This window comes from Lepisosteus oculatus, chromosome 8, assembly GCF_040954835.1.
Source record: "Lepisosteus oculatus isolate fLepOcu1 chromosome 8, fLepOcu1.hap2, whole genome shotgun sequence".
NCBI lineage: Eukaryota > Metazoa > Chordata > Actinopteri > Semionotiformes > Lepisosteidae > Lepisosteus > Lepisosteus oculatus.
This window is the reverse complement of record NC_090703.1, coordinates 16,936,931-17,223,629: the sequence shown is the minus strand read 5'-3', so window position 1 is coordinate 17,223,629 and position 286,699 is coordinate 16,936,931. Positions and strand designations below refer to the sequence as shown.

Below are 286,699 nucleotides of genomic sequence, written 5' to 3'. Positions count from 1 at the left end.
CTGAAGTCAAATAGAAAATCTGCTGTAAATTGACAAGACCCAAATTTCAGTTTATCAACCAACCTGTGATAAACCCTTCCACTGATACTAGCATATCTTTCAGCCCTACACTGCTGTATCCTTTACTACACAATTTCCTGCATTCTCTTGTAGATAGCCATACAAAACCAGCACCCTTTCAGCAGCTTCATGTGAAATAAGGATTCAGGTTACAAAATCATTTCCCATGTCAACCACTCCAGATTACATAACTTTCAGACAGGTGCTAAAAATGCTGATGTTATATTTCCACAAAGTCCTTCCATGAAGCCGATATTGTACACTGCTGCATTCAGTTCACCCCCCAGTTCAGTTTCTTATTTTGGTATGTTAATATACAAATAAAAACACAGACAAGGACAATCACCAGAATTGCTAACAGGTTAAGCCTGCTGTAATCTCATCTTGCTTTATGAGATCTTTCACTGCCACCCACTGGCAAGAAGTAAATCAGTTTTAAATTTTCCAACTGAATCAAATCAGACACTGAGTAATCAAAGAATTCAGGTTGATTTTAAAATGAAAGTTACAGAGAGTAGCTGTGGATATTGGGGGAGTCAAATTAGACTACAATCTGTTTTAAATAATCCTCAGACAGAATATAATGGCCAGTTTCTATAGACATTTTAGTATGACACCTTGTGAAACAGGCAATCATACCTTTCCTTTATAAGGCTCCCAACTTTACCTACCTTCTTTAATCAAGTTGAAGGATTTTTACAGTCCAGTTTGGATACTATAAATTTTAGCAATGCTGCTTTTTTCCATTGAAGTGTTTATTATAAAGCCCTTCAAAAACAGTACAGTTAATCAAATGAAATGTCTTGAGTTTATTTGTAATGTACTACTATGCCAGAAAATATCAGGCATGATACCAGCAACCATTTCTCTGTACACAATAAAAGGTACTAGGCGTAAAAAGGTTAGTATAACCCTTATCAAATGGAGAAATTCACCTTGGAGTCACCCTAACATGTTTGGATTAATAGCACATGATCTTGCAGACACCCCAGAAAAAAAGTAATGGCCATTCCTGAGACTTACAGCCATGTGTAGTTTCTGAAGAGCTTTGGATGATGGCTCTCATCTTCTGGTTGTGTCAGAACAGATAAGGGACAAGCATTTAAAAAGATATGAGAAAGGTAACGTACATTTATTTGGCAAAAAATAAAAATATTTACAAAGTTTATTATACAGAACATGCATTAAAACCTGCAACTGCAGTCCACAGCATTTCCAGGTGCAAAAGCAAACAATGGAAGCAGAAGTCCAGTTTATTGCTTTTCATCTGGCGATCCAAGGCATTTCCCCATTGATCAGGCAGAGCAGTCACAACACAGCACTCTGTCATACCGGTCACTGTAACTGGGGGAAAGAACAGGGAAGCATTATGAACCGAGATATTAATTCTGCATACATGTTGGCTGAAGTAGAATTATTACACTCCATTTACATTTTCACTATAAAAAGACACTTTGCAGAAGATTAATGGAATAAGTTAAACCAACAGAAAACCAAAAAATACTTCAAGATCTACAACAAAATACCCACGTGTGGGAGAACAAAACAGGCTATAGCAAATTTGTCTTAAGTTGAAAGTGGGAAGGCTGAATTACTACTGTACATAGTAAAGATCAGTGTCTTATAAGGGGATTTTCATGATAATGTGAACAGTGAGCATGAAAAGCATCGTAATGTTTGAATCACAAAAGGGATGTCATCCATGAAAGTATCTGCTGAATTAGATTAAAACATTAAAAATTAACAAAAAGCAAGTTCTCTTTAACTAAAGCGCTTTTTCTAGCATTAGAAGTGCTTTAGGCCAAAAGAGTTTAGACACGGGAGGGGACCCACTTCATCCACCACTGATGTGCAGCAACCAGCTGGGCCAGCAACCCATTACACTGAGGATCAGGCAGAAAAGAGACTAGGAATGCCATGAGATTTTTAATGCCCCAGTATTCATGTCATCTCAACTACAGCAGTACCCCTGGTCACCTAATGATCCACCAACACTGGGGAAAATCAGAATGCTAATCACTTAAATCATCCCAAGATCTACTTTTGCAAACTATGTACTATGGGTCTAGTTATAGGAATGTTCCATTTCATCCAAGACTTAGACTTATCAAACCATCATTGGTAGAAATGCTGTGCTGGGTTCAGAGCAGGCCTGATTTTCCCCCACAATTACATCATGACACACTGATGAGAAATCAAGTATTTCTGCCTTTTTCTTTACACTTGATCTAGTTCCTAAGTCACCACTCCACATACTGTATTGCATGGCGTTCAAATATCCTTCAGATATCTGGTTCTAATTCCATTTTGTTCTCCTGACACTTAGTCATGTATTCCAACTTCCTTGCGAGTTTTTCTAAAGGCCTACTAGATCAAGAACTTGTGGCTCAGATCAGAGTAACTTCACCTGATTGACTAAATTATAAGCCAGTTTTAAAGGACAGACACACACAGACACACACCATTTGTCAGATTAACTCATATTGGACTGAGTTAGGGCAAGACTCAACATTTGCAATGAAGCAGCTCACTCCTAACTGGCTTTCCTACATCAACAAGCCTCCTGCTTCTTCAATGCACACAGAGGTTCTCTCCTAGCTGGCTTCATCTGCCCACGTCTAGTTTAAAACCCCCACCCTTACCGGTTTCTTCACTACTCCCTCAGCTCTCCTTACAACATCTCATTCTTTGCTCTGCTGGATCCAGTTCAATAACCTGTCTTGCACTCCCTGTGGCAGAACCATGCATCTAAAACAAACTGCACCATTACCGAACCTTCCAACACCTATTCAAAAGCGACCTTTACAGACCCTTAAATTGATTCCCCTCTTTAATTGCTGTGCTATTACTATTTCTATTTCTACTTACTGTACATTGTGATTTTACAGCCTATTATGGACCCCAGTATTGCAATAAGGTCCTGGTTTATATTCCATTACATCAAGTTTCTGCACTGTTAAACTGGTAAAGCTCAATAATTGCTTTTAGTTTGTCTGACTTTAAGGCTTCCAAGTGGCTCAGCCATTAAAAGCACTTGTAAGGAACACAGGTTGAGCCCTACAGTGCAGACATTGCCAGATCATGTCTGGATTACGTCACTGACTGGGATTCTCCAAGCAGTGCTTCACAGTTGGCTGAAAGCCACCAAGGTCAGACAGACCTGAATTAGCCTGCATATCCTTGCTTTATCACACAACAGCTACCCCTGGGAGTCACATGGAATCTTTAAGTTTGCAGAGTTTAGCAATCAACACTGTCTCTGCCCTGGCTTGGAGTTCAAAAGGTGATGCATTAAGTGGTAAAAGGATCTGGAACACAAATGTACCCCCTCTCTGATACAGATGCGAGATCAGTAAACTTGTTAGAAACTGGCAATTCCAAATATGGAATATAAAAAAAAAAAGAGAATCGCATACAGCAGTTGTTGCACCAAGGAACAAGACCATTCTGTAACCACAGAGCACATGTTCTTGATTTATTTACATTACTACAAATAAGTCCTTATACTTCAACTGAACTGTATTAAACTATTTGGCGGTGTCCAAATAATTAAACATTACCATTTGCATTTCTCATTTGGGCACAATTAAATACGTTTGTAATTGCAAGATCCTTAATTTCACTTGCTAGGATGATATTTATCATGAGCTGGGCATTTTAAAGTTAATCTAGAGTGGCATTTCCCAAAATGTTTCTAAAAAAAATCTAAAATGTGTAACTATTTTGCATGTTTCGTTATTGGATGAAAAATGAGCCCTAGATCCCCAAAGCAACCAGAATATGCTTAAGGAACACCACTTAATTTCTAGAAAAGCCAAATTCAGAAGTAAGAAAATGTGGTGAAACTTGAAGTTCAACTGCCATTCCCTTTGCTCCAAAATCTGTCATATCACAATGAAAAAACAGGAAAAGACTTGAAGCAGTACTCTACAGGTGGGTTCAACTCATTAAAAAGGATCAACTTACCATACAGTCAAGTATTACAGAAAACTACTAGAAAAGTTATAAAACTATTGTAAAGAAATTCATTTGTTTTTACAGTATGTACAAAAGGTATTGCATTATTTAATTAGATCCCCTAGCCCCCCCACCCAATTGTTTAGGCCTTGGAATAGTTTTCTGGACAAAATGGTCCATCCTATTTCTGTGCACAAGAAGGACACATCCTTTCTTGACCTCCTGCATTATTACTTGTGTCTTATACCATTTCCCTACAGTCGCCTTCGCTCATACATGAAATCCTGAATATTAGGTTTGAGCGTTGGCCACAGCCTGAGCAGTACTGGTTAATGCAGGGTGCTGTGCCAGGGAAGCACTGTTACAGGCCTGCTGGCTTAAGAGCTCTATACAATCCTAAAGACTGGAACTATCCAGGACTGCGTGCAGACATTACTACCTTAGACAGTCATTTCTGAAACAGGCACGGCTCCCGACACTTACTCTACCATGGTGCATACAGAGCAGCACAGGCTGGTACAGCTGCTGCATTGCCGACTGCAGCTTGGGCAGGCAGAGCGATCGCACTGCGCACAGTGTGCCTTCACGCCAGCTGCTTTCAGACACACACAGCACGTTCCAGGAGCATCACGGGTACCTAGGAAAGAGTGCAGGCCACAGGTTAGAGCACATTCACACAGCATAGAGCAGATTAAATGGCTCATTGCAAGAGAAAACAGCATCTCAAAGAGGGAGCCAACATGAAAGAACAGCACACTAAACCATTCAGTTGTAACTGTGGCCAGTTACCTTGGAAAAGGATGTTACACATTAAAGATGGGGAAAGTTTTGATAGTTACACATAAAATCTCACTTCATAACTAAAATCAGAGGGCTGTACAAGAAAAGGCAATTATTCTCTCAGTGAAAGTATTAAACAGCATTTTAACTTTTAAAATAGAGTCCCTCTCAATGGAGGGAAGGGGGTTCCACAGGCAGGGAGATAACACTAAAAATCAAAGGACGGGCCTTTAAATTTTGCCTTTGGTCAGGAAGTTACAGTCGGCCGGCCTGGAGGTGAACTGGAATAGAAGCTCAGTAGCTCTAATAATTTCACAGAATACGATGAATCAAAGCGAATTTACGCACAAATCATAGATGTCAAGCATACCGATTCATTCAAGCGATTTATGCGACTGAAAGGCCACTACACGTTCGCATTAAAAAGGACGGTGCTCAAACGAGCTCATTAGAAAAATGAAGTGAAGAAAACGCGCCACTTTCCGGGACACCGGCAGGAGTAAACGGTTTTCGTTTGCCACGGAATTAAAGAAACCCGCCAGCATAGCGTTCGCCAAGGTTTACCTGCACCAGAACGAGTGTCGCATTTCCTCAGTTTGCCATCGTGCCCTATCAACGTCTGCCCCCTCAACAGAGTGGGGGTGACCGCCACTGCCAGGCGAGGAGAAGAATCATCCGGATCGACTCCGACACCGGATCCCGCCTTCCAGATCCTCTCCATAACGGCCTTGGCGCCACTGAACAGCAAACCCTTCGTTTTCGCTGCAAACGGAAGATGTTAACATAAGGCGAAGTATCCCTTTTTTTTGAGGCACGGGCTGTAGATGCAGTAGATCTGAAACGTCAGCCTGGAGAGACAGCCAGACGTTCAAATAGTTTACACCGGATTCAAAGCAGACTCAGACGAGATGCTCAAACCTGAAGTTCATATCAAGTAGGTGACCAAGGAGGGGGGTCCTCACACCTCTTAAGGTATAGATGTTCTCCATTAGCAATGGCATAGGTATTTCCGAGTTGACATTATAGCCGTGACTTTTATTAAGGAAGGCTCGATGCAAATCAAATACTTAACTTTCTCCCAACTCTGGGCATAGAACTACTCAATCACAGGTAAATATGCCCAAGTATCTCTCACCTGACTCCGTGTAATACTCTAGGGGCTTTGCAATTCAATGCACTATCGTTACTCAGCGACGAGGGCAAGACAAGCAAGAAAAGGCAAAACCTCATTAAGAGTAACATTTTTTGACCATTCCCTCCCCACAAAAAAAGATCTCGTCAACAAAACCTTACCGTAGATCTCTTGTCTGTACGCGTTTCCAAATACACCCTGGTTCACTTCTTTCTGTCCAATGTGAATTTTGTACTGCAAAGAGAAGCTTTCGCCGAAAGGATAGGCTCTCTTTGGCATGTTTCTTTAATGACTATTTAAAAAGAAACTTAAACGCAAGAAATTACAATAATAATAAATATTTAAACAACCAACAAATACTTCTGAAAAACACACCAACTTTCGCGGGAAATGTATGCCCTGCGACCTTTAAACTCTAACCCAGTGACGTGGGAGAAATCCTCCCTTTTGAGTGGTTCTCAGGTGTTGCAGTTGCAGTTTGTGTTCATTCCAAAAAATCAAGGCAGAAAACTGTATTTTCATTGTCTTATTACTGATATTTGCATCACATATTTACAATATCGCTGTGATCAAAGAAATGTTTGTCCGATATATAATTTTTCATTAATTCAGGTAGGATTAAACTTTGTTCTTGTAGCACAGAAAATAAAACGTAAAAAAAAACATATCACCTGTGAGTGCATAATTACACAAATGGAGAGAGATTTAAATGGATAATTCCCGAATTTGAATTATTGAATTATAATATGTATGGAATTATTAATTTAAAATCAGTCAGATACAATTTATATTGAAATTATTGTGCTGCAAGTACACAAAAACTACTTAAAGTGACTACTTAAATTAAAAGATTACAATCTTTGATGTCAATCTCTAATTTCCATTTTGATTCACTTTATATTTTCAAAAACGACATGATCATTACGTATTTATATAGCAAACATTTTATAGATCGTCATATTTTAACAATAACATTTTCCCTATGTAATTAGCAGCTAAAATAATTTATTGTAAATGGTTTCATTAATCTGTCATCAAAGAAAAAATGCATGTGCTTAATTAATGTGGTTTAGCTTTCAACACTCTCAAGTCCTATCTCCATAGTAGCATGACCTGGAATGCGTTTAAATGCGTAACTAGGTAATTGAAGCAAAACAAAGCACCGGGTAAGTTTATGAACTGCCTTTTACAGGATATTTTAATTAGGTGATTACAAAAGTACCAGTAATAGTAATTTCAAAAACAGGAATACGTACGTTTTCCTCATGATAATAGTTACTTTAGGGGTGTAAGTTAATTTATAAGAAAAAAATAGAAACAATGCTTCCTGTTGCATACAGTGTGGTAATAGTAAATAGTTTTCGGTACTGTACATCTATTTCTTTCATGTAATTGTCGACAGTGTTCTGAATCACTGAATTACGCGATGCATTTAAACACTAAATGCATTGGAAACCGCAGTTTTCGGTCGGTTAGAAAATATGTGACCAAAGGAGAAAATGAATATTTTCTACTTTGTTTTGTTTCAGGTTTAATATGGCTGGTCCAACCATGTCTCAGACCGTGATAAATTCATTTTTTTCACGTACGTGTAATTCGCCGTATATATTGTCCATGTACTATATACCGTATACTGTATTATTGTGATGGTATAGTATACTTACTGTTTATTTAAGTAGTTTACATAAGTTTATTTACTGTACTGTACATTAACCATGCTGGGTGAGATGTTTTTGGTTACATGCATTATTTTTCTCTGAACGTGTTGCACACTTGTTTTGAAGTCCTTTTCAAAGCCTGGGCCCCAAATTATACTTACTTTTCTTGCAGCAAAGAAGCAGAAAGTGGTGGGGAAAAAAACCACAACCAGCTTCAGGGGAGGTGCAGGTGCTCCATTACCCAGAGATATCTATGGACAGCCTGAGGTCTACCGCTGGAAAAGCGAATATGACTGTGCTTTCAACATCAGCCAGGATGTAAGCTTTATGACATGAAGTGGTAGTGATTCTTGTTTTAGGACACAAAACAAAAAAAAAATATAGGTTTACAAAGGTACTAGATATACCAGATTGTTTGTGGGGTCATGAAACTCTAGTACTGATTGTTAAGTGAGTAGTGTGAATGTAACCTCCAACATCCGGACACAACCTGAATGATTTAAGTGACTCAAGCATTTGTTTAAATTGCCTAACTTTCCAAGTCTTTAGGTATCAAAGATTATATGTTAAGTATAAAACTTTGGATTGGCTTGCCATGAGCACAAGTAGTGGGTGCACTGATTTAAACTGCATCCAAGTAAGGTTCTTACTGTTCACCTTAGACACTCATCACTGCCCATGGCTGAAAGCATCATACTTTCCCTTTAATATGAACAAAGATGGCACCACTTCTTGCTGTCAGCAGCCTCTCTTGACCACGACACTATCACACAGGGGGAAACACAAGCCAGAAAGCTGCATAGTTTGATCTCATTTTTCATTTTTCTCTCCCTTCCAGGGTACATGGAAAGAGGAGACTCTCTGACTTCTGCTGTGTCAGTTCAGGGATGTCTTTGCCTGGGCTATAGCCCAGATGCTTATTTATTGCTGATCTGCACCAGCTAATAGGAGCTGTCACTAGGAAAGAAAATGTCTGTTTCTTTTACAGGATTCGTACAAAATAAATATGAAATGTTGGATTGTTCAGTAAATGCCAAATGCCTTTCTTTCCCTGATTTAATAAAGTCATTAATACATCTTACTGTGCTACCCTGTAACAGAAGTACCTGTATCCTGTGACAAAAGGCTAGCACACTAACTTCTGCTGAGCAAATTTTCTTTTCATTTACTGCAAGCCATTCAGAGCTCAGATAGAATAAAAACTGGGAGACTGGCTTTCCGAGGCCTGGGTATCCAACCCCTGCCCTAGAACAAAACAAATGAAATCGCATACATCTAAGTTTTCACGTATATTCTAACCTTCTGTCTCTATCGCACCATATATTTCAGAGAAGTGTTTATTAAGTTCACCAGTGTTTATTGAGGTATCTAATTTTATTAAAGTGTCATATTTATTTTATGTAAGCAGTGTCACATATGCGGAGATGCTACAGAAATACAGTAAAAATGAAATAAAACAATAAGTATAATTGTGCTTGAGTTTATATATACTGTATGGAATTGTTAAACAGTCAAGAAAAAATGTTATCTCCTTATCCCCTTACCGTTTAAATTAATACATCATGGAAAAAATATGCAATGTGTATTTGATTTTATTTGCATTGGAAATTTCCATTTTTTAATACAGCAATGCAATTAAATCATTTTCAACACCAACTGCTAGAAGACAGATCCAACATAGTAACAGCAGCAAGTTGGGCTTGAAAAAGATACGAATGTTATATAGTTCTAAAAAGATACATCTTTTCTTACTCATAGGGTTTAGGAAAAAATGGCTTATTGGCTTACTATATCAGCTCTGTCTCCCCAACAATGTAGGAGTTCATTTTAAACCTGAATTAAAATGAGGTTCAGCTGCACACATCACAGAATTCAGACTGATTGCCAAAAGCTCCCTGGTGTAGCAAACCAGCAAATAATGTGGAAAAAAAACAGGTATCTTAGCACTGGAAACCTTCCATAGAATTATAATAAACAGCACCTCACAAAAAATCACAAAAAAAATAATGTCAATTATTACAGTTTTAAAATAACAATTTCTCCATTGTTTCTATATACCAGGAAAAGGGCAAAGGTGTTGAGCAAGTAAAATCCATGACGGTTTCATTATGTACTGGCCAGAGTTTATTCAAGTCAAAGCAAATGTACCGAAAGGTTGGAAAGATGGGGCTACTACTAACTCATTTCTTGAGTCCAGATTTTCCCGATAAAAGTATTCAGCACCACTAAAAAGGGAAGTAAACTTACTGAAGACTTTTAAAATATTTCAAAAAGCTGTTCAACCATCCACATGTTACCATCCTGTACAATCCTATGGTGGTTTAATTTTTAAGATCTGTTGACCCTGTTTTGTTTTATTTAGCTGACTCTGCTATGGTTTCTGCAGAGACTTTATCTTCACTTTTTTTCTTTTAAAGTGATAACTTTAGCTTTAACGGCCATGCTGCTTTAACATCTCTCAAGTCCACAATCTGTTAAAAAACAGTGGCTCATAGATAATACCTAGGACTTTTTTTTTCTTTAAGGTAAAACAGCTGCCCTAGGACATGTAAATTTGTTTATGAATAATATCCCAAGAACTGCAATTAGTGTCATCAGAGGGATGTCAGCATGATGTCACTCTTGCTCTGGCCTTTGCCTGCAGTTAATGAGACCTGAAGCTGAATTTATGGAATTTCACTCAATGAAACACTGCAAAAAAGACCACAGCAGAAGTATATGGGTTTCCATTCAGTGCTCAACTGTAGCTCCCAAAAAAGATATATTTGAAATATTTAGAAATCCTTTGATAAGGAATTCAAATTTTGCAAAGCCAGTATGAGACTTTCCATGTGAGACTTTCAGATGGAAAATGATGTACTTGTATTGACATTCTGACTTTTTTCTTAGGATAGACTTGGCTTTTCTCCCTGTGAAGAGGGGAACCACAAAGGGGAAATTCTTATCTCCTTGTATTATGTAATGAGTCATACAGCATAAATAGCAATTAAGCAATTCGTAATACTGTAAAATTCTTATTGATGTTGTTTTTTCACATCACAATAAAAAGAACGTTTTGAATCTTCTATTCATACAGAAACATTGATTTTAATTGACGTCAATGTCATTTAAGGGACCACCACTTACTGGACCAAGCAAATAAATAAATTACAATTGAAATGTGGTGTCAACAAAAGTAAATTCATTTTAAAATATATGTATAGGAATAGACAAAAATAAAACTGTAATAGAAGATAAAAGCCTCACGATAAGGACATTTGTAAATTGTTTCAGTAATTTTACAATAGACATATTTGATTTTCTGAGGAAGCTCCATTGTCACCAGAGACTTTGAGACAGGGCACATTTAACTTTATGGTAGCAAATTTTTGTGAGATGTTATATGATAATGTTACTTTCACAATTTGTTAAATTTCATATCCATTCCTGAAAGGTAAAACAATGGGCAGTCTTGGGAGTGTTTGCACAGACTTTCCACTAATCCTGTTTTTCAACTGAGGCAATCACATTGGCCAAAGTTCCAGGAGGCCAAACAAATGTACTCATTTTTAATTTGGACTACACCACTTGCAGTTAAGTCAGTCTTCATGGGAAATGGATGGACCAAGATGGAAGAAAATGCACACAGAAAGTGAAAGGACAGAAGAGGAAAAAACAGAATCGAGAGAAGAAGCAATTAGCTCAAAGAGAGCTTCTTTCTTTATAGAGTAGGACTACAGAACGTCCAAGTAATTTCTGCAGTCAATAGACTGACTTCAGACCTTAAGTAAGGGACTGTTTTAAATATTTGCGTAAATACTGATATTCTATTTGTGATATCCACCAAGCTAAAGCAAATCTCTCATTTTGTTAGCGCTACATTCGTTTGCACAGGATAATATGTTCCCACTTGTTTAGCATATGTTTCGGAGATAAATTTAGTCCCGATTTGGATCTTTGATTTGATAAAAGAGAGCAGTTTAAGTTAATCACTTTGTTACCATATCATGCTGAAGAAACAAAGAACACACCCCTATATGACACTCAGTATCCCCTGACAAAACAAGGGGTGTAAAATTGTTCCTTTTATAAATTTGCTTGCATATCATGATTCTGATGTTAATTTTACTGATCTTATTGATAATTTTAACCTCCCTCTATTCAATTATTCACTATTCACAAATACTCGATTAATCAGTATTTCATTACAGTTATAATGACTTACTACAGCTAACAATTTTTTAAAGAAAATATTTCAGGAGTGATGGAGTGAGTAGGCCCCATTCAAAAAGCTTTGTTAAATCCAGAGTTAAAAATCAAGTGCCTAATATATTTTGGAAAGCAGTGCAACAGTTCTCTTTGTAAAAGACAGCTTCCTGCTCTCAACACAAAGTTTGTTGAGATTAATACTGTCTTCCAGTTTGCTTATCAGTAAGTCTAGTATTTCTTTTGGCACAGCAAATTCTACAGAAACACATGAGAAAAGACAGCAAGAATCATCAGTTTAACCCATAGTTATATACCTGAAAAGAAGTGACCCTGTTCCCTGGGGGAATCACATTTTTGAGAGATGCACTGAAGACAACTGATTAATCAACTGAGCAATGTCTACAGCATACATACTGTCATAATGCCTGCATCTCAATACATCTTATTAGTAGTAATTAAAAATGTACCCTGTCTCTAAATCCTGTAAAATTACTGGGAACTCTGAGATTAGACTCTGTTGTCACTTAGTATTGCATAACATTCAGTTAAAATGCCACAAAATGCCATCTACCATGTGTGAAAAGAAGTGAACAGGAGCAAAGCCACCATGAGCATATTTGTTTTGACCAAAGGGAGGCAGTTCTTCAGCTAGAACATCTGGATCATGGACTCTCTTGACTTCCCAACACCAACCCATTTTACTGAAACAGAGAAAAAGGTAGCATTGTAATAAATCAGTCTAAAAAGGATAAAAAGGCATCAACCAAAAGGGCTTCCTAATGTTATAGACTACTTTCTGATAGTAAAACCGCTCCTTTTCCTTAGGCTGTCTAAAATACTGTATCTTCTTCAACAAACTGTAACATTTGTTTACAGGGTTGCACAAATCCAGTCATAGGGGACTTCAGAGTTCTTTTGGTTTTCCTGCAGCTTTGATCTTAATTACTGAATCCAGCTAATTATTTGCCAAACAGCGTAGGTGGACCAGTAGGTGGCAGTCTTCATTGTGGACCCATATCTCAAAGATCTGCTCTTTAAGAGATGCCATCCTTTTAATGAGATATTAAAGTCTTGACTGCTTGGTCATTACAGAACCTATACCACTGTTTATTAGGAACGGGAGCATTAACCCCAGTATCCCATGATTAATAAAATTAGACCAACAACACTTTAAAATCTTAATAGAAGTGATTCACTGGTTCTTACTGCCTTATTGGCAATTTCTCAATTGTATTCCAATCCAGCTTAAATTTCAAAATAAACTAATTTGTAGCTAAATTAATACAGTGTGCTTTGTGTACTTCTGCTTTTAGAGACTTCGTAGCTCTGTTTTTCTGGAGTCTCCCTCCCTGTCTGTGACTTACTGGGAACACCTATGTGGTTCTCCACAAATCTGATGTAGTTCTGGGCCTTGGGCGGCAGGTCATCCCATTTTCTCGCTGCAGTGGTGTCGGTCTTCCAGCCTGGTAGGGTTTCATAATCCACCTCAACTTTGTGAAGGATCTCCATGTTGGCTGAGAAAAAGAAGGGGATAACCTCACTGTATCCTTCCAGGTCATTCTGCACATTCTCAACGTTCCCTTTTGACGTTATTTAACAAATCGGACAGCGGTGACAGGAGTCTTTTGTATTATGTGTCATTGTACTGTTGATTTCTTAATTGTACACTAAGTATATTCCTAGTGTTGTCACAGGTTTATTTTACTGTTTAGTGTCTGAACTATTCTAGCACAACATATGGCTTTAAGTAACCTGAAGAAGCAGAAGTGTAATAAGGAATTGGGCATTACAGCAGTCTAATGAAGAATGCTTCTTCTCACAGAGCAAATACACTCAAGAAACCCTCCATAGTCATCATGGATCAGGCTTAGTTAGGTCTTGACAGAGATAGGGTGTGATTGATTTTGAGACTTCTATTACTGTTAGGTAGGATTGCTGGACAAATGCCCCCAAATCAACTGGTCATCTAACTGAGAGTAATTTTTAAGAGGATATTCCTTCGTGTTTCAGTGCTAAATGGAATGTCTCTCACTCATTATATTTCCAAAACTCACTTACTGGCAGAGAGCTTAAAGAATTACTTTCAAAAGATGTTTTTGTAGGACGATTAAATATATATCCATCCATTCAGTGCTGGACCCTATCCCAGCAAGCAACACATGCAAGGCAAAATAAACCCTGAACTGGACTGTAGTCCATCGCAGGACAATCACAGACATGCACAAACTCAAGCCAAGGTCAATTTATACGGAAGCCAATTAACCCACCCAGATCACAGCACCCAGAGGAAACCCATGCAAATGGGGAAAAAACATACAAAAACGATGCAGATATTTCTCCAGAAATTGAACCTAAGGCCCTGGTGCTGTAAGGCAGTAGTGCTTACCAATATTAAATAGAATCAAACATGCATGCACACAAAAAAAAACATGCAAAAAGAAATTTACAAAAATAAACATTTACTGTTCTGGAAGTAGGGCACTACAAAATCATTCATTTAATAACCCAAGAAGCTAAAATCTACAATAGATCAATCAGGCTGTACCTGGGAAATAGGGAATTCTTTTGCCATTGAGCTTGTATGCAATGCCCACTTTGATCTCATCCAGAACATCCAGGATATCCAGCTTTGTTAATGCTAAACTGTAGAGATGATTGGAAAACATGAGGACATTATTTACAAAATAACCCAAGTCGGGTTAATAACAAAAAGACAATAACAAAGGAAAAGAAATCCAGCTCGATTACTCTGCAAACTGGCTCTAATCCCCTTATTCTTGCATTTACCATAGGTTTATAGCAAACACAGTGACCCAGTCAGATGGTCCACTTTACTTTTTATCCATAAAAACAAAAAATGATGGTATTACAAAAAGGGCTACGTCTGTAAGTATTGCACAATCATGCAAACTTTGATTTCTGCTAAAAAATAAGTTTTTCGTTTTAACCCATTTTTAATACGAAGCAATATCAACACTGCAGAGGAAAATCAAGCAGGTTTTCAGATTTTGTGACAACACTGAGGTAACCACAGGCAGAGGCCCTGACAGGAGAGAGATGAGAACTGGCAACGCACGCAGTGAACCCATTGATCATGTTGGCATATCGGAGGATGATGAGGTCTAGCCAGCCACAGCGTCTCTTTCTGCCTGTGGTCACTCCCACCTCATGGCCTCTGGACTGCAGCAGCTCCCCAATCTCCTGAAGCACAGACCAATTTGCCATTTACAAGCTTAATAAGTCTTATTTTTATTAGAGGTTGTAAATAATAATCTGAGCTTTCCTCTGAACTGCAATATGATAAAGCTCTTTACAATGATTCTGAGGTCAGCCAATGGTTTTACTAGCAATATTAATAATTCTGGCCAATTTCCCCTTACTCTTAACACTCAGGCAACCTTACCACATTGTGATACCAAAAATAAGGATGCTTTCTACCAACATCTTATAAATCCTCTCTTGAATATTTTATTGTCAAACCCTTTCAAGCTCATGATCAAAAATAAATGGTGCTAAGCCTTGGTAAATTGGTATTCTCTGCAAAGTTTAAATGTTGATCTATTACTGTTCCTATGTAAACACTGAAAAACCACCACAGATTGATTAATAAGAGAGAGAGGTTGAAAAGCTAATTTACTACTGTCAGAAGTAGCCACTTTTTTGGTTTTATCAATGTTAATATGAAGCATGTATGCCTGACACCACCTTTTCAATTTACAGTACTTATCTGTTCAAAGTAATTGTCCAGTCCTTCTCTATCATCTATCACTTTAAACTTCCTGCACTTTCATGTCATTTGTATAGATGGGAAATAGTAAAGGTGTCAAATACAGCCCTGGGAAACACCAGTATTTAAAACTATTTCATTTGAAAACGAATGGTTCAAAAGAACCCGCTATTATGCTTAATCCATTTTCTTAGCCTCCCATTCACATCCAAACACAACAGCCTCTTCAATAGCATGTGGATCCTGCCCACTCCTTCATTGTTCTTTGGGTTTCCATTCCTACCTGGCTTTTTGAACGAACAATGTGTGCTGACTGCAGTTTCCCTGTCAAACAAACTTATTATGTGAGAATTATTCAAGTAAAATGTATAAATAAGTACAAATATATATGGCTTTAGAACAAAGTGTCAGTGAAATAAGTTTAAACAGGATAAAGAGTCAGGATTCATCTCTAAAACTCCCTTAGATGTCCCATACAGAGTGGAAATCCTTTCTATCATGGTTATAGTAAATGCTCTCTGTGGAGAACTTCATTATAAGCACTTACATTGGTTTGTTCCGTAGGGAAGGCCCCAATGCCCACTCTGGTAGTGTAGGCCTTCACCACTCCATAGACCTCCCCAATGTTCTGAGGCGGGATGCCCAGGCCTGTGCACACCCCACCCACAGTGCAGTTGGAGGAAGTCACGAAGGGGTACGTGCCTGGAGAGTAGAGACAAGGGAGCCGAATAAACACCCTGCAATGGAACACGAATGGAACACCCTGCTAAACAAGTCACAAATTCCTTTCAGTCTGTAATGTACTTGGTTCAGGTTAAACCTCTGCTCTCCTCCCCACTGAGAGCTGATGTGTGGTGAGCATTCTGGCGCAGGTGGATGCTGCACATTGGTGGTGGTGGAGGGGAGTCCCCATTACCTGTAAAGCGTTTTGAGTGGAGTGTCCAGAAAAGCGCTATATAAGTGTAAGCAAGTATTATTATTATAAACATATATATCATTTTAAGAATGATGAGCACTGTATGCAATGTAGTGCTTCATTAAATCATATTTGTGTGCTAAATATATATACACACACTACATAAGAACTGAAAAAGAAAACTTTATCCTTTTAGATAAATCAAAGAAATGCACATTTCCATCAAAGTGTATCCTTTATCATTAAAAAAAAATGCTACCACATTTGTTTTTCCTTCTGAGGAATTAAATATCTAAAAAAAGTTTGAGAAAACAGTGGTATATATTCTGGAAGAAAAAAAAGACAAGCTCAGAAACCATACTGGTTTCAGTAAGAGGAATGTGATTTTTCCATTGCTTAATGGGTTCAAGTCCTGTCATTCTTGTCATCTTTATGCAACATTTCTGCCCTCTGCTGCCAGTAAAGAAGACTGCAGCCAAGGAAACTGGGAGGGCAATCCGGCGCTGTAAACTCTAGGAGTACAATAACATCATGCAACCCACAGGGTCTTAAAACCTGCATTCAGCAGAGCTCTCATCTTCATTACACGTCTTCACTCTGTTGATTACGTCACTGCGTAGGGAGTATTTTCTTACCAAAATCGATGTCCAACAGGGCAGCATTGGCACCTTCGACTAGGATTTTCTTTGAGGGCCCATGAATGGCTTCGTACATGAAATAGACACCATCTCTCACCATGGGTCTTATCCTCTCTGCATATTCCTGGTCGATAAAAAATCCTTTTGTCCACATTTAAGAGTATGAACAACAGAAGCTGACCTGGTCAATGGGCTCTTATATTATTTCATGCAAGAATGACAAAACACACTCAAATGTTTAGTACATTTTTAAATCCAATATCATCAAGGCCATGAAATAGTGGCATCTGGCATGATTTCTTTACATTTGTATCCTTCACTATGGAGTGGAGTTCTTCTGCAAAGGCATCTCCGAACCAAGTCTCGGACAGTTTTACAGAGCCATTATTTCGAGCATTCTGACTGCCCCTATAACTGTTTAGTTTGGCAACATGTCAGCCCATTCCAAAGGCAAACTGCAGTGTGTTGTTTACTCTGCACAGAGGATCATTGGCTGTCATCTACCCTCCACAGATGATCTATACAATTCCAGAGCAAAGAAGTGGGCAGGAAAGATTGCCGATGACTCCTCTTACCCAGGTTACCACCTGTTTAAAAACTTCCCTCGGGAAGAGCTACAGGTACCAGTCTTTAAAAATCAGCACCCCCTGGTATTTGAACAGCTTCTTTTCTAGGACTTTCCGAGGACTGCCTTTTTGCTTAATTAGAATTCCTTGTTATAGTTATTTCTCCCTTAATTTTGTGTATTAGTCTTGTTTGTGGATGATGGTAGATGTAGAATGTTTTTGCAGGTCCAGAATAAATTCCTTGTAAATTAAATCAACTTGGCGAATAAAAGTAATTCTAATTGAATATCTACTTGCAAAGCAGCATTATATAAGTATTTCATTCAGACGTTGTGTTTTGCACTCAGAAACAGAAAATAAGATGGTTTATGTTTCAGTTTTTATCTGTTTCTAGAAAAGTGTTCCAGACTTAATACAGACCTGAGTGCAAGCTCTTACAAGATTACATATACAAGACTATATAATAAGGATTATTTAAACATTGATTTGTTTCATTCACAACACTGCTCTTAATTATTTGTTTTGCAAAACAATGTAGGAATAGATACTTTTGTAATCTAGAATAGTATTACAAAAATAGATACTTTTGTAATACTTTTTGTAATCTAGAAATCTAGATGAACATTTTCAATACTTTGTCTGAAGTGTCTTGTTCTTCCTCTACCTTTTTATAAAGGGGGCTAAAGAAAAACATTTGCCTGCCTAGTGTAAAAACGATAACAAGAGAGACAGTGCTTGTCTGAATACTTTTTTTAAAGGTTTCATACCTTTAGCTTTTTCAGCTGACCATCAATGTCTACTTCCAAAGAAGGAAACATGGACTGGTATTGTTGGACTAGATTTCTAAATCTGAAAAGATAACAAAAAACAAAAAACAAATGATATTATCTTAGGGTGCCACAAATAAATACTAATAACTATAACAGTGTTTTGTTCTCATTTAAAAATGTTTTAACAGACAGCCTGACTGAATAGGTTTTTACCTAGCAGAGAACTCCTTGAAGTCGGCTAACAAGTCACACACCCGCAGGCCTGTCCGTGCTGCTTTGGTGGAATAAGTAGGTCCAATTCCTTTCTTTGTAGTTCCAATGCTGTTGAAGCAAAGGACAGCAGCAGTTTCAATTATCCAGCGAAAGCAAATGTCAAAATAACTTGCCAAAGGCTTGGACAGAGTTACAGACGTTTTTTTTCTCTTTGTGAAATTCTATCTAAGAAAAAGAAAAAAAAATTGAAATGGAAAAAATGTTACAAAAAATAGACAGTATTGCTCTCTGAAAAGTTTGAATGAGCACAATTCCTAACAGATTAATGGAAAATAAACTTTCCAAGAAACATTTAGTCATGAATCTGGGTGAACATGATAGAAGTACTGTTTTTCAAATCCTGAAAGTATTTTGACAAAATCAGTAGCCACATGTAAACAATGACCCGAAAAGAGACAAGTGTTACCATGAGTTGCATTTAGCACTAAAATCATGAAGCAGTTATTTAAATAAGGAGTTGTGGGATGTAACCTATTGACGCAGATACCTTCAGGGATATCTGGGTGGAATTATTGGATTAATGTGTCAATCAGCAAGCAAATGAGCAACTTGGACCGAATGGCTTCCTCTCATTTCTTACATTGAAGCCCAACACTGACAGCTGCTTTTTTAATTAAATATGTGCAGCATGTTCAAACATCTCTTCAATGACATGGAATGAAAACGAACCACGTGTTTGGTGGATGTGTAAATCACACATCTCAACTCCTAAAGAAATCTGATTTGTCAGCCTAGTCTTATTAAAATTGATGGTGCGGTTGTTGGAAAATTATTACTTTTTCCCTTCTTGCTCTTGTCGCTGGACTTCCTGAAGTCCATCTACCGCCTGGTGAAAATCAAACACTGTCAACAAGGGGAAAAGAAAAGTACAATTACAAATAATTTCATCATTTGGTCAAACTGAGCATATATCCACATTAAACTTACAACATAACCATTTATATATACAGAATATACTATTTTCAAAAGTGCCTTTGGTTAGCTTTGTTCACACTGCTTATTTATCATTGCCCAGTAATACATTATGTAGAATAAAGACAGACCATTTAACTTGGGCCCCACCAGCCCCGATTTAATGCTGTGTGTATAGCCTCCTCTTCTTTTTCCCTCTGTATAAAAATGGAGTTTACCCATGTTTAAGTCTAGGATCATTACATACCAATATGGGCTCGGTCAGAAATGATCAATCTCTTTTCCCAGTCCCTGAGCCCTGTGGAGTAGAAAAGGGATGTGAGAAAGACAGGTAGTTAGCCAACAAGGAAGGTATGAATATTTCAAACAAGAGACAAAATGGAAGAACACTGACAGAGGCCTATGTCTGTCTTCCAGTTATTGCCTGAGTGATGTGCAAATTGCAAGAACAAAGGAAAACAAGTTCTGTCATTGTTTTACGGCTATTGATTTCAAACGATACAATAATGTACAATGAAATGATTAGCATGTAGTCGATACATGTTGCAGAGTATAAGATTATGTAAATTCAGAGCGCTTGTGGAACAAAGGTAGTTTAGTTTCCCCTCTGCCTTATTTCCATATTTCCAACAAAAACATCAGAAATAAAAGTACCCCTACAGTACCTTTCTTCTCATTTTTATCACCCTCTTCAAAAAGGCCAGGTAAATGGATCACAACCCCATTTCCTGCAGAGAAAAATTAGATACTACATTAAGAAAGTGAGCAAGTAAATGACTCAGAACCAAAGTATCCATCTTCAGGCAGTTACCATTAGGAATGAAACCCACCGATGAAGGATATGGCTTTGGTGTTGATAATTCCACTTGGAAGGAGATGAAAATCGTATTCTTTTCCATCCACAACCACAGTGTGTCCTGCATTGTTTCCTCCCTGTAGTCAGCAAAAATTTCAAACTTACGTGAGTTACATACTTATTTACCCAAAAAAGGTTAAACAACATCCTCCTATTTACTCCCGGCAGTGGGACTAACAGTTGTAGTTTGACTTACAGAAACAAACACTTACCTTAATAATGGATTGAGTTTAACTTAGGCTTAATGTTGTTTTTTCTTCCTAACATCCCCTATACTGGACCTTTAAAACCTCAAGACAGCAGATAGTATTACACTGTGGATGGTTATTGCTGTTGTTTCTTCATGGTTCTTAAAGGCATACAAAGCTACTACTCAACTGCAAATGTTGACAGTGGCATTTCAGTAACATTTGCTTGTAGCTGCAGCCTAGATAAGATGCTCCTCTGACACACTTTTTGTCTTTTTTATTCCCTTATGTAGGCTTGCTGAACTCCCGGACTTGTTATTTTGCCTTCAGAGATGTCTGGGAGAATGCTTCTCTGCAAGCCAGATCTCCTCACAATGGCTCAGATGATGGTACATACACCCTGTCTAAGACTTTCATCACTGCTGGTGCTGTACTCAGTGTCAAACTGATTAACTCTGTAAGGGGGCTTTGTTAAGAGTATTATCTTGGGCCAAAGCAAACTTTTCTAGTATGACTAAATATAATTATTATATTTTAATCGGGTATTAACTAGACATAACAACATCCAAGAATTAACCATAGTGAAAGGTATATTTAGTGTTTAATTCACAACAAAATTTTACTTCACCCAATTGGCTATAGGACAACGAGGCCACGACCCCCTGTATAGTGAGGGGTGACCAAATGGTAGCGTCAAAGGTGGAGATGTTTGGTGGTGAGATGCAAAAATAAGTATGAGAGGGAGAGAAGGGGATTACTTATAGTATTTATAATGTTTTAGGTGAGGAAATGACATCATGGGTGATAACAAATAATGATAGCAGAAGTTCATTTGGCTGTTTTCATCACTCTCATACTTAAACTCCATTTAACAGCAGTTGATAAACAGCTAGGACTGGACATTTCAAAATGACAACTGTCTGTCCTGAATCAGTTAGAAAATGGATGGATGGAACTATCTGTCACAGACACTCTATATGATGCTGACTGTTAACAGATTTAGTCTGTTACCTAGTCAGCCTTAACAAATCAACATTTCCTACATGGATTAGACAACTTTGTGATTTAGCACTGGTCACACAATACTGATTATAAATAGTATATTCATTCATCACCAATGGGGATTAAAAGCAATTAAAGAAATATATAGTTCCCCTTTGCCTTTCCCTTACTAGGTGTTGACAACCACAGCAAAGGACATCTCAGAACAAACTTTGATTCAGACCTTCAAGACCTTCAATCTTCAAGCATTGTTCTTATTAAGCACATTAAAGATGTTTGTCATTATCTCTACATGTAGACATGTACAGTAACATGGCACTAACTTGTCAACTAATGAAAGATCTGGCAACGATAAAAGATGGTGTAATATGTTTCAGAAAATTCAATGCTATATTATTAGCAGATCCAGCCACACCTGTCCCAAAGGCAAACAAAATTCAAGATAATTAAGTTCATTTCACAATAATGATGTTGCTTTAACACATACATAAAAAGAAAGTAGGTTTAATTTTCATCATATTCTCAAAGATCTTGAGTTGCTCAGCTGTTAAAAAAAGCAAAAGAAAAAGTTGTAAGAATGCCATAGTGTGGAGTTCATAGGTTTAAATTCAGAGTACACCAAAATCCCAGCATCAGAACAAAGATGACTCATTAAAGTCAGGTTTCAATGTGGCAGAATCAGCTAGGGAACTCTTGTTTTGCCAGGCATGGCAGCCTGGAGTCAAGAAAGCTCAGCAGAATTGGTGGAGACTGTGCCTGGCATATAAACCTTGTTATGACTGGTATCATAGAACAAAATGCAGAGACACCTGAAGGGACCATGTGTGTTTTACATCATCCACTTTCAGAATATGAAATCTATGGTGTATGGGACGTTGTCCATTATTTTTTCCACTTGTTGTGCTTGTAGACTTCCAACCAGAATCTTTGGCTCGGGATACAATTCTTCAATGTACATTGTGCATATGGGCACAGGGAGTCTGCATCCCTTGTTCCATTGTTAGCTTGTTGTTTATTTGCTTTGAATCTTGAATGTCAAAAGCAGGTAGATAACAGCTTACAGTTTTCAGACTCTTGTACAATTTTTCACATTTGGTTGCATTAAAGTCTCTTGTTGTCATGACACTCAAATGTAGCAGTTAATATTTGTTAAATGCACAATATATTCCACAAATACAAAGCAAAAAACAGAAAGAAAGAAGTAAATAATTAATATCAAAGAAAAATGGGAACATCTTGATTGCATGATTGAGTTACTGTTGAAATCCTTTCCTATGGCAATACCTAAAATAATGTAGGTGCACAAAATTCCCTTACACATAACTATTTGTTTGGTCTCTATCTGTGTGCAATAAAAGTGGCTGTCATTATTTCAAAATAAAAACATCTGAGGTTCAAGCAAAGACAAAACCATTACGACTAAGGCTTTCAATGCATGGTATAGCCATTGAAAAGCATAGATCAGGAGAAGTGTACAAAAACATTTAACAGACCCTTAATATCAATTTAAGCATAGTATGGTAAATCATTAAGAAGTGAAAGGCACTCGGACACTGCCTAGATCAGGCTGCCCCTCCAAACCAGCAGCCAAACAAGGAGGAAACTGGTCAGGGATGCAACTGTAAAGCCAACAGTGACTTTGAAAGTGTTACTGAGTTCAATGACTGAGATGGGAGAAAATATGCCAGTCATTCTACAAAGCTGATCTACAGTATATGGCAGAATGCAAAGCACCAAGGTGATACTGCAACCATGGCAAACGGACTCTGTGTTTAGACAAGACAATACTGAAACTACCTGGTGTACAGTAAGTGCAAAGCCTTCCATCTGACACAACCCAACACAGTGCATCACTCAGTCAACACCATCCCTACTGTCAAGCATGGCACTGGAAGCATTATGTTGTAGTTCTTCTCATCAGCAGGGAAAGGGAAGGTTGTCAAGAGTGATGGGAACACAGATTGAGCAAAGTATTGGCCAGACTTAGAGGAAACCTTACTTGAGTCCTAAAACTGGGACAAAATTCACCTTTTAGAATTACAGTGATCCAAAGTACAAGGCCAGAGCTACACCGAAGAAGCTCAAGAATAAAAAAGTGAATGTCCTTGAGTTGTCCACTCAGAGTCCTGAATTGAAGCTAATTGCAAATCTGTTGAAAGACTTGAAAAGTGCTTTTCACAGTCAAGAAATGTTTCCCAAGTAGCTTGGCTTTTCAGCAAATCAGCCAATAGGAATGGGCAAAAATTGGACTAAGCAGGAGTGTAAAGTTGGTAGAGACTCACAGAATAAGACTTGTGGCTGTAATTGCGGCCAACGTCCACCAAATATTGAGTTCTTATACTAAAATACTTATGGGATCAACATATTTCAGGGTTCATTTTTTAATTTTTGCTGCCATTTACTGTAAGTTACCTTATCACTAGAATTCTTCAGTTCACGTCTTGAACAAAATATTAAGTTTATAAAAGGTGTATGAATCATGGTGTAACTTCACAAAATGGGGCACCACAGGAAGGGCCTGAATATTTTTGCAAGGTACTGTATCTTTCAACTCATGACCATCAAATACCCACAGTCTTTTTCCAACAAACATGGTGTTATAATACTTCATTTTCTGCATGTAACTTGTTTCTCTGTAGGTTTCTGGTTTTATTTTCCAGAGTAAACAAGTTGATATCTATTTCTGAATCCCTGTACTGCCTGTTCACCCTGCATACCAGAGGTTTGCCTAGGAGTCAAGTGTGCCCTAGTTTCCTCTACAGAAGGATCTATTTTAGCTCAAGAGGCTGTGGCAGGACAGCATCACTGCTCTGGCTTTAGCTTGCTGCCAGAGTCTGGGAGCGTTCTGTCTGCCCTTCTCACATTTCATATTTCTTTAAGAACGTGACCTCAGTTTATCCCCTCAGGGCTGTCAAATGGCATTGAGATTGCCATGGCAACTGAATTCAAGTTGGGTCCCCCTTATGTAACACGTTTCACAAATCAAAGACATCTCAGATGCTATTCCTTGTTTCATCATCTACCTGCATAGCTATTTTCACAGAACAGAACTGTGAAATGCTCTCAGATCCTGAACAAGATAAAACACATAATAATTAACTAGGCAGCTGAGTAGTGGTTTCTTCACACGCTAAGGTTTATAATAATAATAATTGACTACACTTATATAGCACTTTTCTGGACACTCCACTCAAAGCGCTTTTACAGGTAATGGGGTCTCCCCTCCACCACCACCAATGTGCAGCATCCACCTGGATGATGTGACGGCAGCCATAGTGCGCCAGAACGCTCACCACACATCAGCTTTCAGTGAGGGGGAGAGCAGAGTAATGTAGCCAATTCATAGAGGGGGATTATTAGGAGGCCATGATTGGTAATGGGAAATTTGGCCAGGATGCTGGGGTTACACCCCTACTGTTTTTGAGAAACACCCTGGGATTTTTAATGACCACAGAGAGTCAGGACCTCATCTCATCCAAAGGACGGCACCTGTTTACAATATAGTGTCCCCGTCACTATACTGGGGCATTAGGACCCACGTGGACCACAGGATGAGCACCCCCTGCTGGCCCCACTATCACCTCTTCCACCAGCAACCTTAGTTTTTCCCCAGGAGATCTCCCATCCAGATACTGACCAGACTCACAGCTGCTTAGCTTCAGTGGGTTGCCAGTTGTGAGTTGCAGGGTGATATGCTACTATATACTAAGAAGCTGGAACAACACCTTTTTTAAAAATGAGAGAATCATACATTTCATTTTTACTACCTTAATCACAGAATTTCAGTCAGATGTGACTAATAACATTTCCCAGACCAGAACTATAGACCTCTGGGCTTCCTTTTTTAGATAAACCACTTGATGGCTCTTTTGTACTTTTCTTCTTGAAATATCAGTTGCTCTCCCAGCCAAAAACCTTGCATTTACAATAGGGATTGTGTCGCTTTAGACATCCTCCTCATCTTTAGAGCAAGATATTGGTGGCCTCTCCACCACACTTAGCAAACAGACTCTAAGTCTACCTTCTAAATCATACATTTGTGCTACACTGACATTTCCTTGCCAAGCCCACTGAAGAGCCATCAGTGCACATGTGCCTGATTCATCTTGTCTCACACTTTGCAAACATGGTTTCCTCTCCTCATCCTAATCTCCATTCTTTCCACTGTGAATCACAAAGTTGCAAGTGAGATGAAGAATATCATGGATAAAGAATATCTTAGGAAAAAACTGGACAATGTATATACCAAAGAATTCACTGCAAGCCACAAAACATTTGGAGAGATGGCAACTTCAGTTGGTGGACGAGATTGTACTGATTTTGTGCTGCCATTGTAGCATGTTAAATTTTATTAAAACAACACAAAAAAATTAAAAAGACTTTGAGAACCCAGAAGCCAGAAGTCTGTTAGTAATATATCAGCATAGTGCAATGAAAACGTACTAACACTTCTGCGGTCAATGTCAGAGATTAAATGGGATTAATCCTTTTAAATCTGAAAGGAAAGTTTCATCACTGGCAATGTCAGCAGCTAAAGCCCTGGTGCTAGCACACTGGTAGAAATACCATGGAGAGTATCCTACTGTAAAAAGGTGGAGAGACTGTGTAAGCTGATGGTGTGATGTGTGATCAGCTGCAGCTCATAAAGAGTGGAGTGTCGCAGTTCTTCTGTAAATATAAAAGTTCAACCAAATGTTGGCTAATATGATCATTATTGATGAAAAAGTGAAAGAAAACTTTAATAATTGAATGATGCTGGGGGAAGGCTGAGCAGCATGAGTTGGATAAATCAAACCAATTGTTTTCATCAATCCATGGAGAATTCAGTTGAATGATAACCTGGAGGGGTTTTCATCAGGTCCTCTGGTGAAAATGTCCTTCGCCCTCCAAAGACATGCTGGCTAGGTGAACTGGAGACTCTCTATTCGCCCTGTATGCGTGTCTGCATGTGTGTGTGCGCATGTCATGCCATGATGAGTGCATGAAATCCATAACTCCCCAAATAACAATGAAAGCCAAAATAGGGTTAGCTTCATTCAGTCCAATTTAACCCTATGATTTATTTAATAAAATCATCATAGTGTGCAATTTAACCTTATTATTTAAAAAAATCTCTTTCATTGCTTCTTAACATACTGTAATGGTCATGCCTCCAGGCCAGCAGTTACACGCAGAAACACTGGGACAAGGTGACCATGTTAAGTTTCACCAACCCCCTTCTGAGGTCTATAAATGGGTCCCTGCATGGGCTGGATGTTGTAAGTAGGTGACCTTCATCGCAGTTGTGTTGAAACACCTGTTGTGTATGCAGTTCTTTAATTAGAGGCATTCCGCTGTGGTAAGATATTGAGAGAGAACAGCCCACCTTCAGCAGCTTGAAAACGTCCAGAGAACAATTTGGTTAATGACAAAATAAAACCAGGTTCTGCATTATATCAGTCTCCAAACACACCCACAACTGAGTTATTATAGACAAGATACTACCATGCATCCTATGCTGCTGACTTGGCATCCTCTCAACTTGCCCTGACATTTCTCAGTGAGGGTACTAGCTGCCACTGATGGCCCCAAGACCTTTAGCGTCCAAGCTTAAGACACGATGTTCAGCACACACCAGCAGCCTAGACTGTAATGGAGCCTCCTAGCTATCCTTACATTCATTTAACAGAGCTTCCAATCTTGTGCCGAGAATAATATTACTCCGGTTACATCGGATGATCATTTGTCTGTATTAATAACCGTCAGGAAACTTTGAAGTAGCATACCACGCAACTTGATTAACAGCACAGTGCGTCTGTTTCACAGTCTGCAAATCTAAATTACATGCAATGGTCTATGTGTGCTCTTGTTTAGTTGTAAGACGAGCATGTGTTATATTTCGATTAATATCGTTTAAGTGAACTGTTAAGTTTTTAAATGTCATCATAGTAAGGTTTCTGATATCAACTTCAGATTATCAGGGTTGATATCGGCAATAACGCAATTTATTTAAAGTGCAATAATGATGTAAATATGAGTGTTGCCGCCACTGACACGGAACAATTTTCACTCCATTATGTCCTTCAAACCTAAATCCCTTTCGTTTACACTATCTTTGTAATGGAACAGGGACATAGACCAACAAATATTCGAGCCATCTGAATGAAACTAAGGTAAAAATTAAACTTCGTTAAAACACGCAAGATAAATGTTTCTCCTGCTCCTTGTCAACTATGATACAAACCTATGATGATAAATAAACACACCATAAGCCAAATACCTTAATTTAAACAACTTTCACGATTAATTCTGTCTTTACCTGGCATCTGCAAATGATGTCAGACTCTGTCGCTAGCAAATCGACCACTTTTCCTTTGCCTTCGTCTCCCCACTGAGCCCCCAATACGACTGTTACCCTGTTCCCCACGTCGCTTCGAGGTCGCTTTACCCCCGAACTCGGAGGGTTCGTGTAACTCTTGTGATCGTTTGCTGTCCAGCCGCCCGACATGTTTACACCAGCGCAGTTGCAACTGCAGCCCGTCTAAAATAAAAAAAAAAATCTCCCTGAATCTGAACTCCAGAGCCTACAGTAACCAAATACGGGTCACCATGATGTCAGCACATAAACAACTTCACATGACTTGAGAGCGGCGGAGGAGGTTATACACAGTGTACAGTAGAGCGCAGAGGAATTCTATCAAAAAGATGAGAGTTTACTGGCAACAATGAAACTTCTTGAATGATAGCGCATTCTTTATTTTGTTATCCTTCTGGCTTTGTATTGTATTATGCTTAGACTTTGGTAATCCGCATGTTTGTATTTTTTTATATGTAAGGCAAATGTCCTTTTAAAATTCGGATGTTTTCATCTTGAATATTTAATCTCTTTTAGGATAATTGCAAATTGGCGATTATACTAGAATAATCAAAGCTTGAAAGGACTGTGAAAATATTTTTTTTACAATTAAAATGTGTGTAATTTAATTCGTTAATAGCGATTTTACTGTAGGGAAATATTTTACAGTACTATGCATTTTTAAAAATCATAGGTATTGAAGCTGCTTAGCACTAGGATGTAGAATAAAGTCTATGCAAACTGAGTTAACTAGAAGTAATTTGCATGTTTATTACTGCTAACATATTCCAAATGCATCTCAAATAACGAGGCTGAAGTTGGCTTCTTATTCGCCAGCTTCTATTTATCAGTTCATTTCACCAAAACATTTAATTTTAATAAAATATCTCCAATAAAAAGCTCGACTAAGAGCTAAGTTTTATATAGACGTTTTGTTAGTGATGAATACGTTTAAGTAGCCATTCATCAATCATCTACGCATTCAGTACACATATCCTGTACACGCTAAGGTACGCTAGTGAATAAAGCTGAGGCTTCGCCATACCAGAGGCTAACAAAACACAGTACTCAATCAAATACTGGTAGTAACACACCAAACAGTTCCAGTAGAGACAGAAGTATATGTAAATTAAACTCCCCGATCCACAGAAATACAACCACTACTGTGATCTGATTACATTATGAAAGTTCTCTGAAACAAAAAATGAACAGTTACATGAAGGTTTGATATCATTTATATCGCGGTTCATAAGAACAGATCAGTTAAAACAGCTTTCATAAATTTATTTAGAACATTAAGGCATTATGACTCGTTTCAGATCATGTTGACAACTTCAATAAGTAAAAATGCAATGACACAGTACGCTAATCAGCTCAAAGAACATACTGCAAAAATACATTAATAAAAGTAAATTTTACATAGCAATCTGACCTGTACAGAAGAAAAGGTTTAAAGGAGTACTTTATATATGATGCATTATTTCTGATTGATTTCTAAAAAAAATGTTTATTCATGTTTCTACTTAAAGTATTATTTGCCGTGCTAGACTCTAGTAAAGAAAAAGTAGCATGAAACCTTACTGCTATACCTTATTGGTATAGAGGAGAAGGAAATTAGCAATGTGCAGTGTATTTGAGCCTGTTGATTAAGATGTATGTGCTTAATCACATCTGACTCTTTCTTATGACATGACTGTGTATGGCTTTGGTAAGCCTTTTCACTGAGCACAACAATTAGAAATCCAAGCAGGAACAGCCAGCAGGAAGGATATGTATAACATACATACTGTACTGCTGTACATACAGTACATGTACAACAGAAAACTAAGGCACACACTGCCTTTTCTCTTTACCTCAGTAACAGCTGAATTAAAGGAGCAAGCCTGCGCAACTTCCAGGTTGTCACTAAAACACAATTTTAAAACCATGCTTTGTTCTCAGTTTGGAAACAGTCATCTCTTGCCCTTCTGTATTATAACAAATCATTGGAGTTTTTTTGGAAAGTGGATTTACTGTACAAGTACACATGTTCATACCCCTTTTTAATCCACAGTTGTGACCAAGATACACAGCTAAGGGGGACTTACCTACAGTAAATGCCTATGACTTTTGGCAAGTGTTAAGATGTGCAAGTTAATATTCATGTTTTGGTACAGTAGGTATCACCTTCCAGCCCTTAAGAACATACAGAAAATTTAATGAAGGAGCTTAACCCTCATTTTCCTGTACATCTACTGCCTTGTGAGCTTTCCTCATTCATACTGTAGGTAGATCTTATTATTTTCATTTTTGTTATAAAATGTGTTTCAGAAACCTTTAAGATGCATCAAGACTCATACTATGGATCATCTTTAAAACCCTCAAGGATTACTCCAGGATTGCACCTATTTGTTTCCCTTTTTTGATAAAAGTAATCTCTTGATGTTTATACAGCACTACAATAATGTGTTTTTACAACCCACAAAAAATGTTTCTGTATGCAGTCAGCTTGGTCTCTTGAATGCGACAAATGGAAATCATAAATTATTTCTTATTTTACAAAAGTTCTTTCTCTGAAGAACCTCTGAATGATTACATCGTTTTTTCACCACATACAGTATATCAAATATATTTATGTGTACATTATTTGTTTCAATAAAAATAAAACTAATAAATAACCCATCTAGCACTGAAAAGTTAATACTGGTGACCATTACTAAGTATATGCAAGGAATATATCTATTCATGGAAGCTGCTTGTTCCTATTCAGGTCTGCTGCAACCCACTGTCTATCCTGGGAACACAAGTCAAGACTACATCCTGGAAGGAAAAACATGCACAGAGAACAGTTGAAAGACATAATCTAGCCAGCATGTCTTTGGGAGGCAGGAAGAAACTTAAGTACCCAGACTAAATGCACACAAACAGGGGCAGAACACGCGAACTCCTAACAGACAGTGCTCCAGTCTGCAATCACGACACAGGCCCCAATGTGCCATGACACCTTGCAACCCACAAGAAATATATGGGAAAATAAAAAATATGCCTGCTGATCACAAAGATCTTCCTTGCTGTAATTACATTCAAATGTTCACTAAAACTTTCTCTATAGCTCAGTAGAGACATATGATTTTTTTTTCATTGATTAATCTTTATTCACATTCAATTTGAAATAATGCTCATGGCTTTAGACCATTAATGGCCTAACAGTGGCAACACTGTATTGTCAAATGTGAACGAAACCTGTGAAGTCCGATATGGGCCACTTAGTTTTGTGTTGTTATGCTTCTGTGACAGAGAAAACGGAGCAACTTGGAAACACTTGCTATACATTTGTTGACAACGTGGAAAAGTATGGATTACATGTTTGAAAATATTCAATTTTTTGTCTCCCAAATATGCAAAACGTATTTACAAAGTTCTCCATGGAAGAAGAATTAGGAATTCATTCTTGCAGGTTTCTGTAACCGTGTCGTACAATTGGTCGGATCAGCCACAATTGATTTTCTGATGTTGTCCATAATGAACTTGTATCTTTGCCAGTGCTGCACGTTGTGGGCTATTCATGTGCTTGACTTCTGAAGATCTTCAATTCTTAAAGAAGGATAATTTTTTCCCTCAAAAGTGTGAACAGGGGAATTAACTGGAGCCTTGGAGCGTAAAACAAATCCCAGTCTTCGTTCTGCTGAATTCAACTGCATTTCAAACAATTGATTTGTTCCATAAACACAGTTGACAAGAACTGCTACTCCCACAGGAGTTTGCAGAGTTCTGTGATAATACTTTTCAAGGCTTGTGAGGAGATCTCCACTTAAAATCTCAAGATTTCTGTTTGACTTTTGTCTTCTTCTTTTTGGACAAACCTGCAAAACACAAAGGAGAAACTGGAATTAGAAATTTAAATGAGAAATTTAATGAGATTTTTATTTCAAGAAAATGTTCTTTAATAAAAGGTAAACCTATTTTAAATTGTTGTGCTTCAGTATTTTTAACAATTATATGGTTAACACTTACAGTAACAGGATGCCTAAAACAAGATTCAAATTCTAAAGTTATCTTGAGACTCAATCTAATTGTTATCAGGACATATAAGGGAGTTTACCATAAAGGAAAAGTCCGTCTTTTGAAACATAATTTTGATCAAACATTTAGGTAACCATTAGGCACAAATTAAGGCAAATGTAAATAGAAGACCTACTGCTTATGTTTTATAAAGTTCTCATTTAAAAGATGACATTGCGTGAAATCAGACATATTGCTTTTGTGACAAAAAACACAGCAGCTGTTTGACAAATAAGACTGATGAAAAGGCTTAAGTGGGTTAAATGGAATAACATCTACCATTACAGAACATGAAAGATGAAAGAAATCTGTATACTAGTCCATCTTAAATTACTTTTGGTTTCCCATCCATCTATTTTCTGATCACTTCACCCAGTTCAGGTCTGTGGGTTGAATTATTTTAAAAATTCAAAATATATCATATCTTTCATTATGAAATTGAGCATGTAATTGATTTATAGTTTTCATAAATCGCATGTAGTGATCATCTTGGATATAATATCACTGTGGCCAAAGAGCTACAGTAAAAAAGTATGTGCACTGTATCACTCATCTTGACCATGAACTGCTAACAACCAATTCACAATATACCAGCAGAACATTTCTACATCCATCTTCTTCAATACATCAGCCTAAAAGCTTCTTCTTCTTGTGTACAACCTTTATCCATTGTCTTCCCCCCTCAATGAATTTTACTGTTCCATTTTGTTTAATATAGATGTGAAATTCTGGTTCAAAATGGTGTCATTAAGAAGTTTGGGAGCCAAAACTGTCATATCGTACTACTCACTTACTGACTCCTCTATGCATGTATCTTTGTCAGCACCTCTCTCTCTACCCATCTTCACCCTAGCAGCAGTCTTGATTCATTGTTTAATCAGAATGCAACTACCAAATTAGTTTTATTTTTACTTGAAGATATCAACACTTTTAATTGAAAATGAAATCATTAAGTGCAGTGAAATTAGTGATTGGAAGGGATACGAAGAGTGAAAATATTGAAGATTAACTCAGGATGAATTTGCAAGAAGTCCTTTAAATAATGTCCATTATGTGACATATTTGTACACATATTTATACATTATGCCATGTGATTTTATGATAAGACATAATGGATTCTGGTGCAAAAACAGTAAGTGAAACAGATACAAATATTTTTCTGAAGGGCATAGCTGCAGTACATGACCAGTTTATGGATCATCAGTTTATGGAGCACCTCTGGCATTTTATTTAGTTGAAGATGGATGCTAAGCTGACAAAGGGGAAAGACCAAACATTCTGTGAATTAACCACTGATTAAGTTCAGAATAATAAAAGTGATTTTAGTCTGTTCATTCACAGAAAATGCTGGGCAATTGTCTTTTATAAGCTAAAGATTAAGGTATTTGCTGTATGGTGCTTAATAGTCTCTGCAGCAGCAGTTTTACTGAAAACTGACTAAAATTTTAGATAATTCTTTTTTATTTCTCCGCATTGAGATAATGTTTTTTTAAAACTGAACAGAAATGTCATATTTGTTAATGCAAAAGCAGAAATGAAGCTTGATCCTGTTTTTTTTTTAATTCTTCTTTAATTTAAAAAGAACATTATCATGTGTTGGCATAATTACATCAGGAGAATGCACAGCTTCCTTTGAGAAACTGACAGATCTTCCTATACCTGCTGGCAAGCAGAGCTAAACTGAAAATTGGTTTTCCACTGCTCCAGCCACCCATTGGTATAAATCAATGAATTAGATATAAATAGCAATCTTTGAGACCTGGACTTAAATCAAAAAGGCATCTCATGTAACTTACTGGAAACCACTTTTAATCTAGGGCTTTATTCAATTTTGCAATAATGGATGAAGCTCTGTTTTGCTAATAAACTAATAATAAAATTCTAAACAAGATGCTTAACTATTTGTAAGGACCTGGTCATGGACATGTACGATAGCTTTTTTAAAAAACAAAGAGGGACTTGGTGAGAAAAGCTTATAGTATTTTATTTCTAAAACACATAATTGGAATTGCTTCCAATGTCAACCCTAATTTTCTTCCCCTCCACAGAAGGAATCTTGGGTTTTTCCATCAGCTCAGTTCACTGCTATAAAACTTGCACCAGTATGGAAAAGATGAAGAAAACCATACAAGGTCAGGCCTTCTTCAAACTGTGAAGACCAGCAGAAAAGAGGCACAACAAAAACTGATGCAGCTCTTGCCAACAGCACTGCAACAACACGTGGTACTCCACATGGGTCAGTTGTGTGTTGGAAGTTCATACTATCAAAGCTGACCACACTACCTCCCACTCTCATTAACACTCAGGGGCTGGAGAAGCTCAGTCAGTCCCCAAAAGATGTATCCTAGACCTAGACTTAAATCTATAATCCCTGACCATGAGCAGCCAACTGCATTTTGAATTGATTTAATTGGGGGACCATCCCACTGGATCATTTATGACATCTGTGAAAGAAATAAAAGACAGATGACAGGAGCAAAAGTACTATAGTCATTGGACATGACCAATAAAGGTGTTCTCTTGTAGTACAGGCTGAGCCCCATAGTCCAGGAAAGACCAGGTCAAATCTGGGTTTTGGTATTAGTGGCAGTAAGGGAGACCCCTTGGTGGGGAGAAATTAGAAAGGTATCCAGGAACTGTTCCCTTCTGTGTTTCAGAATGGGGGAGACCAGTCTCTGGTGGTTTACAGACCACATGTTTCTGCCAGATTTCCGACAGTTGGAGATGCCCAGGCCATCATTGGTGGGGAAAGATCAGGTGACACTAAAGGGAGCCAGTATCCACTTGCCCTTCTGTGTGCATCCGTATTGTTGTAATCTGTGCTCTCTCTCTGGAAATAGCAAACATAGTGCAAAAAAGGCCCTCCAAAGGAAAATGTATCAGCCTCATCCCTCCCGCATAGAAAAGACGTCTTCGTGAACAAGTTCCAATTTTCACTTTGGCAGAAAACAAAACAGTATAAGAATTACATTTTTTTCTGTTTAGTAGGAGTTAAGTGACTTCATACTTGCAAAAACATTCTTATTCCCCTTTGTAAGAATGTATTGAGTTACTGCAGGGGAAAACGACATAAGGAACTGTAGTTGGAGTTCTCCCTCAACCACAGGAAAGAAATGTGTTAGTTTTTATGAAAAGGTGTAATTTTTATTTACAATGGACATAATACTACCAAAGAGCTGTTCAACTGTTCGTTTCAATGGCATAATGAAAAGTGATCTGCACTCAGACTTAAAGCAAAGTTTCATATTGTATAATTACAATGCAAGATGATGAGACTAATTCTAAATTGATTTACAGAGCCTGATCTTGTATAACAACTAAGAAATAATGAAATGTACTTCCACTTAAATTAAATGTATTTATTTTATGGAAAAGAAAACCAGAATAACCTTCTTGCACTAAACAAGAAAGTGAGATTTATATTGTTTAGCTAATCCTAGGTTAAGACACAACCTCACTTCCTCCTTGCAAGTGGATGCTTACCATGTACTCTAGACTTGTTACCCAGCTCAGTGCACATTGCTGGAGTTGCTAAATGTCTTTGAATGTTTCTTGGTCCCATACTTTCCCCCTCAAGCTATAGAGATTAACTGTGCCCTCTCCCTAGTGATCCCAATAATTTAGAATGACCAGGATGGATTCACGATGTTACTGGACAAGAGATGAAAGAAGGCATATCCAAAACTCCAAAATGAGAAGGAAAATCAGTTAAAACAAAATTCAGCAAGGACCTGGTTAAAGAAATGTGGATTTGTTAGTTAGCAGAGCTGTAAATCACAAGCATATGCCCTTGAGAGGCTGTTAGTTTAACACACATCTATTTCACCTACCTTACTGCATCACACAACCCTTTTTAGAATTTTTGTGTCCATTTCCATTGTGAACAGCTGTTTTCAGAAAATTGAAACACAATGAGAAACTGAAGCAATGTACATGGTTTTACACAACCAACAGAGTGAACAATTATAAATAATACTGCTAAGCTTTTTGGCATTTTATACTTGATTTTTAAAAATGAGTATTTTCCCCATGTCTTTAAAGTTTCTTTGTCACAACAGTTTCTGGTCAATTTTTATTTTATTTCGCAACAAAAAGCACTATAGATTGGAAATGCAGCAAGTCTAACTTTCTGCAGGTAGATGTGTTATATGTAGAGGTACAAGTTCTAAAAGGTGTGTCACATGGAATAAAGCTCTGGTGGTGCACTGAGCGGACTTGTCTCTATCTAGAACAGTAAGAAACTTACTGCAGAACAGAGCAGGCTACTTGTCTGTTGTATGGCTGTACAAAATCTTGGAACTCTGTGGTTTGGATATAATACCTAAATGAAAGAATTTTCAGGGACTAAACCCAAAATACTCACACCACTACAGTGAAAAGTCACTAGGAAATGGTATTAAATGCTGTGCAAGTAGTGACAAAGTACATAGACCTTAACTGTACAAAAAAAAAAATCAGCAAAACAAACAATCAGGATTTATTTTAGGAGTTTTTGTACATCTGAACCAAAAACATTTCTTTCTGGGGGGGGGGAGATCACAAAGGAATGAAACAGCAGATCGGGGTCATCAAGTTTAATCTTCTGTGGTTTAGCCTTTTTTTATCTTAAAAGAATTAATTGTGGTCAGAAGGTTCCCAATGAAAAAAGAAAAACGAGTCTATTTCTTGGGAGCGCGAGTCGATTCAACATTTCATAGAAATCTTAAAAAAAAAATAGCGTTCCTCAGATTGCAGGTATTCTTATTGTGAAAAAGATTGGGGAAAAGTAAACTTTACAATATTTTATTCATTACCGGTTTTTGGAAATACCAATGTTAAAGCTAATTTTCTGTAAAATATTTTTCAATCATAGAATCATTTTTTAATTTAGGAGAAAAACTGTAGTACGTATACATTAAAATTTAAATATTATTTTCAAAATTTCAGAATACCACGTAACAGACTTCTATATAAATCTCAAATATCTGCACTGACTTTGAGACAAATGTGAATTTTCCACATAGCAGATAGTTTAAGCATAGTCCAACCTTAAAGTTGGAACAAAAACTAAAATTCTTAGTGGGAATTTTCTTTTCTAGCAAAAAAGGACGTCGGTTCCAATCAGGGCCCACAAAGAGAATCTACTGGGGCTGCTGAGTGGTTCCACCTGCAAAGGTGCTGAGCAGATTGAGACCTGCATCCTGAGAGCAGTTTGAGGTCTATGCTCCAGGTTTCATGTGCTTGAGCCTGGGTCATAACAGCAACTGTGACCAGGGTTCCCCGAGTCACAGTGTATGTATCACTGAGCACCACTCAGGTGAAGTGGGATTAGCTGGCAATGACTTTCAGGTTTGTGGCACAGTGGGCAAGACCCACGCCCCTCCTCCAGAACTGGGATGACTAGCCTGTGACGTGTTCAAAGACGAGCGGCTCAAAGGCAGGTGTGTGTCGAAGAAGTCTGTCTGCACTTCCTCACTCTCCCCCATATGAAATGGCAGGGTTTGCAGGCATAAGCCAAGATGTGACACACACAACTGGCCATTATCCAAAACGTGTGGGTGTGGAAGAAAAAAAAAACAGAGATTCTTAGATTAAAAAAAAAAAAATCACACTGTCTTATCAATTGCTAAGCTATATATTTTCTCAACCCACTTTCAGAAAGCCGTTTAGCTCAACTGGGGTCTTAGCCATAGCCTGTCCTGAAAGCATAGGGCACAAAGCAGGACTGACAGTGGGAATCAATGAAAAATAGAGAAATAGGGACCATATAGCAAACATAGTTATAGCAATAAATGGAGCCAATCCAAACCAGAAAGCATGTCTTTTTGGCAAAGAAGAAAACCAGAGCAATTGTCCAAAACCCATGTGAGTGAAGATGTAGCCTGCAAACTCCACACAGATACACCCAAGGTCAGAATCGAACCCAGGATCCTGGGACCTGTGAGGCAGCATTGCTAACTGCCAAATCACCATTGTGCCCAAAACAGGTTTTAAAAATACATAATCATTTCTCATTTAAACATCTTCCTTTGAATCTAAGACAAATATTGTAATTTTATACTATTATACATATATCTTTATTAGGCTGAACAACAAAAATTAAATATATTACCTTCTCCACTCTTTCTATTCTTTCTGAAGTGCTTAGGCAGCCTTTTAGATTCAGGTTTTGTGCAGTCTGCTGACTTGGAAGAACTTCCTTCTGAATCATTCACTGTGATTGGCACCTCGGATACATTTACAATATCCTGACCATCAATCACATCATTTTCTTTGGTGGCTGAGTTTGAAGTAGAGCACTGGGATAAGGCATGACGGTTATCATCTGCATATGCTGCCGATGGCGTGTCATTACTCCTGTCGGCATTTTGTGAGGCAGGGTCACAACAGTCTTGGTCGCTGGGCAGAAACGGACCTCCACTGTGCTGGATGGTCACTTCACTGTCAGAGTTTGCTGCAAACTTTTTTTCAGCCTCGCAGTCCTCCTGCGCTTCGTCAGCTGCACAAGTCATTGTTTCCACTTCATATCCTTTTCCATTATTGTTCAGTTCAGGCGGGTCATTGTCCGGGATGGTAGGAGGAGGAGGAGAAGAAAGAAGCTCTGTAGCTGCATTCTTCTCTTCTGAAACATCATCTCTCAACTCTGGTGGGTTCTCAGCAGGGAGGCCAGGCTGTAGATTACCAACGTCATGTTCTGCCTCTTTTATGGGGTCGGTTGCAGAAGGAGAAAGTGTGTCGTCTTTTTCCAGGGGTTGTGTCGTGGTCCCATTTAGTTGACTGCTGTCCATCGTGGGGTCTGCGGATGCTGAGGCTCCTTCTTCACCTGCAGAAATAGCACACTTGTCTGTTGGAGAAAAGGAGACGGGGTCAAATTAAGGGGTTGTAACTCTTGCAGCTTACACCAGGTACTTCTGCTGGGGTAGAAGCCTCCTTGGATGGAAGATTTTGCTTTAGCTAACCACTGACATACAGTGTTAAACAATATTTCCCAACATCTCCCCATTATAAATGTGCTGGGAGTTTACAGTTGTAAATAGGTGGCGGAAGGGGGGTAAACCCAGCAACTGTAGCCTGTGTGGTCTGTTCCTCCTGGTTTCCCGGCAGATGTCAAGGTGATGCCTTTGGAAAGCAGATCATTATTTCAGTCTGTTATCAATGCCTCAGAAGTAGCAGTGACTGGGACACAAACTGAACTGGAAGACAGTAGTAAAAATAAGTATAAATACCAAACAGGATGTACATTTACTAAACAAAAGTATGACTTGTCTTATTGCTGTCCAAGGCCGTCTTTGAAAAACAAAGGGATCACCTAATAGTAATTTACAAATTTGGCAGAATAAATAAACTAGAAGCTGAATTTTAACATCTGTGCAACAACTCTGCAGTAAACAGTAGTTTGTTAGACAGCCCTTTAATAAATCCTTTATCATAAATTTGATTTGTAGATTTGGCTTAGAACCAATATACAAAGAGGGCAATTTCCTTCAGGTGCATCACTTAAAAGTTACTAAATTTAGTGTTTACTAAAAAACTATTAGTAAAGAGTGTGGCTACACTTGTCAAAATGAATTCATTATGATATTTAATCTACAAAGAAAGATGGTATTCCAACACGAATCTACCATCTTGTAGACATGTGGTGGTAGAAGAACTTATGGTATCATCCTGCACCTTACAGGTTACTTGAAAATTCCTCTTTAGTAAACAAAGACTTTTCTCAATCATATCTATGTTACATTAGAGGCAAAATCAGAAGCACAGCAAGACCAAATCCTGACAAGCTGCAGGAGTGACACTGAAAGGAGTAGAAATGGTGAAACGGGAACACAGCTGAAAGCGGAGCTGCAAAGGCGATACAACACCTGGCATAACCAGTTAATTTCTGCAGCGAAGCAGGGACAGGTATTGTAATAGTCTTGTCCTTACCAGGCTGTGTTTTACCTCTGTGTGTTTCACTAGAGGGAAGGCTTTCTGTTTCGCACCTGGGCTGTGCAGTCTTCCTCAGAGCGAAGCCCTTCCGGATGTCAGCCAGCAGAGAATCGATAATGCAGCCTTCCTCCTGCTTTGCGGGGACTTTTCTTACTGCAAGAAGCAGAGAAACAGCTTTGGCTCATGTGCAGTTTGAAGAAAAGTCAGTTGAAGAGGCAGGAAACGCAATTTGCAGATAGCCCATGGACTGCTGAAACATCAGGCTCACAAGAATGTAAGAAAGGTTGCATACGAATGGAGGACATTGGGTTTTTCTTGCACATTTTGTTTTTAGGAACTAAAAACTAAATTTGACTGTTTCTTGATAAAGTCCCAGGATATTGGAGTTTACATGGCTGGTTAATGTGTTACAGATTTCCACCACCATTTGGGTAAAGAAGTGCCTCCTGGTCTCCATTTTAAATGCACTTCCAAGTCAAGACTTAAAAAAAAATCAGTTTTATCAGAATTTCATAGTAGGACGTTCCCTTTTGAGCCCAGGAAAATCTCTCACATTGGTCCAGCAACACATACCCAGAGCAGAAATATTACACAATATTCTAAATGAGTGCTTATTATTGTATTGTACATTTATACCATATCATTGTTTTAAATTCTACAATAATATCACACTCCTTTTTAATTTCCTTTCTTCTAGTGTTTACAAATCCTCCTGTTTTGGTATTCTCTAATAACGTAACTAGTCAGCCATTTCAGAATCTAAAACACTAATAAAACCTTTGAAGAACAGTGCTCCCAAAAATTATGCCTGTAACACATATTATACCACCTCAGTTCAGTATTCACCCCTTATCTGTAATGTGATCTATGCATTAACAGATATATATTAAACAATAAATCAATTTTCGAACTGCTTTTTTTTCATTGCAATTCAGGCTCCATCTACCCCGTGACAGTGTCTCAAGCAGTGGGCACAAGAAAGAAAACCAGAGCACCCAGAGGGAACCCACCCAAACACAGGGAGAACATACAAACACGCACGATGCAGATAGCACCCCAGCTCTGGAATTGAGCCAGGATCCCAGCACTGCAAGGCAGCAATGCCAACTACCATACCACTGTGCTGCCACCAAACACATTTAATTGAATTCCTACTGCCGGTCATTTAAGAATAAAGACTTCATGAGTTATTTTAACTCAAGCCTTTGGAAAATCTCGACATTCTATGCAATTGTGACATAGACTCCACCCATAACTTCGATGGCTCAAGGGATCTGAACTCATAAAAACTCACAAAGGAAAATACATGAAGCCAAAGAAGATTTTATGGTAGAGATTTGCTAAGCAGACTTTTCTGCAGTATTTCCTGGCTGCTGTCAAACACCCAAACCACCTACCACTAACGTAGTGGAAATGTTTTACATCCCCAAACACTATTAATTACAATCCACCTGAGGACTTAACCACCACCAGTAATCTAATGAACTCCTCTCTAGTGACAGTTCAGTGTTAAACCATCACCTCAAAGGCCAGCCAGACATACTTGTACATATAGTCTAGTTACTTAACACTGCTGCTGTTGCTTGTTCAAAGAACACTAACAGACTCTAAGCAAGATCCTCCTTTTCTAAATCCATGTTTACTATCTTGCATACGACTTACTTATCTTTCCATTTGCCCCCTTCTGCCTCTTGGACTCCTCCTCTTCAAGCTGCTTCTTCCGCTTCTCTGCCTTCGCAGCCTGCTCTTTCCATGTGTGGTTCTCCTGAAAGTTAACAGGCGGGGTTTTACTTGACAAGACGGTAACTCTCTAATTGCCTTCTGTGTTGCACAAAACTTTGCTTATATAAAGCTATTAGTCATTAATTCTCCTGAGAAGGGGAGGCTGGGGTATTGGTGTAGCAGGACCCACCACTGTGAGAGGCGTCTCCATGTAGAGCAGAGCTGGGACTGAACCTGAGAGAAAGCAATGCGATTCCCACTGTACAAAAGCTGCACATCCTACAGCAGTACTATGACGTACAAGTTTAAGGTGGGGGGGAAGAGAGAAAGGACTCACAGAAGCATAAAAATGAAGCAGCTGAAAATGAAAAGCAAATTATAGTTTTTAATAAAAAAAGATAGCTTCACAGTCAAAATAACGTGTTTTCTTAATAATGATAAAACTACAAAAGGCTAACAGATCTTTAAAAACTGAAAGACATTTAATCACCTTCAGTCAGAATATGAGGACCAATATTTAACAATCTGTCCTGTGCCTAGCTGTTGAAAGACATAGTTCTTGGTTCTGAGTTTTCAATCAAAATGAGGAAAATAATACCCCTACTAGACTGAAGAGTGACTTCTCTAAGCAAATGGTATCAATCTGGTCTGTATATGGCTTACAGTTTATGGTGTAACTGTACCTTGAGAGCCTTCACAAAGAGGCCTTGGAAGGTGTTTAAGGTGTTAAAAAGCTCCTCTAAGGACAGTTTGCTTGGGTCTTCACACAGGTAAGTAGCTAGCTCCTCCTTCTTCTTTTCTATGGCTACAAAACGGTCTTCAAGTTTCAGACATTCTTCTAGATTTTGCTAGAAATGGAAGCAGTGATTATTCGTGAGTAAAAGTCAACATATCGTCCGAGTTGTACACAGTTCTGCATTTTATTTCAAAGAGATGATTTAGAAAACTTGATTTTCTATCCGTGTTCCATAATAACCAAAGCCCTGTCTGCACCCTCAATAGCAGCTGTCCAGGTCGGCTGTTTATGAGCTACGTCAAATTGCTACTGGCTTAACCGAACCAATTTAACAGTTTCTCTAAATTCTTAAAGTGCTGCTGCCTTTAAGACAGTTAAAAACCCTACAGACGCACCCTTCAAGGCCTCGACTGGACAGCCTTGCTCTTTAGGGTCATAACACACTTTTGTATGTTCTCAAAAACAGTCTTCAGAGGGAATCTGTCTTAGTCTACATACATAGGACAAATATCATTCCAATTCACCAAAGAAAATGTCCTTTGATTGTTTTTCAAGTTACCCAATTTGGAAACAAACCATTTGATTATGCAACCTGTCATTACAAAATCTAAACCTCTGACATTGTACATCATATTTAAATTTGTACTTCAATTGGTATGGCCAAACAATGCATAATTCAGTCACATTGTGCAGAAATCAGAGAATGTGGCTATTTAGTTTTGAATTCTGTTAACAGAAATATTTATTATTTTCTTGCACATATAGCTCATACTGTATGTAGAACAGCTTCCCTGCATTTTAGATTTTGATTCCATCTTGAATCTACTCCTTTAAACCGAGATGAGAAAAGTATATTATTTCTAATTGACGCCAGCTATAGACCCTAATGGGCAACACCAAGTAAGATGGATCCTGAAGCTGGAGAGCTGTCCTCATGCATTCTTTAGTGACTTCCCTCATATAATTAATTGCTCTCTGTGCAAAGCTAGTGAAAAGAGGAAAACCTGAAGACACTTAAAATAAAAATTAGAAAGACTTACAACAGGCCCCATATGCTAAATCTTACTTGTAATGTTTTTGGAAGATGGATTACCATTAGTTTCATATTAATTGCTATTCCCCATCTCATCAGCTATTACCTATAGAACGTTATTTATAGAATATTCTCTTGATGCCAATAGATTTCACTTGCTGACATTGCAGCCATGACACCACAAGACAGATGCCCTCTGTTGGCTAACATGATGCTACAGCACTTTTCCAGTGCACTGCTGTAAGACCCAGCCAGCAATATGTCTTCAGACATTCCCCAGCCTCTATGGAAGAGTTATGTCCACTTTAGGACAAAATTAGAAGGAGGAAAGGTCAAACAAGGTTATTAAACTAGGGGATACTGTGTTTCTCAGCTATACAGGAGTATGTTTAAATAAAGAAAAAAAGCTCTTTTTTTCTACAGATAGGAAAACTAAGTTTATTATTAACTAATGGCCTCTTTTTTAGGACTATATTTACACTGTAATATCTCAAATGGGCCAAAAGGCTTTAAAGTGTGTCCCCATGATAAAAGGTTTACTTAATTTCTTAGACATACCTGTGTCACTTTTTCAAATTGCTCTTTCATATCTTCCACAGATGAGGCTATCTTCTTTGCGGCATCTTTCAGGCGTTTGGAAAGGGAGCTAGCTTCTGACTGGATGGATTCTATGTTAATTCTGTGAGGTTGAAACACAGCACAGACTTAAGAAAGCAGGATGGATTTTTCAAAGGAAGTTTTACACCTCAAACAAACTGGAGATTGTTTTTTCTCATCACATGTTAAAATATTGTTGCAAACACTTAAAATAAAAACTGTGCAATTATCTAAGTGACTCTTTAAATGCACATCATTTTAATTTAAGATGTGTGGAGATAGCAGATAAAATACAAAAAAAGGACAAACATTGTTCAGCTCATTCAATTAACTCTCTGAAATAGACACTTTTTGGACAAGTACAGTAAAATAATGGATCTGGGATCTTATTTTAATTAAAGGGGAGTTGTGGATAACCATTAAAGAGGAAAGCACTGTGAGTTAAAATTAAACGAGCTGTAGTCACTGGTTGTTTGCAAGTAACTAGTAATTGCATATGAGAAATCAAATCATAAGAAATCAAAAGAAATAAGAGTCCGCACTATCTCTTACCCTGAAGCTTTTACACAGACTTTAATATCATCTGGTAGGTTTAACAAATCAGGGTAGTTTTGCTCAGCTTCCTGAAAAAAAAACAACAATTGCCATTAATTCAAACATTTATGCATGTTGGCTCTAACATGTATGCTGTGCCCTGTAGTATGTTTCCAGCTGAGGTGTAAACACTGACAAGCCTAGAGATTCAAGCTTTGTCATGTAGTTTCATACTCATTTTGTCATAAAAGTTAACATTTTCAAGAGCTGCTTTTCACAAACGAGACATTCAGCAATTGGTTTCATTAGTATTAATACAAATGCTGAGCAAAAGAAACAAAATACATCTAACCGCATTCTGCCCCAACATGATACTGTATATCAGAGCAGAGGAAATAGGTCTGGCAATAAAACAATACAATTTCTGTATAATGATATGATTGTTATTCCCTTCACTATTGTTACAACAACTGGTCTATGGGCCTCTTTCACTTCAGTGTACATTGGGCAGTATGAGAATGGAGAACTGGCAGAGGCTCAATGTACTTTACATGGTGTTGATCCACTTGTTGAAAAAATGTGGATCTAACTACTTGCTTTCACTCCCGGATGCAAGTCAATTTTATTCATTCTTCGAAGCAGATGGTTAGTTTCCTTCTTTATTAAGGTATACACGTGCCTAGCAGTGCATTTTGGGCCTTTGTGGGGAAAAATGTGAAAATAAGGCTGCCTAGTGGTGGTGCTGTGAGCACTGGGAACAGCTTGCAGCAGGGACTACTACTGTTGTCACGGTGACAATTTGTCCTACTTATTACAACTCTGACTTGAAGGTAACTGAATCCTACCTCCAGGATGTGATGTAGTAGCGTGATCCTCGACTTGTTTGCCTTGGTCTCGGTTAGTTTCAAAAGGGTGCTAATTTTAAATCCTTCTGCATTTCCTGTGTGAGTTCCCTACAAAAGGAAGGAAACAGCACAAAAAATAATCAGTTTTTTCATGTTTTCAGTTTCCATTTCCTGCACTTCCATCCAAAACATACAATATAGACTTAAAGGCTCCCATAAACTCTTCTTTGGCAACATAATGGCAATATAAATGTGGAGTAATGGTTAGTGCAATGGAATCCAAGCCAGGGGTTCATGGGTTGAAATCGTACCATTGTAAATGAGAATGTGCTCAATTAACTCAAATAAGTCAATATACTCAATTAAATCAATATAACTCAATCAAATAAAAGATGAAATTAATGCTACTCAGAATGGACTTATAAGCTATTTCTTCAATGCAATGTAGAGTGAAGTAAGCATATCTTATGCTAGAAAGCTCAGTAAAGGATAGTAGATTTTCCCAAGAAATGGTACTATTAAGTCTAAAAATAAATTTTCCACGTTTACATTTGAACTGAAAACACCCAGGCTTCATACACAAATCATTTACTATTTTATTCAAGATCCCTTAAATAACACATACAGTAAGCTTTTTCTTTCAATACGAAGCGTTCAACACTTACGTAGTTTAAAAAGTTCCCAACATCAAGAATTAGTCTACAGAAATTTGGCAATCGTGTGCTTGTAAGGAGACCTAGACATGAGGAAAAAGATGAGACTGTTTTGGAGACTGTGGGAAGGTTTCATGAGTTCAGAAAAATTTTGAAGAAATTAAAAATTCACACAGTAGACTACAAACGGCACAGAACAGACTTCCTACAGCCCCGCAGAGCACGAATCTACTAGAGCTTCAGCACTGCAATGCAAAGTTAAAAGAAACGGCACCAATTATAATTTACCAAAAAAACCCATTACACTTCTTACTCAAGAATTAATTTTAAATAAACATGTTAGATTAATATTAATCACTTTTAAATTGATTTCAGTGGATATTAGCAATGTGCCACTCATGCACCTGCAAACAAGTTTTTCTGACACGAGTTAGTTATATTACGGCATAAAACTATATGCATATATAGCATATATTATTTCTTCTCTTTTAGCAAGGAATAAACCTTTACTTAAAACTTTTCCGTATTACAGTAAAGCCAACTATGACCATCAGAGACTAGAGAGTAACAGGAGAAAGATGAAGCCCAATCTCCTGCAAATCTGAAAATACTTCAAGTAGGTACAGTAGCTGCGTCAAAGGAACAAGTAATAGGTTTATTCCATGCTGAAAAGAGAAGAAAAGAAACCCAACATTTCGGCTGGCTCTGAATCTGAATATATGTTTGATGATTTAAGGGCAACATGCTAAAGGATAACATTTTCATTCATGAAATCAGTCATAAATAGCCCTGCTCTGTGGAAGCCCACTGAAGTGGATTCTATTTTAGATTTGCGGACTTTCAATGTACACGTACCCTACATTAACCTAAACGTGCAGAAAAGTCACACAAAACCTCATGTGGATTTAAACCTACTTTCACAGGCAGTATGGATCAGTTCAGATTTAGGCCTCAGCATTTCCAGCACGGAGGCTGTGTCTTCACACAGCAGCATGCACTCAATCCGCAGCTGGTAGCTGGGGGGCGAGAGAAAGATCCGTCACTCAGCATCTTCTTCAAGACTGGAACAGCCAATTGCAAGAGACTCGGCTAATGGATGACTTTACACAGGAAAATACGCACATGTTCTTTTCTCTCATGAGATGAGCTCATGTCCCCCCCCAAAAAAATATATCAATCTATCCAATTATTTATAAATTATATATGTTGACAAAGACTGGAGATTCTATGCATGATCAAAATAAAAGTACCATGGGACAGCCAAAAGCAGGAGATAAAATTGATCCACTTTTGCCAGTTTCTCCTTCTCTCCTTGGTATGACTTCAGATTTTCAATCTGTTCGAAAAATAAAAGTTAATACAAACTGTGCACAAGGACAAAAAAAAAAAAATCAGAGCTCAGTGGCAATACATGAAATTTCATAACTATTTTTCTGTAAATTGAGATGAATACATTTTCCCCCCATCAGTGTTTTCTTTAGGACTATTCTACCTAGTGTTTCAGTTCTACTGTATCTACTTTAAAAGGCATTGTAGAAAATGTGTTGTGTGATGACACTTGTTGACTGGTTTTGCGATGGGATCATAAATCTTAGGAATGAGCACTAATATCATAAAGCAGTGTTTAAGTAAATGTAGCAATATATCACTTCTATGTGAGGATAGGATCATTACAAAATAAGCAAAATGAATGATGTGCTTTTCCACACCTTCAAAATGGTTAACTACATTTCAAGGTGAACTACACCTTAAAGCATCACTGGACTACAGTATAAACACTCAGTACACCCAAAGAATCTGATTTAGTCTTTTTTTTTCCTCCCACACATGTCCCAAGACACAATCCATGCAGATTATCCTTTAAACTCACTTCATGTTTTTCAGGAAGAAGTTTCAGAAGCTGCTTCAATACTTCCACATCAAATTTGGAGCGATCGCCATTCCGAATCATGGCAACAAATTCTTCATTGGAGCTGGGACAACAAAAGGAAATTTTTAAACCACTGCCTCAATCTGTATATTAGACAATATTCTGAAACAGAAGAAAAAATGACTTACCACTTGAATTGCTTCAAAAATATATTTAGATTTAGGTTCTTTTTGGCATCAATAAACGTAATCTGTTGATAAAAAAAGACCAAAAGGTAAAACACCTGTATTCCCTTGCTGGGAAACCCACCCATTGAAAGAATTCTGTCTTAGTAGCAGGTAATGAATAGTTGGACTGAAGAGTATGAGGCCTCTGTCATCCTTCCCGACCACAAAAAAAATCACATCAATGAAAACTGATCAAACAGGTGTTCTGTATAATTCAATTCCAGATACACCTGCCCTCAACACACACAATCTCAATTTAAATCTAGTGATTCTTGTCCACTGGTCTAATTGCTTCTGTTTACATGGCCTTTGCCTTTATAGTTCATTGTGTTTGCATTTAATATTAATTTCACAATTTAGTGCAGGTACCTTTACAAACAGCCTTCTGCAAAAAGGACAACACCCTGAGTGCAATTACTCTTACTGACCACTAGAGGCCATGATTGTTCAGCTTTGGTACCATTCCCACCACAAAATATCTATAAAAATAAACATGAGGTCATTGTGGCTCTGTGACAAAACTCCCACTATGTTCGATTTAGAGATTGACAATGCAAAAAGTCCATCATTAAAAATGCATTTTGAAGTGAACACTAACACATTAGTTTTACATGAGCACATTTTGGTTTTAAATTGTAATTTGAAAGCAAAGCGACACAAAAAGGGGTTTCCACTGTCGTATAATATGCATATTTGTTTCAGATTTCCCATATTCCATCAAAATCCATACACAAGCCTTTTTTTATCTCTTACAGGTATTTCTTGTAGCAGTACTCTAATAGCGTGAGGTGAACAGTGTAGGCCAGATTGAGAACCCTCTACTGCTCACCTCTTTGGGTTCCTTCTTGACTGGTGTGGTGGCTTCCTTGCCTTTGGGCTGGGCCACAGGCAGGCAGAAGAGCTGCTCAATGCTGGAGTAGTCAGGCTCCAAGGGGCTGTTTTGCTGCTGCACTGAAGACCAAAGGGAATGGCTATCTGTATACAGACAGAGACAGGACATGGATGCTCTCTTTAATAAAACAGAGCAACACTGATTTCATCATATAATGGTGCATGAGCCAAATCAATGAGAAGTAAAAGCATGGCATGTCAAATCTTATATTCACGGCTTTCAAAACAGCAATGAGTAAAAGTTTTCTAAAACTGTGTACTGTACAACTATGATTTGACATTTAAATGAATTTAATTGAACTAATTTATACAATAATTTGAATAAATTAGAGGATCTTACATTCCTTAAGGACTTGGGTTACCCATCCCTCGCCTATTCCTTATTGACACAATATATCAGGTATCATACACACTAAGAATACCATCACTGAACAAAGCAATCATGACAGACATCTAACAGGGAAGTTGGGCCTGAGAAACAGAATAAATTACAGGAAATCATCATATTGGGGAGAAGTAACTCCAACTTACCCTTTCTCTCTAAAATTCTAGAACGTGCTGTCACACTTCAGTTACATAACCACCTCATGACAAACAACCTTTTCGAACCCCTCCAATCTGGCTTCCGTCAACTTCACAGCAAAGAAACCGCCCTAGTCAAAGTCACCAACGATCTCCTAATAGCTTCTGATTCTGGTTCTCTTTCCATACTCATCCTTCTTGATCTCAGTGCTGCCTTTGACACTGTTGACCATAACATCTTGCTTTCTCGTCTCGAGACTGTGTTTGGAGTCTCTGACACTGCCCTCAAATGGTTCAAGTCTTACCTCACTGATCGCTGTCACTTTGTCTCTCTCAATGGGTACAGGTCTGAAATTGGTCTTGTCAAGTCTGGTGTCCCTCAGGGCTCAATACTGGGCCCCTTGCTCTTCAGCATTTACATGTTCCCACTTGGTCAGCTTTTAAGATCACATGGCCTCAGCTTTCATTTTTACGCTGACGATACTCAAATATACATCCATACCAAACCCGACACTGATGTGGCTGTCTCTATTCTATCTAATTGCATCTCTGACATAAAAATTTGGATGACTCAAAACTTCCTTCATCTAAACTGTGACAAGACTGAAGTCATGCTTATTGGTACCCCCCATCAACTTCGTAAAGCCAGTCCTGTAACCCTGTCTGTAGATGGCTCTGTACTTGAGCTCCAATCAAAATTAAAAAACCTTGGGGTTATATTCGATTCTGGCTTAACATTCGACCCACATGTACAGCATACTGTCAAAACATCTTTTTTTCACCTTAGAAATATCGCAAGACTACGCCCTATGCTATCATTAACTGTGGCTGAAAAGCTGATCAACATATTTGTATTCTCTCGAATTGACTACTGCAATGCTCTGCTCCCTGGGGTATCTAAATCTACTCTGAACAAGCTGCAGTATGTCCAAAATTCAGCAGCCAGAATCCTGACCAGATCTAGTGCAAGTGTTCACATTACTCCTATCCTGGAGTCCTTGCACTGGCTTCCGGTCAAATTCCACGTAGACTTTAAAATCCTCATGCTCACCTACAAGGCTTTACATGGCTTGGCACCTCAATACCTGTCTGAACTTTTATCGCCCTACTCCCCACCTCGCAACCTCCGCTCTTCAAATTCTGCCCTCCTTACTGTCCCCCAAGCCCGTCTACATTGTATGGGCGACAGGGCCTTCTCCTGCTATGCCCCCAAGCTCTGGAACTCCTTGCCCAAGGATATTAGAGAGTCACCTTCTCTAAACTCCTTCAAATCCAGACTCAAAACCCTCCTTTTCAGAAAAGCCTTTACTTAACTGGTTCCATTCTTCACCCCTCTGCTCTTCTTAATACCATCTTCCACGGTCTCCTCTGTTATTGTTGTAATTATAATTGTGTCCTGTCTTGTGAAATTTTCTTATTTATTGTTGTAGTCTTCTTATTTATTGTTATTGTCATCCTGTAAAGCGCTTTGAGAAGCCACCTTTAAAGGCGCTATATAAAATAAAGTTTATTATTATTATTATTATAATAAGTATGATCAAGTCTACTTCCAGTCATTTTGGTGACTTTATGTGCATTTTTTTTACATTTAGGTTAGTGCAAGTTCTCCTACCTGTGAGCACTTGGGAAGGAAGCTTCTGCCAGTTGAGTTTCTTCATTCTAAGGGTGGGGTAACATTTGGACCTGTAAGAAGCTGGAACGGAAAAACCGAGGGACTGGGAGCTCTGAGCCACGACAACATCGCCCATTCCTGGACATGGAGGTGGAGGAGGGGGCATGGCCCCACCCATGCCTGGCAGAGGAGGTGGAGGTGGGGGCATGGCCCCACCCATGCCTGGCAGAGGAGGTGGAGGAGGGGGTGGGGGCATGGCCCCACCCATGCCTGGCAGAGGAGGTGGAGGTGGGGGTGGGGGTATGGCCCCACCCATGCCTGGCAGAGGAGGTGGAGGTGGGGGTGGGGGTATGGCCCCACCCATGCCTGGCAGAGGAGGTGGAGGAGGGGGAGGTGGAGGAGGAGGTGGCACAACCCCAGGCACAGGTGTTGAAGGAGAAGGTATTGGACTCCCCGTATCAGGTAGAGGGGGTGAAGGCGTTGTTCTCCCACTCTGACAGGAAGCTGGCACAGTCACAGAAACAGGGCAGTGGATGGATCTCTCATGTCCAACACCTGTAAATTCAGTCTGCACCCCCGTGTCCACCTTCTTTGATGAACTTCCATTAGTGGCAGTTTCCCAGCAGGATCTTCTTTTGGAGATTACCAGACGTTTCATAATGGTTTCAACCGAGTCGTCACGAACTGAAAAACAAAAAACTTGGAAGTAGAAAGTTTTGCTCAAATTCCATTCTTCCAGAGCGCAAGTTGGCAAGGGTGGGGAGATGACTCACCGTCTTCAGCCAGCAGTATAGCTCTGTTGGTGAGGATATCTAGTGCTTGCCAGATGTTGCAGTTCGCAGGCCCTAGATGCAAAAGACCCTGGAGAATTGACAGCAGCTGGACAGAAACAGGAGTACTGCTCACCTGAAACACAACGGAGAGAAATGATCTACCCTTCATCCAGGCCTGCAAGAGTCATTATGCAATTTATACTGATAAAATCACCAAATGCATAAATAACAAAATAAAGTCCCAATATATTTTCAATACCAAAACATTACATAATACTTGTTATAACCACCCTCTACATGATCAGAACCACGTCAGTATCATCACATAGACCGGAACAGCCTCTAAACAGACTACTGTCGAATGTTCCACCTCTTCCAGTGTACCTGGTGAAGACAGCGGTTAACTCCTGTTGATGGCTATGTTGAATTTGTCCCACAGACATCAGATTTGGGCCTTGGGTCAGAAATAACCAGGCCCCAGCAAGAACTCAATACTACTATCAAAATTGGCGAGGCTGCAAACCAAAAACACACTGGTCTTGTTGGAACCTTGACACTTCTCAATTGGAGAAGAATGCAACCATGCAAAAACTGATGGCTCAATGACTTTGTTAGACCTTTTATGGCTATAATATTTCTTTTGTTTTATGAAATCAGCCTTTAATATTCTGTTTATCATGTTCTAAATAATAAATCTTATTATTTCATGTATTACTTTCTACTACGATATTAAGCCTTTCTTTTTCTAGATTGTGATCATAACCTATCCTTCCGTGAATAATAGGGAACATCAGGTTCCGGTCATGAAAAAATGAGATACAGCGAGTGGGCAGTGAAATCTCCCAGCTCACACAACAGGACTTAAAGATTCTTGAGGAACATATGATGTAACACAAAGTAGATTGAGACTTTGCTGGCTCTGGTTTTAGGGGAGCAATATAAAACAGAAACAAAAAAAGGAAAGGTGTTGAGGTAAAACGGCAAAACAGAAAAAAAGCTGTATTGGAATACAGCAGAAAAATGATAAATATAGAAAAAATAAAGAGGAATGAAAAATAATAAAGAAAGTAACTTAACAATTCTGTTTTGTTGCTCAGGATAATATCAATATATTTCCCATGTTACGATCACAAAAGTCACCACATGATTATATTTGTTGAATGATTCATTACAAATACGAATTACACCGCATACTGTATAGCTTTCAGCTTCACTGATGACAAACTGTTCAGGTAGTCATCCTGGACTGCGGTCTCCTCTACAGCCTTAGCCCACTAAAAATGATTCACATTGGCAAGAGATGAAAAACATGAAAAGCATCCAGATGGGCAGATAAGTAGCCAGTCTTGTGTTTTTCATATATCTGCTACTATTCGTGCAATTCAAAATGACCATACAATACCTTACAATGGATTTCTTACCCTTGAACTCCTACTCTGTATTATGTGTTCTAGGATTCTAAAGTTTTAAGGAAATTAAGAGGCAGGATTTAAAAAAAATCTTCTTGTAGTGTACCTTATTTCCACTGACACTGGCAAGCTGATTATACAACCTCCAATTTGTAATGACTCACCTGAATGTATTCACAGGGTTTTAGAGATGGAATCACTAATCATAACAGGCTTTCAGTGAAGACATACAGTACACATGGTCATTGCACACAGTTGACACGCACTGTAGTCCCTTAACCTTTGTATAACAAATACTGCACATGCAACATGCTATAAATGCTTACCTTATTAAAGAGTGTGGTAAAAACCTCTTGATAGTTGCTCATATCGATGCCTCCATAGATCCTCAACAGTTCTTCCTCATCCTCAGACATTATTTCCTCAAATGTTTCACATTGGATAATCAGGTCTACATCCTCCTTCTCCCTGTTGGTAAGAATGAAGAAATTGCATCATCAAAGCAGATACAGCTCTCAAAACCTGGAGGAATGAAAATGAAAAGTTCCTGAACAAACAAAAATATTTGCCTACACTTAGTTTTTAGTTCAATGTATACATCATGCTGTATGCTGAAATCTTGAATTTGGGAGCCATTTGAATCATTCCTGTATCAGTCACTTTGAAAAATCTCAGAGTACATTATGGATACACAAATGTCAAATCTCACTATCCATTATCGTAAGACATTTATTCCCAGTAAAGGCTCAGGAACCCAGACCCAGAAAACATGTGGTTCAAAACAGGGCTACATCAATCTGGACAGGAAATGCACCGACAATGACAAGAAACTAAATAGTCTAGCCTGCATGCCTTTGGAAGGAAACTGGAGCAGCAGGAGACTCACATGGCCTCACATGGACTTGAAGAGAACATGTCAACTCCATATAGAAAGTACTGTACCACAATCTGGAAAGCAACTCAGGATCCAAGAGCTGTGAAGCTAACTGCTATGTGACCACTGGGCCTCCACACACAATCATTTGGAAGATTATCATGATTCTGGAGAACCTGCACAATAAAATCTAAATTTAAATAATCTGGGAATAGAAGTATCATTGGGACCAGTTTCACATTCATATTATTAACTAGGGGATAAACTATTATATATTATTCTATGATTTACTACAGCTGGAAAACATTGATTACTGACTATGTTACATTTGAAATCATGCAGATATCATACTTTGGGGTTTATAAGGATCTCTTAAAAGGGGGGAGGGGCGGTTAAATATTGTTCATTTCTTCAGCAGGCAATTATTAATGGCGGTAATTGCCTTAGAGTCCGATAATCGATATTGTGCACGACTGCCGATTTCGTTATCTCGCTTTGTTTATTTGATGAAAATCTTTAAACCCAGAACATGCGTAATCAAAAGTACAATTGTACAGCAACAAATGTAAAGATATAGACCAGAATGTATTAAGATTACGCAAACCATATACGCTGCAAACTGGACACAGCAAATGAACCATGGGTGCTTTCAGCTTCATGCAATCATTGTCTGTCAGTAGACATTACAGGTGTAACAAAGTATCCGTATCATCGATCAACATAAACATACCACACACTTACCTTAAATTCGGCAGTATATCCAACAAGTGTAGCCCTAAAACAAGGAAAGAAGAATACACATGATCACTGGATTGTCCTTTTAAGGAAGACGTTTACTTTCTGTATTTTTATTTTTATTTTTAACTTTTGTTAAACACTTGACTTTAAGGTATGATTCATTGCCTTTCGTTTACGAACATGGAAGTTAGAAAACATGCATTGTTTGAGCCACAGGACTAAAGACCAACCTAATTGCTTTCACGTGTATACTATTTAGAATTCAATTAACAAGATTAAAAGAAGTATAAACATTATCATACACTAAGAATAATTTATATCCTAAAATTATCACAATATGCTCGTATTTACGAAAATTTGTAAGAAGCATTCGGGTGTTTCTTGTTCAGAGCAAGCTAGAGTAATGTTTTCGTATTCGTAGTACTGAGAATTAAAAGTTAGCTGTTGCATTCGGCGGGGCTTCGCTCTCTCTAGGCATGTAGATGATATAGATGAAGTCTTATTTTTTTGTAAAATTGGTATTATTCACGATAAAATGTTTAGTTTTAAAGCATATTAAAAAAAGTTATTATATTTAAACCTTGTACAGCCTTTTAAATTAATCTTTATTATAAATATAAAACGTAGACTGCAGCAGTATGTTTCTACCGAACCATATTACACATATCAAGGTAGTCTTAGTCACAGCGGGTTATGCATTTGGTCCTTTTAATTCAACGCTAAAACTAAAAACAGGAGGCAGCTATAAGCACGATGTGACGGGAGAGCATGTGTTATGGATAACATAAGTAGGATCAGTAGTGCTTGTTAAAGCTTGCGCTGCTGCGGGGTTCACCATTAACATTAACCCATTTTATTGTGATGGGTAGATGTTGTAGTAAATTTTACAAATCTCCCAAAGAATGGGATAAAGTCCTGATAAATCATTTTCAGGCATGACACACCTGTAACAAAGGAACCAGGTACAGTGTTAGAAACATACAGATTGTTGTCTCTTTAATTGCCTTCTTGTTTAGGGGATGAAAACGTATGCTTAGAGGCCATTAATGGATTTAAACACTAGCAACCTTAATATGGTACCTCAGTTTCATGGCAGTAAAACAGTAAAAGGATTATGATGACCCAGAATGAGGTTAATGAGTGATACTGGCATTAATATACCACCTGAAAAATTAAAATGTATTTCTATTGTCTTTCCTTAAGAATGACTTGTTTCACAGTTAAACAGCAGCAAAAAAATAAAGTCCAGTACATCTGAAAAGGTTCAAATCTACAGATACCGATTCATGCATTTACCTACCTTATGTCTTTTCCTAGATTTCTGGCTGCCCTGATTATACAAAGTGGTTCTGTGACAATTCAGTAATGTGTTCACCTACTTTTCCACTGTGCTTCTCGAGTTTGGAAAAGCCAGGATGGAGGTGTGAGATTTTGTAGAATTGAGAAGGCTTTATAGTACTTCAGACTAAAGTACTATACTAAATACTAAAGAAGTATTTCTAAAATGATTAAAATCAAAGAATCCCCTTCTAAGCAGCTGAAGATGGGAAAAGGAAAGGCATGGGTTTGCTCATGTCTTTCTTGACTAATGTTTTGTTTGGTATTTTCATTACTGTGATTATGTATTATAAACTAAATTAAAAAAAAAAGAATCCTGTGAGTCTATTTTGCCATTCAAAGTTTTGTCTGTCACAGTGTAGGCTGACACTGGTGACCAAAAGGTATATTCAAGTTTTCAGCTGTAGAAATGTGATTTTCACACGACTAGGAGTCTTGGATGCAAAATACTAGTTTGTTATGGATTTGGCTTTCCTTGGTTATACCTCACAAAGTGCCTGCAGTTCCTTTTAATTTTAATTCAAAAGCTTTAACTGTTGCAGATATTGAATTTAAAAAGGTGCATATTCAATTTTATTAAGCCTAGAAACACAGCTAGGGCAGTTCTGATCTCTTCAGAAGGAAATGCGTGCAAAAATACATCTTTGGCACAAAGACAAAATGAGTGCTGGCCTCGAATGTACAAAAAATAAATAATATCAACCACACAATCACAAGTTTGATGTGGCTGGACTGGTGAACTGGTCAGAATGATATCTCCCATTAACTACATTCAGGCCCTAACTGGTTTTAAGGGATCAGCAGCCCAGAGCATTGAACATAACCCAACCTGTGAGAAACTACAATGTCCGTGTGTGAGTGGGCCGACTTCAAGGAACTGCAGAGTGTTTCAGATTCATTCAAACATAAAAATAGTTTTCTGGATTGTATTTCTGATTGATTAGTAAGAGAGTAGTAAGGCACCTATGAATTCCTTTCTGATTTTGTCCCTAAGATGCAGGTCCTCAACTCCCAGAATGAGTGCATTGATGAAGCTCAAAAGGGTGCACATGTAAGGCACATTGTCTGTGGTCTGTAGCTCATTCATGATGACACTGAACCGGTACACCTGGCTCTTTACACTCTGTTGGGGAAATCAAAATAAATGCAAGTTAACATTCAGATCTGCACAACAAAACTGATTCATTTTAAGGGCATCCACCAACTTTTCAGAGGTGTTTGCCCACTTTTTTATGATAACATAAACATTGCAAACCAATTTTTTGCCTCTACTATATTCAAGTCTTCTGCCCTTGAACAAAATGAGCTTAATTTATTCCAAAAATACTTTAATTAAAGCATGTGTAGCTCAGAAAATGCAAACAAAGATTTTGTGTTACCTTCAATATAGATTGGAAAAAGGCTTTAAATTACTTAGGATGTAATCAAAAAATAATTTTGCAAGGCTGCATACAGTAAATCGGTCTTAAAGCTGTTTATTCCCAATAAGAATCACAGCCAGCTAGCGCCTTGAACGTAGTTATATACAGTACAGCAAAATCATGTACACTACAGGGCAGGCAGTGCTGGTGTTATGTACAGTAGCTGAAGTTTGGTTATATTGTGCTGATTTAAATACATGCTAAATAAAAGCCACAAAGAAAACACATTTTCTTTTTACATTGAATTTGATTTCTGATTAACTTTTTTTTTCATAAAATAAAGGATATACATATTTCTTTTTGAAAAAAAGAGAAACGTTCTAAAGCAGATGTAAAAATCTGGATTGTTAAAATACAAATAACCTGGTGACTCAAAATAGGCACTAGTTTATGCAATCATTGTAATTTTTGCTCCACTGCAACACATCAGTTCCAACAGATACCATATTACAGTATATGCTTGCATCTATAGTTCTAACATTTCAGGCAGTGCCTTTGTACTCTGCAAGAGCATGACCCTATACATTTATGCAAGTTACTTGCCTTATAATGTTCCAGAGCATCGAAGGCCAAGTTGTAGCCTTCAGTGGAATATATGCAGAGAGCAGCGAACAGCTCAAACACCTGCTTCTTCACCATAGTATTTGTAGTGTCCAGAGCTGAAATCAATAATATTTACTATTTCTCAATCTGTTGGATTAGTGACATACAAACCCATTACCCCTCCTCTCAATGAAAATAAGGCCATTAAGACTTCTTTACATTTTTCCCCACCACAGAAAATATGCTTTGTTTTAATTATTTGAAGCAGATACATTAAAACAAAACGTGAAATGCTCATTTTCCATCCATTATTACAGAAAATAAACTGCCCTGTGACAAATGTAAAGATTCTTTGCTTTTTTAAAGCCCTGACAAGTTTGTTTTCACACTAAAAGAATTTCAAAAGCCCTGCAGTATAACACTTTGTTCAAAAAGTTACCTAAATGACTCCAAATTATCCAGAAACACAAAGTAAGTTTTAAAGATTTTTAAATGTTTCTGCTGTGAATTGGTTTCAAATTTCCAGTATTTCATTTTTTTGTACCCTGCTGCTGAAATAGTGAATACACTAAGCCTTTTGGTATCATTTACTGATAAGTACATCAATTACCACTAAGTTTTGGCAAAACATATATATTAAAACATAAGTACAAAAAGTCTGTTTTCAAGCTTCTGATTTTTGATTGATATGTGCCCAAGTCTGCAGAAATTGCAAAATTGGGCCGATTTTAGGAAATAACAAAAACAACACTTTTCCTGCATTTCAAATACATCATAAAGCATAGCAAATGCATTACAAAGTGTCTAGGTGTTGCTCAAATCCTAACCCTAGCTCGGGCATTTAAAGAGCATAGTACTTGTATTCAGAATACTAAAGCAGTAATAATCTCATGACAAGTTGACAAACTGTAAAAATAAAGCAGTAACAATGGGTGTCTGATTGAAAGCTTTGATAAATTTCAGTGAATAGTCTCATCTTTCAGTCCAGAAATCCTGTTTTTATTAACTCTTCCATAACAATAACTTACTTATTGGACCTTTAGTAAATTTTCACAGCTACAAAAACAAGGCTGTTTGTTTTAAACCTTGTAAACTACAGTACATTTAATACTCAACAGGAATTCTCACATCTCCTGACAGGAATATGTTAATTATAACAAAACTGGTTTAAACCCTTTATTTAGCAATTTATGCAAATCATGCAATCAACAGGTAGATTTTTTTCCTAAACTGGTAGTGTCAATCATGGATGATCTCTTACTGTTGAAACATACTGATCTATAAAGCAGGTTTATTGTGAGACAAAACAGTCCTGCATTCAATCCAAAAGGGCAATACCACTAAATAAAGTACCAAGGTCTTTCTTCACAATACAGCTAATTGCACCAAATTATAAATCTGTGCTCAACAACTTCAAAGAAAGACATACAGTATTTTGGAAGGTTCCGTCAATTTCTGAAATTTCAGAAAATGTTTATGGGAAAAACTGATTGAAAATATGTTTCTATAAATGTCTGATCCTACTGTAATCTGTGATTGGTCTTTATGTCTTCAGTGTCATTGGAATAATTGTTGTAAACATTACAATAGGCTCTTGTCATTGTTTTGTAGGGACACATTGTGAATAACAATTATTTCTTTCACTGCAATTGAACTTTTTTTTTTATTTTCACAGCGCAATTATTGCAGTTGATAGATACCTTCCTGACTTGTTGCAATAGAAGACAAATTAGACCAGAATAGCAGATTATTCTTCACTTGTTATTGAGAATGCAATACTGATATTAAAATATTAAACATTTGTTCTTATTATAAAATGCAGCATAAATGTCTGACCATACTGTATGTGACATTTAACTTAATATCCAGGAGCAATAAAAACTACCATTGATAAGAAAGCAGTGTGAAATCTTGACTTGGGTTCAGACTAAACCAGAACTTTGATCCCTGTGGCACTTGTAAATTATAAGATCAGTATTTGACAGTGAGTATCATACACTTTGGTAGAATCAAGAAGCAAACACTAAGCAGCCACCAAGAACTGAGTTTGCAGCTTTACAGCTGGTGGGCTAGTCAAAGTTGCAAACACTTAAGAAGAAATCCAAGGTGGCAATTGTGAAATGTGACCATGTTTTCACTTAACCTTTATGTGCTATTAGCAAGCGATTCAAGAACTAATGGAAAGCTCAGGCTGGAAGAGAACTGGAAGGTGGAGGCAGCCCAACAGTCTGCAAGACTGGAACCTACCTTGCGACAGCTTGCGGATGTAGCCCTCGTTCTCCACAATGAAGGTGATGCCGTAGGAGGAGTTCATGATGGCACGCACACAGTTGACGCAGGTGAGCTGCAGCAGGGCGTCCGAGATTCGGGAGCAGCCGCGGCCGGACAGCCGGTCCAGGGCCTCCAGAAGCAGATCCAGGCCGCTGAGCTCCAGGAACTGCAGCATCCAGGCCCGGTCGCTGCCCTCCAGCCGGCGCTTCAGCCCTGAGTAGTTCACCACCGTGGGCACCTGCAGCAGGCGGATGCACAGCTCCGGATCCGCATTCTCGAGGTTGGCCTCCGCTTGGGTGTCGGGGTCTGGGGAGGTGTTCAGTTTGCTCTTGAGAGCGACCCATTTCGTCTGGGCCCCACCCGTCTGGGCCCCACCCGTCTTCACCGACATGCTGCTGTCCAAAGCTACCAGTCCTGTAAGGATGAAGGGTTCAAGTTTTTACTTCATGTTGACAGAATTTTTTTTAAATGCAGAGGAAAAGGTTTTTAAAATCTACCGAATAACACACAAAGCATGAAAGTAGACAACACAGGCAAAACACAAAACAGTAGTTTGCACTTGGGTATCAGTGGGCTCTGATGCAAATATTCATGCAAAGAATGACATTTTACCAAAGTTGTGGATGTATCGAGATAAAATACTCCTTAAATATCATATGACGGTATAACAGGTTATGGGAAAGAGGATGGTTCATTATTTTGGTAACATGTTCACATGCACATTATTTTCTTTGTTTGCCAGATGCAGGTGGTTTTGTATAGCATACACAGCTATATATGGTACATCATTATAAACCTGTATTTTGAATTGTTTTCATTTTAGCTTTCAATCCCAGGTGCAGTTCTGAACAGTGGCCAATGCTATGTTAATAAGTGCAGCTGCCTGAACTGAAACTGGTTCACAAGACACAGTTCAGACTTTTACCATAGAGAGCCCCTACTGTACAAAGCAGTAATGTAGCAGGCATACTTTTTCACATAAACACAGAGGCACACTGTACCTGAAGAATGTAAGAAGAGCATCTTAGAAGGCCATTTAACCATCTACAGAGGACAAGCACAAGATTGCTCCTTCCATTATAGGACACACATACATCTGCTCTGTAAGGAAAGGAATTGTGGAACATACCAACTGTTTCCTGTGAGATACCACTGAACATGTCATTCCATCTTTGTAGTTGGCTTTGAGTTGCTGTGTGTGCAACAGTGTAGTTCGACTAATTTTTTTTTGTTCTTGTTGATAGACACAAATACATAAACAGACCAGTTTGATTGTGCACCATAATCCTGATATATTATGCAGAAAGGTTTTCCGATTCCTTCTCAGAAATGGGATCACCATAAAAATTCAGACAGATTTCCAAAAACGTTTACACATTTTGTTTTTAATGAATGGCCTGTTCCTACAGCATACAACTTTGTAAGCAAAATTCTTGACAGAGAACCACAGACCAGCAAACAGGAAGTGAAATGAGGAAGGAATTAATGAAGATCAAGGAAAAGACTATTTTGTATCTTAGTAAGCCTTAAATTAAGGTGCAATAAAAACATACTAGCCCCCTGTAAAACACTTCATATCCTGGCAGCTTGTTCTCAATACAATGGAGGGGCATCTTACTGAACAAGTGCACACAGACACTGTGACAGGCTTGTTTTAATTGTGTCCTTGTTAAAAAATACAGGGGAAAAAATCCCAGGGTTGCACATTCAGGGAAAGCAAAAACTCTGCATATTCAGAAACAGATGAAACAGCAGCTGCTATCTCAGCACTGACAGTGCCAAAAGCACTGCTCAGTCCCCATCCCATTTAGGGATGGGAAACAAAGAGCTATTCAGAGCCAGAAATACATTAAACAGTATTATGCTGGGGAAACTGTAGACAATTCTTCATTTTTGAGAAAAGTCTAGAAAGAATGAATATTTACTTGAAAAACAATATTAATAATGCAAGACTGCCTCCTTTTTCTATACTGAGCATACCCGTCTTATATTTTCATGTTTATAATTACTTTAACAAAATAAGGTGGAAGGATTTTGAATCAGTGTATGCGATTTAAAGGGGAACTGCAGTCTCTCAGACCAGTTATTAAAACTTAGTAACAAAATAAATTAATTGATAGTATAGAAAAAAAAATATAAATTTCAAATTAAGCAAGAAAATGGTCACCTTTGCGAAAGTACTACAAGTCGCCATGTTGGTGCGAAGAGCGAGAACGAGAGTTCCCACATATTGTGACGTGAAGCAGCCCTTCCTGCTCGTTAGTCATTGTAATGACTAAAGTAGCGCAATGTAGTTGTGCAGCAGACATTTCACCACAGAAAGTTTCCAATGTGATCCGAATGCAGAGTTAATAAGTTCCACTTGTCAGCAAAACCGTCATGAAGTCAAGAACATTTCCATCGGGTTAGCCTGCTTGTTAACAATGTCATAGGGCCGCATCACGTCACCAGAAGTTTTGTTGCCTCATTCTGAATCACAGAATATGGTGCTGCACAAACCTGGAAATGTTGTCTATTTTGTGGTATAAAATTTGAGGTTTTACAAGTTTCTGTGTATTTCTTACTTTTACTGTGATTTGAAATGCACTCAATGTGGATTCTTTCTAATCCAAAATGTAAAAATAGTGTTGTAGTTCCCCTTTAACAGATCTGGGAAATAACCTTAAATGAATGTAGAACTGTAAACACCAGGGATAAGAGATTTAAAGCAGATTTCATCCCGTCTCAGTATTCAGTTAATGGTGGTTGTTTTGATTTAGAGCTGCTTTCAAGAATTCTTTTCTTGGTTGTATTAACCCGAATTCAGGCGAATTCATTGTTCTTGGATCAGAAAAACAGTATGCTACTAAAGTTATTCAAAACTGTTGTCTGAACCAGGCCCACATTAAAAAACTTCAAGAAACCCACTTATCACAAATTTCAAACCCTGTACCAGATGGTGGAAGCCATTGGATACAAGCCAGAAAGTACAAGGTTTTCATTCAATCTGCGCCCTTATCCTGAAAGATAAATATGCTGAGAATGTGCCAGGGTGCAGAGCTACAGATAAGACATCTGAGGAACAATTCTTCATGCTTTTGTCACTTTCTTTTAAGCACCCTGTGAGATAAATGTGACGTTTTCAGGAAGAAACAAGAGAAGAACAGTAAAAGACATTGCACAATAAATTATTGGTGTCAAAATCAGTTATTTCCTAGTAACTGACAGAATATGTATCTGCATAATACCAGGATCTGAGCAAAGACTGCATGAGCCAGCAAATATACTGTATATATACATTCAAGGTGGATTGTTTGCACAGTGAGTCCATTTTTATGCATGCTTGACTCATATGTGAATATAAAGACTGGCTTATCAAAAATGTGAAGTATCTGAAGTAACCCTTTTCACTATTAGTTACTTACTTATTTAATACAATTTCCACATGCAACAATACAACTGCTTTATATACCCTAAGCATATTTAATTCAATGTGTTCTACAATGCAAAAAATAAAACCATAAAAGCAAGTCTTGTTAGCCACATGCAGTACGTTACCAGTCAAAGGTTTGAGTACACCTGCTTGAAACCAGATGTTTCATGATTATCTGAGCTTTAAACTGTATAAGCTTGTCTATAAACACTTAATATATAATTACATGATATGTGTACTTATAATCTTAAGTGAACTGCATTGAAAATGTATTTTCAATAAAATGAACACCCAAAGCAAGAAGATTTCAGTCTGAAGCCAAAGTTAGTTAAAAGTCAGAAATGTGTATAACATGGTGTTAGAACACTTAAAGAAGTTTAAAATTGTCTTTGTTAGATGTTCTCACAGTTAACGAGCATGTTACCTCATTTACTTTTTGTCACCAATTATTGGTAAACAGGGCAGGGTCCACAATTACTATAAGTATAGGGAGCATGGGCAAAAGTTTGTAATTCCTGAATGAACATGGCATCATTTGCTCAGTTAAGCAAGGAAAAAAAATAAATAATTACTTTAAGAAATGAAGGTCAATCTTTAAGACAAATTGCAAGAACTTTGCAAGTGTCAGTTACTGCTGTGGCCAAGACTATCAAACGATATGAAGACACTGGCACTCATTAGGACTGAAAAAGGTCCGGCAGGCCAAAGGACCTCTGAATAAGAGAATACATTCATTAGAGTCACAAGTCTGCGAAACCAGTCACTAACTGCCCCTGAAATACAAGCTGAGCTCAATGCAACTAGATGTTTGCAAATGTTTCAAAATCAACTGTTCAGAGGAGGTTGTGTGAAGCTGACCTACCAGGAACAACTGTTGCAGAGAAACCATTGTAAAGAGTGCAGAATAAGAGGAAGAGACTTGCCTGGGCCAAAAACACAGAAACTGGACCTTTGAGGCTAGCTTCACGCAACCTAACTTGCTAGTTAACTGTGAGAACACCTAACAAAGACAATTTTAAACTTATTTTAGTGTTCCAACACCATATTATACACATTTCTGACATTTAACTAACCAGGGCTTCAGACTGAAATCTGCTTGCTTTGGGTGTTCATTTTACTGAAAATTAAAAATTGTCATTTTCAATGCAGTACACTTAAGCTTATAAGTACACATATCATGTAATTAAATATTGTTTATAGATAAGTTTATAGCACAGATAATCATGAAACACCTGGTTTCCAAGAAGGTGTACTCAAACCTTTGACTTGGACTATACTTCAAACTCTTCTACTGTATATTGACCATATATTGTATTGTGGCCATATTGTGCCGAGGTCACTCGACACCTTAAAACTCAAAACTACAAAACAAACAGAACTGACAAGTAGAGTTTTTGTTTTTAATCTTTAGTAAATAGTACAAGAACAGTCCTGTATCTATTATTGTGTATTGCACGTGTAAAATCTACACCAGTATTTAATAAAAGCTCTAAATGTAACATTTTTTGGAAGTCTGAAAATTCATCATTACCTAGGAGACAACAAAAAACAAATTAAAAGACATCTAAGTGGTGGCTCTGGGAAGTGAAGTGTTCTATGCCTGTCAATTTTTAATTACTGCATTTGCTTCAGTCACCTTTTGGCATCTGAGCAATTTCAATGATTCTGAGGAATCAGGGTGGAGGATTGCATTACAACAGCCAAACCACATCTGCAAGATAAAAATCTTTGATTCACCTTCACTCACCAAGAAAGACTAACCTTCCCCCCTTCTGTCACAAAGTAATGTTTTTAGGAGACTTTATACTTGCATTCCATCAAATTATGTTCCGGAACAGTGAGTTTACGCTTCTATGAAAAAGCGGACTGCAGTTCTTCCAGGAACATGTACTTTATAATCTGAAGATGTGCTTCTGCCATACTGCATGAAGGCATCATTAAGCACAAAAGAGCAAATTAAATGTCACAAAGTAGTAATGATTATATAAAGTACTTATTTTGATAATGTGACTTGAAAAAACCTGAAATCATATTATGTTCCACTCTTTGTCCATTCACAAGCACTAACAGAAAGCTGCTTATTTGTATTGAAGATTGCATAAAACAGACTCTATTCCACAAAATTGACAACTTCCTCTGGTTGGGACAGCTCTTTTCCTGACAGTGATGATGGCCTATTATAGGACTACAGAAAGCAACAATGTAGATTTGTCAAACAAATCCCTGACATCTCTGAGGAAGCCAGAGCACAAGGAGAAAACCCCACACAGAGAGATGCTAATGGACAGAATCAAATCTCAGGATTCCCAGAACCGCGAGACAGAGTCAACAACCAGATTCCTCTGCTGCCTCCTTTTTTAGATCAATCCCCCACTGGACTTTAACCAAAAAAAATGTCTGTAATTTTTTCTGTGATATAAGAAACAACAGTAGGGAGCTTTCTGTTTTATACTGTAGGTTCTTACTGAATCCTGAAATCACTGGCTATAGTCTAGGAAATATTAGTTTGCTGTTACTGGCATTCCCCGAGTGGAAACACACTGGCCACTGTTACTGGGTGAATAGTACCCTCTGCTTGCTGCCTAACAACCACACCTGGAACATGTCAGGTGAGCTCGCAGTGCTGTCACTGGGGATGTTTACCTGCGGTGGCATTGGCCCAAGAAGCAGCCATACGCAAGCATGTTTGTGGCGCACAAAAACAGCCCTGGAAAAGGCCACGCCAAATCCCATTCAGGTGGGAATGACATGAAATACAAAATCCACACCCATATTCACAAGGAAATCCACATTTCAGGTGAAAATGTAAACGAGCTCCTATTCAGACATCCTCAGGGACAAGAAGGGGAGCGGTACTAAACAAGCACACAAGGCTTTGCAGGTTAATTAAAGCAGATTATCACTGCGCTTTCAGTTAATTTAAAGCGGATATCACACTGCAAACCCAGATTTCATGATGTCAGTCTCTTGTGTAAATGTTCTTTGTGAATGTAAACCACCCATCTGGCATTTCGCTGCCGTAACAGCACAAGAACTGATAGATAGATACATTTTCATACCAGGTCACATGTACAGGGTTAACATGAATTGTTCCGATTTCAATACAGCGTACAGAGGCAATTTTCATTTGGATAGAGTAGCATATCTTCATTAATGTTAAGAAAACATTTGTAAAGCCCTCCAGCTCCAGTGAGAGCTGCATCATTTCCCTAATCATTGCAAACTCCTCTGCCATCACAGTTGGATTCGCAGAGTGAAAAAATGCCATATTGTTCAATAGTGCTCATTTCACAATAACAGGTGAGTAGTAGTCATCCTTTCCATGGTAGTATAAGTGCAGACATGCTGAAATGCATAAGAACAGGAAATTCCAAAGTGGTGCATTACATCTTGTATTTTGGTAACCGTTGTTTGCTCCGTAATACCTCAAAAAAGGTTTAAAGATTTTCTTTAAATTTTTTCCAGAACATCCATTTGACAAATTCAAAGCTATTTGCAAGTGTTCCAAAGGTGGCTCTTTAGTTAAAACCACAACTTCCAACCTTTGTGTCCTGACGGAAATTACATAATATTTTTGCTACTAATATATTAATGAGGGAAGATCCAATTTTCCAATGCAACAGTACAGTCACAATACAAATGATAAGGATAGGATCAATTGGTATAAAAACTAGTAGGATTACCTTTCATGTATCCAGCAACATCTATTGCATTAATTTACGATATACCTAACAATTAAACTTTAAAGCATTGTACATAGCAAAGTAACATTTTTCACTAAAATGTAATTATATTACAAAAAACTCAAAAGTCACATGCACGTGTTACTACCCTGCTGCCAGTGCTTTTGGTAAATCCTTCTTTGGCATGGATTACATGGATGACAAGATGCTATCTGTTGGTATACCAACAAGTCAAAGACTGTTCCTACTCAAAGACCATTCAGAGATTAACAATGCAGGAAGACTTACAAATGAGCAGGGGCCCATCTAGCATTGCCTTTAACCTGAACAAAAACCATTCTAAATTTTTAAGCTTAATATATATATATAAAGGAGCTCAGTCTACACCCAACTATATCTTAAATGGTACAGTATATTCATTTGCAGATAACACATAAACAGGCCCAAACCGTCACATCCTGTATAAAAACGTATTCAAATAGCCCCCTTCACTTTTGATTTAAGATCCTCTTCATATTCGTTTTGTAAGCTTAGGATATTCTGCATTAATAAAGTTCTATCCCCGACATCAGTAATTGTATCTACCAAATAACTACCTTCTGAAACTAACAAGCATGGCCTGTGTATGAAACCAATACCACTTAAGTGAAGTTGCTACACAACTCTTGTCCTCTTCTTGGAAGAGGTATGTGTTACAGAAAGAATAATAAAACCTTCAGTGTTATTTTCAAAGAAAGGCATGCATGTTACTACCTGAACTTAACATAATTAACGTCCTAAGTTATTTTCTTAAAATTCTACCCATGACATTTATAAACGTAAAGGTGTTATTTATTGCACAATAATTGGCAAAGTGCTTTCTTAATAGCATTTTGAAGAGAACACCAAATTGTACTCACAGTAAATATAACAACTCACAGTTGTCACTAAAAACACTTAAGAGCTTTTTTATTGCAAGAAACATGACATAGACCCATGAATTATTTTATTCAACAGCAATGCTTAAACTTCTCAGGGAATGTTCAGTTTTGACAGACAGCTAAGACAGACTTTGTGCTCAGTATGCACAGCTCTTCATTGTTAAGAGTACAAGTTCTATCAAAAAACAGCACCTTCATTAGCTTCCACTCTCAACCCTGCCACTAAGGCAAAACATTTGAATGAACACTGATCAAAGTTATCAGAAACACGCTGTAACTAAGCGGCTACAAAATATTTCCAAAACAAAAATCTGCTCTAGACTACGTTAGTATAAACTTTCTAGAGGTCTGAATTCCTGTTAAGAGACTGACCTAGCTTTACTCTGTTGTTCATAGGAATTTCAAAAGAAGGATCGGAAGGAGGGAGGCAGTATCCCTTCAGTTTGTAAAGCAGTGGAAAACTAACATGGAACTGGCTACCTGCAACAGTCCATTGATTAGTGGGCCTGAAAAGGTGAAGAATATTGTCTGTTAACACTTACCAAATGATGAAAAACACCTGTATAAATGCTAACTCAGTACTTTTGTTATTGTCACTAATAAATGCCCAAAACATAGCCTATCTATTGCACTAACAAGCCCCAAATTAGCTATGCATTAATTACTTACCATTGCTCATTAAGCTTTCCGTAAGTAAGAAGCAACACAAGGCTTGCATGTGATCCCTAAAATAAATTTCTACTAACGAAACAAATACAAAATCTTGGGGTTAATGCCACACTTCACAGAGCACAAAGCTAAATCTGAGTTTCTAAAAATGACACTTGACAGTTACTTGTATTAATTAATTAACCAATTCATCTAACCATGCTTAGGATGTTAATAATACAACACATACAGAATATTTTATGGACATTCTGTGGTTCTCTTTGAGCCTCAAATACCAGGAATAATAATAATAAAAAAAAAGAACGCCAGGGGTGGATATCCAGTGTGCCGATTTATAATGATGCAGTTAAGCAAACAGCTCAATAATAAACTTAAACAGCTTAATTGGAATAAAAACTTTTTGAGTCTTTAGTACTATTTCTCCTATTTGGTCAGCAGAACGAATACCTTTTACATGTTAATAAATTCATTTTTTTTCCCCCACTGACAATCCTTTACACCCCCACTTTTTTCACACCAGAATCTACAAGTCTCCAACGGAGCTGCAGAGGACATTGTTTTCATTGGACAGGAGTAAATACCATCATGTTCCAGGCCTATAAAACACTGGCCACAGTCCCTGATCAAATCCGGGATTGTTCTTGCTGTGATTGTTCAAAAGAAATCAATTTTTATCTTTGCACTGCAAATCAATGAACTTATTGACTAGATTAGTTTGGGAACTTTGAACAGAAGATAAAATTAGTCAATAATATAATTAAACTTTATAAATAATATAATTAAACTTGTTTTACCATTCCTGGGTGATTTTACAGAACAATGAATCCATTAACCAGTGACAACAGGTAAATGGTGCCTGGGGAGGTGGAGCTAAACCTCTCAGTCGATGAGCGACGCATACCTCTGTTTATATTTACAAACATCACCTTTATAAATTCGCTGCCCGTTTCAGATATCTGGTGATGGTTTTATCTTATTGAGGCTCGTGCTTGCACAACACCATGGTAAACAAACAAGTTCAAAAGATAATACATGTGCATCAATATTCAGGGAGACTGTCAGCACAGAACAAAGAGGCTCTGTTTCTCTTCCCATTCCATTTTTACTTGGTAAATCTGGGCATTTCTAAAATGTTTCCAGAAGGGGTTACTTGCCCACGATGATAGCAGAAAAGTATGAATCTGAAGTTCTTCTTCTAAGAAACATGGAAACAAAAATGGTAATAAGAGATCTGAAAAAAAAGAGGAGATCTCAATGCATTTTGGATGTCTAAACCTAAAAATTAGTAATAAGGTACTGGCTCCTATGCAATTGATTGTGATAACTAAACAGTATTTTAGATTTCTAGTGCAAGTTGAGAAACTGTTAATCATTTTACTGTAGGATCACGATTAATGGTATAATGCAGTGTTTAGGCATTATTGTGGAAAGGGCTAGGAGACTTTATGTTAATTTAAAACATCAAGAGAAGCATTCTAATGCTTGATTCTTTTAGAGCATGGGGAGTTGTTCATGCATTTGAAATCCTCAGGGGGGGGACACATCTTGAAATTCTCAGGTGAAACAGAGGAGGAAGCAGCTTGTACTTTTACTCAGACACAAGCTGTAATCATTTAAGAGAACAGACATTGCACTTTAGATATTAATGTTGATGAAACTCTTCTTTTAAGCAAAAAGGCCAATATCTACATTGTGAAAGAGGAACCATGCCTCACATGACTGATTATTCTGCACAAGACAGACTTATTCTATTACTCGGTGCTCATGCAGCAGGTGACATAAGCTTAAGCATTTGTTTTCATATGATTCAGAAATCCCCAGGGCTTCTGAAGGCTAATCCAAGGCAGTTCTTCTAATGATATGAAAAAAAACAAAACTGATGGCCAATAAGAACATTCTGAAGAGAAGTTTAGTCATGCTTTTGATCCAAAGGTCAGGGATTATTGCATTTAAAGGATTGTTTATGCTCATTCAACCATCCTTGATACATCTTGATATCAAAGTGGTACTTCTGGGCTGCCCCAACTCCATCTCCCTGTTGCAGTTATAACTTTATTTTTAGTTTATTACTTGCTTTTTGGAAATATTGTTTTGAATCCAAAACAGTTTTATGGCTTTATTCCTGGTGTACAATTAGCAATGGTTAGACCTGATTAGAAATGGTTAGAAACTGATGAAAATCCAATGAATTTTTGTATTCCTGAAATAGCCAAAATCACTTAAGCTATATAAGTATCATATAAATCACTAGATGCGAGAGACTAAGAAATCCAGAAAGATTTAAATGAGAATTTCAGGGGAGAAACCAAAGAAAATCTAAAGAGAGATTACATGGAGAGCAAAGACAAAGGGCTAAAAAAAAATAAAAATGAAGGACCGCATAATTAAGTCACCAACACCGAGTGGCTCAAGGAACTGAACATTTTTTGTCTTGAACAGAAAACAATGAGATTATGTTTTTCCTTAGCCCTCACTGGCAGAAAAGACTAGCTTTTCAGAAAGAGAAGAGAAACATGAACCAGATGACAAGCAGAAACTACACGAAAACACGCTTTTACCAAAGCTTACAAGAGTATGAAGTGGATTCACTAGCTTGTATTAAGAAATGGCTTGATGAGATGCTTGAATCAATGAACTACTAATAGGTTGCTAAATGCCCTCCTTTTGTTTGTGACTATTTTTATTTCAATATTTCCTTATTTTCCACATCTAAGATACCCTTAGAGATTATGTTCCCATATTTTGGATATCTTATGCAGTAGACCTGAGGAGCATTGAATATTTATAGACCAGTAAACAGTCTCCAAGCTTATCTAGTCCCTACAAGAGGAATGGTACAATATCCAGCAAGACGTCCTTTGGAACCTGTTGCAAAGCTTGTGTCACAGATGTACAGCTTGTATTGCATGCCATGGTAAATGAGCTACTTGTCTGTGACTTTCACATTAGAGCCCCTGTTGATTAACCCTACTGATGACAAATGTTAATCATAATGAATTTACCCATGTTGTGTCTGTTCAATTCAATGTCAGCACACCCAACAAAAAAGTTTGTAATTTTCCAGTCAATAACTTTATGACTTTGTTGCAATTAGAAGCATCTTTTGATGCTCAATATACTTTCTTCCTCTGCCACCACTATAAATACAGAGCAAACAGAAAGCAGCAGTTGCAGGGAAAGTTAATCTTTCAAAGTGATTCAAATTCTGAATAACCTTGTTCTAGACATTAATGGCTTATGAAACAGTTTTGAAAGATCAAGCCGATACTGGTTCATCTTCCACACCTACAGTAGGCTACTGTTTGAGATACTGCAGCCTAAGTAAATGAACTGAGAAACTAATTGTAACACGGCACCACGTAAGTCTATTGCAGCCATAGGTTTCAGATGTGTCAACAAAGGTAGCGGCTTTTAACTTCTGGAGTCTATTGTCACTGAATTTGTTCAGATCTTTGCAAATAATTACTGTTTTCAAGAAGCACCCTGTTTCATCTATTCAAGGATATGAATCAAGCTGCAATGATCAGTGTAGTCACTCAGAATGCACAATGATCCTCTGAGTCATCACAGCGATGGCTCCAGGTCAGAATAACTTGAAAGCATGAAAATAAATAATGCTTCTTCCTGTTGGAGCACCTATCCAGTTCACATGTCCTATAAATGTATGGTAAGGCAAACTTAATGCATATCATCACATTCCAGCTCAGCCTTTCATGAGCCAATTCAACTAATTATTGGCTTAAACTGCTCCAGTTCTGTTAAGCTGCAGCTGAATAGGGAGACACAGCCCTATTTTACTTATTTACAAATAGTAGAAATAGAATACATTTTCATGTAGAGAAACCTGCAAAGAAGAAACCTTTATACCAGCTGATAAATGTGCACATGGCTCCACACACATGGGTTATACATTATCTAGTCAATTGCATCACAATACAATGCAACCAATGGCTCAGACACAAATCCACAGTTTCTGGTGCATTAACCATGAACAGCATTCCGACGCATGGCTATAGAGAAGACCAATATTTACACCATTGACACAGTGGGAACGTACTAGACTCATACCAATTCCATTGTTCTATTTAATAAGATTGAGACTTTAATTGTACTAAACTCTCCAATAGTGACCTTTCGCTTTAGGACTGATCATCCTTCTGTCACAGAAAGTAAATATAACCAATATCGAAAAAGCAACTGTGAAGACTGAATAGCTGTTTTAGTAGGCCAATTAGAGTAATTTGAGAAGCTCTAAATAATCTGGACAAATGACAAGAGTCTGTCATAACCTTACATACTATACATAGCACAAATAATTTTTACAGCAAAACCACAAAACACAAGTTTCCGGAAGATGACAATTGAATTTCTTCCAACAGGAAAAGGCATGACTTGTTAAAAATCCACAATAAATAGGGTGTCATAGACAAATGCTGACTGTTTGCGTAAAGAAACTGGTCCAATTTAGATTTAGAATAAACCACAGAATTCCTCTATGAGGAGTGTCGAGATCTGATAATGGAAACCCAGAGATCAGGAACAAGTACAGTTTCCAAAATGCCTCAAATAACTCTAGACCAAACAGAATCAATTATTACATACTCAATTTGAATGTAATAATTTTCCTTTGATAGGACTGATACAAAAGTGTAAAGATTTGACTATTATGCAGGTTAGATATAAGAAAATTGTAATAGCTGCTCTTTAGGCGCAAGAGGTTTGTTCACTGGTAATAAATTCAAACAGAAATGAATGTACAACTAAAAGAAAGAAGTCCCAAGAAAAGCAATAACAAATGTGTTGGCCTCCACTTTCAAGATGTATTTAATGTAACGTCTTTCATCATATGATATTGCCTCAAAGCACTTTAAAATAAAACCGCAAAAATATACATTTTTAAATATTTCTTTTCACATTCATTTGCACATTATGCAAAAAGGAAGTGAAAATGAACTCTGCACATTCTTTTAATATTAAAATATTAAATTAAAGTAAGAGGGAGAAAAGACAGAACTGATTACCTACAATGCATATTGGTCAGGCGTCATTGCTTTGTGATAGGCTGTATAAATTCGGCATTACCTAGATGTTTAAACTTGATTACTTCATTTAGCCAAATAAGTTAATAGGGAATAAATTCTCCTCTACAATGGTGGCCATAGACACGGTTTCACATTCCTGCAACCTGAAACAATAGGTAAAAGTCCCTGAAAGGTAATGCTTTGTGGACCAACACTGGCAACTTACCTTGTTATTCCACCTTTATAGTCTCTCTTAGCCCATAATGTAAACACTGGAATTCCTTTTCCTTTCCTTTTTTTTTGGTCTTTGTCATCTGTAGATCTAATTCACACATTTAGATGTAATTTAAAGCAAGTGCACTGCATGAGAATGCTAGAAGTGGGGGCTTCTGATTGGCAAATCAATTAACCCACTGAAGACTGACATCACAAGAAAAAGGGGCCTGAAGTTGCAAAGAGAAACTTCATGGAGTAATCAGAGATCCTTTTTCTTTTCTCACTTAGCAACATGCAGCTTTGAAATAAGTAATATAGCTTATCCATATTTATTTTGATTATGGAAATGTAACATTTTATGAATTCTCCCAGTATGTTATGTCTGAGAAAATGAAACTTGGCGATATTCTAGAAATGCAAGATGATACCATAGCTTGCAATTAGGGGCGGTTCTTGCGTTAGGTTTGCGGGAGGTTAATCCACCCCACCTTCAATATTTTTTGGAGGGACTGTAAAGGTGCCTGTGATTAGAATTGTGATAGATTTTTCTCTTAAAACACTGACAAGCACAACATGGAGGATGAGCCACTCCGTGCCTTCAGAAACCACTGCTAACAAAAACAGGCAGCAGAGCATATTACAGCGAAATTGTGAAACCCATTTAATTGAAAATATGCTTCTGTAAAAAGCATATCTGAGCAAAAACCAGTAGTTGTCTTGGAAGGAGAATACAGAAACTCCGTGCATCTTAGTCCTTTAATTGTTTAATTCTGTTCGAATCGCAGTCATTTGCTGTGCTTCCCAAACGGACTATAGGCTTAGATCTAAATAAACTGATCTCATGGTCTCCCAGTCAAAGAAAACCTCTAAATGCAACAGTGGGATGGAGATTGAAAGTATTTTTAAACGCAGTGCTTACATAATTAGTGTTTATATAATTTAACTTTGAAATTTCCACTTTTAAAAAGGGCTTACTGAGGAAATAATTGTTGAGCATTTATGTAACAACGCGTCTTAGTCACTTATCACAGTCATGCTGGTATTGACAGAATTATCAGGTCTTTTTCCAACTTTGACATGGTGACTATACAAAAGTTTATTAGTTGTCTGATCGGCAATTCAAGAGTAGAAGGATCCCAATAGCTCGGATATAAAAAAGCGAGACAAATCGGAAGACTAGTTTTCACGTCAAGTACCACATACTATAGATTGCTATAGGTTCAGAGTTGTACTTCATTCTTTTTGGGGGTGGAATGTCTGAAGCGGTTCATCAGCATTCACTCCTGAGATTACATCACTAAATTCCGTCATTTTTTAAACTAGGTACAGTATAACTAGACATATCAATGGAATAGGTAATTTAATACACGTGGATTCAATTAGAAATGATTTGTTTCAAACCTCAATCAGATTTCGTGCTTTGGCTTTAAAAGCACCTTAAATGTTTATTTACTCATCTTGAAACGCATGACATTCGTTTTCTGTTTAAATGATCAATTCTCAAAAGATCATTCTTTAAAAAACACAATTTCACTTTTTCTAATCTCTGAACTTTTTCGTAGCAAATGTACTGTGTACTTTTTATTAAAAGTAGCGGTTTGCAGTTTAGCTTTAATGTTACTCTCTCGCTTCCGAAATCAAGCAATTGGCTGTTGCAAATAAAATTCAGAAATCCCGTTACATGACTCAGCCTTTCCATAAGCAAAACAAAAAGATCCTTTTGTACAGAGGGAAATTGTACAGCTACAGACATTATTAAAAAGAAAAGGCATTCGCCTTACAGCTTCAGTGCAGTTACTTGAATTCGCTTCTTAGTTGACTAAAGGAGAGGAAAAATCAGTTTTCATCACAGCGAAATTATCATGAATGAAAGTAAAAGCACGATAATAATCACAATTGAAAACAAGAAAATGAAGGAATCGCTTTGCTTAAAACGTATAAAAATACAATGATTCTTCACCGATATGCAAGTTTCATAGAATTCTGTATCTACAAACTTCATCTTACCTCGTTTACGGCTATGCTAAATGCCTCCGGTGTAAAATTATTTCTTAGTCGTATTAAAATCCTCTTTAGCGTTATCTACAGAAGAGGTAAATCTATGCAATCTGCGGTTTATGAATATCCTACGGCTCTGGTGCCGTGAAGCTCCTGCACTCCGCTATATCTATACAGTAGGTCATGGGTGTGACCGTTTTAGCAGCTGGCAAACTCCTCCCTTCTTCCTCGGAGCTCGCCACAACTTCATTGGAATTTTCCAGATGTGCACAGTCGGATCCTGTGTATATTTCTGTAAAAAAAAATCCGGTTTTATTTTACGTTTTTATTTTTCTACCCACAGCAGTTTAGGAAAGTGCGTCAATTTTTACTAAAACAATTGCATGAAAATAGCCCCTGTCCTTTCTCTTCGCTACCGCCGAGTTGAAGAAACCTCTCTCTGCCCTGAAGGCAGATCGCAGGAATGTAAGGGCCTTTGAATCAGGCGACAGGGCTGGATAAGACATGATGTAAAACCAGCCAAACATGAAAACACAGACCCTTTAAATTGGCCGGTCCTAATCAGTCCTATAATGTGTCCTGCCATTATCCATGAAATTCTGAACTTATTCTTTTTTTTCCGGATACTCTGTAAGGACATGAGACTTGAAATGAGAGAGCCTACAGCAGGGGGGAAACATGAAAGTTACAGTGGGATTTTCTTTCCAAAAAATATAGCAAAAAAAAACTGTCCAGTAACCTAAAAAAAAAGAGATGTTTAATAAGGGAGAAGGTATAATCTGAGGGAGTATGCATGTTTTTTGCAACTACTTTCTCTCACACTGCTCTGGCTCTGTGAAAGGACATCTGAAATGTTGTTGTATTGGCAAGGATACCTAAAATGAGTTCAACAGCACTTGTGCCACTGAAACACTAACAGCCAGTGTGTGGGTGCTGAATTTAACTCCCACACAGTATGTATTATGTGAAATTTGTACTTTTACCAAGGCGCATAACAAAACAAACTTTCTCCAAGTTCTTTTATAGCTACAGTATTGCAATGGGTTTTATACTTCCCTATAAAAATGTTAGTGTATTCAGTAGTGTGATGTGTATATTACAGTAATGTAAAAAACAGATTTAATAAAATCCCTAGGTATTTAACCAGGGATTTTGGGTGCTTTCATAATTTATTGGTTATGCGAGTTCCACGATTAAATATTCAAGTTCTTAGTGTAATACATTGAAGACGTAAGAGAATATGCAATTTAATGTGAACCAAATAACCATGTTGGAATATTTGCAAAATTGAGTTTTTGGTGATGGATCATTACATTATGCAGCACTCACTGTAGACTTTGTTTCCCGAGAGCATTTGTTCTCAGCTACTTTATTTTGTTACATAAAGTACATTGTTACATTATAGCCTGCTGCAACCATGGCTGCTGGTGCTGCTGTACATGCCATTGTGTTTCTCTGTGTTGGCCCACCACCTGTACATGTGTTCTGACCAAACTATCCTGTTCTCCTCCCCACATGCTGGGTACCATCTGAGTTGGATGCTGCATCACTGCCATGAGGGACATTGTGGATGTAGCTATTGTTTAGGAGGAATCTACAGAGATCTGCATGGAGTACTAACACACAGACATGATGGCTGGATGGATTAATACCCTCATCTTTTCCTTTTTTAGATTTTATAATGTTAGCATTCCCAAAGGGGTTGAGCAACCAGTTGACCTTGGACCTCTGGAGGTTTTTCCTCTCCTTACTAAGGAGTTTTTGGTTCCTCTCCTCCATTGTCTTCTGTTCTGTATTGAAAATGTATTGTTAAGCACCTTGGGGCAGCCTTGTTGTGAAAGGTGCTATATAAAAATAAATTGAATTGAAATACAGAATATATTTATATTCCACACTTTACTGGTATGCAAAATGCAAGTCAGTATCCAACAGACTAAATAATGGGTGGGGAAAAAATGCACACAGCTGATTACAAACAAGAGCACCATGGCACAATTGTGAGGGTTCTCAAATGGTCAAAGTTCATTCTTTAATTATTTAGTCTTACTCTCTCTTTACAAGACTTGGGGTTCTCCTACCCTATCCTGGAGTTCCATGGTTTTGGTTTGGGTACATTCTAGCCTAATTAGAGCATCTTAAATGATATTCCCAGGTCTTGGAATGGTGCTGATTCAAAGAGACCTATAAAACAGGAGCAGCCCTCCAAAACTGGCGTAGATGTACTCTACTTTGGGCCATGCTTGGTGATCTTGGTGATCATTAAACTAAAGCTTCATTTTTGTCTAATAGCCGATCACAGAGATGTTTTTTTTTGACCAACTGAGTTTCAATAAAAGAAAGTTCACTACCAACCCTTATTTCTTACTAATATCAGTTACTTCAGCACTTTATGATGGCTTTTGTTAATATGCAATATATAACCGGAATCCATTGGGTGTACAGGAAATGTTTGACAATAGTTTCTATTAAGGTATTACAAGTACTGTATTACTAGCATGGTTTTTGTTTTTTACTGCCATTCATGGATCTGGGCCTTGTAATAATTAAAGGTACTGTCTGACAAACAGTACCTCAGCGGAGGACGGTTTGTAAATGGCATTTCAAGTGTACATATTGGGAAGTCGGAACACCCTGAAACAAAATGACATATTGCATAAAAGTCTGATTGCTCATGGCAGACCTATGGGACGGGAGAACGGTTGGAACAGAAATAAGTAAGCAGTTCTTGTGTGTCGAAGTCCGAGCCACATTTTTGAAATGTGTTCAATTGAGCCTTCACTCTGCAAGCATTAGTTTTGTTAGATGGTCCAGCTACACTGGGCTGCAGTGTGGGTAGGGCTCTGGACTGAAGTGTCTTATACAGTGACAAGGGGCTGCCATTTCATCCATGACCAAGTAAATTTACTTGGATACCCCCAGTAAAATGCCTGCTCTGCCAATGGGTGCCATCCAGGTTGTAACTGAGCATTTGTTCTTGGCTACTTTATTTTGTTAAATACACACATTCAATACTTACTGGTATGCACAATGGATACTTACTTGCAACAGACTAAATAATGCAAACTGATAATGACAGAATACACACAACTGATTACAAATAAGAGCACCATTGCATAATTGTGTGAGGGTTCACAAATGTTCATTCTTTAATTATGTAGTAAATCCTATTGAGACTTTGCTTGTAATTAAGTTAAGGCTAAATCATATTTAACTGTGAGTTATAAAATGAAACCTTAATATGTGTTTTCTTAATAGGGAGGGAGTGCTCAAGCAGCATTCAGGTTGTTTCCAGGGGAATTGGGTTTGTGCATTTCCTTGTTTGAGGTTTGGTGGTAAACTAGAACTGCTAAAGGTCTGCTTTCATATAATGCTGTGTCTTGAATGTGAAAGCCACAGATTATTTTGCAGATTTTTCATAAATTCCCTTTTTTCTTGAGATATAAGACAGACAGACAGTAAAGTAGACCAACTAGGTAAAGCACCAGGAATCTAGAATCATGTTTTTGAACTATAATGGGGGTGGGGGAGGGAAGTACACATGAAACTGTAAAAAACTCAGTTAGTTATTTAGCTTGTGCGAGTCTAGATACGTTTTTTTAAAGATTTCCTTATCTGGTGTGTGGCTGTTTTTCAGAGTGAACCCAAAAATGTTGTCTAATGCATATTTTAGCCACGTGGCTTCTAAACCAATGGACAGTATGAACATTGGTGACCAGGAACTACCATTGTCCAGTCAAGGAATATAATCAGTGTGCTCTCAAGTTGGGGAAAATTTGATAAATAGCATCAGACATAAAAGTTGGGCTTGTATTTGGATACTTATAATATTAAAATTGTATTTAATTAAGGTAAATATACAGTCACTGTTATTTACCCAACAAGAACTAATGTTTGATGGATATTCATTAGGTTTTAGCCTTCTTTGAAGAGTCACATAAATACCTTTCACTGTAAAATTGAAAACACTTAATGTTTTCTTCAGTTGCTTTGTTTGTGTCCGTTTTACATTAAATTAATGGATATTGTAAGTATTCTGTTTATTTTAAATGGCTGAAAGGATTGTTCTGGTACAGGAACATCCAATAATGACATACATGTGAGAGATGTTGCTTATCTACTGTAATCTTTTTGGAGTAAATAGCACAATGTTCTGTGAGGTGGCTGGGGGGAATAACCAAATGGTCTTCATGGACCTTTAAGATCAGTATGGTGAGAAAGTTTGCAATGTTAAGTTTAATTAAGGTGGTACACGGCCCTTTGTAACGGCTACAAAGTATTTTGACAATCAATAATGGGTACATCACAGAAGTTGAATTAAATTCAACACACTTTATTTGTACCCATAGGAGCAATTAACTTCATTCTTTACAACAGAAGGATAACGGCAGTCATGCAACTCAATGCTTCCGCCTCACAACAGATTTATTGCCCAGGATTTTCCTCCCACTGGCAAATATTTTCCTGGACTGACAGAAGAACTCTCCTAAATTCCTGGTGTCACCCAAAGAAAACTCAACAGCGGAAATGTCTCTTCTATTTTGCTGGTTCGAATGAATCTTTTCATGTTCCTTTGCAGCTCATGCACACTGCCACAGTTCCGCACTTCCACACAACAAAATGTGTCAACCAACACTTTTATTGTGAAGGCACTCTGCGAAACCTCAGGGTATAATTTTACATTATATTCCACCCATTCTCATTCTGCTTGTCTGTGTGAACTATACAATTGACTCATTTCTCAGTGGGAGCCTTAAACTCATTTATGCTTATGTTTATTTGCAGTTGACGTCTGATTTCTCTCCATGGTATTTGAAAAAACACCAATACGGGATGGGCAGGTTGTCTAATATGCATCGTGACATAAAACTGTGTGGGTTTACCCCCAGCTGGCAGCTGCATTTTGGTGGTAACTGAAATGACCCTAAACTGATTCTCTTCTATCCTGTATGTAAAACACATGGGGATCCTTTGGAATAAAAAAACACTTTGTAAATGTTAGGAATTACGATTATTGTTCTGGAGACAAATTCAAATCCTACATACAGTACATATGCACATACATTAATTGATACTCTTTCTAGTGTTAAAATTTCAACATGACCTTCAGTGAAACAGCTTTTTCTGAATTAGTACCAGTTTCCATTTATTGAATTGAGTATAACCCTAATTTCAAGCAAGACTGAAAAGAAATCCACCTCTAAATTAATTGGCAATTAATTGAAGTTATTTTTATTTATGCCCCCTTTTTTAAAAAAAGTTCAAAATATCTATTTTTCAAGAGGTCCTGCAACAAGCTGGCCCATTAAGACAGACCTGGGGAAAAAAATAGAAACTGTGCTATTGGTTTTTGAGTCTATGCTGAATAACTTACGCTGGATTTGAGCCAGCTGAGCTTTTCCTATTTCCCTTCCTTGTGCCCCACCGAAGGAAGTACAAAACAATGGCTTATCTTTTTTTTTATGGCAGCCAATGTATTCTTCTCTTCATGTTTTACAGTGACAAATCCCATTATCTGCATTAATACTATGTATGGCCATTTCCAGCCTATAGTTCAAGCTCTCAAAAAATAAATGGAAGAAGTAAAATTATAAATACAGAAGAACTGTATTTAAGGATGGCATTGATACACCAATTATATTATACCTGTTTAGCTGAATAAATACCTGTTATATACTGTAGGTAACAGCTTAGGTAAGTTCATTAATTCATAAGTCAGTTATAACTTGAATTGGATATAAACTGGAATTAACATTTTTGAAGCTTTCAACTGCAATCTCAATTCCACTGAACAATACTACTATTTGCACAAAGCACTTTTGATATTATTTACATAAGTTACTTTAATAAAAACTGAATAGTATTTCCAGTATAGCCTGGCTTAACATTCAACACGTCTTTATATAATTCACATAATTATAACAAGTGTCATGGCTAATGAGCTGATTGCAGTGTAAGTTTCCACAGGTTAATGATATAATGTCATTGTTAACTCCCATTCTTAATTAAATAAAATGAGCTAACCTGCTTGGCAGCTCTGTGCGAGGCCCAGCCTTACACTCAGTCTTCGCCGTGTACATTTTTGGAAAGACAGGGAGGTCTGAGCAGAACTAATACACTGTAGCATTAACTCCTTTTCAATTCCAAAAGCATGCACTCAGTGACAATGCCCGTCATTTCTCTTAGTTCACAGTCGAGCTTTTGGATCAGAAAGAAAAATGGCCTTATGTGCAAGTAGAAGAAGGATTAGCAGGAGATAATGCTTCTCTGAATAGAGTTTGTAAGGAGAATTGTGCTCCAGTTCCTGAAACTGATGCCAAAGCACAACTTTTGCCTGCAGAGGAATGGGACTGCTGATCACATTGCAATTTTCTGTAATAATTCTTTGAAGCATTGTGGCAGCTGAATCAGGGCATAGCAGAAAAGAGGCCATTTTCATCTCAAATGGGGACCTGTCACCATGTAACACATCCCAGCCAGCTTCTACAGGTGCACTATTGAGAGTATCCGGACTGGTTGCATCACAGCCTGGTATGGAAATGGCTCCGCCTGGGATCCCCAAGTTCTGTGCAGGGTGGTGAAGTCCGCGCAGCTCATTACCGGCTGTGAGCTACCAAACATCTAGGATATCTACTCAGCTAGATGTCTTAAGAAGTCCAGGTCCATTCTCAAGGCCCCCAGTCATCCCAGTCAAAAACTGTTTTCTCTCCTACCATCTGGTAAACGGTATTGAAGGATTCGGTGAAAGGCTAACAGATTACAGAACAGCTTCTACCACCTGGCAATAAGACTTCTTAATAGCCAAGCTGCAGTTCCTTCAACAAATCAAATGTAATGGCTACATGGACATACAGTGTTCAGTGTATTTGGCATACTGCACTACTTGGACACAATGTATTGCACACACCCTGGACACACCGCAGCTCTGTTTATATTGAGCTTTATGTCTGAGTTTATTCAATATCTATTGCACTATTATGTAACTGTATTTTGAAACTTTAATTTTCAGATTTTTATCTCCCACTCCCCCCCCCACAGAAAAGATATTTCATTGCCAGCAACTACTGTTACACACTATTGTTGTGCATTTGATAAATAATCTTTGGTTGATTGATTGATTGACCTCGCTTGCTTGGGTGAAGTTTTGAATAATCATGCATGATCCATGTGCATACTTGAAGACTTACTTGATAATAAACAGTGTGCAGTGTGTAGCCAAGAGGGGAACCTCAGAAGGTAGTGTCCCCATGTCCAGGTTACTCTTACCCAGATCCAAGTCAGCCAGGCAGCAGTAATCGAGTAAGCGCTGACTGTCAGAGTTTAGCCTGTGAAGGACAATAAAAATGTCACTAACAAGACCCTGAAGGAACAATTGAACATGGCTCTGACGGTAGGCATGTCTCTCAGTTCTGATGATGCTCATGAAAAAGAATTTATTCCTGCATCCTGGACAGAGAAGATTTTTCCATCTTGATGAACTTTGAGACACCACCTCCCATGGAAAGCTGGGGGAGGAAGATGCTGGAGGAGGTGGTTTTCAGCTGACTAGAGGCAAAAGCACGGGTGGAGAGATGTTTGTGCTAAAATGAGAATGACTACGTCAGTTGTTGAGTTTTGCAACAAGAACATTTTTCAAACTTTTGCAGTCATAGAAGTTCCTTCTTTTAGTTCACTTTTTCAGGAGAAAGTGGACAAGGGTGGTGGCTCTAGTGAGGATTAAAATAGAGGGGTATGAAGTTGTTGAAAACATACACTTGTCCATGGAAAAGATGGGGAAAATGAGAACTAGTTTCTGTAGAATGGACCATCAGAGGGTCTTTCTGGAGTGTTGTGGGGGTATGTCCATCAGATGTAGTAATATTGCATGTGTTGGAGCAACTCAGCTCTGAATACTGTCCTACATAGTCTAACTGGAAAAGAATGTTCAATATGTTTTGGTTATAATCCATATTTTTATAAAAAATATACCCCCAGCACAAAGCGCTATGATACACTGTGGCATGGATGTGAAAAGAGGTAAAAATAAAAAGCCAAAACACTATGGTTGATAAGGCAATTGTATACCTTAAAGTACTCATTAGTATTTTATAATACAGTTTTAATAATAATAATTGCTTACACTTATGTAGCACTTTTTTGGACACTCCACTTATAGGACACACCAGCAGTCATAGTGCGCCAGTACGCTCACCACACATCAGCTATCATTGGGAAGGAGAACAGAATGATGAAGCTAATTCTTAGATGGGGATTATTAGGAAGCCATGATTGGTAAAGGCCAAGGGGAAATTTGGCCAGGACACCAGGTTTACACCCATACTCTTTTCAAGAAATACCCTGGGATTTTTAATGACCACAGAGAATCAGGACCTCGGTTTTCCATCTCGTTCAAAGGATGTCAACTTTTTACATTATAGTGGCCCTGTCATTATATGGGGCATTAGGACCTACACAGACCATAGAGTGAGCACCCCTTGCTGGCCCCACTAACACCTCTTCCAGCAGCAACCTTAGTTTTTCCCAGGAGGTCTCCCATCCAGGTATTGACCAGGCTAATACCTGCTGAGCTTCAGTGGGTTTTCAGTTGTGAGTTGCAAGGTGATATGGCTGTAGGCAAGGAACATGCACTCGCCCAAAAGTTGTGATTTTTCATTTAAAAGACTTGAGTTTACATTCAAATCCATTGTAAGTTATTGTAAACAGAGGATAATGAAGGCATTGAGTTTCAGACTCAACAGACAGGGGATGAAACACGAATAATTGATAAAGAATGCTAAACATCTGGGAACATACCACCTCCCTTTACTCAATGATAGTAAAGTGACAGAGTAAAAGGAACAGCCTACATTGCAAACATCAAGTAACAGCTGGAAACTGCAGGAGTGATGCTTACTGGAGTAGAACACACCATTTAAAACGTTAGATGTTGGACTTTATGATGTTTTGTGTGTTTAATTTCACGTATAGCTCTTCTGAACACCACCATGAATGTAATGCAAATGTCACAGAGTCAAACAAATGGGTATGAGACAACAGGTGGCAGGGGCCATGTTGACTTTCCTTTTTTTCAGGCTTCTCGTTGATCAAAGGTCCTTGCACAGACATTTGTTAATGGACCAAACAGTTCAGAGATGACGTGGGAGTGAGAGACAGGTCTTACTGTGTCTCAGGCTGAGAGGAGGTTCTAGAACAGGGTGTGAATACACAGTGCATCCCTACACCTGGCCATCTGAATACAGCTACAGTACTTGACCAATGAGCCCTGTGCAGTTAGCTCTGACCACACCTTAGATATCACGAGGACCTTTACACCTCCACAATAACGGGTCGAGAGCTCCAGCTACACTAGGGCTTCTTAGAGAAGAGAGATTTTGGATGGAATGCACAAGTCTTACTGAATTAGTTGAATTATCTGCTCACTTCAGAAAATAAAAAAGTAAGGATAGTGAAAATTACTATCAATTACTAGTGGTTATATAAATATTTTAACAATAATTAAATAATGGCAAAGGGAAATCTTCACAAACAATCTGAAAACATCTTAATTCAAAATATTATTTTGTACTAAACCGGTCTTTTATCGCATGTGAAATTACACTGCTACACAATAGTTTGGCTGTGTTGCCACCTAGTGTTGGAAATACTACCTATCTGTTCAACTACAATTAAGTTAAATGTGACCTGATTATTTTGAACTGCGCATGTGTACACCGTTTCCAAAATGAAACTTAAATGTGTAGTTGCATTATGTTGCTTTGCTGTATTAATACTTCTAAACTTGTGTTGTGCTGTATTAGTATTTCAGTTGGTTATCTCACATTTCTATCGTCATTAAATCACCCTTTGCACCATATTAATTTGTTGCCATTACCGATGTATATATACATTGTAACTGGACTGCAATGTACATTACATTAATTTATTTTTTTATGTGTACATGCGTAGGGCAAGTGACCCGAAAATGGATGGATTTGTATTTGCATAACATAAATCTTTAAAAAACCTACAAATCCTAGCATGCAGTTCTTCGTGGATTTTGGCCACTTGCCACTTTGTTGTTCAAAATAATACAATTCCCAGAATGCAACGTACTACATATCTCATGACGTATGGGGTTAAAGTGGAAAAATGGTGTGTGGGTTTTTACGGACTGTACAGGAACTTAAGTTTTAAGGAATAAATAAAACATAACGAAAATGTCTACAACAAAAGAGCTGCTGGAGAAGAATCTGTATGCTTTGCTTGGAGTAGAAGACGGGGTATCCGAGAAAGAGGTAAAACAGAATCGTATTATAAGATGTATTATTATTCGAGATGAGTAATTTAAACAATGATGTGAGAAATAATCGTAAACGTGACTTTTATTTTTATTGTTATAATGGTATTGCAATGAATGCTTTTCTTCTGAAATCAGTACTTACTATACATATTTTCTGTCTAGCTAGATATGCTATGTTTGTTAAGCACATTTAAAGTAAAATACACTGGAAAGGCCAGGTCCAGTCGCCTAACCTGCAACTTGGAATAGATAAAGCTACAGCAGGTGATCTTTATTTAAAGGGTCGATATATTACGAGTCTACACTTGCATCGCAAAGCAAACATATTGCACTGAACTTAAGTGTTTGCGGTAACTGTTACGTTTTGGTTAAGTGTTCAATTTTGTACTTTTAGCTAGGTTGACCTACAGTAGATCCAAATCCATAATGAATAATTCTGTGAATAATCTGGATTTTAAGAACACTTCAGGAAAAAAAATAAATACTAACAACAATAATATTATTTACTACTACTACTTGCGGTTCCACAATGTATTCTGGCACAAAACTGCTACTACAACTGAAATCGTTTTCTGCCACTACAAGTAAAACAGTCTTGAAAGAAACATCGTCAAACACCATTTCTGCAACTTCAATTTATGTAAAATCAAGTTTTTTTCACAAAGTGGATCTGTTCTAAGAATGCATTAATTTTTTTGTACTAATGTTAGCACTACATTCAAATACCCCTCTATGTTCAATAAACATTTAGTCCAAAAGAAAGCTTTGTAGTGAACTGGAGTTCAGGCAAACATTGGGCACACAGTATGATACACTCTGGATGAGATGCTAGTTCATCTCAGAGCGCATATGCATTCATTCACACATTACGAAGGGCTTAAAATTTAGAGGTGGCATTTAACCTATACTGCGTTGTTTTGGGACTGTGTAAGAAAACCTGAGAAATTGCAGAGAACCCATTCAACCACATGATGAGCATGAAACTACACACAGAATGTTCTCCTGGTCTGAATCCATCCCAGTGCCCAAGAGCTGTTAGGCAGGCTGTTAGGAAAATGCTCCATTCTGCTATGCTGCCCACCATCCTTATTTACACAGCTTATTTTGCTGTGATTTTGTGTAGAAGCTTTGGGCACATGGAGAGGTACATCCTGGACAGGATGCCAGTCCATCGCAGGGCACTCACAGACACAAATAAACAGTCAGGGCCTAGGGCTCCACCACAGCAAGGCAGCAGTGCTAACCACTGTGCCCTTCACGCCACCTTATTGAGAACTTCTGGAGACCTTTGTCTTCTGCACTAGTTTGTTTTCACCACTAAGAGGCACTATCATCCTGTGTTATGTTGTTCTTGATCTCCTGATGCAGCCAGAGCTGTCTTAGTAGATGCTGTGTTGTTCCGGCCTTGTTGCTACTCCACCACACATGTAATGTTTTCTTCCCAGGATGTAGCCTGAAGCTAATCTGCAGCTGCTGTAACAAGCCTGTGTTTTTCTGTTTTGTTTTATTTGACAAAAGCATGCAAAAAGAAAACATCTTCTAAGAAGCTGAAAATAAATTGCATCATATAAAAGCTGTTCGTCCCCAAGTTTTGTTTACCTAGATGTAGATTCCACCCCTGACTCCTACCATTGCTGATGGTCCTCTGAGTACTGTGTCCAATCCAGACAGCCTGAGTGTGTGCTAGATCTGCAGCTTGAATTTAATGAGTGTATGCCTGAATATCTCTAAAATGTTATTTGTTGATGCCATATTTATAGTATATAATTAAATAACATACTGTGTGTTATTAATTTATGTATTAACACATACATGATTATATTTTATAGCAATACAGTACCAGTCAAATGTTCCTCTGAACAGTTGATGTTAAAACATCTGTACTTCTAGTTGCATTGAGCTCAGCTTATATTTCAGGGACAGTTAGTTGCCGGTTTCTCAGACTTGTGACCCTAGTAAAGGTATTTTCTGATTCTGAGGTCACCTTTGGCCTGCTGGACCTTTTTCGGTCCTTCTGAGTGCCAGTGTCTTCATATCGTTTGATAGTCTTGGCTACAGCAGTAACTGACACTTGCAAAGTTCTTGCAATTTGTCTTAAAGATTGACCTTCTGACTTCATTTCTCAAAGTAATTATAGACTGTCTTTTTACCTTGCTTAACTGAGCAAATTATGCCATGTTTATTCAGGAATTACAAACTTTTGCCCATGCTCCCTATATTTATAGTAATTGTGGACCTGTTTACCAGTAATTGGTGACAAAAGGTAAATGAGGTAACATGCTAGTTAACTGTGAGAACATCTGAAAAAGATCATTTTAAACTTCTTTAAGTGTTCTAACACCATGTCATACACATTTCTAACTAACCAAGGCTTCAGACTGAAATCTTCTTGCTTTGGGTGTTAATTGTATTGAAATTGAAAAATTAACATTTTCAATGCAGTTCATTTAAGATTATAAGTACATATATCATGTAATTAAATATTTATAGACAAGTTTATACAGTTTAAAGCACAGATAATCATGAAACACGTGGTTTCAAGCAGGTGTGCTCAAACCTTTGACTGGTTCTGTATATTACTATGCAAAATATTTCACTTATATTCTTAATTTCTAACATTAACCTGATGCTCTTCTCGCAGAGTGGGAATAGAATGGAAGTGAAAGGGATTTGGCTACAATGTATGAAAACAGTTAACAGTGATGTGATTTGTCCTGGGTTCAGAAGAATATAAGAGGTTACAGCTTAGAAGGGGCCAAACTAGTTTATTTGGATGTAACTATCTACTGTGGGGTATCAGCCTCAGCAATATGGCCAGTTAACTTATTCCAGACTTCCACAACCCTTTGTCTAAAGCATTTGCTCCTGTTATCACTCTCAAATGATTTTCCCTTAGTTTAATCACAGAAGATGGAGTGGGCCAATGTTTTTATCTCACATTTCAGAGAATGAGCAAACTGCTCTTCCAGGAGCTATAAAGTGGCACTGAAGCCACCTTTTGCAAAAAAATCAGTGTAGAAGTTTTGACAACATAAATGTTGGGAAAAACTAGGTAGAACTGTTATGCCGTAAGGTATCTCATGAGCAAGGAGGTCTAAAGTGTACACTGTAACCATTATCTCTGAGTGTTCATATGCGCAGAACCTTGATTAATTGCATATGGAAAAGGGAGTGCAGAAGTCATTTTCATCTGAGCTGTTAAAGGGACAGTAACTGGAACAGAGAAAACTAGTTTTAAACTAAAATAAACATGCTAAAAGGTTCTATGTTTATATTTAAGATGAAAAATTGTAAATAAATTGTAATGCTTAAGAGCAGTTTGTGTACTTTAAAGTTGATTTTTTCATTCACTTTTACTAATCTTAATTACATTAAATGCAGAATTATCAACATTGTAGGTACTATAGAATGTCCAGATAAACAGATTGATCAACAATGTATCTTCCCCTATGTATGAGCTTTAGTTATACTGCTTTGATTTACAGAAAACTGCACCTACCAACAAGAATGTCTCAATATTCAAAGTTTTAAGTCAATAAACTACAACGTGGCCTATTGAAAAGCAACAAGGGGCTACAATCTGGATCTAAATCAGTCATAGCACATTTGTTTTTCTGGATATGTAAAGACTTTCAGCTGTCGATGTGGGTTAAAGAAGGTGGGAATAATATAGTGTACATTATAAGTACATTTAAGAAGAAAAGAAACTATTGGCAAGGTTAATTCCATTAGGTGGCACTATAGTGCACAATATTGCACATTTTTACAGTGCATTAAATCCTTGGTTTATATCAGTATTTGTAATACATATATGCTTTCTGTATTTTTTACTTATGTTATAACAATTGTGTACAGCACAGTCAATGAATGTTCTTGTGCCTTATACGTATACTGTATACACTTATATACTATATAATACGTATAAATACGATTAATGTCTTAAATATACGGTATAAAATTTGCATAAGCATACAAAACACAATTGGAAGCTATTGAAATACTGCTCTAGGGTACCATTCATTTTTCTAGATTTTAAACCTATAGAATTATATCTTGGGCAATGTGTTTATTTTTACCTTGATTTACCATCTGTGCATTTCATTGTAATTGCTGGGAAAGGCCAGTATTTCTGATTTTACAGACATAATTCCGATTTTGTCCATTGAATCCGAAGGCAGTGAATGTGCAATCCATTAAACCTGGGGTTTACTGTAGGAAGGGTGTTGACTTAAAGAAGGGTTCTGCATTTTTAGAGACACCTACTCACTTTATAAAAAGAGCTTTGATGTATTGAAGATTTTGTTTTCTTTTGGTCTGCTTAGCAGATTTTCAAACCTTCTTTTATGAAGCCTTTAGTTTACTTTATAGCACTTTACACATTACATTTTTAGAAAATCCCAGAGCAAAGGAAGCAAAGAAGATACAGCAGTTAATCATACAAGAGCCTTTCTGAAAAAGTTACGTTTTTAGACTAGAGTTAAAATCAACCAGTGTGACTAAGTACTTGATTTATTTTGGTATGCTGTGGCACAGTATCTGGGCATGGCATCAAAGAACCTTGTCACCTTGTCATTCGTAGAGTGCAAACATATCATGATATTTGAAATATAATTCAATTTTGTTTAAAGGAGCCACAGTTTTATCAAACGGCAGACAGATTTTGTCAGTTTAAGAATCTCTGTACATGGTGCCTAGCTACAGTATGTGGGGGAAAAAGGACAAAGGCTGTTTGATAAAATTATTATTTGACCTGGCAGTCTGTCCTTTAGATGAGATGTTAAACTGAGGAACTAATGACTTTTGGTCATTAAACATTTTGCACTGTTTATAAGAGCAGGAGTGTTAGATCAATACACCATTGGAGGCACTTGTGTAGGACCGTGATCCAGGCTCAGTGGTCTAGAGCCAGTGTTCTGCTACTGTCATCCCCAAAAAGTCACTGTAGGCTTTATTCAATATACTTGTTCCGTATAGCTTTATATGCAGATCATTATTAAGTGCATTCATTCATCCATACATTCATTTTCTGTCCAATTCTTCCAATTCAGGGCTGGGGGGGAGCCAGAGCCTATCCTGGCAAGCAGTGGGTGCAAGGCAGGATACGCCTTGGATGGGATGCCAGTCCATCGCAGGGCAGACAAGCACAAACATGGACACTCACACACTTACATCAGGGTCAATTTCCCAAAAGCCAGTTTACGGGTCTGTGAGTATGTTTTTGGACTGTGGGAGCAACTAGAGAAAACCCACGCAAACACAGGGAGAACATACAGACGCCATTCAGACAGTACCCCAGGTCTGGAATTGAACCCAGGGCCACCATTATGGTGTCCTCAGTGCATTAAGTCTATTCATATATTAAACTCTTTGATTAGTTTTAATAGTTCATAGTGTGAATCAGTTGTTTAAGTTTTAAACCTGAAAAGTTTTGCAAGCAGCTTCCTTACTGCTCTCATTTTACACCATGACACTGTATACCAATCAGAAGACTCAGTTGCTGTATATATTAAAAATGTGTAATTTAGTTGTAATTTAGCTATTTTAGGCAGGTACTAGCTATGTTGCCACAGCTATATAATCCACAGCTTTGGATGTTTTTTTCTCTTTCACAAACGTTATCAATGCACGTTCTTTATTGCTGAACAAAACAGCCGCATATTTATCAATAGAAAACGAAAGATCAGGGCGTTGCAGAGGCTACACTGCATTATTTCACCTTCATGTGCTCTCAAGTAGGTCCTGGTGAATTTTGTTTCTAGAGAACTTGGGCCTGAAAGCTCCCTTCTGAAATAAACACTGTTCCACATCCCGAGTCACGCACAATTACAATAATCACATTGGGAATCATCATAAATACAGACCAGTTCAGAAACTCACTGCCTGTAAAATTTAAATGTCTGATAATTCTCTCCTTATGTTATTACCAAATTGTGGTTAGTATATAGGAAAATCACGGTTTTACAAATGATTACTGGCCAGAGCTCATATGACAAAACAGTATAGGCTCTGTGTTTATTGGAGTAATGCACGTATTTTACATTTGGACTCTGGGACAGAAAAAAGATCCATTGTCCTTTCCACCCAATAAGTAATGTGGTCTGGAAAAAAAGGGCTGCAGCCCATTCACTTGCCTCCTGACCTTGCCAACATGTCAGAATTCTGAGAGCAGAGACCGGAATCCAATTAACATTGCAGTGAAATTGAGGAAAGAAGGTCATGTATTTACTGAATTACAAAGATGGGGTGGAGGGTGGGGGTCATCCCAAAATTTACTGTGGAAGTTTGTGGTTGGCCAAAAAGTACATTTGGTTTAAGCCAAGTTCTGTGAGGTCTTTGATAGTTCAGTTTGATAATAATTGTCTCTAGACACAGTAGGTTTGCGGAGGATGGATTTGGGAACAGTGTGGTTTAAACAAAGATGTCAACAGATTAGCAGCACCAGCATCTTTGGTTGGTTTTTGTGAGCCCAGGAAAGGGGACATGCATTCGGAAATTGGAAAACCCAGGAGCCCTGCCAGGGTTGGTTTGTTGCAAGATGAAAGGTGTTTTAGGACTGCATTTGGCCTGCTCCAAAGCTTGTAAAAATCTTTTTTTAATGGCTTGGCATGGTGCTAATTGTTACCTCTCACATGATCCTCATTAACATCATGTGAATTTCAGGGACTCTGAGGCATGCTGTATCTGTGAGTTGATGAGCTAAATGCTGATGTTATTCCAGGTCACATAACAAAAAGGCTCAGGCTGGCATCAGCCAACAGTGTGGTCCGTGAGGGTTCTGGGGCCATTTGTTTTCTGTTTTATCCAGGCTTGTAATTAATTAATTGACTCCATTATTTAAATTATTTATTTGAAATTTCAGTGCGCAACAGGTAGCTAAGAATTGAGCATTTAGAGCCAAATGTGAGATCAGGGGATATAAGTTAAAGTCCTTCACGAGCCTACTGACTCATTGGGCTGGAACTAATCCCAGTGTGTGTATAAGGATACATGTCTATATCAGGTTTACCCTCCAGCGATGCTAGTACCCATTTATACAGCTGACTGGAACAGTCATACCTTGCTAAAGAATACAACAGCAATGTCCACATGGGGCTCTTGAACTCATAAACATCTGGTAATGGATCCAGGGCTTTAACCATTAGTTTGTGCTCTCTTGAGCTGGCGGAAACTTAATATTTTATATTCACGCAAGTAGTACTCTGGTTTATGCCGTGTTCTGTTGAATTTCTCTTCTTTTCAGAGAAAAACATGTTTTATCTAATGTCTAGTCCTCAAGTCCACACTGCAGGATGGGTTATTTTTCTCTGAGGCTGCATTCTACATTAGTATTCAATGGTGTCGGGGGCTTTGTATATTTCAAGTTCCATATTTTTTCATTCTTTAGAAAATATTTTGAGACATTTTGTTTGAAAATATGAGGGAAACACATCACAGCGCTGTTAGTCTTGAGGTCTTGTTCACCGGAACAGAAACAGCAGGAGCTAATAGACTGCTCTTAAATGGGAGGGAATACAGTCCCTTGTTAACTCCTTGTGGTTAAAATCGAGGTCTCCTGCAGTGTCCAGAAACACCAACTACAGTAAAAACCGCAGAAAAAAAGCCATTTCCCCACTACTTACCAGTCTTACTCCTACCACTGTATGACTGTCTTGACAAATGATTCTGTCAGGCGAGTGAACTCATATTGCATTCCGTAAACTGTAATTTCATTCTTTTTTTTTTCCTGTAAATGCCAAGTCTGGGTAATTGCAGAAGATGGGCTCTCAGAGGGACGCGTAGCCACCCGCACAGGCAATTTTTTAGTAAGTCGTCAGCAGTAATAACGAACGCAGACTGTCGTAATGAGAAAAAGATGTAGGAAGGCAATAAAGTATATCAAGCAGCGGGTGGCCAAGCGGTCCTGAGTTTTCTAAGCAGATCCACTGCAGTAAGTTATTACTGCAGGACAGAAATGCCTGAGGGAGGTGTGTGTTAATGTGTACGTTTATACTCTTCTGGGAACCACAAGAGCTTCTTCTCCGTAGATGAGGTGCTCAGCTGCACGATGGCAAATCACCACCGCTTATCCCGCACTGGTGCCCTTGTATGGTCATGTATATACACTGGGGATTCCTTTGCATAGTTTTGCATTCTTTGGGGAACTTGTGAGTCATTAATTCTCAAAGGGTATAGTGATATCTGTTTTTAAATGTAAAATCATGCTTGTTACTGTATTAAAAAAAACTGCTTTGGCTCTCTGACACATGTTAATGTCAGTAGCTATATCAACCTGCAGCTCACCACTGGCAGCCCACTGAAGCTAATCAGGTGTGAGCCTGGTCAGTACCTGGATGGGAGACCTCTTGGGGAAAAACTAAGGTTGCTGCTGGAAGAGGTGTTAGTGGGGCCAGTAGAGGGTGCTCACCCTGTGGTCTGTGTGGGTCCTAATGCCCCAGTATGGCAATGGGAACACTATACTGTAAAAAAGTCCCGTAAAGATGAGATGTAAAACCGAGGTCTTGATTCTCTCTGGTCGTTACAAATCCTGGCCAAATTTCCCCCTGGCCTTTACCAACCATGGTCTCCTAATAATCCTCATCTATGAATTGGCTTCATTACTCTGTCCCCCTCCACACTAAGAGCTGTTGTGTGGTGACAGCACTGGCGCACTATGGCTGCTGTTGCATCATCCAGGTGGATGCTGCACATTGGTGGTGGTGGAGGGGAGTCCCCATTACCTGTAAAGTGCTTGGAGTGGAGTGTCCAGAAAAGCACTATATAAGTGTAAGGAATTATTATTATCATTATTATTATTATTTTGTTACTATGTTCAGTGTGCAATCAATCATGATTAAACATGTTCTTTACCACATAACCATTTTCTACTGTTTGTTCTGTCTGAACATTCTTGTTCCTCTTCCTCAAAGGCCCTGACATTAACCATTCTTTCATTAAATAAGTCCTGAACAAACTGGGGTAAGAGCTAAATAACAGGGATTCTGAGTCATTGATTTAATTCACACCAATTCCATTGTTGCTGTTTGTATTAAACCTTAAAACACTTTTCTCCAGCTAGTTAGTGCTGTGTCCTAAAACCTATTTGACTGATTGTTTGATATACTATTCTAAATTGTCAAAATATATGCTTTTGCAACAAAAACTGTTTAGTATTTTCAGGAATAGCATGAAAGAAGCAGGTCTTAGCTTTGTACACCACCCAGTCCAATGACTCCCCCAGTGATCTTATACACTCTTATATGGTCACACTTATAAGAGCAGCTATGTATTAGCTCCTTGCACGCATCCAAAAACTGAAGTCTAATTATCACAGAGTTTTTTTTTCCTTTTCTTAGTTTTCTGTGATGACTTTTGAATTCTGTTGCTCCCCAAGCTGTAAATAATGGTCCATTTTGAGCTTGTAAAAAACTGAGAAAGCACCTTTCCAAGCCCTGGCACACATGGTTCCAATCACATGTTTATTGTCATGTTTTTTGCTGGTCTCAGAACAATTTCCTGAGAGACCTGGAGGGCAACGCAGTAAAATGGGGGAAAAAAAAACACAACCTATATGTGTATATGAGTCGTCCAGAAGACTAATGCCCCACAGTTTTTAAAAAATAATTTCCCACAGGAAATTCCTGCTTCATTTTGCAAAGTTCCAAAACATTCCTACAGATAGCTCCCAACAATCTGTCTGGGAGATCCTACTATACTTTATGATATATATAATAAGTTTTAGTCGGTTTAGCTGTTCCAAGCGCCGCATATCAAACCACACTACAGGTCTGGAAAATAGACTGCACTCCCTTACTTATTTTCCTGGAGTCCTGGATTCTTTTTGATTCCTCTTTTCTGACATGTTACACATGAAACTATTAGTATGTTTCCATACTCTATACTTCTTTCTTTTTTATATATCACTGTTTTTTTAACTTGTTAGATGGAGTTTTTGTGTACTTTTACATATAAGGTCCTTTTACACTGCTTATACTAGGACTGATTAAGACACCTGCTCTACTCTGTAACCAGATTCACCTTATATGCGTTCAGGGAGCAGTCTTGCTTTGTGTTCTGTACCTGCCAAGTTGGGTTTCAGCTCTAAGGACATAAACAGTAACTGAAAATGTTTGTATAAGGTTCTTAAATCCTGCATCACTTCTTCACCACATACACGTACTATAAGTTCTGAGCTGCTGCACACTATTCATTTGGCTGTTATTTGTTGTAATGTTGAAAAACATGACTTTCAGTTGTGACACTAATCCAGAGGCAATAATTAGACAGCCAGTGTGTCCGTGAGTTTTCACTCCAACTCTGTGCTCAGTGAGCTAAACCAGCTGGTTAAAGGCTAAACTGGACCAATTTAATAATTTCTCGTAGTTGATCAGGTGATACTGCTTTAATGAGACCCTTACAATCTGCAGACATGCCGGCCTTGAGGATCAGGAATGCACACCCCTGCATTATTTGTTTTTTGTCTTTTCCTAGGCCCTTACTACTGCAGCCCTTCTGTTAATGAGAAAAGTTTTTGATTGAAACCTTATGTAGTATGTAGAGTTGTCATAATAATAATAAACAAAATAAATAAAATGCTTTTCTGTACACTCCACTAAAAGCACTTTACAGGTCATCTACCACCTCTCCTCCAACTGGATGATGCAAGAGCTCAAGGGTGCAGTATGCTCAACCCACATCAGCTACCTCTTTCTGGGGAGAAAAAAGTGATTAAGTAAATCCATAGATGTGGATTATTAGGAAACCGTGATTCTCTTTTCAAGAAATGCACTGCGAGTTTTAATGACCCTGGAAAGTTAAAATCCTTTTTCTGAAATCAGTCATTTCACAATTAATATTGTTACCATGATAATTAAACATGTAACTGGTGTTACATTTAAGAGCACTTTTAATGCCTCTCAGTATACACTTTCATGAACAGTATTTCTGAAATGAATATCTTTGTTTTTAAGTCAAGGAAGACAATATTTATGTCTGCAACTGCATAATTAGAAATGACCCACACTGTTTCAGAAATGCATATAGAAGGAGGGTTATTCATTTTGCAGCTTTGACAGTTAATACAAGTGTAAGATTAAGAAGGTACAGCTACCTTCCTAAAATTAAGTATATTAAAAAGAAAAACGTTTTGTTTTACAGTACCATATACAGTATCACGGTCTTATAGTCAACTTAGAGCAAACTCTATTAACTTTACAGCCAGTGTTGTGTCCATCCATTAAGGTGGTGCCCACTGGACAGCTAGACAGGTGGTAGAAAAGGCAGTGTGTGGACATACCGCAAGGCTCAGCCTCTCTAATCTACTGCCGGCTAACATCAGGCCTGTGTTTGAGACTTCCCAGCAGGGTTGTTCCTGGTCAATTAGAGCAATAGCGCAGCAGGGCTCTGTACCACAAATAAATATTTGTGTTCTTTCCTGCTGTTTTATTCCTCTTTTTTTCTGTACCCATGGTCAGTGGTACAGAAAGATCGTTATCCATCTGGCTTGCTCTCAAGGTTGCATCAGTACCGAAAACATGCAGTTAAAAAGCCACAATTTCCAGGTCACCTCTTGGTTAGAAAAACACATTACATCATTTTCATGGCTTTTCTTTTTCATTTTAATACCCGTTATACAGTACTGGGGTGCTTATTTGACTCTGGCAGGTGAATTGTAAACTAAATTGAGATTTGAAAAGGGAAATTTTATGTTGGTGGAGTAAAATTAGCTTTTTTGCATTATTTTTCTCCATTGGTATTGATGCTTCAAGGCAGTATAGTTTATTGTGTGTAAAATGAAAAAAAAAATGTATTGAAATTGAAAGAAGAGTATGGATATTTCTGGTAGAGATGGTTCTTATCATATCCTGAATTGTCAAATTGAATGAAATGGATCAATTAGGAATAACAACTGGGAGTTCAGTTTACCAGTCTGTCCTAGAAGAACCTTTCTGCGTATCAATAATGATACAATCTACAGTAAAGTTAGATTTTGATATGATTACACAAATTGAGATACGAGGTTAAGAGTGTTCGTTTTTACTGTAGATCACTAAAAGTATATTATTGTTCTGGAAGAAGAGCCACAAAGTATATTACTTACAGGCTGGAAGAATTACATTTCTTTAATCGTGGACAGTCATAACTAAGAGGTGACTTCATTCAGCTGTTCTTAATCCTCAAAGGTATTGACAAAGAATCCAATGAGCTTCTTCAGGACCAACAGTTAAACATGAACTTGAGGAAATAAATGGAAACTAGAGTAGTTAATTTAATATTGAAAATTAGTTCAATTAGTTAGTTCTTTATACAAAATTGTTGTGGGAGCTTAGAATAAGCTATCCATCAGTGTTGTTGAAGCTAACGTGTTCACTTCCTTGAAAACACCTGGATGAGCTCCTCAGATCAATAGAGCTATCACTACCTGAGCAAACTAGATGGGCTGAATAGCTGGATGTTCATTTTTCCTATGTGTTGTTTTGAAAAAGTAAAAATACAGTGCTGTTTTTAATCAGAACAAGCTGATGTCGAGCTGCTGTAGCCTATAATCAGGGTTTTCCTTCTCTAGGAGTTGTGACCTTGGGGCTTTTGTGCTACTGCTCTTTGCCTGTCCTGTGGGTGACTGGTAGGTGAGTCTGACGGGCTCTGCGGAAAGGAGGCCGGCTTGTCTTGAAAACAGATGGAGACGGAGGCGCGAGGGAGCCAGGGTTCTCTGGCAGGGGGCCAGCACTCTGCGTGTCAGACCTGTCTCTGGAGGAAGTGCCTAAGTACCAGTCAGCGATGCTGGGGAGCTCTAACAATGTTTTTATTTCTGAAAGCCCTGGAACTGAACTGTGTCGAAACTGATTATAAGGATAAAGGCACACGTTGCTGTTAACTGTTAGCAAACTATGTCCTGTTCTGCTTTTTCCTGGCTGTGGCTGTCTCAGGACTGGCTTGGGCAGTCCCAGTGGAGCTTGCGGCCTGGCGCATTTGAGACGATTTAAACTTGTCGAGAGCTTGCGAGGAAGACTTGATCCGGGAGGGTCTTAGAGGCTGTTCGTGTGGAACATTCCACAGATACAAGAGCGTCTATCAGTACACACGGGAAAGGCATGTGTAGAAACGTGCTGTATCATACGAAACTCCAGACGTGCCAAGCATGTGAGATCCTTGTGTTTCGATTGAAAGTATGTTCAGATTTTGCTTTTTTTAGACTAAAATGTTAGTGTCAGGAAACTTGTAACTTTTGATTCTGAAAAAGAAGTAAAAACATCTTTGAAGGTGTAAATAAAATGTTCTAATAAAAACTTTAAGTTCAGAAAGCGTTGAACTTTGAGTTGCTTTGATGTGTACAGTATTATTGTTTAATTAATACCATTTGGAAAAATGTTGTTCTTTTTAGCATTCCTTTGCCATAATGTGATGTTCCCTGTAAAATCTCCACTATTACGATAATCCCATTCATCACAATTTATTTAACCATTTAAAAAATTAAGAGGAGTGCAGTTTCTTTATTCAATGTGAATTTTTAAAGGTGTATACCTTTCTTATCCTCTTGTTGTGGGCTTCTTCTGACAGGGTACGTCACATTTGGCTAGATTTAGGAAAAGATGAGATACGTCTTTAAAAAATGCTGTAGTTGACCATGATTGCCGTGTGGTTCCAAAATTGCTACAGGCAAAAACAAAGGGAATATTTTCTTAGACCCTGACTATATTTTATTGTCTCTTTTATTGTTCCCTAATTATTGAAAATTCAAAAATAGGAATAACAGGAATAAATAATGCCTTGAAATTTGAATTAAATTTGTCTTTATCCCTGCTAAGAGTGCGTTTAAAAATAAACCTGGTGGAGAATACTAGTCTCCTAGACCACGAAGGCTGAGAGTTTTGCTATCCACAGGCCAAAAACCACAATTACAACCAGCCTTGCTCCTAGGGATTGTTTATCACCGGCTAATAACACTAAATCAGAATTAATGTTTTACCTTAAAATATCATTAAGCTTGTGTTTATTTCTCAAGTTTGAAATCAGAGACACACTGAACATAAAGCAATGTATTTTAAGATCTATTACCATACATTAAGGAACAAACATTTGCCTACTATACGCATTCTGGGTTGTTGATGGTTCTTTTGTAATTAAAATAGTTTTCTCATTCGGCAAATACTGCCTTAATCAGAGAGACTGCTAAGTGTACCTCCAAAGGATGATTCTTGTTTCAGACCTAGCAAGGCAAGTGTCAGGAAACTGCACTGCCAAACTGCTCTGTACTGTCATGGTGGCCAATACACACATTGAGAAACTGCTTAAAACATAATAGGTTGCACATTTTCAGAGCATCGGCCCTGTTGCTTCTTGAAATTTGTGCACAATGTTGGTTAGTATGTGTGCAGATAATGCATATGTATACAATGTATATGCATTTACCCATTTTTTTATATGGTATATCTTTAAATATGCCCCTATAAATCTGGTTTCTGTTCCTCTTCATTCTTGTGTTCTTGCTTAGCAAGGATACATTTTCAGCTCAGGATAAGTTTCTTCCACACATTTTCTGGAACTGGGTGCCCTCACTCATAAGCCTTTTTCTTCAACTTCATCATTAAACATGGCAGGAGTCTCCCCTCAGACCATTTTTAAGTCTTCTTTGAGGGTTTTCAACTTCCTCTGTCAAACACAGCTTCATAGTGGCTCAAATGTGTGTTAGTGATGTACAAATATGTATCAGGGCCACTGCTTGTTTCAGAGTGAAGTTAATGTATTATCCCTTATTTACTATGCGCTTAACAGAGAAGAAGAATCACATTTTTCTCTGTTACTAAGCCATCAGTAATTAATAACAAAAAAGTGTGGGGCATGGTTAGGGCTTTGTAATTTGTAACACCTGAAATTCACTTGATTTGCTACCATAAATGCCCAGCTGTATAAATGGCTAATAATGACAGCTGAATAAATTTATATAGTAGCTTTACCCATTGGAGAATGGAGAAAGAAACTAAACTAGGCAGTACTGTATATTATGTTAATCCTGTGCTGGGACCCACAGGATATTAAAATAAAAGGCCTCAATAAGGCAATGAAATTATATGGTACTTGGGCAAAAGGTAACTAATATTTAGAGTCTTGGGCAGCCTTCTTAGGGAATGTGTGTGGAGGAGCGTGAGCATTTTACAAATCAGTTATTTTTCAGTTATTTTCTCAGAGTCAAACTTCCAGCAATTGCTTTTGTTTCTTTCCACACTATAGTCTGAAGTACAGTGGCATCCTATCAGAGGCAGTTGTACACCTCTTCTGCACATTTTTTCAAATATTGTCTTAGGTTATTATTCCGTTTTCTCCATAGATAATAGAGTAGTTTACCATTTAGGCATTTAATTTAAAAAGAGCAGTTGCAATTTTTCTTGTCAAAGCAGGAAACGAACAGACGGCACATGCTACTAGCTTCAGGTTCAAGGTCAGAACAGTATTCAGTAGCTGAGGTCTCTTGCAAGCTAAAATCTGTGTCAATATTCCCCTTTCATGTCTTATTACAAAGGTTAAGCTTGAAATGTAATGGAGGAGTCTGCAATTGTTTATTGTTATAGCTTAAATTAGCTCTGCCATAAGGACTTTTAAGCCTTTTGCCAGAAGGTAGGGCGCCATAGTTTTCCGACTTATTTTTTTTGTTCTTCTGAATAATGAACCTCAGTCCCATCCCATAGTAATACCCATCATCTTTCAAGAGCTTCATTAAAAACAGCCTTTTTTTCTTTTTGGTAATAAAGGTTTAACTTATTTTATAGGGACCTCAGGTTTGGCTGTTTTTCAGGTTCTGCTGTTAAGAATGTGCTGGTAACTATTTTTCCAATATCCTTAAACAGACCTGTGTGGTGGTGAACTGTTCCCACAGCTCAGTTGATTTAAGTGTCTGAATCAGAACAATTTTTTGTTTAGCGTGCTTGATCAGGAAAACTGTGTACTGTTAAGTACACTTACAAATCGGATCATGTGAAACACGTTTCCCTGGAAAATAAGAGTATACAGCACTATGATAGCTTGCATGTGTAGAAGGACACAGAACATACCTACATGAAACTGTTCTGTGTAAACTCTATGTGAATTTGATTTGATTGTCGATGAGAATTAATTTGGCACGTTTCCACTTGTATGAGTACCAGACTTCACTCCTTCTCAGTGTGAGTTTTTAGGACTCTGTATTAACCGTGCTTTTATCTTGCCTCTTGAAGATCAAGAAAGCCTACAGACAAAAAGCACTGACATGCCATCCTGACAAGAACCCAGATAACCCCAAAGCAGGTGAGTAGACAAAACTGTAGAAACTTAAAGATTAATCAAAGCTTTTGTGGTTTATCTTTTAACCCTTTGTTAACAAAATCTTGTCCTTCCTTGCTTTAGGTTTTTCCAACAACCACATTAATTGTTTCACCAATTGCTGGAGAAGGCAATCGGATTAATGAGCGGCAAAAGAAAAATATCACATGTAATTGCAACTAAGTTCTTATCCAGAGAATGGCAATTGTTGTTTTTTTTTTGTAGCAGGCATAGTGACAGTCTATTGAAAAGATATTATATGGGAAAATTTAATGCTGATTAATATTTGTGATTATCAGGGATAAGCAATGTGGAGTCTATTGTTAATATCTAGTAATACTGTACATGTATGTCTGTGTACCCAGTGTTGAAAACAATGTAAGCTGTAGTTTACACTGGGTTGCAGAGCAGATGCTCTTTGTGGGATTTTGTCCCTTTCTACTCACAGAACTTGGAAAAGTAGTACTGTATGAGATGTCAAATTTTATACTAGAAGTGCAAGGACGTGTCTTATTGTTACTGCAGGAATATTGTTACATCAAGATCATCCCACAGAAAGGGCAGCAAGTGATGTCTTAGGGCTTGATCAGTGTAGCACTCAATCATTAGACAGTCCTACCCATCCCCATTGACCTAAAACCGTTTATGTCTCATAGTCTGCTGTGTTTGGCTACAAAGTTAGAAATTCACACCCCAGACATCAAGTAACTTAAGACTGGGTTTAGTCTATCATACTTATGACATTAAGGTGTTGTTCTCCCGATAAGTGCATTAAGCTTGACAATCAACAGGTTAAATCATTTCATACCATGAACTCAATCAACTTATTTTTTTTACAAATTCAAGGAGCTTTATTGGGATGACTGAGGAATTGTAGTCTTTCAAAATCATTAAGAATTAGCAAGAGATTTATAATCATTAATATTATTATCTATCCATTTCGTAACCCCTTCATCCAATTCAGGGTTGCAAGGAAGCCAGAGCCTATCTCGGCAAGCAACGGGTGCAAGATAGGGTACACCCTGGAGAGGATGCCAGATCATCGCAGGGCACACATACACATGCTCACATCAGGGCCAGTTAACCCAATTAACCTATCTGTATGTCTTTGGACTATGAGAGGAAACCTGGAGGAATCCCTTGTTAACATGGGGATGTTATCTATACATCACACAGATAGCACCTAGTTTCTGGAAATGAATAACAGTGCTAACCACTGTGCCCTTGTGGTGCATGGTATTCTTCTTCTTATTATTATTTAATTATTTATTTTAGATCCTCGCTCTTCCTCAGGCAGTAACAGGGGATCACAAACATGGCTGCTAGCTGTATTGAGTTTCCTGGCCCCTTCTCCATTAGGATTGGAAAAACTGACTCAGGTGACACAGGGAATTCTTATCGTTTACTGGTTATTTTGGGGGGAAGAATGACTCTCTAACTCTCAGGTATATCTTGCAGTGCAACACTGTCTCTGCTTCTCCCTAGCGGCAGTGGGAGCGCCAGGTTTGTCTGTGTCGCCCTCTGTGGCCAGGCTGTGTTCACTAAACCAGTAGTTCGGCAAGGGTTTTTTCTCATTGTAGCCTCTCTGCCTGGTCAGTTTGGCCATTGTAGCTTTTCTTTTTATGGCCTGGAAGCATTCCAGTCTGTGTGTAAAATTAACTAAGTAGTGTTTGTGCTGAGGTGATTTAATGTTTATTCAAGTCAGTCAAGTGTATCTCAGTCAGTCATGGGTCATGAATCGGTTACCTAAGATGATATCAAAAACAATATCCAAAATCTGTATTGTTTTTGTAAAAACATGCACATATAGTAAAAATAATGACAGGGAACAAGGAATAGGTTTATTCCATGCTTTTCAGCATAATTCTTGTTCCTTTGCAGCTGACGCATGCTGATCCAGCTACCCACCATAAATAATGATATATTTCTTTAGATGTCTAGTGTATATTGACCAAATTTACCAAACCTTTTCTTTTTTATTAGCTATAGAATGTATGGAGTATACTAGTTAAAAAATAAATTAAAACAAATCGGTACAGATGTAGGATACCCCTCCAAGCCTTGGAGTACTTGTAATTTGTGAAGTTCTTAAACTCCTTTCTGGTTGCAGACGGGCCACATCCCCATGAGTTGTTTGGCCTTCAACATGCAACCTAACCAGCTACAGCAATTCTCTGGTGACTAAGGCCCCAGCCCAAAGGACCGCGTAACCAGAAATATTAGGTTGTAATTGCATAAGTAGCCACTCTGAGGTGATGCATGTTTTTCTGTCTTTGAAACTCTCCTGAGGCCTTATGCCAAGAAACATGCAAACAATCAGTTTCGGAAATTTAAATATAATTTGAATGTGAAAAATGCACCCTGAAAATCAGTAGAATGTTTTCCAATGAGGTCTGTGGTCCCTGGATCTCTTTGCATTATGCCAGATTAACTGACAAGGAAGATATGTGTATGTGTGTGAAGGCCGGGGAGGGGGAAGACAGCTCCAGACCCACATGTGGACAACAAACTAAAATTTAGGAAGCCAGAACCTTTGCAATAATTCAGTTAAGAATTTCTTGGGTTGAATGGGAAGCTACCTGGTCACACTAAAGGAAAAGGCAGTGACAGATGCAGTGGAATTAGAATCACTTTGGCAGTTTGAAAGTTATTTGAACTAAAGTTATTTATCCATTGTCTCTTACGGTGCTTTCTCATTGTCTTTCCTTAGGAGTGCAGAGCAGCTCTAAATGGCTTCAACGTCTTTATCTCTATCCACACTATCCCAATATTCTAGGTTAATTTTTCTAAGACTTCATAATTTCTACTCTTTAGTTTGAGAGACTGGCCATGAAGATGTTTTACTGTTCAAGATAGATGTCGGTTTCTGTCACTGAACATTAACAGTAAAACAAAACCTTATTTGTTCAAACTGTTTTCTGTCAATGATACTGCCATTGAGAATAGCATGTGTAGAACTAGGAATGGGGAACCTTAGTCTGAGTCTTGTCATTTCCTCCGCTCCAAATCCCGATCCCGAGCTGCTCTTCTTTGTGTACAACTCCTTTAGTTCCAGGTTGGAATTCCTCTGTGGTATTCTGTGATTTCTGGGAGTAGCGTGACATGTTTATTTATGTTTCATTATAAAGTCGACAGATTTCTGAACCCTTAACAGGAGGCTGTAACTTTACTCTCACATGTACTAAATTCCCGCCATTAATCTGTATTCCCCTAAGCCAGGAGAAAGGCGAAACCTAAGATTCCTGCAGCTCATTATATATATAAAAAAAATCTCAACAGAGTTATTAAGCCCAAGCGATGGCAGGGGGCAGGTTCAGGTTTGGGGGTTAGCTGTGCATTGTACATATTCTGCCCTTCTGCGGACCCCACTGTTTGACAGAAAGAATCAGGAATTTACGTGAGAAAATTCACAGCATATCATTAGAGGAAACAGTCTGCGTGAGACTTCAAGCACGTTTTTTGCAGGAAATGTCTCAATTAATATCAGCCGTGTTTGGCACTGAGTCGATGAACAGTACACTTCTGTTCATTGCTTAACCCCTGTCTCGCCTCGTTTTGTCCACCCACTCTTTTTAAAGTCTTTTTGAACGTCTTTAAAAGCCTTTTAATTTGACTGTCTTTATTTGATCAAGTTTTGCTTTTGGACATGACCGCTTCTTAATTTGTCTGTGTCATGGAAAGGGTTACTTTTGTTTCTTGTCATGCAGAGTCTTCAAAGAACCACCCTTCAATGTTATTTTAAATTAGTTTCTACTGTGGTAGTGCTCGACTACGAGGGATGCGAAAGGTCTTTGGTTAATGAAATGCAATTTTTCTTCAGAACACATAAAAACATGGCCTGCAGGTTTAATAGTGTATTGTCATTCTTATCAAGACTAAAGATTCCTTTTCTGCATATGCATGTGGTGTGAATTTAATTTTGTGTTTGTTTTTTCCATTTTTGTATATGTGCTCTGATGGTGCTCTTTGCTTTCTTTTCAGCTGAGCTCTTCCACCAGCTGTCCCAGGCTTTAGAAATCCTCACTGATGCTGCTGCCAGGGTAAGACTGCCATAGACCACTCCTAGATTTTCACAAAGGGCACTGCATTGTGCATTTTCTCAATTATCTCCATTTATCTTCCTTCAAACCAACATGTGCAGTAGCTTGTATTCAATGAATTCTGCTTTATTTCCCTTTAGTTTTCACTGCCTGCCAGTGACAATGACAAAGCAAAACCCATTCTGGAATAGATCACTACTTTAAAAATGTTGTGCAGACTTCTTGTCTGATCACTAAAATTGTTTTCTGTATTATTGGAAGCTAGCTAAAAGTTCAGTCTTACAGCAACAGGTCTTTGAGTAGGTCAGCTATATTTCAAGGAACACCCTGTATGTCAGATGACATAATGAAAAGAAGTGCCACTCTTCACTTTGTAATGATTTGAAGATGTTTTCTTCAGTATGAATGATCTGTTAAACTGGTGCCTTCTGGTTTGATTTCCCATTCATTCTGTTCCGCACATGTGGTTCTAAGGATGTTCTTCCTAAAAAGCAAAACAAAACCGTGGTTCAGTGGTAACTTAAGTCTCCTTTTCCCCAGCTGTGGTTGTTCAAATAAAGCTTCCCATGAAGTAAACATTGGCTGTCAATCAGTGTTATTAATTTCTGATCTGACACAGGTTTGTTAAGCATGAAATTTATCAATCTTTCTCAGAAGTAGGAGAGCTGTTTTGTAAAATGTGAGAAAAAATGTAACAATAAGAATAACATTCAAAATGAACACCTGGAACTGACAAATTATTGGATTATCCATATCTTAATGTATTTGAATGCACAATATTTGTTCACCTTCATTAGAGAGGAAAGATAAAAAAAGAAATGTATGTGATCTTTAAATGTGATTCCTCTCTGGTTCTTTATTACTTTCAACTTAAAAGCACTAGATTTTTAAGGCTAAAGTCCTTGTCCATTAAAAGGATACTAATTTCTACTAAATATTACATTTCATTGCACTGCTCAATTTGCACTGCTTTCTTTAAATCCCAAACAGGATGCATTCCCTTTTTCATTCCTTTGATACTGCATCTCTTACTAATTTTACAAATTTCAACAGTATATTTCAGAAAATGTGGAGCATGTTATTTCTGGAGAAAAAAGTTTTCAGAGTTACAGTTTTCTCATGGATTTATAAATGGCTTTTACTTTAACTTTTAAATAACTACGCTTATCTGCGACACTGCTTTGTTTGTTAACTTTGAAATGACTCTTCCCTTCATGTTCTTCCTAGGCTGCTTACGACAAAGTTCGCAAAGCGAAAAAGCAAGCTGAAGAGCGAACCAGAAGACTTGATGACAAAAGAAAAAAGATTAAACTAGGTGAAGTGTATTTCTAAGCTGTAAATATCAAGAAGTCGGTTTGATGTTAACAGATAATATACCTAATGCTTCAATCGGTTCTACAGAGAAGATAGTTATATTGGAAAAAAACTTATTTGCAACACTTTGGAGGTTTAGCTATGAAAGCAATGGGCTGCCTTCAAAAAAGGTTCCAGGTTCAAATCCCTTTGTTACTAGCAATGCTTTTGCCATTTGGTACCAAGTTGTTCAGATGGGATATGTAACTTAAGTTATGTTGTAAATTATTTAGCTGCTGATAATTTGTTTTCATAATCTCTGCAAGTCATTTTTTGTAGCAGCGTCTTCTAAATTAATACTTTTGTTTTTAACAGCATTATCACCTCACTATGAAAATGTTGGTTAAGCTGGTTAAATATAACAGAGTACTTTTCTATTAAAACTTTTTTTACTTAATTACCTTATCTAAGGCGAATCTGCTTTTCAAATAAAATATAAAACATTTGGTGACTGTCAACATTCTCAGAGATTTCTAAATGAGAAATGGCATTTTCAAATGTTTTTATGGCTCTTGTTATGGCTGTTCTTATGATTTATAGCAGAAAATCTCCCTCTGTTAATTTCTGTCCTGGGAACATTTTTGTCTGTCATTGGAAATAGCAATAAAAAATAACTAATGTGCAGTATTGTTTACCTATTGTCTATTATCAGGAAGCAGGATGTCTGTGGAAACTGTAATTGGCTTTTAGTTTAGATTAGTTATTAAGATGGCTAAGGACATTGCAAAACAATCTAATCAAACAGTGCTAAATTCTTGCATTTCCACTTGAAAGATGCAGGTTATTTTATTTGATTAACAGATGTAATTTCCACATTTTTTCATTCTGAATGGTAAACTTTGTGTTTTCAAGTCTGATAAAGAACGATTGTCAAAAGAAGATAGCTGTAGCACACTTTTATTCATGTTTTAAAGTTCTTGCTTACCACCCAAAGAAGGGAAGTGTTTTTTTTCAAGTTTCTTTTCAGATAAAAGTTAAAATGTAAACCCTTATAAAATCCATATTTTTATTTTTCAGACCAAGTTGTAACTTGTGTTACTTTAAAGCTTCAGTTTATGCCTGTGATCCTATGTATCTGTCAAAAAAAAACAAGCCTCTTCCACATATTATGCTGTAAGAGACAAACTGCAGTGGTGTGTTTTCCATAAAAAAATAATGTTTACAATATATTCTTTCAAATCCGATTATTTATTTCTGCTGCAGAAATTGGAAGAGCATGGTGAAGGGCTATTTTTTCATTTCTTGAACAATAAACAAAAAAAAAACATTCAACTAATTTTTAACTTGGATAGGCAGGATTCTGCTCTAAGGAGAAACAGTGGTTTAGCATAATTTTGTCAACTGCTTTTATCTTTTAACTTAAAAACCTAAGATTTTCCTGATTCATTTTATGAAGAACCTAGAATCTCTTTCTCGCCTGATTGTAATAAAGTGATCTTGATTTTCACAGACTTGGAGGCCCGAGAGAGGGAAGCCCAAGCTCAGTCTGCCGAAGAGGATGAAATTAAAATAACACGTACATTAGAAGAGGAGGTGAGCAGTGTTATTAAAGTAATGTGACTAGAAAGCCAGTTTACTTTTGATTTTTGAGAGTATTGCATACTGTTTGTTTTATTTATTCCATCATATTTTTTTATCTTCATCAAGATAATGCAATCTTCAGCAAAACAATGATTATTATTTGAGTATTAAGGCACCAGCTCATTTAGTGTCTGAATCTTTTAGATAGAAACAGCAAGGAGGAACACAAGTTTTTGTTTTGTTTATTTAACATCCTGTTTTTTACATACTTGAACTGTGCGTGCAGTTCATTCTGAACCAATTGTATGGTGTTTCTGAATGTGGTCATAGCAAGCATAAAACAACATAAAACAGACTTGAGAGCTTAGGAAATCTAAGAAATCTTTTAACTCACAAGCCAAAGATTAGGGACTGCCACAAGAATTTAGCTTTACGGTATACTAAAAATTTCTTAGGAATTACAAATTGCACTTTAAAGTGACCACATGGCTATTTATATGTTTGTCTAGGTGTGCATACTGTATGTCTGTTTTATTCAAGCCTTGAAGTGTTCTTTTAAAATAACACTAATCAGCACTGTATTGAAAACACATAATCTGTATAGTTTAATATACCCATTTTTTTGTTTTAGGGTTATACAATGCTTGGAATACATTATTTTAAAAAGATTTCAAGCATTACATGCAGATATTTTTTGGGTTCTGAAGAAGACAGGATATTTGTATTAAACACAGCCAGCAGGTGGCAGTGCTCAGTTGTCACTTCAGTAGGCATTAGTGTTAGACTGACATGGCTTTTACAATAGTAGTCTGCTCTTCTTTAGGCAGTTGTTCCTCAGAAGCAAAACTGAGATTCTGAAGGATACTGTCTAGCATGTTATTGGATATTTCCGTAGAATTTTCCCAGATGTTCTCAAAATATATCCATCCATTTTGTACTTGCTTTATCCAATACAGGGTCAGGGGGAAGCTGGAGACTATACTGGCAAACAATAGACACAAGGCAGGAAACACTCTGAATGGGATGCCAGTCCATTGCAGGGTACGCACAGACACAAACACAAATATGCACACGCTCACACCAGGGCCAGTTTTCCTAGGAGCCAGTTAACCTACCAGTATATCTGTGGACTGTGGGAGTACACCGGAACACCCACAGGAAACCCATGCGAATACAGGGAAAACATTCAAACCCCATGCAGATAGCACCCCAGGTTATGTATAATCATTATGTCAAAGATGCTGAAGTGCATTGTGCTGTCTGTTCAGATTTCATAAAGATATCATTCATGCTTTGGTTTGTGAATTGAGGTGTACTTTTAAGGGCCTGATTTCTGAATTCTGAATTATTCCCAGATCATACGGCTGCGGGAAGAAGGGTCCAGAGAGCTCCAAAAAGAGCAGCAGCTGATAAAGGAACAGATCCAGCGAGAGCGGGAAGGCAGAGTGCACAGGACGAACACAAAGCAAGGTGCACCCTGTTTCTTATTATCAGCACATTAAGCCATTGCCTCTTATTACTAACAGCACACATGCCATACAGATACTGCTGCTTGGTGCTGTGAGACTCACACACAGTATAACATGAAAGTCCTGTTATATGATTATGGAAAACACATGCAGTGTTTCTTATTGATAACATGGAGCAGGCCCTTTTCAGTCATTGTTTTTTTATTAGTAAAACTGGACACTTTGCTCTGTGCAAATATTTCCTCATAAGAACATAAGAATGACAAGTGGCCACTTTGACCTAGACTAGGCAGTGTGACAATAACAACAAACACCCTTTTATATCAAAGTGTCAAAGTGCTTTTTGGAAAATAAGAAGCCCTTCAAAACAAGGTTTTCATTCTAGATTTGAAAGAGCTCGGGGAAGGTGGTATCCTTAGCGATAAAATTCCAGAGCTTTGGGGAATAAGAGGAGAAGGCCCTGTCACTTATAGAGTATGTTTCAAATGTTCAAAAGCCTTTGTGTCAAGAAGTGCCTCCTGTTTTTTGTCCTTAATTCACACCTTCTTAGTTCTCACTTGCTGGTCTTCACTTAGACCTTAGGGTTTAGACATTAGGTTTTGTTTCATCGCTGGCAAAGAGTCCCCATAGCACAAAACACTCACACTAAGTGCTTGGTGTTAGTTAGCAACAGTATGCTGCTGTAATTATCAGTTCTCATAAAAGCATTGTCCTAACAAATGGAGAGCACACCAATCAATGTATATGTAGAATTACATGGTAAGCAATATTTTAGTTAGGCCTGATTTTGACTGGTTGTATCCACTTCAAGAAAAAAATACATTATTCAACTTGAATAACGATAAATTGACTATGATACATTTATGTCTAATTTGAGAATTTTGAAGAAGTTAGTCTGCGAATAAAACACAATATGCAGCACTGATTGACACATTGCTGCCTTTTCAGAGTGTCAGGTCATCTGTCACGGCAGCTCAAACTGAAACCAGGTCATGTTATACAGAATCTTACAAGCCCAAAAGCTTCCTATCAGTTAGAACAACAATCCAAAGACAGGAACACCATCTGAAAACAAATCTTTTTAAAACAATTCTCCATGTGCATGCAGACTCTGCAGGTGGGGATGCACAGGGATTTTTTGGAGTTTGGGGAAAAAAAAGCAGCTGAAAGCTGTTTGTGTTTCAGTGAAGTACTTGGGAATCAGACAAGGGCTGCTTGTTATGTCTTATTATTTATTTTCTTTGAAAACTAAACTATGCAGTCATCCTTCCAGAGCTTTTCTCATGTGGAGAGGACTTCTGTGAAAACAGACTAGGTCTTTCAGGAATTGGAATAAGACAGATGTTAATCCCTATGCCTTCTGAACCACTCACTCCTTAATATTGCTCTTCGAAATGGATTAATACCAAAAGTCTATAATAAACAGCTGCTTCTAGTATTAACGAAATGTGGCATTTCAGCACTTTGTCTATAGTGTGGTGAAAAAAATTGTATTTGAACGCAAAGGTCTGTCATCTGATATCCATTGTATTTAAGTGCATTAATGTATTTTTGCCAGTGACAATTTTTTAGAGCAAAATTCGGACTGGGGATGGGGAACTGCTGCCTGAACCCTAGAACAGTATGGATGTCTGTTCTCATTTTAAGGTTCTGGCATGTTGCCGTCTTCGTTCTGAGAGTATTTTCTTTGCTAGACCTGTTTTTACTTATTCCTGTGCACTCCTATAAATGGCCACCTGACTCCGTCTTCCTTCTTTCCGAAGGTCATTCTTAGGGCTGAAAATTCAGGTGCCAAGAACTGCAGAAGCTCTCAATGGCTTTCAAATAAGTAGATAATGCCAATATTAAAACCTGGAGCACCTCACCATCCCTGGAATCTCCTTCACTAGGAGGGCCCTGCATCATAGATCAAACTGTGTTTGTATGGGATGTAAAGGTATTGTGACACAGCCTTCAAAATACAATTCTTAATATTTTCTCTTTCTCTCCGAGAGCCCCTTCTTCCCCTCCCATGTGGTAAAATAGCAAAACATCCAAAGCCACACCAGCATTAATTGAAAAATTAATATGAAACTTTAGTAGACACTCAAGAGGCTTTTTTTAGGAGTCATAGATCTTCCAAGACTTACATTATCTGGTATTTCATTTACTCTTTTGAGTAGAGTCTGCATGTCAATTTGAGAGCTCACATGTGCTGCACCACAGTCAAGTCATAGCAGTACAACAGAAGGGGAATCTGCTTTATTGTAACAATCTCAGACTCTATCCTGTCCAATTGCCAGCATACTGTAGCTGGGTTCAGACTCTCAAAAACTAGCTTTCCCCTTGGACTCCAAGCTGCCTATTGGAGATTCAAGCAATCGTTCCTCTTTTCTGTTATCACTGGATGGAAAAGCTCCTGAAGTGGAAATAAGGCTGGGTTCTGTTGGGCTAAAAAAAAAAACACAAAAAAGGTGAAAGAATGATAGAAAAACAGGTAATGAGAGGACAGAACCCCCATCGAGGCCTCAAACAAGGCAGGCACGCAAGGATGCTGTTTTCAGTCTGGTCTCCGCTTGCACGCAAGAAGGCCCTCTGCATTCCTCGTTTCTCGGAAATCTTCATTCCAGAAAGGCCGGTTAGATCAACAGTGTGGTTCCTGGAGCCAGAAAATGAATTAAAAAAAATTGTGTGAGACCAGCAAGTGATACAACAGTGTTAGAGTACATTTGACAGAAGTGCAGCTTGTTCCTGTCCCTCTAGTCGAGCTACCCCCTCCATCACTCTTTGACCGCGTGTGCACCACCTCCCCCCTTCCTCCCTTTCCCTGACATGTCCAGGTTATTTATACTGTTCTTTCTTAATTTTGGCAAAATTCAAATATCTCGTCTTCCCTCCCACAGGCACTCAGGGTGGAACACGATCCGACACACATGTGACCCCCAAATTAAAAGTAAGACATTAAAATATTGCTTTTCGATTGGGTGAATAGGGGTCAGGGGAGTATTGCGTGACTCTTGCAGATAGCTCTTTTGGAATTATTCAGTGGTGTCCCAGGGAGTCACTGGGTCAGGGGACATTGAGAGGAAAGCAACTCTTAGAAAACCAGTGGAATATTTGTGATTATAGCAGTCATGATTGAAACCAGGGCACTGTATAGCAGAACATTAGGGGTAGTAAAAATACTGCCTATTTATTTTATCTGTACCTTATTCCAGCTTTAATTTATTATCCAGAGCACCATAACTAAATTAGCAACTGAAAGGAAACATGGGGAATGTATACTTTAGGAATTCACTACAGGAATAATATCTTTAACAATAAACTAACTACTCTTTGTGTTTTCAGCAGTGAAATCAAATATTAAAGGTTGGCAAGAAAATGCATAGTGTAGTGTTGCACAAAATTTGTAAAGACACTAGTCCAGGTCAGATGTGGACATAATACAAGATGGCAATGATGACCAGTGTCAATCCAGGCTTTTGGAATATGTGAGGAAATGTGTAATCTGCTAGGAAATGCTTAATGACAAGTAAGTCATCCGAAGAATGACCACCTGACTTTCAAACAAGACCTTACAGCTCTCAGAAAAAATAAAGATAACCATTACTGTACCACAATACCCAAAGTAAAGTCTTTTTAATAGGATGCTAAGCACATCAATGTCTGATCCCAATCAATGTGGATGCATCTTCCAGTTACAAATTGCAGGGACAGTGCTTGAAATGATTGCTCATTGGCAAAAACCCTTTTCCCTTTTATCCAAAATGTCTAAATCTGAAGAAAAAGTGTATTTTATTCCAATCAAGTGTTGGATTGTGATTGCAACAAGGTAGTATGGTCAACATTTTAAAACAATAATTGTTGCACCTAAGGAAGATTTGTAAAGAGAGTCTTATATGAAGTAGAACATTTGTTACATTTATCCCCCTCTGAAGGTCTAAAGGTCCAAGAATTGGACAATAAATTTCTGTCCTGCACTTTGGGTTTTGACATAATGACACCGCATTATATGCTGTGACCACCATATAGATCACAGTTACTAATTGCCCATTAAAGCAATCTGTGTAGGGATCTTACTATTTTTATGAGCAAACCTGAATCTATTGGATGTTGTTTAGAAGTATTGACTGCTTTAAAGAATGTCCTATAGATTAAGAAGCAAATAAAAAAGACAGCAATTCTTCAAGAGGTAGGTGGCATGTCACAGACAAATCTCAGAGATGTTGGTCCTACTGAAAAGTCTTTTATTTCTAATCAGTAATGTCTCCAATGCAAATTCCTGATCCAGTTTTTCATAATATAGCGGTCGTATTCTGATTCTAGGTTAAAATGTATAAGAAGGTTATTTACAGTACCTTGCAAAAGTATTCCTAAGACTCTTCCTATGGTGTTCCATTTTGTAAAATTAAAGAATGATGCATACACTTAGTATTGTATTCAAATATTTATATATATGAATGTATTGTATTCAAATTCATATTTTGGTTACAGTAAATGTAAACAAAAACAAAAGGGAAAAAAATGAAATATGTTGATTGCATATATATTCAGACCTATGAACGTGTGACTCATGGCTATTTCCTCCCATCTCAGCCTTTGTACTCTTTCTCCCAGAACTCTGTAACCCTTTCACTGTTGTTGGGCTCACAGTGGCATCCCTAACCAGTTTTCTTCTTGTCCGGATGCTCGGTTTGGAGGAAAAACTTTATCTAGGCAGTGACTGGGTATCGCCAACTGCCTAATGACAGTTGCTTTGTTAACTCTGAATTCTAGCTTGAAATTCACTCACTGAGGCATCTTTCAAAGGCTCATTTATTCTGAAATCATGTGAAACACAGTTATTGCAAACGGCCCTCTAACCGAAAGTAGGTATGGTTCCTTAGGGTCATTTTTATTAATTTAATTTTATTAAGGTTTGCCACTGCAAATGTTTAGAATACTTTTGAAAGAAAATGGAAAGTCATGATTGCATATTATCAGTTGAATTATTTTTGTTTTATACTTCCTATACTTGTATGTGAAGTAGGTTGTGTATATAACATTAATTGTTAAGTCACAGTGCCATTATTGCAAGTTTTAAGCAATAAAAAAGTGAAAACAGAGCAAGGACTTTTGCACAGCCGTGTACAGTATGTCTTACATCTAGAGAAGCCTAGCCTCTTATAAGTGTTGTGTTTTTGTGTGTATAACCATGAATGGGACTACATTGTAACCAGTTGTCTACAGTGAACAAGTGATGTATTTGTCAAAAATTGATTTAATCAAACTCTTTGCATGTGAGACTATCTGGCAGAGCCTAAAGTCACGCATGACCTGATTGACAAATATCTGAGTGGAAATGAATTTTTCTATGCTTCATTGTTCCCTGGGTTTGGTTAACCTGGTAGATATCATTTTGAGGACATTCTAAAAGGTATAATAGGTTCCAAGCAACAAGGTTGCTTGTGTGGATTATTTTTTCTTCTGTAATTTTCACATGCCTATGAAATCCAGAAACATTGAGCAATATTATAGGCAGGTGAAAGGCCAATGATAAGTAGTCACAGTACAGTGCACATTGTACCAGTCAGGTAAATTTTGGCAATCTTGAAAATTGTTGCTCCCTGAAACCAAGCAGAATAGAGGTCTATAACTATTGGGCTGTGTTATGACACATCCATGATAATATGAAGCGTATGTTCATAATAAGATGGTTGGCTGCCACAAACTAATCAATGTAAAAATCTAGGTAATATGTACTGTATATGTACAGTAGCATTGTGACTTGGCGGTACATTGTGCCAGTGTCATATAACATCTTGTACTTCTAGAACTCGCATAGATCTGAATATGGAAAGGAACACGTAGGTTAAATGTTGTTCACAAAACGTGGCTCAGTTAAGTGAATTTACAGGAGCTTCTTGCAATACCCCCAAATTATTTTCTCTGAAACCAAGAACAGCACACATCGGAAACCTGCTGCACAATGTTGCTTCATGTCCAAGATTTAAACTTGTCTAACAGGTGGATAGGTCACATGCTATGAGTGACTGGATTTGTTTTCATTGAATGTGCTCGGCCAATCAGAACCAAACTTGGCATATGTTCCATTAAAAGGCATAGTTTTCATTAGACAGTCATACAGTATTTCAGATGGGCTTAATATTCATGTCTTTCCATGCATGTTAATAAATCTGTAGATGAATGTTGTAGGCTACTCAATAGTCACAGACTGTTTCTTTCTGATTGGTTGTAATTTCTTTCCCCATTAATTCTTTATCAAGATCAGAACAACAGTGTGCAGGAGGTAGAGCTTATAAATACTGTTCTGAATAGCAGCCTTTGGTGATAATATTCCTCTAAAGCCAATTGGTCTCATGACTGTGCAACAAGTAAGGTTTTGGACCTGTCTGGTCCTCCTGACCAAATAAAATGCCATTTAACTCCATAATTAATGCATAAAGGGCCATGGTTACTGTGGGATGCAAGTGGGAACCCTTATGTGCTTATGGATATAATGATAAATGAAATATTGTGTTATACAACTCATGATAAAGTCATGGTTATTATTTGGAACCCATCAAGGAAATAAAATGTACTTTTCCATAAAATATTTTCTTATCGTGACCTTTAACTTCTCATGAAAGTCATGTCTTGGTCACTTATGGATCTGTTCTTGCAGCTATACTGTATTTCCAAATTGTTTTTTGGGGCAACCAGATGGTTTTGCAGTTAGTAGTGCTCCATCACAGGTCGTGGGTCCTTTTGAATTGTGTGCCTCCTGTGTGGAGTTAGCATTTTCTTTTGTATGTTTTGTTTGGCTGCTTCAACCTTCTCCCTTGGTGTCTGCAAATTGTGTGTGTCTTGTTTGCTGGGTTATGCTCTGGCATTCTGCAGCTATCTATAGGATGAAGTGGAATGGATTTTTTTTGTTAATGTACTCTAAATTGTTTAAACAGAATTTGAATTCTGTAAATCCAATGTAAAAACATGCTGCTGTTCTTTGAAAAGGACCATATAACAGTAATACTTAATTTGATTTATATTTTTTCCCCAGAATGTTTGGTTATTTGTGGTCTTGGTGTTTGGGATTGATCTCAAATGGACTGTAGCATTTAGCCAGTGGTGGAATGCATTAATTCTTCACTTAACTATCACCCTTCCAAAGTTGTTTAGGCTACTAGTAATACTGTATACTGTATACACAAGCAATATGCAGCAACAGACAAAATGTTGGGTATCGCCCACATGCTGTTGTGAGTTTGATACATGGAGATTAATGGGGAAAGACGTTACAGCCGATCAGAAAGAAACATTGTGGGAAAACACATTTTTGAGATGGTTTTTGAAACCTAAATGATAATCATTTCACTATTCTTGATTTCTAGAAATACCTTTTATACTGTACCAGTTTTGTCCTCAGTATTGCAATATTACACCGTGGCTTTGAGTTAGGCACATTCTTCACGAGAACCTAACTGATTACTTGAAGCTTTTTGTTTTTGTTGAGCTTTAATTAAAACATCCAGAAATGTGTGCTTCAGCTGCTGTTATGTTTTGACCAGAAATGCTAATAAAATGGCGTTGCCCCACAATTTCAATTGCCCCTCTCTAATCTGTCTTACTGAAATACAGTGCCTTGCAAAAGTTTCAGACCCTTGCAAAATCTTCCATTTTGCCGCTTTAAAGCTTGCAGGTCGGACAATTTGGAGTAGCAATTAACATTTGTTATATACACAACCAACAGCTCCTTGCATTCAAAGCAGAAAGCGCTATGAAAAAGTTATTGTATCTCATCTTACCCTTAGATGAAGACCCTTACCTCTTAGTCTTTAGTTTAAGCATTGTAGTTTTGAATGCAATAGTTAGGTAAAAACTTGTGTATGCATCATTTTGTAATTTAAAAAAAAGGGAAACAATGGAGAGAGGTTGGAATATTCTTGCAAGGCACCGTCACTTTGACTGAACATAGTTCTAGTCTTTGTTAATAGAAGAGTATTCATTGTTGGAGCAAATCAAAAATCAAAATTGTAATACCAGGCAGTATACCATTGAACTGCTACTGAAAATATTAAGAAACCCCACACGTTAATGGGGCCTCTTTCATCAGCAAGAACAGGATGAGGCACATATTCCACAAGGCTTTTCAATATTTGAACCCTGTCATACTCTATTGCTCGAGCAGGATCACCATCAGATGACTTCTTGAGGGTTTCTAAAATTTGGGGCAGTAAGTGTATATAAATGGGCAGGAAAATCATACATTTTATTACTAGGTATACTAACCTTGTATACATCACTGGTCTCTGAACAATGTCAGAGAGGGATGTAAAGCTAAATTGTTCTGTAGGAAAAGTCCGATATATCAGGATTAATTGTATGTAAAACAAACAGAATATCTTCCAAATAATTCCAGGAACACAAAACTTCAGCTGGCATAGTTCTAGTACATTATCTTGCTTATTTTGGAAAATGGACATTATTGTGGGAACACAAAACTTGTCTTGTACAGACAGAATGCACAAGAATAGTAATGCTCACCCAATATTTTCTCAGTTTCACATACAGATCAATATTTTATGCCTCCATTCAAGCAGAAACCGGACCTCGCTTGCTTGCGTGTCTGTGCACTATATTTTTACTCATGTGCGTTTTATTATAGATGACAGGAGTAGACAACTAACCACAACTGCATATCGTTTAGAGTCTGAAATGATTTTTTTTTTAGATTTGTTTGTTTTAAAACCTTCAGACAATGGCTTCTTAAATCTAATATCATAAATTAGTTCTTCAGGGGGTTACAAGCGAGATTCAAAGATACGGCCATCAGTTACTGTCAAATTTTATTATTTCTCCTCCAAGGTTAACTGCGGTGTGCCTCTTAATACATAGCTTCAAGGAGCTGATGGTTTAAACAGAGTGTGGCACGCATGATATATTTATTAATTCCAACAATAACTGGTTTAAATTAGCACACCAGTAAAGTGTTTTTTTTCTTAAGTCAGTAACATACCATGTCATATTTGTAAGTCCATGCTTAATGTGCTTTGTCTCCTAGTGAATGAAGACTGAGGGAATTCAAACATCACACATGGTTTCAACTTTACCCCCCCTTTAAATTGCGAATAGTGTTTAAATTTGGTTTCATTTTCGTTCTGCTTCTCTCAAGATGTAGAGAAGCTGTACATGCTTTTGTATGGTACTTATATGTAGGAGGTCAAGTGAAAACTTTCATCTCCTTTAAAGAACCTTCTCAACTTAAAACACTTCAGCATTCTCAGGCTTATTTATCTAATTTGTTTTTGGCTCTTTTGGCCTTATATGGGAACAAATTCTTCATCAATTGTGAAACCACAAGCTTCTTTATTTTTTATTTAAATCTTTTGAAATGGTTTAACTGGTTGCAAAATGTTTCTAACATTAGGAAAATTGTTTGTTTGGTTTTTAGAATCCCAGACAATTTACAGTTTGGCAACCTTTTATGTTTTGAAAGGTCACATGTGGCCCTGAAGCTGCAGGTTGCAAACCACTAATATAAGGTATTGTATTTTAATAATAGTAATCCTTATAATTCTGGTTGGATTAAGGCATCTGCTAGATATGTATATAATAAAGAGTGTTTTTGGTTTTCATTTCTATTGGAATTCTGCTTTGTTTGCTGCCTGTCTCCACTAAATTTCCACTAACAAATGAACTATAGTAGTAAACAAATCTATGAGCAATAACCAATGTTATTGCTTAATTTTACCAGTAGAAGACAATTACTATGTAAAACAAAACCTTAAAGGTTATATAACCTGTTTTTTTGCAGTTAATCATTTGATGTGAATTAGACAGTCTGGTTTGTAGTTAAACATGTAATCAATATCATTGTTAATCTTTTTTCACTTTCGAATGTCATATCTAAAAATGTTTATTTTGTATCTTTTTTAATGTAGGTTTGGTATTTATGCCTTAACTTAATGGAATATCTGTTTTGGATTGCACTGAGTACAGTGACATGCCGGGATCAATAAAGTCTGATCTTATCTTATTTTCTGGTGGCCCCTGGGAAGATATGTTGTAATATGGTAACCTAGTTTCCAGATTACATATTCCATTTAAGGTTGTACATGTCCTGCTGAGGTGATGCAAAATAAAAATAATTCCTTATACTTATATAGTGCTTCTCTGGACAATCCACTCAAAGTGCTTTACAGGTAATGGGGACTCCATTCCCAACATCACCAATGTGTAGTCCCCACCTGGATGATGCAACAGCAGCTAATGTGCGCCAGTATGCTCACCATACCAGCTATTAGTGGAGAGGAGAATAGACTAATGAAATCACTCAGAGATGAGGATTATTAGGAGGCCATGATTGGTTAAGGCCTGCTGAAGGACGGTGCCATTCTTTACAGTACGGTGTCCCCATCACTTTACTGGGGCATTAGGACCCACACAGGCCACAGGGTGAGTGCCCCCTACTGATCCCACTAACACCTCTTCCAGCACCAGCCTTAGTTTTTCTGGGCTCACATCTGATTAGCTTCAGGGGTTGCCAGTTGTGAACTGCAGGTGATATAGCTACTTCTTCAGGAGAACAGTCCCTGTTGATGAAGCATTTCCAGCAAACAAATGATTTTGACAACAGTGAAAACAGGGTCTACACTACTCACAGGAAAGTTTTTTTTTTTTAGATTTTCATTCTAAATTAATATTATTGCTTTTTTTAACAGTCCGAATGATTTTAAACTCATGGAGTAAGATTTTGCAGCTCATGTAAAATGCTTGTCTACTGTGTAGATGTAAACCTTTTAAATAAAATCTGAATACCTAAGTGGATATTTCTGTTGATGATTTTAAGAATTAATTCTTTCACTGCTGTTTTAATCACAATTATGACATTAAAAGTTATTCAACTGTCAGCTCTGTGTTTTAATGATGACTGTCTTTGTAATTTAATGGTTCTGTATCCTCTGTGTTTAATGTATAAATAATAAGATGGACAAGCATGTGACACTGCTGTGAAAATCTGTTTTTCTATAGACTTCTGGAGGAAGTTGTATATTGGCAGTGTACAGTAGCTGTTGTAAGTTGTAAAAGTAAATGAATGAAAATGCTTAACACACTTCAGGATGCAAGAAAAAGGAGCCTCTTTTAATTTCAGAGAAACTGGTAGAAAAAAGTTTTGTAATCATCAGTTGTTTTAAGTCTCCTCAGCAACTTCTTAGGTGTTCCCAGGTGCTGTTGGCACCGAGCAATCACAGGAGTCTCAGTTTGCCAGAATGATGAGAGCCTTGGCAGTTAATGCCAGTCCTGTCTCCAGTGGCACTCGACCAATGATGTTCTGCCACTTGGGGTGTCCCACTAACTTCTGCCTAGTTACATGGTCTAGGGATAGAGGCATTTGGATCACAGTGCTCCACACTATGATCATATGAGCTCTGAACAAACACCTTTACCTTTACAGGTTGAGCAACCCTTGGAACTCAACTTTTTTTAGTTTAACTTGTGAGGGCTTTCAGAGCGCTGTGGAGGCTGTTAACAAAGGTGGTACTGTTTGTTGTGCTTGCAACTGTAGAGGATCACACTCATTTTCAATTTATTTTAGTTTATAAGACCAGATGTATATCCTTTAAAAACACTTTTGGCTTTTTCACCCCAACTACAATCTTGGCAAGTCAGAACTAGCTCTGGAGTTTGAATGGGAAACCATCAGTGACACTCTGCTTTTCACAGGATCAGCAAACACTTTTAAAATACTTCATCTGTTTTACAGCCTTTTAGTAAGAAGATCTGCATCTGTTTCTTTTGACATTTGTCTTTTTCAGTGTAATAATTCATTTTAATAAAAGTTAATATTACTGGTATGGCAATAAATGATAGTTTTTTTATATGAGAAAAGGTTACACATGAGAGGAGGCTCATTGTTGGAAGTACTGTAGCTAGTTGATCCAAGAATCTCGTCTAGCCATTTCTTGAAGTAAGCCAGGTATCAGTTTTCCTGGTTATCCTACTCCATACCCTTACTTCCCTTTGTGTCGGGTCCCTTCGTAATCTCTGTTCAAAACTAAAAAGATTCAGTTCTTTGATCCTGTCATAGTAAAGCATTTCTTTATACTCAGGAATAATTTATTCTTCTGTCTTCAAAGCTGTTTTGAAATACTGTATAGGATCCACTCAAAGACAGCTGAGTGTCCCTTAGGTAACCAGATGCCTTCAGAACATAGCACTGTTGCCAAAGGCTGTCTGTCCTTAAGTTTTTATAAAGGCTCTGTTGTTTCCACATAATGCAAAAAACTCTCGACAGTGTCACAGGAGTCAGCTGTGCCTTCAGTTGTCTTAGTTTTTTAGTACAGTGACCAGACAGGTTTTATTGACAGTTTCAACAAAGTAAAATTCTTTGTATAATAATGATGAATGGTTAAATGGTTTATGGTGGTATATCAGTAATGCACACAAATGAGTAAATTATGCTTCTAAAAGGATCTTTGTGGAATTATCTGGTGCTAATTTGCTTCTAGCATATGCTTCCTATCAGACTGTATTTAAGAGGCTTGTTTTATTTCATGAAATGGGCAAGCGAGCTATGTAGAAACACAAAAATCACACAGATCACATTAGGGTACAATGCAGCGCAAGTAGGATAATAAATACGGTACTAAATTAAATATCACACAGAAGCTTTTCAGATTATATAAACATCTTTTTTTTTATAGTGTCATAAGAAAATAAACAGAAGGTCCTGTCTGGAAAACAAAAGGTTATGAATGGGAGGCAAACACATTGCCAGGTCTCAAATGTGCAATATGTGGAAAATGTAATCTAGTGAGCTACCAAGGAGAGTTCTAGATTTTCATGATGAAATGAGATATAAGATGCGCACAGTGACTGCTTTGTATTAATTTCAGATTGTGTTCTTATAACACTTTCACTGCTAAATGCCTGCAGATTTCACAGGTGGGTGGGTGCTCTCCAAATATTTAAGACCTGCCCTCTAGCTCTGCTTTCTTGGCATGGTTCTTGTTATTGGAATTAATGTTAAACTCTGCTCGTCATCGGAGAGGTATGTGTTCCAGTAGTTTGTGAGGTGAAAGGTCTTGCAACAACAGAATATGTATCCCCTAACAACTTTTGTTTTCCTCTCTTTTTCAGTTGAAGTGGAAGAGTAAGAAAGATGATGAGACAAACGGGGGTTACTCCCGTGATTTGCTTCTTGGTCTTTTACACAAGGTGGGTGTCACAAAACCAGGGCTGTATTTGCCTCAGAGCCATGCTTCAAAATTGCGTTTCTCTGAAGGGAGAAGGCTCGTTAGTTTGTCAAAAGCGATGTGCAGCAAAATGGTTCTAAATGTGTGTATTTACACAGCATTACTCAAAAATGGATGATATTTTAAAGGAAGTAGTAGATTAACTTTGTAGACGTCTGGTCAATTGCAGAAAAAACACATCCGTGTTAAGAAGTAGGTCTTTTCGCCTCGTTAAAAATCGATCTGTGGATGCACTTTAAAACTAAAAGTTTAGTTTTGAGAAGTTAATTTAAAAGCTCAAAATGACCATTATAGTTTATTATTTCTGGCTTGTCTGAGTATGAATTAGTGTGGTTCATTCATCATTAAGGAACTTTTTTTAGTTCTCCTTTATACACAATGAACTTGGCTTCTCTATCTCCCATTCAAGTTTGTTTTGTCTTGTGGAAAACGTGGAATGCTACTTACCCTAAGTGGTATACTCTATTTTTTGTGCAAGCCTCATTAATTTTTGTTTAAATGAAACTGCTAATGGCAGATTACTATACTCTTTTCAACATTGACACAACTTTGTTTTTGCCCCTTTATTTGTATTTTTTTTATCAGTGGCTTGGAAGCTGGTAGAAAATGTTCTCTTCTCATGCAATGCTGCTGCTGCTTCACAATCTCGATGAGCCCTTCAACACTAAGCAAATTAAAAATAGATTAGTGCAGTGAGTTTGCAGGAATGCAGCAGAGGCAGTCCAAGTCTGCTGGCATCAAGCATCTAAAAGGCACTGTTTCAATCTCTCCCTCGTGTGTGCATTATTAGCAGGGGTCATGGCCTTGGACATGGGAAATTGGGTCAAGGGTTTGTGGGAAAAAGCAGACTGGACTAAGTTTTAAGACAGAGGGAGTAAAAGCAAAACAAAATAGACATTTTAAAACATGGCCAGGCAGGGCCAAGAAAAATGTCAGGTAAAGCTAAAATAAAAATAATAACTACCCTTGTGGGAATGGGACTTTGTGTATTTTGGACTTGTGTGGAAAACTGATTCCTCTCCCACAAAAAATCAGACATTTGGAAATCTGAAATAGTAGTCTTTAGAAAGTCCCTTTGTCATTGTTGGCTATTTTGCTTTCAGTTACAATACTTGCCCTTTTTCCAAAGATTAAGAAAGAAGACTCTTGGCTTCTTCTGTTCCTGGGACTCCCTGAAGGGTGCTAAAGCTCAGACCTGCTCTGTTGAAATCCTGTTGTTTGATTAATCCAGTTTATAAAGTCAAGCCTTGAGGGTCACCAGCTGATCCCAGTGAATGCTGCAAGATAAAGACTAATGAAAGCTTTAAAATTAGTCCTTACTAAAAAAAAGTGTTAAGCAGTAATTATCTGTGGAGTTGAGGAGAATGCTTTTTATACCTTCAGGCTTTGTCCAATCCTTATCCCAGTTTTGACATTTCTAGTTTTCCAGTGTAGACACATTTAAATCCTTCTTCTGTGTCATCAATTAAGAAGTATAAAAATACAGTACAATGGCCCAATTCCTTTTGGAAAAGTTTTTGTATAACTTAATTTGCCATTTTTATCATGTTTAACCAGAGCATACAGCAGCACATTGTCACTCATTCTGGGCATTTGTATTCGGATGGTATTTTAGCTGTAACATCTTCATGATGTCATTCATAGTGCATCTTGTAGCTTGATGTTTGTCTTTGATATCACACTTTTTACTGCACTGCTTTTTAGTAGCTACTGAACAACGTATTTTTCTAATCTACGTAAGATTTGTGCAAGCTGAAATGATCCTGCTGCTGTCATTTTGTGGGACTCTTTAGAGAAATCTAATTCATTATTCATCTCAGTTTGATTAACCCAGAGGAAATGTGAAGGAAAGTGAATAGGATAATGTCTGAAACCTTTTGGAGTTGAGTGTAATCACCTTAGCTTGTGGTTTCATGCTATCTCTTTAGGTTCTTGTTGGACTAATTAAGGCCCATAGTAAACTGGTGTGGTTCAGACCACAGTATAGTTGGAGTCTTTTCAGCACCATATTATGTTTATATTAAACGCACACTCTGGGCTGTAACATTTCTGAGCTATTTTCCAGAATAAACACATTTCAGAAAACCCTTTACGCACACTCTATATAATATATATACTGTCAGGCTTATGACATATGGTTACCAACACCAGCTGCCAGTTCTTTTATAAAGTACCTCTCATAATGATCTTCATTACAATTAATTGCAGTAACAAAAAGCACGTGCAGTCCTACATGCATAGAAATTCTTAGCTGGCACTTCAGGTGCAATGTGGCGTCCAGCTGGACAGTTACTCTGAACTGCGGAAACCCAGGGCTAGTTGTTTTGTGTAGAGTGCATCACATGAACCTTCTCATGTTAAGGATAATGATTATACAGTTTAAGCTTAGACAAGTTTAATGTAGGTTTTTAAGTAAACTACTGGTTGTTAGAAATTGGTTTGAGAATGATGTGCTCTGTATAACATTTCCAAACTGTCCTTACTTCTTTGGAAAGCCGAGGAATTATCAATTATTAATCTCACTTTTACAACAGCGTAAAAAGTTTTATTTCATTTCATTTCAGGAAGATTTTTAAGGAAATGTATACCTCACGTATGCTTTATTATTTACCACGTTCACTTTGTATTTCTTAACATTTAAAAAGTCTCTTTATATATTTCTGTGTTTTAACATTTTTTTTCTGCAATTTCCTAAATGTATTGATATTCTTTTTTGCCAACAAATGTTGATTTAGTCTTCAGGAAGGTGATTTTGCTTACACACAGTGCACAATATGTTTTCTTGGGCATCACTAAAGGCAGCTTCAGTATTTGTTCATTCTTTTTCACATTTTGGTTACTTTTTATAGATCTGTTTGTGAGCATATTTGTACTGCTATTGAGTCACTGGTGTACTAATTTCTTTACTCAAAATACCATCTGTCCTAAGCCACAGCCCAACATTAAAAAAAATATCTGCTGCTTTGTCTAGTTTTATCAGCAAGTGTCTACTTTCATGGTTTTCCTGGCAACAGTTATAACATATATATCATTATAAAAAGACACCAGGCTGCTTGAGTATACCTGATAAATTATGAAGCATACGTCTAACTGGGTATTAAAATGCATGAGTAAATAATATACAATCCATCTCTGTTTTTTTCCAGTATGGTGATGTGTTAAATGTTATTGTTTCAAGTAAGAAGAATGGGAGTGCAGTTGTTGAGTTTGCTACAGTCAAAGCAGCTGTAAGTACTTTTCATTTTTGTTCTTGTTTCTTTGGATGTAACACTAAATGGGAAAAAAGTATCTTCCAGACTTAGTAGTTCACTGTTTTTCTTTGAACAATGCCTAAATATTATTATCTCAATCTTAAATTATGGCACCTTGAAGTGTAAGCTGTTCTTTTAGTGTTCGCACAACACCCGAGGAGCAGGAACTTATGACACTATGGTCAGCAGCACAACATTCAATCTTCTACCCACTAGCCATAAAATGATTATTTTTAGCTGAATGAAAGTATAAAGGGAAATGCCTTCAAGTAAACCATTTTTTTGATGGCTACAGTTTAATCCTTTGGCAAAAAGGATACATTGTTCCAAACTTTTGAAAGCCTGTTTGTTGGTGTGTTCTGTTTATTGTGGTGGTTTGTATGGAGTGTGTGGTTTCCCTGAAGAGAGCGTGCTTGCTTTCCTTTGAGAGCTAGCTCTCAAAGTGTGGTTGTTGTCAGAACATTCTGAGGGTCTTGCAACGCCATGGGGGGTCAGGGGAGGAAAAGTTCAGTAAATGTCTGAATTTGTGAATTTGCAAATGTTTGCTGTGTTTTTAAATGAATTAAAGTACACTCTCGTTTAATGAGTACTGCCTTGTCTACAAAGTTAGTTGACTGTTTGGGGAGGCCTACATTGTGCAGGTTTGAATTTCGAACACGTACCAATAGGACAGTGGTAAACACATTGCTGTTGTCAGTGACAATGGACATGGAACAACTTCTTGTTATCATGTAGTATGTCCTACCATGTGAACAAGCCATCATGGATACAAGTGGTAGGTGTCTGAGTCCATTCAGTGCTCTCTAATCCCCCCTATCCCTGAAAATGTGTGCTCTGTGGTTTGTACTCTGTGAATCCCAAGTGGCAGTGCTCTACAGTTTTAGCAACATAGTTGCTTAAATACACCAAGCATCATAACGGTATAGATCTATAAGTGTTTTGCTTATCTTTGGAAGGATTTTTGTTGAAACACATTTTCATTACAGGATTTGGAGAAGAAACAAGTTTTGTCATTAATTCCCCCTAGGAACTTGCTTTTAAAAATGAAATGGGCTTGACAAGTAACCCCTTGAAGATATCCTGGCTGGAAGGACAGCCTACAGTCCCAGCAGCAGAAGCTTACAGCAACAGCTCAGACAGTTCATTCAAGCCAGCACAGGTAATGCTCTATCTTGGATGTACAGTATATCATGGAGTGAGAAATGTTTCTTCGGAGCTTTGCGACTAAGATGTACTCAGGAATTGAACAAAATCTGTTTTTACTTATGCAATAATGCAATACCCTGTCTTGTCAGAATTGTTTTCCCCAGTGGGAGCTGATTGTGCTCCACCTAGGTGAAATACTCATCATAGTTTTGAAGACTTCATAAAAAAGAAAAAAAGTATTTATTTTCTATGTGCCTTGCAAAATTTCAACTGAAGGCATTTCACTTGCATCTAATGCAGTCCAGGAGGGCACAATGATAACTTGTTAATTGCTGTCCTGTATTTACAATATTTAAAAAGAGCAATAGAACTGTTGACTTGGCACTTCTCTCGAGTACAGTATGCAGCTTGTTGAGTTGTTGTGCGAATTCCCCCATCAGGGTGGTCATATTAACTGCAGTTACACTTCAAGATATTCTCATACATGTTACTAGGTTTTAATGATTTCAACATTTTTAGTTTCTTCCAGGCAGTTCTTGGCATTAAGGCACATGCAGCGGCACCATATGTTTGCAGTTTGTTTATTCTGATTTGAACATTTCCTTGAAGACACAGTGTTTGGAGATTGTTCTAGAGAAGGGAAATATCTCCTTGTGAAATATAGTCTATATTGAAAAGAAAAGAAAGAAAACTCAACTTTTCAGCCGTGGAGCCTTCTTCAGGAGTGAGCGACCTGCAGAGTGAGGACCTACAGTACAGATGCCCTGCCCCAGCGTGCGGAAGAAATATCTCTGATTGAAAGAGTGGCGCATTTCTCATTATCATTACAATAATTACAGTAAGGTGCTCACACCTGCAGAAGGCTCCACGGCGGAAATGATAAGGGATTTTGTCTTTTCAGACTAATACTTTGATTCAGAGAAGCATAATTTTCTGTCAGCTGAGTGGAAGATTGTGAAAGGTATTTGACAAATACCTGAGCCCTAACTCTAACCTAGACAAACCCTTAGCTAGGGTTAGGATTCCCATAAAACATAGACAGTATTTGATGGCATGGCTGTGTTTTAAGGCACAAATTATACCAAGGAAAACAGTTATTTCAATGTTTTCTAAACATTTTTTTTCTCACATATAAAGTTGTATACAGTGTATTGGCCCAAAAATGAATGTTTTATAAATTGCTCTACAAGCAATAGTTTGACAGATTCTGATTTAACTTTACAAACTCTTGCAATCAGCATTGACATCACAGGCATACTGTATTAACAAATAAAACCAAAATTTATTAGGTGTTTCTGACTCTCACGCCACTTAAGCCTGAACCCATATTCAATCAGCACTCCATTCAACACACAATTTCCAAAGAAAGAATATCTGACAAAAATTAATTTAAAAAATCTTGATACATTCTTTTGGTTTTGGTAAGGTTTTTTAGTCTTTTCAGACTAATACTTTGATTCAGAGAAGCAAATGTTTCCAATCAAATGAGTGGAAGATTGTGAAAGGTCTTTGACAAATTCCTGAGCCCTAACCCTAACCTAGCCAAACCCTTAGCTAGGGTTAGGGTTAGAATTCCCACAAAATATAGACAGTATTTGATGGCATGGCTGTGTTTTAGGGCTGATATTATACCTAGGAAAACAGTTCTTTCAATGTTTTCTACACACTTTTGTTCTCACATACAGTATATGGCTATATACAGTGTGTTGGCCCAAAAGGGAATGTTGTCTAAATTGCTCTACAATCAGTAGTTTGAGATAAACTGATTTAACTTTACAAACTCTTGCAATCAGCAATCAGCATTGACTGCACAGGCATTTTAACGAATAAATTCAACATTTATAAGGTGTTTCTGACTCGCACGTCACTTAAGTCTGAACCCATATTCATTCAGCACCCCATTCAACACAACATTTCCAAATTCCAAATTTCTTTATATGTTCTTTTGGTTTTGTCATGGTTGTTTTGACTTTACAGATTAATGGTTTGATTCAGGGAAGCAAATGTTCGTATTAAATGAGTGGAACATTATGAATGAGTGAGGACCTGCCGACGCCGTGCTCCAGCGTGCAGAGGAAATATCACTGATTGTGAGAGTGATGCATTTCTCCATATCATTACAAGCTTCCAGGTACTCTGTAGGTTCCAGGACTGGTTTATGCATACTGTAAATTGATGAGGGATCCCTGACAGTGTTCAATATCCCTCACAATCTCTTGATTGCCAGGCCCGGGTTTGAACTGGTAACATCTGGAACAAAGCGTTTCAGATCATGTAAATTCTTCAACATGCAGTTCATTTACAGCTTGTGTAGATAATACTAAACTGCGCCTTGTATATAAGCAAGGACTGAGTCTTAAAACCACAACACCCGGAATTCTGCACATGTTCTTTGTTACTTTTTTAAACATGATTGATATATTGGAAAATACTGAAAATGAATATCCCAGCCATGTGGCTTCCAAACTAAATAATATTTTAGACACATTCTTGAGAAGAATTGAAATGTAAGGTATTATTTTTGTACCAGTGCAAAAATAGTCCCAAGTCCTTACATTTAGCTGTTCCAGATTCCAGTACTTTGTTTTATTTAAGCATGTTGAAATTTGTATGGCTTGGAAAGGGCTCTAATTCTCCACTTTTAGTCCAAACCCCTGTTCGTCTTTCGTTAAGAATTAAAATCAGTCCCTCTAACAGCAGCATGGCAGCCTCATAGACTGAAGGAATGCTGTTTCATTTTAAGCTACAGAGGAAGAGCAGGTGGGTCAGTTTGGTTTCCCTCCAGTTTTGATCCTTGACCCTGTCTTGCTGTGGTTTACAGACATTCCAGAATGGTCAGGTTGACTCACAGGGGGAAAAAGGTTGAAATTCTTCAACTAGGAATTCTTTGGAGAGAATGTGGTGCTGAAACAGCAAACCCACATATGTGAAATAAATGCTACTAAATAAGCAAGGGAGCATTTGGGCTGTTGCACAATTGCTGCTCTATAATTTGCTTCATCTGTTTCACAATATGTAGGATGCATTTGAGCAGATCAGGAAAATGCACGTGAGTGTGTATGGGAATGAGATTTTGCAGGCAGAGAGAGGCAAGCTAAGAGTCAAAGGTGGTGGGTTAGTGAGAGTTCCCATTACCATCTTAGAAATCTGACATTGCACTGGTACATCCTTACCCTTATTAACTTGGTAGTTTACATTCTGTTTTCTTTTAGATCATTTTTAGATCCACAAATCTCTTGTTTCTTTTTTTTAGATTGTTTTGTGCTAATTAAATATTTGACAAAAATAACCTTCTCTAGAGATTTTCCATAGATTATTAACCAGTTAGGTAGGCATCGTTATCAACTGCATTGTCAATTAACAAAATGGAGTAGAAAAGAAAATCGTTTACAAAATTATGCATTAACAAAATTTCAATACATGTGTTTTCAGTACAGTTTCATGGGTTATGTATGGCTCGATATAGGTCCCATAAAGCAGTTTTTGAGTTACGGAAAGGTAAAGAATTAGATGCGATTAATTCCTTAGGTGGATGACTAACACAGAGTAAGCATAATATGGTTAACCACTGCTTAATTCTTACACATGCACTGCATCATCTGTACTGTATATCGATCTGCGCTTTTTTGATTAAAATGATAAATAGCCCTTACTGCAGTCATATTGTTGTGTTTTTAGTTGTTGAACAGTCCAGTGTAAGGTAAAGAGATATACAGTACAGAATTTCAACAATTTTTAAATGGGATTCTCTTTCCAATGTTTCATTTATTGTTTACTGTATACAGTATGTGGTATTAATTTATATTGGTTGCAGTACCTGTAATAGTGTGCAATACTGTATTAAAACAAAATCCAAACTATTCCACAACTTAATGCACATAGCTGGTGTAGTGACTATGGAGAATGCGGTCTAAATGGGCGAGTCTTGGCAGGAAGTAAGGATATCGGATGCACATTACAGTACGTTCATGTCATGAGTTTCTTTTACTTGAACTTGAACTTTATTACCATATGTTACCAATACATGTACTGGTACAATGGAATTCTTACTTACAGAAAGTATCGAGTGTAAAAACACAAAGTTCAGACAGTGCATCAAGACAATATACAAACAGTAGACAATGTACAAGTAAACAGTTTGAATGTAAACAATGCAGACGTGTAAACAATGACTGGAGATGTGCAATAAATAAGAAATCATAATGAGGTAGATGGTATAGGTGTGGTGCAAGGGGCATGGCTAAATGTGTTCGCCAATCGCGGTGCTTGTGGATAGAAGCTATTGAAGAATCTAGTGGTAAGTGTCCATATGCTCTTGTATCTCTTGCCTGAGGGCAGTGGGGTGAAGAGCTCATGCTCGGGGTGGTGACTGTCCTCTGTGATGGCCAGAATTCTACCATGCCAGTGGTCCTCATAGAACTGTTTAATCTCGGTGAGACCACAGCCGATGATCTTCTGGGCCATATTGACCATTCTCTGCAGTGCCTTTCTCTCTCAAGAAGAGGTGTTGCGTACCACACGGTGATCCCGTTGGTGAAGATGCTCTTAATGGTGCAGCAGTAGAAGTTCACCAACACAGGTATTGGCATCCCCCATAACTTGAGGCACCTCAAGAAATAAAGGCACTGCTGAGCCTTCTTCAAGATAGAGTCAGTTTTCACAGTCCAGGTTAGATCTTTAGAAATGTGAATTCCCAAAAACCTAAAGCTAGTGACTGTTTCCACTTCCGTTCCATCAATACTGAGTGGGCCGTGAGTGTGTGGCCTGTGTCTCCGAAGGCCCACTGTTAGCTTTTTCGTTTCATTTACGTTCAGGTCGAGGTTATTGCTATGAAACCACCTAAGCAGCTGTACAACTTCATCCATGTAAGTAGACTCGTCATCATCGCTGATCAGTCCTATTATAGTGGTATCATCCGCAAACTTAATGATGCGGTTGTTGCTGTGTCTTGCTGTGTAGTCTTTAGTGAACCAGGCATACAACCTTGGACTCAGACAGCAACCTTGTGGGGTTCAAGTGCTCAGGGTGAGAGGTGTTGATGTTTTATTACCTATCCGCACCTCCTGTGGTCTCTCGATTAGAAAGTCCAGCTGCCAGTTGCAGACAGATTTGCACAGACCTAATCCCCTGAGCTTTGTCACCAGTTGACTGGGTATGATGGAATTGAATGCTGAACTGTAGTCCACAAACAGCATTCTCACATACGAGTTCTTAGTGTCCAGGTGATCCAAGGCTGTATGTAGAGCCAGGGAGACAGGATCATCATGATCTGTTGTTCTGGTAGGTGAACTGCAAGGGGTCCAGAGACTCCTTGATGGAGGAGTTGATGTGTGACAACACCAGCTTCTCCAGGCATTTAATCACCAGAGATGTTAATGCTACTGGGCAGTAATCGTTCAGGCACGTCACTTTTGTCTTTTTGGGGAGTGGAACAACTGTTTTTTTTGAAGCAGGTGGGGACAATGGACTGTGACAGGGAGGAGTTGAAGATGTCCGTAAACACTGTGGTCAGCTGGGCTGCACATAGGTCAGCTGGGTATCCCATCAGGCCCTGCAGCCTTACGGATTTTCAGCCTGCTCGGAGTCTTCTGCACGCCCTGCTCTGGGAGTTTCAGAACAAACTCACTCTGCACACTGGGGGTCTTTTCAGCTTTGGGAAATCATTGTTTTTTTGGAGATGAATACTGATACTATAGCTGAAGCACAATAAACATGGTGCAAAAAGGAATTCAGGTTAATATGAAATTAAAAGTAGTAAGGAGTTTCTTTCAAAATAGGAATGTGGAAGTACAGTATGTCCTGGATGCCATTCTTTCCACACATGAGGCTCTTTTAACATTTGTGGGATGAACTTGACTCTTTGTGGCACCTCAGACTCACAAACTAGTGAAGAGACACCTTTATCCAGGCTCTATTAAAAGAGTAGAACAGCGTCCTAGAAGACAGCATCTGCAGTATGGTGCAAATCATAATATATGTCTCAAATCCATGGTGTGTATTGCTTCCAAAAGTGACCAAGTTAACCTATGACTTTCATATTAGAACCCCTGTTGATGACAAATGTTAATCAGCATAGGGAAATTATCTATGATGTGTCTGGTCAATAAAATGTGAGTTCACCAGCTACAAAAAAGTAGTCTTTATGACATTTGTTTTGCCTTACAAAAGTATTCACACCCTTGCACAGTTTTCACATTTTGTTTGAAATTTTTCATTCATGTTACTGTAAAGTAGCCATTTAGTAGATCATGAGAAAAAATGGAAAATTCATAATTGTAAAGAATGGAGGTAAGGTTTCACATCCTTTCCTGTGGCAACCTAAATTTTATTTTGTGCACAGTGTTGCCTTAATTAGTCACACAATTAGAGTGGCCCCTATGCAATGTTAGTGCCTCACATGATTTCAGAATAAAAACACCTGTTTGTGTAAGGTTCCCTCAAGCAGATGATGAGTTTCAAGCCAAGACGAAGGAGCTTTCAAAACAAATCACGGATAAAGTCATTGAAAGGTCCTGACTTGAATCCTATTAAGAATCTGTGGAAAGACTTGAAACTGCTGTTCATAAGCGATTCCTGTGCAACTTGATAGAGCTTAATTAAATCTGCCAAAAAGAGTCCATACCAAAATTGGTAGAGACTTACTCAAAAAGACTTGTGGCTGTAACTGCTGCCAATGGTGCCTGTGCCAAATACTAAATTCATATCTGAATACTTGTACAATTGATATATTTCAGTTTTTTTCACTTTAGGATTTGCTGAAATTTACTGTAACTTACCTTAGCCTTAGTCTTCAGTTTGAGCATTCAGATTTTGAAATGTTTGTATCATGTGTATCATGTCGTTTCACAAAATGAGACACCATAGGAAGGATCTAAATTATTTTGCGAGGAACTTTTGATGCTTGGTATATATACACTAAAAAAGTATTATATTTTGTGATACAGTCTTCCATTTCCCCTGAAAAAGCAGGGGGCGTCTGCAAGTGGCATTGGTGGATCAGAAGTTTGCACTCTTCCATCTGGATCACAGGTTGCAGAGGTTTTGATCCCGGTGTCCTGGCTAAATTCTACTGTGGGCTTTTACAGTCTGGCCCTCTCAAAGTACCCTCTTAATTAATTTGGTGAAATTATTTCTCCATCGCAACTGCTGTGTACTGGGGATGTCTTGGCCGACTGGTGGAATGACATACACCAATCATATAATGCCTCTTGTGTGTCATTCAGGTGGGTGCTGCACTTCATAAGCGGAAAAAGTGTGTCCCCTTCTTTAGATAAAGTTTTTTTGATATCCTTAGGGATGAACATGAATATGAACATGAATACAAGGAGATCTTATTTCTTATTATTAATCAAAATATTTCACTCTTTACATTTATAGGATCCAGACAGTATTAATGTCCTACATGTATGTTATGGGACAGTGTAAGAGTCACAAGAACCTTGAAGGCCGAGTAGCCTCAGCATGTAAACTAATACAATGAAAGCCTTTTTTCCTGTTTGTCATCATCCAGGTTAAAATGAAGATACCTTTTTTACCTAATCTATCCAGAGTCACTAATTAAGATAATGAAATTACATTGGAACAAGGAGGAGAGGAATTACCTCAGTCTGATTAACGAAAATTTAGTTCCAGATGTTTATAGCAAAAAAATTGTCCTGGGTCTTGAAACAGCTGTGGCTATGACTTAAGAGTTACACAATATCAGTACATGATTTAATGATGTGCTTACCAGGCTTATGTGCTGTGTAACAACCCCTTGTCACTGTGCATCTCCCTCTGGAGGGAAATGTGACCTGATGAAGGGAGTTTTGCTATCCTTAGTGCATGAGCAGGTGTTTCTGCAGAAGAACAGCCAGCCCTTCTGGATTAGTAAAGACTCTCAGTGTCTCGCAGTTTTTATACTTTTCCATATGGCAGGCTGGTCTTTGAAGGGACTGTTTAACAGTCAATCTGCCAATAGAGACTGTACAAAAAAGCCTCTATTATTTGTAATTAGATACACTAAATGATAATTAATTAGGTATTTTGTAAAGGGTATAGAAGTTGTCGTCTCTTGGGTACAGTTACTGTAGTTTTTCAGGATAAAAAGGGTTTCCCTGATGTTAGTGATTGGTTCGATGTTTAATAGCTGTCTGCGGAAGCTGAAGAGTGTTTTTTGTTATTTAACCTGCAAGATCTGAAAAATAAAACCTCTCACACAGACTGGTGTAACTATCATGGGTTTTTCTGTGTTCAAATCCATTAAGCCACCTTCATTAAAGATCACTATCCATTACACCTATAATAAACTAAGATCTGAAATAAGTCATAATGTTTGTTGGTTTTATTTAGTTTACTTGTAGTATCTCTGTGGTTCAGATGTTGATGGTTTGACCCTTGTTTTTTTTTACATTAACTGACTACAGTATAACAGGGAAGCTCAATCCTTGGCACACATTTGTGAAAAATGCAGTGAGAGCTGGATAGTTTGGAATGCCCTCCTCTCTTTTATAACATTCTTATGTTTTTAAGAGTGTGGTAGCATGCCACTAATACAAAAGAGACTTGTTGAAACTAGTTATAGAGTTAATGAATAAAGCCCATGGACTACAGACTTTCACTGACTTTCTGACTGAAGTCAGCCCACTTACTTTCTTATCAGTAAAGTGTGAGCTTTTGTCAATGTGTTTCAGGTCCTAGATGCTAGGTGAGTTTGACCATTTGAAGTTTCACCATACATTACGGTGGTAATGTACAAGTATTGTTATTTTTTTCATCTGGAATTTTTATTTTTTTACTCATTAATTGTTATTTTGGTATGAGTGCTGCAGCAGCCATGTAACAGCAACATGGAAGCACCATGATAAAGACTAGTGCCCCCTATAAAACACGAGGTCACCCATCTCTTTTAGTACTGCGACCCATGGCACTCAAAATGCCCTTTTAAGATTCCTGATGAGAGAATTGGAGAATTGGTACCACTCTTGCTGAGAAAATTGCAAGTGTACAGCCTTCTGGTCAGCCATTGGGGATTTTGTTGCACCACAAGCTGAAGAAATCCTGACCAACTTTAAACCCAATCAAACTTGGCAAGTGCTTAGTTGGTTTTCTGGTCAAATTCAAGCCCTGCATTCCCTATGACTTTTAGCCACTCATTGGGGAGTCGTGGTCACAGTGAACTAATGATATAACCCTGATATGAACCAGCAGTTCCTGGCTAAAAGGACTCAGCATACTGTTCAAGCCGAGGCCTCTACTGGTTTCTACTTTGCTTATTTTAATTCTGTCTCGACATACAAAGAACAAAATATTTGTGAAAAGTGTATATAATAAATGTAAGAATTTATTAGAACCCAGGTCTTGTACAATATTAGTTTGGTAAATTAATTAACTGTAATGTAGGAAGTAAAGGCAGTTTAATGTAACACATTGACATGGTAGTCAATAGAATGTGTAAAAGTAATTAAGCCGAATAGTTTGTGTTCTAGCTTGAGTACCAGCAATTTATAAAAGTTAAAGTTAAGTAATAACACCCCCCACTGGTGAGGAAATGCTGGGTAAGGTCACATGCAATAGCTTCTTTACTGTTCTGTGAACAATTTGGAAGGGGAGAAATAAACAGGTACTAGCTTTCAAGACAGGGATTTATTAAAGTAATTACTAAATCCACATGACACACAAAAAATATTTTCACATTACTATTTAGAATTTATTAGAGCCCATTAACTTCTCCAACTTTGATAACCCCAGTTTCACTTTGAAGGGGACATGAATCTTTAGGTGGGCAGGCTTTTCTAAACTAAATTCCCCTCCACAAGTGAGCCTGCTCTCTAAAGTGGTGTTAAAAAAGGAGAGTCTCCAAAAATATCATCCAGATAAACAAGAGTGACAACCCTTATGTGGTAGATTTCAAAAGGTAATTTAAGTAGCTCCATCAGTATAAAAATGTAGTTTCTTTACCTTCATTTATGTTGGCCTTTCAGTGCTCAGTACCTGACAAATCAAAAACATTTTGGTTTGCCAAAAAGGCATAAAGTGGTGAAGGCGTTTAGTAGGGTTTTCTCATACTACATTCTTTCTCTTGCTGTCTGTCTTTTATATACTGCCTAGTCACAAGATGCTGTTCACCTTCTGGAAATTTCCAGCCTGTACTGATGTTGAGATGAAGTACCCAGATTACAGTGAAGCCACACAAACATTATCACCTATTTTAACTAGTGATCCCAGCAACACCGGAGTCTGCAATAGAGGGAGCTCCCATTCCAATATGTGAGATACTAATCAATAAACCTCTAGTTCACAACAATATGTTGAGTGTAAGGATTATTTTAGTACATATTAACTATGTATGTGTTAGGTACCACGATTACTAGATGGCCGAATCTCTTTAGACTATAAGGCTACGAAGAATGGAAAGTCCAAGATAAAAAGTAGTTTTCCAAGTAGCTAAAGAGTTTGCTGGCATCCTTCACAATAAGGTCCATATTAACAGATGTGTTATGTCAAGAAAATAAATCATAACACAAGAGCAGAACTTTTATAAACAAATAACAATGATTTTAAGGCTTAGTAACAAGAAAATGTACTCTAAAATATTAAAAAATAATTGCAAGAGGGAAATAGAGTTAGGTCTATTCAAAATGACTTTCACACTTTTGGAAGAATACCAGTCTCCCTCATTACTTTTTTAATGGGTCTGAATGCTCAGATGTAATTACATCACAGAAAATAGAATTTCATTTCCCTGTGTTGTTCCAGAATATTTATACTTGGTGCTCAGCAGCTTCTCATAAGATGAAACAATGTTCTGTTTTGCAATGACAAAGAAAGGGCTTGTGAGATGTTTTTAGTATGGTTTATGAATTTAAACCCAAAGACAACTCTGCAGGAGAAAAGGATGACCCCTACAGGCAATGACCCCTGCTGTTCACAGCAGGAGCATTAACATCTCTGTTGGAGACTGGTGATGACCCATGATTCAAACAGAAAAAAAGCTGTTTGGAGATAAAAGGAGAAATCCAGTACCAAGGTACTGTATATAGAGGGAAGACATCAGCTGGTGGTGGCAATGATTATTATTTCATTCAAATGGCAAGAGAAAACAAATACCCCAACCGGAGAGAAAATATTGTTTTAAAGATGTGAAGTGTGGGAATCTTTAGGGATCTCAGTGGGGTAGTTGGACAGTCCAGGGATACATCATTGCTGGGAGATGACGGATCCTCTTTGTGATACAGGCCTTTAGTGACTTGCTATTACTTTAAAACTCCCAGATGTCATTCTGTGTATCAACATACTGTACACTAAGACTTTCCTGTCCTGGTGATCCTGACCTTGGTTTCTGATGGTTTTCATTTCCACTGCACTTCATTTCTTCATTGAAGCCCTTAACTGAACCAATAGATAGATGAATTAGAAGGCGGCTTCCATGCTTTGCTTCATTATCAGCAGTTAAAAATGTAGCTTTTACAAGTTTACAAAGTTCCATTTCATAAATTTAAAATTAATCTGGAAATCCCTGAAAATCTAGGAGTTTTAAATTAAAGATGTCGAACACTACAAATGAGTAATTTGATTCAGGGTTGAATTGATAGAGAGTTCATCGAAAAGGCAAGCTCAAAGGTACTGGGGTCAAAGGGACCAGGGAATAAGGGAAGTACTGTTTTACAATTAAAAGGGATGTTCAGATCTGTGCGTTTTAAAAGTTATTTCCAAACAGTATTGGAAAAAAATACATTGTATTACAAGGTTGTTGTTTTTTACTTGCTGTTAACAAAAATACATAGGGACTGCCACAGAAATGCTTCACTCCACAGAACTGAACACGGTTTCAAAGGTTTGCCCAGATTAGTGAAATCAAGTTTATACCTTAAACTCTTCACCACATTTACAGCCAATTAAGTCGTGTTTATGCCAGTATTTCACAGGGACCAAGATAGCCAGCATTGAGGCCATGTTGATGAGAGCATTGCTGTGCTGGGCAGTCGATGTTATTCTTATTGATGACCTTAAGAACACAAAATCCATTCACTCTTCACAGGTCAGAACAAAGAAGCAGAGATGGCCAGAGAAAATGTTACAGTCTCATATCTATTCTAAGAAAGTGTCATCTGATGTTAGATAGTTGGAAAAAGGTGTCCCATGAATGATGCAGATGGTAGAGCTCACATCATAACAGAATGCTATCATTCAAAAGTGAGTGGATTGAGGAATTGTTAATCCCTCACAGCTACATGCAAATCCACAAAATGTATCTGGTAACAACTCTTTAACACCCTTTTAACCTCTGAGAGGTCATGACTATGATAGAATTGATACAATCAGAGCACCAAAAGGGCTGTCTTTTCATATCGCAATTGACCTATGTTTTCATATGGAGTAATATTAGAAAGATTATAGTTGTAAAAAAATAATAAAGGACTTCTCAAAAAGTGCATCTAAATGCAAAATATTGTACATATACAGTAAATACACCTAATAATTCAAGCTGGTATTGTATATCTGACTTTATTATATGATATCAAATTAGAATTAGGGGAAAGTGGTAACAGATGTGGAGCCACACTTTGGAGTTTAAAACTTCTGGGCAGTCACGCAGCGCCAAGATAATTTGTCTTCCAATTATAGTCTTTGTTCTCACATCTTTCATCTGTGTTATAATGCTTGTTAAGAATAACTTTACATGATTTTAATACACTAAGCTAAATGCCATTTGATGAAGGTATCGCTTACAAAGTTTGGAGGAGCTTGTACTCACTGTCAGGCCTGATTGTGTTAGTTTAATAGGAAAGAATTCCTGACTGTAGTTTACAGTCCAGAATTATACTTGTGATACTTTTTTGATTCAATTATATTGAAATTTAAAGTATCAAAAAAATCAAAAGAATCTTCCTGTTTTGTATGAAATGTTTAGCCAGCAGTACCAGTCAAATATCATAAAATGACCAATAGATTCCAGAGTGCTGTCAAAAATTGCAGTGAATAATAACTAATTTTTCATGGCAAATAGCCATATTATTTCCCTCCGCAACCCCTGTAGAAGTTCATACATTATTTAACTTGTATAGCAGCATCCTAACATATTCTCATTTGTGTCAGTTCATTTGGGGGTATTATGACTTATACATCGTTCACAGCAGCAGAACATACCACCAGAAATGCACTGGGACCATACTGGTTTCATCTGGGAGACTTCCTTTTTTGTGTCAGTAATGTTTGTGCTTTCTTAGACTCTCAGATTTCTTCTTTTATCTAACCCCCCCCCCTCTTTACATACACATATAGTGGATAATCCCCACCACCACCACTCAAGTTAAGTCATTCATGTCTTCATCTACAGAAATCTGTTTTTTTGTCCTCTTGAAAGCCCTTCGAGAAAATGATAGCCACCGTTACAAAGGACCTTCTGGGTCACTTCCGTAAGAACGGTCACTTTCTGTCAGAACATTCTAGACTGGAGTTTTCATGTCTTGTAAGGTGATTGCACATGGCAGTGAATTTGTGTGATAGAAATGTGATTTTCCCCAGCTTCTGCAAAGTATTATTTCTGAAAATCCTTTATCAATATAAAATCTCCAGACAACCCTTCATAATGTCCGGCAGTATAAGTGTATGTATGCAGAAAGGATGAAAATGTCAGGAGTAATAATTTGCAGGCCTTTTTAAGATGTGCAAATGTTTTCCCTCCCTCATCCCTGTGACATTTATTCAGGCTCCCAGCACAGTTTGTGCAGCTGTGGGTTCTCACATCTTAATGATGTTGGAAGACACCCCAGCCACAGAGAGAGATGTACTATAGGAGTGTCAGGGAGAATTTGTCCTCCTGCCTTCCCTCTGTTTATCTGACTCGCACGTAATGGCCATTTATTTCTCTAGCAGTAAATGAGGAATCTTTCAAATGTCATTTGTAAAGCGGTCAGTCTCGAAGTGAAATGTGTCAGCTATTTTATTTAAATATATTATTTTTTATTAGACAGTTAACTGCATTGTTGAACTTTAAAACTGAAATTTCCTGGAGTTAAAAACCATTGCTTCCATTTTTAAATGTTTTGAAGCGATTATTTGTGTTCTCTTCTTGCAGTAAATTTGCAGACTTCTATACATATATGTTTTTTAAAGTAAGTCACCCCGTATTACTGCCCATTTTTTTTTACAGTTGGGTTTATGCTGTAATTTTGACCAAAGCAAGGTAAAGATAAATTCCAGATTTAACTACATGCAGGTGCTATGAAACTGTGCGTTTTAAGACCTGCATCATTCCTGGCCTGAATAAACTCATAGACCTATGTGAAGCAAGTCTAACAATATGGATGGGTAAGTGGTTTTAGAAGCCCAGCAAACCTTTGTGTAAAGAAATCTATCCAGCTCATAGTCTTCAGTAACCTTCCCCTTGTTTTCACCTCATGTCCACTAGTCTGTGTGCATTGAATTAGCTTTGTTAAAGCATGAATCAAGTCTCCTTGTACTCTGTGTAAAGGTTAAAATGATTTGGTTTGTTTAGTGTCAGTGTGGAACATTTCTTTTAAGACCGGAATGTATGCTGTTTCTTTTACACCAGAGTAACAGTGACTTTTTTAAAGTATGGTGAACAGAACTTTTTACAATATTCCAAATGAGGTCTTACTAATATGTTGTGTCATTTTAAGATTCCCTCGCCATTGTTTGAATTTCAGTGTTTTTAACTATATAAATCCTTACATTGTGTTTTTGGTTGATCGATGAATTCAGCTCAAGCACTAACTGCCAGTGTTGCAGGGATAACGATGGTCATGCTGTCTCCCTGAGACCTGCGGGAAATCTTGAAGATGCCTTGGAGCCCTTAGCTATCGCCTGTAGTCCTTATGGACCTTTCAAAACAATACACATTAATTGTTTTTTTACACTTTTACTTAGTGCAATGATGCTTTTTGTTGCATTTTGTAGAACAGTTTGAGGAAAAGTATTGCAGCCAACCAGGCCTTGCTTTAAGAAGATTGTCCCACCTTACCTTATTTTTTAAAAAGGCACAAAATTAAGAAAAAGTGTCATTGAGCTTTTCCAAAACATTCAGGTAACATTTTCTGGGTTGTTGTTGATGTGTCAGAGAAGTGAGGTGTTTTGGAGATGCAGCACACATCACAAGCTTTCTGCTGTGGTGTTTGTCAAGATAATGAAACCAGCTGTGTACTGTTATCACTTTCTTTAATTATGGCTAATTTAATTTGAAATGTATGACACTGAAGAGAATTTGGAAAGGCTGATTTTACTGTAAAACAGTCATTATTCCAGCGAAAAGCCTGGATCTTGAATTCTTTCTTTCTGTTAAAATTAATTTCCCTATTTTGTTTATTGTTGGATATTGCACCATTTGTACAGTTTTCTTCTTCTGTGAAAACCAATCGTAAGCATTATCTGCTTGAATTATTGAAGAGTTCAATGATTAACAGCGGTTGTTAAAGTTAGTGAAAAAATGGATTGTAATCTTGGGGATTTTTATGGTAAACCAGAATGGAATCCCCTGACAGGATTGACAGGAATTGCAGATGAAGTGATCATTGATGGATCAGGTCATGGATTGCTGTGAAAGGCAAGCTCTTGTGGTGTGTGGTTTGACTTATAAGATGACTCTGCGAAACGGAGATATTTAAGGTTTCTATTCAGACATGTTCTTCTGATGAAACAATCATTAAAACTGAAGTGTTTTCATGTCCTGTCATTGAATGACCAAAATATGTGTTTTTTACTGTAATTACAACATTTTTTTTACTGTCTTGCAACATTTATCTCCTCAGGGTGTTCTGCTTCATCCAACTTTTAGTGTCCAGTAATGATATTATTTGCATAATCTATTTTGGTACAGTACCATTAAGAACAGTTTATGTTGTCTGCCCACCAGCTGACAGCAGTTTTTGATTCAATTTCCATTTGCATCCTCACCTTGTTGTTGAGCATCAGGAATCTTGTTCACTTTTCAAATGTAGGATGTAGTGAGGATGTTCATATTTCTTATTACATGTATTCATCTGCTACTTATGATGGAAGTCCTTTCATTAACTTTCTTATTGATCTTATTTGAGTCAAGCAATGGTTAAATATATACTAATGAAATAAGACCAGTATCTTCAAATGGAGTATGCAGTATGACACCAGATATTTTATCTCTTAAGTCCCACTGTCAGTTTTGTCTGAATGTTTAAGAAAAATGAAACTAAATCTATCCAATCTGCTGACATTATTTTACATTCTTTTATTCTGGTCAAATTCCTAATGCTGTTAGCTCTGCTGTCAGCATGTTTCCTATTTCATAGCACTTTTAATGTTTGTGAGGAAAATGCAGTTTTCTCATTTTTCAAATAAAACAGTAAAGGCAGGAGTAGACAGGCATTTACATTGTACTGTATCTTAAAAGACACTTTCAATAAATTTCTTACATCACTTCCGTGAGAAATCTCTGGAATGTAAAAATCTTTCTAGCCAGTGGCATGATGTCTCACGCAACGTCTGTCTCGGTAGACACTGAGTTTCCTTTTTCTGTGTCTTCAGACCCTCCTTACACATGGGCAAGTTTGCCTGTCCACCCTTCAGCTGACTGTTTTGTATAATAGATCATGGAGGATTGTGTCCCTCTCTGCTCTTGTCGTATCAAAAGCAGCCCAGAGATAAGCTTTCTTGAACTTGAAGTTCAAGTCTAAAACTTGAAAATGACATCATACTTGGTATAACTGGTTTGGCTGTTAAAAACAAAGAAATAAATAATGAAACCTGTAATAATGTAACCTGAGCCTGGATTGCACATCTTCTCCTGCCTCCTGCAGTGGTGGTAAGAGAACAGGGTAGCTCCCTGATGTGTGCACTTGGCAGGTCTTTCTCGAGACGTGGTGAGAAGCAGACATGTTTGTTCAGCAGGTAGCATTTAAACCCTCATCAGAATTTATAATGAATAGCTCTATTACAAAAACCCAAAAGGCAGATGTGGAAATACTGCCTTTCATTTGTTATTTCTCGTTTCGGAGCAGAAACAGTAGTAAGGACTAAAATTACACCTAAAATAACAGGGGTTGTGTTTTAGTTGAAACCATTGGTTTGGTTCTGGTTGCAGCTTTCTCTCCTTGTGTTATTGAAAGCAGAGGAGTCCATTTATTTCTACTGCAGTATTGCATAAGGACATCAGGAGAGAGCGGTGTTTTGGTGAGGGTACTGCGCGGATATATAGGGACAGAAAAGTGCTCCTTTTTGCTGGAAGACAGGTCCTAAGATGTCATGGCTTGAATATTTTGCAAACCATGAAGCTAATAAAAAAGCATCTCTGAGGATGATTTGCTAACTTGCATTTTACCTCAGTTCTTAAATTGCATTTAAATGTTTTAAAGATGTGAACATTGAGGTCTATAAGTAGAGTTTCACACGATCGACTTGTATTGCCTTTTGACTATTAAGGCACAATGGCAGATGTGGGCAAGTGTAACCTTGAAGTGAAAAGACTACTTAAAAAATGTTGTTTGGAGAAGTAAAAGAGCTCCCCTTTTAGATTAAATAGTTGGAACTCCCCAAGTAGAGCTTAAAAATTCTGCTAATTATTTTTGCCCAAACGGCAAATTTTACAAATTTTAACTCACTGAGTTCTGAGGTTCCTTAATGCTTTTGTTAGTGATGTGAACATTGTTTGGGATGGGTGAAAGATAATTCGTTTTGGCATCAGGCTTAATATCCTGTCATTTATTCAGTACAGCCCATAATAGGCTAAGAGATTAATTGAGCATTAGATTTATACTATATAATCCCATTGCATCTTCGTATATGTGTGTACAGTGTATATGCCTATGTTATATTTCTGAAGGCCAGTAAACCCTGATTAATTTCTAACAATTGTGAAGGTAAACGCATCGGAAGATGGCCATTCTGCATCTGCATTTGGATCTCCAGCCCAGCTCACCCCAGTTTCATGCTTCACCATTAAGTTGCCATTTTCAAAAGACTTAGAGGAATTTAATTATTGATAGCAAATGATTTATTACATATTTAAAATGAATACACAGATAATTTGACGTAAGGATATCCTCAAGGATGAAAGTTTCCTTAATTTAACACATGTCCTTAGTTGATCAAAAATTAACGGTGTTTCCAATCTTTAAAAATGAGTGATTTAGAGTGATCTATAAAATCTCCCATTTTGGGGTTCTCCCAAACCAGCCTGATCTATAATCTTTCCGTACAGTATTTAATCCATTGTGAGTAACCATTGTGAGTATACTGTACGTATTTACCCGTATTTTTTGTAGACATAATAAACATATGACTGATGAAACAAAAAGTATTTATTTCAGGAACTATCACACTTTGAAAGGACTTCTAGGGGGACTTAATTATCATACTGTACGTGTATGATGGGAGACAGCTGCTCTCAATGTTCTTGTGGCTCAGTAAGTACTGTTCCTGTTTTGTTTTCGTTGTCAGAATTGTAGCTGTTTGCATGCTGCTAGTACAGGGTTTTGGGAGTAGGGGATAAGTTAGAAGACCGCAGAGCCAGCCACGATCAACTTGAACGTGCTCTTCAAAGCTTTGGATATTTTCATGTTTGTGCATGAAGTTTTTGTTGGCTTTTAAACTGCTGAGTTGTGTAGTTGTATTTCATAGTTTGGTGTCCTTAGAAGAATCTATATGGTGCAAAAATAAAGACCTTAAATGGTAGGAAAGGAGAACGCTTCAATTTTCAAGGTAATTATGAATGGGACTAGCGTCTGTTATTTGAGAATGTTTGACTATAATTTTTTGCTTCAAAAACATTCTGTAAACTTTTTGTTTAAATATATATATATTTTTAAATATAAAAAACATAAAACCCTTACCCATATTTCTATAACAATGTGTATCTAACCATAAATACGTGGTACCTGGGATTAGAAAACTTCTGCATAGGCTCTTCCAGTAATTTCATTCCTAAACTCCAAGCATTCCTGTTTGCAGGGGCTGTATATATAGCTTTTAAAGAAGTTTAAAAATCCTAAACACCATTTTTATGTTTTGTACATGTCCAGTAAATGCTAGACTTTAAATTGTCCTCCTGAGCATCTAAAATCGGTGATTCATTGAACCAAGTAAGCAGCTATTCATTCAGAGTCCATTCCAATGAGTCCAATGTCAGTGACGTTAAGCATGCCATATGTGTGCTCTTTGTCAATAGCTTTGTACTTGAACTGCATTCATACAGCTCACACACCCAGACAGTGACAAGATAATGAAGTGCACTCCTGCCTGGTTCTAGTCAAACAAGTTGTATTCAACAGCATTGTTGTGGGCAGAGAAACTTTAAGCACTACAGTTCTCTAGAAACTAATGGAAACCTATGGATTATTCCTATGATACAGGTGCTACTATTGACTAGCTTTTTCTTTTTCAGAGTACTTCATTTTAAAAACTCTGCATTTATGGAACTGTTGTAATTGACAGATATTTGTGCCTGAGGAAAGAACAGACGAAGTGTGAATATTTACAAAGTAACTTATTGAGTCTCCATTGCTCTTGGAACAGAGTGCAGACTAATTTCCAGCTAAACAAAAGATTCCCTCTTTTACAAAATGAAACTGCACTTCTGTCCAGTAACTGTTAAGTGATGCTTTTTCTTGTAATACAATATGAGTAAGTCAATACATACAGTAATTCCAGTTCTGATTGTCCAGTTGTCTGCACTACATTCTCTTAAAAGTAGGTATCTGAATTTTAAAACCTAAGAAAGATTACGAATGAGAGAAGGCCATTCAGCCCATTGAGCCCGATTGGTAGTCAGAAGCTAATTAATCTGGGAATCTTGTCCAGCCATTTCTTGAAAGAAGCCATCTTTAGCCGCATTACTGAGATACTCTAAAAGCCCTTTGGGTAAAGAAGTGAAAGGTTTTCCCACTTGTGTCTTCTAGCTTGTGTTTTATAAGATATGTCTGTGAAATGCTTGCTGAATGTCAGTGGAAATTGACTGTAATGCAAGCAGTTCATTGGATTCAATCATTCAATCTACATTCTATGGTAAAGGTACCTATATCTGCATTTTGGGTACCTTGTATAAAATTCTAAAGTGAATGATCTGTTTTCCTTTATGCATTATGATCCTTAAATATATTCTTATAATGTTAATTCTTCCTGCATTTGGTTAATTGTTTTATACAATACATTGTGCAAAACGGCCCTCTTAAGAGATTTAATATTTTTTACTGCCCTAATACCCCTGTTAATTTATCTAGTTAGTTTCACTGATGTTTTTCCATTACTTGAAGAACATCATCCAGAATTGAAGGACCCAGGTCAAGGTTTAGAGAGAAGGCAGGTTCCTCTTCCACTGGCAGAGGGTCCTCTTCAAAGGACAGTGTTGTCTCCGTGTCTCTCCCTGAGCTGAAGCTGTGCTTGTCTGTGGTGTCGCTGTGGTCCTCATGCTGAAGATTGTCCAGCTCTTCGCTGTCCAGCAAAGGCATAGAGCTGGAGATCTGTCGTCTGTGGCTGGAGTAGATGTCCCCCCAGGCTGTACTCTCCCGAGACCGGTCCTCCTCTGGGTTAAGCCGAGGGGGCTTGGGTGGGGGGGCACAGGCCAGCAGGAGGTTCTGCTCACTCTGGGAGCTCTTGAGCAGGAGGCTGTGGCCTCTGTTTAGGAAGGAGAGGTCTCCGAAAGTGTCTCCGCTCCCCCCACTTCCGATGTGGGAGAGGTGACGGAAGTCACCCAGGGGCAGGCTGATCATGTTCACCGAGAGCACCTCCTTCCTCTTCTGCTTCTTACTCCAGCGGGGTGACGGGGATTTAAGGTGCAACGAGGATTTGAGTGGCATTCTGGGTCAAGGCTGTGGTGCCGGCAGACAGTTTGAAGGCTGCGATTGTCAAGGAGGTCTCCAATTACAACTCCAGTTCCATTGCTCCTTGGCAGCTGTTCTTGGGGAAACAGGAAGAGAGGCAAGATTATTCTAAATAGGTTTTACCTGGAATTTTGCGAGCGTGCATGGGAATGGGAATTATTTTCTTCATTTGCCTATTAAAAATAAAGTGCTAACATTTTTGCAGATTTGCTCAGTCTGGAATTGTTTCAAAGGAGTTTAGAGTAAACACAAGAGCAGGAAAATACACAGTGAAGCTGCACTGTTGGTAAGACTTCAAAAAATAGCACTGTTACTCATTGACAGTTTTTATTCCACACCTTGTGAGATCTCTTTTTTGAAAAAGAAGTGTTCCAAAACAACTGCATTCACATTCAACTCCAGATGCAAATCTTGGCTATTGCACGATGGTCACCTTTTACAGTTTGAGGTGAAAACCCAAATGGCTGCAATCTGTGTTTAATAAATGCACCTGTGCTCCTATACCCCAGGCTAGTAGTATTATTCATTATTTGGACCAAAAGTGGTATTCAAACATGTGCTTCAAAGCAACATTAAAAGTGAATGGCTTTTTGTGAAATGTATTCTAATTTAGCATGGCATTGTTAATAAAAGAACATATTAGGCTAATTGGAGTGCCTCCATTTGGATATAGGTTAAACTTTAAACGGATGTGAGTCATTCAGATTTGCTTTCAGTCAAGGGACTACAAGGGAAAGTAAAACCTTGCCATTTTTTCTTTTGTTATTTTTTAATTATTTAATAATCTACTACAAAAAAGACAGTAGGAACATCTAACTATAATACAGCAAGATCCAGACTCCAATCCCCTCCCCTACCCACTCATGATAGTAACCCACCCCATATTCACAAAAGTGCATCACCAAAATGATGTCAGTCAATTTCAAAGGCTAGTATAAAAGAAAACAGATAAGACAAGGAAGAAGGGGCAGGAAAAAGACCGAAAAGATCTGTATTTTCTTATGCTGCCTATGCAGACTCTCAGAAGTGAACGGTCTGGTCTCCAGCCCCATGCATCCGGCCTTGTGAAAGCGTCACATGCAAAACATCCAGAAAGGAAAAGGCTCATTGATGCTATCTGGCCATTGACGCAGCGCTACCATGTTCTTAGCTGCTGTTGTATCTGCGAGGCAAATTTTTTTTTGTGAAGTAGGCTGCTCAGTGAGGATGCCTCGCCCTTTCTCAGTGTTATCATGAAAAATCGCAAAGGGAAAAAGGTTACAACTCCACACTGTGTTCAGCACAGCTTTCAGAGAGGTTACTGCAGTGTATCCTGTGCTTAATAAGTACAAAAAGAGAAATAGCCTGCTGCAGAAAAGTAAAAAAGTAAAGCACTGCATTCAAGATTTGTATTCAAGATGCAGTTATGGTAGATTAATTATCCAGTGTGCATGGTGAGAAAGAGTCACCCTGGGAGGGATTTTTCAGAAATGCTAGATAATTGCATCCGTTGTTAGAATAGATTATCTATTAGCATTCTTTTATAATATTGTGTTTTAGCAGGTTTTGTATATGCTTATTAATGTTTTTAATTTCTTTAAAGTATATGTATTTTGTAAATAGAGCATGGAGTTCGTCAAAACACTATTAGAATACATTGAAATTACAATACTGTAGAAACAGTGCTCCACAGAAACATTACTTCAGCTTCTTAATGCAAGGTATAATACATTTACTGCCATACTTATTTAATAAGAGCTAAAGTATTGTTTGTAAATACTGTATGTTACAGTATGTATTAACTGTGACCACCAGTGAATGTTGGAAGCCAAAATCCAACATTGGCCAAATTATTGATAATCTACTGTATTTGAAAGTTTGTATTTTATTTCATTACCTACAATAACAATTCAGTAATGACTTTCGTTTTTTTTTCTTTATTACTCTTGCGTGAAAGTCATCTTTGTATTGCTTCAATAAATTGTTTTAAATGTGGAAGATATGTGACAATCCGTGTTTAGAGGAGTTATTTTTTTCATTGTGAAAAGTTCATTTTATGATGCTCAAAACTCAATTCTGAATGAGGGCACATGACACTGATATATACAATGGTCCAGCTCAGCGTATTATGCCACTTCATTGAGCTTGATAGCAATGTGTTGAATTTCCTTTCCTTAATTGTACACTTTAACATTTGATGAATCATTTTCAAGCTTTATTTTTCCTAAGGTAGTTATTTTGCAAGGCAAATTAGAATCCAAGAGATATCAGTGTGCAGTCTTGATTCAGGATCGCACCTGTTTGTAATTGCATTTCCCCATTAACATTTGGGGTTGAATCTTGTTTTGAGTCACAGATTAGTTAATTTTACCTTTATTTAGCAGTGCGGTTATGGAGGCTGTGGACATTTGACTGTGGACTGAGTGATTAGAGCAGTGAATCTACAATAAGGCCTGAAATGTTTGGACAGTGAAAACTCATTTCCTGAATAACGTTTCCTGCTCTGTTTTGACCGATGCCAGAGCTTCAGTGTTCTTACCTGTTCTGGTGACAGAATGATGACTGTGGAACCGGTTTAATGTCACACCATTGCCTAATCAAAGGCTTGTACTGACTTGCACATTACAATAACAGTTGCCCTTTCAGCTAAATCTGAGAAATTATTCAGAAGTGCTGGATGTTTTTGGTAAGTCTAATGCAAAGTAAACTACAGAATTTATTTATACTCTTTATGATTACTTAGAAATGGGTGGTATTTCTCTTTGGTGTAATTATTTAAAGATTTAGACGTTTTCTGTGAACTATCCTTCTGGGCTCTGTGCCTTCCCCTTATTTGTGGTTAGGTACAACCCTGACCATGTAATCCAAACATATTTGGTATGTTTTTAACTTTGATCTTTGTACTCATAGGGTGAGATTTACAGAACTAAATCTGTGGTTGACACTCTGCTGAGTCAGAGCTAGACGTGCCTAAAACAATAGAAAACAAATGGGAATATTGCAAAAAGAGATGTTTAGATAGTTGTGTGATGTCTGAAACTAACAAAGAACAAGTGCAGTAAGAAATCAGTGCCAAAGCGATGAATTTTATGGTAAAAGACTGTAAAACCCACATCTTAACATCTAACATTGAATTGAATTTAGTTTTACATAATTAAAATGTGAAATGAATGTTATACTATAATGGAATCCATGAACTAGCAAACCCATTCTACTATTAGATTGTATCTTATTTTAATCAACTCAGTTCAAATTCTGCTAAAGAACGTTGTTGATGTCAGAATAGGTTTTGAGTATTTAACCTTTGTTGCATGAAACCATGTTATTAGATTTAATTCTTAACAGATCTCTTTCTTTTACCTGACATTTGTGAGCTACACGACCTACTGTACCTACACTAAATTGGTCAAGTCATAGGAATTTGATGCATGCAATGTTATCTTAGCTGTTAAGGTCACTTCCTTGGAAACAGAAATTGAGGTTAAGTATTGTTCTACTGACAGGAGTCAGAATAAGACATAGTCTAAAACAATACAGTACAAATGAAAAAACAAAGGTCCACAAACTTCTTAAAAAGCTCAAATATTATGCTTTAGTTTTCCCCCATTTTAAACATCTGGTTTATTGCCTTTCAAAAAAATGGACAGACATTGTATTAGAAGACATTATTTTACGTTGTGAGGAAAAGTATTTGAAATTTAAGAAGTATATTTTGATCAACTTTTATAACTTGTTGAACTGCATTAGAAAACATAACTATAACATATACAAACATTGTCTGTGATGGATTCTAGTTGGGCACAGTTAAACCGGTCTAAGTGGAATACAGAGGTGGATATTTGGCATTTCTTTAACTACACTATTTTTATACTGTATTGACTAATTCCAAGTAAATTATAGCAGCTGTTTTAATACCATTCACTTCAAAGCATGTTATGTGATAATATGGATCAAGGCTTGAACAATATCTTTTATGAAGTTTGGTTATGTAAAACTCTTGCTCATAAAATCTTTTCAACCATAATGTAAATATACCATGTCTGGCTATAAACATTTTATTGCTGCTTTCATAGCTAGAGGTGATTTTCAAATCTCCTCACAAAGGTGTGTCAAAAACAAGTGTTCACACAGCAGCATTCCTTTTGAAGTATGTAAATAGGGTAGAATTAAGTTTGTATTTTCTTAGCAGAAGTAGTTTGTGACTGTGAAGCTTTCTCAGGCTTTTAAATAAGTTATTTACCTGTTGAGGTTCCTGTCGGACCAAGATCATTGCTAAAACTTCCAGAGAATATAATATAATAATATGAAGAGTACATGGCAGTTGAAAGTTTTTAGTTTAGACTTCTAGGTTTCTTAATGAAAAGCATTAGTTTTAAAAGACTTACATTATGATGGGTCTCTTTGGGATCTGTCTCTTCCTGCACCTACAAATAAACAGGCATACACAAACTGTCAGACTACAAGAAAAGGTAAAATACAGTAGTAGCTGAAAATATGAAAACACCTCTTTAACATGATCAGGCTTGTTCAACTGTGAGTAAGAAACAAGACAGGAAAGGTGCTAGTTCTGGATTTAGTATATGAAAAGTCAGTTAAAGGAAAGATCAACCTACCAGTCCAAGGAACAGAAATGTGCAGACAAAAGCTTTGTTTACGTCGTCTCCAGGCTTTCAGGTTACCCTGATTAAATCCAACTCTCTTGTCTCTGTTTTTGGTTTCCTGTATCACTCCCTAGATCCGTTTCCCCTTTATCCCAGATATCCCAGCATTCAGAGCGCCCCAAAATAAATCAGGAAGAGTCACTTTGAAAACCCAGCACCTGCGACTAACGCACTTAAGTGTAGTGAGCTCTGACGACCAGGTAGAGTGCTTATACAAAACAGGGATTGTGTGCACACGCCCTCAAGCCAAATAACTACAGTAATTGGGTGAACTTTCTTTTTTTTTAAAGTCTACCTAGAGAGTAAGGCGGGAGGGTTTTCACCTGAACAAGAGATTTGATAGGTCACAGGTTTGTTATATGTTTTCTGCTGTTTTTACTATAAAGCAATTTCATACACTTAACAATTATAATGAATGCATACAACCTGTAGTGTTTGTAGTCTTTTACTTGGACTGTATAATCTTTTACCTGGACTTTATTTTTAAGTGTATTAAGTCTTTTACTTTTTCATTCTTAGTTTTTTACCTTTACCTTATTTTCCTTACATTCTTTTGCTTTTAGTCTTTTACTTAGTATACTTTAAGAGCAAAGTAAAAAGTAAAGTTTTTTTCCATGCTGAAAAGATACACAGCGTTTGGCTTTTTTGGATCCTTCTTGAGGTGAACTTTAAAAGCTATGAGAAAAACCCAAGAAACCAAAACATGATTGCTAATCTTTGTGTCATTGTCTCTGCACTCTGAATTTCCTTTATTCCATAGGATAGGCTCTAGTGACTTTCCCAGAACCATGCAAATTCCCACTCAATGCTGAAAGAAAGACATTACATTACGCAATGCTACACATTCAGAGCAGAAGTACAGGCACAAACATGCTTAGTGTCTGCTGAAAATATACGTCATCTCTTGCTAGAAATGTTGATTTATAGTATTGTCGCTCTATGTGCCTCACAGTTTTACAGCCCTTTGTATTTTGTTGTTTTTATTTTCTTTTTATGAAAAAATCTGTTCCACTGTTAAAGCTGTTGTTATATATTCAACATACATTTTGGAAATGATTTCATATGGGCAGCCTTTACAAGTTCACAAAACAATAGCGTTTTAAAACTCCCTCCTTGCCTTTTTTTACCACATTTTGTGTTAATTGCATTTTTGTCTGTGTGGGGAGCTTTGCTATTTTTTGTAATAACTTTAATATATTATACATAGATATTAAATGCTTAATTCGTTCTGCATTACCACAACACACGTTATTTTATCATGTCTTAAAGACAGCTTCTGTTGTTTAGTTCAGTGTTAACTTACATTCTAAGGAAGATAATATTAAAACAAATGGTTCTGAAATATTTATGTATTTTAAAGGACAAATAATTCATCATGTTATTAGTTTTTACCATGTGAAACCAAGATTGTAAACCTGTAAGCACGTAAAGACCTGCTCAACACACTCTTAAATGTTAGGAATCCCCAGTAAATGTCATATTGGACTTCTGCAGATTACATAAACGGATGTGAGATGGATTCTAAAAGGTCCTGAAAAGTTGGTTACCAAGCCTCATAGTTTTTCTATTAGGATGTCCTATTTTTGAGTTGGTCAGGAGGGTAAGATAACAGGCTATTCCACTTGTCCACTAGTTTCAGTTTTAGTCTGAGATCTATAAATTGATCTTCACAGGGAAGGTGATGACTAACTTTTGCTTCCTAACCAAGAACACACTGCCTGCCCACTGGCAGCTGTTCCTAATATACTGAGGAGGTGTTGATTCCGGTATTTATTTGTTGTGTTTTAAATGCCTTTCTGCATTTCTTTTTGGCAAGAGAATATTTAACAGGTTTTGAATTAAAGCACATCTTTAACAATAAAAGACCAGTGTTTTTGAGATAAACTTCCAAAAGAGACAAGTCTGCTTTTAAACCTGCTGTGTAGAATTCTAAGTCATTTCTATTTTTCCGATTATCATATTTCTAAGAGTTTCTTTGCACAAGAGTGACTTTAAACTGTAGAAGAACAATCTTCTGAATGCATATCTTGAATGCATTCAGAAGATCTTACGTAGGAGATTCAGGAGATCTTACGTGGAAAAATTCCTTCTTCTGAAGAATCTGAACCATTTGGTTGGCTCTCTTGATTTTTATTGATCTCCCTATGCTGATTTATTTGAGCTTTTATGCTTTAATACCCTTCATGTGAATTGACTATGCATGACTGCATTTCTTACTTCCCTGTGTAGCTATTGGATACCATATAACATCAGCATACCTTAACTGCCAGACTTTCTTTTACATTTTCGCACTAAAGGTAATGAAGCCACTTAACAGTCTTTCAGATTCCATTTAATTAAAAAAGGCATATTGAAGAGTCCATTTTAAAGATTCTTACTGTTACAAGAGTGTAGTTCTTACTACACATGTAGTATCCAAGGACATGCATTTTAGAGTGAAAGTGATGATAGAGCTACAATAGGTAACTCTTTTCATTGGCTGCTTTTTAGAAGTCTTTCACTTTAATAGAAATGGCAGAGCTGCTCCCACTAAACGTCAGTGTGTGAAGGTCTTACAGAACATTCTGATAGGTATAATTGCCAGTGATTGTTCAAATAACTGACTAATCATAACATTTACTTAGGATTAGACAATTAATTCCGACAACATTTTTTGTGATTTAAGCAAACAGCGATTTAACTCAATCGGACAAATGGAACAAGGCAAAAATTTCTCTGGGTATTGCAAACACAAGAAACAATTACAGGCAATGAGTCCTGTGGCAATCATTTTTTATGCTAGTAAAGCATGTCTTTAGCTGATTTGTTTAGTATTAGAGCAAGTGATAGCTTTACAGTTAACTTTCCTCCCCTTTTTTGTGGAAGTAGTAAGAAATGTGCATACTGGCTTAGGTTACTTAGAAATTTACTTCCTTAACTGATTTGAGGTTGTCAACTGTTAAACTTTGCCTTTTTGAAAATGTGTAAAAGCACACAGTATGTCTTGACAGGAAGATGAGCTTGGATCATTAAGGTATACAGAGATATAATTCATTGCCGCACATCAAAAAGGTCCAGAGGTGCAGTATGAGCCTGTATCATATTGTTTTGTTTCTGTTACGAATGAAATGCTCTCCTGGAGATAAATGCTGCAGCAGTATTCTGATTATGTGCACACATAAGCTAAAGGAGGTTTTACAGGCCTTCATTCATCCTTACATTTTCTAACCGCTTTGTCCAATACAGGGTCGCAGGTGGAGCCAGAGCCTATCCCAGAAAGAAGCAGGTGCAAGGCACGATATACCCTGGGAGGGATGTCAGTCCGTTGCAGGGCAGACACAAAGACAGACAGACACACACACACAGGGCAGTTTTCCCAGAAGCCATTGAACCTGCCAGTATGTCTTTGCACTGTGGGAGGGAACCAACATGAACAGGGGGAGAACATACAAACTCCACATTGAAAGCAATGCCAGATAATTACAAAATAATTTTTCAGTTCTCTACATTGAGTATAGCTTTAGAGCTAGAAGAAAGTTGCAGTAAGGTTAGGAATTTAGAAGTAAAGGATTGTGACTCATGAACATGGGCAAACTTTGATAAGATTTAAATGATGTTCTAATGCAGCAGTAAATAACATTTATCTCTGGATCTAACAACTCAAAATGTGCTGGTGACTCACAAAAAAAGTCTGGTATTCTGTAGTTCTAGAACACAAATTGAGAAGCATACCCATTATGAAAATATTCCAATAATTAATTATATTTTAATAATTCTGTTTTACCAAATTTCATATTCACACTTCAGCAGACTATACCATTCACCAATGCATTTCATGTGAAGGAGCACTTATAATGTTAAAGTGGTTTGGATTTGGACTGGTTTTCGGCCTTAGTTTTTTATTTGAAGTATTATCATCTTAAAATAAAGCTGTTCTAGCTGAATGCAGCATGTTCTTTTATACCATGGCTATTATAAGATGAACATATATTTTTTAGTATAAGTATTCTTCAGGTGATGTTTCTTTGAAACAAAAAAGGCACTATGAAGTGAACTTCATACTACATAAATTACATTCAGTTTTATAATGAGTTAACATTCAATTTTGACATTCCACGGCATAAATAATATGATTGAGCTATGGCATAAAATATTCCATTTACAATAATCGTTTGTACTTTGTTGGCTGGGTGTTAAGTGGCAGACTCCTGCTTCTTTCTTACCTAATCTTTAAATGCAGAAGCTGTTCAAAGGAAAAAAAAAGGTTTTGTGATAAAAGTGCTACTTTTCTTAGGGTTCTTGAGCATCACCGTTAATGAGGCAGGAAAAAAGAAGCAAGCTTCTTTGTTTCTGTAGACATGAAAGATCTTATAGTTTTCACACGGTAAATTGCTGATGTAAATTTTTTTGCAGATTTGAAACAAATAGTGATGTGAAGTTAAAGGTCAAAAGCTTTAAAGTAAACACTGTGAGAAGGCTTGCATTTCACACCCTGTTTATTTAATGCATTCATTAAATTAAAACACATTTCTCAATATTGGGAATACCTACGGCTAATCTTGTAGATAAGATAAGCCATTTTTAGACAAGCAATGTTACCATACATACTTTACGTCCTCTGTTATTCAGTAACAATAGTAGCATGTACTGTATATATTTTGTGAGATCTGTAATAATTAAGATGTTTGTCTATTTCATAACATTTCCAAAGTTAATATGAAGAAGTGGCCACATTTAATCCATGACTGAATGGCTGCATCAACCTGGATGACACACTAAAGATTTTCAGCCACAGTCCACAGCAGGTCAGATGGAGAAGGAAATTACTTAAGTTGAGTTAAGGCAGAATTTAGGGAAGCCAAACTGTGCAAACCCAGAGTGGAATTTAGCCAGAACATCAGGGTTAACATCTCTGTTCTTTTAAACAGTGCTGGGGGAAGATCCATTAAATATGATATTAATTTTAATACAGTTTTATTTAGAAGCAATCTTCAAAAATGGAATTACTGCACAAAATAACACAGAAATATAGAAGCAGAAATAAAAAGAAAGAGAATAAGTGCATATTGAATTGACTAAGTGAAAGCAATAGAACTAAATCTACATTAAAATGCTAAAGCAAAAAAAAATAGGCCTTTAAGTGGCTTTTAAAAATGACCACAGGATGTGGGCAATGCGTTACACTGTTGTGGTGCTGGACAAGAGAGGGCTCTGTTGCCATGGCGCCTGGTCTTTAGTGGAATTAAAATGCCTGTTAGCAAAACTCACACTGGAGTGTTGGATTATACTCGTGTAGAAAGTCTTGTAACCTGGAACGCTAGTGCCTTAACTGAAGGACCCTACTAAATTCATGGTTATTTTTGTGAATTTCACAGTCATAACAAAATGCCTTTTATGGTTTGTCATTTAAATTTTAAATTTCATGGTGTTGTTAGAAGACATGAATATTTATTTAAAAGAAAACAATATTTACAAGCCAAAACTTCACAAAATCACTGCCTCTTATACTTGTGTTCTTACAGTATATTCCTGATTCAAGTTAGTTAACAAAATTGTTAAACATCATTTGTCAGGTGTTTGCACAGTCTTGAATTTAATCTTTAATCTTTTTAAATGTAATATTCTGGAATCTGGATTATTGCTATTGATTAGGAAGATCAGTGGTTCTAGTACAGATCCCTGCAATGCTCCACTAATTATATCCCCCCAAACTGAGTATTCACCCCTTATCTGTGAATCTGTTTTCTATTCAAGAACCAATTCTCAACACTCCCAACATGCCTGCTTCCTGAATTTCGAGAAATATGCGTTTATTCGGGTTTTTTTTTATCAAAAGCCTTCTGAAAATCTAAATATGCCATGTTATTTGCCCTGTCCGTATACATTACTGTTGTTGCTTGTTCAAGGAATTCTAACCAGTGGCTTAGGAAGTCAGTTTACAATTTTTCTAGAATATGTTTTCCATGTAAGAAAGGTACACTATCAGTAACTTGTGTTAGGGTGTGATTGACCTACACTAAGTGATGGTGATCACAAAGACTAGTTGAATTCACCACCTTCAATTTAAGGAAGATCATATTCTCTTTACTATTAGGTAAAGGGACTGTCAGTCTTGTGGTCTTAAATGCCCACTTCTAATGCGTGAAGATTGGAAATACCCACACCACATGTACTGACTACTGACTAAGTCTGCACGGCCACACTTATGTGCTGAGAAGTTGGCATGCTGAGTAGAGCTGTAATAAACCAAATTAGCCAGGAAACCAGTAGCTAAGCTGTTAGGAGAATCCATGTGTATGCTGGCATCGCCAAGAAGTAAGATGCTTTAAAGGCTAGACAAAGCACAGTGAGTAGCTATAAAAACTCTTCCTTCAGTTCACTCAACTGTGTGATTCAGTAACAGGAATGCTGCGGCACCATACCAGGATGCCATTCAAGGAGAAACATTTCCTCAGTCCCTCAGTTCACTCACTTATAATGCAGGATATGTGCTAATGCCAATGAACCACTTAGCTCAAAGAGTCAAGCACAAAATGGGGACAGATAAACGAAGTGATTGAAGTGTTTGAGCTTTCTAGCCATGTACTGTAGCTAATATTAATCTAATGTAGATGTAAGGTAACATTAATTAATCTATTGTAGGTAAATATTAATCTGTTCCTAATGGGAAGTATTTGATTCACACAGCGGTATAGCTAATTATTAGCTCCTGTAAAAGAGGTCTAGAGAGAAGACTTGTAAAAGCAAGTCTAAAAGCTGTATTGAGTACAGTGGACATTGGAGACAATTTCTAAACTTCCAGATGAGGAATTTATAATGTGCAAACAGTGGCATCAATACATATTTGCACACATTTAGGCTAATTTTGCAAATTGTGGAGTAGTTTTCCCAAAGTAGAGGCATTTAGAATACCAATGATAATACATTTTAAAAATGTTTGTAGGAGAATTGAATAACAGTATTGTTTGGTTTTCATGTACTCTGAATTTTGGTTTTGAGGCCAATTGTTGTGGAATAAATTCCTTTCAATGTTTTTTTTTTATTCTGGTTGCCTTTTTTAATCGGTGGAATGAGTGGGTGATACCCGGCAATGTGAAATGTGCACAATAAACCCATTTCAGGGTCCGACCTCTACATGATTTTTTTTGGTCTTCCTGAGGTTTGAAAAAATGACAAATTGGGATCCTTGTTTTTCTCCAGAGAAAAGAGCTGAGCAAAAATGAGAGCTATTTGCTAAAAATACCCTGCTCCAGGACATAAAATTCGGGATAGAAAATGTTCACGGAAGTGCACCCCCATTAGAGAACTTAGAACATTCCTTATTACATGGAGAGTTCCGGAACACTGCAAACCCAGCAACAACATGGTTCCAAAAGGCCGGAGTTGTTCTCTGGAGTTCCTTTGGCTTATATTTTGGAGGAGCCAGCTACAGTACATGTGACACGAGCTGGATTTCTAGTATCCTGAAATCAAGAAAATACACATCTCCTTCATACTAGTTCAAGTTTTCTTTTGTCTTAAATTTAAATTTAAATCTGAGGCCTGCATTTTGTCAGAGTGGCCAACTATGAGGTAAAAAAACTACTGGCTTTTCACGGATTCATATTTTTAAAACCGTATGAGACTGTTTTCCCTCAACCCTACTCTGTCATAAATCCTAGCATGTCTGTTAACACCCCATGAGTAAATTGGAGTCTACTTCGCTTTGTTCATGGCAACATATTAATGGATTTGTTTCTAGATCTTTGATCTAGAACCATCAGGTGTGCATTGTCTTTCACTGCACCATCTTTACTGCTGTTTCTGAAAGTTTATTATTTCAAATGCTCCTGAATAATATAGTTTTACAAAGTTCTGAAATTTCAATTTGTAAGAAAATTTAATTATACTTGAATGAACTTTTTAGCCTTTCCAAATACTGTTCATTATCTTTTACAGTAGGAGCCATGTTGACGAACATTTAGTGTTTTATGTGCCAATTAAATTCCTTCCTCGTGCAAGCTTTTGATTTAGTATCCAAACCCTTTATTTTCATTTAACCCTTTGCTAAGATCTTTATTCTATTTGCAGAAAAATATTTTAGTCATCAAGACTTCTGTCTTGAGCAAGGTATTCTAATATAGCACCTGCAGGTATTTCTGTTTTAAGATAAGTTGACAGTGTGAAATAAAGCAGATCAAGTATTTTTTTTTAAAAACCTTTTGCACTCAACTTTTTACAACCACAGTATCTAGGACTCAAAGACACTGGATTATTTAAAAATGAAAAGCAGAACATCAAACATCCTGTTTTTTTTTTTAATTGGCAAGTCCTGACTGTTATGTCCTTGCCCTACACTCATGTAACTCAATTGTATTTTTCAGAGAACTAAATGTGTTACTTATTCCTTATTTCCGTATGCAGGCTTGTTCACTGCTCAAGGGTATTATTTGATGTCTGTGCTGGCTTTATCTTGAAATAATTCATGCCTGAAGTGCATTGTGGTTTTTCAAGTAGTAATACAATTATTACATAACCTTAAAATCACCTAAGTCATGAATTCTGTTATGGGGTGTTCTGTCGAGCACATTTGATGTACTGTATGTACTTTTAAATTAAGTAAGAATTTTTGAAAACAGAATTGTTCCAAAATGTAATTGCTTCACCCCTTTTGAGTGCTATCAAAATGTACAAAATGTTTGCATGTACATGAATATATATAAAAATAAAAAAAGAAGCAAGGACTCCTTTGTCCTTAACCTTGCACCTACAGTGCCATTGTATCTGAAAAAACATAATCGGTGTCATTCAATTCTGAATGGCTTATGCTTTTTTCTTTTTGTTTATTTTACTTTTTAGCAAAAGTACTTGGGCCAAAGTATGCACATATCACACTTCTAATGATCTCTAAATAAGTGTTTGGCCCTCATAAATCATTGCTCCAAATCTTGTTGACACAAATCATAGACAAATAGCCCATAATTAACTTCACCTGTTGGGAGGAATGTAGATCAACCAAAAAGTGCTAAACATAATAACCTTGGTGGTTATAAAGATAGTCCCATTTTGTTTGCATTCATGTAACCAAACACTTTTTGTATTTGGTGTATCTTACTCTATGAAGGTAATGGACTAACAGCTATTGGCTAGCTATATACAGTTAACTCAGACATAATTGCGTTTTGCAGTCTGGTACTATGACTTCAGTTCATTTGGTAATGTCAGCTCAAAAGATATCAGTCTATGCTTTGTCAGTCTTTGTAATATCCTACTACCCTGCCTAGCATTGTGGGTTTTCCATGACAGTGCTTTGTATTTTACTTTATTACATTGGGAATATTTATTTTATTAACTTGTCTGCTTCATCAACTACAAACACTGTAAATGAAAGGACTGTTGTTGGGCTGTTCACAACAAACACAAGGGTTTTGATGTTCCTGAAGACAGAGAACAGACTATGCATGTACACGTCAGGAGTGTTTTCCCAGTTTCCTTGTATTGTTGATGCTTTGGAGTTTTTGGTTAAAAGTGGAGTGTAAACTCAAGAACGGTTTCAACCATTCATATTTTTTATGGCATTTTAAGAAACCGGGATGAATCAATAAAAATTCATTTGAATTAGGAGAAGACACTAACCATGAGCTAAAAACAATGAGAATAAATCCATGTTGGCTCTGGATTTTCCTGTGGTAACACAAAGTGTACCTGCTGCCACAGTTAATTAAGGTTACCTCACAGTAGGCTGGATGTCCACACTTTGCCAAATAGCAACTTCGGAGACTGGTCTGGTGGAATGAAATGACAATAACATTCTGGTTCCCTTATCATAATTTTAAAAATGCATAACTGCATTGTAGGGTTCCTTACTCACTTAGAAGTGTCTATTTACACTACAATTGTGTTACATCTGCAGCTGCTTCTTTAATATACTGCATGCTTTGGAAGTCCAGATGTGATTTCAGTGTGAAAATCATACTTTATCTTGATAATATAGATACATCTGTTTCACCCCTTCCGTGTTTCTCAGTGATTTCTGAATTTAACAGTAGGCGTGGATCTGAACGTTTCTTGAACGTGTGTACGTGACAGTTTCACTTGGTCCCCAAATGCATGAGGGTTTCATTCTAAACACAAGTTGAAGGATCAAAAAGAACTCTTACCCGTATTTATTTTTCTTTCAGTTCCTAGTCAATTTTCTTGTAAATAAACAGACTGGAGTACTTTATCTAAGTGGGTAAAGTACTTCATTTTTGTTTGTTTTAACTTAGGAAGAGAGTGCCAAAGCTGTGTAATAGTTTAATTTGCTGTCAGTACATTAAAGTCAAAGTTCCCAACCTTAAAATATAGTATTACTTTTTTCCAAGCTATAAATATTTCTTCGTGAAGAAAGGATTACAATATAATATTTCGTACATGTACCTGACACTAAAGGATGTCTTGCATGGATACTGTAGGTAGCACAGTAAGATGCTCTAATAACCCTACTATTATTGCTTAAATATGTTTCTAGTTCATTTATTTATCAAGATTGTAGAATATTCAGGGTGGTCTTAAATGTTTTTTTAATAAATCAGAAACAGGTTTTATGGTATTGAAAGTGGAAGATGAACAAATCTTTAGTTAAGCATACATTCCTGTGTGCCAGCTATACAAACTCCTGTTTATATATATTTCATTTTGTAGCTGTGGGGGTTTTGACATTGAACACATTGATAGCTGAGATTCCTGCTGAGATAATGTTTTCATTATATGAGTGTCTCTCATCAGGGTGTGACTAACAGTAAAATTGAGTGATGTCATAATGTGGTCAGACCAGGAGGTTTCTGTCTGGGTTCTTTGGAGTTTATTCTTAATTGTGGTGTTAGTTTACCCCAGGCATCAATAAACAGCTCTTTGTCATCTTTCAACAGAACAACTTGTGTCATCCACACTACCCTGCTATTTCATTTGTTTTTTGTGTGAACATTCAGTATTTATTGTATGGATTCTGCATGTTTCTCTTAGTGTCTTTTTGTGCAGTTTCCACAAAAACAATAAAACTTGAGTGTAACTCAAAAATAATATATACAATACATGTGATGTTCAGGTCTGTAAAAGTTAGAGAATTCTTATTAAATTACTTCACGATTTAGCGTATTAAGTATGAATTATTCACAATAAATTATAGTATTATTGCTAAAGATGGTAAGGAGAAATCTAGCCATAATCAAAATCTTAGAATCAGACAGTTTGTGTCCAGGCTTGTGTAACAAAATGAAAATGATCTAACTAGTCCCTTAAGTTAATGTTAAACTGTTAAATTTTCCCAAGGAACTAGTTTCTTTTCCCAACAAATCAAAAATATTAATTTACGTTTTAAATGTATATTATAATGTTGAACTATTTTTGCCTCATTTATAATATCGATTTGGAAATTGTGAACATATTTATATTAACTATAAGCTTTATCCAAGTACAATATTTGAAATAAATAGAAACAAACATTAAACAATATCTTTCTTTGTTTTCTGATAAATGTATTCTATCATTTACAGTCTATAGCTTTATTTTCAAAAAATATTTTTAGAATAAAAACCATTAGATATCTGAATTCATTGAACACAACAGAAAAGAAGCCTCATGAAAGTTAAATTTCAATGTCAAAAGGAAATTCAAAAGTAGTCATTTGTATAAAGAAAGAAAAAAATGTTTAGACTTTATAGTTTTATTTAAAAATACTACTTATACTACTTATTGGCCTGGCATTATTCTGCTAATTTTGCTCTGTCCTAAAACCTGCAAAGGAACAATGGCTGATCTGTAGTTTGTACTTACTTAACAGTTTTTACATAGTTCCAAAGGTTTCCAGTAGAGGTCAGGATGAAGCAGAGATAGGATTGTTGTAAAAAGAAAGTGGTTGATCTTTTTTTTGGCTCTACATTGTTTTTTTATGAATGGTTATAAGTTGTGCTTTCTTTTCCAAACTGTCAGCCTATGATATTTCAAAGGAATTCATTGAATCCCTCTTAATTAGCAAACAGAATTACCTCGACAGCTAACACCAGCTGTCTTTCAGCATTCTGGTCTATGTAACTACTTCTTCTACAACTGTAAATTTGTCACGTAACGTGCATATCACCATTGCAATTGAAGGGATGGGTTGTGAAGATTAGTCAGATACAATGTTATATGTTTACTTGGTTGCATTAGGTGTCAGTACATTGACTTATTCTATTTCAGTCTGTTACAGTACAATTTTTTGTTTACAGATATTTGTGCATTGCGCAAACCCTATTCCATGAAATTAGTTTTCAGAAAAGCTTTCTGTTAGTTAGATTTCTGCTAGCTAAGCTTGCAAAAGACTGGACAATATCAGTGGCAGCTCTTGGCCTTGCTATTGGCAGTGAAGCTGTGCAGTTTCCACTCCAGATGTGCCTCAGTGCAGAGAGTGAACAGCTTGGTCATAAAGAATATGGTTGTCTTCCTGTAACCCATGCTGTTTGAAAACTAACTACAGTGGCAAGAAACGTTGAAGAACCATGGCTGATAAGACAAAAATTATTCAGATTTTTTTTTTCTAAGACGTGTCTCTTATTTTCATTTATTGTTCTTCTGTGCCAGAAAATCCAAAATATTTTTTATTTTGTTTTACTTTGTTTCCTTTGGAGTGATGGCATTTGAAGAACTTGATTCAAACATTTCTTATTCCCAGTGTTTGTACAGTATGTGATTTTGGCTTGGTGATTCCATTTCTATATGACAGGCTCTTAGGTCAACATTTTACAGTGTCATCTTTTGTCATTTTGAATTTGTCTTATGTATTCCAAGTGTCACTTCATTCACGTGCATATACACCTGATTCTGCTGTCCTGATTATAAAAGCTGCTGTGACAATCTGACTTTATTCACAGTTCCCATATAGCTGAGTACATTTAAGAGCCTAGAATAAAAATGAGAGGCCTGTAAGATTTAGTCTAGTCTTGCTGGTATAGTAACTAAACTCATGCCAGTACATTGCATGGATGTGGACAGTTTGCATTTCAAAGTGCCTGATTAGGATAAGGGTTGCTTATTTGCTTAATTTCCAGGAAGCAAAGCAAATGTCAGAATTATTTATTGACATTGTGACTTCAAAGAAATCAATTATTTTTTATAGTTGAAATTAAGTTTTAATGTTTAACTTTGAGTTGATTTTTTATATGAAAGCGTCATGAAGCAGGTCTTTCATTTTCCACAAAGCTGTTTATTTCCTTCTAAATCTTTTGTAATTTCATTTTGTATTTTGTTACAAGCACAAGTATGAAAAGTGCATCAGACTTCTGCTAGTATTCAGGATGTAAACAGATGTTCCAGTAGAACACCACCTGTGTGCTCCATAAACTGAAATGTGTAGGAAAATAATCCAGAATACTTGCAAGGATACTTTGAACAAAGGATACAGAGGATACTTTGAAGCCACTGTCATACCCCAGATTTCATCCACTGTGCCAATGAAAAGCAGATTAAGAAATATCATAAAATAAGCAATCAACATTGATGTGTATGCATGATGAACATTTCTTGCATAATACCCCTTTAGTTCAGATCAAATGTCACATTGTCATGGGCACAGAAAACTGGTTACAGTCGACTGGAACAAAAGCAAAGGGCATATTGTTTAGAACTAATTTACCTGTGATCTTTTAACAGTGACTATTTTCAAAACTATTTTTTCCTATCAGCTGCTTTGATGTTCAGCACTTCCAAAGGTTAAAATCTTTAGGAAACCTATATATAGTATATCATATATTCAGGCAGGGGTTAAAATTGTTTGGTATCAATTTATTTTTCTGCTTTATGAGCATTGGTCTCTTGCACAAAACATCAGCAAAAAATGTAGTGTGGTATTTGAATGGTGTTTAGTTTTTATAAATATGTTTTGAGCTTAATACAAAGGAGCCCTTTCATCCTGCTTGCAACAAAGTAACTAAGGCAACAACAAGCTTTTTAAATTCTGAATTTAATCTTAAGACTCTATCACACTTTTGTTATGCTGACTCTGAAACCCAGATTTTTTAAACCCAGAGATATTGTAGTGAGACAAAGCAGGCCTCTGTCTTAAGTCCCACTGGATCACAAAGATAGATAGCTGCTGTTTGGTCTTTGACAGCTGTAATAGTAACTCTTTAAGCAAAACAGAACCTTTACTGGTTATTTTGTTTCTGTTGAGAAAAGTAATAGAATAAAGAATAAAACAGAAATAGCTCATATTGTGGCTCTCTCTTCACATGAAATATAAGGTTATACAATTCATATTTCTTGGAGTATTTTAGTTTTGATATATTTCAGATGCAGTTTTTGAGATTCCCTTTAGTTGCATGTTAAAGCTGTATGGGAGAGGAAAGTTTAATTAGTAAAAGAGTAAAAGTTAAGCTGTGTGGCATGGGAGCAATATCCTTGTACAATATTCTTGTTAAAAATAAATCAGATATGGATTTTGCTTCATTCAGTTATAGTAATACACTTCTTTATCTCTAGCACTTCTGAAAGATAGAAGCATTTTGGCCACAACAAATTATTAAACTTAAATATAATACTGTTACAGACATCTCACTCATCATTAGATACAGAACACTTTGGAGTCACATTGGCGTCATCTCAGCCTCATACCTTGGACAGAAGAGTCACAACTGGTGACAGTTATGGTTACCAAAGTGTTGTCATTGGCACATCAGTGTCTGTTGACAGGCACAGTAAAGGTTTTCTTCCTCAAGCTTCCCCATTCTTTGAACATACTGTGTAGAACAGCTGTGAGTTAGTATACACTGCATTATTTATATGGCTGTCTCTTTTAAACAAAGAGACCCACGTGTGTACTCGTTTATCAAGTTGGAGTGAAGTACATAGCAGTGTCCTTTATTCACACAAAATTTGAACCCACCAGTTTTACTTATGAGTCTATCATCCATTTTCTTTTAAACTCCAAAATAAAGTCTATTCTAAACTCAAGACTTGTTTGGAGAGTGACTGTCACCACGTCTCTAGCCCATACCTCTCCAAGCACTCTCAGGTTAAGCATTCTTTATCTGCTTACAAAACAGAAACAAACAATTGTCCTAACTCTGTCAGGATGCCTCAGCTTCTTGGTTTTAAATCATCACCTGACCAATCACTCTTCAACATCTGGCCAGGTGACTGAGGACAGTAGGACATTACCCTCAGCTTTGTGGGAAAATGAAGTTCAGGCCAGAGTTTGGCACCTTGTCAGCCACCTGCTGTCCTCACTCAGTGCATATTTATTAGCCATTGTGGCTTATTTATTTAACACAATTTGTACACAAGTATCCATTGTTGCTGCATTATACATAAATGCATAAGTATTTGTCTTCAGTCTACAACTTATTCTGTCTTTGCCAGGATTATTTTTCCGCTGAATTGTTCTTTATGCCTTAGAGTAGTCTAACCAATTGAGTCTGAATAGGGTGAATCATTTGTGCTAGATACTCATTTTTATGTGGTTTATGGAAGTATTTTGTCTTTATTTACACATAATAGCTTACTAATTGGCTAAATGTTATTCTTTTACATAGTTTACATTGATTCATAACTTTTATCATTAAGTAAAAATATTCTGTAGTGGTTCTCTTGGTACCATAGTGGTTTAAATTGTAAATCCAAGGACCTGTAACCACAAACCACAGCTTTTCTGGACTCTTGTTGAGATCTTGTTGAGATACTGTAGGCTGTCTAGCAGAAGCCTGTTTCTCTCTGGTCTCTGAATGCTGAATGTTTTGGGTCTTTTCAAAGTACTTGTGTCTGAGAGCCGTCAACGATTGCGTCTCTCTCTCCTCCGGCCCCTGCAGGGTTCTCTTCTCACCGAGCGGGACTACGAGAGCGTGGTGCTGATGCGGATGCGCCAGGCGGCGGAGAGACAGCGGCTTATTGAGCAGATGCAGAGGGAGGACGAAGAGGAAGCAGCACGCCCCTAGCCCGCAGGACTCTCTGCCTCTAGTTCAATAAAGCTCTTCTTTTTTTAAAAGCACAGAACTGTATGGATCAAGTGATTTCATACTTTGTTGGCATACTGATAAATAAATGTGTAAAAACAAGTCGTAGGAACCTGTTTTTTGCACACTCTATGATCCAGTATGTTACCTTAACGCAGCAAAGATTATGGCTGTTTATACAGTATGTCTTTAGAATTTGGAATTGCCCATCATTTATCAGTGCTTGCTCCTACTTCTCTGCACCGGCATGACAAGAATGATATCTGGGAGCACTGTTCTGACATGCCCACTGTTGAACTGCTCATGATTTCACACACAGTCAACGCTAGAGAGCCATTTGAGGAGAGTTATCACCAATTTGAGGAGCAGTAGTCTTCTAGGTGACAACATTGCAAGCTTACAAGCACCTGGCAGGTTCCTGGTGGGGGTTTCTAATGCATACCAAGTCAAACATGCCAAACTCAAAGCATAACCTGCATAACCTGACAGTGCTCTACATCTTGGGGAATCACTGTTCCTGTGTGTTCATTACATTGCCGAAGCTTGAACCTTATAATGTCTAGACTTTGGGGCTCAGCTTGCACACTGTGCAAAGCTACCTTTACTGATTAAGCCATTTTGGGAGCTTTCCATGACTTATGAGCTAGAAGCATTGTAGGTATAAAACGGTGGTGTTAAATGTTTCATTCCCCAGCTCCCTTTGGGAAAGGCTACTGAGTGATGGTTTACAGACATGGTGACTTGAAGCACTGTAGAAAGTTACAGTATGTCATATATAAGAGTGAAATAAAAAGGGGCCCAGTCAGGTTCTTCGTTAGATTATATATCAGTGCAATTACTTCCTCACTTATTGCAAAATCCCTTTGATGGAACTGATTATTATTTTGTACACTGAGTCCCAGGACTGTTATCATTTCATTACTGCCTGTCAGAAGAGTTCTTGCTGTTATGAAAAGAGTAAAAACTGCTTTTTGGGATTTCCTCCAATTTGGATTTCTTAATCCTCCAGACTAATATTGCAAATCAGTTCCTTATTTATTTTTTCAGTTCTATAATTTCAGCCAAGAGCAAATTTCTCCCTCATTGAATAGTTCTTTTTGATTTATTTTGTGTATCTTTATAATGTCCTTTGTGTTTCTGCACTGCTTAAATCATTTGCCATGCTTCTCTTGGGGAGATAGATATGCAACAAAAATTGTAGAATTCCTTATTGTATATATCTGTGCATGGAATTAACCCCTATGACTGTAAACATTCAGTCTGATGGAAATGATATTCAATTAAAATGTTTTACTGATTTTAAAAGGCTAGTGCTGAAATGCATCTGTTAAATAATATGTGGAAAAGAGTTTGAAAAAAAGATGTTAAAATGTGTAATTGAGCTCAACGAGTCAAATTGCTTACTGGATCCCATGTTGAGCCCTGCAGACCAAACCTGTCCAGTTTGGAGCTGGGTTCTCTCGTGGGGTAACTATGACCAAGCAGCCCCAGGTGGCAGTGGCAGTCCTTGGCATTTGATGAGTGCCTGGGAGCTGTTGCTATGAGACTGCTCTTCGGGAGCTGTGCTTACTTTCCTGAAAAGGCACGTCAGTACTTGTGTGGATTGAGCTCTGCAAGGTGGGCATCTTTAGGATTTTGAATTCAAAAATGGGATTTACGTGGAAAAAAAAAAACTTGTTGATACCAAAAGTTATCAAAAAATAATTAAGCAAATCCTGTGAATAATGAATGGGGAGACGCTCCACAAAATCCCCGTTGTGTTAGAGGATTGAAGATTTACACCACTGCTAGAACCCCCTGGATTCGCTATGACTGCTTTATTCCCTGCTTATATTTTAGCCAAGCATTTGTAATCCTTCACACTTGACTTGTTGTCTAGCCTGATATGCTACATAGACAATTTTGTATTCAACCGTTCACCACATGTACAGTATTGATTGTCCACCCACATTTACTTTAGTAATTAAGAAATTTTGAAAGACGTTCTCAGAATTGATTGGTGCTGTGCATAACTTTAGCTTTGAACCCAAAGAGTGATTTTGAATCCATTGGTATTGAGGCTTTTTTTTTATTAAAATCATCACAATACTATGATTTACATCATGTAGCAAGTCCATATATGACCAAATTCATCATTCAATTATCCTTTCAACAACATGTTAGTTGCAACTAACTTATACCAATAATATGCCACCACCTTTACTTAAGTTGATATTGCTGGAACTATCTTAAACATTTCCATCAATATTCAATCTTTCGCATTTCAATATCCAGCAATCTGTTAAAACAGCTCACATCTGTGATGCAAATCAGTGTTCTCCAGTATGTTAACAATTTTTTTCTAGGTGGTTCTATTTGTGTTGTGATGATTGGGTTTTTTATATTCTTCATAACCAAAAACATAACCCAATTCAAATTACAGTAAAAGAAGAAATGGAATCACATGTATTCTCGAAGAAACACATTTCTCTGCCAGCATTTGCCATTTCAGAAAATTAAGCCAGAGGAAAAATCGTTTTAATCTTCCATTCCATATTCTGTGCATCCTCCACTTTGAACCTGCCAGTTCAGTGGAGAATGAAACCTAAAGTTTCATTTCCTTTGACAAAAATTTTACCGTTGATGGAAATTACTGCCACTTTTCAGCCAAGTCACGGTATTTAATGAAGCAAACCACCAAGCAAGGCCAATTGATTTTGGCTCTTCTTTCAGACGAAAACTGGCAGAAAGTCACTTACAAATTTTCTTCTAATGTAACCACCCAGAGAGGTTGGCTACAACTGCTTCGCCACTCCAGAGGTTTCACTTTCTGTCCAAAGGGACATTCATTTCTCTGATTCATTTGCATCATAAATTATAAACCGAATCCTCCAGCAGCAAGAAAAGATCCCTTTAGCTCCTTAACTAGGACTCCTCAATAAACTTGCTGTCCTCTAGGAAGTCCTTTAGTTCCCTAGTTTAGTTTCCTTTAGTTTAACTTGAGCCAAGAGCAAATCTCACGACAGGTTCGCTTGTTTGACCTGGGATTTCATTTTGGTTTTGTGATCTTACAGGAACTATGGATTCTCCACACAGTGCTGAGAAAATGTTTGTGAACCCCCAGGTTGGTCAGTATTATATTGTAGACCTAAAACATTAATAGACATAAATGTCTTAATAAAATATGAAAATAACCTGATATTATACTGTATATAAACACAAAATGTTTGGATTAATGAACAAAATTATCCAATAGTATCCCTATGTAAATAAGTGTGAACTGAGAAACTGGTGGCATCTTTTTGAGCAACAATGACTTCAACTAAATGTTTTCTGTTAACAGTTTATCAGTTTTCCACATTGACCTACGAATTTTGGCCCATTCGTCCTTCCAGCTGGTAATATTTTTGAGTTTTCATGCATGAACTGTTTATTTTACATACTACCATAACATTTCAATAGGGTTTATGTCTGGATTTTAACTTGGCCAATCAAAAATGTAAATTTCTTCTTCAGCCTTTCTGTTGTGGATCTGCTTGTACAGTATGTTTAGGATCATTGTCTTTATGTATGACTCGCTTTCTGCTCAGCTTCAGTTGAAAAATGGATGGCCTCACTCCTGAACATACTGATAGAACATCAAATTTATTGTTCTGTGGGTCATGGCAGGCCTTCTGGGTCCTGAGGCAGCAAATCTGCCCCCAAATAGCCCTGCTACCATGCTTGGCGGTTGGGATGAGATTCTTCTGTTTTAAAGCAGTTTTTGGTTTTTGCCACACAAAAAGTTTGTCACGTGGTGAAAAAGTTCGACCTTTGACTCGTCATCCAGGTGGTCCTTGGCAAACCTGACATGGGCAGCAATGTTTTATTTTAAAGAGCAATGGTTTCTTCCTGGCTGTCCTCCAATGAAACCATTTCAGCCCAGTCTTTTCCTGAAGGCTTAGGCTTGAACACTGGCTTCAGCTACAGTGAGAGAGGCCTGCACATCCTCATACATTACCCTGTGGTTCTTTGCCACATGATTTTCCAGGTTGCTCTTGGGGACATCTTGGCAGAACGACCTGTCTTAGAAAAGTCACCATGGTCTTGAATATTTTCTATTTAAATACTGTGTAAATGGTAAATGTTTAAAACAGAGCCTCAAATGTTTAGGAATGATTTTGCAACCCTCACCAGATGGATGAGTATCAACAATTTGTCTACGTCCTCTGAAGTCTCTTTTAATTGTGACAGGATATCTTGTGCTGAAGTATTAAACTACTAAACACAGAATGTTTCAGAGCATTTTCTAGGACAGGAATGCTGAAAAACTGTCCTTGTTGAATTGTTATCCAATTATTTAATTACATTATTCTAATTACCCCCTTACTTGCCCTAAGCAAACTTTGGGTACAGTTATTCATTTCTACTGCATGCGCCATTATATCACCAAACAAATTTGACATGGTAAATAAATAAACCCTTTAGTTTAAGAAAAGACTAGTTTCAATTCAAAAATCATATCCTGGTAAGAAATTGTAATTTTCATAATTACAGTTACTGAATGTTTGAGGTTTGCAAAAAATTTTTTGGCCTAGGATGTACATCAAAGTTTTCCAAAAGACATCTGCCTATCAAGTCTTGTTCTGTACAGTAGTATTATTGGCTATAGTGTCCCACTTCAGAAATCCAGTGCAAAGCAAGTGTGAGGTCATCAACTGCACCATGTCCTTGTGAATGTATGGGTATTCCTATTGACCAATTTTGATGTTCAATTATTTGAAGTTCTTCAGTGCATTATTGCCTTGTGAAGCGAAATTTTAAAATGATAGAAGGCTGTGTTATCAGCAAGACAAAAATGTTAAATTGCATTTGGCCAATGTTGTGTATTCTTTTCAAAGAGACTAGCGCTCTTTCAGATGCCCCTGGTTGAGACCTCTGATCAAGAAGTAAAATGAGCAAAATAGCCTCTGACTATCTGTACCCTTTGTTTTTTTTTTTTCAATTCCTGGACACATATTCATTTCTTCAAATCTCTGTAAGACTGATATTTTCTGCAAAGTGCTTTTTCAAACTTTCATTTATGCAGTCTTTTATCACCTTTTCATCTAAACATTAAATACCTTCTATCTGAAGCAGTTTTACAGGTTAAAATGTACTGTAATTGGAATTTTAAAAAATAGGCTTATATTGACTATTTGCTTCTGTGTTCAGAAAGACTATTTTGTGATATGGTCAAAATAATGCTGTCATTAAATGTACTAAGATGATGAAGCAATAATATGTATAAAACAAGAAACAGCTTATAAAGGACAAAACTAATTTATTACATTTTTACATTTAATGTAATTTTATACAGTCTCCATCTCAATCTCACACTTTATCACATTGAGAATGTATTGAACTCAACCTTAATTTCTAGATGATGGTGACAGGCACACAACTGGGAATAACACATGTGATTTAAATTACATCATTGTTAAAGACAACAGTCCAAAACAGACATATTTGAATGACTTTCACACTATGCTCTGTTGATTATTAGAGAATACATTTCATTTTGTGCTCTACTTAATGTGTATACTAAACAGAAATGTAGTTATAGGTTTGATAGTCTTTATTTATGACGAAGAGACTTTGCAAGCTGGGGAAAGTGTCATTATCCAGACAACATTTCTTAAACAGTAATGGACATAAACTATGTTTCTGCAGTGGAATGTAGTTATTCTGTGAAACATCTGCATCATATATATACAGTACGTACTTGTTTCTAACTGTGGGGCCGAGATGTGTGGCATGAGATGACCTCACACCAAGAACCTTAGTGGCTATCTGCAGAAATATCCAATAGGTGTGAAACATTTCCACTTAGCCACAAACATTAGCCACTAAGGCCCATAGAATTTGTCATGAACTTTATGTGTGAACATTGAACTTTACAATGTGTTCAAATTCCTTGTGACAGGTAATTCAAGCTTTGGCTATGTCACTGTGTCACAGGAACTGTGGCTGTTCCCACTGATGATAACAGAAACTAACATTTGAACTGGCTCTTTTATTACACAGATCTCCTTCAAAATGTGTTTTGAAAAAAATGTGTAATTTTGAAGCCTGTGAACCACCCCATCCTTCTGAAGCCAAGAAGACAAAAATACACCTTTGGTTTTTTTCTAGAACTAGTCATACACATTATAGGAAGGATTAATAGGCTTCCAGAGGGAATCTTCAAGTCCTTTCCACTGAGAATCCAGTGCCAAGAATTAACTGCTGACTAAAGTGAACACAATGTGTCCAAAACAAATTAAAAATACTACTTGTACCTTAAAACGAATTTTAAATTCCACCCAGCAACAGTTTCCCCTGGTAATAAGAACAATATAATTTAGCCCCCCTTCTAGGATCTATGAGGTAAAAATCATTTGGATGCAAGTATCAAAAAAGTAATTATTTTTTTATGTATTGTGTAATACAAATCACCAGAGCTTCAGCAGAATGTAAGATCACATGTACAGCACAAGAATATCCAGCAGTTAGTCTGTGGTAATCCATTGGTAAGGCAGGGCACCCATTATTCACCAACATCTGCACAGCTCACAGTGTCTCCTTGTGTAGGCACCACACCAGTGTCTGGCCTACTCCAGTCATGCTCACCACACGATAGCCGATCTTCTCCAGTTTGTCCAGAACCATTCGTGGTGGATCGTCTACATGGTATTCAGAACTGCAGCAGAAAGTAAAGATTTCAATCGGCAACAACGCACAATGGCATTCAGCTATATTTACCATCTTGGTACCATGTTGTGCTGCTACTGTATGTCAGTAGGGACATTCCATTTGAAATCAGTCAGGTCAAGTGAAGGCATGTGTCTATGAGGCTCACTTTTTAATGTGCTCTTCTGCTTTGTAGCTACTGTTCCAGGGCAGTTTTATATTTTGCAAAGTAACAAGTAAAGATTTATTCCTTGCTGTGAAGAGAAGAAAAGAAACATAACCTCATGCATTCTAGAAGGAAGACTAAATTACATTGCTTATTATCAGGGGACAAAACTGAAGAAGGTTCCACAGTGTTTCTTTTCTTCTCTTTTCAGCATGGAATAAACCTTTACTTGTTCCTTTGCAGCCTACGCATGCTGGCACAGCTACCAACTTGAACTACTTTTCTTATACGTCGCTTATCTCCTCAGGACTCAATATGTGTTCTGCTAGTTGCTGTGGTTGGCTTCAGCGATGTCAGCACATATTCCTAAATCTACACTGATTTGATCAGAATGGTTAGGGATTGGAAATGATCCTGAAGGTCCCTTTGTGTGCAGGAAGTTCACCTCTACATCATGCTGCAACCGACATTGCCAAACCAACGCACCTGTCCCTTGCCTTACAATATGCTGAGGATAATTTTTTGGGGTTTCAGATAAATTGATAAATTCAGATAAATTGTCCATTTTCTACCAGAGTACCAGAGATCTGAGCTCCTTTATATAATGGGCATATACTGAATACAATATCCTCAGTGGAGGACACCTGTATTAATTTGTGAAGACCACTTTAAGTGCATCTAACATTACATCACCTCCTAAGTCTGGGACCTATCAACTTTACTGGTTTGCTTCCAAAATGCAAGCTGGACTCGAAATCTGGTAATGCTTTTATTTTTGTGAGTAAGGTTTTTTTTCCCTTTGTCTGCTCAAAGATCATTCGATTGTCCCTCAGAGTGATATATATATATATTTTTTACTGTGTTAAGAGTGACAACAAACAGACCACAGTGGAAAACAGAAGTGAACTGTATAATGTTCTTTCTGATAAGACACTGATAAAACATACAGTCTGACAAAACCAATCACACTGTGACAGACAGGATATTAACTCCTCTGTAGTTTAGCCCAAGATTAAAACTGGAGATTTTAGTGTCTTTTCCACAGTAATTCTGAAAGGTGTTTTTGAAAGATAACACTAAATGCCAAAGGAATATGATGCAAAGCCCACACTGTTAAAGAAAGAGGCCTTTCAGAAAAACACAAAGGGATTAAATACTACCTACTCACACAAAACTATGAAATGCAAACTAATGATTAGTTCTCAGAATTTTTTGACTTACTGTACATCTCATAATAAAAAAACAATTTTAGAATATAAGCTTAAAAAATGTCTCCCAATTATTTTCCTAGTACTTCAGTTAACAAGAATCATTTTATTATTCTGTCCAAATCTCCCATTGGCCCTTACCAATCATGGCCTCCTAATAATCCCCATCTATGAATTGGCTTCATTACTCTGCTCTCCTCCCCACTGATAGCTGATGTGTGGTGAGCGTTCTGGCGCACTATGGCTGCCGTCGCATCATCCAGGTGGATGCTGCACATTAGTGGTGGTGGAGGGGAGTCCCCATTACCTGTAAAGTGCTTTGAGTGGAGTGTCCAGAAAAGCGCTATATAAGTGTAAGCAATTATTATAATTATTATTATTATTATTATATATTTTTCTAATAAGAAAAAAACTTCACATCATGATAACAGGACTACCAATGCAAGGAATGCTAGATGCAGATGTTCCCACAAATCATTTTATTTACCAGCTCTGGCTGGCTGGTTACACTATTACATAATGCAATTAGGAGCTGATGTGTCTCTGGTTTTATTTCAAAGCTTCTTGTTTTTTTCATCTACAGTACTTACCAGATGTCAATATTTCCCCTTAATCTGGTGTTATAGAAGTCTTTGAAACAAACAAACAAACAAACAAACAAACAAACTGACTAAAATAATAATTACCTTCAAATGGTTAAAGCACTAAAATGATTTAATATTTTATATCACTGGCTGATGAGTGTAATTTTGTTATGCAACAAGACATAACAGAAAATGTTTACTGGCATTACACAATTTTATCATTAGATGTGCTCTCCCCACCACACCCCACTCATATTGATGGGTTAAGCAATCAGTTTATGTTTGAGTTTCAAAGTTTTTAATAATAACTGATCGCTGAGATATATAATTGGACAATGATGAAACATGGCGGTGAAAAAGGTTAACTAATTTTTAAAAAGGTAATATGCACACATACACCCATCATGAATGATATGTAAAAAAGTGTATTCACCTTTGAATTTAAGTGCACTAGTTAAAGTAAATACTAAGGTAGATTCAGAACATTTGTATTCACCACACTGCTAATAAAAACAATAGTTACTTTGAGCCAGAAATTACATTAAATGAATTAAACTAATAATCAGACTTCTCCTTTAATGTTCATTTAAATTAAAATGCATTATTTCTCAATCAGGGAATACATAATTATGTCCAGCCTGATGCCTCTCTCACACATAGGATAAGCTGCTTGAGAGGCCACTTCTTAACATTAAATTTTGCACTTATCAAGAGAATGTGGTCAGTATATTTCTCTGTTCATCTAGCTGAGTACGGACAATTAATCAGCTCTACCCTATGTAGGATTTCTATGAAAGGTGTGTTGATGTTTTACAGACATAACTGATTTTTAATACCAGAAGACACTCTCCCTCAGTTCACTTCAAAACATCTTCCAAAAAGAGGCCAAAATATAAATGTTTTTATTTCATACTATATAATGCTTTATGTTTTTACATAATCTACCCATAATCTAATATTCTTACTAATTTGTCAGTTTTGTCCTCTCATATAGTTATGTTCCTGAACTGACAGTCCAATTAAGCTGGCAATTTCTACCATACCTCTGGTCTTTAAAGCCCTGCAGTCAAATTGCTTGTACAAAATCCTTATAATGATTTAGACCTATGTCATAAGCATATGTCATAAGCATATTTCATTTGTATAAGCAGAGTTTTGATTAATGGACTGAGTATTTACCACTCCAATCATGTAATCTTAGCATTTTTAAAGCAAAATAATATCACTCACAAGTTGTTGCCCAACATTGTTGTTTTCCTGGCTCCTAAGTAATTCATAAGGGTTGGGTCTGAGTATTCATCCCCAACCATAGTAGGACCAGTTTCCTGAAACACAAGAGAAACAGTCAGGAAAGACACATATCATTTTAAAATCAATACTACATCTACTGCTTTGTTATGCAACTATTATACACCCATATGAGAGAGACAGCAGTTTTATTGCTGGCTAACAGAAAACAACAACAACAACAACATCAACAATATGAGATATATCATATGTTCTACACTTAACCTAAAACTTGAATAAGTTCTTAATTGAAGACGTATTTGTTCCCGTAACATCCCTCAGCTACTGTATATTTCACGCGATAAACAGATTCACGACCAAAGACGCTTTTCCTGGAGTTCTAGCTCGAGATAATTCATCTCCTTTGCAAAGTGTAAATCAATAGTAGAAGTAACAGCATCTGTTTTTGTACAGTATCTTACAAGATTCAAAATATTTTTTCAAGTTAGTTATTTTCGCACAACAATATAAATATATTTTGATGCATACAGCTCATTTTATACTGTAGTTTATACTATAGATACAGTATATTATATCTAATGCTAATAGTTTAAGAAGTCTAAACATAAATACGTTTGAAAACGGTTCTACAGTATATAACATTTAACGCTAATAAAACTAACTGCAACCATCAACATTTCACAAGATAATGTATCAACATTTACACACTTCGCCTATTTGTGAATTCCAGAGAATTCGCGGGCAAGAAGCGGAAGAATGAACTCAATGGTAAATTACAGTATTGGAATCGCAAACCAAACACGTCTGCTTCTAGTTTTTAGGATGGGCTTTTTTGTAAACCTTAAAATGTCTGTTTTACATTTACAAAACGGCCCCGCCCCCCCAACGAGATTTACAGACAACACATTCAATTTAGATCCAACACAGAATACACTGGATAAACCCTTTCTATTACAAAACGTCTAACAATTTGCAGTACAAACTATAACACTTTACGCAATATTTGCTCAGTGCATTCCGCTTTCCACACTATATTTTTTTTCATCCACACCGGAATATCACAAAGGTGAGTCTATAGGACACAGAATTCATTTTAAAGATTCTTTCGGTACCACTGGATTTTAAGGATTGTTGTATGTTTTGATAAAGTTACCAGCATTTCTTAGCACCTAACAAACATTGGGGGCGGGGAAGAAGACATTATCGTTTTTAAGTCTCGTTAGCAAAGGCTTATCCAGCCTGAAATGGTAATCACGGTGCGACGCTTAACTCAAGCTAGTTCTCAGAGCAACCGATGCATGTTACAAACCAGTCGAATCTGTGTGCTGATGAGCACGTAAGGCATCCTCGGACTTGGCGTTCTACCCCCTTTCGCAGTTGTCTCCAAATCGTCCCCTGAGGATTATTTGGCGAGTGCAGCTCTAACCGGTTAATGAAGCAAGCAGCTCTCTTCCACAACAGCTTTCCTACACTGACAGCTCAGAGCAGAATGCGGAAACACCCATCGCAACGGACCAATCATATGCCGACAAAAACACTTCTGTGCCAACGGCAATAAATTTGTATGAAGAAAGCAAAGCATTTTTTTCTTCCAAGCAGACTAAGTCCTTAGATGTGTAATAGAGAGTTGTACTCTCCATTAAGTCCAGCACACTGAAATTCCAATAAATACTTTTGCATGAATACATATTAATAATAAAACCACCATATATTATACTTTCTATTTATTATACGGCTAATATAGTGTTTTGCAAAAGTCTTCAGCCCCTGCATCGTCTTCACATTTTGTTGCCTTTGAGCTTGCAGTCGTGCCACTTAGAAGTAGAAATTAATGTCTGTTACGTACTGTACATAACCTGCTCCTCATATTGAGCAAAAGTCAAAATGAAAAAAAAAAATAACGTCCAAGATAAATTCTCAGATCCCACTGTAGTTTGCATCAGTAGGTACGTGATACTGCGAACAAAGGATTTGTGGTCAGACAAGACACAATTAGTACTTTTTGGTGTATTAAATCGTCAAAAGCCAGCAGAGCACATCATCACCACCATGCCTATGGGGAAGGTTAACCTCAGTAGTGACTTCAAAGCTTATTAGGATTGAAGGAAAAGTATGGATGGGCAAAGTACAGGTACAGTATATGTTAGAGGAAAAATCTGCTTCAGTCCTAAAACTAGGACAAAAATGGACCTTTCAGCAGAGTGATCCAAAGTACAAGCTCAAAGCTACTTTGCAGTGGCTTATGATTATGAAAGTGAATGTTCTCGAGTGACACAGTCAAAGTCCAGGTTCGAATTGTAGTGAGAATCTGTTAAGAGACTTGAAAAATACTGTCCATTAAGTGGTCCCCAAACAACTTGAGAACCCGAGCAAACCTGTCAAGACAAATGGACAAAAATTGTACTAAGCCGTTTTGAAAAGTTGATAGAGACTTACCCAAAAAGACTCAAGGATGTAAGACAGTATTATATTGAAAAGAACGTGTATGACTCATTTTGTAATTTCACCAAATGGGATACCATAGGAATGGTCTGAATAATTTTGCAGTGCTCTGTAATATATATATATATGCTGTACTGTATATACTGTAGATTGATCAAACACAAGCATTTATGTACCATTGGAACAGAGAAAAACAAGTGGCAATAAAATTCCACAGCACATATCTATATATCAATATAGCAGGGGGGTCCATCAGAAATTTAGCTACTCAGACAAGCTTGTTTATTTTTCAGACAGGAAAACAGATGAAAGAGTTATCTCAAGAATTTTCAGAAAATGTTGCAATCAGACCCGGTCTTCCCTGAGTGCACGGCAGTTGGATGATTTGCCACCTCTTATGGTTTTCCTGTGTTCGGCTCAGGTTTCCCTTTTAATCCTGTGGTTTGGAAAAGTCACATAATATCCACTGTGGTTTTATTCTCAAACACGGACATAGAACAATGGTGAATTTTCCTAAAGGGGCACATGTTGAGGATTTCTTACCGCGCTCTAATTTTGTCTTTCAACTGCGAAAACTTGAACTATCCTTCAAAAATGTAATTACTTAAGGCTGTCAATATGTATAACCTCAAATCCTGGTGTCCCATAATACTTTTCAGTTTAATTGAGAAACATGATTCTATGGTGTCCCTTTACTGAAATCCTCTGGTAATACTTCATTTTTGTCCAAAGGCAGACTTGTCTGTTTTAATTCCCAACAAAAATGGATGTTTTGAAAGACTAGAGTTCAGTTCCAAGAAGTGGTCTTAGTTTTTCTATAATCCCTCAGGTTTTGAGAGTGCTTTAAGGGTATTCCCCACATATAATCTATCTTTCTATGCCCTTTGTTGTGTACTTGTAATTATATTTCTTGATGTCTTCTTTTACATGAGTATGTTCCCATGATAAAAAAATTCAAACAAAAATACAGTAAAGCCTCAAAAGATGTCAAGAGATCTTATATGTATGAGTTCTGTCTTTACTTTTAATCATAGGAGAGCTGATTCTTCTCAATCAATCAGTCAGTCAATCAATCAATGTGTATTTGTTTTAAGTTGGAAGAAGTGCTTTGCTTTGCTGAGGTTGTTTCATTTGTAGGGCAAGAGAAAAATAACATGCTCTGATTTTAATCAAAATATATTACTCGCCATTTGGAGAACATTTGCTTTTATCTGTTAAAAATGTGCTGCACTATGAAAAGGGATGATGTTACAATAATTATGAATCACCAATACATAATCTAATAAATTTAATAAATGGTATGTAATAAATATTTCAGTTGGGTATCCATCCACATTTGTTTTACACAAGTTCTAATTTTGAAATACTTTAATTGAGTTAAAAATAGAATGGTTAAGTCAAAGAAGACTTATGTGGATTATGCACACAGTAAAATGAAAAGATCTGATCTGAAAAGGGAAACTCATAAAAATGCCAAGTGGAGTAGACAGGCATTGCGCAAGCTTTGACAATGAAAATATGAAGGTGAAAATAAAAGCCTTTCGATTAATATCACCTTCATGTCCTTTTCCCTGAAAACGGCAACACTGAGATACTGTCTTTAATATCCTCAGAGCTCTTTGTCATTTGAGGCTCATAAACAATAAAAAATCCTTCGATTTTGAAAATAACTGTCAATATACAACAGAAATATCTTCTCCATGTATCTTTCGAAGGCTCAGTGGAAAAAGAATAATGACTAGACTCAAGTGAGTAAGCAGTTTTCAATGTTTATACATTTAAAAAAACATATTTTGAGAAAATTAATAAAATTTCTGAAAAGGCTTGGGAGAGTAATTCTCAGCAGATATTGTATGTACTATTCCATTGTAACAGCATTGTGATTTTTTGTAAATTGCTTTGGGGTGATGCTCACCAGGAGAGAGCAGCTTACACAAAGGCTTCACAGCCAAAACGTTGTGTTTTCTCTCATCTCTTTTTAGCATGTAATAAACCTATTACTTGTTCCTTAAAAGAGTAAATTACAACAATTTGAATTATGTAATAAATTCGGAAATTAAAATGGTTTATAATGTTCCTCAGACGGGTCAAGTACATCAATTTAAGAAATTAAACACATAACGTGAAAAATGTACTGTATAACATACAGTATTAGCATTTTATTGTTTTTTTTTTACCTTTCAAACGTTCTATTTACTACTATAAATAATTCAGCTTTGCTATAATATGATTTGGATTATTAGTACATTTTAAATGATTTAATTTACTCTTGCAACCAAATGAGAGCTGCGGTCTGAATGGCAATCTCTCGTTTGCGACCTTTGTTGACCTGTATGTTCGTCACCCTGTGTCCGTAATGGTTACTGTCACTTTAACCTTACGGTGGGGGCGAGGTATAAAAATGTATAGCTTTTGGTTGCAAGACGGAAGAGTTTTGGTGTAACACTATAGTTTTTTCCCCCCGGCATGCTAAAAAACGAAACAGAAATAGTGAGCACATATACTAAATAGAAACTGATATTATCATATCAGCTAATAAAACGTTAAATAATAATCTTTACTTAGACAAAAACGAAGAAAAACGTGCGATTCTGGTCCTACGTTTTCAAGAGGCTTTCTAGTGTAAGTAAACGTGATGACAGCGGCTGTAGTGTAGTACAACGCAGACAACCGGCTTGAGTGGAGAAAGCGTGGTGTATTCGTGCAATTCAAGGAGAAACACTGAAACTGCCATATTTTAAAGCGCGTTTAGAAAATAAAAGCACGGACACTTTCTAAATAAATTACATGGGGCTTCATTCATATGTTTTTTTTTATTTTAAAACTTTTATTTTACAAAATAATATATTTCTAGTTATTCCTAAACGACACTCTTAACTTAATATTTTTGTTTTCCGATATATTTTAGTATTGCATCTAGTGGAGAGCAAACGTTAATTTGGGACCTCTCATGAATTAGAACCATTTGGTGTACTTTTCTATTATATACAGTATATAAGACTTCTTTCTGTAATGGGCAAACTAGGAACAAATACCTTGGTTGTACTGAGCTTGGGAGCTACCGCAGGAGCTGGATTGATTATTTATTTTATATGCAACGAGAGGAAAAAAAGGAAGGTACGAAAGCTAAGACTGGAAAACAACTCAACACACGCGTTGCACAGGACGGATGGGCCGACTGGAGTTCACAGCACTACACAAGCCCTGGATATCACAGGTAAATCGCACGCAGAATATATTTCAGTTAGCTGCAAACATAAAGGAAACGCTTGAGCAAATGAGTGTTCTGTATATTGAAAGCAGCTTTAGACAGGTATGGTTCCTGAGTTAATTAAGCAATTAACACCCTAACTTCGTGCTTAGGGTCAGTAGCTTTGAGAGAGGGGTGACTGTTGGGGAATGTTTGGCAGGAGCTTCAGTGATAAAGACTGTGAAACGTGCTGATGTTTCACGAGGAACAGTGGCTAAAGTGGTGTTGGCATGGCCGTCTAATGGAAAGACATCATCGCCTAGAGGCAACTGTGGACGAAAGCGCACACTCCCTGCCTGTGATATCCATGCATTGGTTCAGGATAGATGAGCAAAACAGACCAACAATTCTGAATCAGCTGCCTGCAAATGTCAATCTAAGGCTGTTTCATTAAGTACAGTCTGTCAACCTCAGAGAGAGGGATACCATGGTTGGGTTGCAGTGTTTAAATCTTGTATTATAGCTAGAAATGTACTTTTGCAAGTAAAGTGGTGTAAGAACACTAGTAGTGGTCTATTGAGCAGTGGAAAAAAGTCATATGGTCAAATGAGTCACCCTTTGCCCTGTTCTCAACAAGCGGATAAGTACCTGTGTGATGCTTGCCAAGTGAAGCCTATAGGCTCGAGTGCTTGTTTCTTATGGTGCATTGACTGCTTACATGGCAAAGCCATTCTGAGTGATCACGATTGTCATCCTGATGGGAGTGGAATCTTCCAGGATGACAGTGCCCCCCTGCACAGGGCACGAGTGGTGACTGAATGGTTTGATGAGCATGGAAACGATTTAAACCATATCTCATGGCCATCCCAGTCAGGAGGTCTCAACCCAATGGCACACTCATAGGAGATTCTGGAGTGGTGTCTGAGACAGCGTTTTCTACCACCATCAACAAAACCTCAGATGATGATGAAGTTTTTTAATGGAAGAATGTTGTCACATCCCTACAACAGAACGCTTGTAGAATCTATGCCAAGGCACATTGAAGCTGTTCTGGTGGCCTATGATAGCACACTATCCTAATAACACGTTGTAGTGGTGTTTCCTTTATTTTGGCAGGCTTTACAGTATTGTGAAATGTCATCCTTGACTCCCACAGATTCTTTCCCTCTTTCTCCACACTGGCCTTATACCTTTTGCTAAATTTCATGCTATTATGTTTTTGTAAACATAATATGTGTTTGCAGTCATTCTCTTGCTTTTTGCCTTCTCTGTTTTAAGTGGTGTATTGATGCTTCTGTGTTTTCGAAGGAACAAGTACATCAGTTTAAGAAATTAAACTATTAATTATTAATTAATTAAGCCATGAAACTGTCATAGGCTGATCATAGTTTTAGCAGTTATTGCCGTCAAGCCTACTTTGATTGAATAGTTGAATAGTGCTGTATCAGAAACTTGGATTGAACTCTATCTTAATCAATCTGCCCATGTACAGGGTCTTCACTTGGAACACTGTCTTTGGAGCCAGACCGGGGTGTGTTGCCTGAACAGCAGGGGGAGCTGTGGAGCCGGCTGGACGCAGTGCTCCACTGTGTGGCTGAGCTGCGGGCTGAAGTGGCTGACCTGAGGAACGGTCTGCAGGGGATCGCTGACCAGATTGTCCAGGATGTGAAGTGAGGAGAGAAATGCTTGTATGAATGGAATGGTAACTGGCATGAATGCCTTCTGAGGAAGCAGAAGCACAGAAATGAAGGAATGAGCAATGGGTCTTCTTTCCTGCACAATGTATTTTTTTTACTTAATCCTAGTGTTTAACCAGAAAGGTCAATTTAGACAATTTCTCCTTTTAAAATGATCAATTTTAGGCTTATACAGCATTAGTATAGAAAACATAGTAGTGAAAGAAAGAAGAGAGCAATCAGTAAAATGTAAAAGGCATAACATAACAGGATATGGATTTATTAGTCAGTATCAGGCAGAAATGATTAAACTAAAAGAACCCTAGAATACAAAGGCAGATGCCCTCAGCTTACTCTGTAAATTATTCCCTTCATTAGGAATGACATATGGCAAATTGAAATAAGTTTAAAAATTATATTGTTCTTCTTGGATAGTTAAATTTGTTGAATGTACTACATTTTAAATTGAAAGATGTAACTGAGAACTGCAATAAATTAGAGAGGTGTTTTCCCAATTTTGAGTCTGTAAATTTGCTTATGAGGTGTCTAAGTGTGCTTAAATGGCATAATCAGTTGAAAAGTAAAGATCGCCTATTGCCTGAACCATATTAATATAAATGGCGAAAGCAGTAGGGCTCAAAATAGAAACTTGCAGGACTCAGTTTGTAACTGGATGTGGTTGTGAATTATATCTGTCGGGTTTTACACATTGTTTATGGTTTTGGAAATAGTTGCGACACCATACAAGTGAGACTGTATCAAGACAGATATTACGCAACCTTTTTGAAATTATTGAGTGATCCACAGTATTGAGAGCAATAGATTAATGCATGAAGATCAATAACACAGTATGTGAAAGAATTTGAAGCCTCCTTATGTCTCTGTTTCACTTTGTTCTGCAGATTCAGTGTGGAGGAGAGTCAGAAGGCAGCACGCAAACGGAGAATCTTCCTGCCTAGGGAGCGCACCGACTCTATGAGCTCCAGCTCCATCTACTTTTCAGCTAGTGCAGGCCCAGCCAGTGCATACGATGGGGAAAGTGAGGGAGGGTAGGTTTCACAGGTCAAAAGTCTCTGAAATCGCCTGTATTGCATGCATCTCAGAGTTCTCGTGTGGTAACCCGTGTGGATCCCTGAACAGTCAAAACATCATTTTGGAAAGCATTTCGAACAGTAATTGAAACTGCGCCGAAAATGAGATTAAGATGTGTGCACACCTCAGGATTGAGAATGCTGTTTTCTAAAAGTTTAAGTTTGAGGAAAGATGATATCTTGCAGAAAACGGAGTTAAAGTGGTGGTAGCAAGTTATGGTGGAAGCAGCATATGGACAATCACAATTATTTATCGTTGGAGATATGAAGGATATGTCCATCTTTAAATGATCCTCCACATTCATGCAAACATAAATTGCAAGTACCATATTGCAAGTACTGTGAGTAGAAACGTCATGGATAAGTCACGTGACCTGCATTCCTTCTTGCACACTTGAAAAGGTTGTTGGCCTTGATAAAGTGGGGGGAAAAAAAAAACAGGCAAAGCGACAAGTCGCTGTTGATTGAAAGACGGGTTCCCATGGAGCTTCTTTTTCAAGAATTTGTCTCTGCAGATTTGAAGAGTACCGATCCAGGAAGGAAAACAGGAAACCGAAGGGGCACCGAGCTGAAAGCAGAAAACAAATTAAGAATCCCTCCTGCCAAAACACACTTTCAGAAGCTCTTTCTTGAGCCGCCCCCACCTTCCGGTAGCCCCTGTGTGAATTCCTGTTACAGCTCCAGCGCTCCATCTTATTAGCGTCCAAATGCACTTTCACTCTTACCTGGGCTCCCGCTGGGACTGACCTGGGTGCTTCCCTGCGGTGGTGGAGAGGAAGCACTGGGGTGGCAGGCAGGGAGGCTGTGCAGCTCTGCCCATCCTTGGCACAAGGACGCGCCCTGCCTGCGCAGGCCTTGTTGGCTTTCTTGTTTCGGCATCCGATGTTTTAGCCGTGCCCTCATCAGGGATGCTTCACGTTAGAAGTGTTAAAAACTTCCCTACTTCCTGACTTTGAGGAAAAGAAGCAGAACAATGATGGGAAAGTGGTTATTTTCCCTGGAACCTCTTGAGTGAGGCTTCAGGGTCACCCCCTTCCGAAACAGTGCAGAGGAGCTATTTTTGTGAAGTGCGCTGTTTAATAGAGTACATGTGAGCCAAAAAAAGCTTTGGGTGTTATATAACGCTTGTATTATGTTTTTTTTGTAACAAAGGTGGAAAAAAAACCTTAGAAAATTCAGGTCAGTTAGCTAAAGGTGGCACAGATCCAACCGCATCAGGAGATCTCTTCAGAAAATTGCAGGGCACTTAGGAGCCATTTAGCCTGTCATTGTTTTTATTCTTTTAACTACGCTTTTATCAGAAAGGGAAAACATGGGTGTCTTCTTCTTTTGAAGTATTTTTTTCCCATCACTCAACACATCAAAGACATGATGATTATAATTAGGAAATGTCAAAGAAGCACAACCACCCAAAGGTGTGCATGATAACCTTTACAATCCCAAACTTTCTTTTTTAATTTTTTTGCTTTCTGGCTCATGTCTTGTCAGGTCATTTATTTTTATACTTTAGACAAATGTTGATAAAGTTAGATACATTTGTCAATTTAATTGGTGCTTGGAAATATTTTGCTAAAATGATGACAACAAAAAAAAATATCTTTCTTGTGGTAATGTAATGTACTGTAATCTAAGTCCTGCATTCATGCCAAAATTAAGTAAGGAAATCTTATCCACCTTATCCAATTTGGGGTCGTGGAGGAGCTGGAGCCTATCCTGGCAAGCAGCAGTCCATCCCAGGGCTCTGTTATCATTCACATATTCAAAATGTTTTCATGAACAGTAAAGGTTTCTCTTTTCTTGACTTCTCAGGTACACGACTGCTAACGCCGAGTCCGATTACAATGGAGAAACGGACAAGGACACGGATGAGGAAGATGAGAGTTGCGCAACGGTGAGGACGCTTCGACGAGACTCGCTCTGCCTGGATGACGATGAGCCTTCCTCCCAGCTTGACTTCGAACTGCCCAGTGATGAGCTATCCCTCCTGCTGGCGCAGAGTGACAGGCTGCACTCTGGAGCCAAGGAGGAGAAGGCTGAAGGTTTTCACCTGCTGCTCACAAACAAGCCCCTGGTAGGTGCAAACTAGAGTGACAACAGGTATAACAGCAAGAAATGTACAGAAGTGAATTGAGTTTTGGCCATGAAGATAAACTGACTCCTGGCATATTTAAAACAACTGCTTTAAGTACTAGACATCAGTTCATACATCCATTTTCTATCCACTTTATCCAGTAGAGGCTCGCGGGGGAGCCAGAGCCTAAGATGGACACCAGTCAACCACAGGGCACACACAGATGCAAATACAGACATACTCACATGAAGTCCAGTTTTCCCAGAAGCCAAATAACCTACCAGCATGTCTTTGGACTGTGGGAGGAAACCGGAGTAACCAGAGGAAACCCACATGAACACGGGGAGAACATACAAACTCCATGCAGAAAGGACCTCAGGTCCTGAATTGATCGCAGAGCTCCCTGTGCTGGGCAGCAGCAATGCTGGGACTAGAAATAAAATGCACAATTCCAAAAACAAAGCACACAATACATTTGAAAAGGTGCCATATGTACCTTTGTGGAAATGATACAGGCTGTAAGTCATGATACATACTAGCTTCAAATGCAAACATCAGATTTTCTGTTGGCAGATCATTTAAAATACGTTATTAGCATAGTTACACGAATGCAGCTGTTAGAAATTGCTATAATGTGTTCAAGTACTGTTACTGCTCTAGAATCAGACTATGGGTTATTTTGTCCTCCAGTGGTAGACATGACAGCCATAAGTTTCCTAATTATTTTTTTTTATATTATATTTTATATAATTATATTTTTTATGCATAAAAAGGACTAATTCATTTGTATCCTATTTACATGTTTTTTGTGTGCAGCACGTCATGGAGCATGATTTCACAAAAGCTGCTTTAAAGTTACATTTGATAAACTATGAAGATTAAATGTAGTTGCTGTACCCTGCCTGATGTAGCTGGTCCCTAGCTACTGGGTACACTGAACCCTGGTCAACCATTCACACAGTTTCACTCCACAGATGTTTGGGTTTGGGTTTGGGTTAAGGGTTTGTTCTGGGCTAGTCCAGTCGTCTTTAGAATGCTGTTCTTATCTAACAAGACAATGTTGATAGTATTGATTGAGAAATAATGGAATGACTGTAAGTTACAGATAATGTATCAGTTTAACACCCGTTGAGTAATAAAAAAAAACATGTTGTTGTCTGTACCCCCAAGAAAAGGCATGTTTTAACATAATAGAAGATTCTTGTTTTGGTTTAGAGAAAGCTGTCTGGATATCATGGGGCTTCTATCCACAGACCCTTTCAACCAATTACATTCTGCAGCAGAATCCATTGTGCTCATGTGATCTTGTAGGAGACACACCAAACCTTTTAACCTCCAACTCAATACCTCAATGTGCGTAGTGTCAGGAACACTTAAATTAACTCTACTTGACAAATCCAAATGGCCAAAAATCTTGCTTCCTCTACCATAGATGAAGATCCTTTGGCACGATATCTTTAGTAACCCTACACGGCAGGTTACAATCCCACAACTCCATGTGAAATTATGTTGAAGCTGCTCTTGTACCCCCAACCGTATGTGGAAGTAGATCAAAGCTGTGGATGTAGTTCAGACTTCAGCATCAATATTCAGTGTAGAGCATTATAAAGCTTTTTTCAGCTTAAGCCAAATCATTGATCCCGTCAAAGAAACGCCAGCTTTCTCCCTCTGTCAGAAATTCTGGCTCAAATTGGCATGGCTATATTCTTGCTCTAAAGTGTCGATATGTATCTGTAATCGTTACTTTGTACCCAAGCCATATAAACAAAGACTTTGTACTTCTAATGAGTGTTTTTTTTGTCCTGTCACACACAAAAGTTACTAGCTGTGGTACCTGGCTTTACCCAGGGAAGGAAATGAACAAGCTAGCCTGTTTCTGTGTGCCACATTTTCTGGGAGTTAGAATAACTACATAACCATAAATGTTAGACTTTGCACAAAAATGCATAAAACAATGCTGCCACGTTGACAGGCACAGATTCACAATTTAATTCTAAGACTCTTTTGTCATAATTCTGCACTTGTGTCCCAAATGTGGTGCTGATTAGGTAAACAATAACAATAGTAAGGCTACTAATGTAGATTATTTTAAAAAAGCATTATTGGAATATACCTATGCTGCTATTTGATTGACATTCAAAATAGGATAAATTCAAATTTTGAATTGGGTCATATTTTATACAATGTGTACATGTGCTACAGGAATCCATAAAATATATGTTTTAAACCCTTCTGTCCTTCATCATCTAAGTGCCAGATTGGTACTAATTGGATGAGCAGTATTAGAATGGACACATGACAGACATACACATTGAGCTTTATATGTAAGATTGTTCAAATCTAACCTTTGTAATGTGATTGATAAGAAACAATTTAGAGTGAGACAAAACAACAAGTTTAACATTGGATCGAAATGTATATATATTTAAGTATATATAATGGCTGTTTTAAAAGCGAACGTTTGCTAATGGGTAGATAAAAGAACATTTATAGAATTTCCTAGTTTATAACATTCTTAGTTTGGCAGCATTACTGAGGTTATCATCAGGCAATTGTAACAAGACAACAGCAAGGGACTCAAAATGTTAAAAACATGTAATCGAAAGCTTTGAAGAGCTTTTATCTTAAATTAAAAATTCTTTGAAGGAAGCAATATTTCACACATCGAGAGGAAGGAAATGCCAAGACCCTGATACAAGCATGGCAGGGAACACTGTGCTATAATTGGATGAATTCTGCAGAATTGTTGAATTTTAGGAACATATCCTGTTAACCAGTAGTTAGTCGAAGCAGCTGTTGCATAATATGAGCTAAAACTTCTGTGGCTTTCGTTTTACCCATTTTAACATTGTTCAAATATTTCCACTGTGGTACACTTCTGAAGTAGCACGTACACTTGAGCAGTTGCTGCACTTTGGTATTAACTCTTGTGGTCACAAAAGAGTAAGCATGGGCCTGGAACCAGTTAACAGTTAATTTTCTTTATGGGCAAGAAGGGATAAGCTCTACCAGTTTACAATAAAATATATTAAAAGGTAAAAACCCTAAAGATTATTTAGAATTTTGTTTTGGGGAAGTAACTTTGAGAACTGTATACAAATAGCACCTTAAAATCGGGCTGAGAGAATTACCAAATTCATGCAGAAGTGGCTTAAAATGTTTATTTCAGTTGCCTTCCCACTCATTTCTGCTTTACATTGGTAAAACACAGAAAATATAGCTCTACGTAACTTTCTTGCAGCTATATAGCTCTTTTCTATCCCAGAGCTCTAAACATATAGGTGAGGACCCACTTCTTCAACCACAGTAATGCATTTCTCCAGTGGGTGGGGCATGCCATTCATTATACTGTACAGCAGCAGTCTCACTGCAAAAAATCGAGAAATGAGAGAATACGTCATCGTTTGAATTAAAGGGACTCTTGATGTAGGCCAGGTAATTTAGGCTAGAAGGTGGTAACGGTGTTGCTGGGACAGGACCTAGTCAAGATCTGTTATTAGCTATAAGCAAGTTATCCTCTTAACTTTGGGTATACTATTCCCCCCTCAGTATGGCGATAGTAAAGAATTCCAATGGCGACTGGCACGTTCCTATAATGACATGTGTGAGATCACAGAAGACAAAGAAGAGAGGAAATCCTACGCTGAACAAGGTGATGTACTTCATTTTCTCCTTCCTTGGCCAGGGATTGAGAGACAACTTACCTAACATTTCAGTTTCTTCCAAACAGCAAGAGCCAGAAAGTTCAGTATAGCGTGTGATCTTCTATTTTGTCAAAAAGGGTTTGTGCTACACATCTTATTAAGGTTTTGTGAGCTTTTATCATTGATCAACAGATATTCAGGACTGTGAGTGGAGAAGTGGAAGCTTACAGTTTAATTAATTTAATTAACTAATGGGATTAGCTGCAGCCTGCAGCTCACAAGTGGTAGCCCACATAAGCTAAGCAGGGCTGAGCCTGGTCAGTACCTGGATGGGAGACCTCCTGGGAAGCTGTGGTTGCTGCTGGAAAAGGTGTTAGCGGGGCCAGTGGGGAGCACCCACTCTGTGGTCTGTGTGGGTCCTAATGCCCCAGTATAGTGACGGGGACACTAGACTGCAGTGGACTCTGTCTTTCGGATGAGACAAGGTTCTGACTAAAAAGCATATGCAGCCTATACTTTTCATTTCAGGTAAAAAAATATTTTCTAAAAAAGCACCTTTCATACAAAAAATCTAAACTCTATGGAATAATGAAATCATATATACAGTAAATATACATCTAGTCCTCCACATTCCCAGGGAATATGTTCCTGAACTGCCCGCAGATAATAAAAGACAAATACACTGTGAAAAGTCTCCTCTACACTAGATATACTGTATATACCATGAGTATACCTAATATGCCTTGTAAGTAAACATAACAACAGAGCATGACAGAAAATAAATGCAGTGCTGCAGTTTTCCATTATAAAAGGGACTATATTAAAAACAAACATGAAGTGCATTCCTTTTTAGTTACTGATAACGGTAATAGTCAGGTAGATGTGATGGGTATTGTATGCACATGAACTACTTTACATTCTGTTGATGGTGATGATTGGTAAATCCGATGCCAAGAATGAAGTTAATGATTTTACAGTGCTGTCTTCCCTTATTTGTGTTTACGTGTGTATAATGATTTTAACATGCACATGCCAACTAAAAGCAGCAAAAGACTGTGATCATGCATAGTCCGATGCAGGGGTGCAGAGTAAATAGAGAACTGGGATGAGATGTGGTGGGTAAGGCTGAAGAAAAAAACGCATGCATGAATTTTTAATTGAGTAATGGAGACTGTCCGAGAAGTTTCTGGCTTCTGAGAATGTTCTAGAAGCCTCAAGATTGCCTCTCGAGCCAGGCGTGGTTCAGTGTTTAAGGATTTCTGTACTTTTAAGTGTGCACTTAAGTTTGCATATAACCATTTAAGAATAGTCAAATTAATAAAAAATCACCCTGCATTTAGAATTAAATATAGGTGCAAGCACAGACAGGAACATTACAGAGTTGAAGCACATTAAAAATATTGTTTATAAATCACAGACTGACAGAGGTTTCCTGTAAATTTCGATCAACTTAATTTACTGTAGAACTTTGACCTGTTAAACTGTTAGTCTTATGCATATTCATGGGAAAATGGACCTGATACAGAAGTGAATTGAGAGATCAATATCTTTATCACAGCAGAAGTTTTATTCTAGTTAGAACAGCAAATTGATTACTCAAAATGGACTTTGCACTCCATTCACTTTAATCACTAATTATAAGTTGATTCTGATGCCAGAGGACATCTCGGCAGGTTATTTAGGTTGAATGGCCCAATATGTTACTGCAGCATCTGACTAGAAATTTGGTTAATAAACCAACTATTCTGGACGCAGTTTTTGCAGACATGGATGAAAAACAGACAGCTCAGTCCCCCCGAGCTGTCAATAAGGATGATGAGGAAAGTAAAACTTTAACTTGACTTCATCTGCAGAAGACTAATGCCTGCATTAACTGATTTAACTCGAAACAAGTGAGGTATTCTCATTGTAGACCAGGCAGCTATAACAAGAAAGTCTGTAGTGGTAAAAGCCAGGGCCTACAGGGGTCTTGTATGACAGTCCTACAGAGTGTAAGGATTTATATGCTGTGATGACCTGTGGGTAGAGGCAACAGGAGACATCCACATTACAAATGGTCAAACCTGGGAAAGACATTTGCAGATTCAGAGCGGAGGTTAGGGGGGTGAATGTCTGACTGGGGAGAACTAGAAGGGCAGAGTGTCAAATGATGCTGAGCAAAAAGAGAATTGAGAAAAAAAAGAGAAAAGAGAAAAGGCTCAAGAGAATTGCTTTAAGGGGAAGTCTTTACCACACTGTAGGCAGGTAATAGACTGAGTGACTGTGGATGGTTTAGCCCAGTATTTCTTAAAGGTTCCCTGTGAAAATCTACATTAAGGGAAGCCTATGGTGATGAGTGTTTGCTGCACTTATTTGCCACTTTACTAGATCATTTTTGCTTCTTTAATTGACATTTTCATAGTATAATACTGGGCGAATTCTACTAAATGTCTGCTTCAGGAAAGGGCGGCAATCCTGCAAGTAGTTATTAATCAATAAATGACAATGTCATAAATATGCTACAATTTCATACCGGTTGATTGACAAAAGCATTAATGATCATTTTTATTGAAATGGTGTGTGAAAAAAAAAAGATAGGTGAAATACAATTGCAATTAATTTGCGTTTCTGTTTATCAGCATAACTTTATAAAAGAATCATGACCTATGTGATATGACTTAAGAATTTTGTTGGTTTTTTTCCTGTTGCTTTCTGTTGCAATTGTGATACCTAGTAAATATTCCTGTTTTAAGGACAGATTTTGTCAACAGTCTGTATTTATTCCCATGTTATCAATTTATTTTGCATGGGCTTCATTCTGTCTCGTTTTTCCCCCGATACCTTGTGCACGGAGCTTGATGCAGCTGTTTCATGTCAGTGATCAATGCAATCTGTGAAGCTGTAAGAAAAGCTTTTACATCTGTAGCACAAACATGGTAACTAACTCATAGCTAATGGGATAAAATGTGTAATGAAGGCTTTCACGAGGGCAGGTCTTAGAAGATGAAAGAGTTTCCCAATGCAGTTGAGCGAAGTTTCAGAACAATATGTTACCATTCCTTCAGTCTTTTTTTGGCATCAGTTGAGGAAGTGGGAATAAGAACAGACGCCTTGGGCAGGGCCTGGTGCACTAAATGGACAACAGCTTGCCTGGCACAAAATCAACCATGGCACAGACCTGCTCTGACTGAGATCAAGCACAGATTGGGCTTCTCCAACCAGCACTTGTCCAGAAACCAGCAAACCTGGTTTTGTTCTGAAGGGACTCCTGGCTGTGTTGTGGAATTCCTTCAAACTTGTACCCCACTGCAGTCTGTATTTTTCTCTTGTTTTTGATAGGTGCGAAAGGATTTCCACCTTTTCCAATGTTTTGTTACAGCAGTTTTGTATTTAGTACTGCTAAGGGGCTGATTTGTATTCTTGGAAAGCTATAATTGATGCCTTTTGCAGCATGGATAAAAGTTAAACTGATGATTTAGTGAGGCATGCTGACTTCCTTGTTTTCTGTAAGATGAGGCCTTCTCTAGCTAAGGGCCTTGTTTTCTTCCACTTTGATTAATCATGAACAGTTCATGATTTGCAGTTGTTCTTGTTACCTCAGAAACCAGAACAGAGCTTTTGACCCTTTGGGGCCTATGTGGTGTTTCTAACTTAGCTATCCTTTCTATGACGCTTAACAGAATTGTTATTTTTTTATTTTCCCCATACAGAGATAAGAATAGCTTTGGAATTATGGACATTAAAGAAAAGTCACATCTCATGTGCTAGCTTTAAGACAAAAAAAGTAAAATAATGTATGAGTAAACATTTAATGTTTTATTTGTAATGTATGTGTAGGCTATTAACACCTGAGAACATTTTGTTATTAATAGGCGATGCTTTTTATCTCCTGGTGAGGTGTTTCCTTTGACCTTTATTTTGGGGAAAGAATAGAGAAAAATGTTCAGGATTTGTATTTGTTGTAGACAAAACATCTATAAATGTTATCTCAGAAAAAGTTTATTACTAATACAAATGATCCTTTTCTATGTTTACTTTTGAAGTGAATAATATTTCAGAAATCAATTGCTCATTTTGTTACAATTTTTCTGTTTGACTAATTGTTTGAATAGCTTCCTGTTTTGGCAACGTGTACATTTTATGTGTACTGTATGTAGTCCAGGTAGTAAACAGAATGGAAATGTTCTTTTAGCTCCAAATATGACTCAGTCATGCTTAAAGGCATTATCATCGCGCATATTTTTTTTAAAATGTGTCTTCCACCTATAATGCTGAATCTTTTGAAGGTTGTGTTCAAATGGTGGTGGTATTGAGATTATTCATTGGCAGATCTGCATGTTGTTGCCTCACTGCAAATGGGAGAAATTTGCCTGTTTCCATTGCTTGTCTGACTTGAGTAATGGACCTTGTTGTGAATGTTGCCAGAGAATGGAGTTTCTGAATATAGGTGCTGTGTCATCAGATTTTACCATACCCAACTGTCATTTACCTTTTATACCATTTATTCTTTAGTCAGTCTAGACTAGAACACAACAGTACAAATATTTTTCCATAACTAATTTGTTTTTCATTTTTCATTAAATGTTTTCTCAAAATAGACTGGAAGGAAGAATATTCCTTTTTTGAACAAAATTATCCTTCCTGTTTTTTACACACGGTGAACACTCTACTCTGCATTCTTCATTTGCCTATTATATTCTTGTTTTCACTTGAATTTGTATTTAATTTTTAAAGAACAATGAGGTGTCTGATTTTTTTTTCCATATCTGCAGTTTTATGCAGGTGTGCTTTTTTGGTGTTGACAGGGTGAGGCCTGTTGGTGTGTTTGTCCACCTGAGGGAAACCATGGCTGTTTTTTCTTCTGCATTATTGATTTCAGATGGCCTGTACCTCTACCAGCTGCTCCTCATTAACCCTTCTATAAAGAAAGATGTTTACATCTCTTTTCATTACAGTCCGCCCTTTGTTTCAGTACTGTTTCGCACACCATTTGGATTATTTTTTCAAGCTACTGTGTGAAAGTCTCTGTGTTTTTACCGCAGTGACCTTAACCCTTTTCTTTGACCCCTCCACTCTAAGTCTGGTCAGTGTGCATGTCTCTGTTTTAACCTTAAGTGATCTCAAATTCTCTAAACAATATCACATCTTCCATACAACTGCTAATTATTATGGGCGACAGTGGAATCCTGCCCATTAATTTCTTTGGAGAAGATGGATTTTGCTTTGAATTTGTAAAGTACAAAAGAAGTAACTTGTGTTACTATCAGAGGAAATATATTTTTTCATTCACTGACTTATGAATAAGTAAAAGGCACATCATTTTGTATTCTTTTAAAGTCATACAGAGGCATAGTGTGGTATTTCTTTTGGGGTGTGTCACCTAATTCAAACAGTTTTGTTCTCTGATCTTACCCAATATAAAAATGTTGAATAGGTTCTTTATCCGTAATGTGACTCCACTATAATTTTGAGTGTCGTAGGTCAGTGGCCAACAATTAATAATTCTGAAAGGAGTACGTAAAAAGAAGTACTATTAAAGAAATTGGGCAAAATTTACAGTACATTGAAGAGAAACACATTTAGAGAAAAATAAAATAGAGAAAAACATCTCTTAGTTAAGTCACATGCGAGCTTAGGGTTTAAAGGCTTCCAGAGTAGCTCAAGCAGTAAAGGTGCTTGTCCAAGTACAGGCTCACCTGTAGGATTGTGGGTTTGAGAGTGTCATGTTACCATCTGTCTGTGATGGGGATTCCACTGTGTGCTGCTTGCTTTAGAATGAAATTAGTAGGCCAGAGCTCTCTCAGCCCTGCAGTCTCAAGGATGCCTGTGTGTCTGCTGTACTGTCAGTGAGGGACTGCTCAGACTTCGTTATGAGACTTTGTGGCCTGTGATGTGTTAAAAGACAAGTGGGTTGAAAGTGGAGAGACAGAGGAGTCTGACTACCCTTCCTCATTCTTTCCCCTCTGCTGGTACTGGGTTCATAGCTGTGAGCCAAGATTAGCACTGTCAATTGGCGATTTGAATCAACCAAAAATAAATGGTGATTCTACATTTTAAAAAGAGAACTGCTGCCTATCTAGTGCCTTTAACCTGAGGAGAATGCCTTTACTTTGCAGATTGAATTTAAACGTACTATCTCTCTCCAAACCTGGTCAACTACAAATTATAAATCCAGTATTTGTTAGCTGCTTTTAGTTTGCAAAGGGCCTTTTACGGAAAGGAAGTCCTGCATCAATATATGTTCAACATTTATAATCTCTGATGTGCATGTGTATTGATGTTATGATTATGGCCTCTGCTCTCTTATATATCATAGAAATGTTAGAGTTGAAAAACAAAAGTGAAGACCATTCTAATGTTTCTCATCTCTTCTGTATCTTTTCCCTATAGGTCGAGAAGAAGCAGAAGCAGCTCTCCTGAAGGATGACCAAAGCGCTGAATGTCACAAGTGGTATGGCTCAAAACTTTGCTTCGATTTACATTTCTGAGTATTTGTTCGTACACTTACAGTGGGTTGTGGTGTTATTGTCAGATGTAGCTTAAGACAGATATTTGGAGAGATTACAAAGTTATATACAATAACGAGGAGTTTCCAGCTTCAGTGATTACTCATTAAGAGGCCGGCAGTATTATTAAGGAGATTGTGATGGACAGCTGTTCTACGAGACCCTAAGAATTTCTAGTTATGAAAGACTATTATACTTTTATCAGCCTCCATGCAAACAAGTGTAACTGAAAATCATGTTGTTAGTTCAGAAGTAACTCAGGCTTAGCCAATATTGCATCTTTTAGAAGTTAAAATGTTTCCATACTCTATACCTTTCTTATTCAGCTTATTTCCATTTTATTTTCCTTTGTATTCCATTGTCATAGAGAAAGGTGGATCATTACTTTTTTCTATCAATTATATTACCTCATCTGAACAGACAGTTCCTATTTTACACCAGCGTCTTGTAAAAACCTTTCTGCTTGCATGGCTTATTTTTTGTAAAATAAAATCCTCAGATTTGTCAGAATGTGTTAATGTAGAGGTCTGATGTTAACGTAAAACATTAGTATTAGTGCTTCTACATGAATACCTCTGCACAGTGCTGTCTCTGCGAAATACACCTCTATATCCCTCCCTCACATCTTTAATTCATTCTCTTACATTCACTTATCAGATTTATCAGTATTTTTATTGGTAAGTAATTGTAGTACTTTTTATAAAAAAATCACCTATAGTGAATCAAGTCATCTCACTGCTTCATCGCAGCATGTGCAATGTCAGGAACTCTCATATCCTTCTATGTGCTTGCTTTCTGACCACTCAGCCCTGTGGAAGCTTGCTCAATTGGACACAGATCCTTGGGAATCCCTGGTTGCAGTTTCACCTACTGTAACTCTGATCTAAGACGTATTGGACTGCAGCAAAGGAATTCAACATCTTCTAGTAGAAGGACCTGTTTTCAGAAAGCACTTGTGAATTAATTTTAATTTAAATTGAAGTCATTTCTCAATTCATTGTTTTCACACCACTTTCAATATCGTCTTATTCAGTTCATGGTCACGGTGGCCCAGGGCCTGTCCTAGGAAGCACTATACATAAGGTAGAGTACACCCTGGGTAGGGCACTAGTCCATTGCAGGGCATACGCAGATATAAACACACTTACACACTCATGACAGGGCCAATTTATAAAAGAAGCCAATGAGTGTATCAGTATGCCTTTGGACTGTGGAAGGAAAGTGGAGTAAACCTGGAGGAAATGCAAGAAGAACATGCAATCTCCGCACAGATAGCACGCAAGGTATTGAATACAGACCTCCTAGCACTGCAAGGCAGCAATGCATCGTTTAAAATGTATAATTATTGCCAATAATCCTCTTGTCAATTAAAAGTATTACATTCAGAACTGCAGGTCAGCAGACCCTCCATCACCTCTGTCAGAGCTGCTGAAAATGGGTTCCATGTGTGATTATTGATCTTACACAATGTACTGTAAAACATTTTCTAAGGGCTCCCAGTTGTTCTCTGCCCTATAGTTGAATATACTTGAACAACAGGACCCAACCTTATCTTCTGAGCCAATGGGACGTCCAAAAATACTTTTTCATATTTATTTACTTGGAAATCGTGTTTCTTTTTCTGAAAAGCCTATTTAGCAACGGTTAATATTTTAAATACCTCTCTGAGTAAATGCAGCCATAGTGAATTACAAAGAGAGAATAACAGGATTTTATAATGGTTAAACATGAAATCAACATGAAATGCACCTTTAATAATGGTTTATAAACAGCCTTTCAAAAATGCCTCTCAGCACTTTTGTACAATAGAATAAAATGCAGCTGAGCATAAAGAACAGCTTGAGTTTGTTAAAAACTGGGAAAAAAAGACACAAAAATTATGTCCAGAAGCACAACAGCTACAGAACAGGATGCAGTCTAAGTCCTTTTGTTTATATTGAAATTATTGCCGATAATAACATCCAAAATTTGAGGAAATTTCAGCAGTTTATCATGACGTAGTTTTGTATGCCACCTGTGACTATTTTGTAGTGCTCGCTGAGGTTCGGATTTGAGATCTGTTGTTTTGTGTGTGGTGGGTAGTAGCTCGGTTTCAAACTGAGAATACTGTTCTCAGATGAGGACAGTTATAGGGAATACATGTTTCAGCCAAAGTTGGATGATATCATCAAATAACCTATTGTTACGGACACCAGCTGCGATTGAGCAGCTTATAGTAAAACCTAAAGTGACTGCAATTCACAAAATGTGATAAATGCTGTGCAATTTGACAAGACAGACCCAATAATACTCTTGCTTTTTTTTTAATTCACATTGGTTGGATATTTTATTACACTCCATAGGCTATTGAAATTAACTGCTAAAACCAGCTTGTTCCTTTATCTTTTCGAAAGAGACAACATAAGCTCGGGTGATACAGAATTTTATGTTTCGAAAATGATGATTAGTTGAGTGGAGAATTATGATAAATGGTATGCCAGTCTGGAAACAGAAATGTTCTTCAAATGCTATAACAAATGATAAATGACACACAAATGCTTCAAACAAGTTTGGCACTTAATACGTAAGAAAAAAATGGAGGTCAATTATGTGACAATGATGTCATTGGACTACTGTGTTCTATTAACTCCATGTGTTGCTGTTTTTTTTTCTAATGTTGTTTCATTTTGGTGTTCTTTTCTGGACCCGTAAATTAAAAACATTCACGTTTTCCTCGATAAAGGGTAAAAGGAACTTCAAAATGTGACAGGAAATGGTTTCAGAAGTAACTCCTAATCATAGCTCGAGTGGTATTTGGAGATGATTTCAGCTCTAGCCAGTCTACATGCTTTGTGGTTTTATAGGAAGTGGCTTACATTGCAGCTAAGATTCTTTTGGAACAAACATGGTCTAATCTCTTTACACACAGAAGAGGTGTAATTGTCTTTATGATAGTAATAGGCTCATAGGTTACTGAATTGATAGATGTTTTTCTCTGCTTGAGTGTCTTAAAATTACTTTGTTTGAATGTTCTATCTTTATATCCCTGTCCTATATTTTTCTTTATTGGAGTTAAAACATCATTAGGGGTTATACTATAAGTCTGACTGGATGTTTGTGTTCACCGAATACATTTAACAGGTTAATCACAGTCATATTGGAACTGAAAATGCATTGTCAGAGTATCTTGATCAAATCCAGTTTTTAAATTTTCAAGTTATTGAAGCTTTAGGCATTGCTCCCGAGTCTTTCCCTAAAAGGAGTTGCAAAAGAACACAGCTGTGTCTTTGTCAACAATTGCTGTGTCAGTAAATTGAATTATTTTCCAGTAGTTTAACCTTTTAAGATGCATTTTCTAAACAGGTCAGATTAAAGTTTTCACTAACTAAAGTATTTCATTAAAGAACACATGCTATACAAAGAAAAGACTTATGGGCTGATATAAGCTGAAGGCCTTAATGAATTATTGTTGTTACCTTGCCTGCCCTTTTAATGCAAGACTTAATTTTAAAGAACAAAATAGGATGTAAACAGGAAAGTCCTGCAGTGAAATATTGGGTAGATTGTTTTTTGTTTCTCCAAAGAATAAGATTTTAGTTTATATCTGTCTAGTCTAAATATTTGTCATATGCAGTAGACCAAAGTTCTCTTTTTCAGAGGATCAAGGTCTCTTTCCACCATGTGTCTGCGGAAAGCTGCAACATGGCCCAATAATTGTGAGAGACTTTCATGTCTACATTATCTCTCACAATATGTTTAATGAATTGTATGTTATACCACAGCATAAACTGCATTTACTAACCAAGTCCTGCAAGATATAAATTATTTGTTCCTGTCCGTCACATACTCATGGAGCTACAATAGTGAGTCTGAACAACTAAATTGTAATGCATGAACAGAGTATCCCAGCTGCCTTTTATACTGTTTCTTGCTCAGTCCTTTTCTCTTCAGGTTGTTTGCCTTGCCAAAAGATAATTTAGATTTTCTGTGTAGCCTGAGTACACCTACAGTATGTGCTCCCTTTTCAGTAATAGCAGTTTCAAAGGTTTGCTGAAATGGCCAGTTTTTGGACTGCTTCCATTCACTAAATAATGGACAATTTGTGTGCCAATTCAAAAGACCTCTGTACTTGAGGCCCACTTGATATTACCCTGGAAGAATATTATTCTGGCTGTTGCTAGTTTCAATATGAGTCAGTATTTGCATGTGCATTTTTCTGGAAATTTTAGTTTTGGACTCCTGGGACACATAATAATGATAGAGCCAGACTTCTACTTTGACAAGTAAGTCTTGGCATGGTAATGTCAGATAACAGTAAACAAAATGCTTTGCTTCAGGGAAAACTAGAAGGAATGCCTGTGGCAGCATAAGTGGAATTTATTGCAGTATGATACATGCAGTTCTCTGCCAAATTCTGTCGTGAGCTGCAAACAAAATTTGAAATGGTTAATGACAGTTCCACACCAAAGAGTGTAAAAGTGCTAAACAGTGTAGATCTGTGGTTAAAAAGCCTTAACTGTGTTCAACCACGGTCACATCAGAATGAGTACTGGCTGGGCGCTTAACCCGCAGACTTGAAACTGAACACTTCTTGCGCCAACTCTCTTACTTCTAAGTCATATATCAGCTTGTAACAGCCCTTATAAATAAAAGGTGGTTACTGTGGCTAAGCGTGCCACCTATACCTGACCCTCACAGCCCCTTTGTTGCATTTAAATTATTTGACATCCTTCAAAATGCACAGTGATAAATTATTTGTGTGATACTAATTAAAAGACCATACAAATATTCCCTTTGTATGGGAGCAAAATTGTTTTCATTTGACAGTTTTTGCAGGTATAAATATTTTGTTTTTAGAAACATCTTGTATGTAGTCCAAATATATATGCAGTATACCCGAAGAAGACACCGCTGCTGAAAATGTTTTCCTCTTTTTACTTTTCAGTGTTGAATTAACCTTACATTGTTTCTATGTAATATATTACTATCCAGTATATTTTGACACACCCAAGAATTTGGGTGTTGTGTAACAGGATCTTTAAAATAGGAGGGCCCAGAAAAACAGATACAAATACAGCTGGAAGGTAGACAACAGTGATCTTTTATTAACAGTCTGAGGACAACACAAAACAAAAGCTTAAGTCCTTTTCTGTGTTTATAACAGTGGTATTCACAGTCCCTTGTTATTCACAGCGATGCAGATAAGCTGCTTAACGATTTTTTGTAAACATCACATTTCTCAGGCTATACACTACAGTAAGTCTCTCTCCCAGACACTCTGTCTCAAAAAACATTCAAAACTCACAGGTTCCACGGGTTCCACAGTTCCACTGTCAAGCACTTGCAGTTTTAGGTCTGTGGGTTAAGTTCCCAGCCAGCACTCGTTCTGACATGACAGTGGTTGAACACAATTAAGGCTTCTCCCTCTCATGAATTTGCCCTAATCTAATCTAATTATTATTTTAAGGGAGTTCCAGTAGGCACAAAACCTGGAAAATTCCTTGCCTTGCTGTAAATAGCAGATTGTTTTGTTTGCAGGACAGTGAATTTGCTTCGCACTTAACATAAGTTTTAAACAAAAGTTTCATTCAATAGCTCAGAAGTAGTCTTGGATTTTTTTTGTTGGTCACGATCCACATGTTTTATGTAGGTATAGAGGTTTTAGACAGGAATCCATCACACAAATAGAATGCTCCCCTGCACTGGAAAGTTTTGGGGGAATGTAAAAGACATTGTAAAAGAAGTTATTAATCTCATTTACACTTTCCTCAATCAGTTTTCCTGGCAGAACAGCACAATTAGGCTAAACCATGAGTTTCTGTATGGATTTTGATTTATGAAAGTGGAGCTGAAAGGACATCACAACCTTTTGTTTCACATTGGCATCATTTAGAATGGTACAGTTTACTGGATTCCATCTCCTGTTGCTTTCATTGTGCAGGTTAATTTTTTTGAATTACTGGATTTTGCTTTTATTGAAGTTAATTTTGACCCTTATTTAATTTTGAGTTTTTCACTGGATTAAACATAATTATCTCTATGGATTGACACCCATTTAACAATTTAACATGCAATTATATTTCTCAATTTCATGCCTAATATTTTAACTATTGAATTCATATTATGCTTTTTTCTAACAGTTTCTTGTTCCTCTGCCAGACGGAGCCTACCGACTTGTGTGTTTTGATAGATATGAAAACTTTCTAGGCATTGCCTGTTTTACATTTAACATAAAAAGGAGCTTAAGTGTTAGCCAGGGGCCAGACAATGTTTAGTGAGTACTACACTGCTCAGCACAGAATGCAGTATATTTTAGATCATTTTCTAGTCTAAAGCAAAACACTAGATACGTCGCAAAAAATAATAGTCCTACCTCAGAGAGGACACACAAGGGAAAAAATATTTGAAGCTGAGAACAGGAGTTTTTTACCCAAGAGCTTTTGATAGTCAAGAATAAGGTGCACAGCAATATCATTGAGATCAAATAGGTTCTAGCAACCAATCAAACTGGCCTCTAATCGATTGTACCCTGTAGGAGTTTCTCCATTCTTAGAGTTGTAACAACTCTCTATCAACATCAGATCCTCGTTTCATATGTAGCAGGCACCATAAGGTCATGGTTTCAACCTTAACGAGTGAGGGAATTAATCAAGTGCCAGATCAGAAAGTGATGCCAACAAAACATTCTAATTGCTGTGAAATTGGTGCTTTCAAAACAGCAGCCAGGGGTTACTTAAGCAAGGTAATTGAGAAAGCTGTCTTTCTTTTGACTTCGTATACCTCATGTCCTCTGGGCCCTTCTTACAGCTCACACACTTTGTGCTTCTGGCCTCAGGTAAGAGCCTGGTTTTAATTTTCGGTAATGGCTACCGGATCGCTCTTGCCCCCTTCGTTCGGCAGCATTTAATGAATCATTTCCTCCAACACACAGCCAGAAAATAATTTTCAGTGATGGCAGAAAAAAAGCTGGCTACTTCTGAGGTGAAAATGTGATTAATTCTCCCACCCCAAGTGCAAGTGTGGTAATTTAAAATAAGAATGGAGAAAAAAGTTTGGGGATACAGTGTTTAACTCATCATCCCTTGTTTACCTTCTGATTCACAGGACTAAACAAACGCAAAGAGTTGGAAAGTGTAAAGCTAACTTCCATTGTTGCTCAAAAATGGTTTTGCAGAATGTTTTATCAAATCCATACTGTATGTACAGGAGTATAAAATTCCTTTCCCTACACCATTATCATCTACGCTGTTTTTAAATTGCCAGCTATGGTCAAATGGTAATTACTATTGCCTTCAACTCACTAAAACAATACAAAGGCAAAACTAAGGTTCCTAAAACATCACAATTTAAGATAAAGTTGGGAAATCTCGAAAGAAAATCAAAATATTGGTTTACCTCTAAAAAGTCTAAAACACAATCATACATAAAATCTACTTATAGATTCATGGAGAAATCAAAGCCACAAAAATTTCTAGGTATCATAATACACAGCAGTCTTTGGTGAATTATGATTAGGTAACATATTGTACTGCTCAAAGTAATTAAGGAAACAATCTTAAGGGATCTGAGATTAAAAGATGCAGATCATTTAACAAGACAACCTTCCTTTCAAAAACAGAACTTTGAAAACAGTGCTGTTTGCTTTGTAACCATGACATCTTGGTTGTGACTGTACATATGGTGCAAATGACATACATATGACAAACCTCCATGCTCATTGCATGCATCTAATGCAGTACATTGGTTGGCTGCTTTAAATGTTTCTGGAATAGTTATTCATATTTTTCCTCCATTGTGCCTTCAAAGGTCTACCTCCTACATTAGGTGCTTTATCAGATTTAGTTCTGGGGAGCACACTAGTTAATTAAGCTGTTCCAAGACATTGGAACTAGTGTGACCAGTGTACTCTGGCATTCTTGTTAATGAATTCTGACAACTATGAAATATCGAATTTAGTGTCTTTGAAACAAAGTCAATAAGAAAGAAGTGAGCTCTGAAAATTACACGTGCATACCATTCAGCATTTCTCAGTTGCAGTTCTCAGCAATGCGATCAGTTCTAATTTTGAGTAATTTATTGTGAGCACTCAGCTTTAGGCCTGTAAAAGGAAACTTGGGTATAATCTGTTCAAGTCACTTTTGTGGGTAGATCCAGGTAATACGATCCTGGCTTGTGTTATTTTGTCTCATTCCACTCATAGAGCCTGGGCTCGCATGTGCCTGTTCAGAGATCTCTGAGCCATAGATGCCACACATCATCATCTGAGCTCACCCCCCACAATTGTTCAGTCTGGCTAGAAGGGAATCCACAGCATAGCTATCACATTCTCATTTTACAAGGAAAATGTTTTTATGGGGAACAGCATGAGAATATGCACTGTTCTGATGGAACATTGTCATGTCAAGATGCAGCATACAGGAATGGCGCTAAATGAGATCCCCAGCTTTGATATGTGTTGTGTGGTGCAGTCAGGATGACATCAATCGCTGTAAGTAGAATTCTGTAGTAACTTGGCACTCCTGCCCTGATCACGATCACACTTGGATCCTCCCATTGACTGGTCTGTCTTTCTCAACAATTAGTATATCATGCACATCTGTGCCTTACTCACAGATGTAAGACAGGGCAATACACAAAACTTTCATTAATTTCTAAAGAGGACCTGTGTGGTAGACTAGTCTGCAAAGAATAACTATCGTAATGACTACGCATATTACATGTACTGTACATGTCAGTCTTGTTGAGGAGACTTGTTTTCTATCACTGATAGACAATGTTTGGGAGTAAAATATTGCCAGCTTAGAAATTGCTGGTTTCAAATACCCAAGATGGCTAAATGACAGTACACTGACTTAGTCCAGCCTCTGACATACTGTATATGTATTGGTGTCTTGATAAGGTGGCTAAATTTGTACTTTTGTGTTTGTATTTCTGGATTTTAACCTGGATTGACATTCAACCGGTTGAAGCACCTCATTACCTGGCCCAATCAACTCTTACACGTAAGGGCTAGATGATTTCTTGTCTTCTTGTGTCCACCTTTAGGGAAAACAGTTTAATTTAGATATGCAAGACCCCTGGGCAGTTAAAAAAATTTATCTTCCCTTTCTTTTTCTGTTTTATGATCTTCCGTTCTTTAGTTACTAGAAAGAGAGCAGTTAGCTGTATGGCCATTCCCTCAGTGGTTTTACTTCAGTCACTTTAACAGACTGCTAGAGGTCACGTAATCACACTCTTTCTGGCTTCCAGACCTCACATTACGCAAGCTATATGTTTTGGCAGCAGTTATCACTTTTTATAGAACCACAGAGGTTAGTTCACAACAATTGCTTCTTTTGGCTGTTACACAGGTGCTAAATTGATATCAGAATGTAACTTGAGTAGAGTTTGGGCTTTAGGGTAAGTTCACTTTGCCTCCCTCCTTTAATTTTCCAGTTGAATCCTGACATTCGTATCTTTTGGTTCGATGGAATTTTTTCTTCTCATTATGTACCTAACCCCTAACCCTACTGACAGTACATTCACAAAAGATAGCAATTTTCGAGTCAGCCTTTTGTATTCTAAGTTGTTTCACTTGGCAGTATCCCCTGATTTTCTGAAAACTAGATGAGGTTAGAATAATTGTTTTTCGAATCGAATACTGCAGGTGTCCAGATTGCCTGTGTTTGGTATGGCTGTGCACACAGCTCCCAGCATCCCTGAGGTCTTCTTGTTTTCATTTTGACTATGTATCAGAGCACGAGTTGCAGTATGCTCAGGAGATGCTTGGGTAATTGAAGCAGTAAGCCTGTACTATGTGCACAAATGATTTTCATATTGGACACCTCCAGCATGAGATTTTCGTGGTCTGCTAGAAGAATTGACCAGAAAATTGGATTGTTGAGAGTTAGATTTACTTCTCAGTTGTTCAAACACACCACCTTGCAGGTTTAACTCTTTACTGTCCCTATCCAATCTCTTCTATGAAGCCCAGTTATTTAGAGATTAAATTTAACTTTGTCAAATGTTTTCTGGGCTTCTTGAAATCTTAAGATAAATGTTTGTAAAACACTACATGCTGGCCTATGCAGCACATCGTAAAGTTGTTCCATGTTTCTTTCTTCATGTTGCCATGTTAAGCCTGTCAGCCTGACTTTAGCTGAGTGGCTCCAGACATTTTAAGTGGTGCACATCAGAGCAACGGATACCTGAAGCATCAAAAATGAACAAGGGCTGGTATAAGCATATCAGCTACGAAAAGATCAAACAATGCATACTGTAGTTCAGAAAATAGTCAAGGATGGGAGACCTCCAAAGAAAATAGCTCTTCTGCTGTAAGTAGTTTATCTTCCATCTGGTTAGGAATTTTCAAACCCAATGGGACATCTGGACACCGTAAAATGTCTCATATTATGTCATATTATGGTGGTGACCAGGTATATCAGGAAATTTATCTAACAGGATTATATCTGCAGTTTGGTAACTGATGTAATGTGTTTTTTGGGCATTGACTGTATATGTACTGTATAAACTACATACCCATATATATATATCATATACTGTATGACTACTTCTGACAACATCACTAAGCTTGGGGGTGAAAACAAGTCCAGAGGTGATGGACAAGTTAAGACCCCAAGCAAGAGCACAGCTGTAATCTGGAACCTCTTAACAGTGCGAGAGGACTGAATTACCACCAAAACAGACAAGTAAAGTATTTTCTCATATGGTTTGTGCACGATGACTGGTGTCTTACCAGTAAATAAAATTAAATCAGCTCAGCTTCAGCTTACAATGCATGTGCTTTTGTTTAAAATGTTCTTACTTTTCTGTCTTGTTTTTATTTTTTTTAATTGTTTTCTCCCTTTTGGTGTACAGTATGTGAATTCCCATTCGTACCAGCATTGAAATTATTTGTCCGTAGTTTTGGGAATGAACCCGTTGCCTGCAGCCATACTACCTTGGTTTCTGTATATTTCCAGCAAAATTGTGTGCAGATCAAAGCAACCAGCCATTTCACAACCTTTTACCTCAACATTCATAACAGATGGGTATCTTTACAATTTATAAATACTCTCATTTATCTTCCCCATTGTACTGTCCATATTTAATCCTTAATAATAAATGAAGTCGTGTAAATGCAGGAAGGATAAATTCCCACATTCATAGCGACTGTGTGTTGTGTAGAATACTTTTTTTGGTCCATTGGTTTGAATCTCTGCTTGCACTTGATTTTTTTTTTGTCTTTGTATCTGTGGCCAGTTTGGTTCTTGAATTCAGAAATCAATGTTGAAATATTCTGATAAAACTTGAAAACTTCATTTAGCGGAAGAAGTTTAGCAGTTTTGAACTGTACCAATATTGAAAGTTGTGTCTACTCGAATTTCATTAAAACCAAAATGTGTTTTTCTGCTTCAAAGAACAATACCCCGTTAAACTGTCTTTATTGCAATTTCTTTGTGACATTTCATATGATAAAACCATTACAAAGACAGGACTTGGTGTAGAAATCAATCAACAAGTCTACAAAGTCAACAATATTCTTTTACAGTGTGGTACGTGCCCGCAAGAGACATTCTTTTAGAGATAGAGAAACTGGGATTTCCAAGTTTTTTTTTTTCATTTTCCCCTTGTTTTGTCTGTTTGTTAATTATAAAAGTGTTTGTAACTGTTTACTGGAGTATCTAGCTGGATGTCCTCCATATGGCTGAAACTTTATCATCACTAAGATTAAATACACGTGTAGCTTGTGTTGCTGATAAAAATGCCCTGTCAGTGCTTTTATAGGGTGTAATCCCTTTCAGCAAAGGCTTACAGCTGGCTACAGTTTGTGCACTTAAGCAATCATTTGGATGACATCAGTATGCTTCCAGCGGATATCTTTGAACAGGATCTATAGGCGAAACATTAACGGCTAAATGCCTCCATTAGTACAGAGTGGGTCCATGATGTAATCAAGGTCACTGAAAAGTCTTTTCACTTCTCGCCTTTTTCCCCATCTTTACTGTTATTTTTGATGCTGTATTTTTGATGAGCAGCATTTGAAATCTGGATGATCTTTGAGTTCAAAGATACAAAGCTGTGCAAAAAAATGGAAACACCGATTTTACACCGAACTGGAATACTCAGCCACATCATTTGCTTTAAAATATTTTAAAATATTAAATAAAATATTTTTTCTCATGGTTTAATAATCCAAAGTTTTTTTTATTCAGATATATTTTTTTTACTTGCAATTTTATTAAAATCCAAAACATTAGTGAAATAATATAATGACTTCAAGTGTTAAAGATTTACTGCAGGATAAATGCTGTCTGTACTTTGGTAAACAAAGCTTAAAACTGAAGAAAACCACAGCCAACTTGCAGATATTCAAAAATGGGACAAGTAAAAGTTTATTCCATGCTGAAAAGAAGAAAAGCAGCACGTTTCGGCTGTAGAGCCTTCTTCGGGTGATGCACAGTAATACAGTACTAGACCCTTACTAAACGTTACAGGAATACTCGAATTATTCAAATGACAATTCAAGTTAATAAACCAATACTTGATTAAGTTTACTTTTCTATTACTTACGGAGTCTCCCCTTTTTATCACAAGAGATACATTCCAGTGACTCTGCTGTTCTGTTATTGCATGGTAGAAGCTCTGTGAAGAGATTCCACTTTTAAACTTCTGTGACTTCCCTCCTTTAGTTTGCATTTCATATTATCATTATAGACCCCTGGACGATGAAGTCAAAAGTTTTTCAGTAGTTATGAAGTCCTTTGAGTGCTGCGATTAAGAAGTGCACAGGAACCAATACAATTCTGCCATGATGATGACAGGAAACTTGTCAGGACGTTGTTGTATTCCAAATGGATATACTGTATTTAGAGAAATAATACAGATCATTAAATGATTCCTGGTCATGTGCTTGCTTAATTTTTTAATTTGCTGTCCTTTTGTATCACTATGTAAAGGGATACATGTGTGACAGTGTTAATCTTTCAAGTTCCTACATTGTAATTAGGAATGTCAAAAGTATATGTAAAAAATTCATATTCGTAGCAAAATCCCTTAAAAAAAATATTTTCTCTGTTGCTTATACTCCTTAAAACTGTCCACAGTCAGCCATATATTTAGATTATCATCCACTAGTGAGTCCAGTCTTGTGGAGATTAGCTTCTAGAATATGATAGGAAAATAAACAACAATATCACGGGGCTTTTAAACATAAGGATTTATTGGATACAATAACAGTACTTTCTGCAACTTAATTCTGTTTTTTTTTCTGGACAATTTTCAAAATACACTTTCATCATTTGTAGTTGACAGAATTTAATGACAAAAGCACCCTTCATCTTGGTTCACCCAGGACTACAGATTGAATACAGGAATTTGTGGTGGCCACCAAAGACTATGGCTGTTCAGTATTTATGACTTGGTAGAGTGTTTCTATCCTTTCCACATCAGTCTTCAGTCTCTATAGTGACACCCAGATCTCATACAAATCGGTTCATTCGTCTGTGGGCACAAGCTCTTAAATGTCAGTAATGCTTTCCTTTAATGAAGTTAGATTTTTCAAATCCTATCGGTAGAATTGAATAGAGCTCTGTTGCCACTGCTGCAATGCTAAATGACTGACTGGCAATTCTAACCTTTCCTTTGCAGGATAGGTTTTGGGTAGCTGTGATCCAATATTCTTGGATGACCTTGTGCATCAAGAGGTGATTTCTGAAAATAAGTGTAAGGAACTAATACAGATGCAACCACCTAGAATGTACATTAAAACTCATGTTAGAGAAAGCACACTGCGGTCTGGTCCAGATACTACAGTCTGCACTTCGTCTTCACTACTCAATATAGATAAAAGGTGGCACTTGTGTTGTGTTCCATGTTACTAAAATGGTACAGTAGCTTCATTTAATGTTTTTCTTAGTCTAATAATCATACTAAGAAAATGGTGCCTGGTTTCACAGAAATGCTCAGAAATCAATTAATTGCATGCAGTGTCTATAAAACTAATCAAAACAACTGAAATTGTTAGTATTGGAGTTTGTTGAGGTACAATATGCACTGCTGAAACATTTTAATGCCATTTTAATGCTTACTTGCATGACAGTGGTGTACATAATGGCAATGGAAACATAACTAACAAATGTGTCCACTTCCTGGTCTACAAAGGCTGTACAGGATAATTTTTCTTGCTCTCCTACTCTATGTCTGTGTCTTATATTCAGGGACTCATGGTCATGCCACTATGTATAGAGTAAAAAAGCAGTGCATGGCAGTGAACTGAATCGAGTACATATTCTGAGGATACATGAAGTACTGTACACATGAATTAATCTGTTAATTTTGAGATTAAGATTACAGCTAAAATTCCAAGTCATACTGTATCTGAAATATTTTATTTTCTTATTTTAGTTTCAGGGTCTGTACAGGACACTCATTTTCTCCTTAATCTACTGTTATGTATGTTTACTTTATTCAATAATCCCGCTGCAAGACAAGTAAATAGTCAAGCATGTTAGAATGTGCCATAGTCTGAGTATTAATTACTGGACAAGAGCATTTTTAAGGATGAAAAGGGGGTAAAAAATGAAGTTAAATATTTGGAGTACTCTTTTAAAAACAACTTACATTTGCATTAATTTTTACAGTTTGGTACCTTAATAGGACAATTTAGGTGAACGTGTTTGCTAGCAGTTAGAAGCTTAATATAATCATTAAAAAAATATGTTCCACACATTCCAATCAGAATGCAATAATAATATTATAGTTTCCTGTTTTCAAAACAATATGCCTTGTTGGTTCTAAGCTTTTGTGTTTTGTTTTCAGTGAGAACAGTAATCTTTGTTTACATTTGTATCTCTGCAAGAATCAAATCCCTTTAAACAGTGCTTGTCCAATTCAAAAACTGTTGCCAATATGTAGCAGAGAGTAGCTTTAATAGGTCCAATTCATTGTTGAATTTCTGTATTGTATTACAGCTTTTCACTCAGCACACAGACTTTTTATGTAAGTGGTAATAAAACTATTCATTCCATAAGGTCATCACCTTTCCTTGGTACATACTGTATTAAAAAATGCCTGTCATTGCTTATTAACTGATCTCTGTCTAATGAAATCTAACTATATAGCAGTTATTGCTTGCCAGATTTTTTTTTAAATCCTATTTTGTTTCCAGTGCATTTATAAATATATTACAGAAGTTATTTGTTCCAAGTCTGTAAAATTTGCAGCTACTAAAACCAACAACATTACAAAAGTAATGATTCTGATATTAATCAAACCTGGTCTTCGGTAATGACCTGAATGATGCAGAAAGTACCATTCAGTCCTGATTTTTAATTACTTGGGGCAATTTAAAGTAGTTTTGATAGCAAGATGTGTTGCATTTTGTTTTTTGTTTTTTTTGGATCAGTCACCCAGCTGTATATAACACACTTGTGTTGTATTCCGTTTTGAACTGTTTGTAATGGGAATAGCATCTACACAGCTGCTTTTTGAAAACTCTCTATGACCTTTTTTTTAACTTTACTGCACTCTAAACAAATAGCCATTGAAATGAGACCTCAAATGCTAGAATCGGAAATTTCTGTTATTCAGCTCTTTGTTTCATGGGCTGCTGTTAGAAGTGATAAATTACTACAGCCCTTATTGCAGAATGGTGGAAAGAGTATCCTTTTCCATGTTAGAGTCTTTTGAATGCGAAATACATCTAAATTCATTTTACTGTGATTCAGAGTGCAGTTAGCCATTGTTCCATATCAAAAGGCATCATTATGTTCAGCAGCAACAATCTTTGTTTCTTATTGCTTTTATAAAAACCATGCCTTCTAAAAAAGACTGAAAATATGATTGCATCAATAGCCCTTATTGTGATTGAATAACATGCTGCGTGCCTCAAAAACATTCTTTAGCTTTAACATATTCATACTTTGAGACAAAGTGATCTCTTGCACTGCATAACAAAATATGCAATGAGAGATGCTTGTTAATTTGTTTCCTACCTAAATTAACTGAGATGATTTTATTTAATCTCTTCATTTTTCACTCTTTTTCACCTTAATCCAGCATTTGAAACCTAACCAGCATCACACATTTTCAACATTTCCCATTAAATGCATTTTTTGCAAATTCTGCATTCTGCCCTGCCAGAGGATTATGAATACCCCTTTCACCCTTTTGCACACCAGTAAATATGGATATTTGGTAGTGACATTTTGTGAGCTCTCGTCTTCTTTCTGGTAAAGTAAGAACTACAGTATATGTACGTGTTGACTTTAAAGTACAATCAAGACATGCATTCTTTGACTGGACCCTGCTGGTTGCACACTTTCCATGTAGTTTTAGTTAAGTCAGGTCATTTTTTTGAAACCCTGTAGTTGTTGGCATTCAGCTCTGGCAGTTCTCTTGACTTCTCTGTGATGCAGAACGGCTTTGGTCAGAGAAGAGAAAAAGAAGGCTGGATTTATTTTTATTGGCAGTATGGAGAACCGCTACCTTGGAGGTGGTGTGCTGCCGAGAGTGATATATCTTGCCTCCTGGCAACCGGGGGGGGGGGGGGTGTAGGGGGGTCTAAATGGGGGAAAAGCGGCCTGTTGTAAGGGGGAGTCAGCCAAAGTGCAGGCCTCACTGTAATGGTTTCTCTGTGGCTATGTGATCCCAGCGCTGAGATTTAGAGCAGACTCCCCGACTCCTGTCTACACCGTGCTGTCTTGTGCTGCGTACTTTGCTTTGTAGGACAGTTTAAGTCCTTGTTCGCCAGCGTGTGAGGAAGCTATTGTAACCAAACTGCAGTCATCTGGAATCTTGTGGTTTGACCAAGGTCATACACTCACTGGTACTCACAAACTGTGTGAGATCTGTGCCCTGCAGGCATTGCCTTATTATTTCTCTCCTTGCATCCTATTAAATATTCATTCTTGATTTGTTAAGATGTATTCTGTTACTGATCTGAATTGTATTGAAGAGGGTTTGCATCATGCGGTCTCTCTTTTAACAGTGTTCTCGGAACAATGTTCTTGACAGTGATATTCAAAGCTAATTAAATTAAAGCTTAAGTGGAATTAAATTAAATCAAAAGCTTTTTCGGTTTGTCCAGTCTGTCATGTAAATCTATCGCTAAAACCTTTGTCATTAAATTTGACTTCTGACTTACTGAGCTACACACTATGGCAGAAACCTGCTTGAACAAAATGCTAATGCTTAATGAAGATAAATAAATGAAGAAATAAAAATGCCATGATGACCTCTAATACAAGTACTTAGAGTATCATGTCTTGAGGAATATTGCTATGTTGCTGCAAGTAAATAACCTAAACTGCACTGTAATCCTTGTTAAAACCTTTTGTTTTGTGGTCCTTTTCACCTGCAATAACCTTTACTTTATTGTGATATAAATATGGAGTGAAAACAGCAAAATTGAGTTATCAGCTCCACCAATTGTATTGAATCTTTTGGATACCCAGCCTTCAGTGTTATAGTTACGCAACACACCTGACGGTTGCTGAGCTTGGAAATACGGACAAGAAATTTCAAACCCTCTTTACAAACCTTCAGGTTCTACATCCCACTCTGCTTTCTGGGCTGTGGATGTCATCTAATGAACTGTTTAGAATCAATGGCTTGGTATGTTTTGCTTACTGCTTACAGTTTTAACCCATTATAGCTCAGTTTTAATCATTTAGAATTCAGTGTAGTTTATATTCCTGGAGCTCCTTTTAAAGTCTAAGTATCTTATTGCAACATATTAGAAGGTTCAGAAGTAAATATTGACCAGTTTGTTTGTTTTGCATTTTTATTTTGTAATTCTGTATGAACAACTGCTCCACAGACACTGACAGGCTTCATTTAAGGACTACAAATCCAAACCAGGTTCATAATGCCGTTTATCTGATTATGATAACTTTCTGTCTTAGAGGTCTCAGATTATAATGACACTAGTCCTGGATTGAGGTATTATGTGGAATTTACATTTGGAAATAACATGCGACTCAGAAGAAAACTGCCCAGAGTGTTATTTGGGAGAGTGGAAACTTTATAAAATAACTTTTGTCATAAATTCCTTGTAAATGGTTTCCACACTTCCCAAATGTGGATTTAAGGCTTTTTTCCAGATATTGAGTTTCTTTCTGTGGCAGGATTTGTTATTTTATTTTCTTAAAATATCAGTTTCCTTCATTTTTTATTAAACATCTATTGGGCTAATGAAGGGGAAATTGCAATTAATTCTGCATTTGTTCAAGAAGCCGGGCATCAGTCATTTGTCTTAATTAATCAGAAATATTAATCATCTAATAAACATTAAAAGTATTAAAAAAACAAAGAACGGTTTGATTTTTCAAAAGGTTGACATCTTTCCTGAAGCACAGCCTTAGACCTCAGTACTCCATGCATTTTATATAGGAATTGCATGAAAACATAGGGCATTCTGTAACAGAGCAGTATAACTGGAGTAGTTTGTTTATGTCTTCAATGATTGCTTTAAAGTGTGTTATCTTGTAAATAACATAGAGACTTATTTGGTTACAGTCAGATTGTGTTGAAACTGCCTATGAAAATATTTACTCTCATTTGCTTCATTCAGTTTCATTTCTTTGTATCCAATATGGGGATTTAAAACATGGATTCTCATGATATTTCAAATGCTAGGAATTCACAATGTTCAGAATTACATTGAATATATATTTAATGTTTTGTTGCTGATCAAAAGGTCTCATCTCTTCTACTAAATATACCAGATGTGCTTGCAAAATAAAAAAAAACTAGTGTATTGAACATTCACTTTTAATTCAGAACTATTTTGCTGGATGACTGATGCATACAGTAAAATCTGTGTGCAAGATGTAGTTTTGGATAGGCTATAAACAACAACAGAAATCTAGCCTAAAGGTATTATTTTAACTATGTGCATGAGATGTGAAGATTAATAACCAATATCTTTAATTTTTATAACCATATTAATCTCATCAGACACTGGAATTTCTAGAGATGATCAATATCTCTTTAAAAATAACTAACCAGACCTCCTCTTTGCCTACAGTTATTTTTTCATATTTAAAGCATTTAACTAGTTTGTATTAAAATATGTTTTAGTTTTGTCTTAGTATGTGCCTTCAACATTAGTTAACTGCAGATGAAATTTGAAAAAAAATCATTCATTTTCTTGCAAGATAAAGAGGCGTTTTAAATAGATGGAGGATCAGCAGTTTCATTAATGGCATTTTTGTATGCTATTTCCCATTCAATATGCTTTGCCTGTGGTTTCAGCCCTCTAATTGTACAGCATTCATTAATTGCTAGTAGCTCTTACAGCATTGTAGTAGAGACTGAGATCTGTGAAATTACTGCTTCTAATCATCTAGAGGAACTGTGAGTTGCGTTCATGAAGTGACAACATGCAGTCAGACAGATGAGACCATGTTAGGTGGACTAGAGTTGTTTGTGAATTCCTGTACTTACAGTACCATAATACTCGCCCAGTACCTGTGAGCTTGCCCTGATGTCAGGGTGACACGTTGCTCTCCCAGTTAGCCCTAACTCACCTGTAGTGCCATGTTGAAATGTCAAATGGCAAGTTGCTGAGGTTGTGGTAAAACAGTAAAATTGTTCCTCCTATCTTGGTTGGAGGCTGTAGCAATGTACTGTAGTTGTTGATCAATAATTAGGGTTTGCAAATGTGGAAGGTGTAAAATATAAAAAAGTGAGGGCAACTAATTTTTTTTTAAAATCACTGACAACATTGGATCCTGGTCTGTCTTATTTATATATCTCCTGCTCAGGTCCATGATTCCGGGGATGGAATAGTAAAAACCTGGCATGCTACTGCTTCTGTTGTGGATGTCTATTCTTGTTTTAGGGGACTTACCAGGGTACCAGTGATGGTGGTGGGCTGGTATTTAAATGTTATATGGTTTTTGTTCTATTGTTCTTGTTTTGAAAGCTTATGAAATTAATAACCTTTTGTTCACTATTAAATTCAATTGAATTGGTCCTTGACCAGCGCACTGGGCTCAGATTTCTACTCTTTCAAATGGGGGTGATTGATTCCTGCCACTGCACTGTGTGCCTTGTCACCATGGGTTTATAATTTTTGGGCCCAGAGGGAGTAGTAACAATTAGTGGTCCAATAAAATCAATGCTGAGGTAAACCTAATTCAAATAGTGAACTCCCATCCAAATAGTGAACAGCCCTTTTCCTGCTTTGCTTTTGAGGTCTGATTAGATTGGACTTCAAGGAAGCTGACGTCTTTCTGTATCACTTGCAACAAAAAGTGTATGTAAAGCTATGCCTTCCTTGGAACATTAGTATATAGGGTTGTCTATGTACAATATCTGTTCTTAATGGTGTATTTGAAACCACCAAAGACCATAGAGTCCACGTTTTAGAAATGACCAGTGTGTGCTGCTGTCATGACAAGTCTTTCAACAGAGTGTGAAGGCATGCTTGGTTTTCCTCAGTATATCCGGTTTGACTGCTGATTATATCTGGGGAATAAAACCGACCGGATATTAGTTGTATAGACTGACAGGCTCAGTGTGTACTATCTACAAAAAAACATTTACCCAGCAATGACAGTTGGTGTTCAGTTTCTGAAAAAAAAACCATTATGTTCAGAAGTGTGTCTCCTATAAACTCAGAAAGTGTTACTTAATCATTCACTGACCGTGAGTGTTTTCCACAGGTTTGCTGTTCTCACTGGGATTACTTCGCACTACGAGGGTATCCATGGACGGCTGAAGAGTGGACACATTTTTAAGGTAATTCCTCATTGTGGATAATTTCTACTTTATCTGCTTTTGAAGCCATTTTTACTAGTAATTTTTTGATAAATTAATAGTTTAATATTGTGGAAACCTTGTGTGTGTTAATTATGTTTTGTGGAAAAGTTTTTTTTAAAAGGAGTGTTTTTATATTATATATGCAGAAATAATAAGTTGATTGGTACCGAAACCAAATTTTGCCCTTGCAATGCATTTAAAGCAATTTGTTTTAAATAGCAAACATTGTGTATTTGAAACAGTCCATCTTGTGCTATTAATTCATGTCAACCATGTTTTATTTTTAAAACAGACTACGGTTGCTCACTAAGATTGTGAAACCTCATTCCCACCACATTTAGATGTTTTCCACTATCAATCTAAATCTCACATACTTTTAGTTTGAACTAAAAGGTTTTGCCATTGATTAACCAAATGGTTCAGAAAAAATAATTTTGTGGTTTGCTTTCACATAACATTCTTAACATTTTCTGTTTTTTTCCCCATTTGTACAGAAACATATTGATAAGGCAATCAGATTGAAGCCCAACGATGCAATGTGTTACTATATGCTTGGAAGATGGTGCTATGAGGTGAGCTGATATTATGTTTACTATATTCTGAGAAACTGAAGGAAGTAAAAATGGGGATGACCCAATAGTCATTTAATTAGAAATGTTAAGATTAGACCCTTCTGGATCACAGGAAATGTATTATATTTTAAAGTAACTACACAATCCTTGGACACTGCTGCATATAATCATTTTAAACAATTCTGAACCTATTCTAATATCCAGGGTACTTGTTCTGTCTAAGACTGTGACCAAGTCTTATATATTAAAAAAAAACACTTGTTGTTAGAAACATTCAGTCTGAAATTGCTTAAAAGCTGTCCTTTAATATCTATGACTTCTAGCCTGGGTGGGAAGATTGAACACTTTTAGACATGCTCACCTGTCAGAATAATTTCACTTTTGACCTACTGCAGCTCCACAGGATCTTAGTAGGCAAGTTAGCACTGATTTGAGGATTGGATTGTCGCGTCTCTCCCTGATGTCAGAGGTGCAAATCACAGGTGTTTCAAGGGTCCCAGGAATGTGCTACAGTTGTGGTCTGCCAATCAAGAACTTAAAAAAGGTTATAAACTAGGGGATACAATTTGTCCCGTCTATCTTACTGTTTTTTTTCGTCGTCTACTGATCCGAAGATCTCATCCAGCCATTTCCTGGGAGAAAGCCAGGTTACCAGCATCATCAAAATAGTTAGGCAGCTGCTTCCAGACTCCCACAGCCCTTTGCGTAAAGGAGTGCCTCCTATTCTCAGTTTGAAACAATTCTGTGGTCCTACCAGAACACAGTGCTGTGCTGCCGATTGGGCCATCTTAGTTATAACTGGCACTGATGTCACCCAGGTGTGAGTCAGCAGCTTCTAAGATGCACTCAAAATGACTATATTGAGAGGTTGAGATACTCTGGATCCCCCAGAAAACAAATTGAACTTTTTATCTTAAACTTTATATAATCCCTGGTTATCTCTAGTACAATTTTATATACACCCTATGATCATCTCTATAAATTCTTATGCTTAAGTCATGCTCTTAATATTACTAAAATTATACAAAGTGTATTTATGTGATTGAGAACTTATGGTGCTATCAAGATATATTTGTCAAACCATGCTTCCTGAAATGTATGATAACTTTATTGCTCCCGAGTTCCAAAGCTATTTAATACCAGCTGTATAGTAGGTCCTTTCAGTATTCTCTTGATTTCCTGATTTAGTGATTGAGGTACTGTATAGATGAGATGAAGTGGTTAACAGAAGATATACAATTACTACATTGTAGCTTTCAACCATTAAGCATTTACACAGCAGAGTTCAACTATATCTGGTCCATTTTTCAGAATAATTTGAGGTTGAGAGTGAACATTTGGCCTTTAATCAGTTCCACAACAGGAACACAAGACAGACTTGGCTTGGTGGCAGTGTTGCAGAGACGCTTTAACAAAGTTTGTAGGTTTTTCCATGCATTTCTGACAGACTCCAAGAACACCAGGCTTGAAGTCTATGCCTTTGTTTATTCTCCTGTTTAGGTCAGTCTCTAATTTAAACACTGCATAATAATTTGACAATACCGTATGAAAACAAATAAAGTTTAGTAGCTAACCACATAAGATAAAGTATTTGCTTTGCTGTATATATGGAAGTTGAACAGTGACATGCACTGGAGTGTGAGGTAGGTCTCTCTTTGTTGTTTTAACATGGGAGCAATTATGGACCAGCAGAAAACAGTAAATACAGGTCATCAGAGGTATCAAAGTACTTTAAGTGACATGGAACTAAGCACTTATGAAAAGCATGTGTAGGCTTACTTCTTCAGATCACCTCAGAGATTTAACTAATGAGACGTTCGTTATAAGACTTATATAAATAAGACATTCTGCAGTCATATTACCTTTTTATTTTTTGTGATGAAGGTTTTATGGATTTTCATTATGCACAACATTAATGTTAAGTACACATTGAATATAAAATGGAAATAACAGAAAAGGTAAATAGAAGTTAAAAAAGGTAAAAATGTGTGGGGCAGCATATTTATTTCAGTTCTCCAGTTACTCTTCACCTTTTATGCTATGTTTCATTTTTTAATATCATTTTGATATTAATTATTATTTGATATTAGGTGCCACTTGATCTTCATACAGAGTGTGAAATTTTAATAGCTGTTTGTCCTGGTTGTGTGAAACTCACGTCAGGTTTCTCCCAAGCATAATGGCTGGTCTAGAACCAATACATTTTGAGGATCCTCCATAATATGTGCTGAGAATCTTGAGAAACGTATCACTTATAACTTAAACAAATTCACAATGTTGCACTGACATTTTATTGTACTTTATTCAATGGGTGCTCTAATGTGAACATCACGGGTTAGTGTGTGTACCAACAACAGGTTACAGGTGCTGTCTTGTTCCCATTGCTCTCATCGAGCTTGGATTATCATGTGTCTGTTCAGTCATCTAGGGCTCAGAGTTGTGTGTGTTCCAGCTAGCTCATCCCAAAAGTCCCACAAACACTCAATTAAGGCAAGAAGAGCATCCATGTCATAATTATCATATCTTGTCCCTCATGATAGCCACTGTTACACAAGCAGTCTACACAAGGAGGTAATGAGGGTGTCTTGGGCTTGGATATTGTTGTACATTTTCTTGACAAGCAGGGGATGTTGATTTTTCCTTGATTTTTCTTTTAGATTTTCTCTGGGCTTAACATGAAAAGGGTCAAAACATTTCAGCACCTGTGCCCAATTAATTCTCTCAGTAATTAAGGGATTTAGTGCTTATGGAACCATCACAATCACTTCAGTGACTCATTTACAATCAGTCATAAACAACCATTTAATCAAAATGATGCCAGAAACATTTAATTACTGTCCAAAATCAAAATGATTTAATTTTATAAAAATATGCATGCATAAGTACAGTAGTTTATTTCAATGCTCAGTGTACAAATAAGGACAAAACTGAAGGTTAACTTTTAGACTGTTGTGTGAGGTCTTAGAGATTTCTGACCACAATTCCTGAATTATAGGACAGATCCATAAAGCATGAACTAGTGTACCTCTGACTTATTGTACATTTTCAGTATTCTACAGGTCTATTCAAATTATGTCTATGCAATCAAGTTGAGGTCCAGTACAAAGGACCTTCAAATCATTTTATCTTCACTTCAGTTTTAGGGTTATATCCCGTTTGGATGTAATGCAATGTAATGTAATGAGACTTTTTTTTGTCAGACTGTTGTAGGGTAATATCATCGCAGCACTTACAATACTAGATCTATCCAGATTGTCAACAGGAACCTCTGCAAATTTTATCAGGTCATTGGCTGACCTGAACCATGAAAGGTTCTGGATAAGAACTGCCAGACTCATTTAAATATTTCATTAAAAATAAGGTGGGGATTGATCCAGGTTCAGCAGAATTTGGAGGACCTTCATGCTCTTCTTATCAATTGTATACCCCATTGTTAAAAAAAAATGGGATTGTATTTCCCATATTAGGATATTTTTGTGGAATAAAAAAATAAATTATTGGTAATACCTTGTGTGCAGGCAGTTTAGTTCTGAAAATACAAAAAGGAACTGCAGGAAAATACCTTTAATGCTAAAAGACTGTGTAAACAACTATTCCGGAGCTCATTGTTAACACAAACATTCTCTTAAGCTGTTTTTATCCCCTCCTGTTTTTCTTTGCAATCTGCCCCTCCGGGTCAGCCTATGTGGTCTTCCTTGGCCTCAGTGCTGAGAGGCAGCCTGGGATTTACACAATTGTTTTATTACACGAACAGCATGCGAGCCTCTCAGGAAACATGCTTATATTAATACATTTCACAGGCTACTAACATACCAGTTCATTGTAGTGGGAAGAGGCAATTGTGTAACCCAAGAAACAAGCAATACAACAGTCTTGATAATGCAAAAGTGTACCAAAAGTCAAGTGATTTAATGAAAATTTGATTTAATTACTTAAAAAATGAATTACCAGTGCCAGTGCAATTACCAGAGTGTCAGAGACTTATCACTCTCATCACTATAAAGTATCCTTTTGGTCTAAAGTAAAGAGGGTATAAATTGGAAAGAGTTTAATCTGTTTTCATTGCCTTGACTTTAATTTCCACATTGTGTAACTCTTAGGTTCTATACAAAACTCTTTTGTGAACTATTGTGCAGAGCTTTTAAATTTAATTTTCTTTCAAACGATAAACGAAGACCAATTATTATTAATCAGTGATCTCTATTTTTAAAGTTCATGTCATTACTCAAACATCACAGAATTTGAAGAAGAAATATAAATTAAAACCAGTTGCACATTTTTTAGACTAATGAAGACATAATAAGATGAAACAGATCAGTAAATTGCAGCTGCCAGTGCATAGTTTATAAGATATAAGGAAATGTCTTTTTAATGTGGGATTCTTAATGCATGCAACATATATTTTGGGCATTACAATGATGTGATTGTGTGTTACAAATGAGCATAGTACCTTTAACAAGCATTATGGATTTAGGCCCAAAGACAAAATTCCCTGTCATCTGTGTCTAGTAATTACTTTACTTGTAGACAAAGTAGACAATGTTTTCAAGAGTATGCACTATGTTACAGGTTTGACTCCTTTCAGAGATGCAAATACAGGCTGACTACAGCACATTTAGTACCTGCCCAGAGACTGCAGATGAAAATTCGCTTATAGCTTAATCAAGCAAAATGAATTTTTAAGAAATAGCGTATGCACAGAACATTTTTGCAGCCCTTGCCAAATCAATAAACTTGTTGAAAGTTTAATCTGATCTAGATAAGCATTTACAGTTCTTTTGGAGCAGCATTGAAAAAAATCCAAGAAGAAAACATTTTTTTTTTCTGCTCCCCTTAATTGATCTTGTTTTAAGACTTCAGCCTTGTTGTATCTGGTTGTTTAAGCACAAAAAAATAAAACACAACGAAGCAGTAGTATGGGCTACTATGTTGCTTCACATATTTGTTTGTTAAAGAGTGAGGTATGTAGAAGAAAATAACAGCGACAACAGTAATTTAGTTAGTTTGCATTTACTTTCAATGGGCTACATGGAATTATGGCAGTGACCTTAAATATTGATAATTTCGGCCTCACATTTTGCTTTTTTCTTTGCATGCTTATGACTTGTTTAATCTTGTTTCTGTTTTTTTTCATTCTTACTGTATTAATATCCTTCATAAATTGTATGCAGGTATAGCACCATGCGAAAGTATTTAGACCCTCCTGTGGTATCCCATTCTGTGAAATTGCAAAATAATGCATACATATTTTCATCAACTTAACATTTTATTCAAAACCTGAATGTTCAATCTAAAGACTTCTAAGGCTGACACAGACAATGTCAACAAAACCTAAAGAGAAAAATTGAACTACTGTGTGGTGATTGTGTAAGTTTTCAGAACTGCGAACTCTGTATTCGGAAGAAGCGTCTTTCCCAGCCACAGGTCTTTTTGAGTGAGTCTCTGCTAACTTTTTACTCACTCTTCTGCACAGATTTCCTCACACTCTCTCAAGGTGCTTGGCATTCAATTATGAGCAGCAGTTTTCAAGTCTTTCCACATAGTCCAGATGGAATCCAAGTCACGACAAGTCAGCCACTCAAGGACATTCACTGTCTTCTTCTTAAGACACTTCAGTGTAGTTTCCACCTTGGGCCTTTGATGTTTGTCCTGTGGAAGGAGAATTTTTGCCCCAGTTTTAAGTCTTTAGCAGACTGAAATGGGTTTTCCTCTACTTTGATCTGTTAATTTTTCCTTCAGTCCTACCTAAATTTCCAGTCCCTGCTGAGGTGATGATGCTGCCACCATGCTTGACTTTAGGGGTGAGTGAGTGAGAGATGGACTCTGCTGCTTTTTGCGCCAGATTGTACCAAAATGTCAGCCTCATCCGACCACAAACCCTTTGCCATGTTTGCAATATTACTTACCTGTGCTCTGTCACAAATGGCATATGGGGTTTGAGATGGGGTTGCCTTTCTGCCATATAGGCCAGATTTGTGGGGTGACAAGGATACTCTTTTTTCCCATCTCAGTCGTTAAACTCTGAAGCTCTTTCAAAATTGTTGTCTTTGGCCTCACAGCAGCTTCCCACACCAGTTTCTTCCTTGCCCAGTTGCTCAGTTTGAAGGGACAGCCAGATCTAGACAGCATCTGGGTGCTACAACATTTCTATGTATGAATCTATGCTTGAAATCTGCCTGACTCAGGAACCTAACAGAAACAGGAGTATATATTCAGAAATCATGAAAACTCCTTTTAGGGCACAAAGACAAGGGCTATTCACCTAATGATGTGAGCCATTACAGTAATTTTGTGCATCTAAATCAATTTAGTTTTGCCACAGCAAAGGGCTTGAATACTTAAGACATCATGACTTTTCCATTCTGCTTTCATATTGTCTGTTTTCTCCTTTCTTTTTATTTTTTTGCTTTGAATATGTGAAGTAGGTTGTGTATATAAGAAATTTTAATTGCTACTTCAAGGTTTAACACAACAGAATGTGAAAATTGTGCAAGAATCTGAATAATTTAGGAAGGCACTGTATTTGAAATAAGAAATAAATAAGTCTTGTCACATGACATTTGGCCTTTTTAATATTGTAACTTAGATCTGTCCTGTACTGTACTTAGTACTTATTGTACCTCTCATTAAGTGCAATAATAGTTTGGCATATTTTGTTTAATTGATTTATTGCAGTTTTAATTTATATAACTGGAATAGCGAGTCAGGAAATAAATATTCCAGTGAAGTATTTTTTTTACTTTAACCACACTGCACATTGCCAGGTTCAGACAATCAGGATCATTCTTACAGCTCTGCAAGATGGTTATTATAAGCAGATTTCCATCCACCTTTGCATGAATCAACAGCTGAAGGAATAATTCAGTTCTTCCAGTTTCTGTGAAACACTGACATGAACTCTTAAATGGTTGAGTGAAAGATTAAAAAAATCAGAAAAATAAATCTGTTCTGTACAAAGGTATATTATTTTATTTATTATTTGTACTAAAGAACAACCGTAGTCTTTCATGCCTCTGTCTGAGTTGGTAAATGTAAACATTTTTAACAGTAGTCAGACAGTAGTGTATTTGGTAATTTTCTCTTGAATATTCTTGGTAAAAATAAATACTGAAGAATACAGACTGAAGAATCAAGCTGTCTTTGCTTTACATTCCACTCATCGTATTATTGCTTGATCATTTAAGAATCAATTGCTTATTAATTTGGGATGGCCTATGAACTACTTAAAAAATACTAAAGAATGATGTACAAATTTCTTTTAATAGTGGATCCTCTACTTTTATTTTATTTTTTTCTTTTGAGGGACATATTCGGGAGTATAGCAGGTTTCTCACTTGTCTCCTTGGTAACCAAAAGCCGATCTCTCCATGTGACATTCTTCAAAAATACCCTAATTATCTGTATTGTAGGCAACTTCTTACACATGTCTGATCTTGAAGAACAAAGTGATTGCAGTCTGAATCAACTTTACATGCACATTCCTCAAATCTGTTTGGGAAGGAAAGGCCTAATGATGAACTATTATCTTACACCAAAATGCTGACTTTTTTCCTCATCAGGTAGGGCTGAATGTTCCTCTGACCACAAAAGGCAGGAGGAGGTGGGGTGGTATTGTTGCTCCATTCTGAAGATAGGAAGGCCCCTCTTAACTTTCTACCCCTCACCCCCCACCTACGCGTGACAGTTGGAATCAATTTCACTGCAATTTGACCATTGGAGCGCTTTGATTTCACACGCTATCCCTACCACAGTGCCCAGTACTCACACTGTTCTCTCAGTGCTACTGAAATGCAATCAGCATATAGCCAGGCAGCAGCTTTTCAGCGTTTCAGCTTTTTAATTGAATTCTCTGTGGTCTAAATGTGTAGGCGACTGCACATGTTGATATATACATATACAGTATATGTTATTGTATGTTACTTGTGCTTCCTTTATGTTACATTTGTTTGAAATAGCTAAACGTAATACCTGTTTGGCATAAAATGTAGTACAATATGGTTAATGATAACAGATTGTGGTGACAGTTCACTCAAGAAGTGAAAACTTGTCTGTGGTTGATTCCCAGCTGGATAATGTTTGTAATGACATCCTAATACGTTTTTAGGTTTTTGAGCCAAAAGGGTTTTGAAGTTGCTTTTCTCCTTTTTTTGAAGTTATTAAACAGACTATGTGTTTAGTGATACAATCCATACGTTTCATGAAAAATGACGGCATGCACCAGTATACTCTACAATTATGACATAGAAATGAAAATTTGCATGAACATTCATATGTCTTGTGCTTTAACATTCAGCAGAGTAGAAACTTTCAGAAAGAATGTTGGAGAATTTGTAGACATTGCTTAAGCCAAGTAAAAACAAATACTGAAACATTGCATGTGTATAGAGGGAGTACATGAGAATATGGTGAAGCGCTTGTTTTTATATGACTTCAATAAACATTTATAGTCAAGTAAGGATCCTAAATCTGCCAAATCACATGTATTTTAACAGGCAAGTGAAAATTATCCTCTAGATGTACTGTGATAAACCGTGGCTCCAGTAAGAGTATTTGTCTTTTGTGGACTCAGGCTGATTGTATTTTCTAGTACATCATGATAAAATATGGCTAATTTAAAGCTGCAGATAAATAATTTTCAGGATCACCCTGTTCTGGGAATGTCATGGTTTGGGTTTATCTCAGAAGCAATAATGAGGATAACTTCATATAGAGATTTAAATGACAGTTATTGCAATAGCATTGTTGGAAGCAGCTTGCTTATATCTGTTAATCTTTTCAAAAATGTGGAAAGACTGGCATTAAATAGATATTCTCATTGTGTAAGTATCAAAGTAACATTAATGGCCACAGTAGTTTTTATCATGTCTGGGGCAGACATTCAGAGAAAACAGTCAAAATGCTGCCTTTACCACTCTGCCACTGTTATCTTGGAAGTTTTTTTTTCGGAGGGGGGGGGCATCTTTGCAGTACACAAAGCTAGACCATTACATTTTGCGATAAACCGTTTGTGCTCACAGAGACTTTTTTTATTTTGATTGTTCTTGTCATTGATTCCTTCCAGTTTTATGTATGCACAGAACTAATTTGTATGGCCTGGATCACATCAGCTAAATAATGATAGAATAATGGCTTCTGTGTATAACCATTTTATGATTATGCAATATTGTGTCTTTTTTATGTCATACCCATATTTGGCCTACTCCCACTGAGATAATGTAGCAAGTCAGTGTTTGCCTGTGGTAACCATCCTTTTGTGGCATAATACCATATAAAAAGCTGTGTCCCATCCCATGAAAGATGATAAAAGTAAAAAAGAGTTGGCCTTTCATTATGGAATTCACGACAGCACTAATTTTGTTGAAAATGACTTTTAAGGACTAATTCTTCCCCCACCTTGTCTTTGCCATGTGAAATTGAATTTGTGACAAAATGCACATTACAGGATTCTTTCCAAACTATCCATTTTCTTGAAGGTTTAGTAAAAATAAAATTAAATTATGCAGTGAGATTCAGTTTTAGCACAATGACTGTGAAGTCATTAAAATTGTTTTTTTAATATCTTTTAGAAATATTAATTTCTACACTCCTCTATTGATGACCAGATGGTGCTTTCAGTAAATGAACTCAGCAACTAGAAGTTATCATTATCAGCAGAACATGAGAAAAACATGGCTTTCATATGAAACAAAGCATTTTATTTCTAAGTGCTTTATGCAAAACTGAAACAATATTGTGCACATAACACACGTACAAAGAGCCAAAAAGAACACAAAAGATTAACCTGTAAAATCAGGAGTTAAACTAAATTATACAATCACTCTATTGGATCTGGGCAGTGGGTTCCATGGATATCTTTTTTTAATTTCCTCGCTGCCATCAATAGTACTGATGTCTCTAGCTGACGGTAGGAGCCCATGAGCAGAACTCTGGACAAGTCACAGTTTGCTTTACAGAAGACGTTGAAGAAAAACGTGGCAGGACATTTCTGCTAAAACTGAAGAGCAAGCGAAAGTGAAAACGGGCCTGTTCCATCTTGTCCAACGCTGTGGTTTCTTGTGCTTCCTGCAGGTGTCCAGTCTCGGGTGGCTGGAGAAGAAGGCTGCTGCTGCCTTGTACGAGAGCCCCCCCGTGGCCACTGTACAAGAGGCCCTGGAGAACTTTCTCAAGGTATTACTTCTGCTCGCTCTGGAGATGATTAGCACCGAGCTCGGAAACATGTTTCTTATGCCTCCTTTTATTTACCTGCTGCTTCACCCGTTGAGGCTCTGAGTAAACTTCTCTTGTCAACTGAAAGGCATCAAGTCCCTGCTTGATCTTTGTTATGCATACTCCTCTGGGTTTCACAGAGGTGATCTACAGTAGACTGTCCATTGAAAGAAAGAAAATTCACCATGTTTTGCTCATCAAATCCAAATCTGCTAAATGAACAGTAGTTATCAAAAAGGATGCATGCCTCAAGTAAAATATGGCTTATGGAATTGCTAACAAATATTTTAGTGCTGCACTGTTTTGCAATTTATCTGGCTTAATGTACTGTATTTGAGTTGGTTGTAGCATAGCTATTTGAATTTTAACAGCTGCAGTCCAAGGAAGCATCTTGTTTTTGCTTTCTTTCAAATGTTAGTGCTAGTATTATATTTCCACAACTGTTTGGCAGAACAAAATTGAAAATACTGTATACAATGAATGAGCAGTAGGCTTACTTTTACTTTGGATATTTTGCTGTTATTTGAAATGAAGGCTTGTAGGTTCAAAACGAAAATAAGCAATCTTTTACATATTACTTTAAAATGTATACTTTTATATGTAAATACTTTTGATATGCTTATAGTAATTAATTGAATGTTTTATTTGTTCTAGGCTGAAGAGTTGAGCCCTGGTTTCTCCAAGGCTGTGAGAGTCTATATAGCCAAGGTAAATGGAATATTTCTTTTAATAGGCCCTCCTGTCTAATCAATACCTACCCAAAAGGAAATTTAAAAGGGACAGATGTGGAGAATGCTTGGCTGGCTTAAATGTGTAGCCATAGAAACTCTGGACTAAATAAAATATGAAAAAAGGCAAAGGTTTTTCATTTATACAAAAAACACGTAATAGGACTATGCACTAGTCTTATGTATAAAATTATCCTATTATTATTTTGGGATTTATTTTTCATACTTTTTCAGTATTTTGCACTAGTAGTGTGTGTACTACTATTACACCTCACTTGTCTTACTGTTGTTGTTTGCTTCTCTAGTTAACAGAATACTTGAAGAATTGGTTAGCACAAGCACAGCACAGTCTCTGATAGTAATATAATAAATATAGTCAAAGTAGCTTCAGTATAATAGAAAGGCTAAGAAGCAGACCTTAAGTTCACTTTATTCCTAACCCTTTATATAAACTCAAATGTTTATAATTTTATTTGGTTTTAGTTTGAGTTAGGATGAGTTATTTATTTATGGTGTCAAAGCAGTTTCTTACTTCTTATGAAACAAGTGCCCCAAACAATTTCTAAAAACTGCTTCTACATATTTTATGTTTAGCATTTTATACACCTTCATTTGCATATTGAGGCCTTTAAGTTATTGATTTTTGGTTTGGAATGATTTTCCTCATAAAGAAATTAAGTTTTCTCTTTTTTTTCTAAAAACCTCAGAACCGCCAATATTTTTTATTATTATAAGACTCCAACTTGGAATCCCAAAATGTCAGCCCTCTTGGCTCATTACTATCACCCTCAGACCACTGGCAGGGGGATAAACACAACGTATAATCCACTGCATCCTGGAGCCATCTGTTTATTTAGAGCTGTGAGCCCCAAGGTGCTCATAAATGAACCGGCGTCAGCAGAAAAACTGAAACAGTCCTCATTGACAGGTCTTTGAAGACATGTTCAGCAGGCTTTGACCCTTCTTAAGTAATTAATCACATGGCCCAAGTTCAAACCCATGATGCCTAGAAAATATGGCTCAATCTGGCTCTGACAAGTTGCTTAGCTGCTCCACTCAGGAGCAACAAACATTTTAAAGCAGAATAAAACAGCAGAGAATCGCACAAATAGTAGGATGTGTGAGTGTTTCTGAAATAAAATGTTCAGAGATGCTGCTGACAGTACAGTGGTCTTGGGGTTAGCTGAAATGGGATGGCTGACTTGGTTTTCCTGACAGGCTCCTCATTTTGAAAGCTCAGTGTTCTCAAGGACAAGGCCATTAATCGTTTTCAGAGAGGAAGTGTTATTCTTCTGTTATTTGGTGGATTAAAATGACCTTGTCTAAGGAATGGTGTGGCTTAGTGGCAAATTTATGGTTTTATCTATATAAGTTTTTGTGTTGCTTAAGACATTTTTCAGAGAACAGCTCTCGGAATTTATAATGAGGCCCTTTACAGAAGCCTGCATGAAAATCCATGATACCAGTAAAATCGGTCATTCCTTTTTTTTATTTGATCAATCCCCGTTCACATTGACCGGGGCCTGCCTCTGACCTTTTTGTCACTGCTTCGGCTTGATCGGTCACCTTAGAAAGAAACGATCTGCCAGCCAAACAGGAGCTGCTGTCCACTTGATTGGGCAAACTTGTTGGTGCCTGAAGCTGTTCCAGCTGAAGTGATGAAGAGCAGCAAGTGAAATGCCCATGAAATAGGGCAGAACATACATCAGGGTGTGCCTTTGTTTCCCATGATCTCATTGGTGTGATGTGAATTAGGAGAGCCTTTTTCACAAAAGTGGTAAACAGCACATCTGTAAAACATTTATGTGCTCGGCTTGTGTGGGATGCACATGGCCTTAGAACTAAGGTGGAACATGAAACAGAAGATGACATTATTTTGATCCTTCATTTCAACCATCATAAAACAAATGTTTGTATAGTCTTGGGCATCAGAGGTTACTTTTTGTAATTTGAGTGTGTGTCTTCCTGCCCACAATGGTGAATTTTGAATCATTTTGTTGTTGTATCCCCCTCTACCCCCCACCGATAACGATCTGTATCTCATTTTAATCATAAGTTGCTAGCAGACTTGATATCTCAATAGCTATCGATTTCCTCATTCCATAACTTCTCACGGGAATATGGCCTGTTTTTCTCTCTGTCTTTCTTTTGTTGTTTAAAAAAAAATAAACAAAGGAAGAAAGAAATCCATTCTGCCTGTTTTGCAAAAAAACAAGCACATGCAATTGTTGTATTGTTCAGAGCCATTTCCATATGGGCTGATTAAAGTCTTTGCCAATTGAAAGTTTGGTTTGGATAGTTTGTCTTGAGGCAGAGTCTGATGCTGCTGTCATTTCAAGGAATATAAAAGTTTAATATGTCTCTAAGGGGACTGGATGAGTAGATTCATGGGTTTTCCAACAGTATGTGAATGGTTTTTGAAAATATTTTTTGGAGAACAGAATACTATTCTGGTCATTTTTGTTAACTGCTTTATGATAAAACTGTCTCAGAACACATGACCAGACCCATTTTACCTAAAGACAATCAGTTTTCAACAAATTTATTTCAAGATGAATACTGTACAAGTTAGTAAGAGTCCAGAGACTAGTACAATGGATAACCAAGTATACAACTGGTTTATAAAATTAGATACTGGACTCAATTCAACACACTTCAGCGTTTGTAAAAGTGTTCAACAGAAAGTTTGTGTATTTATGACAGTTGTAAAATATCTTTACTAAAAGTCCAGAACATTTTCAAGAATATAAACGTATTTAAGTACGTTTACTATACAGAAACACAGACATAAAGCAGCACTGATCAGAAACAGCCTTTTGTGTGAGAGCAAACTTTGCAATGTTTATAAGTGCAGCAGGGAAAAGGAAAGCCAAAGATAAGAGATGTGGCTTAGATGAAGCGACTCTGGAGTGAACCTGACTGAAGTTCTCATGGCCTCAAGCAGACAGCACAGTCTGTCTTCAGGTGGTCAGCCCAATTGCATCCTAGACTAGTTCCTAAAAAAAAAAATGCTACAGGCGTGCATACAGTTGTGCACATCCATATTAGGAAAAAAAATGTATACGCTGTAATGAGATTTTTTGTTGCAATTCAGTACTTTGAATCACAGGACAATTTGGGAATTTTATTTTAGATCTTTTTAAATGTGCTGTGAATCACAAATTATATTTCCCAGTGTCGTTATGTTTATGATTTGTAAGTGGTATACAACCTTATAGCCATGCTATATTGGATTAACATCATGTATTGGAATAGCATCCTATATTGATTGTTATTATTTGACATGCTGTTCTAATGAAAGGTGAGTGAGGGAAACCAAAGCCAAATGATTGGTGGTATCACCTTTTCGAGAGATTCTGTTTTCATCAGGCATGCTGTGCCTAATCAGCATGGCCTTCTGAGTTTTTGGGATCTGAAATATAGAGCTTTACATGCCTGCTTTCCACCAGGCATCACCAGAGAGCCTGTGAACTCTTGATTGGTTAGCCATGATGAGGCAAATCATTCATCCCTAATACACCTAGAAGGAAGACTGTCTATTATGATAATAATAATAATAATAATAATAATAATAATAATAATAATAATATCACCAATGTGCAGCACCCCAATTGGATATACTATTGTCAACTATTACACTAAAGTAATTGACAAGAAAAATGAAAAAACCTAGTCAGAATTAAATAAAATATGTGAAACAAGCAAACTCTTCCTTAGAGCCATAATGAATAGCAACTATCAAACAAACACAGAAAAACACTTTAAGAAAGCACAAGCTTTCGCTGTGATCGTAAACAAGCGATGCTGCCTCATGGCGTCCTTACTCATAATGCCTTGCACCCGCGAACAGCTGTTCACAGAAGGTTCTTGGCCAAAGTCAGTCACTTTCGAACTTCAAATTTCAGATTTGCGAAATTTCGTTCTTATAACGCATTACAAGGTACAAATTCTTCATGTTTGGATTAGCGAAAATTCAAATACTGAACATTCTTATACTGGGGTATGAGTGTAACGCTGCATTATTTATGCAGCCATTGAAATCTCAATCAGATCATGTGATTTGATTTAGAAAAGCTTACTGTAAAGGTAAAAAAGACATTTGAAAATACATTTCGGAAACCTAAAGGTTTGATGTGCGTTTATAGGTAACCCTTAACCCAGTTTACTGAGTGTTGTTCTGTTTTTTAGCTTTTCCTACACAGCACAGCTATGTTGTCTGTAGCCGTGTTTTTCAGGAGTTAAGGCTAACCACAGAAACATTGGTCTGGGAAGACAGTCAACACAAACACATTTCCTCCCTAATGGATACTAGTGTTCCAGTAGTGAAAGGCCTACTGTCTCCGTGCTGGTTCAGTGAGTCTTGAAGCACTGATTTCAGCTGCTTCACTTCTAAGGACTCCGAAAGTCGTCTTTGCAGGCTGTTTTGTTGACTGCTCGAAGCAGTAATGGAGACTACTTTGGAACAAACTGAAAAGTGGTCATTGGGAAACATAATTCTCTTTGACAAGGACAAAGGTTAATGGAGCACTCTTAAATTTAAAGAAGATATGCGATGGTTTCCATTTTCCTATTGACCTTGGTTTTAAGCATATGGGGAAGCAAAGATTCCCCACATTAATTCAGTGTTTATAAGGCTCCAGGTTTTGCTTCCTTGTCCCCCTACACATTAATATCTCTAAATATGATACTTCAACCGCTTTTTTGTACATACTGTATTCCTTTTTAGGAAAGAAAATAACAGTTACTCATCACAAACATGTACAGGTATGCCAAAAGCTGAAGTATGATTTAAACTATTAATATATTTTTGTTCATAGTGCTACAGGGATCTGGGCAACAGCACAGAAGTCAAGAAGTGGGTAGAATTGGCATCTGAAATGCCCAACATGTCATACGAGGTACGTACATGCGGGGACATGCAACTAATGTGGGGAGGTTTCTTCTTGTACAAATACATAGTGCCATACCATTGGGCTCTCCAATGCATGGTAGTTAGAAAAAAAACACAAAAGTATGAGGTGTAACATTATAAATCCAGAAATAACTTCGACACTGTCCCGTTGTCCCATCAGGTCATTAACAGCACAAGCCTAGAAGAAACACTAGAGGCGCTGAGGGAGAATTCCATGTAAACCTTGTACTGCATGTGAGATGGAAAACAACTAGGACACACAGGTGGGGCACTGGGAGTCAGAATGTCTGGAAGGTCTCTGTGGGTGTTTAAATCACACTTCCATCCTTCGTCAAGCAGGGAGTCACAGTGTCTGCGTGTGTTGGTGCTCTCTCGCTGTACTCACCCACTCTGGTCTGGAACTAACGGCAACTCCGAAATCCTACATATACCAAATGTAAAAGAAGTTTATGCTGTATATGTCTTAATATGAAACAAATTATTGTTTATTTTTATTATGTTTGAACATTACATAGGTAACGACTAAGATATATGCTCTACGGTGCATTGAACAGTGTAATTGTCATTCTTTAACCGTGAAAATCTAGAATGCAAATATAATAAGTGAGAAGTTTATGACTATTTCTGAACATAGCTGCATTTCATTAATTCATAAAAAAGTAATGCTCTTCCCAACAAATACATTGTTCTCATAGTTACAAAAACTCCAAACCACATGAGCAGGGATAAAAAAGAAAACATAATTCTAAGTGCAGATAATTGCAGATTATTGATTAAAACATGCCTTGTATAAACTGTTGTATTTACAATTATTACAATTTGCACATAGTAAGTATTGTGTCACTTCTACTGATAAAATTTATTTTGAGAACTCCGTGTTACCAAAACCTCTCTTTTTGGACTTAGTGTGGTAAGAACATAATTCACATTAATTTTGAAGTCCGCATTTTCTTGGTTAATTTACTCATTCCCATCCCAAAAATAAATAAATAAGTAAGATTTATGTTGTACTCAACTGAAGCAATGGTGTAATTCTGGCATAAATGATATCTGTATATCATCATTCAAAGTGGGCTTAAGACTCCAGTGGAAAAGGTTTCGTCAGGGCAAACCACAATAGCCAGAGGGACATAAATATTAAAATATAATTTAGTACACTTTCCATTTGGGTCTCTCAAAGCATTGGATTGCTTATTTCTGTGACTAAAGCATGGAAATAAGTACGTTCTCTGTGTAGTGAAGGATGTATGAAAAAGGAGTATATTCATCAAACTGACAGTGAGGAGCTAACAGCTTTCATCATCATTCCAAAGACTACTGCCAGTACAGTACAAACCAGGCACATTCTCAGTAGGTCCTTTTGAAGTGTTTTCAAACATAGTTTTTATTTATGATTGTGGTTTAATATCTGGTATTATGGAAGTATGTTTGTCTTATTTTTTTTTATTTAAATATTGTTTTTTTATTGAAGATAATTTTTAATTTAAGAGTTTTGTTTGTAACTAATGTGATTTTTTAATTTCATTCCATCATCTTTGGAAAATACTGAAAATTGTTATTTTGTACTCTGACAGCAGTGTTTCCCAGTCTTGGTCCTAAAAAGTTCTTTCTGGTTTTCATTCCAGTTGAGCTCCTAATTAGTTAAATTGATTTAATCTGGAAATTACGCAGTGGATTGATTTTTAACCATTCTCTGCACTCAGGATTTTTTCTCCCAGATAATTTCCTTTACTTGTATGACTTCCAAGTAATATATTGAACTGAAATTTATTAAATCTTGGATGCTTTCTTACAGCTTTCGTACTGACAAGCTATAAGAGTTTTTTTAATGATGTGCAAATCCAGGTGGGACTGACACTGTCAAATACAGCCATGTTTTCTTAGTGCAGTATGGACCTAAAATTCAATGATGTCTTGAAAGAATAAACATAAGGAAGAGCAGAGCTGAAACCTGGCATTTATGACATGTTTCATGCTCATTTCTAACCTTGTTTTATTAATTAAGAACTGGAGGGATTGTAAACGTACAGATCAGTTTGATTTAAGGTCTTTAAGAAGCAAATTAACAAGGTTCAGTAGGAAACCAGAAGAGATGACACACTTTGTCTTTCATAAAACTGATGCACACAACATTAACACAAGGATTTTGCTTCCACTATGCATTCAAAAGCATGCTATTGGCTGACCAAGTGATCAATCAAGTCCTTGGTATCAAACAGCATCTACTGTACCTTTCTCCTCTTCTTTTTCCTTTAGAGAGATCCAGAACATTTTGGTTCTGAAAAAAGATTGCAGAGCTTGATAGAACAGTGACCAACATTTTGATTCACTTGCAAGTATTGGCCAACGGTAACAAATTTTGGAAGAAAATGAAGAAAACCCTTATAAGTCTAAACATTGGCCATTGTTTGCTCTGTCTCGTCACTTTATTTTTTTTGGATTTGAAAACATTTTCCAAAAAGTATATCTGAATCCATTCAAAGAAAAACGAACTTCTTTGCAGATGCAGGTGTGTTTTGATACAAGGATTTGAATATACTGTAACAGCCTAATCCATTCCTAACCCATACATTTACATTGAAATGAAGATTAATTACTACAGGCTATTGAGTGAACACCTGAAGGAAAGATTTTATTTTGTCCCATTAATTGTGATATTATGCAATATGTAGATATAAATAAAATTCTAACCAATATGGATATTGTTATATCCAATATGGTCCCATTAATTGTGATATTATGCAATATGTAGATATGAATTAAATTCTCACCAATATGGATATTGTTAAATGTCTAAAGAATTATGATCTGTTGATAAAGATATTATTAATTAAGACTATTTAGCTTTTAATATAGTCAGTCCTTCAAGATAAACAATCAACTAAGTATAACAAAACAGCTAACATTCTTTTTTTTAAGCTTTTGTTTTTTTTAAGCTTTTGAATGAAGAGTTTATTCCTTCTGCCTAGTTTCATAACCAATGTTTTGTTTTACATTTTGTGTTAAATATTCTGTATGTACTGACTGTGGAATATTCTTACTTATTTTTGCTAAAGATATTTCATATTTATACTTGATGCGTGCACTGATGCTCTTTGGACATTATCTGTACTTTATTCCGGTACGTGACAGAATGATTTGTATATTGGTAGATGTTTTGCATTACACTGAAGTGTGGGGATGTTTTGTGAGGGTGTTGCATTGTTTTTAAAATACTAGCTAAAAATTGAAATGAAGTGTCATGCTACATTAGGGAAAAACACAAAGACAATACAATGGTCTTTTATTCTACATCCAATGAGTTTAATACATTACAAGATACTTGTAAAATATTTGTATTATGTTTGGCAAGTGGTGCTCAACCTGCTTATCATTTAGTGGTCAGGCAAATGTTTAGGGTTGGCAGGAGGGGTTGTAAGTTTCTGTTGCCGTTACTTAGACTTAGAGTTTTGTTGAAATTACTGCTACGTTAGAGATACCTGAGTGTATATCATACAATGCTGTAAACAACATATATATCTGCATTACATAAAGATGCATACAGTGCATACCACAGAGGAAAGTGACATGCTGTTTTACTTTACATTCAATATTGCTCTGTAGACCCTCAGAATGATTTGATGAAAACGTACCTAGTTGAACATTATTTTACCATTTTGTCAATACACATAGTACATCATGAAATTCTAGAAACAAATTGTGTTTGAAAATCCAGAATAACTAAGTGTGTTAGAACAGGTGTAGCAATACTACCTTTAGGAACTTTACTATGCTTTTGAATAATGCTTAGAAATGCTGACTTCTGTGATGTCTGTGCTCTTCTGCAATAGTAAAGGAATTCAAACTCATATGTTACAATATAGATTTGACAAGTTAAATAAACTAATTTTGAACTCCGCTAAAATACTTCTACAGATGATTGTTTTAACAAGTAGAATTGTCAGAATACTGTACTTCTCATTTTAATGAGAACATCTTTTATTCTAAAGCCTGGCAGTTACAAATGTACAAACAGTAAAATATTTTATCCCTGACAAATATAATTTTCAGACTTGAAAAGGGAGGCAGACATAGCTTGTTCAGCTTTTAATTATCTGTTTATTAAAGGAAGAGATAAAAAAGAAAAACTGTAATACTGAATTAAACAAACTCCCTCTTTTAAAAACTCATCATATTAAAGCTAAATAGCATATTTAGCATTTTGTACAGTCTCTATAAATTTCAAGCACTTTTAAATCAAAATCAAAATGGAGCTCCTGAATGTTTCAGATAAAACCTCTCATTCTCTTAAAACAAAAAGTAACTCATACAGTACCTAGACACCCTACTTCTTGCTGCCTTGTCCATCTCTCTCCTATGTCCTATCAACTGTCTTCTGAAGAAGTGTTTCTCGCACATAAGCTCTGAGGTTTAGGACTGTTGTGGGCTGGGAGTCTGTACCAGGGAACACTGTTGACTGCGATGGAACTAATCCATCCTGGCATAGGTCCAAATAATTTAACTGAAACAAAAGAATGTTGGAGCCAGAGAGAGACACCAGGTGTTCCAGTGTAGTTTGTAAACAATGCTGAATTGGACTATTCCTAATATTAATAAAATCAATTATACAGAAACAGCTTTCGGAACTGGGTGGCAGGGAGAATGTGATACAGCCATCTATTTTCTTAAGATGTCAGTAATCCGTGGGTTGTGTAACGAAGGGCTACACAGCTCTTGACATGTTATCCTATTAGGAATTTTAATACACACAGCAGGCGTTCCCTTGCCCAGATGTGAAGCACAGAACTGTGAACTGCACATGTTGAGAATGACCTGCATTCTGGTCAATTAGGCAGAAACAGATGATAGCATAAACGGTGATACGAGGAATCCAGGCATCACTTAACTTGTTTTTTTATTTTCATAATGAAACAATTTATTGTTCTTTGTATTCCTTTTTTTTAGTTTTTAGAACTGTTGACGCACAGACTTTTTGTAGATGATTTGAAGTGGCTGTGGTTTCTTTGGGGTTTTCTATGATGTGGCTATAGGAGGAAAATGTTGTCTTTGAAGAGGAAAACAAGTGACATAAAAATCAATCCGGTTGTTCAAGATCTGTGAAAGGTGCTACAGTCTGGTTTCTATGGTAGCGGCCGAGGAATACTGGGATGTTTAAAAGGCAAATTAGATCGTTAAGCAACCACATCTGATCTTGTGTTTTGTTGAGGTTGAGGTTCATTTTTCTTGTTAAGAAAGTTTACTCTTTTTTTTCTAAATAAGAAGGACAACAGTAATCAATCATGAGGTGCCTCCTCTGGGAAGCACAAGATGATAATGAGTCTCAGAAGAGCATGAGACCAAGTTGTAAAAAGAAGTGGGGAAAAGAATAGGATCATTTCAAAGAGACCTTTGACTTTGACTTGTTTTATGAATGTTATACAGAAACCGCATTTCTCAGTGGTTGAACAGATTAGAATCTCTTACCTCTTTTATCTGTTTCCAGTTAAACACATCCAAAAGTCCAGTAAACCAGTTTGCAATGGGTAGGAGATGGGACTGTGGATCTGGAAACAGAAATAACAGTGAGAGTCACACTGGATGGAGCAGTTACAGAGCTTTTTTTAGTCCATGATCTCACTAGGCTCTCAGACACAGTGACAAGAGGGCAATAACTAAACTGCTTTGATGACATTTTTGCCATTTTGGTTCCTTTCAGATTAAAATATTAAATTTTACTATTTGGTATATAGTACTAGAAGCTGAGATCAACCCGGTACATTTTTCTTTAAAAAAAATGTTAACACTAGAAAAGTGTTTAAAAATATACAAATATACAAATACAGTATACAATGTACTACGCTACCAATCTCATAATAAAGTAGAAGTCGTTTAAGTTAAAATCACAGTACTTTTGGATAATGAGAAAGGGTACTTGCACTGAATGTAGCTGCAACTTGCCTAAATCAAATCCTGGACTCCCTATTGTCTGACCGTTTCAAGACACTGCAGTTTGTAAAAAAGATAAACAGAGAATATTTGCAGAATAAGGTTGTTTTCAGAGTTTAAAATTTAAGTCATTGAATCTAAACAGATTTTAATATAAATAACATATGCAATAGTAGTATAAACTATTAACTTGTTTTTGCCTTGTTAATATAATAATAAATATAATAGTGTTTACAATTAAGCCATATAGGCTTAATCATATAGACAAATAAGCCATGTCTAACTTTAAAATGTGTTGTTGGGATTTTAAAAGAAGTGCACTGACAAAAATGACTAGTCTTTTGCTACATTTTAGTGTTTTTTTCTGTCAAATTGCCATTTTATTTTATGTTTATAAATGCTTTACCCAGAAATCTCTTCTGTCTGATGTCTATGAAATTCTGTTGCTTCTACATAAAAAAATAACTAATTAAAGTAGACTGGAAACAGAATTTAATATGTCTGACCTGTAAAACACATGTATTTTTCTCAAAATTGTAAGCTGTGAAACTGCTTATTGGTATAGATATTAGGAATGCTTATTAAACCACTTATAGGAATTTGGGGAATAGAAGAAAAGGTTTCAAGTACTGTACTACAAATGTCATTAACTTTTAAATAGATATGGATCTACATTAAAGACTGCTATCTTTCAAAACCCCACTAGTCTCCTTCACTGTCTTTAGAAATACAAACCTGAGTTTTAAAGTCTGCCTTATTGAATTGCCTTCATTCAAACTTTAGTTTTATTGGCTTGATTTGTTAATTCCACCTATTGTATCTTAATAAGTTCATATATTCCCTGCTCTTATGTGAAGTGTAATTTGGAACAGCTGTGGTGTACGCTGTGTTTAATATGTGGTTGTGATGGAAAATAAAAATCATGTAGTTAATAAAGTGGATAATCCTTTACAAGCATTCCTGCCTCTCTCTCGTTTGATTTCCTGCTAGTGGTGAGAAAGAAGTAGCTCTGGGGTGACAGACTGGGTCTGAGCGTGGTTTGTGTTTCCAGACTTGCTGACCTTTTCACAGTTGCATTTGAAGTGAATGAAAGACCATGGGAAACTGAAGGAGTCGACTTCCATGGCAAAAACCCTGCCTTATTTTTAACTTCTGTTGCTAATTTTCACTTGTGTTGCTAAACAAATCTACGCTTTAAGTAACAAACAATAAAGAAACACCCCTTGGCCGCCCAGATGCTAGCTCAGGTTAAAGTGTTATGCTCATTGCTGTGAGAAGCAGAGTTCAGGGCCTTGGAGTGACTCAATCCGTAAATGGTCATTTGGATTGCAGGTTGTACCCTTTAGTCCAGATGTGTCCAGTTCAAGTCTGGGCTATATTATGAGCTTAATTCTGAGTGCTACTCCTCCAGGTGTTGGCACACAGTAAGGTTAGTGCTGCTTGGGTTTTCTTGTATTTTAATCAACTGTCATATTCACAGCTTGTGGCATAACTGTGACATCTATAACTTTTTTAAAGAGCCTGTGAACGTAGTTACCCGTCTTTCTCCACTCGATGCTGAATCTTCTTTGGACATCTTGGGACTTGTAGTACAAGCAATGACCAGAAAACTAGAGAAGGGTGCTTAGTCCTCATCCTTCCTTTAATTGTATGGGGACTGCCTAATAATATTCATTTATCTAAAAATCAGGTTAGTCAGTTAAGAGCAAATTACTATTTAAAATGACAATGTGTAGAGTACCCAGTTATACAGCAGGGCAGGAAGTACCTTGGTTCAGGGTACAGCAAAAGTGCTTCATTCAAGATTTTACAGTAACACTATTCACTTCTACACACTGCTAATTCAATGACGATGATGCAAGTTAATATTAATGAGTTTTCTTCACAACAGATACAAAACTTGAACTCATGTCATGTGAAGAAAAGCATCATGGAGCTGCTTTTCAGCTTTCCTATTCTTTCCTATTGGTAATTCAAGGCATATCCGCAAGAAGGACCAAATGGTCTGCTCTAACTTTATACGTTTCTTATGTTTTTTTAGAAGAAGTGTGAACAGTATCAAATCTCCTGAATTTGCAGAGTCCCAACATTAGTTTACAAATGGACACATGGTGGGGTCTGTGTACAGATATACAGTAGAACATGCAAGATTTGTTTTCCTATTAAATGTTCAGGGAGGTGTAGGCCTCCTAGAGGAATGGCTGACCTTTCTTCTAAAAGAAGCCCTTTCAGCTACTCTGTTTCTGTGGTGTGCTGTATGCACTGGCAATTGAACTGAAGGCACGTACTGTGGCTACCAGCCCACCTCCTGACTCCTCTCTCCCTCCACAAGTCAGAGAGAAATCCACAGGGCCAGAGTTGAGACAAAATGTGAACAGTGAAAACGTTATACTGCCTGAGCCTTCTCTGCCGTTAACCTTGTGAAAGCAACTATTTTGCAGATTTTATTTATTCTCCTAGGTTTATGTTTCACTTATGCATTAAACTGTACATCTACAGTAACTGCTGGATTGCAATGTTTGTGGGGTGGTTAACACAACTATTATATTTAATAGATGTTTTAAGTAAAGAAGCCTCAAAAACCACCTGGCAATGCTAAGACTTATCCTGTTTAAGTATCAGGTAGCTTTTTGAAGCTTATGTGAATTTGAGGACATCCACAATTCTGAGGGTTACAAACTTTCATGAAGAAGAGAATTTTGCCTTCCAAAATGCTGTGCATAAAATTAAAGTTTGAAATGGAGTGTATTGTAGAGAAAGGTGGAGAGCACAAAGTGTGGAATTTAAATCCTGGGAAGTTAAATCTTTGGGAAGTTATGCACTAATAAGACAAGTCTGGAGATCATTTCAGTTTTGGTCACTATACCTCAAAAAAGATATAGCCTTAGAAAGAGTGCAAAGAAGTACAACAAAATTAATCCTAGTGTCAGGGGAGTGTCATATATTTAGACAGATTGAGGGAACTACAGTAAATCTCTTTAATCTAAAACAGATCAAATTTGATCTAGGTATAAAAATCATTATAGGGTTAAGGGTTATAGCTAGGTTTAACTAAGGGGACTTTTTCACACTCAGTATTGAAACAAGAGCATGGTGATCACAACTGAAAGATTAAGGGGAATACATTCAGAACAGAGAATATGAAACATTTCTTTGCTCAGAGATCTGTGGGTTTCTGGAACAGGCGTTCCAGCCAAATTCCGGCCAGGAGGGCCAAACTCGGGGCACATTTCAGAAACAGCTGGATGAATTTTTAGATTCACTCAGCTATTAAACTACCAAATAAGCAAGAAGGGAATGACCCCCTCTCTGTTGCAGACTTTTGTTATCTTCTTATATTGTAACTAGAAATGACCTTTTCAGATTTACTTTTGTGTCGTGAAGCTTCCCAGACCTCAGGTTTATTTATTTCTGTATTTATTTTGAATGTTTTTTTTTCTGAGTGAAGAACAATAGACAATGCATCATTTTTTCAATGAAGACTTTATTGGTTTTCTGGTATTGAATCATAAAATAACATGCAAAACATAAATGTTGACAAAATGAAAATTAATATGCATTAAAAATAATGTGTAATGCATATAGGACCTTGATTATCATAGTTTATACTTATTAATCAAGAAATAAAACATTCTTATAACCGTACATTACAGGGGCCCATTAAAAATTGAAATCAATTATATGCATTGCAGCAATCTATTACAGAACATGACAAGGATTCTATTCTAAAATGCTGATTGTCATTTACTAGTGACAGACTTGTACCAGCTGTGATTTTTTCATTCATAATTGGTTTCTATGATTCTTCCAGTAAAGAACAAATATACCCACATATTATATTAATATTCAATTTGTCTTTAATTATTTTTATCATCACATTTTTTACAAGAGAGTTGTTTGGACATTCCTTACCTTTGTGAAAATGTTTTTGTTGCTAGAACTTCCAAAAGTAATTGATTTCATGTTTATAAGGAATGATTTAGAAAAGATGAAAATGTGAACAAAATGTAAAAAAAAAACTGACTTGCATTTTTGAATTGCTAAAAGTTTATGTATATCGCAAGACTATACACTACGGCTTAAGTTCTATTTGTACGCCTGTATCATAAATCTGGCCAGTGACCTACATACAGTATATAGACTGCTTTGCATCTTGTCTGATAGCTTCAATTCTTAATGGCTAAAACACATTAATTTCTCAGTAACAAAATAGCCTTAAATACAAGCAACTTGAACTTATCTTACATTTAAATCTTATTTTCAAAAAAGGTGAACACAGTAAGATTCTGCATTGTGTTTGATAACGGTTTGTGCTTTTTGGAAGTTGCACTGTGCTTTTACTGATTTTAGCTCAATTCAAAATGATTTATTGTGTTAAACCAAATATAAGAAAAAGATTCATGTCTGATATATTTTATTAAGAACCGCAATTCTAAAATAAATGAGTTACTATGAGTGTAAGAAGTCTCAGTTTTAGCAAGACACAAGTCTCTAGATGTCTAGATGTCATCTAGATGTATGATAATTATTGTAAGAATTTTAGAAATGCTGGGAAAAAGTGTTATTTTTTTTTAACTGAAAGGTAGGTGTAAAGGTGACGTGTGGTATTTTTTGACTAAAACTTTTTAAGGGGTTTTACAGTTTACTTTTTTCTATTTTTATTTTTTCACAAATATGTCTTTTAAGGTTTTCTGTTGAATTTACGTTTTAATTTTACTTTTTCTCATTTCAGTGCACATTTACTTTTGATCTTTTATTTCTACATGAATTTATATTTAGTAAGGACAGGGGTCATGAACGGGTGACCACCGAGCACATGGTGACCCAGAAGTCATTTTATCATGACCTAAAGCAGTTAACTGTGTGCACATGTTGGAGGAGTTTGGTTTTTAAAATAATCCTTCGTATCCCTTTCTAATTAATAAAGTACACATGAAGAAAACTAATTCCTGTACCCTGTTTTACTGTAACTTTGTCTCTGCATTAGAAATTCTTTGAGAAACCTTTTTTTACTACTTTTACCTTTCCTATTTTTCAAATTGTAGGAAAAAACCACAAGGCCTTGTGGTATTTTGCTTTGCACTAATGATGGTGTTAATGAGATGTGGTAAAAACAAATATGTTTCTCAAATGTTTGAATATCTGCCTGCCAAGTGTGTTGACAGATAAAGAAAATAGAGAGTAGATGAGCTGCGAATCAATGGACTGGAATGAAAACATTTCATGACATTAGCTTTGGTGTGGTTCACCATGGATGGAGCTTACTTGAAATGAGTAAATTACCCATGTCACAAAATCAACAGCATATTTCAAATGGTACACTTCCTAACAGTTCAGGTGGGTAGCTGCGTCAACATGCGTAGGCTGCAAAGGAACAAGTAATAGGTTTTTTCCATGCTGAAAAAAAGAAGAAAGAAAACACAGTTTCGGCCGTGGAGCCTTCTTCAGGTGTTCTCACACCTGAAGAAGGCTCCACGGCCAAAACGTTGCACTTCTTAACAGTGCCTATGTAGATGCTAGCTTTGAGTAGCCAAATAATATACTTCTATTGTGCCCTTTCAATGTCTTTTTAAAATTGTGGTCTGAATAAACCACAACAAGCTTTACTTTTTCATCAACCACATTTCTTTTACAGCATAATTACCATAGTCCACAAAGAGATCTGAGATCTTTTCTTTTTCATCACCATTAACATTGCTCATGAATTGCTGGCTAACATAATAAAGGGATTTTTTTTGCAAAAAGAGTGCTTAACCTCTTTTTTTATCCAAAGGTATACAAACAGTAATATATGAATGTTATTTGTAATTGCTAAAGAATGGTAAAAAAGCAAATATTGATTTGCATTAATTCTGACAGTGTAGTTCGTTTATACTTCATATCTAAGTTAGGCTTTTCTTCTTCCAACAAAATATGAAGAATACTGAAAAAATTCAAACATTTTATGGCATTATCTATTTTATGGGTTTAAAAATGCCAACATCTTTGATGTAATCTTACTGGTCACTGTTATTTTTCAGGGCACACTAAACAAGACATATTTTATATTTCATAAATATTTCTGAATCTTTTAACAATTGCAATACTCACTTGAATGTTATTGGCTTCCTCAAGTCTGATTCAAACATAGATCCCAAGGACCAGTGTTGACAAGTACTAAATTCCTCATGCTTGAGTGTCTAAACTTAAACATTTCCCCCTGCATTTGGCAGATAAAGTAAAGTGGAGAGGCTTCATTGTTAAGCCGTAAGAACAATCCATGGTGACTGCCTGTGAAGGGTTGCTCTCGAAGGTGCACTGGTGAAGGAGGATGGCTGTGAACAGAAACATCTGCACTTTTGCGATTTGGTCACCGATGCATCTCCTCTTCCCAATGGAGAAGATCATCACGCTGGTGGTCAGGTCCCTGTCGACAGCTCCGTTCTCGTCCAGGAAACGGGATGGGTTGAAGACGTGAGGATCCTTCCACTTCTGTTCGTCGTGATTCACAGACCACTGGTTCACAAACACCACAGTGTCCTTGGGGATGTGGAGGTCGTCAATTGTGACATCTGCAGTGGTGGAGTGGGGGATTGTCAAAGGAACGAAGCTGGTGAAGCGCATGGTCTCGTAGATGAAGGCCTCCAGGTAGGCTAGGCTGCTCTTGTCCCCGATGTTTGGCAGTCTCTCTCTGCCCACAACTTTATCAATCTGCTCTTGAAGTTTAGCCTGGATGTGCGGGTATTTTATCAGAAGGAGGAGGATCCAGTGCAGAGCTGTTGAAATCGTGTCTTGCCCAGCACCAATGAGATCTGTGACAGTTCCTTCAACATGAGCTTTGGTCAGTCCATTTTCATTGCCTTCCCCGTGCTCTATGATGCCAATGATGGCGTCACTCATGTCTCGTGTAATTTCTGGGTTATAGGTTTGCCTATGCTGAATCACCTTGTGTTTCACAAATTGAAAAAAGTCCTCATTGAGCTCTTTGAAATTTTGGTAGATACTGCGCACTGGGTTGGGGAAAGCCTGGAGCCAGGGCATGACATCCACCAGGCTCCCTGCTCCTACAGTCTCACCAAATTTGTCAACCCTGCTCAGCAGCTTCCTGAACTCCACGTCATCGTGGCTATACCGTTTTCCAAAGCATAGTGCACATATAACGTTTGCAGAGGCCACTTTTAATTCATGAGCAGGTTCAAAGTAGTTTCCATCTGCACTGAGCCTCAAGAAAACCTGGATGAGATCTAGGGCTTCTCCCACCACATGCTTCTCAAATGCTTCCTTGGTCTGGCTGTTAGCTGAAGAGAAAGCTCGGATGGATGAATGAGCAATTCTCCGATGCACCTTCCACAGTCTGCTGTAGCTGCCAAATACCATGCTCTTGCCACCTGAGATAATCTGAAAAGAGACAAAGTTTGGCCTTCCTGCAAATTCTGCACTGTGGTTAATCAGAGCTTGCCGGATTGCAGTATCGCCGTTGAGGACCACAATGTCATTGCGGCCCAGCCTGATCTGAAAGACGTTGCCATATTTTTTGGCCAGTTTGGAAAAGGTGAGGTGAGGCATTTGTCCTAGCTGCATAACGTTGCCCACAATTGGCCAGGCAAAGGGTCCACGTCTCTTTTGTCTCAGGTTCCTCACCCACAGGCAGGCTTCCAAACAGAACAGAAAAATGAAGGAGGCGACCAGAGCTGGCTGCACCTGTCCACTCCAGTCTTTTGCAGTGCCTTCTTTTACTCTAAAGTCTGTGTTGCTCTGTGCCATGATGAATTATCCACAACTCCTTCTGATTTTTTTTTAACGTTGATGCTGCTCTGTGTGGTGGAAAAAAGTTAAATCTTCTTTCACAGGTGCCCAGTTAAAGTGTCTTTTTAAAGGGTTTTTCCATTCACATACTATTTATGAGATGTAAAATGTTAAAGCACCTCTTCCGTCTGACAGCAAGGTTTTAGTGTGCTTCATTTTTGCCCAACATTTGATTAATGGACATACCTCTAAATCTGAAATAAAATCCATTCAAACTGTTCATCGCTGGTACTGTAAATCTAGACGATGACAAGGTATTGCTGTAATAAGCCCATGTGCTTTGGTTTCTTCTAAATAATTTTTCCTAATACTCCAACACAGGTTCAAAGGTTTGCTCTGTTTCAGTCCTGTTGAGTAGATGAGGTTAGAAATGCTGTATTTAGCCTTGCCACTCTCCCTTATATATCTGTTTAGTTTTGGGGGCTGGAACTTGGTTTATTATCTTACTCCTCCCATTGTGGCCACTGTGGAGACCCCAGTATCCCTACTGAACTTTACAACTTGATCTCATTCCTCCAGGAGATCATCACTCAGTAGTGTTGAAGTAAATCTTAGCAAACCAGGGAGGTCATAGTGCAATAGTAGCTATTGCTGAACTGAAAAAAATGCCAGCTGTTGTAAAGGATGTAACTACAGTTCTGATGTCATAAAAAACACATACAAATCTCTTTTTTACTGATTAAATGCCTGTTTTATTTTAGGTAAAATCAGCATTTAGGTAAAATGAGAATAGCTCCTGTGATCTGTATTTAAAATGTATTTTGGCATATACTTTTCATTTTTTTAAGACGGATACTTTCTGACAGGGAGTAAAATAGATTTAACTCATTTAATGCTAAAATCCTACCTCTCTGACATATTTCCAGGAAGTTAAATAAGATTACGACTTCCATCATTTTATGCTGTACGTTACCTTTATTTTTCACCAGGAGAACAGTTTAATCATCTACCATTACCTGTTTATCAAACTGTACATGGTTATAACAGATGTTAACATAAATAATATATAGCCAATATAATATATACATATTTTCTGTGTATATTCTGAATTTATATACCAGGGTGAACACACTACCGAAACATTTTTTCATTGAACTGTCATATGAATTAAAATTAGGTGGATTGGTTAGCACTGTGGTTTAGAGAAATTAGATATTTTTACTACAAGCTTTTATGGAGGATAGATCTGGGGAGTGTGGCCTTTTTTAATTTTGGAATACTGATGTTGGGGTTTTTTTTCTTTGGTTGGAGCAAGTCCCTACTTTCTAAATCATTTATTAGATATGTTTTGCTTCACTGGCCTGTAGTGTAACAGATGGTATGTTTGGGCAATGTGATGGCTAGATTTGCAACCTGCCATATCAGGAAAGCTGGTATCCATTCATAAGCAACTGTCTAAACTTCTTGCTGTGCCAATTGAGTGATAAACAATTTAATAAATAAAAACATTAACTTTATTGTTCTTTGTAGCAAACATTTTCGAAAATCAGTTACTTGATACTCTTAGTTATGGAACCCCGGACTTGTGTATGGATCTTGCAATTGATTTGTAATTGTGTACTGTGTACTGTATATTTGAGGGCTGATGTTCTATAAAGCTGCAGCTTCAAATTCTAAAATGCTGCAGTATTGTAAGTGGGGGTGTTGTTTTCATACATTTTGGCTTATTTATATAAGGTTATTTAGGCCTGTCTATTTTATATACTGTAGCTTTGAACAGAAAATATGAAGTTAAATATTATTTTGTGTTTAATAACGTGAACTGCATTTGTGGCTCCAGGGTTCAGGCAGGTTACTCATTCAAAACAACTGATGATGTCCACGCAAACGGGCTGGTTGCAATATGAAATGATTGAGTTTGAATATGATAGTTCCTCAGAGAAATCTGAATTATTCTAAATTCAATTGACAGTTTGTTGTAAGAGGAGAAATTGGGTTTTAGGTAATGAAGTACATTGAAAGTGTCAGAATCGTCCTTTATTGAGCAATATGAACTTTTAAGTTTATAATAAAATCTTAAGGAATCAATCTGGCGTTTAAGTAAAGACCTTGGCCCTGTCGTTCTTCACTTTTTTGAAAGCTGAGACATTTTGAAATTTCTTAATTACAAATATGTCACAACTGAGGAAAGATTTAAATACGCCTTTGAGATTTAAGATGTATCTGAAGTGAAATGACTAAAACTGCAGGGAAACATATCACAGAGATTCAGATATTGGGATCTGCATGCAGCAAACATTGCTGCAGAATTCTGCCCTTGTGTGTGGTGTACTCCTGCACTGTATACTGTATATTCTTCCATGGGGATGAACCTGTAATAAGATGGTTTTTAACATGCATGTTTCCAGGTGGACAGAGTATGCTTGGTTATTGACTTAATTGATGCCTTCTTGTTCCCTCTGAAATTTGTTAAAGTTGAATGAAGCCAGGGAGAAACCTAATCCCTGTTTAACTGTTAAGAGTCATAAGAAATGTGTAAATACTGTACTTAAGCAGATGCCTAATTCAGTTACTTTTGTTCATTTTTTTATTTTTATGTATTTATTAGTGTGCTGATTTGTGCAAACAAAAGAAAGTGATTTTTCATCCTTCGGAAACATCCACTTTAAATTGAATTCACATTTTGGTTGATAAACAACAAAGGAACAAAAATATATCAAAAAGCTAAGTTTACATTATTAAAAAATAAAGAAAAATAAATGCAAAGCCTACTTATAAATATGTTAACATGTCTAACAATGTTACTTTAGAATAGCTTAAGGTATACATTTAATACATGAGATAATGGAGAAAATGGTAATCTTTTAGAAAAAGAGAAGTTACAATCAAGCACAAAATTAAAGACTATAAATGCAGAGATTCTCTCTGCAATAGTAGGAACGAGGCTTACGGGTAATAAAACTTTTTCTCCTGAATGATTCTGAATTTTTTATTTTTTGCCAGGAAGGAGTAGGGGAAGATATTTTATTAAAGGATAATTTTAATCCCTAATCAACTCCTAGCCATATTAAAAACTAAGAAATAAAAAATGTCTGTAGGTGGTAGAGTACATGGATATATTGGTTTTAAACTCTAACCTGGTTGTGTATTTAAGCCAAAGGTCAGACCTGCTGGACCATGTAGGCTTGCTTTTTGTTCCTTACCATATTGTAATTGGGTAACCATAATGCCTTGAACATTTCAATGTACCTGTTATAACATCTTGTTTATTCCATCAATTCATGTCTTTGGAGAGGTGTATACTGTACCTCCTGTGGTAAGGACAAAGGACAAAGGATATTGTACACTGCAGGATGAACACTGCTACTGTATGTGCAGCACTTTGTTTATAGCTGATTGATAACTCACTACACAAAGACTACAACAAGAGTTCACAACATTTAAGAGACACTTACAAGATTACAGTACATCGTGCTGCACACTGGACCTTCCTGAAGCTTTGAATGTCGAGCTATGTTTTTTACTATACAGTACATGGCAATTTTTGTCATTAAATACAAACCATCATCTAGTGAGTTTGCAGACCTGCACTTAGAATCGTGTTCTACTTTTCAGTTTTGCATGGCTTTTTGCTAGTGCTACAATATTTTCTTCGGGAGTTTGAAAGGTTTATGGTACTTTTTTATACATACATTTTTATTCTTATAAACCCCTTGTTTATTGGATGAAAATCCATTTGGAAAAACAGGAGTGGTTATATTGTAAATATTCCAGTTAAGTTACACGATAACATAATTGTTAAAATTGTGTACATTGTTATTATAGAATACAAATAGAAAAGACAAAAAATCACTTGTGAATGACATTGGGGACAGAGTTTAAGGGAGCCTTGGAAAGTTTAAGTTATATTGTTTCCTTTATTTAAGAATAGGTGGTGGGTTGGCATGTAAAATCGAATTTTTATACCATGCACTAATCTCACCACAGTAGTTCCTAATTGTAGGTCACCAGCACCTAAATAATTCAAGTTTGTTTGCTTTTTAGGTGTGTGCAGATACTGTACACATGTGTAGAGAATATGTAGTAGTTTTGTGGTCTGTTTGACAAAGAACTCTGGTATTCTGTGGTATTTAAACCTTTAAATACCTTTAAACTTGGTACACCTTCCTGTGATCTAAACCAGTTTTGAGTTTGTATGAATCTAATGCAAGGCTTGAGGTGATGCTAACACTTCACCACAGTTTACTAAGTTTAATAAAACTTGAGCATAGTAAATTGATTGTATGAAAATAATGCAATTGTTTTGCATTCTAAGGGTAGAAGTAATACCATTTACTGTGTTACATATAATGTATATACAATAAGATAAATTGGAATGTATTTATTTAATTCGTTTAGGCATAAGTATGATGTGCCAAATAAACAAGTTTTTCATTCACAAAATAGCTTGTAGCTATTTACAAAATTGTATTTAATATACTAACTTGTTTTCAAGACTACATCTTTAAGAGACCAAGGACTATGCATTGCCCTCTTTAGAAGGGAACTGTCCCTTACACTGACACAAAATAACCTGCCAGAAAGACACGAGGATCCTCACTTTCAGCCATACCAACACAGGTCATTTTCTTGTAGCAATTACAAAACAAATCCTATAAATTGTGTGTGTTTTTAAACATGTAACAGATAGTCACATGTTTGTGTTTTTCAGAAAACGAAGTGCATAATTAGTTCATTTCTGAGCTATGTACTCTATTGTTGTAACAAAACACTGCAGATAAACTAAAACGTTTACAACAATAAGTTGAAGGCCTCAATATGCAAACAGAGGTGTACATAATGACAAACATCAAACATGTGGAAGTAGTTTTTGGAAATGATTTGTTTTGGGGCTGTTGCTTCATACAGTACGAAGCTTGGATGAAAAGAAAGATATTTAACTCCTAACTGAAGCAGTAAGTTTTAAAGTTTTTGAAAGCAAATGTGTTCTGCAACACAAAACACTACATCCCAACAGCTTGTACCAAAAGAAGAACAGTTCCTCCCTTTGATCCCCTTCAGCACACTGTCATGTTAGTTTACTTACAGTAGTTGGTCTATTTTTTATTAATTTAATTACAGTATGACTTTACAACATTTAACAAACTTGCTTTGATTCTTTTAAAAAAGGTAAAATGTGGTATTTTGTGACATATTTAAATGTAACAATAAGTTGTAATTATTTTCAGAAAAAATACATTTAACAATGAAGACTTATGAAATGCATAAACAGTTTAACTGAAAAATGAGTTCATTCAATTCAGAAACTAAATTTGCCTAAAAATGTCTCTTTACCCATACACATTTACATTGGTTTACACTACAGGATAAACACTATGTGATGCATGCTTACATTGGCATCTGTTATTTCTTACACAATTTTCTCTGTACTAGCTGCGCACATTTTACTGTCCATGCAGAGCAATCAATATACACTCAAGACTTTGGAAAATGTATAGCTGTGGCAGAAATACTTTGTTGCAACCTTAACAAAATCCTTGACTCCTGTTTACTAGCACTAGCACTTTCACTTGTCACAGTTGACATTTCTGTAACCTGTTTTGGAACATTAAATTTAACTATCCTGCATAACTTACTTTACTGCAATATGATGTGATATAACATTTAACCACCCTTTACAAAAATAATAGCTTTATAATTTGTGGTAGAATAATAATTAAATATTAAATATGAAATCCCTTAACAGTACTGATCAGTGCAGTTTAATTTGACAAGGTTGTAACCCATTGGCCAATACTCACTGTTGAGTGTCATCGATTGTCTTTAACACAGAGGAGCCTCTGCTACCAATGAAGGTCAGGCAGAAATTTAAGGTTTGATTAACCCCTAGCTTTTTATGCTGGTGAAACCAAGCTTATGAATTTGTCCCTGAGCTTGGCAGATAAAGTAAAGTGGAGAGGCTTCAGTGTTAAGCCGTAAGAACAATCCATGGTGACTTCTTGTGAAGGGTTGCTCTCAAAGGTGCACTGGTGAAGGAGGATGGCTGTGAACAGAAAAATCTGCACTTTTGCGATCTGGTCACCGATGCATCTTCTCTTCCCAATGGAGAAGATCATCACGCTGTTGGTCAGGTCCCTGTCGACAGCTCCGTTCTCGTCCAGGAAACGGGATGGGTTGAAGACGTGAGGATCCTTCCACTTCTGTTCGTCATGATTCACAGACCACTGGTTCACAAACACCACAGTGTCCTTGGGGATGTGGAGGTCGTCAATTGTGACATCTGCAGTGGTAGAGTGGGGGATTGTCACAGGAACAAAGCTGGTGAAGCGCATGGTCTCGTAGATGAAGGCCTCCAGGTAGGCTAGGTTGCTCTTGTCCCCGATGTTTGGCAGTCTCTCTCTGCCCACAACTTTATCAATCTGCTCTTGAAGTTTAGCCTGGATGTGAGGGTATTTTACCAGCAGGAGGAGGATCCAGTGCAGAGCTGTTGAAATCGTGTCTTGGCCAGCACCAATGAGATCTGTGACAGTTCCTTCAACATGAGCTTTGGTCAGTCCATTTTCATTGCCTACCCCGTGCTCTATGACACCAATGATTGCGTCACTCATGTCTCGTGTAATTTTTGGGTTATAGGTTTGCCTGTGCTGAATCACCTTGTGTTTCACAAATTGAAAAAAGTCCTCATTGAGCTCTTTGAAATTTTGGTAGATACTGCGCACTGGGTTGGGGAAAGCCTGGAGCCAGGGCATGACATCCACCAGGCTCCCTGCTCCTACAGTCTCACCAAATTTATCAACCCTGCTCAGCAGCTTCCTGAACTCCACGTCATCGTGGCCATACCGTTTTCCAAAGCATAGTGCACATATAATGTTTGCAGAGGCCACTGTTAATTCATGAGCAGGTTCAAAGTAGTGTCCATCTGCACTGAGCCTCAAGAAAACCTGGATGAGATCTAGGGCTTCTCCCACCACATGCTTCTCAAATGCTTCCTTGGTCTGGCTGTTAGCTGAAGAGAAAGCTCGGATGGATGAATGAGCAATTCTCCGATGCACCTTCCACAGTCTGCTGTAGCTGCCAAATACCATGCTTTTGCCACCTGAGATAATCTGAAAAGAGACAAAGTTTGGCCTTCCTGCAAATTCTGCACTGTGGTTAATCAGAGCTTGCCGGATTGCAGTATCGCCGTTGAGGACCACAATGTCATTGCGGCCCAGCCTGATCTGAAAGACGTTGCCATATTTTTTAGCCAGTTTGGAAAAGGTGATGTGGGGCATTTGTCCTAGCTGCATAACGTTGCCCACAACTGGCCAGGCAAAGGGCCCAGGCAGACGTCTCTTTTGTCTCAGGTTCCTCACCCACAGGCAGGCTTCCAAACAGAACAGAAAAACGAAGGAGGCGACCAGAGCTGGCTGGACCTGTCCACTCCATTCTCTGATGCTGCTGCTGCCCTTCACTCCAAACTCTGAATCCCACAGCACCATGCTGGCAGGTAGGCGTTATTCTTCTGTATTTAAACAGATTTTGCTGTTGCTACAACTATTGAAGTCTCAGGATAAGAAAGAATTTAAATAATTGATCTAAAATTCCCTGATTTAAGGATTAAGATCACAGCTTCTTCAGTGGTTAAACTTTTGAAATTATATAAAAAATGTATCTGAAAGATTTGCAATAAAAATGCAACTGCATAAATATCCACAAGAAAGTTGTGAAAAATATCTGTGGTTGATCTTTGAGAATTGTGTCCAGTGCTTTTTTGTATGAAAGTCTTATGCAATGTCCGCTGATAGAGTTCTTACTGTACAGTTGTGGTTTAGATTCCAGTCCAGTAATTTAGTGGTTTGTAGAGTTTCATCAGGTACAGAAGTCTGTCTTGAGTATGATTTTTTTTTCTCCTTCAATGTTTGAGTAGCTTCAAACTTAGCTCTGTTTAGGGTTACAACTGTCTCTTATATACATTTGTAGTGCAAGGGGCTGGGCTTGTGCTTTCTATCATTCTCCTCCCATTGTAGCAGCCCCGGAGACCCCATTACATGAGCTCATTCCTGCGGGGTTTCAGAGCGCTCCAGGAGAAGGAGCGAGAGAAAGTGCGCAGAGGTAATAATATTCAGTAGCTAGTGAAGTGTTTGAATCCAGCAGGTTGAAGAAGGGTAGAAACGACTGAGGAAGGGACGTCTCTGGCGAACACATTTTGGAGTAACAAAAGTTTGAAATTTAACAGATTGATCACCAGCGTACATACTGTTTATATAAGCATGTGCTCACATGTAGATTTGGGATAATCTTTACGGAGTTATTTTGGAGGACCAAACTCCTCATACGGTCTGTCTCGCATGTGAGTGCTAGTTTGAAGTGAGTGAAATTGAATGCAACCTTTTTTACATTTGTCTTTTGAAGTTAAAAGTGTTTGGGTATTGTTTGCATGCCAGGAACATTAAAGATTATTATGATTCTGATTTCTTTTTAATGTTGTGCGTAAATTCTGAAAAACAAACAGCATTATCTTGTAACGACGCATGTCGGTTTTACAGAGAGCCACAATTTTTTTTTCTATTAATGAAAGTCTGTCTCCTTAGAGTTACACAGGGAGAACATTATTTAAACCAGACGTTGTACGTTGTGTAATGTATTGAAAATGAAGCTTCAATTTTCAATTAAAGTACGGAGTACAGTATATTGACAGTTTTTAATGAAAGATAAAACGTATGCTAAAACGTATGCTAAAACGTATGACTTTTTAGAATCTTAAAATAGGTTCTGCATAGATGCAGTAGTCTATTATATATTGTATACACTGTGTAAAGCAAAATCATCTATATCGCGACCTTTACTAGGAGTGAGAGGCTTTCTGGTGAACACCAGATGGACAGGGGCACGTATTAGGCGTTGTGCACTTCGACACTAGATCACTAATTATCTTACGTTCTAATGTTCTTAGAATCTGCACAAAACCAGAAACTATGTATTTGTACGGAATTCCAGCCAAGTATTTGCCAGGTTGCAAAGTATTCCTTTGCCACCAGCTTGTATACCCTTATGCATGATCTCAAAGCGCTTTAAGAGACAGATCAGTTCGGTGGATAACCATTTTTATAGTTTAGAACATAGATACATGTATAGTTAATAATGGTGATCAGAGATATACATTAAAACTTTGTGAATTATATATGCACGTATGAATTAAGCTATAATGTAGTATAATGTATATGTATGAATTAAACTTTTTGAATTACGCAACACATCAAATTTCATATTTGGTTTTAAATAGCATTCAATTCTGAGATGTAACTCTAAGATTGTCCTCGAGAATGTTACAGCTTAAGCATACAGATAAAGATATTGGCACAACACTTCCGGTAAATGTTTCTGTTTATGAATTATCATTATTATTACACAAAAGTTAACTGCTCTCCGTTTTATGTAATAAGCTGTTTTTCTTCATGTGTAACGCAATATGAAATACCTCCGAAGAGCCATAGGTTTTGGGTCATTGCAGTTACATCTGCCTCCCATGTGGACTTCACTAAGGTTATGTTAAAAATTACACACGCAAAAATAGTATTCGCGATTATAATATTGCACTTTCTTTGAATCTATATTCTCGCTTAAACAAAAGCGAATGAAGGTTGTTATCATATTGAGTTTTCATAGTGCTGTTTAAATAGCCTACACTGAGGGGATCCTTTTGAAACTCAGCTGCGGATTGGAAGGTAATGAGACAGGTGTCATAACAACATAATCCATTAAAATGCATACAGAATCTGATACCGAGAATTTGTCGGAATTTGAAATTGTCCAGGTGTGAAGCACAAACACTCATTTCGACGTGTAATATTTTTTAAATTTACATGAATTGTTATACGTAGGCTACAATAGTGTTACATGACTCACCTGATGTAATTGCGTTCTGTATGTACTGTACTGTATGTATACAGTAAATATAGAAAGATTCCGCTGTTGATGCTCGCTTATTCATTCAGTAAATTGTGAAAGCCGCTTAGTTATCTGATATCTTTGATCTAACTGGGACCACTGAGCATCAGAGAAGGTATCTGGATGTACAGTATAGAGGTATCAGATCTCACAGCCTGGGTATATTGCCTATTGTGTACAAAGGACATTCGTCTGCTTTAGCACAAAGCTATGCCTTGTTCCAGTTGATTAAACCGGAGAGTAACAGAATTACTGCATCTCAGTAAAGAGCACCTTTTTATACTTAGTGATGCTAGCCAAGGCAGTATGCGCTTACATTTTGTGAATGGAATTAGCAGTTTGGTTCGTGGGATTTCAGCCCATTTCCGACACAATGACTGATTTAATGATTCCCGTTAAGTGTTCTCAGGGGGTTGGTTTAACGGAATTGTCTAAGAAACTCAAAACACACCTATTCTGTAGTAAAACTGTAAAACTGTTTGGATGGGTTTGGCTGTTTTGTGAAGGAGATTAAATTTATAGCTTTCATATCAAGATTCAGTACAGTTACTCCCGCATTTCCATTCCGTGGTCATCTGCATAGCATTGAAAATGATGCCTCACCATTCTTTGTATGTGTAACATAAAACGGGAAAAGGTTGAGTACAATTATACTAAACAAGAAGTCTTCGTGAAAATGAAGTTTTAATAACAATGTCACATCTCATTAAATATTCCAGTGTTCCCTCCCCAACAAAAACGTTTTATTTCCCAACCCACTAGTTTTTGGTTGTTTGAAATGCTACCTACTGTAGATTTTGCATCTTATATTTGTTCTTGCTTCGACATTGAAAAACAAATTTGTACGTTTTAAGTTCAGGCAGTTGCCCAACAAAATAAAGACCCCAAAATTCATATTATTTGGTAAAACAAACTCAAGTAATTTGAGTTTTCCATTTTAATAGATTACTGTAGTATCTCATGTAGACGTCGTGATATAATATAGTATTCCACTGTAAAATCATGGTTAGGAGGTCTGTAAAACTGTTCAATACACTAACCCCTTAACAAAGGCACGCCAAAGAAGCATAATACAAGCATTTTAAAAACTGGGAGAATACCGTAGTAAACGTAAAAATTGTCAATCAGAAAATGCACTGACCGTCCAGTTTTACCAGCAAGTTTAACTAAAATACTGTCCTCTCTACACACATTTGTGTTTGCTTCCCTTTTAATATTTAAAATCTGTAAACTTTATCAAATCTCATAAGAGATATAGTGTTTAATCACAATTAATACAAGAATAAACAAATCTTTGTGTCAGTAGATTGTTCAACATCGTTTTAAGAACTAAAGCGTATGTAATGTCAAAGCTTTTTTTTGCGGGCTCTTCTATCATACCGCTGTTGTGGCTGCCATAGAGGAAACACAAATGTTTATTGGAATATTTAAAACTAAAACATGCCTTTCAAAATGGCTACAAATATGCAAAAACACTTAAGTCTCTGGTTAAACTGTGAATAAGAATATGTGTGTTTTTGGTTATACTGACGATGAATGGAAACGATACACAGCTGCCTGAGCTAGAGTGGAACATGTCTGTCCGGAGCTAAAGACGTGAGGAAAGATTTCATACTGCTTTGTTATTCTTTGCACACAATACGACAGGAGTCTCCCACACTGCGTGATTTATAAGGTCTTGGAAAACAATATTCCATTAATTCTAATTAGCCTTTCAGCTAAGGCACTAATTTTAGTTCTTAAAGACATTGCTCTTCTTCTTTAATAAGGAAGTTTCTGCATGTGACAAAGAAGGGATTCGTGTTTCTGGTTTCTGTGTCAGCGGTTAAGTTTATTTATGCAAGAAGATAATAACTCTAATTCCAAACACTAAAACGTTTCCTAAATTCGTAGACTTAAAGGTACTCCGACTTTTCCCAGTAATACCCTGCGCACACAATTGCGAATAATGTAGAACGTATTAATGATTTTTCTCAGAAAGTAATTGGTAAGAGCAGTGTTTTTCCAAAGAAAAAACACTACTATTAGCATAACCATTTTCTTGTGACAAGAAGGCATTAACTTTCATTCTCCAACTTGTATGTTCCACCAGCAATGACTGCTCTGGTTTTAAAAGTTTACGTTTTCTGCGGCTGTTTTGATTGTTAGTACTGAATTTCGAAACTTTTTTGTATCAAACTTCTAAAACAGAAGAAAGGAATACCCCTTAATTAAGAAATATTTCTGAAGGAAAATTATGAAACTTTTAATACGGACAAAATGGGGTATTGCAAAAGAGATTAAGGAGAAATGGCGTGTGCCTTTTTGCAGATTATAAAACTATAGATTCTAATGATCTATAGAGATCCTACAGAGGCCTTACAGAGATTTTAATTGGACAATTAAAAAAACTCTCATGTGTAAGACCTTCAAACCACTTAGATCAAAGTCTATTAAGATCCACAAATCCACTCTTTGGGACAGTTATATATTTAATTGCAAGTTTGAGGTTAATCTATTGATGTTAATATGACACCTGACTGACTGATGTGAGAAGCATCTCTGTCAGTAAGAATGAGAAAAACTGTGGCTTGGGAGAAAAAAAAATCAAATTTTGAAAGAGTGAGTGCTAATCACAAGGCACACGACTCATACAGATGGCACAGGGTACATAGAGAGGTTTGTGCAAGGGGATGAGGTTTTTTTAACTACTTGGTTCAGGACCACCAAGCTGGTACAGGAGCAGGCATGACAGGAAAGGAATTTGATATTCCCACAGCCCCAGAATGCAACAGTAAGCAAAGTGGTTGGACACGACACATGAGTTTAGCGGAGACTGTGCCTGACTGTGTCTTGTGGCTGCCCCAGGACAACGAGGGACAGCTGTAGAGAGAGCGTGACTGACAGATTACAGGATGGGAGTTAACGTCTCCTTTTTTAAAACTTTCAAGGAAAACCATAATGCTGTACAGTTGAGTCGGAACCATTTCAGGAATGTTGGAGGAAGGATGAGCACTCCCAGGCTGACAAAGACTGCATGAATGTGCCTTGAACTAATATCCGGTAGCCCTTTAGTTAATTAATTATACAGTACATCTGTATACATGTAAATCAGATGGCAAGGGCGTCTAGCTCCTGACTGGAAGGTCCTGGGTTCAATCCCAGGTAGGGGCAAGCGATGTAGCTTGTTCTAATTCCTTCCAGACAGCTCCCAGGTCCACTCAGCCTGCTTTCCAATTGAGTACCGGGGTTAATCCTTCTGGGGGTAATAAGCCAGCCGGAGCGTGATGCTGACCACATCACCTCCAGTGTCGGTTGGTAGAGAAAAATGGTGGCCCTTGCCCCCCCATTCCCCCATGGGCCTTTATGGCCTGAAAAGGGGACCTAACCTACCTACCTATACATGTAAATGAAAAATTAAAATAGTGTACAGTTCAGAAAAAAGAACAGGTATCTTAATTGGAGGTCATGTGGCACAGACCTCCTAGGACAGCTCATATAGTTTTAATTTAAAGAGCATTGTTTTTTTTTTCAAAGAACTAAGAATTGACCTGAAGGATAAATCTTTTAATTTAGCTCATTCACAATCACATACATGTTAGCTTTTAATAAATTTTGTGGAGGGAAAATGCAGAATTATGACTTACAAAGCTTTGAATTTTGTCAACTGAAATATAGTTCTAACAGAGAAAAAGTACCGAAACACAAGCAAACTTGTTACTGTTTTTTCCTCATATCATACTGCTGCTGCATTGTGATTTCAGTGAGCTTTACCATACAAACTAGGTGACTACTAGTTTGTTGGGCAATACTGTCTTTTGAAAGAAATTCATTTCAGAAAAACTGGAACCGAAGTATGTTCTTGTGGTTGGCATACCATTGCTCTTGGCATCAGTTGTGGTATTACACTGGCTCTTCCAATCACTTTGGTTCATGAGCTGCCAAATTTAGCAATAAAACAACATTTTAGAGACAATTAGTTTCAACGTTTATGTAAAATTGTGAAACTGGCCATTCTTGGACTACATACTTCAGCACAATCCTTTAAGAGAATTTGTGAATAAACAAATACAGTAAATTCCACAACTAAAACATGTAATAATTGATGGGGTTTTAAACATTTATAGTGTAACACCCACAGCAAATACCGGTGTACACAGATTCAATAAGTCATTAGCAAACCCATATCATTATAAAAACAGTATGCGTCCATGTCATCACAGCTAATTTGACCTACAATGCTGTTAGGTTGAAGAAGACATGAGGTAAGCATGAATTAAAAGCTACCAGAATTGCATTGATCAAAAAGGTAGTCAATGTGTAAACAGCAAAGTAGGTATGAGGAAAGGTATAGTTTCTTCTGCTATCACTCAGCTTAAGACTGTGGTAAAATGATTATTAAATATTCCTAAGGCTCTTTTAATTATACCACAGCAGTTAGCTGTAAATGTACTTTGAGAAACAGCAAAATAAAGGATAAGGAGATAAAGCACAAACGTACAAGTATTCTATTTACATTCACAGAAATTTTTCATGGTATGAAAAAAAAATCAAGTAAAGGTTTCACAAACAATTTTATTTGTTTTACTGTTTGTTAAATCCAGAAACAAAATACTACTGGCGATTGTGGCTGCTTTGGTGGGTTTTTAATATAGTTAGACATGTCTAGTTAGAAGTTCAAAAGGAGAAGACTAAAATTTCAGCAAAGGAGGAGAAAAAAGCATATTTGGAGGTGATTAGGACTGCAGGGAAGGGGGAGTTAGAAGAAAGCTCAGGGAATGAAATATTCTGAGGAGAACTTTCAAGATGGAGTGTTTATTTTACTAGGTTTTCATTCCATGGGCCCATTAAGAAATGGAAAATGTGAAATGGCGCGATACCGTGCCTAGTCTGAATTTTGGGGGCTAGTGATGAATTTCATTGAGGCTGGGGGTGAAAAGTGAGCTTGTGTATTCAGGGAAACAGCAGGGGGTTGCTCAGGCTCACACTTCCAGCAGGCAAGTGCCTGGAGTGCTGTGTGGCGTGACATTGCAACTTCTTACGGCTTTAAAAAGCTTCACAGAATTTCTGATCAGCCTGTAAAGGAGTCCCACAACCCCTAAGGAAAAACATATTGGCTCGAGGGAACCTAACCCCTGTGAGTTGAGTTGGTGTGATATCTGTGTTGGTTTAATGGGGTTGTTTTACTATATGCTTGTACCCTTCCAAAAAAAAAACCCTGCCTTTTAATATTAATGTTATGAAAGTGAATTATTTGGGTGGAGTAAGTATTTACTGAACATTGTTGAAGTCAACTGTATAAAGTAATAAAGGTGTCACTTTAAAATAATGACTAATTGAGTCTCAGTGTTCCTGTGAATTTGGGGTTATTTATGGTAATTTAGATTATACAGTATATCAGAATAATATGTTACAAGAATGTCTTAGGAACTCACAAGAAGTGCCAAGATATTCAGACTTTACTCTTGTGTTATTAGTTTGTGGTTTTCAATGTATTTCCAGGTATTTTAAAAAGCTACTGATATTTGGTATTTGGTGAGGTTTTTTGTAACGGTTTTGGGAGAATTCTTAAGTTCTGAAACTAGTAAAATGTGAACTCTGAAAAGGTTTGGAAAAAGAAAACAGACCATTTGTGAATTCAAAGGAATCCATTAATTTTTCAATTATAATTTTCACTTCGTTTTAGATTTAATTTGTAAGGCTGTTCTTCTTGAGTCTGTGCTATTCTTGAAACTCTGAAGTAAAAAAGAAATCAATGAGTTTCACTTTCACTTCATTTTCACTGAAAGACAAACTCTAAGGTTAACTTAAGTCAGTATAGTCAGTCATTACCAAACCAACAACAGAATTATTGGCATTGACATTCCTACTAAATGCAACAGTGTCAGCACTACAACCTGAATACACATGTCCATCCATATTGGGTGCACAGTGAGTGTGAGTTTTTTCAACACATTTCTTTTCCGCCCTGCTCAAAGTGGAAGACCACTCTCAAAATATCTGAGACAACAGGAGGTTGCAAGTTACAAACAAGGTTAAAAAAAACTAAAACATTCCATACTCCCTTCCACCATACCACTGACATGCAGATTTCATGCCCTTGTTAATCTTTGAGTCATTCTTGTCATGCTCAAAAGATCTGAAGTAATCTGTCTCTGGTTAATGTAGTGTTCCCGGGAATGTTGGTTTAACCATTGAAATAAATTATAGATGCTCTTTTTATTTCTTGCGGGCATTTACTTTCCAGCTTTTAGTTAATTCTAGGGAATAACAGACATCATTTAGGGTTAATGTAAAAGCAAAATCTTAGAAAGGCTCACACAATAAATTAGAACATTTTCAAGGCCATTTTTGCAGTGCGCCAGTATGTACAAGATCTTGAAGTGTGGGTATTAAGCTAGCAGAATTCTTGTATTTCTAATGACACTGTTGACGCTGTATATTACAGTAATAGTTTTCATCCATGTTATGTCTTGCCTTTTTGTGTCTGTGGAGCTTTTTCATGTTTGTATTTTTTAAGAGCCTTTTCCTCAAACTCTTGTTCTGTTCCAGTAGGAAAATAAGAAGAATACCACTGAATGTAATAAAATCAAACAGTGTAGTTTAGGGAATGTTCGAGAGATGGCAGTAGTCGATTTACAAGGGTCTATCATACATTATCTACTAAGATGTAAGACCTCAGGCCTCTATTTCCGTCCAAGTCCAATATGTGGTAGATATTCTGTAAATGTTGTGCCGGAAGTAGGCATTTGTACCACCTGTCGTTTTTGCAGTACTTGTTACCAGTACTAAAACTAAAATGTAATGAAAACCTTTTGAGCAATTTAAAAAGTAATAAAAACAGTTCCTCCTCCACAGTTCCAATTATCATATGAACCAAGGGGAAATGGCATGTCATTTTTGAGAACCCTCTCAAAAACAATCCAGTCTTTATAGGACTCTTACTGTTCTCTTGAATGGTATAAAAATTAAAGGCTCTTTGTGTATATTAAGGCTATAGGCATCATTTGCAGATTCCTGCCTGCAATATCATATACAGCCTGGTGGGAAAGCCCTCACAGCATGTAATTCTACACCTCCCTTTCCACACAGTCACACACACACTGGCATCTTCTTTAATTAGAGCCAGGTTTAAAGCCAGGTTGCATATGTGTTTTTGCGTGTGGCTGCTGTGTTTGCCGGTGATTATCTCCTATAACCTGGCTGTGAAAGTGGCCTTGACCTGAGGCTGACTCGGAGCTAACATTGCATGTAAAAGCTGGCGACTGGAAGGAGACGGCTGCAGTTACCAGGGCCCTGTAGTTCTGGAGCTAATCACTGTTTACTAGTCTCATTTCCACTTTTCACTGAGCTACTGTCACGCAAAGGAGGAAGGGATGGAAGGAGCCGGGGGCTGGAGGTGGGCAGCGGGGGGTGTAATGTGAGGTATAAATCAGGGTCAACACTCAGGAGCGGGAGTAATAAATTTGACGCATATTTGTTCTCCAGAATAAAAGAACAAAGAACACCTCCTGACACTCTTTCATTAAAGTTAACCATGGGCATCTAACACTATTTAAACCTAATGGCTAGATGAGTTGACTGAGGTCCAAAATCTGAAGACAATGACCAGACAAGGATTCTGCTTTTGAGTTGAAAAGTCCTACCTAATACCTGGGAGGTTCTCTTATGTAATATGGGAAAGGATAACATCCTGAATCATCACTGTTGTAAAGTCCTGTTGAAATTAATGAATTCATATTTTGGATTAGCTTAGACTGGCTTTTTTTTTTCGAGAAATGGCCCCTTGCAATAAAGCAATTCCTTAAAGAAAGGATATAAAAACATGAGAAGCCCATTTCCAATCAGAAGCTGTCACAATATTTTGCTTTACTTTTACATCGGGTTGCCTTAAACTTTGAAGTAGGTATTTGGAAACAAAACGATCTTATGGAAGGCTACAGTTTTCAAAATTTCAGTTTAAGTTGCCAGTCAACAAATTATTTTTATTAAAGACACTCAAACTAATACTTATTCATTGTAGATGGTAGATTTTTGGTGCAGTTCTTTGCTTTCACATGATGATCACATTAGCCTCTGCTTTTCTTCACTGTAACACAGAGAAGACAGATATAACTGATAAGTTTCTGTGATTGTTTAAAAAAACCTACATAAATCAACTCATAAATCCTGCTTGAGATACTGGACCTTCTGATAACTAAAGTCTTTCTGATTCCCATGATAAATGTGTGGTTATATTATCTGCACAGTTCTTTAATGATTGCTGTGAATTATATAACTTTAAAAACAGTGAGATGATGATTAAGTTAGTGTATGTTTGAATAAGAATGTATAAGGAACACAGAGGTCAGTCTGAATACTGACCCATTTTCCAACATGATGCAGCTATGTGTCTTGCTAATCATTAAGTCTTTTTTTTCTTTTTTATACTGAACATATATCTACAGCTGTCTCTGGGAGAGGTAATAAAAAGAACACTTTGAAGTCAAAACAGAACCAGTGTTGTGGTTCTCATGACAGTCATATGAAGACCGGCAAAGCCCATTTACAACAACTGAAGAAAAATTACTGACCACTCTGAAATTTTATTTTGAGATTCTACCACTGGGTGGCACGGTCGTATAGTGGTTATCATTGATTTCTCAAAGTGCTGGGACCCTGGGTTCAATTCCAAACCTGGGGTGCTATCTGTGTGGAGTTTGTATGTTCTCCTTGTGTCTATATGGGTTTCCTGCAGGGGCTCCAGTTTCTTGTCACAGTCCAAAAGCATTCTGGCAGGTTAATTGGCTTTTCGGAAAACTGGCCCTATGTGTGAGTGTGTGTCTATGTTTGTGTGTCTGCCCTGTGATGGACTGACATCCCATGCAGGGTGTATTGTGTCCCTGTTTTGTGCCTGTTGCTTGCTGGAATAGGCTCCAGTAACCCTATGACCCTGAACTGGAAGAAGCATTTAGAAAATGGATAAACTTTATACCACTTTTATAGCAAAGTCTCCCTGGGCATTACTGCAGAGATCATGAAAACATCTGTGGTGAGTAGAAGTATATCTTTGATTACAGTGAAGACCCCTTATCATTAATAAAATGCAGGGGCTAGTATTTTTTTCCCAAAGTGCATCTACAGTAGTTATAGTTAACATTATAGGAGCATTTAAACTAGGTCAGAGTGTTGAATAGAGCATGACTGGATAAGTATTGTTGACCTGTATCAACTCTGTAGTTGTAGGCTGTAGTCCAGGACAGTATTGCTTATGTAGCCTTTAACATGGTATGTTCATGACACAAAGGTACTGTACAGGGCACATGTACAGTATAGTGTTTCTACTGCTACAATAAGCATTGTCATCATTTTCAGATATTGGGAGTAAAAATGCACCTCATTTTTAAGACAAGATAAAACTAACAAAACCACACCACAAACATATATAAAATAAAATTAAAAATATACTTCAATTATTTTCACACAAATCAGGACAAATCAGTTTTCTTGAGAAATTCATGACATTAAAACAATCTTGTAGAAATTAATCAATCTGAAAGAAATGTAATACATAGTAGCTTCATATTCACTGATAAAACCGAGACATATTTTTAAAGCTACACATTTTCTTGTCATGAAGAAAGAAATTGTTTTTGGTGAAATATTCTCTTTTATTTTTTCATAGAGGATTAAATGAAGCATTTTTGAACATTACAGCTCTAGACAGCTTTTGCTTTTATTGCTTCATAAGAGTTATTATGTCTGTGCTCTGAATAGCGCCTTGGTGCTGTGAGTGCATTTACTGCTGGCTAAATTAGATACATAACTAAGATTCAGGTCCCTGGATAGCTCATTTTATTTTTTCAGTGCCACTTTGAGCTGCGTGTTTAACTTGGTGAAGTAAAGACAAGGTCATAAAACCGCAAAAATGCCCGAACCATAACTGCATAAAATTTAAATTTGTGACTTCGCTTTATATCTTTGCTTCCTAAGTTCGTTCTTTTGACTGCCTTGATGGAACTGTACATACTTCTACGAAAACTGGGTATACTTGTGTTCTCTCCAACACTTGGATAAGTTCAAGTAGCCCACATACTGTAGCTCAAATATAACAAATATCGATTTAAAGTCTTTAACACTTTATAAGGAACCAAGGCTGGAAAGGGTTTGTGGAGACGGTTTTTCTCCCCTTTATAAAACTGACAAGATTTTTTGGTATATTTTTGATAGTCCACCGGTTTCTAATGTTTAGTTTAGTTTTGCCCTCTACGGAAAAGAAAGCTTTAAAACCTCATACTTTTCAAATACATGTGTATTGATAATAAATAATACTGTATTCCACTAAGATCTGCGCACGCAAGGAAAAATAAATTTGTATAGTATTCATAAGAAAAGGAACAAGGACATTGGCAAGATAATCATTTTTAAAAAGCAATCATTCAGCAACAAGTTTTTCTAATTATTTAATGTTTAAATAATTTAAAAGACTAATTTCTTTTTCATTATTTGTACTTTTCTGAACCTCCATAAGTACTTATCAACCGCGGAGAAGAATCCGTACTACTAATAAACCACTGTTGACATTACATAACATTTTCTACGGTAAATAATTTATGAGAAAACATGCAATTGCAACAAGGTGGATTTTAGTTCAAGATACGATCTTCAGTCATATTTTGAATCTTAAAGTTCTTAACACGTTATTTCCCTCGGAACTTGAATCCTAGCGATGTTTTTCAAATTCTGCATGTCTAAACTCAGAAACTACACGTTTATTGATTGTTGATTGATTAAAACAATGTGTGCTTAAAAGATACACGTTTATATATAGATAAATGTTCCGTTATATTTATTAATTGACGTATGATTTAAATGTCATAGAAAGTTGGTTAAAAAAACGACATATAGCACACGAATTTAATTTAATTTTTATGAATTTAATTTTCAAGTAACAAAAGGAGAATGTGTAAAATTAAACTTCTTTAACTGAAAAAAGCAGGTTGTGTAAAATAAAGTAATGTGTTCGTTTTTATACATTCTGAAGTCGTGGTTTTAAGTTAAACAAACCTCTGTGCTACTCACATTTGAATACGGTTTGCATTGATGTATTGTAACAGTGGTTTACATTAAATAAGAGTATCATAAAATGGCATATACTGTAGTAGTTTACACACTTTGATTTATTTGAATAAAGTTAAAACTGTTTGACAACACATTGTTGATAAAGTTGATGCTAAACTCCAGCAATTTTATTCCAGCTGGATTTACAGGATTAAACAAAGTGTCTTTAAGGGTTCTCCACCTCATCACGCTGACAAACGTCTTTCATAAGAAAATCATAATAACGTCTATTGAAACAAATGCTTTCTAGTAGCATAAAGCTAAACGTTGTAAAAGAGAAGTTCAAAACTTTCAGAAAAAGGTAATTTATGAGACGGGGAAAATGTTTCAACTTCTGTTCATCCCTAAGTGGCTCTGCGTGACATTTTCACATAAGGTGCTCTACTGCTGATCCATCTATTATGCACAGTTATTTGTTCCCCTCCATGGGGTTTTAGCGTGCTTGAGAGCGGGACGCGGCTAGGCTTGCGTGCCATGCCGACCTGGCGTGCATAGATCATGGTCACTGAGCCCTGGGATCCCTAGGGAAAAGGGGGTGGGGGATTCCACTAAGATGAAAATGAGAAGGAAAAAAAAAGTAAAAGAAGAAATGGCTTCCAGATGAACCCGATTTCATCAGAGTTAGCTCATCTGCTGATGGCTGATGGACCAGGCAGGGCACACTTAATCACGGGCTCTTAAAATCAGATACCACTTTGTGATTTCTAGAATTGCGAGATCCGAAGTGTTCATGCACACGGAAAAATAATAACTACGACTGTTTTAATACATCAAATATTTTTAGGTGCGACCTGGCAAACTTGAATGCGTTTTAAAAATGAATGGTACATAACAAACGGAACGGCGCATGTTTAAGTAAATTAGGTCCATTTCCGAGTTCTGAAGTGCCATCTTGCTTCTCTTTAAACGTCTCAGGCAGTTGAAGTAAGAAAACTGTCAGACACGAGTATACTTAAACAAGAATAGAATTCTTTAAAACAGTTTTACCAACTGCCAGCTAATTTATTTCCATTCTGAAACGTTTGACGTTGTATTCAGCAGCTCCCATTCATAACAAAAGTCATTCTGGTTTGAGCTGAAGTATGTTCTTGGGAAGAGATGTTGCAGTTGGGATGAGAAAAAAATCACAGGTTTGCTGAGGTATTACAACAATAAGCATGTGAAAAGCCAATCCAATTTAATTCACAACCCACTGGGATACTGTAAAAAGTGGCAATTTAATGGTTTAGCACTTTGAAATAAACATCCTTAATGAGCACTGCTTAATTTGTATTAACACCACACTCATGTAAAATACACCATTCATTCATATTTAAATATTTACAACATGTAATTTAGGCTTTTAAAAAATATTTGAAGGATTATACAGACTGGAAAGGAGCTAGTTACATTAGGCGTGTTTATTCTTAAAGAAAGTCTTAATACTTTATCACATCATCCCCCAGACTTAGAACAGCAACTTTTTCATATTACTGGCAAGCTGCTCCAATACTCTAGCCTGCACTGCAGAGATGACAAGATGCACATACTCTCCAACCTGTAAATGGTCTGCCAATCAGCTAAAACACCCAAGAGATTTTGGGATTTGGCCTGATAGATGGTAAATTTAACCATTTTGATTCTCCTCTGCTTTGGCATAGGTAGGCAATCTCCTGAATTCAAGTCCATGATTTCCATGCTATAGAAGCTAGATAGCACTGAGGATGGAGGTCTTTACTGTTTCAGTGTTTAAATGTTATATAAATCTGCCTTCCCTCTGAATGCTTCAAGCCTTCCGGTCATAATGTTCTAGTAAAGGCCAGTTACAGTTAATAATATTAGTTACAGTACCTCTAATCCAGGTTCAAGTTATGGATATTTTTTATCTGTCTGGCATTTCTACAGCTACACTGCCAAATCTTCATAAATGACATAGTATTGCTAAAACTAGCACAGACAAATTCACACATTGCAAAAGTGCTGAAAAATTGCAAGTCCAGAAATGAGGAGGCCACTGCACCAATGAACCTAATTTGGATATTTCTCTGTAGTTCCGTAGCTATTGTTTTATCATGTGAACGGCTCCCCTGTGGCAACCAGCATTTTCAGCACCCTAATTACCATCCTTCTAGCAAGTGGTCTGCTATGCATATTTCTTAATGATGGAACCCCTCAAGGATCCTAATTCTTGTTTGCCTCTCAGGGAAGTCTACACAGTCTTCTCAGGACTAGGTTTTTCTTCCAGGGTTTCCATCAATTGCTCTTTAATATTCAGACACTTGAGTATTCTACCCAAAGCACTCTGCCCTGTCACAATAGTCACTTTTACAGTTGTTTCTCTTTCAACGTTTCACAATGTTTATCACTATGACAACCTCTCTATACCAGCTGATCCCGTTTGGCCAGGATACTGCACAAACAACAACACTAGCACTCCTGACATCAGCCACTTTGTGCTCTCTCATAGTAAGGCTGCACACCCATCTGTGGATGATATAGCCCAGAGTACTGAGAGGAGCAGTGCTATCTAGACTCTTCTCACACTTAGCCTTGGAGTCCTCCAAGTCCTAATGTCTGTCATCACTGGTCCAACTGGCCAAACCTGTTTCTCAGTGAATTTCAACCCATTCAGCTGGGCAAACTACCACACAGTTTACCTGTCCAGGACTTGTGGTGTCCCTCAGTATAGCTGTTACAACCCCAAGTGTCTAGGGGTAAAGGGGTGTAACATTTAGGATAATTCTTTTGAAAGCAGGTGGGTTTTGGTGAGGGACTAGGAAGCGCGATAAGGGTAAGGAACTAGAGTGGAAATAACAAACAAAATGGAGCTGGCTAGGACAGTGAGGGAAAGCTAATCTGACTACAAAAGAAAACCTGTATATACAAAATGTTTATTTCACAGTACTTGTGTATTTCATATCAGGCAAATGTTCCCACACATACACAGGCGACAGACAGCGTTTTAAGTACATTTTTGAAACACGTTTGTCTTTTGCTTTGATCTGCGCATTGCAAGTGTACAAACTCTTTTTAGGGTTTATCCAGAGCAGTGGTTCTCAAACTTTTTGGACCAAGTACCACCCCTGATCCAACCAAAGCATCCAAGTACCACCTACAAGTCATCATCTCATAGGAACCCCAGAAATTCTCAATGACCAACATGAGCGCGCGTACACACACATTCACACATACATATAATAAATATTATTATAATAATAAACTTTATTTGATATAACGCCTTTAAAGGTGGCTTCTCAAAGTGTTTTACAGAAAAAAAACAGTAACAACAACTAATAAAAATGCACCATTTCAGTGAGAGGGGTGAGCCTGTTTAGTTGAGCAAAGCAGGTGTGAATTAATTTTTCAAGCCTTGATACAATTCACAACAGGGTCATACAGATTTTAAATCGTCAGGAATTTTCTTGACGGCAAAGGTCTAGCGGTGGATGTTGAAATGCGTCCATTAATTTCTGGTGCAACCTCTCTAATTCGTGCAACTACCGTTAGGTCGGCTTGTCATCGCTCTAGCACCGTCTGTACAAACTCCAACACATTTTATCCAGTTGATGCCATTCTCTTCGATAAATTTATTCAGATACTGAAATATGTGCTCTCCTGTAGTTCCTGTGGGTAGGGGCTTACAGAACAGAAAGTCCTCATGGGACGTACCCTCAAACTCGTATCTAACGTAAATGAGCAAATTGGCCAAATCGACTACAGACTAATTTAATTGCAGTGAAAAACATCTGCTCATCTTAACGCACTCTATCAGCGTACTTTTTATATCATCCTTCATTTCAATAATTATATGAATGACTGTGTCTTTCAGGGGGGGACAGCAGGTCGAGCTGTTTAGCAGCTTTTTCTCCACACAGCTCTTTTGCCAACAGTAAATAAGGTTCTTCAAAAATAGCGTGGCTTAGCTGCTTTAGCAACCCGCAAGCTTGCATTTTTCCGCGTTTCCATTTTTATTTCCGTATTTATTTCATGTGCATGGGAGCGAAACACAGAGACGCTCTGTGTATTTTTCTCAAATTAACTTAGAACAGTTCTTAAATATTTTTCTGTTATCAAGCTTTCCTGTGCTCACAAGATTACCAGCGTTCCTAACACGTATTTCTATGCATTCCTGTGTTTACAACGTTGGCATTGTTCCAAAATCACGCATATTCTCCTACCTCCCTATTTGCTGGAGATACAGTAGCTTTTTTAAATACAATTGGTCACTTGCATCCCTAGCACGCATTCCTATAGAGTGGTATAGAATTACAGAGTTTCTCTTGTGTCCACTGAAGTATTAGCGCGCACTGTATCGTAGTACATAGGCTGCGTATTCGACACGTATTAAAATACAAAATATGAAAACCGTCCCAATTTTTCAGCGCACACGACACAGTTCCAGGGTCATTTGGCGTACCACCTGGCGGGACTCCACGTACCACTGCCGGTACGCGTACCACAGTTTGAGAACCACTGATCCAGAGCATATGGGCATATAACATGACAGAGAACAAGAATTTTGAAGGATAATTGTCTGAAGCTCATGAGATGTCTCATGTATGAAACAACTTTCTAGAAAAAAGTGAAATGTAGGTTTGCCACCTACTTTTGAGAACAAAACACTTTCACAGTCAGCAAGCATCTCAAATAATAAGCACCCATTACAATAAAGCTAATTCTGGAAAGTTATTTCAGTGAAAGTATAATAAAAAAAATCTTAAATAGAATAACAGGAAACAGTAATGGAATCTATTAAAATAATAGGTAAAATGTTTTGCATCACTTAAGTTTTCATTGTTTTTATTTCCACATTTCCGTATCTTTGCAGTAGTTTTCCAGTGCATATCAGTTTAAATAAATGACATCCTTTTTGAAGGTAACAAGATCTAGAATATGTTTCTTCACCAAGACATTAGACTTACCTATACATATGTTTTTTTTTCCAGTAATGAACAAAGATGCAAGGCCATGTATACATATATTCTGATTTTCCACATCATTTTTTTCTTTGGTCCAGACACAGTCAAAATTAAAAAATTGAAAAATGTTATACTAAAATACCTGTCCTATGCAAGAAAAGCATCGTCCTTTCTCTGAAATTAATACAAGTAGTGATGGTTTGACTGCATTGACTGTGTTGCATTGTTCAGTCCTAGGATGAACACCTACTGTACGTCTAAGTAAAACCTGCTTCTGCATTTGGTACAACAGGTGGCACTCCTCCAACCAGGACAGAATTTCTCTACCAGTAGTTCTTAAACTGGGGTACATCCACCCCCCGGGGTACAAGATGTCCTTTCTGGGGGTGTGGAAACAAGCCAGTTTTTTAGAGAATAAATCATTGAAAACATAAGTTAAGCATGGGCACGTGAGTACAACTATTTTGTTTAATTAAACTTAGGTGTTTAACAAAATGCGTGTAATTTTTGTGTATTCTTAATTTTACTGTGCAACTGAAAAAATGCATGTCTGTCTCTTTCATTTCATAGTTATTACATACTATGTCTTGGGTTTCAAGAACTTGTTCAATGTGTTTTGATAAGGGGTGTGAGAACAAGTTTGGAGAACCAAAAGGATACTGGCTACAGTAAAGGCCATTGTTCTAAACCAGTGCCCCATGATGGTAAGCAACTGTAGGAGGTGCTACACGTACTGCAGGAGGAAAGCTGTGTCTTTCAGGTGAGATGTTAAACTGAAGTCCGGACTACCTGGTTGTGAAAAATGCAAATCTTAGAAAGAATAATGGTGATAACCCTTCTGTCTTAGCTAACTTCCATTCTGGGCAAAATGTCTATGGTCCATGGTCATTGTAAAGTTCATGCCTAATTTATTTGGTAAAGCATTTTCTCTGAAGTATTTATCTCAAGAGCATAATGGCTGTTGCGCATCATCCAGATTGGTGCAGCAATTTAGTAGGAGGTGAAGTTGGCCCACTTCTATTATTTAAGTGTGTTGAGATGGTTTGAGATGCAATTAATTCATCATTCTGATGTGAGGCTGTACGTGATTCCTTTGGCTCTTTCACGAAAACTGAGTCTATCACTCAGAACAGCCATAATGCCAGGTCTTGCTTGACTTGAAAACAGGATCATATAAACCAGTTCAGAAGATTTACAATGCATGCGCACAAAGAACTAAATTGAAGCCAAAGAGTGATTCATTTATCTTTTAGTTAGGGGTCTACAGCCTGTTTCGTTTCACAGGTATCGTGTCTCCTGTTTCTATCCTCCTTCTTCCCACAGTATGTTCCAGTAGGCTGCAGGAGCTATGTAAGGCCACTAGCTTGAGCTCAGAAACACACTGAACATAACGTGCAGAGGTTGGTACTACCAGCAGGGCTCTATACGAATTGTGTAATTGGGCAGATAATATTCCGTGATTCCCTCTCTTTTTCACCTCCACATGTTCTGCTTGAATTGCTCTGCGCATTTAAGCAGCTTGAAAATGAAGCTGGGTCAGGGAACGGTCGGGCTAGCCTCCCTTCAGTGCTTGGATTTATCAGATGCACTTTACCGTCGTGCTGCTCTCTGAGCCTGGCTCATCCCTAGAACTATTATTGTTGTCTTTTTGTAAAGACATTTGTGTGTCAAGATGTCTGGACATCTTGCAGCCTGTTTAGAGAGGTGGGCTAATACATGGTAGGTAACACTTGTTAAAAACTAAGTTAACAGTATAAACTGTAATACACTTCTAATTTGTGGTTATTTTCATTGAGTTTTGTTTCATTGCATTGAAAGTGTTTAAAATGAACAAATATTGATAAAGGTTATAACTCAAACTGGGGATGTGACAATGAATGTTACTGTACATATACTGCAAGTGAACTTCCTCTTCACCAGACCAGATCCTAATACATCAACCATCCCCATTTCTAGATGTAGAGCAGGTCTATATAACGACTGATAATAAGAACATTTTGCTTTGACCTAGCATGACACTGCTGCAAAATAACGTGATTCTAAAGTAATTAGTAGTATACACATTTTCGTTCATCCATTAAAAAAATCCATTAGAATTGCGGAAACCCTGCACTGCAAATTTTATCTAAGCTGTTGCCGTTTACCTCACTGTGTGCCTTCTTATAGCTCATTTGCTTGATTTTTCTAAACTTTTCAGTCTTAATGTGCAAAAAGATGTACAGGTAAATATAGTACCACAGATGTTAATAATTTTTATCTTTCATGGAGGCACCCCGGAGAAAGACCTGACTTATATACAATACAAAGTCTGGTAAATCTAACTTCATTTTCTAGCTGAACAGTTCAGGTTTTGGCAGTTAAGGGACAGTGTAACATTGGCAATACACTTCAAGCTGGGTTATTGTGTGCACCCTTGAAATTAGGGCATTGTGAAAATTAGCATGTTCCTTTTGTAACATGATACGTTTAAATACCAGTATCTTTTTCATGGGCAGGTACTTTTGTGATCTTCAAAGTCCTTGCCCAACATAACACTTACCCAGAAATACTCTGAACAGTAGCAGGTAGTGAAACAAACTTGATGAGTTTACCTTCTGAAAGAGCCATTAAACAGCAATGTTAGTGTCCCCTCACTAACGTGGTATTGAGAAGCTCATGGCTTCATAACCGTTGCTGTAAACCTCTTCCTTTTCCTCTATTTTTTTTCTTGTGTATTAGAGAAGACAAATTTGGAATTAATGTTTCATGTTATGGCTAGTCTTCTGTTTGAAATTTGTTTACATTTCTCTAAATAAACAAATAACCAACAAGCACCCCCCTCAAGAGCACAGATGGGCATGCAATCACCAGTCATGTCCATGTTTCTTCTGCAGTGGTATGATTCAGTGTAGTACTAATCTCAAAACACTTGGAGAAACATTTTGCAGAAAGGAAAGAAACAAAAGTTTCAACATTTTCTTCGGAGGTGAACCTTGTGAATGAAAATCATGCCAGCTTTCAGTCAATAAACAGTATGCTAAATAAATATCTGCTCAGTTTATCTGATACGCAAACATCTGTTTGAACCACTGTCCTTTGAGAGTGAGGAGCAAATATACTTTTTGATGCTTTGCCTTTAGATTTATATTGTACACCCACTTTAAAACGAGCTTAAGAGTCCTCAGATTTTGTATGTGAACAGGTTATAACATAATAATTTTGGAAAGACCAGCACATCACAAAAAGTACAACATGTTCTCTGCACGGTTAAAGAAATGTGATGAAAACTATTTTTTCTGGTTTCTTATTAATGAGAATTCATGGGGCACAATCCTCATGTTAATGCCAAATGAATCTCTTAGGAGTATTGTCTTGACATTTCTGAAAACTGTACACTTTTAGTGTTTTGTGACTATGTTCCTATTTATTTTAAAGGCAGTGTAGTAAGTATAGTTATTATGCTCACCTCCTATGTAGGGCATGCAAAGAGCATATAAAAAACACAGGTCAACTTAAGCATAGCCTCGTCCTATAGGATACTTCAAACACCAAAACTTTTAATGAATCACATGTTTATGAGCAGCTATTACAATCTAAATTCTTCTGCAACATGAACTTACTCTTTTGTATTTATTAATGTTTAAACTGGAAGTGGGAAAGACCTCTAGCACAAGGCTAGGAACAAGTGGATACACATTTATCCCATAGCATATAGATTTAAGATTTTCACCTACAGAACTTGTTCTTGAATGCCCCTGGTGATGCTATTTCACTATAGCCATGTATTTTCTAGATGTCTCCCAGGAAATTATACCCCAGTTTTAGAAGTTGAGATTCACCTAAAACTTTTTTATTGCTCAGCAGCCATGAAATATATTATCTACTGGTATCTGTTGTAAACAGGCTCCCTGATGTCTTTACCGATAGAGATTGCTTCCTTGCAGTCTTTTAAAAAGCTTTAGTGCCCATGCTATAAGAAAAAAAAGAAAATTTAAAAAGACACATTTCCATTATTTTCTAATTTTACTGCAGCTAAGAACCTTTTTACTTACACAATTTCCTTGAAACTGTTCTTCATTTCCTGTGTTGCTAAACATACACAAAATCTTCCCAGCATTTATATAATAATTACTCCTTTTTCTATAATTCTCTGCCTTGATCTCTCATCGTTTCCTTCTGCTCGGTGTCATTATGCAGGAATGCCTGTGTCTCCTGTGTTTTTAATTTTTTTTACCCCTGTTTGTGATAGAGAATATTTGAATACTTTTTGAATTTTTTTAAATAGCACTCCTGTGAGATACTGTACATTAATTACACAGATTGAAATTGCAATGGAACATTGCTTATAGAAACCAAAAAAAAATGAAACTGACTAAAATTCAAATCTAAATTAAATAATGTTTTCATGTTAGATATGCTTTACATATTCTTTAAATTTAACTTATTTGTAAACTAATTTTATTATTGATTATTATTGAGTTATTTTACGTTGTATTTTAGCAAGGCACTAGAAATTTGTAGTTTGTGTATCAATGTGTGTTATTCGATTTAGATACTATTTTATTACTTTATGTGGCTGACATTTGATCCAAAGCATCATACGTTGGGTACATTTATACAGCAGTGTATTTTACCAAACATTCAGGTGAAATGTATTCCTAATGCAAAGCAATAACATGCAATAGCAGTTTGTCAGCTGAGTTTTAAATCTACAGCCTTCCAGTTATAAGTCCAAAACCCTGACCACTATTCCACTGTTCGCTTTTACTGTTTGAATCCCATGTGTTAGAACTGGAAACAATTTTTGGAAGTCAGCTAACTACAAGACTGCGATGAAATGCTATGATAGAAACAGAAGAACATTCATAAATATGGTAAACAGAAAGACATGTTCTAGACCCACAACTTGATTTTGTCTCCTGGTGAAATTATTAAGAAATGAACTAAGGGGAACAGTCTCATCTGAAAACCTGGCCAGTATAGACACTAATTTGAAACAAACTCTGATGTTTGCTCAATCTTATGACATTCTTAAAGCTAACAGCAGCTCAAGCAACCAACTGCTTTTTTTAGCAGTGGAAATAGACATTATCTTCACTGGAAATTAGTATATGGGTGTCTAATCTCCTGAATGTCATTTTCAGCTCAGCTAGGTTCAAAGGGATTAAAAGGATTGGAGCTCACCAGGGAGTTTTACAATTCCGTTCCAGAGAATGGGCTTCAGCTGAGGAAAGAGCTTACTCAATTTACAGTATTGCTACTCTTTTTAAATGCATTTCATAATGAAACATCATCTTCTCCTGACATCACAGCACAAGACAGATTTCTGTACTTTTGTCTTCTGGAATGTTCCTTTAGCTGTCCTAAAAAAAAAAACAGTCTTTTAGGATTTGGAATGAATAACTGAGTCAATCAGCTCAAATTATGTAAAACTAAATTCATAAGCTCTATGCAAGTTATAATGTTTTATAATACTTAAGTCAAAAAGAAAGCCCTTTTTTCCTAATAAATGGATTCTAAACAAAACTAAATCTCCTGACTTGCAACATGATTGCCTAAAACCGAATGGGAAAGAACCTTTTTGAGTGTGAGTATTCTACAACACAGAAAATCAGCACTCGATAATGATGTTTATATTATACAGCATAATGTTCATGTAAAATTACCTAGCCAGCATATGGTCCCCAAAACTGATCAGAACAAGGTGCTCTTGCATGGAACAAGCCTTGAGGAAGAGGAGCGTGATTGTGATGTTCCTTGTTCTCTCTCTATCTGCTCCTCTGTTTTATTTTCTCTGTCTTCCCTCTATGCCCCTGTACATTATAACAGTGTATTTACACTGACAACCAAACTCTGGTATTCTATCAGTCAGTATACAAGTCCAAAAGCTTTAATTAGGCCTCACTGAAGGACAACTGTGGCCTTTTGTGTTTCCAGAGGTGAAGCCTGGCAACCCTTTAAAGTGTGGATTCAGTCCTTTCTCTCATTTTTATTTTCTAGGTCACATTATCTCTGATTACAAACCCAGAGAGAAAATAAATAATCTCAGTCTGAAGGCAGTATACAAATGCACTGCAAGTTTTGTGTTCATATTTTGAGTTTATTTAATTTTAAAAATGGTCTGTTTTCTTAATGGTTAACTTCAGAATGAAGATTTGTCCAAAAATGTATTGAGTTATTTGCTTCAGATGCAAGATGTAATAGAAGAGCACACTTAATCCTGTTGTCAAAGAAAAAAAAATCCTTTAACTGTCTTTTTAGTTTATAAACCAAAAATGTTAATAATAATATTTCCCCATCCTCAGTGTTGTGCTTGCAATAACAAGTGAAACTAATTACATTGTTGACTGCTTCATTTGTTTATCACAAAATTTGTTTGCAAGAAGCAATTAAATGAGAAAGTCACTCATTCATCCATAAAAATAAGGTAAGACCACACAATCTCATTTTTCCATAACTCTCTGGCATTCAAGTTTTCTGCTAAAAGTACTGTTTAAGTCTTTGCCAGCTTCTAATACCAAAAATAGAAAACAAAAATGAAATCTGAATAGAAGAAAACTGCAACTTTTTTTTCAAATAATATTGGCACTGCAGCATTTTTCTTTGCTAATTGCTTTTAGTATTTCAAGCTAAACAGGAAGAAGTGACCTCCTAACAACCTTAGGTAAATGACATTTAAAATCCTATCTAGTGCAAGGATATAAATAGTAACTTTATTGTGTTTATAAAATTGTCCTTTTGCTACTGCAACTCTCAAAAATTTCCAGCATGAAAATTGCACATACAGTATTAAATGTAACTAAAGTGCTTTAGCTTTTAAAAAATAATGGACTTACTCTGTACTTAATGATGATTTCTGGCTTTGTTTTCCAGACTGCTAGGTTGTAGTGATATTACTTGGAAATTAGTAAAATATACAAATCTGAAGTGGAGGCATGGTTCTGCCTTAACTCCACAATTTCAGTCATGGGAAAGAGAACTTATTCTGTTTGAAATGAAGTGATAATCACAAGGTTTAAAAATCTTTTTTCAAATAAAAGCTGCCAGAAGCCAAGAGACATGCTATCAATACCCCTAACTAAGGGGTATTTGGCAAGTGTCACTGACACAGAAAACCCTAAAGCTGTTTTTTGCACTACTCAGGACAGTATTTCCCTACTGTGGTACCTTCTGGTTCACATATAGCATACCTACACTGCAGCAATATAATATACTGTATATGGATGATGTTGTCATACATAGTGCAGACTGGTCAAGTAATTTAAAGACATTGGAAGCAGTTCTAAATTACTTAATTTTAATGAAGGTGTCTAAACTCTGTAAACTATGAGCTGAGAAAAACAGGCTTCTTTATAACCTTTTACAGTACACAGATCTTTTAAACATAATGTGGGTTTCCAGCTTCTGGTTCTGTGAGGATTTATTTTGTCTACATGCTGTAGAACACATTTTCTAACTGCAGGATTCTATGGTTTACATGCAGGTATATTGATGAGACAGAATGGTGATTTTCGAAAAATATTTTTGCAAGACAAATTTTTCTGGCAAGAAAAAAAAACAATTATATATAATACATTTTTCGACCTGTTAGTAAAGAACAAATGCTTTATTTTATAACTCTAACTCCAAAAATGCTAACTCTTACTTGACTGCAGGGCCGCAATTTACATGCCATTCAACTGTATGACGAAATGGATGACTTTCTAAAAAAGATTAAGTGGTGGAGGGTGCAATTTTTCGTCAGTGGAATAGTTGGCTGATAGTGCAGCACTCACAGCCAAGGTGATAAGTGCAATACTTGGACACTTGGAGGAACTTGAACTTCAATGTCACAGGTTCTTTTTTTAGAGGTTGACTACTGGTGATGGGACAAAACAACTGGAGGCAGTTTGCATTTAAGAAAAATGCATCAGAAGGGTTATATTTGACAGCCCTTGAGGAGAACCTACTGACTGAACTCTCCTCAAACAGCATATACAGGAACATTTATGGCTCCAGGCCTCTCATCTAGTGCCGGATTTGTTGCCAGGAGGATTTCCTCCAGCTGAGCACAACGACAGTGAGGGGCCTTGTCATCCTTTGCAACAACATGTTTTGTGTGAAAGTGGATTTTCTGCCCCAGATTACATGAAAAACAAATAACTTTCAAGAATCCAGCCAGAGAGCAATCTGGGGCTCTGTCCATCATCCTCCATCTCCCCACGAATGTATGTGGAATGATTACAATGAGTTTTGTTATCCTGTAAATTCATTGATATTTAATCACCAGCATAAACATCAGCATTATTAGGCATTTAAATCAATGAATGTAAAATATGATATGCAAAAAAGTGACAGGAGATAGGTCAAAATCTAATGTGGTCCCCTGTCTCTCCTTCTATCCAGGTAGGAGTCCTTGGACTGGAAAAAGGTTTGTTTTTTTTACAGTTAGGATTAATGGAGTGTAAACATGGAAGTGTGGGAAAACTTTGCTTGGGGACAGTTAACACTGGACCATGGGCACAAATGTATTTGTAGTACACTAGGGATTTTTAATAATTGAAACTATCACACCATATATTTATAGGGACATATGGTATGAAAGCAACTCTTCACACATCATCATTACAATAGCACTCATTTCATAGTGAGTATTGTTATTCCTGAGTTTCTTTGAGTCTGTAAGACATCACACAGCAGGTGCAGTAAAAGAGCACGTCAACCCTTCATCTGCCTGTTTTAAACATCTGTCACATAAAAAGACAGCAATTATAATCTGTACATATCTTATTTCTTTGACGTTTGATCCTCAAATAAACAAGAGAGAAGATTTACAGTAAATGGTCCACTTAAGGATTATTTGAAATTGCCTCTCAATGTGGCTGAATTTTGCTTGAGATATACCGCTCTCAATTGGTAGCAACAGAAATTACATTTCAAGTAAAGGAAAGCGTTGACTTTTGATTTAAAAATTCTAAGATTCACAGTCCTTTAGATAAGATTTGTGAGTATTTTAAATGTGAAGAAATCCTTTAAAATATTCTAGAAAATAAGTATCTATCTGAGAGAAGCCACAAGAATATGTTTTACAGATTAACACAACCTACCCTCACTTCCCAAAACACACACATACAGTATAAGCAAATGTTTGTCAACTCTTAATTATACATTTCTGCTACTAGTTATGAAGATGGTGTTCTTAACTAGAAAGTTAGGAAGGAATATTTTAAAATGTCCTCT

At 37.1% G+C, this 286,699-nt stretch overlaps 7 protein-coding genes and 2 pseudogenes across 15 annotated transcripts; 2 read left to right on the top strand and 7 right to left on the bottom strand.

Annotated features, from left to right (window-relative positions):
• Positions 1-1,171: 1,171 nt before the first annotated feature.
• On the bottom strand, positions 1,172-6,307 carry siva1 (SIVA1, apoptosis-inducing factor). The gene is made up of 4 exons (XM_015350811.2): positions 6,091-6,307; positions 5,362-5,559; positions 4,501-4,654; positions 1,172-1,404 (listed from the first exon to the last, which is right to left on the bottom strand). Exons 1-4 carry the CDS (start codon positions 6,206-6,208, stop codon positions 1,356-1,358), a joined length of 519 nt encoding a protein of 172 aa, XP_015206297.1. The 5' UTR covers positions 6,209-6,307; the 3' UTR covers positions 1,172-1,355.
• A 2,856-nt stretch (positions 6,308-9,163) lies between these two features.
• Positions 9,164-28,167, bottom strand: adss1 (adenylosuccinate synthase 1). Its single transcript, XM_006632450.3, has 13 exons — positions 27,922-28,167; positions 20,408-20,510; positions 20,243-20,305; positions 19,825-19,875; positions 19,442-19,508; positions 18,606-18,713; positions 18,390-18,471; positions 17,054-17,180; positions 16,050-16,204; positions 14,852-14,976; positions 14,321-14,418; positions 13,140-13,289; positions 9,164-12,476 (listed from the first exon to the last, which is right to left on the bottom strand). Exons 1-13 carry the CDS (start codon positions 28,108-28,110, stop codon positions 12,424-12,426), a joined length of 1,371 nt encoding a protein of 456 aa, XP_006632513.1. The 5' UTR covers positions 28,111-28,167; the 3' UTR covers positions 9,164-12,423.
• Positions 28,168-29,176: 1,009 nt separating this feature from the next.
• inf2 (inverted formin 2) lies at positions 29,177-76,677 on the bottom strand. 5 transcript variants are annotated; one of them, XM_015350888.2, is made up of 23 exons: positions 76,444-76,672; positions 60,492-60,929; positions 58,245-58,360; positions 57,244-57,403; positions 54,946-54,979; positions 53,657-53,798; positions 51,922-52,054; positions 51,149-51,832; positions 48,953-49,098; positions 48,085-48,146; positions 47,897-47,999; positions 47,277-47,362; positions 46,942-47,042; positions 46,039-46,109; positions 45,374-45,481; positions 44,547-44,617; positions 43,956-44,076; positions 42,312-42,476; positions 41,569-41,671; positions 39,904-40,059; positions 38,090-38,800; positions 35,829-35,885; positions 29,177-31,799 (listed from the first exon to the last, which is right to left on the bottom strand). In XM_015350888.2, the coding sequence occupies exons 2-22, from the start codon at positions 60,904-60,906 to the stop codon at positions 35,830-35,832; spliced, it is 3,744 nt and encodes a 1,247-aa protein (XP_015206374.2). In that variant the 5' UTR covers positions 60,907-60,929; positions 76,444-76,672; the 3' UTR covers positions 29,177-31,799; position 35,829. The 5 variants fall into 5 exon arrangements, with proteins under 5 accessions (XP_015206374.2, XP_015206371.2, XP_015206372.2 ...); XM_015350885.2 differs by having other exon boundaries at positions 38,090-38,821; positions 76,444-76,670; XM_015350886.2 differs by lacking the exon at positions 76,444-76,672 and adding an exon at positions 74,447-74,530 and having other exon boundaries at positions 38,090-38,821.
• A 9,873-nt stretch (positions 76,678-86,550) lies between these two features.
• dnajc17 (DnaJ (Hsp40) homolog, subfamily C, member 17) lies at positions 86,551-170,427 on the top strand. 4 transcript variants are annotated; one of them, XM_006632529.3, is made up of 11 exons: positions 86,551-86,705; positions 102,895-102,964; positions 106,961-107,019; positions 108,247-108,334; positions 109,823-109,905; positions 111,249-111,363; positions 114,245-114,294; positions 124,461-124,538; positions 127,723-127,803; positions 128,855-128,986; positions 170,182-170,427. In XM_006632529.3, exons 1-11 carry the CDS (start codon positions 86,628-86,630, stop codon positions 170,305-170,307), a joined length of 960 nt encoding a protein of 319 aa, XP_006632592.1. In that variant the 5' UTR covers positions 86,551-86,627; the 3' UTR covers positions 170,308-170,427. The 4 variants fall into 4 exon arrangements, with proteins under 4 accessions (XP_006632592.1, XP_069049410.1, XP_015206362.1 ...); XM_069193309.1 differs by lacking the exon at positions 170,182-170,427 and adding an exon at positions 134,427-135,129; XM_015350876.2 differs by lacking the exon at positions 128,855-128,986.
• On the bottom strand, positions 146,895-154,603 carry LOC102694153 (cdc42 effector protein 2). 2 transcript variants are annotated; one of them, XM_015350878.2, is made up of 3 exons: positions 154,355-154,603; positions 154,127-154,165; positions 146,895-149,838 (listed from the first exon to the last, which is right to left on the bottom strand). In XM_015350878.2, the coding sequence occupies exon 3, from the start codon at positions 149,736-149,738 to the stop codon at positions 149,169-149,171; it is 570 nt and encodes a 189-aa protein (XP_015206364.1). In that variant the 5' UTR covers positions 149,739-149,838; positions 154,127-154,165; positions 154,355-154,603; the 3' UTR covers positions 146,895-149,168. The 2 variants fall into 2 exon arrangements, with proteins under 2 accessions (XP_015206364.1, XP_015206365.1); XM_015350879.2 differs by having other exon boundaries at positions 146,895-149,833.
• Positions 170,428-175,586: 5,159 nt separating the features above from the next.
• gchfr (GTP cyclohydrolase I feedback regulator) lies at positions 175,587-181,682 on the bottom strand. The gene is made up of 3 exons (XM_006632528.3): positions 181,510-181,682; positions 180,183-180,277; positions 175,587-177,004 (listed from the first exon to the last, which is right to left on the bottom strand). Exons 1-3 carry the CDS (start codon positions 181,543-181,545, stop codon positions 176,875-176,877), a joined length of 261 nt encoding a protein of 86 aa, XP_006632591.1. The 5' UTR covers positions 181,546-181,682; the 3' UTR covers positions 175,587-176,874.
• A 3,413-nt stretch (positions 181,683-185,095) lies between these two features.
• On the top strand, positions 185,096-244,826 carry rmdn3 (regulator of microtubule dynamics 3). The gene is made up of 12 exons (XM_069193308.1): positions 185,096-185,859; positions 187,325-187,502; positions 188,411-188,557; positions 190,409-190,670; positions 194,220-194,322; positions 200,684-200,744; positions 221,430-221,505; positions 222,021-222,098; positions 232,167-232,265; positions 232,959-233,012; positions 237,850-237,930; positions 238,105-244,826. Exons 1-12 carry the CDS (start codon positions 185,655-185,657, stop codon positions 238,162-238,164), a joined length of 1,404 nt encoding a protein of 467 aa, XP_069049409.1. The 5' UTR covers positions 185,096-185,654; the 3' UTR covers positions 238,165-244,826.
• A 2,507-nt stretch (positions 244,827-247,333) lies between these two features.
• On the bottom strand, positions 247,334-252,267 carry LOC102689265 (cytochrome P450 1B1 pseudogene; annotated as a pseudogene).
• Positions 252,268-255,762: 3,495 nt separating this feature from the next.
• On the bottom strand, positions 255,763-259,500 carry LOC102690402 (cytochrome P450 1B1 pseudogene; annotated as a pseudogene).
• Between the last annotated feature and the right edge of the window lie 27,199 nt (positions 259,501-286,699).

Bases quoted from the DNA above. Each gene is read 5' to 3' on its own strand.
- inf2 (XM_015350885.2), bottom strand. From the start codon at position 60,906: ATGTCGGTGAAGACGGGTGGGGCCCAGACGGGTGGGGCCCAGACGAAA. The intron at 49,099-51,148 runs GTAGGAGAACTT...GTCTGTATACAG, and splicing joins TCCTTCCCAAGTGCTCACAG to ATAGCCATTCCCTTTGGTCT. The intron at 47,363-47,896 runs GTGAGTTTAAAG...TTTTTCGAACAG, and splicing joins TTCTTCCTGAAAAACATGAA to ATTGAAAATCTGAAGTCATA.
- LOC102694153 (XM_015350878.2), bottom strand. From the start codon at position 149,738: ATGCCACTCAAATCCTCGTTGCACCTTAAATCCCCGTCACCCCGCTGG.
- dnajc17 (XM_069193309.1), top strand. From the start codon at position 86,628: ATGTCTACAACAAAAGAGCTGCTGGAGAAGAATCTGTATGCTTTGCTT. The intron at 102,965-106,960 runs GTGAGTAGACAA...CTTTCTTTTCAG, and splicing joins CCCAGATAACCCCAAAGCAG to CTGAGCTCTTCCACCAGCTG. The intron at 108,335-109,822 runs GTGAAGTGTATT...TGATTTTCACAG, and splicing joins AAGAAAAAAGATTAAACTAG to ACTTGGAGGCCCGAGAGAGG.
- siva1 (XM_015350811.2), bottom strand. From the start codon at position 6,208: ATGCCAAAGAGAGCCTATCCTTTCGGCGAAAGCTTCTCTTTGCAGTAC. The intron at 5,560-6,090 runs GTAAGGTTTTGT...TTCCGTTTGCAG, and splicing joins GTACAGACAAGAGATCTACG to CGAAAACGAAGGGTTTGCTG. The intron at 4,655-5,361 runs GTAAACCTTGGC...ACTCTTTCCTAG, and splicing joins CGACACTCGTTCTGGTGCAG to GTACCCGTGATGCTCCTGGA.
- gchfr (XM_006632528.3), bottom strand. From the start codon at position 181,545: ATGCCTTACGTGCTCATCAGCACACAGATTCGACTG. The intron at 180,278-181,509 runs GTTTGTAACATG...CTTGTGTTTCAG, and splicing joins TCAGCACACAGATTCGACTG to GAAACTGGTCCTACTATGGT. The intron at 177,005-180,182 runs GTGAGTGATATT...TTTCTGCTGCAG, and splicing joins ACAATGTTGGGCAACAACTT to TTCTGAATACCATGTAGACG.
- adss1 (XM_006632450.3), bottom strand. From the start codon at position 28,110: ATGTCGGGCGGCTGGACAGCAAACGATCACAAGAGTTACACGAACCCT. The intron at 19,876-20,242 runs GTACTGTAGGGG...TCTACTCCACAG, and splicing joins TGATAAAAATGAGAAGAAAG to GGCTCAGGGACTGGGAAAAG. The intron at 14,419-14,851 runs GTGCGTTGCCAG...TCATCTCTACAG, and splicing joins ATGATCAATGGGTTCACTGC to TTTAGCATTAACAAAGCTGG.
- rmdn3 (XM_069193308.1), top strand. From the start codon at position 185,655: ATGGGCAAACTAGGAACAAATACCTTGGTTGTACTGAGCTTGGGAGCT. The intron at 188,558-190,408 runs GTAGGTTTCACA...TTGACTTCTCAG, and splicing joins GATGGGGAAAGTGAGGGAGG to GTACACGACTGCTAACGCCG. The intron at 233,013-237,849 runs GTAAATGGAATA...TTTTGTTCATAG, and splicing joins TGAGAGTCTATATAGCCAAG to TGCTACAGGGATCTGGGCAA.